The sequence below is a fragment of the Prionailurus viverrinus genome, chromosome C2 (genome assembly GCF_022837055.1).
Source record: "Prionailurus viverrinus isolate Anna chromosome C2, UM_Priviv_1.0, whole genome shotgun sequence".
Classification (NCBI taxonomy): Eukaryota; Metazoa; Chordata; class Mammalia; order Carnivora; family Felidae; genus Prionailurus; species Prionailurus viverrinus.
The window spans coordinates 146,660,608-146,948,965 of NC_062569.1; the positions used below are offsets into that span (position 1 = coordinate 146,660,608).

The window sequence follows — 288,358 nt, forward strand, 5'->3', positions numbered from 1 at the left end:
TTAATGGACAAAATGAATTCACCTTTATGAGACCTTGTTGGTGTCTGCTTGCATTTCTATCAGGGTTTGTTTTATATATTTTGAGGCTAAGATGTTAGGTGCATAAAGGTTTGTGACATATTTGGTAGATTGTACTTTTATAATTATGAAATATTTCTTTCAGTGCTTTTCATTTTGGATTTTACTTTGTGTGAAATGAATGTTGTTACTATGTATCTGGCATACCTTTTCCAATCTCTTCTCAAGTCTTTATATTTGACTTTCCTGTGTTATTTTCATTAGGTATTATGATTACTAGTACGTTCAGCCTTCTTTCTGGCTGCAGCAAAAGTGGCCAACTGACCACCAAAAATTCATGCTCCTCCCCTCCGGACAACATCCAAGGTATAGTCATGTGATTAGTTCTCTGCAATGGAATGTGAGCAGCAGAGATGGGAATCACCAAGGATTATTATTTTCTCTGCTTCAGTTGGATGCTTACTTAACGGGAGATGATTTTTTCCATAAGTGGAGGAAACAGAGGGCAGGAAGATGCCTCTGTTTGTTCATTAATTCTGAATCCTCAAAGAGCCAGGGGAGACCAGATGTATCTAAGTCATGGCTATAGTCTGAATGGTGTGTCCCCTAAAATTCATATGTTGAAGTCGGAATCCTCAAGGTGATGGTATTAGGAAATGGGGCTGCTGGGTGGAGATTAGATCATGGAATTACTGCCCTTATTAAAGAGGCCTCAGAGAGCTCCCTCGCCCTTTCCACCATGTGAGGACACAGCAAGAAGACAGCTGCCGATGAACCAGGAAGCGGGTTTTCACCAGACACTGAATCAGCCAACACCTTGATCTTGGACCACCCAGCCTCTACAACTGTAAAAAACAAACTTCTATTGTTTATGAGACACTCAGTCTATTGTATTTTGCTATAGAAGCTTATACAGACTAAGACAGCCACGTTGGTGAGGCAAATGACCTGCTTTGATATTTGTCATCTCTGTAATTAACTTCCCTGTAGCCCAGGGCTACCCCCCACCTAGTTATACCAGGGTCTCCCTCAAGCTCAGTGTTGGTGAACACTTCTTTAACATGAATGGTGTGTGAATGAATGGAGTTCTGACCATCTTCTTCTGCACATTTGCTTTCCGGTGATCCCTTCGACCGATTCTTTTGATACATGAATCTCTGCTTCAACAAGGCCAACATCTTTCTCAATAAGCAACCAAGCCAATGAATGAAGGAGTGATACCACAGGAAAGGAGTTTCCCCTCTGTGTCTGTAATCCAGCTAGTAGCTGGAAGATCTACCAAATGAGATTATTAAAAAGAATAAGAATTAGAAGTTGTATATATTAACAACAGCAAGGACCTACATCATATCAGGCACTGAGCTGGATACTTCTGACACGTTCTCATTTAAACACAATAGCTGTCATGTAGGTGTTAGTCTCCCTATTTTACAGATGAGTCAACTGAGGCTTGGTGTGATAAGTATGCAGCAAAGTCAGAATTCCAATCCTTGGCTTCCTAATTTCCACCCTCCCTCCCTCCCTCCCCCTCCATCCTTCCCTCCTATCTTTGTCCGTCCGTTCCTTCCTTCCTTCCTTCCTTCCTTCCTTCCTTCTTTCCTTCCTTCATTCCTTCCTTCCTTCCTTCTTTCCTTCATTCCTTCTTTCCTTCCTTCCTTCCTTCCTTCCTTCCTTCCTTCCTTCCTTCTACTATACTTCATAGAAAGAATTCAGCAGCCTGAGGTTCAAGGCTCTTTTGCTTGATTTTGGGAAGTGATTTAATTTTACTGAGCCTCAGCCTCCTCTTTTGTAGCATGGGGATAATGAAGCTACTGATTTTCAGCTCCTCTCATGGTGATTGTGAAGCAAATGAGAGGATGATGATGATGATGATGATGATGATGATAGCATTCTGTAAACTATTGAACTCTACAAATATTGGTGATTTTATGGTAAATCAGAGAAGTTTGCAGCAGACTTTGAACTTTCTCGTTTAGACGATAACACTTCTCACAGGCACCCTGTCATTTATTCAGAGTCGAAATATGCTCTCAGTCACATGAGAGGCTAGTTTCTTCTTGTATTTCCTTCTATTTTAAGCATTCAACTTTTCTCTTCAGCATTGTTTGTAGGTGGGCAAATCTTAACTGAGTTTCTGTTCCTCAAATTGATGTCTTCATTTGCATTAGGGGGCAGGGTTGCACAAGCTTATTTTATTATCGTCCAGCCTTTCATAAATCTTTGCCGAGAGACAACAGGGGGCTGTTGAGAGAAGTCTTGGTTGGTTGTTCGGAGCCCGGGTTGGAGCTGAGCCCTGATGCTTGGCAGCCGTGTGACCTTGGGTGAGTTTTTCATGTGACCTTGGGTGAGTTTTTCACCTCCCTGCTTCTCAAGGTGCCCATTGACAAAGCGATGGGTGGGGCTCTTAACCTAAGGCTCCCTTTGCTGTATGGCTTAAAGAGGATTGCAAAGGGTCTTAAGCAAAAGTAAACGCCTGCTGTAAATGTCTGCACCTCAGCAACATGGCTGGCGGTAGAATCTATATTTGGTCGTGGTTGGATAATTTCCCCTTCTCTTTTCGCTTGAGAGCTTCCTACTCCAATTATTTGTTTATTACAGCTACCCCCCCCCCTTTTTGCTCTGTTGATGCGGGTGAGATGCAAATGTGCCTTTTGTGACTTTTGCTGTGTCTCCTGGGCCCAAAATTGACAGACAGGAGACAGAGCAGTTGTAGAAGCTGGAGATGGCAGGGTTTGGGGGCAGGAAGTGTGTGTCAACGCAGGAGAAAACCAGGGCAAACAGCTGGAAAGCGGGAGTAAAAAGCTGGAGTTTAGGAGGAGGACGGTGAAATGGGTTACTTTCAGAGATTTCTGGCTTTGAGACTCAAGAGTAAAGAGAACTGACCCGAGTGTGGCAGGCTAGCAGTACATTTAAAAAGAAAAATCAGATCGTGTCACTCCCCTGCTTAAAACTGTTCAATGAGGGGGGCGCCTGGGTGGCTCAGTCTGTTGGGTGTCCAACTTCAACTCAGGTCATGATCTCACCATTCGTGGGTTCAAGCCCTGCATCGTGCTCTGTGCTGACAGCTCAGAGCCTGGAGCCGGCTTCTGATTCCATCTCTCCCTCTCTCTCTGCCCCTCCCCCACTTGCAGTCTGCCTCTCTCTCTCTAAATTAAATAAACATTAAAAAAAAAAAATGAACCCCCCCCCCCAAAAAAAACCCCTGTTCAATGGATTACCATCTTGCTTAAAAACAAAAGAATCTGAAAGTCCTTTCTTTGGCTGATAAAGGCTCTGTGGTCTAAGCTTTGCTCTTTCTTCTCAGTTTCTGCCACTCTACTCCCTGTGGACCATAACACTAGTTTCTTAGCCTCCATTAGCAGAGTCCTGCCTCAGAATCTTTGCACTTGCTGTTTCCTCTGCCGGGAACACCCTCTCCCTTTATCCAAGCAGCCATATCACCTTCTCAGAGGCCTTTTCTTTTTTTTTAATTTTTTTTTCCACGTTTTTTATTTATTTTGGGGACAGAGAGAGACAGAGCATGAACGGGGGAGGGGCAGAGAGAGAGGGAGACACAGAATCGGAAACAGGCTCCAGGCTCTGAGCCATCAGCCCAGAGCCTGACGTGGGGCTCGAACTCACGGACCGCAAGATCGTGACCTGGCTGAAGTCGGACGCTCAACCGACTGCGCCACCCAGGCGCCCCCTCAGAGGCCTTTTCTAACCACCCAAACTGAAGGAGCCAGCCTCACTCCAGGCTTTCTTTGTCCCATAGTGCCCCCAGCGCATGGTTGTGTTTTTTTTAAGTTTAGTTATTTTGAGAGAGAGAGAACAAGCAGGGGAGGATCAGAGAGAGAGAGAGGGAGAGACAGAGAATCCCAAGCAGACTCCCAACCACCAGCGCAGAGCCTGATGCAGGGCTCAAAGTCATGAGCCATGAGATCATGACAGGAGCCGAAATCGAGAGTCAGACACGTAACTGACTGAGCCACTCGGGTGCCCCTCCCCCCCCCCCCCCCCCCCGCCCCTAGCACAGAGTTTAGCGCCTAACATAATTGTAGAAAAAGTGAATGCATGAGGGAATGAGTGAATGAATGGAGAGATGGATGCGTGACCATCCATCTGGGACCTGCTCCTAGTTCTTCAGACTTCCCTTCTGTCATCCTGGTCCTTGGCTCCCTGTTTCCACACATTGCTAAGTTCTACTCTCTTGTGTGTTTTGGCTTACCCACAGTTTCAGTGACACATGTCTCCACTCTGTCCTGATTCCATGGCCCCTGGCTGGTCAGGCAGAGGCCTTGAGGGGATGTAGAGCAGTGTAGGAAGAGACAGAAGCTCAGGACCCAGGGGCAGAATTTCTTCCAGCAGAGAAGATGCTGTAGCAAAAGCCAGCCGCCTGCGGGAGAGCACCCAGTCACCAGCGGGTGCTGCAGGGGCCTAGGTGGCATGATTCTGCACATCAGAGGCTGTGCACTAACTGACAGACTCTTCAACAATCCAACCGCCCCAGGACTGGGTTGAGGCCTCGCCCATAGTGGAACAGGCACCTGGGACCAGTGGAAAGGAGATGGTGCCAGAGCTAAGAGGCCGCAGGGTGGGTGCTGGCCCTCACCTTTTACTACAAAGCTTAAAAAGGTGTAACCCTCGGGGCACCTGGAAGGCTCAGTTGGCTAAGCATCTGACTTTAGCTCAGGTCATGACCTCGCGGTTTGTGCGTTCGAGCCCTGCATCAGGCTCTGCACTGACAGCTCAGAGCCTGGAGCCTGCTTTGGATTCTGTGTCTCCCTCTCTCTCTGCCCCTCCCCTCCCCTCTGTCTCTCTCTCAAAAATATATAAACATGAAGAAACATTTATAAAAAGGTGTCACCCTTATGGATCAGCTGCAATACACTGTTGTCTTCTGACAAGGCCATCGAAACAACCCCGCCATAGTTTCAAGAGAACTCACATTTGTTTCCATCTATTTCTTGAACACCTGGAAATCCGTAATCACCTAACGGGAGCTCTTGAAATCCCGTTTTCCTCTCTCCCATTCACTTTGAAACGTACACCACAGGCGCTGTTCTCAAAAGACCTCACCCAAAAGGCCTCCCCACCCACCCCTGCCTCTCCCCTTCCCACCTCTCATTTTTCTTCTCCTCTCCCTACATTCTCCTAATTCTTTATCCCAAAAGATTGTCTTTGCAGGCAGGAGGAAGGAAAGAGATGGAAGTTTTTTTTTAGTGATTACAGGCATGGGGTAGACTCAAAGCCCTGCTTCCCTTACCTGCCAAGTAGGAGTCTTAGCAAAGCCCACCTCCCAAAGTGTGGAAGCGTCAACCCAGCTAATGCACAGGGAGCGGGGGGTTCTATCAGAGCAGAGAAACCATTGGTTTTCTGTGCATTTTCCTTCTTCTCTGCTGAGGGTGTCTCCAGGTCACCTGGGAGCACAAACAGACTCATGGATATCACTGACCTTGAGGAAAGAAAGATCTGGGTGCTTATTCCCAGAGATAGACTCTGCTCCATTGAAGAGATACAGCTGGGGACTGGGCAGGAAGAGGATGTGAGGGATAGGTGTGGAGGGAGCCGAGTCCTTAGAACAGAGGGGGGCTCCCTGGGATCTACCTGTGGGCTCCCCAAAGTCTAATAATGGTAGACAGCTGTGGACACTCGAGCTCCTTCTATGTGAAGAGGTGGGCGAAGCAGAAAGAAAACCATGCTCTTGAGCAAGGCCAAGCTGAACTGAGGGATTGGTCTCTGAGCTGGGATGACTAGACACAGCCACAGTGACCCTCACGTGTGATGCAAAGGCTGTGATTTACCCTTGGCCTGATGATCAATGCTTGTTGTTTTCTTTTCTGTTGGTAAACTTCAGCTTTATTGTTGTACATGTTTCCAGGAAGGGGCATGCATTGGCCTACAAGACCCTTCTGTCACTTTCCTGAGAGGTCACCCCTGGGCTGACATCACAGGTGTTTCTGACTCAAGGTTGTTGTCCGTGGCCTCGAAGAGGGAGAGGGGAACAGCATGGCTTTCAGCCTGATGGGAGAATCCTTGTCAGCATCTGCAGAAATGGGGTGGGAGCTGCATTAAAGCATCCCACCTGGATACAGGGTGCAGGGAACAGATTCATCTCCCTTCACAGGGCAGGGGAGGATGAGAGGGACTCCTCCTGGATTAGTCCAGAGCCCTGCCAACCAAATAAAGGCAACTCTTATTCTCGTCTCTCCTTTTCCTGCCCTCTTCTCTTACCATCAGGATGGATAATGGCTAACCATCGTTTTTTGCGTCACCCCCCTTTTTTGATACAAGAAACAAAACATTGCAGATAGAAAGGAAGTCCCATAGTGCTACGACCTCCAGGATGGATAAACAATTGCCTACACTTATAGTAATCTGAATATCGAAGATCAGTCTTTCCTTGAGGCAAAATTAAATACGCCTCATGGAGTTGTTCCTATGGAAACGGGATGACCAAAGGAAGATTTGAGGATTGAGGACCAAAAACTAGTTCAAATGCTTAATTATTCTAAGCAACACTATCACAAGATCCAAATAAATATGGAAGAGGGAGGAAAAGCTATAGTTAAATTAAGTGACCCGATACTTCAGGGACTTTTTGGATGTCTACAATGTATCTTTACTTCCCATGGTGTGACCTCCTCCCTAGGAGGCATTGCATTTGGCATATTAATGCTTATTGGTCTAATATTCTTTTTGTATGTCACTTGTAGAAGCCATTGCATATGCCAGAAAAATAAGAAAATTTTGCTAGCCCAGATGTTCCAAATACCCTTCCATTATTTTGGACCTCTGGATTGACCTCTGAACCTGCTCTCACAGCTGTACCCCTGTCATCGCCCCCTTTCAGCAGGAAGCAGTTAAGATCGGCCGTCGTACCAATTCCTAATGACAGTTAGGAGTCATGTGTTCAAAGGGGGAAATATGATAGGAAAAGATGGGATTTAGTAGGCAGAGAGGGAAAGGTTAGGATCTGAAATCCCTGGGCGGGAAAAACAACTAAAAACAAACAAACAAAACCCCCGAGAACACACACATATTTTGGAACAATGTTGGGAGCATCTGACCACAGCAAACCCCCTTGGGCATAAGATTCCTGTTAAGAAACAAATGTCTGTGCTTTGTGCCCAAAATAACTTATAAATGAAAATGGAATCAACTCAGAAAAGAAGAGGAGGGATTGTGAGAAGTGAGATGATTCATTTTCAGAAATACCAAATAAAAGCAGTGCTGTGTAGTTAACAATAGGTTTACAACTTATTGAAAATATATATGAACCACCCCCCCACCCCCCCCTCACACAGTGGAGTCCCAAACCCTTAGACACTTCACTTCCTGGTTCTTTTTCCCCCACTCCATTTCACGGGCTTATTTTCCGTGGCTTTGCAATGAGCATGTGCCAAAGATCTGAAGTCTGTGTGTCGTCTCAAGGAATGTACTTTTTTGCCTTACATGGGCATAGGTGTCCTCCAGGTAAGGCTGTAACCTCTGTAGTGCTCAGCCAATGAGGAACCAGGGGAGGGACTTGCATGCTAGGAGATAAATTGTCTGGTGTAACTGCCCCATCAGACACCGGCTTTTGCAAGAACACTGATTAAAGCCTTGCTTCACTGTGGAAAAAAAAGGAAAACAAAAAACAAAAAAAAGAAGTCCCATTTGTCCTTCTTCAGTCTCTATATCCTCTCCTTCTTTTAAGACAATCTCTGCTATAGATTGATGAGTATTCTCTGGCCCATTAAAATATATACATTACACTCTTTAAGTGTATCTAACTTCATGTATATTTTCCACAAACAAAATATAACATTAGCTTATGTGTTTATAAAATAGATACTACACTAAAAATTCATTTAGAAATTTACTTTTTTCACTCATTTTATATTTTTGAGAGCTGACACCCCCCCATCCCCAATCCAATTAATGTCCGTCTATTGCTGTAGGGAATTCTGTCCTATGGATAGATCACATTTTATTTATCTATTCCTCTACCGATGTTTTGATGGGTCCTGGGTGTTTTTGGATATACAGACACTGCTCCAGTGAACCTCTTGGTCTATCCCTCCTCATGCTTGTGGGCAAGAGGGTCCTGCAATCACACCCCTCCGTCTCATTTTTGCCCCACTGTTGTTCACAAATGAGAGGCTCACTGCTGCTCCCAGAGCATCTATTAGGCTGTGTGAGAACACCTGCTTGCATCATCCCAATGATGAAGATGAGGCCATGGCCTTTGAGTGGGTGAGCTGGCCAGGCTTGAACTGAGACGTGTGACCTCTCAGGAAACCTTCCTCCCTCTCCAGGACTGTCCTGTTTGATGGTGCAGGAGGCAAAGGAAATCAATGCTTTTGGAAAAGTCCTGTTGGTACAAAACTAACCGGTTGAAAATTTGGTGAGATTCAAGCTGTAGCTGGGACGTATCATTTGAGCCAATCGTGTTCAACCTGCTTCCACCCAAATGTGTGCATAGCCTGTTCTTGCTTCAGAGCACTACTAAACATTTACATCTGGTTTTATAGGTGCCAAGGGCCCTTTACGATTAATTAATTATGCCACATAATAATTCCATTGTGCAGATAATGATGCCTGATTTATAATTGAGGAGGAGGAGGTTTGAAGATGCACAGTACTTTGCCTTGGGCCAGATTCTTTTAGCAGAGCCAGGGACATACATTGGAATTCCCAGTTTTTAACTCTGTATTTGATTTTCTGTAAGCCATGCAGATTTCTAGGTCCATTTTAAGCGTCATGAACTTATTGGTGAATACCAACCCATATATAAAAGAGAAACTATGGGAGTTCTGCCCCCAAAGAAGCCTGTTCCTTGTTAGGTCCACAGGCATATCTTTGCAGGGATGTGTCTGTTGATGTCCTCTGCTCTCTTATCTGACAAGGGGTTTCTCTGTCACTGGCAAACAGATCTTCCTTAATATATAGCCTTTACCTGGTGAGTACTTTCCACTCAAAAGTTTCCAGGGTAAGTGATGTGAAGAAAGGAACTTGAATATGTAATTGGGGGGACAGTGAATTTCATCATTTCAGAAAACAGTTTGGGAGGACCTAGAAAAGCTGGAGGTATGCTGCCATCTAGAATCTCTTGCATGGGTGCGACAAAAAACATGCCTTTGGCAGCATTTTTGTTAGAGAAAAAAAAATGGGAATCATTCCAAATGTTCACTAGCCAGAGAATGGATGGAAAAGTATGGGATGTGTTGAAGGGACTACGACGCTAGAGATCAGTGAAGATGAATGAACTAGAGCCAGTGAATCACCATGGGTGAATCTCTGGAACACGAAGTTCAACCAAAAAAAGAAAGTCACGGAACAATGTGTGTCACATAAGCACAGTATGATTGCATTTATGTAATGTTCAGAAAGCAACAAACTAAATTGTATATGTTGGGGGAACATACAAATCCACAAATGTAGTTAAACTATGAAGATAAATGAGGGAAACAGAAGTGCCCAAATCAGACCCATAGTTCCCTCTGATGGGGAGGGAAGAAGAGAGCCTGGGAGGGGTCATTGAGGGTTTGTACTATATTGGTGATGTTCAATTTCTTAGGCTGGGTAATGAGTCCACTAGGTGAATCTACTACTATGTGCACACACACACACACACACATACACACACCTGTATATATACATATATTCTTTATTTTGTATGAAATATTTAGCAGTAGAAAAACATACAGTCAACCCTTGAACAATGCTGGGGTTAGGGGTCCCTATCCCCTGCACAGTTGAAAATCCGGTATAACTTTGACTCCCTGAACATAACTACTAATAGCCTGTGGTGATCAGAAGACTCATCAATAACATAAACAGTTGATTAATACATACTTGGTGTGTTATATGTATTATATATTGTTTTCCTCCAATAAAGCAGGACAGAGAGAAGAAAATGTCATTAAGAAAATCATAAGGAAAACACATTTACCGTTCTTCTTTGTGTTTATTGAAACAAAAAGTCTACGTGTAAGTGGACCCATGCGGTTCAAACCTGCGTTGTTCAAGGGTCAGCTGTACAAATAAAACACTTCTATGTGACTCTGCCTTTCCTAAAGCACCTACATTGCTCTGTCCAACTTAAGTTGGAAGGGTCTTTAAAGACCCTTCACCATCTGGAGGCCAGCTCTGTAGTATTAGCTGACAATAACATCCCCTTCTGCCAGGGACTGCCCTAAGTGGTTTATACTGTATTACTATACCTGATCCTAACCACAGCTTATCCACATATTATGTGTGAACAGACAGGTCCTGCTCAAGTTCATGTGGCTAGTAGATGGCAGAGGCACTACTTGAACCTAAATGCTCTGATATTACTTATTTCCTGCCTCGCTTTCTCTTCCCCTCTGGCTGTGTCTTCATCTCGCAATTTCATGCACGTTCCCACCTTTTATGCACTTGCCTTCCCTTGTCTGGTACTCTGATTACAATGGTCTTTCCCAAGTGTATGCCGTACAACCCCAGGACCATGAGATCTGCAGTTAAAAAAAAAATGTGCCATGGTCAAGTAAACCAAGCAAATTTTGTAGAGTAAAAGCCACGCTCAGAATTGCAATGATTATCAGATATTAGACAATCTAAGATGTCCTGGAGTAAAGAAACCCAATTAATTCTGCTCAGCCCAGCAAATCCCCAACTTATTTGATGGCAAAACCCTTCCTCCCCACCCCCCAGTAATAATATTTACTGTTTCAATGAACCAGTGCTCCAAGGAACCCACTTTGGGAGTTATCGATGATTTATCTATTCTTCCCCCCTTTTTTCCCATCTTCATTTATTCCTTTCTCTGGAACTCCATAGTCCTTTAGTTTATATGGAACCACTTAGCTCTGATTTAAATACTGATATACGTAAGTCCAATCCGGTTTAAGGATTTCTCTTGTGGGCTAGCCTTGTATTCCTCAGTGGAGTGTTAAAATTCCTTGCAGGCAGGGATGAAATCTTGGGTTCTTTCTCTGCCTGTCTTGGCCACCAGCTGTGACTACAGTGCTGGGCACTTGGTACATTCTCAAAACATGGTGACAGGAGGCAGTGATCTGAGCATCTAGGCAAGAATACCAAAGGCTTTACTACAGGAAGTGGGCACTCGAAGGCCTGTGTTCAGGGGTCTCTGGATACATCCAGTCTTGTTGGAGATGGCATAAAGAACACAGCAGAAGCCTGTTTATCCAACTGGGACCTGGGGGCAGATTGCAGTGATGTCCCTTGATGATGGACCTACCACATCACAGGTGGTTCAATTCTGCACTGTGTGGGACTTGCCTGAATATTGCAGGATACTTAGTATCCCTGGTTCCTGCCCCTAAATGTCAGTACCCACCCTCAGTCGTTGTGCCAGTCCAAAAGGCTCTCATGCATTTTCAAGTATCCCCCTGGAGTGTGGTAATGTTCTCAGTTGCTACTCAGATATCACCCTCCTAAGGTTATCCTGGGTCCTAGGCCGAGGGGCTGCTATGAGCCTGCAGCTATAAGCCAGTCAGTGCCAGGGTTAAGAAGATGGAGTGTATAGAGGGCCTCCTGACGAGTACAAAATTTTTACTGTTTTGTTATTGACAAACATGGAATTTATTTTCGGGGCACCTGGGTGGCTCAGTTGATTGGGCGGCTGACTTCGACTTAGGTCATGATCTCACAGCTCTAGAGTAGGAGCCCCACGTCGGGCTCCGTGCTAACAGCTCAGAACCTGGATTCTGTGTCTCCCTCTCTCTCTGAAAAATAAATAAACATTAAAAAAAATTTTTTTAAATGGAACTTATTTTCCAAGGCTTCTGTGTAATAGTTTATACAGTGGCTCCTCCCTTCTCCCAGACATCTTTTTTCCCTCCTTCACCTCAATTTTATTCTGTTTTCTCTTTTCCCTTACCACCACCCTAGGACCTGGTGACTTTCATGATGGTTGTAAGATCCGCCTAGATGACCATTTTCTGTTCTACCCCTTCCTTCCCCTGACCACCCTACACATACCTTCCAAAGCCTCCTTTAAATCTCAGACCTGCTCATGTAGGTCACTGACCGGTCAATGAGCCTCCTGGGGTCCTCACTGAAGGCCAAAGTTGGCAGATCCTGAAGACTGTCGACCAACCCTACTGAGATATTCCTCCAGCATCATGTCCCAGTTCTAGAGTCTGGGATTCTCCTGGTTTCGGGGTATTTTCTGTCTGGCACACTCTTCACACTTGTTTCTGCCACGTCTTCATCATCGAAGACCAATTCATTCCCTTCCCTTTTATGAATCTACATCCCTTCGGGATCTGTTCAGATGCTATTCTCCCCGCAAATGGGTATGGCACGCTGGTAAATATGACAGTTTCCCAACAATTTCTTGAAATATCCAGTTATTGAAAATCGGTCTCAAACAAAAAAGTACTTTGTCTCTCATCAAATGTTGCTTTCTCGAGCAATAAACTATTGGCTTCTCTAATAAGGAGCTATTGTCAGTTATGGCAAATTAAGCCGTTCTAAAAATTGCTGATCATCATCAAGTGGGATTTCTATCCCAAGAGCATTTTACAAAAATTACAGAGAACTCTGATTCAGTACTTTTATACAGCTCAGCTGAAAAATTTTGGTTAATGGATAAACCCAGTCTGAACAGCAGAGGGCTCTTATGTACATCACAAAAATTTTAACTGCTTTGAAAGAGTGTAATAAGCCCAGGTGTGCAAACCATGTTGTCAGCTGTGTGCCTCCGCAGGTATATGTTTCAACAGGTGTAATTACTGTGCTCGTGGCCACCATCCCCCAGGACTTTCTGTCCCCTAGTGTTGTTGAAAGGAGCAAAATGGGACAGAGACCGTCTGTGCGGAAATATTGTAGCAACTCTAAAGCGAGATACACATGCAAAATAATCTTATTAATCAGTCAAACAGGAGTAATAGCTACCTCACCAGATTGCTGGGAGGTTGAGGAGTTAGGACACACAGAAGGTGTCCGGTGAGCTGTAAGATGCTACATTCCTTGCATGGGGCGCTTGGCACTTTCTCCACGCCTGGCCTCTCTCTAAAATTTCAGCAGGTCTGCAACTCCAACGTCCTTCTTGGAATTCATCCCCAACGTGGAACAGCCATTTCATAATTAATGGGGCTGAAGCAGAATTAATTAATCTGCTCCCTACCCCCCTTCCAGCAAAACAAAAGAAAACAAAAGTCAGTCACTCCAGCCCTGGTCTTCCTTACTTTCATCAGTGGCACCAGTATTCACCCAGCTGCTCAGACCAGAAATCAAGCCCTTGATTCTGCTTTTTCCTAGTCCTCTGATCCAGAGAAGGTCCTGCCTACTCTCCTTCTGCGACTCCAGCCTTCTCCCTCCGCCCTCTCTGCTTCGAGTCTAGTAGGAGCCACCAGGCTCGTTGGCCTGGGCTTCTTTCTTCCAGGAGCCTCCTTCATGGTCCCCCTGCTCCCTGTCTTGTCCTTTTCAATGGATTCCTCAAACACAGCCAGTGTTCTTTAAGACAAATCACATCGTGCCTCTCCCTTACTTAATCCCCTACTTTCCCTGGAGACTTCTCCACTAAACTTAACACAAAAGCCAAGACCCTTCCCTGGCTTTTTAAGCCCCACCTGGTCGCACCCTTCCTGTGGCTGCAGACTCCTCCTTCCCACACCCCATGCCTCTGCCTTCCTTCTGTGCTGTGGATACTGCACACGTGGGCTTCTTATCTTCTCAGGGCTGGCTCCTTAGATGCATCAGCTTAAATGCCGTCTTCTCCAGGAAGTCCTCCCTGATCCTCCAATCAAAAGTAGTGAGCCAATCACTCTTTTTCGCCCACTCTACCTCAACTCTGTGAAATACTCACCACTAGCTTGATATTACCTACAAAACAGTACATCCTTAATAAAGCATTTCTATACAAATCCCACCTACTGACATCATTCTATTAACCATAACAGAGCAAAAGCATATGTTGTTTTGTAATGGAGGTATCATCCACAGCCCCTTAGTATTTCCACCCTACTCAGAGATACAGTGACTTCAGAATCTGGGGGGAAATCCATGCAAAATATGACTACAAACGACTTACTTAGGGAACTGACAGTGATGTCACCAATGTTGAATAGACTTCCTTCTTTAGCAATAGCCCTGGGAACGTTCATGTATTCATCCCTTTAGTTATTTAGCAGCAAACATTTATTGAGCATCTAAGCTATGCCAAATGTTGAGGAAGTCATGATAGGTAAAGTTAGGGCCAGTCTCCCTGCGTCGGCTCCTCTCTCCTCCCAACCCTGCCTCCTCTTTCTTTTGTTAAAACTCAGGACGTGAAAACATAAATCCTCTAAACCTGTTCCGAAACGCATGATTTGGTTTTCTGGGGAGGCTGCTGCAATTACTAGGCAACTGAAATGAACATGGAAATGATCCCCAGTGACAACTTTAACCAATACGTGGTCATTGGGAAGTGCTATAACCAGCATGTAAGGAGTGAATCCAAGATAGTCTGAGAAAAATTAACCACAGCCATATATACCACTGACAGTGTCTTGGAAAATTTACAGGCAGATGAGCCTCAAGCCTGCAACCCCCTCACCTTCAGACATCCTATTCCTGACTCAAGCGTTTCTACTTTCTGGCTGCTGGGGACAAGCCTCCCCAACTACAGCACCCCTTTCCCCCAAACCTCTTCTCCAATGCCACCCCTCTCTTCCCAGCTTTGATGAAAACTCCCAAGTATTTTGAGTAATGTTTGACTCATATGTGTGAATGACCGATAGCCTCCACTTACCAGGTTATGTTTTCCTCTGAGAGAGAACTTTAATGAAACTCTAAACAGAACTCTTAAAAAAATTTTTTTTAATGTTTATTTATTTTTGGGAGAGACAGAGGCAGAGCATGAGGTGGGGAGGGGCAGAGAGAGAGGGAGACACAGAATCCGAAGCAGGCTCCAGGCTCCGAGCTGTCAGCACAGAGCCCGACGTGGGGCTCAAACTCTCGGACCGCGAGATCACGACCTGAGCTGAAGTCAGACAGCCAACCGACTGAGTCACCCAAGCGCCCCTAAATAGAACTCTTGTTCCTATTTGGGAAACTTTGTTTAATCAATACTTTTGAACAGGGTGTCAGCAGCCTCTCGATTTCTCTCTTGGCTGTGTTACTTTGGACAAGTGACATAACCTCTCTGTTCTTCAGTTTCCTCACATTTATTTTTTTTTCTTTTTTCTTTTTTTTTAATTTTTTTTTTCAACGTTTATTTATTTTTGGGACAGAGAGAGACAGAGCATGAATGGGGGAGGGGCAGAGAGAGAGGGAGACCCAGAATCGGAAACAGGCTCCAGGCTCTGAGCCATCAGCCCAGAGCTCGATGCGGGGCTCGAACTCCCGGACCGCGAGATCATGACCTGGCTGAAGTCGGACGCTTAACCGACTGCGCCACCCAGGCGCCCCCAGTTTCCTCACATTTAAATGGCAATCATAAAGGTAACTGCCCCTTGAATTATTCTGAGGATGAAATTAATAAATGCATATAAAGCATTTTCAGTAGAGCCAAGTATAAAGAAATACTACATATGTATTAGATATTACTGCCACCACCACCACCACCACCACCACCATCATCATCATCATCAATATCAGCCACAGCATTGTTGTTTTTCCTCCATTGTCGGAAGATCTCAGGGCAGCAACCTGAAGCTTCTCTCATTTTCCCTCAGCAAATTCAATCTCAGATGAGGTTGCTGCTTTTAATGTCACCAGGGGGCAGACTATGGAAGGAAAATGTGGCCAAAGTTAATAAATGTAAGAATTGTATTTAATTCTTGAATTTGGGAGCTGCCTGTGTGTAAATTCCTCCAGACTGCTCCTTAAACCATGCGTTAAGTATCTCCTAAGTAGTTCTATTTTTTCCTATTTCTTTGTCACAGTGAGTTTCTCTTGTTCAGGGAAGTACATATGTCTTTGAATATTTGAACCCAATGTTTTCCTCTTTACTCTAAAATCCAAAACGTTTTGTGAAATGTGGGAAAATAGAGCTTGGTATATCAGTTGCGGGTTTTTTTTTTTTTACTGCTAAAATGCTATTTTGATTTTAGGCTTCAGTCCCAGGCGAAGGGCGTCTAGAATAAGGTTTACATTTCTAGGGCTGCACATGTGTTGCCCATGGACCGTCCTTCCGTTATCTTTCGCCTGTGGAAGGTGCCGCTGATGAATTGTCCTTCCTGCAGTCAATGGCACTTGAGACAAAACCAATGTGGCATCCCTGAGATGTTCTATTTCACACTTCTTCCATCACTCCCCATTCTAAGTACAGGGTTGGGGCTTTCTATTTTAAGAAACATATTTATGCAGTGATGCTTAATCGGGCAGTTCCACTGGAGTGTTTTGGAAATCTGTGAAGCACGTTTTCTTGGTGTTGTTTATTTTTTTCTGTTATCAACCTCTCCAGGTTTATGTGTGTGTGTGTGTGTGTGTGTGTGTGTGTGTGTGTGTGTGTGTATGTGTGTGTGTTAAAATATACACAACATACAATGTACTACTTTCACCATTTTTAAGTGGATATTTCAGTGGCATTCTCATTGTTGAACTTTTCTCAGAACTCTTTCATCATTTCACACTGAACCTCTATGTCCATTAAACGCTAACTCCCCAGTCTACATTCACAGCCCTTGGTAATCACGTTCTGCTGTACGTTTCAACGAATTTGACTACTTTGGCTAGCTCATATAAATGGAATCATGCAGTCGTCGCCATTTTGTGAATGGCTTATTTCCCTTAGCATGATCTCTTTAAAGCTCATCCATGCTGCGGCATGTAGCAGAATTTCCTTCTTTGTTAAGCCTGAATAATACTCCGTCGTATGGATGTGCCATATTTTGTTTTTCCCTTCATCTGTTGGTGGACACTTGGATGGTTTCTGCTTTTTCATTATTATTAATGATGCTGCTATAAACAAGGTTGTACAGGGATCTGTTTGAGACTCTCCTTGCAATTCTTTTGGGTATATACTCAGAATTAGAGTTGCCGGAAATACGGGAATTCTGTGTTTACTTTTTTTAAGGAATCACCTCACTGCTTTCCGTAACGGCTGCACTGTTCTACATTCCCACCTGTAGTGCCCAAGCGTTCCAGTTTCTCTAAATCTTTGTGGGACAGTTTTCGTACTCACAATAAATGGGGACGCTCCAAGTGTCCCAAGAAGGGCGGGGCCTGGATTGGTAGCCATCCTACAGTGTGTGGAGTTTACTTCCACAAGGACGAATTGTCCCCCAGCCTGCATTAACTTTTTGAATGTCTTGTTAGGATTTCATGGAAGTGAAAAATTTGCCGATGGTGATGTAATAATCCTAGAGTTGAATTCTGCTCTATATTTTATTGTTTTCATGCATCTTCTAAAAATGTTTATTTATTTTGAGAGAGCTGGAGAGGGAGAGAGAGAGAGAGGCAGACAGAGAATCCCAAGCAGGCTTCATGCTGTCAATGCGGATCCCGAAGCAGACTTGAACTCAAGAACAATGTGATCATGAACTGAGCCAAAAACCAAGAGTCAGATGCGTAACCAACTGAGTCACCCGGGTGCCCCTGTTTTTATACACTGAACCCAGTTGGGTAATAACCATATGCATTGACATAACGTTGTATTCTGTTTTGTGAGAACGTTGCTAATGGCAACAGTCCTCATGGGATTTGAGTCGCTGGTGCAGCCCACCTGTTTCAGCCTGCAGTGGTAATGGTCCTGTTCTCAGAGTTTTACAGGGAAGGCAAGTGCTTGCATACCTACCGATGTCTTCTATTGTACTTGAGCATGAGTATTTACATAGATGCGGGGTGGCCCTGCTTTCGATGGATTTCATTTCAGAACAGTAAAATAGATGATTCAAGTATTTGCTATAAAGAGAGTCCACTGCTGTAGACAAAGGATTGCTTTTCTTGCCTCTGTTGAAGAGGGACGCAGGGGGCTGCCATAGACTGAATGTTTGTATTCTCCCAAAATTCATACGCTGAGATCTGACTCCCACGTGGTGACATGAGGATGTGGGGCCTTTGGGAGGTGATGAGGTCACAAGCATGGAGCCCGGATGAGTGGGGTTCGTGCCCTTATAAAAGAGAGCTCTCTCCCTCTTTCAGCCATGTGAGGCTATAACAAAAAGACAGCTGTCTAGTAAGCAGACACCAAATTGGCTTGCGTTTTCATCTTGGACTTCCAGCCTCCAGAACTGTGAGAAAGAAATTTCTGCTGTTTACAAGCCACCCTGTTTATGGTATTTTGTTACAGCAGTCTGAATGGGCCGAGACAGAAGCATGCCGTGGTCTGTGTGTAAAAAGTTGAGCTGAGGTACAGTGTGTAGGTGCGAGTGTATGTGTTTAGCGTTTAGTTTTTTATCTAACAGTGGCAACTGACTCAGTCTGACCCACTTCCACTCTTTGCAAGTGCACACATTGCCCCAAGCACAGATTTTTGAGAACAATGTCACCTGGAAGAGGCATTGCTCTGGTTCAGGTGCTAGGTAGGTGACGCACGTGCACCCATCAGTGGGCCCTCATGTTTACCATTATCAGGCTAACCGAGATTTTAGGTCTTCAAATCACTTTTTTAAAAAGTTTATTTATCTTGATAGAGAGAGAGAGAGAGAGAGCACAGGGGAGGGGCAGAGACAGAGGGAGAGAGAGAATCCAAGCAGGCTCCATGCTGTCAACGCGGAGCCTGATGCAGGGCTCAAACTCACGAACTGTGAAAGCGCGACCTGAGCTGAAATCAAGAGTCTGATGCTTAACCGACTGAGCTACCCAGACACCCCTCTTCAAATCATTTTTAATCTTACGGCATCTAAAAATAGATTTAGAAATCACATGTCATGAGTACATCTATCTCATCTGGCAATATTGATTAATTCAACAAATATCAATTGGCCTGTATTTTGTGTTGCGCCTTGTTTGAGGTATGAGGGATGTGGTGGAGAACAAAATGAGTCCCTTAAAAAAGGTATTTAAACTCCATTTTTTTTTTCTGAGAGAGGGAGAGAGAGAATCTTAAGCAGGCTCTAGCCCATTACAAGGCTGCTGCGAGGCCAGATCTCACGACCTTGAGATCATGACCTGAGCCAAAATCAAAAGTCAGATGCTTGGGGCACCTTGGTGGCTCAGTCGGTTGAGCATCCGACTTCAGCTCAGGTCATGATCTCACAGTCTGTGAGTTCAAGCCCCATGTTGGGCTCTGTGCTGACAGCTCAGAGCCTGGAGCCTGCTTCAGATTCTGTGTCTCCCTCTCCCTCTGCCCCTCCCCTGCTCAGGCTCTGTCTCTGTCTCTCTCTCTCTCAAAAATAAACATTAAAAAAATAAATTAAAAAAAAAAAAGAGTCAGATGCTTCACCCACTGAGCCACCCAAGTACCCCTTAAAGTGCATTCATTTTCAATATAGCAATCTCCTAGTTACTTACCGTAAGGAAGTTACTGGGTAAATGGGCAAAGATGGATGAACAAGTGTGCCTGGTTTATCAGATGAAAGTAAAAACCAGAAACAAGTCTAGCTGTTCAACAACAGAGGACCAATGGAGTAAGTTTTATACGTGTACATAATGGAGAACTAGTTAGCCATTCAAATTAAATTTGTATTGGGGCACCCGGGTGGCTCAGTAGGTTAAGCATCTGACTTCAGCTCAGGTCATGATCTCACAGCTCGTGAGTTCAAGCCCCGCATCGGGCTCTGTGCTGACAGCTCGGAGCCTGGAGCCTGCTTTGGATTCTGTGTCTCCTTCTCTCTCTGACCCTCCCCAACTTGTGCTCTGTCTCTCTATGTGTCTCAAAAAATAAATGAGTGTAAAAAAATTTTTTTTAATTAAATTTGTATTTATTAAAATGGAAGAACAAAACTGACATATATTTAGTAAAAAAGCTGATCATAGACTGTAAGTGTATTATGTAATTCAAAACTTTATTTATATGCATATATTTTTGTTAGGAAAAAGTTTGGGAAGGATATGTATCAGCGGTGAAGGAAGGGGAAATTTTAATTTCATCAAGTTTTTTCCTTTCTGTTTTCAAAAAAAATTTTTTACAGCAATTGTGCATTAAGTATGTAATTCCGAAATAAATGTGCTTTCCACAAACATCTAGAATAGACCAAACGAGTCTATATACTTGCTGTATGAGTTTGCGACAGCTGCCATAAAAATGTAGCACGGACTGGACAGCTCAAGCAATAGACATTTATTTTCTCACAGTCCTAGAGGCTAGAAGTCCAAGGTCAAGGTATCAAGGTAATTACAGGGGCGCCTAAGCGGCTCGGTCGGTTAAACATACAGCTTCGGCTCAGGTTATGATCTTAAGGTTTGTGGGTTTGAGCCCCACGTCAGGATCTGTGCTGACGTGTGGCGCCTGCTTCGGATTCTCTCTCTCTCTCTCTCTCTCTCTCTCTCTCTCTCTCTGTCTCTCTCCCTCTCTCTGCTCTTCCCCAATGCATGTGTGCGTGCTTTCTTTCTCTCTCTCTCTCTCCCAAAATAAATAAACTTAAAAAACCTATAATTACAGCATGAAGATAAGATGATGCCAAGAATCATCTTATAGCGTGCCAGAAGTTATTTTATAAATTTAGACCCAGATTCCCCAAAGGTCACTGGTGATAGGCAGAAGACCCGAACGCAGGCCTGCGTAGTAATTTCCCCTCCCCAGTGGTTCACGACCTGAAGCGTTTTTCGAACTGAATCATGCTTTCTTCATTTGAGGCCAGCGAACCCACATTTACTGGATGCCCACAGGGCGTGGCGCATTTTACTAGGTGTGGAGGTGAATTAAAAATAAATAGAGGCTCAACTCATGCCTTGAAGGAGCTTTTCATTTCTGGGGGACACTGAACATTCCCTATGAATGAAAACACACCAATGGTGAGGAAGCATTTCATGTGGGGTTTCGAGGCCAGCAGCCTAACTTACTTTGTGCAGAGTGACATATTTTGTAATTAAGTGACCGCAAAATAACAGGATAAGCCAAGACTTGCCCCTAAGCCTCTTGACTGCCTGCCCAGTACTTTTCCCATCAGATCAGCCACCACTGACCCGAACGAGTGCCACCACCTGGAGTACAAGACTGTACCCTCAGTGCTGAGAGGAGTTTTAGGCCAAGAAGACAAAGTCAGGTCTTGGTATCAGGAAGAGCATCCCTAATGTGTCTTGGGGAGGAGAGAGGCACTGACTCAAAGGAAACGAACACGGAGAGTGGTTTTATGGCTGGGTTATCCTCATGGTCTGAGTTCTCTATGTCCAGTGGGAGGGAGGTTGGCAAGGCCTGGGGAGGAGACATTCTCCCATTGGAGAGGCTAGGACCACGTGGCATCACCCCAGGATTGCGGCCGGGGAGGCTGTGGGTGAGCTTGGCTGAAGTTGGGGGTGTCAGAACCCCCCCTCACATTCCATAGCTCGTTTTGTTGCAAATCATTTCTTGGTACGGTTAGAAGTGGGTTAAAGTTTTCCCTGGGGAACACTGAAAAGTCCATAGATGTTATTCCTTAAAACCCAGGACGGTTGAGTGGATTAGTTCTTTTTTTTTTTTTTTTAATTTTTTTTTTTCAACGTTTATTTTTTATTTTGGGGACAGAGAGAGACAGAGCATGAACGGGGGAGATGGCAGAGAGAGAGGGAGACACAGAATCGGAAACAGGCTCCAGGCTCCGAGCCATCAGCCCAGAGCCCGACGCGGGGCTCGAACTCACGGACCGCCAGATCGTGACCTGGCTGAAGTCGGACGCTCAACCGACTGCGCCACCCAGGCGCCCCTTGAGTGGATTAGTTCTTAAAGGCGTGTGACTATGTGTGTAGGTCTGAGTGAGTGTGTGTGAGAGAGCACGCGAGTGTGTATTTGGGGGATGAGTGTGCATGTGAGTATGTGAACACGTGAGACAGTGTGGGTTAGTGTATGTGAACCCGTGTGAGTGCACCGAGTGTGTGTTTGGGGGGAGTGTGCGTATCTGGGCAGTGAGTGTGCTTGTGTGTACGTGACTGTGTGACGATGCGTGTCAGTGTGCATCCACGAGTGTGCGTGGGGGAGAGCGCGGGTGAGTGGGGATACGTGTGGGAGTGTGGCCACACGAGGATGCGAGGCTGTGTGAGAGAGAGTGTGTTTGTATGCGAGAGCAAGTGTACGTGTTCCACATTAGCCCCAGAGGTCACTGTATTTGTTTCCTGTTGCAGGTGTAGCAAAATTGCACATGTCTAGTGGCTTGAAACAATGCAAATTATCACATTTTTGGAGGTCAGAGGTTCAAAATGGGTCTCGTTGGGTTAAAATCATGGGGTCAACAGGGCTGTATTCCTTCTGGAGGCTCCAGGGGAGATTCTGTTCCTTGCCTTTTCCAGTTTCTCGAGGCTGCCCGTGGAGTCCTCACGTGAAAGACTCTGACCTACTCTTCTGCTACCCCTTCTGCTTAAAAAAAAATTTTTTTAAGGTTTATTTCTTTTTGGGGGAGAGAGAGAGAGAGAGAGAGAGAGAGAAGGAGAGCGTGCAGGCAGGGGAGGGGCAAAGAGAGAGGGAGACACAGAATCGGAAGCAGGCTCCAGGCTCTGAGCTGTCAGCACAGAGCCCAACACGGGGCCGGGCCGGAACTCACAAACCACAAGATCATGACCTGATTTGAGGTCGGCCGCTTAACCGACTGAGCCACCGAGGCCCCCGCTCCCCTTCCACTGTTAAGAATCCCTGTGGTTACATTGTATTATTCACCTGATAATCCAGTATCATTTATCTTAAGGTCAGCTGATTGGCAATCTTAATTCTAAATACAACCTCAATTCCTCTTTTCCCTGTAACCTAACATGTTCACGGGCTCCAGGGATTAGAAGGGGAACATTTTTCTGCCTATCATAGTCACTAGAAGAGCTTTCATAAAGCGGAAAACGCCTCTTTCCCCTTGCTCCAAGTGTCCGCATACCCTGGAGGGTCAGCAGGTGGCCAGCTGGAGAAGCAGGTATACATTGTGAAAGGGCAGCAGGTGATTCGGATTCAGCCCCACCCCCATGGAGAGCCACTGGGCGAGGCATTATCCTGAAGCAATATTGATCTTTCCATAACTAACAATGATGGAAAGGACTTTTGTGATGACCTGTCCATTTTTATCATGAGGAAATGGAGAGCCAGCTGGCTGGTGGAATGACTTCTCCAAAGTCATTGGATACGATGCTTCCATGGTTTTGCTGCATTTGCTGCCTGGGGCACATAATGAGCCGAGGAGGTGAAAGCCTACATAAATGTGCCTGGCATTCAATCCGAGTGCCATGGTATGAAGAAGAGGCAGATAAATTGGCAGAGGTTCAGAAGAGATCAGCTAAAATGATGAAAAGGGGGAAGATTGCAGCAGCTAAGCGAGGAATGCTTCACTAAGTAGTCAGTCGGCTGGAAGAAAGCAGGCTCCAGGACTTCTGTGAATATTTTCAAGCTCTGACAAAGAGGGAACATAATTACCTTAGCATTTGGGCAAGTCTGAAAAGATGCCCCGTGTGTGGATACAAAGAAAGAAAACTACTTCGTGCCAACATTAAGGGCGTCAATTCATTTTGCCATAACCTGTGGTCGACCTCAGCTTGTAGAACATTCTTTATTTCACTTTGGAGGATTGCTAGGGTGACCAGGAGTGCCCCTGGTTTTCCTGAGACTAAGATTTTCCTGGGATGCTGGGCTGTCAGTGCAAAAACCAGAACAGTCCCAGGTGCTTCCAACAGGACAAGCGGGCTCCCTACTGACCATACTGATGGTCTTACTGCATGGGAGAGGCATAATCTAGGCTCACCTGTCTGCCTTCCTGACACTGGGGTTCCAGAAGGTTACCAGAAATCCTGTTTGCATGAGGACCCCAAGGCTCCTTGGAGAGATGGGAAGGAGATCCCTGGGACTCATGGTCGAGCCTCAGAATACCTAATTGAGTGAATCAGAGAGGCTAAGCCTGACCACCTTGGCTGCAGTCAAGGGGCAGTTGGGTGTTTCAGGAAGGTAGGGAACATGGCCTGAGTGAGGTTGCCTAGCTGGTCCTGGGGTTCCTGTTCAGGTGCAGCGAGAGATGTGTTTGAGGTAGTACTAGCTGATGTCCCTCAAATAAACTGTGGACTAGTCAGAAAGACTAAGGCTACCTTTTGGGGGCCTGGAAATGTAGAACCTCCGAGGGAGGACATTGCCAATGTCGAGGGCCCTGTGGTAGCTGTAATGGGAAGTGTTTGGCTGCCAGCGTTGGTGGTAGGAGGGTGGCTAATCACCTTTCAGTGGCAAAAACTGTAGGCCGTTAGATAATGGGGGAAAAAAGAATGAAAACAAGAACAAAAACATCAGATGCAAAAAAAAACACGAGGCTCCTCCCGAAAGGGGAGACATTTGGCGGAAACTTAGACGCATGGTAGCAAGACTTTGTGAGGCTTTGTTCAAACCGAGTACAATCTCTATTTTTACCCAAGTTGTCAGAGTCTAAAAGTCCTGTTCTTCCAGGTGCCCTGGTGCCCTGGAGTTGGATGAGTCCCTAGAAGGATTAGGTACAGGTGGGTTTCAGAGGCAAGGGTCAGGATCGAGACAGGTTGCTGTGAAATGTGAAGACAGAAAGAAGGGAGAATGATTAATTCCAGGCCATCAGGTCATGGGAGTCGGGGCTGAGACGTGGGACAGGTTATAGAATGAGTTTTTAATTACCAGTCTCACTCATGCCGAATCAGTCAGTATTCTTAGCTGCATGCAAGATCAAATGACTGGTTGATTTAAGCAGGAAAGGAATGTGCTGCAAGTATGGCAGGTGTCTATCTCATGGAAACTTCTGAAGGGCTGAGGAACCAGGCTTGGAGCCAGAGAGCAAGGGGGAAATGCCTAAAACGACACCACACAGGGAGGAATGTGATGCCACAGCCCGCCCGGATGCGTGGCCTCCATTGCTGACCCAAGACCTCAGGGCCTTCAGTCACCACTCTACTGGCATTTCCACTGCTGCTGCTGTCCCCACCTCAATCTTCCTTCCCCCGGGCGACACACGCATAGAGAACTTGCTGCCGTTCTGGCTTCATGGCAGCACTTATTCCTCATTTGAAGTCCAGGTGGATGTGTCTGATCAAAGATATCTAGGTCCGAGGAGGCTGGGGAGGAAGATGTCTGCCATTTCCGGGCCTCTATCAGGGGTGGTTGTCTTTGTATCCCTGGGGACTCGGAGTGTGGGTGAAATGAGAGGCTGGACAGACAGGAAGATGGACACTTGTCCTTTAGTGCACACCGTTGGCGGCCTAATATCAACAAATACTCTTATTCCTGTACTTACCCTTTGCATTTAACATAACAGCCATCGAGGCACCTTGGGTGGCTCAGTCGGTTGAGCGTCTGACTTCGGCTCAGGTCATGATCTTGCGCTCTGTGAATTTGAGTCCCGCCTTGGGCTCTGTGCTGACAGTTCAGAGCCTGGAGCCTGCTTCAGATTCTGTGTCTCCCTCTCTCTCTGCCCTTCCTCAACTCGTGCTCTGTCTCTGTCTCTGTCTCTCTCTCTCTCTCTCTCTGTCAAAAATAAATAAACATTAAATAAAATTTTTTTTAACATGACAACCATCATTCATACCATTGAATGAAAATATGTTTTTCCCTCCTTGAAGGCTTGGCATTTCAGGATCTCTGGGTCTTGACCATTTCTCATCTATTTCGTAATGATCTTGATATTTTGTAACCTTTGGGAAAATTTGCAGGGGTAACTGATGAGGGACCATAAGGCAAACTGAGGGCCAAGCACAAGCTAGCACAACCCCCCTCACCCCCAGGTGGGATATGTGTGATATTCCTCAGGCACTTCTGGCCGCCCAAGAACAAAGGAAAGGACAGAAAACAAACAGTTAAACTGATGGTCTCCATCAGTTTACAAATGTCTTATCAATAGCCTAATCTCAAGGAACTCACTACTATCTTTTAAAGATATTATTTTATTAAAATTTTTTAAAAATTTGTTTTAGGGAGAGAGACAGAGACAGAGTACTACTTGGGGAGGAACACACAGAGAGAGAGACACAGAATCTGAAGAAGGTTCCAGGCTCTGAGCTGTCAGCGCAGAGCCCGATGTGGGGCTCTAACTCGTGAATCGCGAGATCATGGCCTGAGCCAAAGTCAGACGCTTGATGGACTGAGCCACCCAGGGCCCCAGGAACTCCCTACGATCTTAATGTAATGTTTTGCTAGAGGGAAAAACAACCTTAGCTTGACAATAGCTAGGCCTCCAGTAATCTGTAAATCCTCTTTAGTAAATGGAAATCCCTTTAAGAAACTTTCTCTTGACTTTACCTCCCCCAACTCCACAATAGATAAGCAGTCGCTGGGCACAAGCCCCGTGCAGCTCTTTCTGCCCATGGGTCCTGTCCCCGTGCTTTTATAAAATCACCTTTTTTGCACCAAAGACATCTTCAAGAATTCTTTCCTGGCTGTCATCACTGAACCCCCACCAAGACCCCAAAGCCGCATCAGTAACCACCACCACCCTATTTGAAATAGTGGGACAAAAGGAGAAGAAAATTAGTTAAAATACCAACATATATCTTTTAGTGGGAAGCAAATAGTGCTGCTCATTTCTGTATGTGGTCAAGTTGGTAGATCTGTCTTCCCTCCTCTAGCACCAGATTTCTTTTGAAGTCAGCTAGCACCTCACCTGGTCAGGGTTCTGCACCTGAGGACATGATACACACCTTCATTCTCAAGACTTCTGAGATCTTGGTGGTCATGCCTGAAGAGGGTTTCTTTAGCCCTTGATTGATTTTTACCATTAGACACAGCGGTTTCAGGAGATAGCCCAGGGATCCACGGGTTCATCTACCTTCAGGTTGCTTTCAGTTTGTAGCAGAAGCTCTATTTTCCCTTGAGAGTCAGGAGAAATCAATCCCAACCAACATCACTTTTTTTTTTTTGGTTTGTGTGTGTGTGTGTGTTTGCAAATTTATTTCTGAGTGAAAATGTATAGTGTAAGATCAGTGAAATACACATGCAGCAGCCCATCGTCTTATTTCTTTTCTGAAATGTGTGTTCCTTGGACAGAAGCAATACGTACGGTGGATGGCAATGCTGACCAAAGAATGGCAGGTAACAGAAGGCAAGTTCAAATCCAGAAAGAATGTTTATATCAGTGAGGACAAATGCTGATGCCCCATGATAGAAGGGGTCACATAAGTCAATCTGTCCTCAGGGGGCAGGCTGGTCCCTCCAGGAAAGACAGTATTAGGAGATAAAGGATGGCTCATACTTGTTTTAAGTTGGGTCTCAGCACTGGAAGCAGCCAGACTAGCCTTGTCTTTAAGTTCATCAATAGGCTCCCTTCCCACCTCCATGGCCACTTTGCTCATGAACTCATTGAACAGTCACTGACTGGGTGGCTGGGGAGGAGGTTGACTGATAGCAACAGGGATGGGTATTTTGTCCACTGGTTTATTCAGCACCTTTGCCACTGCAAGAGAGAGTCTTTTGGCGAGTATGCACTTAGGGCACTTTCCTAGAAGGCCATCCACATACCTCCTCGATTAGTAACCTCCTTCTTACTAATTATCCAAGCTTATTCCTTCCAAGTTCATGACTAGCCATCCAAACATTAGCCAAAGCCCACAGGCCAAGAATCATATAACACTTTACCTTATGCCATCCTACAAGAACATGTATTTCATGAGGTCGAGGATATCATCTATTTTATTAGCCAATGGCTTCTCCTTAATACATGAATGCCTTTGATTGCCTTTAAATCTTAAATTAATATTGAAATCATTTACCATTATCAATACAATTTTTTAATGCAATCAGTTTTAATGGCAAGGTAAGTTTTCATTCAATGAGTGTAATACCACATTTCTAGTGAGTGGGGGTCAGAGACAGAGAGAGAGAGCCTATTGGACAATGAGACAGCCGCATGTCACTCCTTGACTCTACTGCAGCCTTTCCAAATCTATCTGAAACTCCACTATTCTCTACTTGCCTCTTGCCTTATATAAGTCTTGATTGTCCCCAGAAATCAATGTGGTCTGAAGAAGCAAAAGTCAATCACATGCAATGGATCAGGGCCCTGAACACTAATTCTTCTGTGGTAGGAACAGAACTTCAATCAACCAATTTTTTTCTGTTGGTTTGCTTATTTGTTTTTGACACTCACTAAGTCCTGGTAAAGAAGCGCAGATAAAACATGATAACAACGTGTTGAGTTTTAAGTGCTTCACGTGTTACCTCACTGAGTTTCTACAATAACCCTATGGAGTCATCGCTAAGGCAGAGAGAAGGTAAAGAACTTGTCCAAAGTTTCACATTGCTGACATAACACCAGGATCTGCACAAGGCAGTCTGACTGTGTGACACCATTCTAGATGTGGTCTCAAGTCATTTTATTCAAATGCCTTCATGGCAAAGAGGGGCATGAATAAAGAACATTAAGAAGCAGGTTGATAGTTCGCTCTTAAAATGGTGGTAAGATGTCTACTCCCAGTTGGGAACCACAGCAGCCCCTAGTTATTTAGAACAGGTTGAAAGATGTCGTATGATTTTTTTGGAGGGAGAAGAGTTTCTTGACAACCAAAAATGACTCCTTCCTTTGACTCTCTCAGCCCTCAGTTGACCGAGGCTTCTTATCTTACTTACCAGGAGAGCGAAGAGTCTCGTTACAAATGTTCGCGTAATGGACTCCCCAGTTTAATGGTCACTCCCCATCACCTCCAAAACACACACTAATCAATGCCCATGGCATGTTGTATGCTCATAGTTAGTTCACCACTCTCTCACCCACCTGCTGATTTATCTGCTGTGCTTACTGAGTCCATTGTGTTAGCACCTAAACATTTTTTTTAAATTTTTTTTTCAACATTTATTTATTTTTGGGACAGAGAGAGACAGAGCATGAACGGGGGAGGGGCAGAGAGAGAGGGAGACACAGAATCGGAAACAGGCTCCAGGCTCTGAGCCATCAGCCCAGAGCCTGACGCGGGGCTCGAACTCACGGGCCGAGAGATCGTGACCTGGCTGAAGTCGGACGCTTAACCGACTGCGCCACCCAGGCGCCCCGAACCTAAACATTTTTATGCTGGTTGTACTATTACAGTAAATAATTAATTTAATTAAATATGATGGGAACCATCTTTTTAGAAACAAATTGAACACCTACAATGTGCCAGGCTCTGTTCTTCATGCTCGGAATCAGCTGGTGAACAAAGAAACAAAGATTTCTTTTTCTCATGTAATGTATGCTTTTTTTTTTCTTAATTTTTTAATTTTTTAATTTTTTGAGAAAGAGAGAGTGTGAGCAGAGGAGGGGCAGAGAGAGAGGGACAATCTCAAACGGGCTCTGCACCGTCAGCGCAGAGCCCGATGTGGGGCTCGAACTCACAAAACTGTGAGATCATGACCAGAGCTGAAATAGAGTTAGACGCTTAACAGATTGAGCCGCCCAGGCGCCCCCCCCCAACTTATGTTCTACGCAAAAGGATATAACCTACCTTACAGAGTGTGTCTCTGAGTTGCCTGCTTCCATGAGACTCAACAAATGTGAGTTGCTCAAAAGTTTTGCTTAATTTGGTATGGTTGCAACAACTGTAAAAAGATTTGAAAAAACATTGCAAGGATCTGGAAGGAGGCCACACTCAGAACACTTCACAAGTATTTTTAAATTCTTGTTCTATTTTAAAGAAGTCAAAATTAGAAATATATGGATGCGACTTATAGAAGAAAAATAATGAAGCCATCCAATCAGCAAACCCATACCCAAGAAAGGCTTTGGGCATTTATCAGAAAATAGGTGAAGATTCCTTACTTTACATATTTTAAGTTAAACTGAAGTGGTTAAGGCAAGTATGCATCTTTTCTATTTTTAATATGGATTTGCACTGTAAGTGGTCTTTTTTTTCCTTAAGTTTTTAAAATTTATTTTAGAGAGAGAGACAGAGTGCATGCCCACGTGTGCAAGGGGCAGAGAGAGAGAGAATCTCAAGCAGGCTCCATGCTGTCAGCATTGAGCCTGATGCGGGCCTCGATCACACAACCGAGAGATCATGACCTGAGCCAAAGTCAAGAGTCAGTTGCTGTCAACTGAGCCACCCCGGTGCCCCTGTACATGGCCTTTTTTGATTGGTAACCAACAGCTAGTCCCACCTGGGTTAAAGAGTTTCTGCTCTGTTTTTCAAGGACCGGTGGAATCAAAAACCACCAGGGGAACTGCAGTCCTGAATCCAAAGTTCTGGGAATGAGCCCTCGGAGTCTGTATTTAAATAAAACTTCTAGGAACTGGCTGAGAAAGGCTGGCCACGAGGCCTCTCCTGCTGATCAGGGCAAAACCCCTAGGTCCTTCTTGGTCTGGACCTTCAACCTTGAAGATCAGGACTCAAGACACCATTTCATGGGAAAGCTCCATCCTGTCTTCAGAGGACAAAACCTTTATAGAGGTCTCATTTTGAACTGTGTCAAAGCAGAGACCTGGTGTTAAAATAAATGGAAGTCAACTTGCAATTCTTAGGCACACCAAGGAGATCAATAAAAGCTCCTTGACTCCGGCAGTTTATGATCTTGGGACAAACTCCGCCTGTGTCATTAGGTTATGTTGCTAGACAGTATACAGTCTAATTAATAGCAGAATCACATGCGACCGATCCTGTAGGGCTGGGAGAGACTCAGGATGACCAATGGTCCCCATCTGCCCAGGATTAGGAGGTGTCCTCAGATGTGGAAGTTTCAGCGCCAAAATGGAGACAGTCTGGAGCCAACTGGGAGAGTTGGTCACTATAGAGAAGGATGGCTTTGCTGGCAAGCACGGTGGGGAAGGCATTGCAGAGGAGGAAGAGAAGCAGAGTGGTGCTGGAATCTAGAAGAATGTACAGCGACCCAGAGCTTGGCGGGGAGAGAGAGAATGCTAATACAAATACACGGGTGGCCTCCGGGATCCCCAGCGCTGGTAGTTTCAATCCGGGTATTTTAGACAGAGCGTGCGCTTAGCGATAGCTTGGCACGTTGCTGCAAGAAACGAGACGGAGTAAGTGGTTTTGCAGGCTCAACTGCTGACAGGGCCTGTGTGCACCTACCTCTGAGTTCAGGATAATTAGCTCGTGTCTGCAGCAGCTTCGAGCGTGTGCAGCCCGCCCCGAAACCCAGATGTTATTAGTCGGTCAGCACCACCTTAACAAAACCACAATTCAGCGGTCCCATCATCCCTTATTTCTTCCCCATTCCTTTGAGGTAGCCGGATGCCTGCAGGTTTCAGGGCGAGCCCGGCGTCTCGCGGGAACAGTAAGAGGCTATGGTGTCTGACGCCACCCGTGGGAATGGGCTTCAAACCGGTTCCGGGCCCCGGTGGTCAGCCTGGGGGGCCAGTTTCTGCAGTAGGCCATCGACCTCCTATTAGGGGCTTTGCATTCTTCATCCTGCCTCCTCTCTGGTTGCTGGCCTGTTTACAGATCTCTTTCCTAGATGTATCATAACCTTGTATCAACCATCCCTGTGACATCACAGGCCAGATGCTATATCAATAGACATCATAGCTTTTAAAAAATGTTTATTTATTTTGAGAGAGAGTGTGCAAGCAGGGGAAGGGGGAGGGAGGGAGAGAGACAGAGAGACAGAGAATCCCCAGCAGGCTCTGTGCTATCAGCACAGAGCTGGATGCGGGGCTCGAACCCACAAACCGTGAGATCATGACCTGAGCTGAAATCAAGAGTCAGGCGCTTAACTGAGCCACCCAGGCGCCCCAAGGTCACATATCTTTTAATGAGAGAGCTGCTAATGTGGCAATGCAGCTGAAGGACAGCCCCCTCTCCACCCTGAGCTCAGGCCAACTGCCTGAGGGTCTGGGTCAAAGGGCTCTGGTGAGGGCTGAGCTCTCAAAAGCATGTGTGTACATATATGTACATACATATATGTATGTATGAGAGTGTGTATGTTGCATGTGGTACATGTGTAGGGCGAGTGGGTGTATGTGTGTGTGTGTGTGTGGGTGTGTGGGTGTACCTGTGTATGGGTGTATCTGTGCGCATGTGTGGAATGGTGTATGTTGTATGTGTGAGTATGTGTGTGTGTAGGTTGTGTGTATATGTGGCTTGTGCGTGTGTATGTCCACGTGTGTGTATGCGCACACAGGGGTATGCATACAGCCTTCTTGAGGGATCCCGGAGAGTTGGTGGTTATGCTCTGGGCCCCAGCTGGTGAATAGGCTTGCCAGCCCCTGGATGTGGGTGCCGAGACATCTCCCTGTTCCTCGTTCTGGTGAGAGGGTGAGTGACAGTGCCGGGGACGTGGGAGGGGGAAGTCAACCGATGCAGAACCCAGGCTGGGCTCTCGTCCTGTCATCGTCCCTCGCCCGGTCGGAGTTCACGGCAGAGGGAATCACAGGAGGGTTTCACCGCAAACCATAACCAGCCTCAGACACCGGGCCAATCTGCCCATCTACTGGGAGCAGTTTGCCAGGCCATCGTTGCTAAGCAGTAGATACGAATCCTTCACGTGAGCCCTCCAGCTTCCAGATTTATTTGGAGGATCCCACCCCTCGGCCAGCCTGCCACACAGGGTGGACGGAGTGAGGAGTCGGCAAAGCTGATTCACTTCAGATGTTTTGTAAAGCCCAGAAGTCCAGGCTATTCCCGCAGGATGGCTGTTAAGAGGTCTTGAAAAATCTACGTGGTAGATGGAGTACACTGGCCACTTCCTACGTGACCGTGGAGGAAGAGGTGAACTCTTACGAAGCAGATCAATGGTTTAAAAACCCAGAGAGACAGACTGGGAAGCAGAGAAGCCAAGAACATGAGTGTCCATTCGCTGTCATGAGCCCCGAAATCCGAATGCCAAGGATTCCTTGGGATTAGACTCTTTGGCTTTCTTTCTGACGGGCTTAGGCAAGTGCCGTCAGTTCCCTGGCACATGAATGTGTTTTCCCCCCAGCAACGGCGCCCACGTAAGTTATTGCACAACTCAGTCATCCGACATGGCCTTAAGAAAAGGGAGTGCTGTGTGAATAGGGGTTAGGAGCTGTTTAAAGGTGACAGCATACTCCTCTTTCATATTAAGTCTTTTAAATTGCCACATCAAATACCTGAATGACCCATGACCCTTGTCTGCATGATCACACAGAGACATTTGCAGCCACTTTTGTTGGAAAGGAAAGTGCGTGCCACCTCCTGACCAGACTTCAGACAAGCTGGCCTCTGGCCACTGGTTTTCTTTTGCTCTAAAAACGATGGGTTCTCTTGATCTGCAGTGAGACGCCTTTGTACCGATAACCATCTGACTGCTCTTCCTTTCTTCTCTCTGCCTTTCATTCTTTTCTTTCACTTGTGTTGACAGAGAACCTATGAGTGATGAAAAAGAAATCATGTTTCTGGCAGTCACTGAAGTTCACTCCATATTTTCCCCACACTCATTTCAGCTGTAGGAACTTCACATTTTGGGATTCCATGTAAACGTTACTTACAGGGACGCCTGGGTGGCTCAGTCGGTTAAGCGTCCAACTCTTGATTTCAGCTGAGGTCGAGATCTCATGGTTCACAAGATCGAGCCCTGCACGGGGCTCTGCGCTGACAGCGAGGAGCCTGCTTGGGATTCTCTCTCTCTCCTGTCTCTCTGCTCTTCCCCTGTGCTTGTGTGCTCTCTCTCTCTCTCCCTCTCAAAATAAGTGAATAGACTTAAGAAAAAACCCTTTACTTACAATATACATCAGAGCTACCCAAAAGAACTTTCCGCAATGATGGAAATCGTCTATATCCACGCTGTCCAGTACAGTAGCCACTACAGGTGGCCCTTGAGCACCTCAAATGTGACTCACGTGACAAAGGAACCACATTTAAAACTTTACTTAATTTTAATTGATTTAAATTTAAATAGCTGCATGTGGCTGCAGGCTATCCTAGAGAACAGTGCTATTACAGAGCAGATATGTGTCTCCAAGGCTTTCCTCCTCCCCTGCTCCCTCCAAATCCAAGTTCGCTTTTTTTTTTTTTAAACTATAAGTGACCCTGGCACGCTTCAGCATCCCTCTCTAGGCTCCTTAACATGAGAGGAAGTAAGCAAACACTCAGCTTGTTGCCCCACAATTTCTGCAGCTCTCAGACTCCTTCATGTGGAGGCTGGGAGGGGGGTTGGGAGAGGCTTACTGAAATGTCAGTAACATGGTGAGAAAACGTCCGTTCTCCACCAGGCATTTCCTTTGTTGACACGACAGGTTTTCTCTGTGTCCATGTGAGGAGAGCAACGGCTCACCCCGACATGGAATGCCCGACGTCTCAGGTGGGTGATGTTTCTATTTCAGTTTAATGTGTGTTTAAACTCATATAAGTTCCTTGAGTTATGTATGCTTGAAGGTACGACATTATAAATGTTTTAGGAGAAAGCCTGTGGAAATTGCATTGCGATTACATAACCAGAGAAGAATTTGACGAGTCCTGGGTTTGCACGAAGGAAAGCAGCTCAGGAGGGAGCTGAGCCTCCAACCAAAGCCCCACTTCCCCAGGACAGAATCATCGGAGTGTGACCCGGGTGATACTGGCAAAGAGCCCGGGCGAGGAAGATGGTTGGGAAAGGTGGATTTACTCAAACGGGCTCCTGGGAAAAGAAAGGAGCAAGGAGTTTCCAGGGTGGAAAAAATAAATTTCATACTTTGTAGCGAAGGTCGAAGGCAGTTATTGAGCCCTGAAAGGAGAAAGTGGGTGGAAAGAGAATATAGCACAGATAATGTGTACCTGGAAAAGGTCTGGGGCCTGAAGACAGCTCATGGGTGTCAGAAGAACAGGACAGATGGGGTCTGCCCGTGATTGGGTGTCACACAGACACCACGTTAAGGGGATGATGACCAGGTCTGGGGAAGAGTCCTTGTTTAAAATGGGAGAAAGTGTCTCCTTCACTTATTCAGCCATCCGGCTGTTTAGGTCTGCTCAGGCTGCTGTAACAAGATACTATAGACTAGGTGGCTTACACACCAGCAATTTATTTTTCTCACAGTTCTGGAGGCTGGGAGCTGGCTGATTTGGTTACTAGTAACAGATCTCTTCTGGCTTGTACCTTCTTGCTGTGTCCTCACATGGTAAGGTGGGGTAAGGGAAGGAGAGGAAGGGAGAGAGAGAGAAGAGAGAGAGAGAGAGATGGAGTGGGGGAGGGAGAGGGGAGAAGGGAGGGGAAGGAGGGAGGGAGGGAGGCAGAGAGCTGCCTGTCATCTCTTCCTATAAGGGTCCTAATCCCATCAGACCATAGTCCCACCCTCATGAGCACATCTAACCCTCATTGCCTCCCAAAGGCCCCATCTCCTAATACCATCACACTGGGAATTAGCACTTCAGTGTGTGAATTTGGAGGGGAAGACAAATTATAAGTATATAGCATCAGCCATTCAACAAATATTTATTGAGCACTAGTTACTGAGTGCTACAGTTATATTGAGTAAAACACCATCTCAGTCTCAAGGAACTCAATGCAAACAATCACAACCCAAAGACCTAAGTGCACTAATAGAGAAGGTGCTGGAAGGTGCACAGAGGATGAGGGACCGGCTCTGCCTGGGGGTGTACGGATTAGGGTTATGTGACATTTGAGCGACTCTTCTCTTCTCTTCTCTTCTCTTCTCTTCTCTTCTCTTCCCTTCCCTTCCCTTCCCTTCCCTTCCCTTCCCTTCCCTTCTCCTTCCTTCCTCTCTTCCTTCCTTCCTTCCTTCCTTCCTTCCTTCCATACCTCATTCATTCAATCAAAAAGTTTATCAAGTGTCTACCAAGTACAAAGTCCTATTCTACTGCCCAAGGTCATGGCGCTCAATGAGTCAGACAAAAATACTTGACCTTTGGTGATTATATTCTAGAGGAATAAGATAATAAATAATAAGCAACTAGGTAAACTATTACACAGTCTATCATATTATTATTTCTTTGCCTCAGGTTTATTTTTTAAAATCTTTATTATTGAAGTGTACTTAACACATGATGTTCAGGCGTACAACATAGTAATTCAATGATTGTATATATTACAAGCATCTCTCGAAGAACTAGGGAGGTACAGAGAGGGTGATTCCCAGACAGAGGTGACGATATGTGCCAAGTCAGGAAGGTGGTCGAGGGGCACAGTGTGTTCTGACATTTGGGATGATCTGTTGTGTCATGGGATTATGAATGATGGCATGGACTAGGATAGGTCAGCAGGAGATGACATTAGAGAGACAGGTTGGACTTGGAGGAAGATCCAGATATGCCATGCTAAGGACTTTGAACCTGCTCTCAAAGGAAATGGGGAGTCTGAGAACTAGAACAGAATTTTAAACAGGAGAATGTGCAGACCTACGTGTAGGAAGCTAGTGGGCATTGCATTAATGTGCTGGGGCTGCCATCACAAAGTACTATGGACTGGATGGCTGAAACAACAGAAATTTATTTTCTTACAGTCCTGGAGACTGGAAGTCCAAGATCGAGGTGCTGGAAGGTTCAGTCTCTTCTGAAGCCTCTCTTCTTAATTTGTAGATGGCCGTCTTTTCCCTGTGTCTTCACATGGTCTTCCCTCTATAGTGTGTGCCTGTCTGTGTCCGAATTTCCTCTTTTTGTGAGGACGGCTTACCCTGATGACCTCGTTTTAGCTTGCAACCTCTTGAAAAGGCCCCATCTCTAAATATAGTTACATTCTGAGGTACTGGAGGTTAGGGCTTTAACACACGAGTATGGACAGGGGCTGGGGAGGTGGGGGCACAATTCAGCCCATCACAGGCATCCATACTGAAGGTAGGCTGGATAACAGAGGCTGGTAGGTGGTGAACTACTTTAAAGCTCTTTTGTACAAATTCACTTGTTGAGTAATGGTGAAGACCTGATTAGGGGCTGTGGTGGGGACAGAGAGGAGCTGGTAGTTTGGGGCAGCATTGGGAGGCTAATGGCTGAAACTAAGTCAAGGAATTTACTAGAAGGGAGAAGTTTGTACCCCTTAACTCAGAATTCCTACCTAATGTCAACAAATATTTGACACACAAATGGGTGCAGATGAAAGCCCGTGAGTTCAGGATATAACAGATACCCTGACTGCAAGGTGATGAGATCCAGCCTCAGTGTCACACCCAGGATCGCTGCTGAGGTAGAAGTGTGACACTTTTTATAATAATTTCCTGTCCGAGAGCTCTTCATCCTGCTAATAAATTCTTTTTTTAATATGAAATTTATTGTCAAATTGGTTTCCATACAACACCCAGTGCTCATCCCAAAAGGTGCCCTCCTCAATACCCATCACCCACCCTCCCCTCCCTCCCACCCCCCATCAACCCTCAGTTTGTTCTCAGTTTTTAAAAGTCTCTTGTGGTTTGGCTCCCTCCCTCTCTAACTTTTTTTTCCCTTCCCCTCCCCCATGGTCTTCTGTTAAGTTTCTCAGGATTCACATAAGCGTGAAAACATATGGTATCTGTCTTTCTCTGTATGACTTATTTCACTCAGAATCACACTCTCCAGTTCCATCCACGTTGCTACAAAAGGCCATATTTCATTCTTTCTCATTGCCAAGTAGTACTCCATTGTGTATACAAACTACAATTTCTTTATCCATTCATCAGTTGATGGACATTTAGGCTCTTTCCATAATTTAGCTATGGTTGAAAGCCTGCTAATAAATTCTGCTTCTCTATGTGCACAAGAGCTTGAGCATACACCTTCATCAGGTCTAAACAAAGGGACTAGTATATTTCCTAATGTCCTGAAGAAGTGGTTGGTGACAGATCTGATTTAGGGGAGCAGAGTTATCTAGAAAAATCATTGGAGGGACTCAGGTACAGTGAAAGTGATCCTTTGCTCCCTATTAAACCTCATCGTGCCTATGTTGTATGTTCTCAGCATTACCGAGACTATTGCTTTATCACATTACTTATGTCATATACTTGTTTTTGACTCAATGCCAGAAACACCTGGACCAGAAAGGTCCCTGACTTCATTGAAAAACAGCTTCCAAGTTTCAGCAACCTTTAAAAATAGAATTTCTAAAGTCTTCCCTTTGACTAGAACAAGCAATCCTAAAATTTGTATGGAACCACAGAAGACCCCGAATAGCCAGAGTAATATTGATGAAGAAAACCAAAGCAGGAGGCATCACAATCCCAGACTTTAGCCTCTACCACAAAGCTGTAATCATCAAGACAGTATGATATTGACACAAAAACAGACACATAGATAAATGGAATAGAACAGAGAACCCAGAATTGGACTCACAAATGTGTGGCCAACTAACCTTTGACAAAGCAGAAAAGAGTATCCAATGGAAAAAAGACAGTCTCTTTAACAAATGGTGCTGGGAGAACTGGACAGCAACATGCAGAAGAATGAAACTGGACCACTTTTAAACGTTAAAAAAAAAAAAAAAAGAAAGAAAAGAGGGCTCCTGGGTGGCTCAGTCAGTTAAGCAGCCGACTTTGGCTCAGGTCATGATCTTATGGTCCGTGAGTTTGAGCCCCACGTCAGGCTCTGTGCTGACAGCTCAGAGCCTGGAGCCTGTTTCAGATTCTGGGTCTCCCTCTCTCTGACCCTCCCCTGTTCATGCTCTGTCTCCCCCTGTCTCAAAAATAAATAAAAAACGTTAAAAAAAAAGAAAGAAACTAGACCATTTTCTTACACCATACACAAAATAAACTCAAAATGAATGAAAGACCTAAATGCGAGACCAGAAACCATCAAAACCCTAGAGGAGAAACCAGGAAAGAACCTCTTTGACCTCAGCCTCAGCAATTTCTTGCTTGACACATGTCCGAAGGCAAGGGAATTAAAAGCAAAAATGAACTACTGGGACCTCACCAAGAGAAAAAGCTTCCTGCACAGCAAAGGAAACAATTGACAAGACTGAAAGGCAACTGATGGAATGGGAAAAGACCTTTGCAGATGACATATCGAATAAAGGGTTAGTATCCAAAATCTATGAAGAATTTACCAAACTCAACACCTAAAAAACAAATAATCCAGTGAAGAAATGGGCAGAAGACATGAATAGACACTTTTCCAAAGAAGACATCCAGATGGCCAACAGACACATGAAAAGATTCTCAATGTCACTCATCATCAGGGAAATACAAATTAAAACCACACTGAGATACCACCTCACATGGGTCAAAGTGGCTAAAATTAACAACTCAAGAAACAGATGCTGGTGAGGATGTGGAGAAATGGGAACCCTCTTGCACTGTTGGTGGGAATGCAAACTGGTGCAGAGACTCTGGAAAACAGTGTGGAGGTTCCTCAAAAAATTAAAAAGAGAACTACCCTACGACCCAGCAATAGCATTACTGGGAATTTACCCAAGGGATACAGGAGTGCTGATTCACAGGGGCACATGTACCCCAGTGTTTATAGTAGCACTATCAACAATAACCAAATTATGGAAAGAGGCCAAATTTCCATCAACTGATGGGTAAAGAAGATGTGGTATATATATATATATATATATATATATATACACACACACACACACACACACACACAATGGAATAATACTTGGCAATGAAAAAGAATGAAATCTTGCCATTTGCAACAACGTGGATATAACTGGAGGGTATTATGCTAAGTGAAATAAGTCAGTGAGACAAAGACAGATATCATATGTTTTCACTCCTATGTGGAAGTTGAGAAACTTAACAGAAGACCATGGGAGAGGGAATGAAAAAAATATATATTGTTACAAACAGAGGGAGGCAAACCATAAGAGACTTTTGAATACAGAGGACAAACTGAGGGTGGAAGGGAGTGGAGGGGTGTGTGTGTGGGGGGGGGCATTGGTGATGGGCATTGAGAAGGGCACTGTTGGGATGAGCACTGGGTGTTGTATGTAAGTGATGAACCATGGGAATCTACCTCCAAAACCAAGAGCGCACTGTATACACTCTATGTTAGCCAATTTGACAATAAATTATATTAAAAAAAAAACAAAGGTTAGATGTAATGCTATTAAAAGACATCAAAAAAATAATAATAAAGTCTTCCTTTGAGTCATTGCCCCAGAACTGAACTCTCCTGCTTTTTCCTCTTCAGAACTCCTTCATGCTGCTGGGTCACTGCCACTTCTGTCTTCCTCCAAAATACCACCTCGTACCTAGAGCACGTCACCACTAAGCACGGGTAAGAGGGGAGAAGGCAGTGAAGGTGTGTATGGCACAGTTCCTGCCTCCAGGAGCACACAGTCTCCTGAAAGAAAAGAGAAGCGCAGGATGTTGAAATGGGACTCTTGTCTCTCTTTTTGGCTGAGGCACCAAGTCAATAGATACAACAGCAATGACATTGCAAAGCGAGGCATGTGGTTTCCCAGGCAGGACTGCAAAGGAGGTCACTGGGAAGCCAGCTTTGAGGCCCCAGCTGACCACCAGCTGCAGCCTATACAAAACACTGGAGAGGCCAAGAGAGAAGCTGGAGGTTAGACAGAGGACTCCTTTGAAGAGAAATAGGCAGTGTGCACTGAGTTTTATCCCTCCATGGAGGGGGAGGTTGTGCTGCTACCTTCTTTCCTCGATCTGTGAGGGTGACTTCAAAAACACCTTTGGACAGCTTGTCAGGTATTCCCAGGAAAATGGGTAACTCAGGGGACCAGAGTCTGGGTATGTGGATTCTCACGAGTGAGAGGTTGGCTGAGGCCACAGAGAAAAGGGCTGTGTGCCTGCACTTGAACTGACCACAGGCCAAAGATGCATGTTCACTGTGGACCAGAGGTGAGTGTGTGTGTGTGAGAGAGAGAGTCCTGGGGGATTATCATAGAGAAGGTCCAGAGCAGAAAGAAGCTAGAGGAATTGCTATGTGACCATGGGCCAAAGGAGGGCTTTTAAGTGACCAGCTAGATGCGACTCTTCTGCCTGAGTCACAGGCATGATAGGTGGGAAATAGCCCCAGTTTTGGGGGGCAGGAAGGAGGCTCAGAGAAAGAATTGGCTTCACATAGGAGTCATGTGACCAAAGGCCGCTTCCTCTGCCCCTTCCCTGATTCTAACCTTGGCAAGGACAGAGGTACAGCCAGCAAGGTGAGTGAAAGAGAGAAGAAACCAACCACATGGTTCCAAGGGCCCACCAGAAGGAGGCCCAAACCGATAGGGAGGGACTTTAACGTTAAATGGAAATTTGACCATTATATGGGCTGGATATTGTAAACGTATTATCTGAGAGAAGCAAGAAGCCACGAGGCCTGCCTGAGATTTCATATGGTGGCAGAGAAAGAGCCAGCCCCTCCAGTGGGTTGAACCCACTCTTTTAGGGTAAGGAAACACTGTGTTCTGATTGTACTTGGTGATTTTCCCTCTTTCCAGTACTGGTTCTATGCACACATAATGATGATCTCAGGCAGAATAACGTACCCGTCTCTTGTTGCCTCAGCGTACACCCATTGGACTCCTCCTCTGTGCCAGACCCAGCCGACTCTGGGGAACAACAGGGAACAAAACCAGGCAAGGCCTTGACCCTTCAGTCAGGGGGAGGGAGAACTGACAGTCCAGCTGGGGAGTCTCTAGACCCTATGAAACAAACTCACGTGCAGCATGTTTTGAGAATGTGATGAGGGAAGAATCACACAGGAGTGGAGTAGAAAAGAGGAAAGGCTTCCTGGAAGAGAGAGGACGGAGTTGGGTCCTGCAGAAGTGGCCAGCCCTGGGAAGCAATGGCCAAGAAGGCTCTCCAGACAGAGTGACCAGTGTTCAGGCACATCATGGGAGAGGAGTGGTCCAGTGTCGTGTCAGCACAGGGTGTGCAAAAGGCCAAATGAGTATGAGTCTATTATAGGAAATAGAATACAGTAGGCAAATCTACAGAGATGGGAAGCAGATTGGCGATTGCCTAGGGTCGAGGGGGTTGCTAATGAGCACAGGGGCTCTTGTTGGGAAAAGGAAATTTCCGAAAATTTGATTGAGATGATGGTTACCTTAAATACATTAAATATACTGAAATCATTGAATTAGACACTTGAAATGAGTGAATTTCATGGTATATGAATTATATCTCAAAAAGCTGCTAAAAAAAGAATCCAGTCACAGCACAATAAATAGAGATGATACAATCCGTAGAGAATTCAGAGTCTGGCAACACTAGACAACATGTCATTTAAGAATAGGTGGCAAAAATATAAAGAAATCAGGGGAATACAGTCAATAATATTGTAATAACTTTGTACAGTGACAGATGATAACTAGACTTACTGTGGGGATATTATAGGGTATTGTATGTCAGTTATACTTCAGTAATAATAATAAAAAAAAAGAAATAAAGGGAATGATCCTGCAAATGTCAGGGCAAAATTTGTTCTTGGAGGCAGGAGGGAAACAGGTAAATGGGGGAGTACAGAAGTCAGTGACCGTCTAACAAAGCCAACATAGCTGAGTCTTACTGTGACTGGTGGTTTCACAGGCATGATCTTTATAGAAATAACTGTACATCCCTTAGGAACAATCTTTTGAATGTATGACATGTTTCAAAATAAATAAAGACAAAAGGGGAGGAGGCCAAATGAGAGACAGGACCAAAAGTCCCCTGGCACTCATGGGGAAGAGTCCAGAGCACGAGGTGAGACCTAACGAGGGAGACGATGGGGAGCCATTGAACGTACTTGAGGAGACAGCAAGGGGATGGGAGAGGTAGTTTAGGAAGGTAACCAGGCTCTGTGAGCAAGATGGATGGGAGCAGGGAGTGGCCCTGGGTGGGGAGAAGTTCCGGGGGAGAGAGAACAGGGTCTGAGCATGTGCAGTGGGCCAGTCGGGGAGGGGGTGCCATGGGAATGGCGTGAGGACCACCGTGCAGAAATCAGTGATGTAAGAGTAAGGGATGAAGGATGCCTGGGAGAATGAATGACAGCATGGTGGGCAGAGATAGGGAGTCAGGGAGGAGGGGCTGGAGGGAAGCAGAGATGAATAGTTTAGCCTTGGCTACGTATGGAGTATAAGAAACTACTATATTATAAAATGAGGGATCTCAGGAGCTTGCAACTATAACTCTTGGCAAATTGTAGGTTCCCACATAATTATGGGATCTTTCCAAGTTCTATTTGGGCCAGGTTCTTTGAGGAACCTGCCTGTCTTTTGTAGTCCCAACCCTCTCTGTATCTCAGCCTGATCTGCAGTCCCCGCCTCCCACCACTTTCCAAGATGTAGAACGAGATGAGTCTCGTTGGTTTAGCCCGGGGCCTTGGCAGTGCCGATTTGAGAGGAGGCTTTTTGGCTTCCCAGCTCTGAAAACTCTCCTTGAATAAATTGTTCTTGGCTACCCCAGGTTCCTGCTGCTCTGGGAACCTCATCTGGCATAGCTTGTGAGAGGAACAGAAATGAAGGTCCCCAGGAGGTAAAGACTCCTAAGGCTAGGACCTGAAGGAAGAACAAGCTCCTCCAGTTCCAGGTGGGAGGAGCAGGCGTGCAGGTGCCAGCGAGAGACAGTGTGAGTGGAGCTGACAGGGAGGGGCCCGAGAGCAAGCCAAGGGCCAAACTGTGCAAGCAGTTAGACTGGACTGACTATTTACCCTAAGGGTAACTGAAGCTATTGAAGGTTTTGAAGCAGGGAAATGATATGATCGGTTTCTACTTGTGGCTAATGAACATTTACTGTGCGCCAGGAATCCTTCAATCTTTTCATCTACACTATCTTATTTAATCTTTTTAGTGGCTCTATGGGACTGGATATGATCCATCCATCCATCCATCCATCCACCCATCCACCCACTCAACTATCCATCCCTCCATCCCTCCATCCCTCCATTCCCTCCATTCCCTCCATCAATCTAATCATCCATCATCCATCCACCCCGCTAACAATTTTTTAAAAATTGAAGACAGCATGGGGCGCCTGAGTGGCGCAGTCGGTTAAGCGTCCGACTTCAGCCAGGTCACGATCTCGCGGTCCGTGAGTTCGAGCCCCGCGTCGGGCTCTGGGCTGATGGCTCGGAGCCTGGAGCCTGTTTCCGATTCTGTGTCTCCCTCTCTCTCTGCCCCTCCCCCGTTCATGCTCTGTCTCTCTCTGTCCCAAAAATAAATAAAAAACGTTGAAAAAAAAATTTAAAAAAAAATTGAAGACAGCTTTGTGCTAGTCACTGTACTCATGTTCTTTGGACAGATGAGGAGATTGAATGGTCCTCACTCCTAGAAGTTCAAATCAATTCTTTAAAAAAATTTTGTTTTTTAGTTTATTTATTTTTGAGAGAGAGAGAGAGAGACAGAGAGAGACAGAGTGAGAGCACAGAGAGAGTGGGAAGCACAGAATCTGAAGCAGGCTCCAGGCTCTGAGCTGTCAGAACGGAACAGAGCCCGACGCGGGGCTCAAACTCACAATCTGCGAGATCATAGATCATGACCTAAGCCTAAGTCGGCACTTAACTGACTGAGCCGCCCGGCACTTAACTGACCTACAGCCTAGGTCAAATCAAGGCTGTAACTAGAAAGAGGCTGGGCCAGAATTCAAATCCAGGAAAGCAGACTCCAGCGCCTGGGGTTTTCCACTGGATCAGAGGCATTGCTCAGGTCTCTTTTCAGGGTAGGACTGCAGGTCCTGGGTCAGTCCTAAAGGCAAGGTCACCTGGGATCCTGAAGTATGAATTGGTCTTCAGTAAAATGAGGGGGTTGCTGAGGCCACTATATATGAGATGAATAGAATAAAAAGCACATGTGTGAATGAGTTTGGCAGACCTGGTTACCTGCCATTTCTCTGCCTTCTTTCTTGCTAACAGAACTCTGATTTGGGGCGTGGGGCATGCTGGGAAAAGCAAAGTGTGGGGGAACCACAGTGTATCTAGTTTCTATAGAGACTTGTGATTGGTTGCACTATACCCCACTATACTTCATGCAACCAATCATGGCTAAGCTAATACTGTTTGTTAGGTACTCACCTTTTCTGCCCCCTTTGCAGCTAGTGGTGGGCCAGCCATGTGACCAAGTTTTGGCCCATGAAACAACGGGGAAGTCTGTTGAGGGCTTTTAAAAAATGGTTTTGATTGCCCTGATGGAAAGCAAGAAAACCAGCCCTGTCTATCTGGCTGCCTTACTGCATCCTGACTTTGAATGCAGCCATGATTCCTGGAGCTGTGGTAGCCATCTTGTGACCATGAGGCAACAGACACAAAGACAAAAAGCCAGTAAACGAGGTGGCAGGCTAGAAAGAGCTGGGTTCTTAATGTGCTTGAGCAGCTAACAAATGGCAGCAAGGGCTTCCCTCCAGACTGCTAATCTGTGAAAAAAGTAAATCCCTAGGAGTTAGCATTTTTTCCATTACCTCTAGTTGACCATGTGCTAACTGATATAATAAGCATGGTGAGGAGAAGGCAGGAAGGAGAGAACTTATTTGGAGTGTAGGGTGATGTGAAGGCACCAATGGGAATGTGGCTTTGTTTTCTCATTACTTTGTGTGTTGTAAATCTTGAAGACAGGGTCACTTTTTCTTTTCTGTTTTTATCTTTTCCCTTCTGTACTCGCCTAACTTCCCCCTTCCCTTTCGCCCACATCAAGCCCCCATGCACCATGACTTGGTTTGGAATGAAGAAATTTCCCCTTTGTTGATTCTCACTCTACCTTTGTCGAGTTATCAAAAGATTTTCCAGATAGGGCAGACACCTAAACTCGTTCACTGTACTCATGAAAACTTTTACAGATGCTTCGCTTATTATTTTCTTTAATGCCCAGAAGGGAAGCTGGTAATTTAGAAACTTACATGGTCCTTTGAGAAGAGGAAAGGCCTCAAGCCAAAAATGTCATAAAAGAATTTGGAGGGGAGGGAAGGGCAGTTGTAAAAATAAAATGACAGAGACAATGGAAGAAAAGGAAAGAAAAGATACAAGGGAGTCTTTTGAATCACTGGCATTTTCATGCTCTCACACGTTATCGTCAGCAAAACCTACATGACCCCCTACCCCCACCCACCACACACTTTCTGCTTAAATCCCAGCAGTGGACTGATGTCTCTTCTATCAGGGGAGACATATTTCTGAGATATCTAATTCTAATAGCCTTTCACAACAGCACTGTTAGTTACTTTGCATACAGCTGTTACCCCAACTTCCCTTATTCCAAGTGGACAGCGTCCCATTTTTAATTACCCTCCGAAGTGTGGCAGCGCTATTCAGATCAGGATGGCCTTGCAGTGGCTTCAGACCTAGGGTAGGGAGTTGTTTTCCCTTCCCAGGGATTGGTTTATGAATGGCCCTGTGACACAGTTTTGGCCATTGAGATGAGAGGGGAAAGCTGGTAGGGATTTTATGGGGAAGTTTCCTTTGTTTTTAGAAGAGGTGGGCATGTTTGTTGTTGTTGTTGTTTTTTCAGATTCTGGTGTGGGTGTGTAAAGAGGTGATGCCTGGAACGATGACAGCCTTTTGCGGACCATTAGAGGAGCTCTCCAAAGGATAAGCCAGCATACTAAGAATGGTAAAAAGAAAAAGAGTCTGTGTTTTTGGTTTTGTTTCACCTCCATATTAACCGACTCTGGAAATATTCCCCTTTCGAACTTAATGTTTTATTATCAGACTGATCAGAAAAAAGACTGGGTAAAGGTGAATCTTCAGATTCTTGCAGTGCCAGAGAATAAGGAAGTGCTAGACTGCCACCCCCAAGGGGCTATGTCAAAGGGACACAGCTGGAAGACCTTCCAATGGCCCAAACTGGGACCATTTGAGCAATAAAATAATTGAAAGGTGCTGGATTATAACCTGAAGTATAAAATAAATATCCACAAGTCCATACTAATATAAAAAAGTGAACAAGTACATGAAGAAGAATGGAGGAATCGCCTGGGCAGAAAAATTCCAAATAATTCATGTAGATATTATGTCCTCAAAGAAGTGGAGCCTGACCGCCCACTCCCTAAGTGTGGAATTCCTTTAGAAGGAACCACTTCCTTCTAAAGAGTAAACTATGGAAACTGGGGAGAAAAGGGTTACTTCCACAGCAGAGAATCTTGACACATATGACCTCAGCTGGTGATCAAGGTCAACATCAACAGGGGTTAAGTCATATTGATAGAAGGTACCTCTGATATCATGTGGTAAGAATGGCACTTTATCTCTCTGGTTTTCCTTCCCCAGACCCATAATCCCTTTCTAATCATGCGACTAACATCAGACAAACCTAAAATTTAGGTATGATCTAAAAAATTCTTACTTGGTACTCCGCAAAGCTATCGAAATCATCAGAAACAAAGACAATCTGAGGAACTGTCATAGCAAGAGAAGCTCAAGGAGACTTGGTGATTAACCAGAATGTGAGATCCTGAAAGGGATCCTGGATATGAGGTAAAAACAAAGGAAATTTGAGTAAAGTATGGAGTTTAGTTAATAATAATGTATCAACGTTGGTTTATAAATTTTTTTAAGTTTATTTATTTTGAGAGAGAGAGCACATGTGTGTGTGAGTGGGGGAGGGGGAGAGAGAGGGAGACGGAATGAATCTCAGGCAGGCTCTGCACTGTCCAGTACAGATCCCGATGTGGGGCTCAAACTCACAAACCGTGAGATCATGGCCTGAGCCGAAGTCAGATGCTTAACCCACTGAGCCACCCAGGTGCCCTGGTTCACAAATTGTGACAAATTTACCATACTAACATGAGATGTTAATAATAGGGGAAAGCAGGGGAGGTAGATAGGGATTCTCAGCGTAATCTTCACAAAGTTTCTATAAACCCAAAACTATTTTAAAATTCAAAGTTGATTTTAAAAAAGAGAGCTACCAATATTAAGAATGAGAAAGATTAGGGGCGCCTGGGTGGCGCAGTCGGTTAAGCGTCCGACTTCAGCCAGGTCACGATCTCGCGGTCCGGGAGTTCGAGCCCCGCGTCGGGCTCTGGGCTGATGGCTCGGAGCCTGGAGCCTGTTTCCGATTCTGTGTCTCCCTCTCTCTCTGCCCTTCCCCCGTTCATGCTCTGTCTCTCTCTGTCCCAAAAAGAAATAAACGTTGAAAAAAAAAAAATTTAACAAAAAGAATGAGAAAGATTCTAGTCACTACAGGATATTAAAAGGATACTATTATGAACAACTTTATGCCAATTTATTTGGTAAGTTAGACGAAAAGGACACAATTGTTAAAGACCCAAGCTACTAAAGTCACCCAGGAAGAAACTTAATATAGTGCAGATAACTTAAATAGCCCATGGCTATTAAGGAAATTTAATATCTAGTTTAAAACTTTTCCACAGAGAAAACTTCCAGCTCAGTTAGTTTCACTGAGAAATTCTATCAAACATTTAAGGTAAAACTATGGCCAGTCTCACACTTCTAGCCTTCATTCCAGAAGGCTAGCGTTACCCTGATATCAAAACCAGCATAAGACATTATGAGAAAACTATACCCCACTCTACTTCATGCAAAAATGCTGAGCAAAATTTTAGCAAACTGAATTCAACAATATGTAAAAGGGATAATACATCATGAGTAAATGAGGTTTATCCCAGGAAGGAAAGCTTGATTTAACATTTGAATGTCAATCAATGTAATCTGTATTAACAAAATAACAATAAACAGAAGAAAGTGAGCACTAATACACATTAACAGAACAAAAAAGGAAAAACCATATGATCATCTCAATGCAGAAAAAGCTTTTGACAAAATTCAACATCTATTCCTGATGAAACTCCAGCAACTAGAAATAAAAGGGAATTTTCTTCAACCTGATAAAGACATCTATGAAAACCCACAGCTAGTATAATATTTGCTGGGAAAGAGAATGCTTCACTCCTAAGATCAGGAGTGAGACAAAGGTGCTTACCACGGTACCCAAGGTTGTACTGCAGTTTCTATACAGTGCAATAAAGCAAGAAAAAGAGATAAACATTTATATTTTGAGAAAGAAGTCAACCTGGCTTTATTTACAGATGACATGGTCATCTCTGTGTAAAGTTGTATGAAATCAGAACTAATAAGTGAGTTTAGCAAGATTGCAGAATCAATATACAAGATGAATATACAAAATCAATAGTATTTCTGTACATTAGCGATAAGAAAATCAGAAATTGAAAACTTTGAAGTATGCCATTGACAGAATCATAACAGATATGAAATACTTGGAAGTCTAAAGATGTGAGGGGTGCCTGGGTGGCTCAGTCAATTAAGTGTCTGATGTTGGGTCAGGTCAGGATCTCAGGGTTTGGGAGTTCAAGCCCCGCGTCAGGCTCTGTGCTGACAGCTCGGAGCCTGGAGCCTGCTTCGGATTCTGTGTCTCCCTCTCTCTCTGCCCCTCCTCCACTTGCTCACATTCTCTCTCTCTCTCTCAAAATAAATACATAAATAAATAAATAAATAAATAAATAAATAGTTAAAAAAAATTTAAAAATTAAAAAAAAAAGAGATGTGAAAGACCTGTCACTGAAAACTATGTAACATTGTTGCAACAAATGAAAGAAGACCTAAATAGATGGGAAATATACATGTTGATGAATTGCGAGACTCAGTATTGTTACAATGTTAATGATCTCCAATGTAATCTAAAGATTCAATGCAATATAATCAAAATCCCAGAAGCCTATTTGGGGAGTAGAGATTTATTAAACTATTTCTAAAAATTCACATGGAAATACAAAAAGCCCAAACTAACAGCTTCAAAAAATATACGCAAAGTTGGGGGGACTTAATACTACCTGCATTCAAACTAGTTATAAAGTGCCAGTAACCAAGATGCAGTGTGTTATTTGCTAAAAGATAGACAAATATAGACAGAGAATAGACTGGAAAGTTCATAAATAGAGCATTTATATATGCTCTCTCTAGACATAGACAACTTATTTGGGACAAACCTACAAAGGCAATTTAGTGAAGCTTTCTAGTCTCTGCAACAGGTGGTGCTGGGATAATTATACATCCAGATGCAAAAAAAAATTAACGTCAGTACCTCATACTATGTACAAAAACAACCCCAAGTAGGTCATAGACCTAAATATGAAAGTAAAATTAGAAAACTTTTGGAATAAAATATAAAAAAAAAAAAATCTTTGTGACCCTGAATTAGACGACAATTTGTTAGATACACCACAAAAAGCATGACCCATAAAAGAAAAAATTGTTAAGTTGCACTTCATCAGAATTAAGCACTTTTTAGTCTCTTCAATGAATGGTATTGGGAAAACTGGATATCCAGGAGCAAATGTAAGAAACTGAACTCTTACATCACACACAAAAATCAACTCAAAATGGGTTGAAGAATTAACAGTGAGATCCAAAACTGTAAAGCTCTCAGATAAAAACATAGGGGAGAATCTTCAGGACCTAGGTCTTGACATTGATTGTATGGATATGACACCAAAAGCACAGACAATAAAAACAAAAATAAGGGAGACTACATCAAACTAAAGAGTTTTCTGTACATTAAAATGAACAATCGACAGAATGAAAAGGCAAACTATGGAGTGGGAGCAAATATTTGTAAACCATGTATCTGATAAGTGGTCTCCCAAATGTTTACGGAGCTCCTAGAACTCAATAGTAAAACAACTAATAACTTGATTGAAAAAAATGGGCTGGGGACTTGAATAGATGATTCTCCAAAACAACATACCAATGTCCAACAGGTGTATGAAAAAAATACTCAATGTAAAAAAAAAAAAAAAAAAGCAACAAAAACAAAACTCCAAACAACTCAATGTCATTAATCATTAGGGAAAAATAAATCAAAACTGCAGGGGCTATCACCTCATACCTGTTGGTGTATAACAGGGTGGCCATTATATTAAAAATAAACAGGGGTGCCTGGGTGGCTCAGTCAGTTAAGCGTCTGACTTCAGCTCAGGTCATGATCTCGCAGCTCGTGGGTTCAAGCCCCGCATCAGGCTCTGTGCTGACAGCTCAGAGCCTGGAGCCTGCTTTGGATTCTGTGTCTCCCTCTCTCTCTGCCCCACCCCCTGCTTACACTCTGTCTCCCTCTCTCAAAAATAAATAAAACGTTAAAAAAAAAAATAAACAAACAAAACCTGAAAGATAACAAGAGCTGTCAGGAAAGTGGAGAAATTAGAATCCTCGCATACTGCCAAGGCAATGCAAAATAGGGCGACGATTATGGAAAACAGTATGGAGGTTCCTCAAAAAATTAAAAATAGAAGTACTTTATAATCCAACAATCCCACTTCTGGGTTTTTTCCTAAAGGAATTGAAATAGGATCTCAAAGAGATATTAGCACTCTTTTGTCCTCTGCAGCACTATTCACAATAGTCAAGATGTGGGAACTACCGAAAAGTTCACCAACAGATGAATGAATGGAGAAAATGTGACGGATACATACAATGGGATATTACTCAGCCTTAAAGGACATTCTGCAAGATGTGACAACCCTGGGTGAAACTTGAGGACATCATACTAAGTGAAAGAAGCCAGAAAAAACAGAAAGGTAAATAATGCGTGAGGTATCTAAAATAGTCAAACTCATAAAATCAAAGAGTAGAATGGTGGTTACCAGGGGCTGGGGGAAAGGGGAAATTGGGAGTTATTAATCAATGGGCAGAAAGTTTCAGCCGAGCAAGATGAGTAATTTCGAGAGATCTGCTGTATGACCTTGTACTTACGGTCAACAATAACGAGTTAACGCACTTAAAAATTTTTTGAGAGGGTAGGTCTCGTGTTAGGTGTTCTTGCCACATTAAATTAAAAAAATATATAAACCTTTGCTCTTATAAGCCCCTAGAAGAGAATGAAAAGACAAGCCACAGACAGGGATACAATATTTTCAAGTCTTATATCAAATAAAGGTCTTATATACAGACTATATACCAAATATCAAAATTCAATAATTATAACCTAATTGTTTGAATGGGCGAAAAATGTGAACAGATACTTTACCCCCAAAGATATAGGGATGGCAAATAAACACATTAAAAGATGCTCAATATCATTCATCGTTAGGGAAATCCAAACTAAAACCACCCTGAGATACCACTACATATTCATCCCAATGGCAACACAGGTGAATCACTGAATGCTTATGTGAGTGATAGGAGCCAGCCCCAAAAGTTCATACTATAGGATTCTAAGTTTTATAAAATCCTAGAAAAGCAAATTTATCTGTAGTGACAAGAAACTGTCTACTTGGTTGAGTAGGGTGGGGAGAAGTGACAGGGAGGAATATAAAGATTCGGAGGTGAGGGATATGTTCATTATCGATTGCTGCTCATGGTGGCGTATATGTTCGTATATGCATCGTTCATGTATACATGTGTCAACACTAACCAAGTTGCACACTTTATACAAAGCTTACTATACCACAATTATAACTCAGTAAATTCTATCTTTAGGAAATAATCACAGATATTTAGGAAATCATCTTTAAAAAATAATCACCATAAAAATGTATTTATAAGGATATTCATTGCAGAAATATTTACAGTAGCATAGAAACTCAGAGGTAGATTCAAAGCCCAGTGATAGAAAGATGTAAATTGTTCTTTTACATTATAAAAATAAGTATTATACATTTATATAATGTGAGATTTGTGATGGAATTTTACTCACATGAGGAAAGGCATGCAGTATGTTACTGAAGAAAAGCAGGATACAAAATCTTGAAATATAATCACAATTTAACTACCGTCTCCCCCTCACACCCACTAGGAGATAACATTCCTGAAGGAGATGCACTAAAATTATCTGAGTGGTGGTATTATGGACGTTTTTTTCCCTTTTATTTTTTAATTTTTTTACTTATTTTACTTAATAAGGTAAAAATTATTTTACCTCCATATTTTCCAAACTTTTTATAATAACCACAATCAACTTTTTTACCCAGAAAATAACATCTTTTAAAAAATATAATTTATGGTCAAGTTAGCTAATATACAGAGTATACCGTGTGCTCTTGGCTTCAGATTTCCTTGATTCGTCACTTACACAAAACATCTAGTGCTCATCCTAACAAGGGCGCTCCTCAATGCCCATCACCCATTTTCCTTGCCCCCCACGCCCCCGACTCCTTTCCACCCTCAGTTTGTTCTCTGTATTCAAAAGTCTCCTATGGTTTGCCTCCCTCTCTGTAACAATATATATTTTTTTCATTCCCTCTCCCATGGTCTTCTGTTAAGTTTCTCAGGATCCACATATGAGTGAAAACATATGGTATCTGTCTTTCTCTGCCTGGCGTATTTCACTTAGCATAATACCCTCTAGTTCCATCCATGTTGTTGCAAATGGTGAGATTTCATTCTTTTTTGTTGCTGAGTACTATTCCATTGTGTGTGTGTGTGTATCACATCTTCTTTATCCATCAGTTGATGGACATTTGGGATATTTCCATAATTTGGCTATTGTTGATAGCGCTTCTATAAACATTGGGGTACGTGTGCCCCTATGAATCCATACTCCCGTATTCTTTGGACAAATTCCTAGTAGTGCTATTGCTGGGTTGTAGGGTAATTCAATCTTTAATATTTTTAATATTTATTTATTTTTGTGAGAGAGACAGAGAGAGACAGAGCACGAGCAGGGAAGGGACAGAGAGAGAAGGAGACACAGAAACTGAAGCAGGCTCCAGGCTCTGAGCCGTCAGCACAGAGCCCGATGCGGGGCTTGAACCCACAAACCATGAGATCATGACCTGAGCCGAAGTCAGACGCTCAACCAACTAAGCCACCCAGGTGCCCCCAAACCACAATTTCCTTAACCATTCATCAGTTGATGGACATTTAGGCTCTTTCCATCATTTGGCTTTGTTGAAAGTGCTGCTATGAACATTGGGGTACAAGTGCCCCTATGCATCAGCACTCCTGTATCCCTTGGGTAAATTCCTAGCAATGCTATTGCTGGGTCATAGGGTAGATCTAGTTTTAATTTGTTTGAGGAACCTCCACACCATTTTCCAGAGCGGCCGCACCAGTTTGCATTCCCACCAACAGTGCAAGAGGGTTCCCGTTTCTCCACATCCTCACCAACATCTATAGTCTCCTGAGATGTTCAGTTTAGCCACTCTGACCGGCATGAGGTGGTATCTCAGTGTGGTTTTGATTTGTATTTCCCTGATGAGGAGCAACGTTGAGCATCTTTTCATGTGCCTGTTGGCCATCTGGGTGTCTTCTTTAGAGAAGTGTCTATTCATGTTTTCTGCCCATTTCTTCACTGGATTATTTGTTTTTCGGGTGTGGGGTTTGGTGAGCTCTTTATAGATTTTGGATACTAGCCCTTTGTCCGATATGTCATTTGCAAATATCTTTTCCCATTCCATTGGTTGCCTTTTAGTTTTGTTGAGTGTTTCCTTTGTAGTGCAGAAGCTTTTTATCTTCATGAGGTCCCAATAGTTCATTTTTGCTTTTAATTCCCTTGCCTTTGGGGATGTGTCAAGTAAGAAATTGCTGCGGCTGGGATCTGAGAGGTTTTTTCCTGCTTTCTCCTCTAGTGTTTTGATGGTTTCCTGTCTCACATTCAGGTCCTTCATCCATTTTGAGTTTATTTTTGTGAATGGTGTAAGAAAGTGGTCTAGTTTCATTCTTCTGCATGTTGCTGCCCAGATCTCCCAGCACCATTTGCTAAAGAGACTGTCTTTTTTCCATGGGATATTCTTTCCTGCTTTGTCAAAGGTTAGTTGGGCATACATTTGTGGGTCCAGTTCTTGAGTCTCTATTCTATTCCATTGGTCTATGCGTCTGTTTTCGTGCCAATACCATACTGTCTTGATGATTACAGCTTTGTGGTAGAGGCTAAAGTCTGGGATTGTGATGCCTCCCGCTCTGGTTTTCTTCTTCAATATTACTTTGGCTATTCGGGGTCTTTTGTGGTTCCACACAAATTTTAGGATTGCTTGTTCTAGCTTCTAGAAGAATGCTGGTGCAATTTTGATTGCATTGAATGTGTAGATAGCTTTTGGTAGTATTGACATTTTAATAATATTTATTCTTGCAATCCATGAGCATGGAATGTTTTTCCATTTCTTTGTATCTTCTTCAATTTCCTTCGTAAGCTTTCTATAGTTTTCAGCATACAGATCTTTTACATCTTCGGTTAGGTTTATTCCGAGGTATTTTATGATTCTTGATGCAATTGTGAATGGGATCAGTTTCTTTATTTGTCTTTCTGTTGCTTCATTATTGGTGTATAAAAATGCAACTGATTTCTGTACATTAATTTTGTATTCTGCGACTTTGCTGAATTCATGTATCAGTTCTAGTAGACTTTTGGTGGAGTCTGTCGGGTTTTCCATGTAGAGTATCATGTCATCTGCAAAAAGTGAAAGCTTGACTTCATCTTTGCCAATTTGGATGCCTTTGATTTCCTTGTGTTGTCTGATTGCTGATGCTAGAACTTCCAGCACTATGTTAAACAACAGCAGTGAGAGTGGACATCCCTGTCGTGTTCCTGATCTCAGGGAAAAAGCCCTCAGTTTTTCCCCATTGAGGATGATATTAGCTGTGGGCTTTTCATAAATGGCTTTTATGATGTTTAAGTATGTTCCTTCTATCCCGACTTTCTCGAGGGTTTTTATTTAGAAAGGATGCTTTATTTTGTCAAATGCTTTTTCTGCATCGATTGACAGGATCATATGGTTCGTTTATTTTCCTTTATTAATGTGATGTATCACATGGATTGATTTGCAAATATTGAACCAGCCCTGCAGTCCAGGAATGAATCCCACTTGATCACGGTGAATAATTCTTTTTTATGTGCTGTTGAATTTGATTTGCTAGTATCTTGTTGAGAATTTTTGCATCCATATTCATCAGGGGTATTGGCCTGTAGTTCTCTTTTTTTTTCTGGGTCTCTGTCTGGTTTAGGAATCAAAGTAATACTGGCTTCATAGAATGAGTCTGGAAGTTTTCCTTCCCTTTCTATTTTTTGGAACAGCTTGAGAAGGATAGGTATTATCTGTGCTTTAAATGTCTGGTAGAATTCCCCAGGGAAGCCATCTGGTCCTGGACTCTTATTTGTTGGGAGATTTTTTTTTTTTTTTTTTTTTTTTTTTTTTTTTTTTTTTTATGAAATTTATTGACAAATTGGTTTCCATACAACACCCAGTGCTCATCCCAAAAGGTGCCCTCCTCAATACCCATCACCCACCCTCTCCTCCCTCCCACCCCCCATCAACCCTCAGTTTGTTCTCAGTTTTTAACAGTCTCTTATGCTTTGGCTCTCTCCCATTCTAACCTCTTTTTTTTTTTTTCCTTCCCCTCCCCCATGGGTTCCTGTGAAGTTTCTCAGGATCCACATAAGAGTGAAACCATATGGTATCTGTCTTTCTCTGTATGGCTTATTTCACTTAGCATCACACTCTCCAGTTCCATCCACGTTGCTACGAAAGGCCATATTTCATTTTTTCTCATTGCCACGTAATATTCCATTGTGTATATAAACCACAATTTCTTTATCCATTCATCAGTTGATGGACATTTAGGCTCTTTCCATAATTTGGCTATTGTTGAGAGTGCTGCTATGAACATTGGGGTACAAGTGCCCCTATGCATCAGTGCTCCTGTATCCCTTGGATAAATTCCTAGCAGTGCTATTGCTGGGTCATAGGGTAGGTCTATTTTTAATTTTCTGAGGAACCTCCACACTGCTTTCCAGAGCGGCTGCACCAATTTGCATTCCCACCAACAGTGCAAGAGGGTTCCCGTTTCTCCACATCCTCTCCAGCATCTATAGTCTCCTGATTTGCTCATTTTGGCCACTCTGACTGGCGTGAGGTGATACCTGAGTGTGGTTTTGATTTGTATTTCCCTGATAAGGAGCGACGCTGAACATCTTTTCATGTGCCTGTTGGCCATCTGGATGTCTTCTTTAGAGAAGTGTCTATTCATGTTTTCTGCCCATTTCTTCACTGGGTTATTTGTTTTTCGGGTGTGGAGTTTGGTGAGCTCTTTATAGATTTTGGATACTAGCCCTTTGTCCGATATGTCATTTGCGAATATCTTTTCCCATTCCGTTGGTTGCCTTTTAGTTTTGTTGGTTGTTTCCTTGGCTGTGCAGAAGCTTTTTATCTTCATAAGGTCCCAGTAATTCACTTTTGCTTTTAATTCCCTTGCCTTTGGGGATGTGTCCAGTAAGAGATTGCTACGGCTGAGGTCAGAGAGGTCTTTTCCTGCTTTCTCCTCTAAGGTTTTGATGGTTTCCTGTCTCACATTTAGGTCCTTTATCCATTTTGAGTTTATTTTTGTGAATGGTGTGAGAAAGTGGTCTAGTTTCAACCTTCTGCATGTTGCTGTCCAGTTCTCCCAGCACCATTTGTTAAAGAGGCTGTCTTTTTTCCATTGGATGTTCTTTCCTGCTTTGTCAAAGATGAGTTGGCCATACGTTTGTGGGTCTAGTTCTGGGGTTTCTATTCTATTCCATTGGTCTATGTGTCTGTTTTGGTGCCAATACCATGCTGTCTTGATGATGACAGCTTTGTAGTAGAGGCTAAAGTCTGGGATTGTGATGCCTCCTGCTTTGGTCTTCTTCTTCAAAATTCCTTTGGCTATTCGGGGCCTTTTGTGGTTCCATATGAATTTTAGGATTGCTTGTTCTAGTTTTGAGAAGAATGCTGGTGCAATTTTGATTGGGATTGCATTGAATGTGTAGATAGCTTTGGGTAGTATTGACATTTTGACAATATTTATTTTTCCAATCCATGAGCAGGGAATGTCTTTCCATTTCTTTAAATCTTCTTCAATTTCCTTCATAAGCTTTCTATAATTTTCAGCATACAGATCCTTTACATCTTTGGTTAGATTTATTCCTAGGTATTTTATGCTTCTTGGTGCAATTGTGAATGGGATCAGTTTCTTTATTTGTCTTTCTGTTGCTTCATTGTTAGTGTATAAGAATGCAACTGATTTCTGTACATTGATTTTGTATCCTGCAACTTTGCTGAATTCCTGTATCAGTTCTAGCAGACTTTTGGTGGAGTCTATCGGATTTTCCATGTATAATATCATGTCATCTGCAAAAAGCGAAAGCTTGACTTCATCTTTGCCAATTTTGATGCCTTTGATTTCCTTTTGTTGTCTGATTGCTGATGCTAGAACTTCCAGCACTATGTTAAACAGCAGCGGTGAGAGTGGGCATCCTTGTCGTGTTCCTGATCTCAGGGAAAAAGCTCTCAGTTTTTCCCCGTTGAGGATGATGTTAGCTGTGGGCTTTTCATAAATGGCTTTTATGATCTTTAAGTATGTTCCTTCTATCCCGACTTTCTCAAGGGTTTTTATTAAGAAAGGGTGCTGGATTTTGTCGAAGGCCTTTTCTGCATCGATTGACAGGATCATATGGTTCTTCTCTTTTTTTTTGTTAATGTGATGTATCACGTTGATTGATTTGCGAATGTTGAACCAGCCCTGCATCCCAGGAATGAATCCCACTTGATCATGGTGAATAATTCTTTTTATATGCCGTTGAATTCGATTTGCTAGTACCTTATTGAGAATTTTTGCATCCATATTCATCAGGGATATTGGCCTGTAGTTCTCTTTTTTTACTGGGTCTCTGTCTGGTTTAGGAATCAAAGTAATACTGGCTTCATAGAATGAGTCTGGAAGTTTTCCTTCCCTTTCTATTTCTTGGAATAGCTTGAGAAGGATAGGTATTATCTCTGCTTTAAACGTCTGGTAGAACTCCCCTGGGAAGCCATCTGGTCCTGGACTCTTATTTGTTGGGAGATTTTTGATAACCGATTCAATTTCTTCGCTGGTTATGGGTCTGTTCAAGCTTTCTATTTCCTCCTGATTGAGTTTTGGAAGAGTGTGGTTGTTCAGGAATTTGTCCATTTCTTCCAGGTTGTCCAGTTTGTTGGCATATAATTTTTCATAGTATTCCCTGATAATTGTTTGTATCTCTGAGGGATTGGTTGTAATAATTCCATTTTCATTCATGATTTTATCTATTTGGGTCATCTCCCTTTTCTTTTTGAGAAGCCTGGCTAGAGGTTTGTCAATTTTGTTTATTTTTTCAAAAAACCAACTCTTGGTTTCGTTGATCTGCTCTACAGTTTTTTTAGTTTCTATATTGTTTATTTCTGCCCTGATCTTTATTATTTCTCTTCTTCTGCTGGGCTTAGGCTGCCTTTGCTGTTCTGCTTCTAGTTCCTTTAGGTGTGCTGTTAGATTTTGTATTTGGGATTTTTCTTGTTTCTTGAGATAGGCCTGGATTGCAATGTATTTTCCTCTCAGGACTGCCTTTGCTGCGTCCCAAAGCGTTTGGATTGTTGTATTTTCATTTTCGTTTGTTTCCATATATTTTTTAATTTCTTCTCTAATTGCCTGGTTGACCCACTCATTCGTTAGTAGGGTGTTCTTTAACCTCCATGCTTTTGGAGGTTTTCCAGACTTTTTTCTGTGGTTGATTTCAAGCTTCATAGCATTGTGGTCTGAAAGTAAGCATGGTATAATTTCAATTCTTGTAAACTTATGAAGGGCTGTTTTGTGACCCAGTATATGATCTATCTTGGAGAATGTTCCATGTGCACTCGAGAAGAAAGTATATTCTGTTGCTTTGGGATGCAGAGTTCTAAATATATCTGTCAAGTCCATCTGATCCAATGTCTCATTCAGGGCCCTTGTGTCTTTATTGACCGTGTGTCTAGATGATCTATCCATTTCTGTAAGTGGTGTATTAAAGTCCCCTGCAATTACCACATTCTTATCAATAAGGTTGCTTATGTTTATGAGTAATTGTTTTATATATTTGGGGGCTCCGGTATTCGGTGCATAGACATTTATAATTGTTAGCTCTTCCTGATGGGTAGACCCTGTAACTATTATATAATGTCCTTCTTCATCTCTTGTTACAGCCTTTAATTTAAAGTCTAGTTTGTCTGATATAAGTATGGCTACTCCAGCTTTCTTTTGGCTTCCAGTCGCATGATAAATAGTTCTCCATCCCCTCACTCTCAATCTAAAGGTGTCCTCAGGTCTAAAATGAGTCTCTTGTAGACAGCAAATAGATGGGTCTTGTTTTTTTATCCATTCTGATACCCTATGTCTTTTGGTTGGCGCATTTAATCCATTTACATTCAGTGTTATTATAGAAAGATACGGGTTTAGAGTCATTGTGATGTCTGTGTGTTTTATGCTTATAGTGATGTCTCTGGGACTTTGTCTCACAGGGTCCCCCTTAGGATCTCTTGTAGGGCTGGTTTAGTGGTGACAAATTCCTTCAGTTTTTGTTTGTTTGGGAAGACCTTTATCTCTCCTTCTATTCTAAATGACAGACTTGCTGGATAAAGGATTCTCGGCTGCATATTTTTTCTGTCTAGCACCCTGAAAATCTCGTGCCAATTCTTTCTGGCCTGCCAAGTTTCAAAAGAGAGATCAGTCACGAGTCTTATAGGTCTCCCTTTATATGTGAGGGCACGCTTACCCCTTGCTGCTTTCAGAATTTTCTCTTTATCCTTGTATTTTGCCAGTTTCACTATGATATGTCGTGCAGAAGATCGATTCAGGTTACGTCTGAAGGGAGTTCTCTGTGCCTCTTGGATTTCAATGCCTTTTTCCTTCCCCAGTTCAGGGAAGTTCTCAGCTATGATTTCTTCAAGTACCCCTTCAGCACCTTTCCCTCTCTCTTCCTCCTCTGGGATACCAATTATGCGTATATTATTTCTTTTTAGTGTATCACTTAATTCTCTAATTTTCCCCTCATACTCCTGGATTTTTTTATCTCTCTTTTTCTCAGCTTCCTCTTTTTCCATAACTTTATCTTCTAGTTCACCTATTCTCTCCTCTGCCTCTTCAAGCCGAGCTGTGGTGGTTTCCATTTTGTTATGCATTTCGTTTAAAGCGTTTTTCAGCTCCTCGTGACTGTTCCTTAGTCCCTTGATCTCTGTAGCAAGAGATTCTCTGCTGTCCTGTATACTGTTTTCAAGCCCAGCGATTAATTTTATGACTATTATTCTAAATTCACTTTCTGTTATGTTATTTAAGTCCTTTTTGATCAGCTCATTAGCTGTTGTTATTTCCTGGAGATTCTTCTGAGGGGAATTCTTCCGCTTGGTCATTTTGGATAGTCCCTGGCGTGGTGAGGACCTGCAGGGCACTTCCCCTGTGCTGTGGTGTATAACTGGAGTTGGTGGGCGGGGCCACAGTCAGACCTGATGTCTGCCCCCTGCCCACCGCTGGGGCCACAGTCAGACTGGTGTGTGCCTTCTCTTCCCCTCTCCTAGGGGCGGGATTCACTGTGGGGTGGTGTGGCTCATCTGGGCTACTTGCACCGTGCCAGGCTTGTGATGCTGGGGATCTGGCGTATTAGCTGGGGTGGGTAGGCAAGGTGCTCGGGGGCAGGAGGGGCAGGCTTAGATCGCTTCTCCTTAGGTGATCCACTTCAGGAGGGGCCCTGTGGCAGCGGGAGGGAGTCAGATCCGCTGCCGGAGGTTTGGCTCCGCAGAAGCTCAGAGTTGGGTGTTTGCGCGGATCGAGCAAGTTCCCTGGCAGGAACCAGTTCCCTTTGGGATTTCGGCTGGGGGATGGGCGGGGGAGATGGCGCTGGCGAGCGCCTTTGTTCCCCACCAAACTGAGCTCTGTTGTCAGGGGGCTCAGCAGCTCTCCCTCCCTTTGTCCTCCAGCCTTCCCGCTTTCCGAGCAGAGCTGTTAACTTATGACCTCCCAGACGCTAAGTCGCGCTTGTTGTGGGAACACAGTCCGTCAGGCCCCTCCGCTTTTGCAAGCCAGATTCGGTGGCTGTGCTTGGCCGGCGAGCCGCCCCTCCACCCTGGCTCCCTCCCGCCAGTCCGTGGAGCGCGCACCGCCTCGCCGCCCTTCCTACCCTCTTCCGTGGGCCTCTCGTCTGCGTTTGGCTCCGGCGACTCCGTTCTGCTAATCCTCTGGCGGTTTTCTGGGTTATTTAGGCAGATGTAGATGGAATCTAAGTGATCAGCAGGACGTGCGGTGAGCCCAGCGTCCTCCTAAGCCGCCATCTTGCCGCCGCCCTCTGTTGGGAGATTTTTGATAACTGATTCAATTTCTTCGCTGGTTATGGGTCTGTTCAAGTTTTCTATTTCTTCCTGTCTGATTTTTGGAAGTGTGTGGGTGTTTAGGAATTTGTCCATTTCTTCCAGGTTGTCCAGTTTGTTGGCATATAATTTTTCATAACATTCCCTGATAATTGGTTGTATTTTTGAAGGATTGGTTGTAATAATTCCATTTTCTCTCATGATTTTATCTATTTGAGTCATTTCCCTTTTCTTTTTTTTTTTAATTTTTTTTTCTTTTTTCAACGTTTTTATTTATTTTTGGGACAGAGAGAGACAGAGCATGAACGGGGGAGGGGCAGAGAGAGAGGGAGACACAGAATCGGAAACAGGCTCCAGGCTCTGAGCCATCAGCCCAGAGCCCGACTCGGGGCTCGAACTCACGGACCGCGAGATCGTGACCTGGCTGAAGTCAGACGCTTAACCGACTGCGCCACCCAGGCGCCCCTTCCCTTTTCTTTTTGAGAAGCCTGGCTACAGTTTTATCAATTTCATTTATTTTTTTCAAAAAACCAACTCTTGGTTTCATTGATCTGCTCTACAGTTTTTTTTAGATTCTATATTGTTTATTTCTGCTCTGATCTTTATTATTTCTCTCCTTCTGCTGGGTTTGGGGTCTTTGCTGTTCTGCTTTTAGTTCCTTTAGGTGTGCTGTTCGATTTTGTATTTGGGATTTTTTCTTGTTTCTTGAGATAGGCCTGGATTGCAATGTATTTTCCTCTCAGGACAGCCTTCGCTGCATCCCAAAGTGTTTGGATTGTTGTATTTTCATTTTCATTTGTTTCCATATATTTGAAAATTTCTTCTCTAATTGCCTGTTTGACCCATTCATTCGTTAGTAGGATGTTCTTTAATCTCCGTGCTTTTGGAGGTTTTCCAGACTTTTTCCTGTGGTTGATTTCAAGTTTCATAGTATTGTGATCTGAAAGTGTGCATGGTATGATCTCAATTCTTTTATACTTATGAAGGGCTGTTTTGTGACCCAGTAAGTGATCTATCTTGGAGAATGTTCCATGTGCACTCGAGAAGAAAGTATATTCCGTTGCTTTGGAATGTCAAGTCTATCTGATCCAGTATATCATTCAGGGCCCTTGTTTCTTTATTTATTCTCTGTCTAGATGTTCTATCCATTGTTGTAAGTGGAATATTAAAGTCCCCTGCAATTACTACATTCTTATCAATAAGGTTGCTTATGTTTATGATTAAATGTTTTATATATTTGGGTGTTTCCGAATTCAGTGTATAGACATTTTATAATTGTTAACACTTCCTGATGGATAGACCCTGTAATTATTATATAATGTCCTTCTTCATCTCTTGTTACAGCCTTTAATTTAAAGTCTAGTTTGTCTGATATAAGTATGGCTACTCCAGCTTTCTTTTGACTTTCACTAGCATGATAGATAGTTCTCCATCCCCTCACTTTCAATCTGAAGGTGTCCTCAGGTCTAAAATGAGTCTTTTGTAGACAGGAAATAGATGGGTCTTGGTGTTTTTTTTTTATCCATTTGGATACCTATGTCTTTTGGTTGGAGCATTTAGTCCATTTACATTCAGTGTTATTATTGAAAGATACAGGTTTAGAGTCATTGTGTTGTCTGTATGTTTCATGCTTGTAGAGATGTCTCTGGTCCTTTGTGATCCTTGCAACATTTCACTCACAGAGTCCCCCTTAGGATCTCTTGTAGGGCTGGTTTAGTGGTGATAAATTCCTTCAGTTTTTGTTTGTTTGGGAAAACCTTTATCTCTCCTTCTATCCTGAATGACAGACTTGCTGGGTGAAGGATTCTTGGCTGCATGTTTTTCTCTGTTCATCACATTGAAGATTTCCTGCCTTTCCTTTCTGGCCTGCCAAGTTTCAGTAGATAGGTCTGCTACTACCCTTATGTGTCTACCTTTGTATGTTAAGACCCGTTTATTCCTAGCTGCTTTCAGAATTCTATCTTTATCCTTGTATTTTGCCAGTTTCACTATGATATGTTGTGCAGATCGATTCAAGTTACATCTGAAGGGAGTTCTCTGTGCCTCTTGGATTTCAATGCCTGTTTCCTTCCCCAGATCAGGGAAATTCTCAGCTATGATTTGTTCACGTACACGTTCAACCCCTTTCTCTCTCTCTTCTTTTTCTTCTGGAATTCCTATGATATGGATATTGTTCCGTTTGACTGCATCACTTAGTTCTCTAATTCTCCTCTCATACTCCTGGATTTTTTTATCTCTCTTTTTCTCAGCTTCCTCTTTTTCCATAATTTTATCTTCTAATTCACCTATTCTCCCCTCTGCCTCTTCAATCCATGCTGTGGCTACCTCCATTTTATTTTGTACCTCATTGATAGCATTTTTAATTCAGCATGACTATTTTTTAGTCCCTTGATCTCATCTCTGTAGCAATAAATTCTCGGTAGTCCTCTATGCTTTTTTCAAGCCCAGCAATTAATTTTATGACTATTACTCTAAATTCTTGTTCTGTTATATTGCTTAAATCGGTTTTGATCAATTTATTAGCTGTTGCTACTTCCTGGAATTTCTTTTGAGGAGAATTCTTCCATTTTGTCATTTTGGCTAGTTTTCTGTCCCTTACATGTTTTAAAAGCTTGTTGTGTGCTCTGCACCTGTGAGCACTGCTATATTAAAGGAAGGTCATACACTGTCCTGGGCCTGGCCCTTCAGGAGGTGTTTTCTCGGGGATTGTTACTTGCTCTCTGTTGTTGTGACTTTGGTTATTTTATTACCCTACTCGTAGTGATATTTTGGACCCTCCAGCAGGTGTGCTTTGATTTGTTCCTTGGAGTATCCCTGTAAAGGAAAACAGATAGACAAACAGGAGACAAAAACATGCAAACACACAAATAACACAAACAAACAAATAAACAAAAACAAAAACCTAACGACTAAAAACAATAAACCCCCAAACACCGACTACAAGTAAAGAAGAGGGTGGAGGCGGTGCTGATGGAAGAGAACATACAAAGAGAGAAATGACAGGAGCGGGGGAGAAAAGAAAAAATAAACATTGACTAGGCAGAGAGACTAAAAGGCTTGATCCAGAGAGAGAGAAAGGAAAATAAAGAAGGAGGCGGGGAAAACGAAACGAAGATACAGTTACCCAGACAGAGAAACTCTACGGCTTGATTATTCCAGAGAGAAAGGCGCGTAAAGAAGGAGGTGTAGAACATGTGTCAAGACAACGGATTAAATATGTCTGTTTAGACAGACCAATAACCTGAGTAACCAGCCTAGGGGAGGGAAGAGGTAAGGAGGAGAAATGGGCGGGTGGGTGGGGGAGAATATAGCTGTATATCCAGAATTGACCTAGAGTTAATCCAGGCAATGCTGCGCCGCTGGTCGCTGGTCGGGAGGAGCTGTCCGCAGGGTCGGTGCCCCTCGGGTGGGTAAACAGTTACCCAGTGCAAGGGGGCGTGGTTTGGTGTATTCTGAACCCACCTCTACTGTGGGTCCGGGAGTGATCCCTGAGGCCCCGCCTTGGTCGTGGTGGGGGGTGGGGGTGGGGAATGGAATGGTGATCCCCCGTCTCTTCTCCGTGGAGCCCACCCGGTGGACTCCGTTCGAGTCGTCCGCACTGCACTGTGCGGCGGGCGCAGATGGGTCGGTCCTTCTCGCTTGGCCAACTCCCCTGACCCCGCCCTTGGCTAGGATTCAAAGTCCCGCTCCGTGCGCTCTGACGCTGGGAAAGCGCCTCTCAGTGCCGCGATGTGTGGCCCCGGCTGGCTTTGTCTGTGCCGCCACACTTCTGGGAGGACCGACTTCTCCTACTGCGGACTCAGAGCCGCTGCCCCCGCGAACCCCCAGGGTGGCAGACGCAGGCAGTTCTGTGCTATCGCGCAGCCCTCCAGGGAGGGAAGCGCTTTCTCCAGCTGTGGACCGAGCCCCTGACCAACCACCGCACCCAGACCCAGCTCCCCTCCTCCCCAGGGGCGCGAACAGGGAGCCGGCTCCAGCCCGAAGAAAGCCCCCCAGTTAGAGATGGGATCCCTCTCAGCCTCAGTCCGAGGTCTCTCTCCTGGCCAGATAGGGTCCTGCACTTTTCCAGCCACTCTTTCTCTTCTTCCCTCTGTCTCTCTGCAAAGGGGGTCCCTCCGCTCCATGCCCACGCAGCCTTTATCTCCCCCAGTTCGCAGTTACCCACCTAAACTTTTTTCCAGCTTCCCCATTTTCTTCCTAGTAGATTCAGTCTATTTTCCTCCCAGGCTCTGGTGTTGAGTCCTTTGGCTTTTGCTCTTTGTTTGAGAGATACAGGAAGTTTGGATCCCCCTACTTCTCTGCCATGTTGGTCCCTCCCTCTTTTCGCCAGCAATCTCAATTTTAAGTTTTTTAATGTTTATTTATTTTTTGAGAGAGAGAGAGAGCATGAGGAGGGGTGGAGCAGAGAGACAGGGAGACAGAATCCAAAGCAGCTCCAAGCTCTGAGCTGTCAGCACAGAGCCCCACGCGGGGCTTGAACCCACAAACTGTGAGATCATGACCTGAGCTGAAGTCAGACGCTTAACCAACTGAGCCACCCAGGCGCCCCTAAAAATGACATCTTTTTAAAGACAAAGTATTACCCAGATTGCTGAAAAGATAGATGCATTAATCATCAGCTACTGGACGTCTGCTCCTGTGTGTTGCCCATCTCCTGCTTATGCCCACATATTTATTTGTTGTAGGTTTATTTTTGGTTACAACTATTTATTCCCTTCCTATAGGTGGAGTATATTGACAGACTCAGTCGTGCCATTTGCTTTGGGCAATGGAATGTGAGTGAGCATAATTGAGGGCATGTCAGAGCAGGAGTTTAAATTTTTTTTTAATGTTTATTTATTTATTTTTGAGAGAGAGAGAGAGAACACAGCAGGAGAGGGACAGAGAGAGAAGGAGGGAGACAGAGAATCCAAAGCAGGCTCTGCGCCTTCAGCAGAGAGCCTGACGTGGGGCTTGAACTCACAAACAGTGAGATCGTGACCTGAGACAAAGTTGGATGCTTAACTGGCTGAGCTACCCAGGCATCCCCAGAACAGAAGCTTTAAGTGCTACTCTGTGGTTTGCCTTGGCTACTTGTGCTCTTGCTTTCTGGCAGAGAACAGCATGATGCGTAGGGGCTGTTCCTTCATCCTGGGTTCCAGAGCGGAGGGTTCCAGGGGAAGCAGAACTGAAGTCATCCTGTCACCTGGAGCAAAGCCACAGTTGACCTGCAGCCCATATATATCAGGAGAAAAAAAAAAAATAAAGCTTTGATGCTGGAAGCCTCTGAGCTTTGGGGATCGTTTGTTACCCAGCAAAAGCTGACCAGTACCTATTGTCTATTGTGGATATAAGTGCTCAGCTGGCAAGGACCAAAGAACAGCATAGCACGGTAATACGTGCACCACAAAGTCTAGAATCGAGGGCAATAGCCTTTTATGCCCTAGATTCCACCTTGTGGGCTGGAGGTGTATGGAAGGGGGCAGGGACTTAGGCATGGTGTTGGGACATGCCTGATGATGCCTCTAAAGGGGGAGAAGGAAAAACAAAAGAGAGAAGTAAAAAGAGTGAGTGAGAAAGACGGAGAGGAAGGCATACGTGTGATCAGGGAGTGGTGGAGATGATGTTGTAACAGCGTTGTTGGGGGGTGGGCGCTGTTGTGGGCAGACGGTAGCCAGGCTTGTGGTGAACACCTAATGAATCACCACGTACACCTGAAACTAATGCAACCCTGGGTCAATTCTACTCCCCCCTCCCCCGCCAAAAAAAAAAAAAGTGGTAGAGAAATGCATTTCATCTCAGTTGCCACAGGAAAACAGAGAGTCGCCTTTCTGTTCTTAAAAATGGTGCTGGCCCGATTTCTTCCTCAAATACACCTTTCACCTCATTTCCTTAGCCAGAAAGTGGAAACTGCCCCAATGTCCGTTCTGATAAGAGTGCCTGCCGTCCTAGGCACTCAGGGCACCACCCGATCCATGTTCCTTTTCTACCCAAAGGAGGGCATCCTTTTAGGTTTTCTTGTGTACTTAACTTTTCCTGGGCACTTGCCTCTGAATTTTCCTTTTTTTCTTAACCGTCAGGTCAACCAGCAGATCTATTCTTTCTCCTTCTGGGTACTTAATTTCTCCGAGGGAATGTACTAGCATCAGCTTTGGACTTTCTTCCTGCGTTGGAGAAGAGTAACATTTGATGCCTTTGGCCCAAGAAACTTCACTGAACATTGAGACGTAGGAGGAGAGCATTGAAATTCATATTTAATAACCAGCTTGCCTTTTTTATACTTAAAGGCTTTTTTTTTTCAAAAGAAAAAATCTAATTATGCATAAGAGAAATTCACTTAGAATTAATTCACTAGGAATTAACTTGAAAAAAAGGTAAGGATGTTAACAATCTTTTTAAAAAAATAATTCAAATTAGAAACACTAATTATAGGAACTCCTTTATATAACATGAAACACAGTTCTCTGAGACATGGGGGAGAAGGCTGGCTTGTAAAGCCGACTTTCAGAGAACAGCGTCTGATTTATGGGGGAATTTGTGTGAGTGAGGCATAAAATTTCCCTTAAGAAAGGACTGCCCAGTTCTTCTGATAAACTGTGTGATCATTTCTGGGGAGACCAAAGGACATAACATGACCAACATTTAATTTTGGGATCGGGACCTAAGGGTTTAACATCTTGGACTTACAAAGTCAGGAAAGGAAAGGAGCCAGAATGCTTGACTGGCCCCTCTGATCTGGGCCTCCTCAGATCAGAAACATACAGTGAGTGAGTGATAAAGCTGGGATTTCTATCTGGGTGTGTCCTATATAGTGTTTTGCTCTCTTCGCTTCACCAGGAAGCCCTGAGGACAGGCAGGGATCTCAACAGGATCTCAATAGGAAAGCACAAAGGTGCTTTCTGATACCTTATCAAGGTTATCTTGGCCAATCACCAGATAGGAGGGTAAAGACAAGGTACTACACGTGGTTTGTCAAACCAGGGTGGTGTCCCATTCTCAGACCGTGAAATCAAATTTTAGAGTATCTCAATATGAATTTTTAAAACACAGAGCAATGTGGATGGAACTGGAGGGTATTATGCTAAGTGAAACAAGTCAGTCTGAGAAAGACAGATATATGATTTCACTCATATGTGGAAGTTGAGAAACTCAACAGCTGAACATAGGGGCAGGGAAGGAAAAATAAGATAAAAACAGAGAGGGAGGCAAACCATAAGAGACTTTTAAATACACAGAACAAACAGGGTTGCTAGAGGGGAAGTGGGTGGGGGGATGGGTTAAATGGGTGATGGGCATTAAGGAGGCCACTTGCTGGGATGAGCCCTGGGTGTCATATGTAAGAGATGAATCACTCACTGGGTTCTCCTCCTGAAGCCAAGACTACACCATATGTTATCTAACTTGAATGTAAATAAACAACAACAACAACATAGAACAGAATAGAAAATACCAGACTGCACTGGATGCATGAAGGGAGTGTTATGAGCTGACTTATATGCCCCCCTCATATTTGGAGATCGGGTCTTGAAAGGTGTAATTAAGGTCATGTGTCGTCATTGGAGTGGGCTCTAGTCCAGGATGACTGATGTCCGTATAAGGAGGGATTAGGACACAGACATACACAGAAGGAAGACCGTGTGAGGACACAGGAAAAGAGAGCTGTTCTACCCACCACGAAGTGAGGCTTCAGAAGAAACCAAACTTGCTTATACCTTGAGCTGAACTTGTAGCCTGGGGAACTTTGTTATGGCACCTCTAGCAAATTAATACAAGGGGTAAGTATTATGCTGTGGACTTTTGGTTTCAATTACACACACATGCAGACACACACGTACACACATATTCTTACGCTAGATTTATAGCCTAAAATTATTGAAGAACTCTGGGTTAGAATGAGGCCCCAACATTTCCATATTCAGGAAGTGAGCCTGGGACACCATCTGGAGCCATCCAGGTGAGACAGTGGTGACAGGACATTAACCTTCTCAACCAGAGCAAGCAAAGGCTCCCTGTGGCTTCCTTAGTGGCAAGACAGAGAAGGGAAATCTCCTATTCTGTATGTGAAACCTAGTGTTTCTCTTTTATCGGGGCAAAAGAATGTGTCAGAACAAAGCAACACGCTCTAAGTGCAAATTATTTATGTTGGTTTTTATTTATTTATTTATTTATTTTTTAAGAGCAAACAACTTATTACCCAGTGAGCTCAGTCATTTGGAATTCACCCAGGAGCATAGAAGAAAGCCAGAAAGTTTACAAGTCAATAAGCCTCAATGTCATAAAACCCATGACCTGAAGTTTACCAGCTGTATTCACAGGAAAGCTTCTCTGGCCCTCATACAATTTCTTTATTCTCATTTTAGACCTTAATAGTTTAAAAAGAAGTATTACTTCAACTTTATTTATTTATTTATTTATTTAAATGTTTATTTGTTTTTGAGAGAGAGAGAGGGAGAGCAGGGGAGGGCAGAGAGAGAGGGGGGTGGGACAGAGATCTGAAGCAGGCTCCACACTGACAGCAGAGAGCTCTATGTGGGGCTCGATCTCACTAATCACGAGATCATGACCTCAGCCAGAATGGGACACATAGTGACTGGGCCACCCAGGTGCCCCCGTATTACTTTAACTTTAAAGCATTTTACGTGAGACCGTATTTGTTGGTCAAACTCAGGAGTGGATTCTCTCGTTTGGTCAACTCTAATTCTTGGTGATGAAGGAAATGTTTCAGGACATTTAGAAACCTAGAATTCTCAGAGTCATTTTGCCTTCTCCTTATTTTCTGTCCAAAAAATGTAATACCTTTTTTTAGATATAATCATGCAGATTTCTGTTCTGTTGGTGAGATGATTTACTTCTGCGTGTGTCTGAGCAGACCAAGCTGCCAATTTGTAAGGAGCCTGCAGTTAGGGTCTGCTCAGAAGGAGGACAAAGGTGCTTGACCTTTCCAGACCTGCATCTTGGGGGAAATTTGTCTGCCGGCAACAGGGTCCAGTCACATTCCCATTACCTGTTTGGGACAGGCTTAAGAGGCCCACTCCTTTCCGGTTTTGGAACAGAGTTCTCCTGAGGGCATTGCAAGCATGCATGTGTTAAATTTATTGGCATGCTGTGAAATTTTCATTTCTGAAGAAAGTATACCTAGCTTTCATTTCTTGCATACATCACTTACTGGTATTAATTTAATTAGTTTCCCACCCCCATCTCACCATCCGCCCCAAGGAGAGAGAAAAATTAGAAACGGTGAGGACGGTTAAAGCCAGGTCTTTAAAGGGGAATTCAACCAAGGGTCTCCCAAGGATGATCAACCAGCACTCTAGCATCCTACTTAATACCTTTCTAATTAACCAAGCAGTCTGGTTCCTAGTTCATAGCAAACTGGAGACAGCAAATTGGAAAGACAAGTGGGCTGACAAGAGCAAAGATGACAGCAAACAGAATAATAAGAATAGCGACGGCCAAAACGTTAGAGCCAGATTTGGGAATTTGGGAAGCCAGCTCCTGGAGACATTTGGTGGAGGAACAACCCAACCAGCATACCTCAGTAACCCCTGAGGGCATGGCTGCTTCAGACCAGGGTGCCGCCATTGAGTAATCAAGAAGACAAACTCTGACACCATTGGTTAGTGACAAAGAATCTCTCTCTGGCCAAACTTTATCCACGTTCCTCTGAACCTCCTTCTTGACAAGGCCTCCACATTAGCCCGTCCTTGTCAGGTCTGCATAATCTAGTTGGGGCAAGAATCCTGCTAGGTTGGTTTAGAGATATCTGGTCTCTTGATATCTGGTCATCCTCAATATCTGATCAGATTCCTTACCCCTCACCCTTAGTATGTGACCACTCTGGACTGCCCTCAGGGAGAATCCTCCTACCCTTGATATCTCCTCTTGATAATTTTCCACCCATTGGCCCTTCAGTCAGCTCCTTGGCTGTGAATTCCAACCTGTACTTGTTTAGGAGTTGAGCCCAATCTCTCTCCCCTATTGGGATGGTCTTGATGCCTATTGCAATAGTCCTAAATAAAGTCTTCCTCACCATTTCAACAAGTGTCAGAATACTTTCTTCTTTAATCGAGAAGACAAACCTGTCTTAGAGGCTTGAATGTAGATACTTCAGCTGTTCTCCATGCTAATTCCAGGAAGTTTAGGTACTAGCTCCTAACCCACTTCTGGGTAGCACAAATCTGAGAGAGGGAGCTAAGGTGATTATTATTTTGAGTTGGTTTATACCAAAGGCAGGGATATATAAGTTGTTTATTGGCAAGAGTTCCCAGTTGAACCTCAGCCCATGTCTACTTGGCAAGTGTCTCGCCATGGAGTGGGGCTGTGTTTCCAGAGTAAAGGATGCCTTTTTCTAATTTTTTTTTTTTACAGAAGCTCCATAAGTTCACTAAATTGTGTACCTATGGGGCACATCCTCCTGAAGAGTCACATTTAAATACCTATCAAAGGTGCGGTTTGGAAAAGTCTGAACAAAGATGTGGGATGGAGAACAGGGCAAAAGGTAAATTTGACCAAACACATTCAACAGCAAATCAGCTGTAACAGAAAGAAAATAAATATCTGCATGTTGAGTCACCTCTTTGTAACACCAGTGGTTCTCAAACCTTGGTGTGCTCCAGAATCATTTGGGGGAGCAGATTCCCAGGCTACCCCCCACTAGCAGTTGGACTCATTAGTGCCGGGACCTGGGTATCTGTGTTTTAAATAAGTGCTTATCTGATTCAGGTGCTTGAGGATCTTCTTGGCCCACACACACTTTGGGAATCATCATTTGGGAAGCCTGCAGAATCTGCTTAAGGAAGGAACTGATTTTTGGTTTATAGAAGCACCTTACTAGGCAGATTTTGGTTTCTCAAAGGCAAAGTGTTTGAATTGAGTCTAGAAGAAGAGATGTGAGCAAAGACGATGCAGTGCTTATCATCATGCAGAGTCAAGTAACAGGAATCTAGAAATTGTTGGAAGCCTGTGAAGGAGGAGATGCTAGGAAGATGAAGCGAGGAGCCCAGCAACTTGGTAGGACGTCAGGGCTTGGGTAGAAGATTGGTTGAACAAAGTTCCCAGGGGTGGGAATAAACAAGGAACTTTCTAGAACAGTAATGTTGACTATTTGCAGTTGCTTACTATTATAGGTTATAATCTCTTTTTGTTACCCTGGAACCCTCTGTAAGTCTGTCTCACAAACCCGTCTTGTGCCATTAGTCATTTGTGGAGAAAGGAGAGGCCCACCCTAGGAGCCAACATGGAAAGGGAACTGAGGGCTTCAGTAAGGAGGAAGGAACCAACAGAGAAGCTGGCCATAGTAAGCCCCAATTGAGAAGGGGTGAGCCATGAATCCTCCCTCTCCCTGAAGGTCCTAAAGCAGTGGTATCCTACCTTTTATGATTAAATAACTCTATCAGTAAAGAAAAATTTTTGGCACAGAGCCCTCCCCCCATATATATGCATATGCATTTATTTTTGTCTATTATATACCACTCTGCTATTGACATTATAAAACACATGTAAAAATTGAGGTTAAAAAAAAAAGAGATGGGAAATCAGCATGAGAGTTCTAACAGTTTATGCTTGTGTTTCAGGGGATTGGGTTGCATCGCTACTGGAGCACATGGGTTCCATGTTGGAAAGCCTGACCAAAAGGAAGGTGACCCTTTGAGTAGGGGAAGGACGACCTTGCTGCACTGTGGATAGGGCCTATTTAGTTAGCAGACACTTGGATTACTCAGCAACCCAAATTATAGAAGAAGAGTGTGGAAAGAAATAAGGTCTATGCTCAGGCCAAAGGATGGTGCTATATATGTTGCTCATACTTGGTTCCGTGAGAAGAAAACCCATGGGAAGAATACTTCAATTATAACCACTTGTGACCGCTAATTAAAAGGGAGGAAGAGGGGCTCCTGGGTGGCTCAGTCGGTTAAGCGGCCGACTTCGGCTCAGGTCATGATCTCGTGGTCCATGAGTTCTAGCCCCGCGTCGGGTTCTGTGCTGACAGCTCAGTGCCTGGAGCCTGCTTCAGATTCTGTGTCTCCCTCTCTCTAACCCTCCCCTGTTCATGCTCTGTCTCTCCCTGTTTCAAAAATAAATAAATGTTAAAAAAAATAAAGTTTAAAATAAAAGGGAGGAAGAAAACCCAACTTCCTCAATGCAGCAGCCTTAAGACATTCAATTCTTGGTTGCTGAGCATGTGTTTTGGGGCTCTGGGTCAGACATCTTTGGGCTCTCATACAGACAACAGCAGGTTGGCTATAAGCCCCTTCACCAGGGCTCTGGGCCCCAGCTCTTGCTTTTTTTCATTTTAATTTTTTTTTACTGTGGTAAAATACACATAACATAAAATGTGCCATTTTAACGGCCTTAAAGTGGCATTAAGCACATTCACCACGTTGTGGGAACCATCGTTACCATCTGGCTCCAAAGCTTTCATCACCCCAAACAGAAACTTCATACCTATCAAGCAATAAGTCCTCATTCTCTCCTTCCTCCAGCCATTAGTAACCTCGAATCTACTTTCTGTTTTTATGAAGTTGCCTATTCCAGGTGCCTCATGCAAGTGGAATCATACAGTATTTGTCCTGCTGTGTCTGGCCTATTTCACTAAGAATGAGGTTGTCATGGTTCAAGTATGTTGTAGCATGTTTCAGAATTTCGCTCCTTTTCATGGCTCAGTAATATCCCATTGTACGGATAGACCATATTTTGCCCATCCATTCATTCATCGATGAACGCTTACTTGGGTTATTCCCACCTTTTGGCTATTTTGAATAATGCTGTAATGAATATGACTGTATGCATATCTGTTTGAATGCCTGCTTTAAATTCTTTTAGGTATAAGAGTTGGATGGCTAGGTTATATGGCAATTCCATGTTTCGCTTTTTGAGGAACTACTGAACTACTTTCCACAATGGCCACACCATTGTACATTCCCAACAGCAAAGTGTGAGGCTTGCAGTTTCTCCACATCTTTGTCCACATGCTTGTTAATTTCCATTAAAAAATATTATAGCCATTCTATTTAGTGTAACGTGGCATCTCATTGTGATTTTAATTTGCATTTTTCTAATGACTAATGACATTGAGCATTTTTTCATGGCTATTTGGCCATGTGTATATCTTCTTTAGAGAAATGTCTATTAAAGTCCTTTGCCCATTTTTTAATTGGGTTGTTGGTTGAGGATTTCTTTATATAGTCAACCTTTATTAGATATACAATTTGCAAATATTTTCTCCCATTCTGTAGGTTGTCTTTTTGTCCTTTGATAGATAAAACTTTTTCATTTTAATCAAGCCCGGTTTTTCTATGTTTTCTTTAAGGACTCGTGCTTTGGTGTCATCACTAAGAATCCATTGTGAATCCAAGATCATGAAGATTTGGCCCTATGTTTCCTTCCAATAATTTTGTGGTTTTAGGTCTCATGTTTAGGTCATTGATTCATTTTGAGTTATTTTTGTCTATGGTGTGAGGTAAGGATCCAACTTTATTCTTTTGCATATGGAAATCCAGTAGTCCCAGCACCATCTGTTGAAGAGACTGTTCTTTTTCCATTGAATAGTCTTGGAGTCTTTGTTAAAAATCAATGGCTCACATTTTGTGGGTTTTTTCCTGGACTCTCAATTCTATTCCATTGGTGTCTATGTCTACCATTATGCCAATCCTACACTGTTGGATTTTTTTGCTTTGTAGTTGAAGTTTTAGAACTGGGAAGCATGAGTCCTCTGACTTTGTTGTTTTACAAGATTATTTGGCTACTCAGAGCCCCTGGTAATCCATATAAATTTGGGAATTGATTTTTCCACATTTTTAAAAAAATGTTGTTGGAATTTTGATGGGATTGTGTTGAATCTGTAGATCACTGTGGGTCTAGCTCTTGTTTTTTTCCTGGACTATTAGGATGATCAAGAAGCCTTCTCACCTCATTCCAGAGGGACTAACCTTTGAAACTTCTTAACCAGAAGGTTTAACAACTGCCCAGCACTCTGTGCATGAGGAATTTGAAAGAGTAAGCCAGTCAGAACGTTCAGTGCCTATCTTTTCTCCAAGTACTGGCTGAGTGCATCATTCAAAACACCAACACATCTCTCTTTTGCATTTGTTCCAGCCTGGAGATTACACTTTAGAACCCACTGTCTTAGTGGTGCTTGATGAATCAGCACCCAATTGAGGAACTGAAATTGAACCAGCTGGATATTTTAAGGCTAATTGGGAAGCATTGAACTAACTCTTAGCTTTCCAGTAACTATTCCCCTTTTGTGAATGTATTTTAGTCCTTTTGTAGTTAAATATATTTTGCAATTCATATATGTATTGGCTAAGGATGCATTCAATTGCATGGAACAGAAGATGTATTTTTCTCATATAATAAGTCCAAAGGTAGGTGTTTCCTGGCATTAGTTCAGGCACTCAAAGATTTCAGGGCTAGCATCTTTACAGTTCTTTTTGCCTTTCACTCATTATCTCAAGATGGCTTCACGACTCCAAGTATCATGCCCACATTCCTAACAGGAAAGGGCGGGAAGGGCACCCCAGAGCTTATATTAAAGAGATAGAAACTTTCCTAGAAGCTTACAGAAATCTCCCCATTATATTTTGTTAGTTAGATTTGTGTCCCATGGTTGGACAACCCTGTAGTTGCAAAAGAGCTGAGAATTTAGGGAACAGGATTGTCATGATTACCTTCAACCAATCCTGATCCATTGCTTGGAGCTAGGCACATTACTTTCCTAAACAAAATTGGGTTTCCTGAACAAAATTGGGATTCTGTGGGCAAGGAATAAGAAGAAATAGGGAATCAGTGTACTAGCAGATGTATATTATTTTATTATATGTTTCCTTAACACTTTCTACCTCTTGTGGGCTTGTTCTCATCCTTGATATTCTAAGAATACCAGAAGTCATCTTGATCGTATTGTCTTTATTTCCTTATTGGGCCTACAGAGTGGTTTGGACACACAGTGAATACCCAATGAACATGGGGTGATCTCACCAATAGACAAACCAGAAAGTTGCCATCTTCAGGAGAATATGTGCAGGAGAGGGCTGGAAGGTGGTGTTCCTCTTCTGTTGATAAAAGCCTGGTTAGGTTAGTGTAGAGACAGTAGGGCATGGCCATCCTGTTGGGCTGTAAGTAAAGCGGGGAGCAGTGTTGCAGGCTCCATGTCTTTAAAGTCTTAGTTCACAATACCCATGATACTTCCTAACTGTATCCTTAAGTGTTAAAACATTCTCTTTTCTTGCCCTTTAGGAAAAAATGCCACGTTTGAAAATGCATCTCATCAGTGATTCAATCAAAGAAATATCTTAATGAGAACATGAATAGGAAAAAATTCCCCAACATTGTATCTGGGTAGACTTCAATAGCTAATTTATATTTCCAAATATGAATATAAATCAAAAGGCTAAATACTGGAAAGTCAAAAATATTCCATATTTGGCATTAAAGTCAGGGAATTGATCACATTTGCTGAGTGTAGCTTATAAAAAGTGCTAATTTATGGCTAAGTAATTAAACTGGGAGACAGATGGAGAATCAAATGAGTTTTCCCCACATCCAAATTTGCATACAGTTTCTGATGGTGCATTCTCTCGTTGCTCTATACGGTGGGCTCCAGTTTTGGAAGAACATGAAGAGCTATTTATGTCAGTTTTGCTCAAGCATCTCCAAAGAAAGAAAAGGGGGATGATCCAGAATCACAAACTGAGATAAAATACAGAGCTCAGTTAGAAGTTCTGTCCTGCTCCTCATTCATTCATTCCTTTTGCTTCCATTCCATGATGGGAATAGCAGGCAACTGTGGAATTATGCAATTATCTCCATCCTCCATTGTGTAATGGGAAGTGCACTGGTCCAGGAATCAGAAGGTAATTTAATTTCAGTTTTCTCTGTAACTAGCTATGCGACGTTGGGCGACTCTCTTCTCTCTGGTCCTTAGTTGCCTCATTAGACATTGAGTTTAGTGTTGACTAGACTATCTCTTGGCAGTATTGTATGGTGGAAAAAGCAAGGGCCCTTTTGATCTTGGACCAACCACATACAAGCTGAGGAATATTTGACAAATTACTTTAACCACCACTTGTGCTCCAGTCTCTTATCTGAATAGATTATCTCTAGGCAGTATAAGTATGTTAGAGAAAGCAAGGGTTCTTTTGATCTTGGATTAACCACATACTACTTGAGGGATCTTCAACAAATTACTTTAACCACCACTGTGTGCTACAGTTTGTTATCAGCAAAATGGGGCTGTTGGGTGATTTCATGCAAAACTCTTAGACAGTGCTTGACATGTAATAAGTACCTCTCAAATGTTGGGTGCTGAGTATCTCTAAGACTGTCTCCTGCCCTGAGACTTTGTGAGTCTATGTGTCTGTCTATTCTCTGAGTCTGTGAAGGAAGGTAACTTAATGATAGTCAATCTAGCCTACTCCCACCCTGCATCAGGCTTGCAATTTCTGGAAATCGTTAGCAGGGATTATTTAACTGTCTGGGCCTTATTTACATTGCCCTTGATGGCACAGTGCCACCAGACATAAAGAGTTCAATCCCTCCCAGGCCAGGCCAGTGCTTACACCCACCAGGGCACATGGTTTATCAATTAGTATTGTCTCAGAGTTATGCTGAGTTGCCAGTGAAACTCGTAGAAGAAAACCCTAACTCTCTTCTCCATCTTCCATGCCTTCAATCCCAACATTTGGGAGAGAGGATCTGGGTGTCTCTGCCCCTGGGATGACATGAAGTGAAGCTCTGTGATCTAGACTTGGGCTGTCAGACCCCTGTACTCAATCCACACATACACCAACACAGTGGGTGCCAAGGAGAGAAGCAGCTTCTTCGTCATGGTTTGCAGAGACCACTTTGCAGATGGTCATGGTCAGGGCATCCGGGTGCCACTTGGTTTTACAGTCCCTTTCATTTTCATTTTTGTCCTGTAGTCAGTTGTTAGGGATGACAAAAGCATGGAAGTGTTTAAAACAGTTTGAAAAGATGCCCATGGCGGGCATCACTGTGTGGCAACCAGTCTGCTTTCCTAAAATTATCTTCACTTACTTCTTGATGTCTTACTGTGATAGCCAATCAAGATGCTCTGCCCTTCCCTGCCCAGGAGGTAAGAAGTGGGTCCAATCCAGGCAACTTGGCTTCTCCTCTTACTGAAATCTTAGGCAAAATGGCTAAGAATGGGTGCTGGGCATTCTCCATTCATCATCTCTTTGGTTCCACTCTCCGGCCACCCACCCTGGTCAGTGTCTTAGGAAGTTGATATTTACAGCCTACCTCAGCAGACTTCCTTGACCTCTAGATTCCATTTGTGTTTGGCTAGTGGAAAGCACTGGTGGGAGACCAGCGGATAGAAGAAGAGTGAACTTGGTTTTCTTTTTCACCTTCCTCCCTCCCTGCCAGGCAGTGTGGTTTGGTTCCTTCCCTCTACTAATGCCTCAGCTCTGGATAGGAGCTCCAAAGATGAGTAATTTCTTTCCAGTTTAGTACCATAACAGAAGGCCAGTCCTGATGACCACTCTTTAAAAATCAGTATCAATGTGAGTTGAAAACTGTCTGGAAGCTCTGAAAGGATTGTTTTGTTTTTCAAATATCAGAATTAACTTATAACCTCTTTCTTTTTTGTGTGTTATAATCAAAGCATGATTGTATTTAGTATGTATGTATGTAGTATGTATGTATTTAGTATGTATGTATGTATTTCCCCATATATACTTTAAAAGTCTTTTAAAATATTGAGATAATTTACCATCATAAAATTCACCCTTTTAAATTCTTTTTTAATGTTTATTTATTTTTGAGAGAGAGAGAGAGAGAGAGAGAGAGAGAGAGGCAGAGAGAGAGGGAGACACAGAATCTGAAGTAGGCCCCCAGGCTCTGAGCCTGATGTAGGCTCGAACTCACAAACCACAAGATCATGACCTGAGCCGAAGCTGGATAAAATTCACCCTTTTAAAGTACACAATTCACTGGATTTTGGCATATTTCTAGAACTGTACAGTCACCTCCTCTATCTAATTTCAAAACATTTTGTCATCCCAACAAAGAAACCTCATACCCACTAAGCAGTCCCTCTCCATTCCTCCCTTCCCCTCAGCCACTGACAACCATGAATTATTTTCTGTCTCTATAATTTTTCCTCTTTTGGACATTTCATGTAAACTGAATCATACAATACATAGTGTTTTATGACTGGTTTCTTTCACGTAGCATAATATCTTCAGTGTTCATCTCTGTTGTAGCATGTATAAGTATTTCTTTCCTTCTTACGGCCAAATAATATTCCATTGTAGGGATATACTACGGTTTGTTTATCCATTCATTGGTTGATGGACATTTTGTTTCTACTTTTGATTATTATGAATAAATGGTGCTATGGGTACTCATGCACTAATTTTTTTCTAAACATCTGTTTTCAGTTATTTTGGGTGTATACTTTGCAATGTATACTAGATCATATGTTAATTCTATGTTTGACTTTTTGAGGAATCATGAAACTGTTTTCCAGAATGTTATTGTCTATCTTGTTATTGTCTATCTTTTGATTAGAGTCACTTTAGTAAGTGTATCTCATTATGGTTTTATTTGCATTTTTCATTTTTTTAATGTTTATTTATCTTTGAGAGAGAGAGAGAGCAAGCTGGGGAAGGGCAGAGAGAGAGAGGGAGACACAGAATCCAAAGCAGGCTCCAGGATCTGAGCTGTCAGCATAGAGCCTGACACAGGGCAAGAAACCCATGAACCGTGAGATCATGTCCTGAGCTGAAGTCGGATGCCCAACTGACGGAGCCACCCAGGTATCCCTGATATGCATTTTTCTGATGACGAATGCTGTTGAACATCTTTTCATGTGCTTATCAGTCATTTTTATGTCTAAGTTTATGTTTTTATTTGGAGAAACAGCTAATCAAATCATTTGCTCATATTTTAACTGGGTTGTTTTTTCATTGTTGAGTTCTAAGAGCTTTTTATATTGTAGGTGCAAGTCCTTTATTAGATACATGAATTGAAAACATTTTTCCTATTCTGCAGGTTGTCTTTTCACTTTCTTTGTGGTGTTCTTTGAGCACAAAAGTTTTTAATTTTGATGAATTCCAATTTATCTATTTCTCTTGGGTTGCTTGTGTTTTTAGTGGCATGTTTAAGATACAAAGATCCTAGGAAATTCTTACCCACTTTGTATTCCAATATTTCCATGTCCCATGAAATTCTTACTATCTATGTTAGATATTCTGACGTTATCCTCCAAATCCCTTAACCACCCTTCCACCTGTTTTTCTTTCTGTATTACATTCTGAATAATTCCTTCACATCTATCTTCTACTTTGCCAATTCCTTTTTCAACAGTGTCTAATCTGCCACTTTTCTATTGAGATTTAATGTCATTGGATATATTTTACACTTGTAGAATTTCTGTTTGGCTTCTTTTCAAACCTACGTGTTCTCTTCTACAGTTATTTAGTTGTTTATTTGCTTCTTAGGGTTTCTTAAATATCTCCTATTTAATCCTTTACTTGTTTTTAGCATATTTAATTTGTGTTATTTTCCAGATTGTTGATTTTTTAAATCTTAAAGTCTTAGGGTCTCTAATCCTTTTGTTTCTTTTGTCTTATGATACCTGTGGATTGTACGTGCGTATGCATGCATGTGCGCAAAGTATATATTTGTAAGTTCATCTTTAGTCGGACTTCTTCTGTTTTGTGGAAATCTACAGCAGTTTCCTTGCAGAGAATCTGAGAGAGCATGTTGCATTTTCTTCTTCTGTGTTTTTTTTTTCTGCCTAGAACTAATTTTTATATTAATTTCCAGTATTGATTTTTCCCGGCCTCTACAATTAGTATAAATTAAAATCTCAGATGCATGAAGCGATGGCCTAAAGGTTTTTAAAATTTTTTTTTTTTTTTACCCAGGGCCAAAGAAGAAAACAGATGAGCTTTCTCTCTTAACTACTGGCTGTACTGACAGATGAAGTTTTTCTGGTCCACCCTTCTGCTGAGATTACAGCTATTTGACAATCCAGCTCCAAACAGGGGTTTTGGCTCACCAGTCTTCATCTTGCCCTGGGCCTCAACACCTATCCCCACATGAACACTGAAATCCAAGTCCCTTGGTCATTTGAACCAACAACTACCTCCTGTCAGTCACATCCTGCGGTGTTAGCTCACATGGCAGTTTTCAGTTCTGTCTTCTATGTGGCCCACTGGGATTTCTAGTTTCTTGTGAGCTCAACTATGACTTTTTTAAATGAGTTTTTAAGACCTATGTTTCAAAAAGGCAATGGATCTAGGATTTTATTGAGGGAGGTTTGTGTTATTTTAGCTTGCCATCTTGCCCCTCCCCATCATTGTTTTTAATAAAGTTCTGCCAACAGGTCACTGTTACGGGAACAATATGAGCTTTAGGCTCAGTATGTCTAGCAGCCTACACTTACGGGAGATTTAGTAAGGAGGAAAATTCTCGTTACGTTGAAGGTATACTTTTGAGCTTGTTCAGTAGGGCTTATTGTTTTTTACGTCGTCACTAACATACAGGCGGAAACAGGGGGTTGAATTATTGTGTTAGGACTAATTACTTGATGTGTGAATGATTAGTTATTTTGTCTTCATTCCTCTCTATTTGTTAGCGTCTCTACTGTTGGCTGGACCATGGAAAATGTGTAACAATCCTTAACATTTAAATTTGTTTTAAATTTTATCTTGACTCCAATGTAGTTGACATACAGCATTATATTAGTTTCAGGCCAATCATTAAGATCTTTGATGGGACTATAATTGGAAAGATACAGGAATGGTGGGCTACAACAGGGTCTGAATCTTCACCATCTCTGCTCTTGTCCTCTTATTCTACATAGATGTGAATCTGATCACTGAACCTGAACCCCGCTACTGGACTATACTGTTACTATGCGAATGTTCAACTCTGCTCTATAGAACTATACAGCTCTCCAGAGAGTCCTCTTTAAGGACTCTTTATATCCTGTAGGAAATAATCTATCTGTTTATTTATTCAACAGATATTCACTGAATGCTGGCCAGATGTCTGGCACTGGGTTGAGTGTGGTCATTGGGGAGATAGAACCACCAAGTTTCTGGCCCTCACTCTTTCAACCAGAGCAGCCCTGTTGGTTTCTGTTTTCTAGTTGGCATTCTGGGTAAGGGGGTTCTGCTGTGTAAAGAAAGTTTGAAATCCTCTCTCTGTGACATAGCGCCCTTATTTTAAAAGAAGTTTCTATTAAGCAAAGCTATTTGGGGACCATGGCTTAATAGCTGTATGTATAAATAAATTGTACACCCAGCACAATGATGAACACCTAGTGGGTATGTGTGTTATTCAGGGTGGCTATCGTTAGCTGCTATAAAAAAGTGACCCCAAACATATAAGGTTTATTTCATGTTCATATTATATGTCCATTGCACATCTGTGGCTGTGTTTCACGTGTCATCCTACTTTGGGACGTACGCTGACAGAGCATCCTCTATCCTCTTTCCTGGCCCATGGTGGGGGTGAAAGAACTTGCCGGAACCTATATTGGCTCTTACAGCTTCTGCCTGGAAATCACACATGCCACTGCTATGGACTTTTCACTGGCTAAAGCCAGTTATATGACTTTGCCTGATGTCATTGGCACAAGGAAATATACTCTTCCCATAGGGAGGGGCCACAAATATTTGCAAATGATAATGCAAAGTGCCGTAGCACTCAGCAAATATTTGTTGATTAAACAACTCTATCCAATACATAATCATGTATCAATGCATTCTCAAATCCCAGCCAGAGGAGTCAGTCTCTTTGAGTAGAAATGCACAATTGTGTGCTTTTGTGAATTGTGAGAAGAGCTGAAATCAGGTTAAGATAATCTCAACATTTTTATTACCACAACACAGTAACAACTACTCTTCAACATCAGGTAAAGAAACCATAACATCCATCCCCCCAACCCCGCATCCCTTCTGCCTTTTCAAAATGAGTTCTAAATATTAGAAGGAAAAAGGTCTGGAACTTCTAAGGATTAAGAAGAAATTTGCATCAGCAGAAAGTCAGGCTGTAAACCCCAGGGAGTTGAAGAGCTTAGTTCCAGAGCCAGATTGTATAAAACAGAGCTTAAAAAGTAATCTGGAGCCATCCTATGTAAAACAAATGGTCCGCCAACAGGAAGCCTCAAAGGGTTGCAAAGTATGAAGGAATGAAATGATTTCCAGACTACCAAGAGGATTTTCTTGATTGAACCAAGACCAACTTATGGAGTCATGTTCTCTGTGAATCTATGATTTTCCCCTTTTGTGCAAAAGCACGAAGGAAAGCATATAGAGATTTTTGCCGTAGCTGGACTACACAGAGGGAACATGTATCTTGGTGCAAAGGGAAAGCTATGATTGGACTCATAGTGCAAGTGATTGAAATTTGACTCAAGTCATCTTCAGCCAAAGGGACTAATACTGGTTCTCAAAGCTGAAAAGTCCAGGGGTGGACTTGGCCTCTGATATGGCTGGATGTAGGAGCTCACGCAATAATGTGTGGCCTTTGTCTCTGTCTCCCCGTCTCTCCTTATTTCTGTTTGGCTTTATTCTGCAGGCTGGGTTGTATCCATCTGGGTCTTGGATTTTGCATAACATACCTGCCTCAGCTGAGCATTCAAACATCTCTGCAGAATTAGGTCTTAGCCTGCTGCGGGCCTGTGTCCGTCCTTCCTTTGTAGCTGATAGGAGCCTCTCTGTGAACGCCCACCAAAGCCCTCTGGCTCCTGCCACCTGCCATTTGCTGCTGGTGACCAGCTATCCATTTCCTTCTGCGGGGCACCAGCATGACTTAGCGTCACTTAGCCAACGCTGCTCTCTCTGTAGGTTTTGTCCCCCAGATTTTTAAAAATGCCCACATCATTGCACCTGTTACAGAAGCTTCTTCCACTGGGACATTTTTCCAGGCTACCACTGGTGAAATCTAGCAAGCGGGTTGCTACCTTGAGGCAGGACTGTCCTTCCCCCACCTATCAACCCAGAGGGCACCCTCTCCGCCCACCAGGTGGCAGGTGGGGGAGTCACAGATTCCCACTTTCCGTCTGTGCTGTCTGACCTCTTCTGGCCACCACCGAAGCTAGCCTGGGTCCTCCAAGAAGCAGACATTGAAAGGGGCTTAAGCGTGCAAGGATTTTATTAGGGCAAATGACTGTGAGAAAATGGGGAGAGAGACCAGCCAAAATTTGGGAGAGCTTGCAGACCTTGAGAGAAGGGAGGAAAGGTTGGGTGGGAGTGTCGCAGACCGATTTGCAGCTTATGAAGGTTCTGCAAGGATGCCAAGTAGTCCTCAAGCCCATTTCGGGGGGGGGTGTCACCTGTCTGCCAGGCAGGACCAGCTACATGATTTGTGGGGCCCAGGCTGAAACGAATATACAGGGGCCCTTGTTAAAAAGTGGTTAACCACCGATCACTAAACCAAGCACGGATCTTTCTGAGTGTGGGGTCCCATGAAGCCAGCCCTGCTCCCAGGAATTGGCTGCCTTAGTGTCCCCACTGTGCTCAGTCACTGCCCGAGAACAGGCCTCGGGAAGGGTGGCCTCAGCTCCATGTGTGATGAATTGCAGAGCTTAGCAAGCAGGGCCCTGGGTCATTCATGCTTCCCCATAACTGGACGTCTGTGAGACACATTCTCACAACCTCCACAGATGGGGTCACATTTATCTTTTTTTCTTTTTTGGTGGTGGTTTTTGCTTTTTGTCTCTTAAGAATGCTGAAGATGAACATATTATCCTCCATTTACAGCTAACACTTTAAAAATAGGGTTTTACTCCTGACACAATTTAAGTGGGGATTTAGTTTAGTTTTTTTTCCCCCCCTTCAAGTGATAACCATATGTCCTATCCCCATTTCTTAAATGGCCAGCCCTTTCCCTCCTGATTTAAACACCCACTGTGTCAAATGTTAAATTCCAGGGGCGCCTGGGGGGCTCAGTCGGTTAAGTGTCTGACTTCCGCTCAGGTCATGATCTCACAGTTCGTGGGTTCGAGCCCCATGTCGGGCTCTGTGCTGACAGCTCCAAGCCTGGACCCTGCTTTGGATTCTGTGTCTCCCCTTCTCTCTGCCCCTCCCCTGCGCATGCTCTGTTTCTGTCTCCATCTCTCAAAAAAAATAAACGTTGAAAAAAAAACGAATTCCACCTATACATAGATGACAGGAGGTGATAATGCAACAATTTTGTCTTATTTTAGCTGGCTTCTGAAGAGAGCAGTTTCCACATCTCCGGTACCGCGTGGGAATGCCACAAAGGGGTGGCAGAAGGGTGACTCAAGCTAGGTTTTGTGACCCCGAGCGTCTCAAAAATATCGGGTGTGTAGAGAAGTAAGATTGCAGTGGGAGGAGGATTTTCCCAAAGAAGGTCGGTGAATTTGGAATCTCTCCCTGCTTCAAGGGTGATGGGAGGCGCACTCCTCTAGGGGCTCCCGTGGGACCACTCAGCTTGCTCTGTATATCCCACAGATGGAGGGATCCGACAGGCGGGTGTTTGACTTGAGCCAGGAAAACCTCAAGCTCAAGAGTGCCGTGGCGAGCTGGCTGCTCTCTGGGGCAAGCGGAGGTGGCTGCCCTGCGTGGTCCCCTTCCCTTCCCCACCAGGGCTGCCCTCAGCATTCTCCACCCTCCTTGGGGCTTCTCGAAGGACCCCGCCCGGCTCCTTGCCCTCTGCATTCCCATTGGGTTTGGGCATCAGGAGGCCCCAGGGGCCACGGAGAGAGAAGAGGGGAGACTTTGCCCCCCAGCTGCCTCCCTGGTGGGTGCTGTTGGTGAAAAGGCCGCAGTTGTCCGCCTCAGGCCACGGCTTGATGACATCCGTCCGTGTTCTTGTTCCTCCAAGTCCCAGGCTGAGAACTGTCCCCTCTTTCCCCAGCCCCAGCAGGCTTCCCTTCCCTTCCTGGGACTTTCCCTCAGCTCTGCCCACCCTTTAATTGACGATCCTCCCTTCATGGATTTATCTTCCATTTTCCCTTCCCGGTGTGCCAACTGTTTGTAATGGCAAGGAACTTCAATGTGACGCACTTTTATATTTTAGACGATGATATTTATCTCCCCCCACCCCCCAATTTACATCATCTTCCAGGTCTTCTCTTCTGAGCTCTGGGTTTGCATGTCCAAAAGCCTACTTACATCCCCCTGGTGTCTGATGGAGCTCCTGATCTCTGCGCCCGACTGCACGCTACCCTCCACCGGACACCGTGCTCCTCACCAGGCTGCCGGTGGTGGTCAGGCACCCCCCACCCCTGCCCGGCTGCCAGAACCCCACACTCAGGGCCACTGCTGACTATTTTCCGTTTCTCCCCCTCTCCCCTCTCCCGTTGTCTTGCCCACACCGCATCTCTCATGAAGTCCCGTCAGCCCGATTCCCAAAGTAGATGTCAAATCTGTTCCCCTCCCGCCACACTGTGTCCATGCCACTCCCCCCAGGGGCCTTTGTCACTCACTCATCTGCACAGGAGCCTTTTTAGGGCCTTCCCGCTTCTGCCCGTTTCTGAAAAGCCAGACTCGCATTGTCAAAGTGTGGGGCAAAACTCGTCACTCCCGTTGGTCCTAAGAACAAAGTCCAGGCTCCTTATGATGAGCTATGAGCAAAGCCATGGGGTACAGTTCGGCAGTGAGGGTCCTGCTTGGGATGCGTGGCCGACGTGGTCCGGGGGCTGACATCCCACCTGACCTGTTTTTTTGTCCTGCCCGCTGGGTGAACCTCCACTCCCAGCGGAAGGTGCCTTTCTCGAACTTGTGCAAAGCTGCCTTGGCTGCAAGGCTCTAATGACCGCCTTCTGCTCTCTCTCCGTCACCATCTCTCAATGCCCTTGTTCCCAGGGCTCCAGCCACAGGGAGCACCTTCCTTCCGTGAATGTGCTCGCTCCCACCTCTGTGCTGTGGCAGTCGTGGGTCTCTTTGTCTTCAAGGCTCTTCACGTGACTTACTCCTTCTCAGTCTTTGGGTCTTGGTCCAGATAAATTGCCTCCTCTGAGAGGTCTCCCCTCCACACCCCAATAAAGTGACTGTCCTAGTCAATTCACACGCTTACTTCGTGATTCCACAAATATCCAGGAAGTGTCCATGATGTGCCAGGCATGTTTTATGTGTCGGAACAGTGGATCCAATAGATAAGAATAGCTGCCCACAGGGATGTTACTTTTCTAGGGGTGAGGGTCAAACAACAGATGTGATTGTTAATGTTTTTTTTTTTTTAATTATTATTTTAGAGAGAGAGAGAGAGAGAGAGAGTGCAGGCAGGGGTGAGGGGCAGAGGAAGAGAGAGAATCCTAAGCATGAGGGGCTTGATCCCACACCCCTGGGATCATGACCTGAGCTGAAATCAAGCGCCAGATGCTCAACCGAGTGAGACACTCACGCACCCCTGTGATGGTCAATTTTGTGTGCCAACTTGGTTAAGCCATGGTGCTCAGATTTGTGGATCCAACACCAGTCTAGATGTTGCCACGAAAAGTATTTTTCAGGTGTGATTAACAAGTAGATCTATAGGCTTTGAGTAATGCAGATTATCCCCCACCGTGCCGGTGGGCCTCACACAATCAGTTGAAGAGATTGAAGAGAAGAGACTGACCACGGCCGCAGAAGAAAGAAGTCTACCTCCAGCCTGCTGCAGATGTTGGGGTTGCCAATGCCTCCATAATCATGTGAGCCAATTCCTTAAAATACACCTCTCTCTGTGCACACACACACAAACACCACACCCTATTTGTTCTGTTTCTCTGCAGAATTTTGATGAATAAATAGACCAGAAAAATAGGCAAAATAAATTATACAGTACAGCAGATAGTGAGAAATGCAATGGAGAAAACCCATAGCCTTCTATTTTCTCCATCACTGCGATCATCTGTAACTGTCTCGCTTGGTTTGCACGCAGCTGAGACTTTGCCAGCAGCACCTAGGCATGGCCTCCCATGGGACCTGGGTGTCTCATAGGGTGTCTGACAGGATGGGTTCATAAAGGAAGTTTTCAAGGGCTGTTTTTGGACAGTGAGGCTTCAGAGAGAGCCAGGCAGGAGTGGCTTGGCCTGTTATGACCTAATTTCAAAAACGTATCACCTCTGTCGTACTCCAGTGGTGGCAACCATCTTGGACTCAGATTCAAGAGGAGAGAGCTCAGATCTCTGAATCAGAGAAGATTTTAAAAAATTGATGAAAAAAATATGTGGCATATACACTAGAATATTATTCAGCCATAAAAGAGAAGGAAATTCTGCCATTTGGGGACAACATGATGGACCGCATGAGCACTATGCTAAGTGAAATAAGTCATACGGAGAAAGAAAATGCTGTATCTCACTTATTGCGGAATCAGAAAAAATCCCAAAGCGTTGACACATAGAGTACATCGGTGGTTCCAGGGGTTGAGGGTTGGGAGAAGTGGGTGGTGATGGTCAAAGCATGCAAACTTCCAGTTATAAGAGAACAAGTTCTGGGGACCTAATGCACAGCGTGGTGACTCTAATTAACAATACTGTATTGTACACTTGAAATTTGCTAAAAGAATCCATCTTAAATGTCCTTGCCCGACCTCCCCCCCACCCAGAGTAACTGTGTGAAATAATAGATGCGTTAACTAGCCTTATTGTGTTAATTATTTCACTATTATATATATACCAAATCATCACGTTGTACTTTAAACTTGCACAAAGGTCTATTTCCAGTGCGTTTCAACAACACTGGAAAAAAAATTTCAGGTGATATGTTCACACTATCTCACATGCTCGGCACCTAACACGGTTCCTAGTGCATAGAAGATACTCAAGAAATGTTTGTTGATTGCATGCACAGAAAAGCCTAAGCCACACAAAATAAATGTTACTTATTCTACTCCCTAGAGATAATTGCTATTAAAATATTTTCTCAACGTTTATTTATTTTTGGGACAGAGAGAGACAGAGCATGAATGGGGGAGGGGCAGAGAGAGAGGGAGACACAGAATCGGAAACAGGCTCCAGGCTCTGAGCCATCAGCCCAGAGCCTGACGCGGGGCTCGAACTCCCGGACCGCGAGATCGTGACCTGGCTGAAGTCGGACGCTTAACCGACTGCGCCACCCAGGCGCCCCTAAAATATTTTCTCAACACATGGACTGTCTATATTCTTTTTGCTCAATGATTACTTCTATAAGTGCCATTAGCATTATAATATTTTCCACTTAACATTATGACTTTCCCACGTCCCCAGGTTTTCTTCCAGTCCAAAATAGGGCTCTGTAGTTGCACGTTTTTGGAGGCACCGTATTTTATTTATTTGATCTGCTGGTGTTAGGCAATTGGATTTTCCCCAGTACTTTGCGATAAAGTAAATACTGCAATAAACATATTTGTGTGCATGTCTTTGAACTCTTTTCTAGAAATTCTTTCAAGGACAAATTCCTAGAAGTAAAATTTCTGGGTCAAAAGGGATGTGTGTTTCCAAGATCTCGGAAATATATTCAAACACCATGATTTTCTCGCTTTTGAGGAATCAAAACTGAACATTCAACAAAAGTCTTATAGCGAGTTTTGACATGCATTTATTTTCTTTAAAACAATAAAGCATAAATGTATTTTCTTCTGTTTTTAAATGTTTATATTTAGGGCTTTTTTTTATAGTTGATATTGCAATAAAATCAGAAGTGCTTCTGAAAAGAAACACCAGGAGGTTGTCTAAAACTATCCCATCTTTGCAAAAATGTTCGGATTTAAAATGGAGTGTGTCCCCAGTAATTGAATCCCACTGCAAACCAATTCATCTCAGTTCTAAGGAGCAAAGAAAATTGCACGGTGAGAGGCGTGACTGTTACACATTACCCATGACTTGTAAACTTGTTTGAACAAGACCCCAGAGTCTAGATGTACACTAAGAGAAAATTCAAGTTTTTAGTTTCATGACAGTGGTCTTGACACTTATTCCTTACAACACGAGAGTAGTCCGTGAGTTTTAATCTTGTTGGGGATCATCCAGTTTCTTTCATTTTTGCACACCCTTACTTATATTAATGGCGGGTGTTATACTGATACATCATCTAGTTTTTATAGTCTCACTAAAGTTTCAGAGTAAAGAAGTATGTTGTCACGTACTGTATCATATCATCGTATCGTATCATATCTCATATATCTTAGGTGGCTATAGCTGCAGTTACAATTTATGATCTATGTGTAATCAAGCTCTCCCTAAAGTGGTTTTTTAAGTTCTACATGCTTAAAATTTGCACATTCTATGAATCAGTTGGTTTCATAGCTTAGCCAGTGTGATGTCTAACTTCTTTAACGTATCAGGAAGATGGCCTCTAAAACACACATCTATCTGTTTGCATGTCTCTCTATCTTCCTTAGAGCAAATGAGATTGGTGGCATAAAATACTAAAGGCTCCAAGTCTTTATATTAAATATAAAATGATTTATAGTAATTTTCTTTTTGCCCAGTTCTATTGAAATGTAATTGACATATAACATTGTCTTAGTTTAAGGTATACAATATAACAATTTGACATATGTAGGTATTGTGAAATGGTTACCACAACAAGTTTAGTTGATATCCACTACTTCATATACAGGTAGTGACTTTTTTTCTAGTAATGAGAATTTTTTTTTTTTTTAGTTTTTTAAATTTTTTTTTAATTTAATTTTTTATTTTTTAAAATTTACATCCAAATTAGTTAGCATTTAGGGCAACAATGATTTCAGGAGTAGATTCCTTAGTGCCTCTCCCCCTTTAGCCCATCCCCCCTCCCACAACCCCTCCAGTAACCCTCTGTTTGTTCCCCATACATAAGTCTCTTCTGTTTTGTCCCCTTCCCTGTTTTTATATTGTTTTTGCTTCCCTTCACTTATGTTCATCTGTTTTGTCTCTTAAAGTCCTCATATGAGTGAAGTCGTAGGATTTTTGTCTTTCTCTGACTGACTAATTTCACTTAGCATAATCCCCTCCAGTTCCATCCACGTAGTTGCAAATGGCAAGATTTCATCCTTTTGGATTGCCGAGTAATACTCCATTGTGTGTGTGTGTATATATATATATATATGTATATATATATGTGTGTGTGTATATATATGTGTGTGTGTATGTGTATGTGTATATATGTATGTGTATATATGTATGTGTATATATGTGTATGTGTATGTGTAGATATGTATGTGTATATATGTGTGTGTGTATATATATGTGTGTGTGTGTGTATATATATGTATATATATATATATATATATATACCACATGTTCTTTATCCATTCATTCATCGATGGACATTTGGGCTCTTTCCATACTTTGGCTATTGTCAATAGTGCTGCTATAAACGTGGGGTACATGTGTCCCTTTGAAACAGCACACCTGTATCCTGTGGATGCATATCCAGAAGTGCAATTGCTGGGGTAGGGTAGCAATTGCTGGGGTAGGGTAGTTCTATTTTTAGTTTTTTGAGGAACCTCCATACTGTTTCCCAGAGTGGCTGCACCAGCTTGCATTGCCACCAACAATGCAAAAGAGATCCTCTTTCTCTGCATCCTCGCCAACATCTGTTGTTGCCTGAGTTGTTACTGTTAGCCATTGTGACAGGCATGAGGTGGTATCTCAGTGTGGTTTTGATTTGTATTTCCCTGATGATGTGTGATGTTGAGCATTTTTTCATGTGTCGGTTGGCCATCTGGATGTCTTCTTTGGAGAAGTGTCTATTCATGTCTTGTGCCCATTTCTTCACTGGATTATTTGCTTTTTGGGTGTTGAGTTTCATAAGTTCTTTATAGATTTTGGATACTAACCCTTTATCTGATATGTCATTTGCAAATATTTTCTCCCATTCTGTTGGTTGCCTTTTAGTTTTTCTGATTGTTATGAGAATTTTTTTTAAGTTTATTTATATTGAGGGAGAAAGAGAGAGTGAGAGTGTGTGGGAGGGGCAGAGAGAGAAGGGGACAGAGACAGAATCTGAAGCTGAACACAGGGCTTGATCTAACGAACCGTGAGATCATGACCTGAGCTGAAATCAAGAGTCAGACACTTAACTGACTGAGCCACCCAGGCCCCCATCATTGTATAAAATGATACATATAATATATAATCTCATTTTTATTCATTCATCTGTGGATGGACACTTAGGTTGTTTCTATGTCTTAGGTATTGTAAGTGATGCTGCAATGAACATGAGAATACAGATATCTCTTAAGATAATTATTTCATTTCCTTCAGATATAATGTCAGAGGTGGATTTGCGGGGTCATAAGGTAGTTCTAGTTTTAATTTTTTGAGGAGGCTCCATACTATTTTTCATAGTGGCTGTGCCAATTCACAGTTCCATGAACAGTGTACAAGGTCCTTTTTCTCCAAATCTTTGCCAACATTTGTTATCCTGTGACTTTTGGATGATAACCATGTCTTTTTTTAAAAGTTTATTCATTTATTTTGAGAGAGAGAGAGAGAGAGAATGTGCATGAGTGGAGCGAGGAAGAGAGAGAGAAGAAGAGAGAGAATCCCCAGCAAGCTCTGCACTGTCAGAGCAGAGCCCCACGTGGGCTTGAACTCATGAACCATGAGATCATGACATGAGCTGAAACCAAGAGTCAGATGCCCAACTGACTGAACCACCCAAGATCCCTGATGATAACCATTTCTAACAGGGGTGAGTTGATATCTCATTGTAGTTTTGATTTGCGTTTCCTGATGATTAGTGATGTTGAGCATCTTTTTATGTACCTGCCAGCCATTTGTATATTTCTTTCAAAAAACATTCGTTCAGATCCTCTGCTCATTTTAAAGTCAGTCGTGTTTTTTGTTTTGTTTTGTTATTCAGTTGCACATGTTTTTTATATACTTTGGATATTAGCCCCTTATCTATTATATTGTTGGCAAATATTTTTCCCATTCTTTAGGTTGTCTTTTTATTTTTGTTGATGGTTTCCTTTGCTGTATAAAACCTTTTTTTAGTTTGATGTAGTCGTAATTATCTATTTTTGCTTTCATTGCTTTTGTTCTTTGTATCACATCCAAAAAATCGTTGTCAAGATGTTGTTATCCAGGACCTCACTGCCTACCTTTTCTTCCAGGACTTTTATGGTTTCTTATCTTCAAGACTTAATTCCATTTTGAGTTGATTTTTGCGTATGGTGTAAGATTGTGGTCCAGTTGCATTCTTGGTGCGTAGACACAATCTGTGCAGATTTCCCAACACCATTTATTGAAGAGACTGTCCTTTCCCCATTGTATATTCTTGCCACCTTTGTCATAAATTAATTGATCATAAATGTGTGGGTTTATGTCTGGGCCCTCAGTTTTGTTCCACTGACAGATGTGTCTGTTTTTATGCCAATACCATACTGTTTTGATTACCAGAGCTTTGTAATATACTTTGAATACAGAGAGCATGATTCTTTCAGCTCTATTTCTCTTTGTCAAGATTACTTGAGCTATTTATGGTCTTCTGTGGTTCCATACAAATTTTAGAATTTTTTTCTTTTTCTGTGAAAAATACCATTGGAATTTCGATAGGGCTTGTGTTGAATCAGTATATTGTGTTGGGAATATGGGCATTTTAACAATATTAATTCTTCCAGTCCATGAGCATGAAATATCTTTTCATTTATTTATGTCTTCTTCAATTTCTTCCATCAATACCTTAAAGTTTCCAGTGTACAAATATTTCACCTCTGGTTAAGTTTATTCCTAAGGTTTTTTTGTTTTTTGTTTTTTGATGCAATCGTAAATGGGATTGTTTTCTTAATTTCTCTTTCTGACAGTTTGCTGTTAGTGTATAAAAACAACTGATTTTTATACATTGATTTTGCATCCTATGACTGTATTGAATTTTTTATTAGTTCTAACAGTTTTCGGTGGAGCCTTTAGGGTTTTCTATATATAGTATGCCATCTTTATATAGTCGTCTGCAAATAGAGGCAGTTTTACTTATTTTCTGGTTTGGATCTCTCTCTCTCTCTCCCTCCCTCTTCCTTCCTTCCTTCCTTCCTTCCTTCTTTCCTTTTTTTCTTTCTTCTTTCTTTCTTTCTTTCTTTCTTTCTTTCTTTCTTCTTTCTCCTCTCTCTGTCTTTCTTTCTTTCTTCCTCTCTTTCTTATTACTCTTTCTAGTAAGTACCATGCTGAAAGTGGAGACTTTCGTCCTGTTCCTGATCTTAAAGGAAAAGGCTTCAGTTTCTCATTGTTGAGTATGATGTCAGCTGTGGGCTTATTATACATGGCGTTTCTTATGGTGAGGTATGCTACCTCTAGACCCAGTTTATTGGAACCTTTTGTCATGAATTTTGTCAAATGCTTTTTTTTTTGCATCCATTGAGATGATCTGTATTCTTTCTCTTTGGCAGTATTATAAGAGCAGCAGATGACTACTCTGTAGCAGCGTTTCAAATTTTCAATGATCTTGTCACTATTCTCGATGCCAGCCTCTAATGAACAGTATTGAGATCTTTGTTCAGCTGGGGTTTCCTACTATGTCTTTCTAAATTCTTGCCCTTCTAGTGTGCCCTCTTTTGTGTTAGTTACGTGATTTTTGATATCATGAGGAATCCTTTGGTGTAGTTGGAATCTTGGTTCAGCCACAGTTTTCTATGAGTGAGTTTGTGACTATGAGCTCACATCTTGCTTTCTCATTTTCCTGACCGGTACCTTAGAGGAATTGGCACTTTCTCCCAGTTACTTCTCTGATTCTGGAAAGAAGGTGAAAATTTGTGCATTAAGGGGTATACATTGAGTTTAAAAAGGTAGAATAACTAATGATTGAAGATCTTTAAAAAAATTTTTTTTAAATCTTTATTTATTATTGAGAAACAGAGACAGAGCATGAGCGGGGGAGGGGCAGAGAGAGAGGGAGACACACACCAAAGCAGGCTCAGCTGTCAGCACAGACCCGGACGTGGGGCTTGAACTCACAAACCGCGAGATCATGAACTGAGCTGAAGTCAGACGCTTAGCCGACTGAGCCACACAGGGGCCCCGAAGATCTTTTTTTTTAAATATTTTTTTTTCTCAAATTAGTTCAAATTAGTTCATGTAAATTCATTCAACTGATTGAGGCAATTTTTTTTTTTTTTTTTTTTTTAGTCAGACCAACCAAATTTCTGTTATACTGAAGCATTTGTACTTTGTATCCGCTTGGACTTTGGGACTAGAATAACTCAAGGAGTATGCATTTGTAACAAGGTGTCCTAGCTGGGTGAGGTCAACAGGGATTCTGGGATGTTTGGGCTCTGAAGGATAACCATGGATACTTAGGAGTGTTTGTACTATTTCCTGTCATTTTCATAGGATCCAGAAGTCCCTTGGCAAAGAAGTTCACTCACCCTCATAATGATGATGGTTTATATCCATAACTCAGATGCCATGAAACATGGCAACTCAAGTGTCTCTCCTGCTGCCTGTGAGAAGTTCCACACGTTTCCATAGTCCCCACACCAAGTTTCAGGTCCACATGATAGTTGTCTGATCCTGTTTAGAGTTTGCAAAAATTATGAAAAATATTTCTAAAATATCTTTATTCTTTAAAAAAAATTTAAAAACATATTTATTTATTTTAGAGAGAGAGCATGAGACAGAGTGCAAGCAGGGGAGGAAGTGAGAGAGAGGGAGACACAGAATCCGAAACAGGCTCCAGGCTCTGAGCTGTCAGCACAGAGCCCGATGCGGGGCTCAAACTCACTAACCGCGAGATCATGACCTGGGCCGAAGTCAGACACTTAACTGACTGAACCACTCAGGCGCCCCTAAAATATCTTTATTCTTAATTAAAATTCCAGGAAGCCCAGGAACTCATGGACGGCATAAATAAATTGAAATAGAACTACTCCACTCTCTCAGCTCATGAATGATAGCTCCTTCTCACATTTCTTTTTCCTGAGGATTAAATGGGGCGGGGGGAGGGGGGGGGGCGGAATGCCCAGTATCTCCTCTCAGAGTATTTCCATTGAGTTTTTGCTTTTACCTTGGTGCCTGGAGTTTTCTTCCTCAGTAGTCTTCAACATTCTCTTAAGGGCAGACGCAGACCATTGGCCAGTCACCACTATTTTCTTTTGTACTATGTAGTGTTATCACTGAAAAGCTATACTTCAGGCTGTAAATAAGTTAGACCTCATTGAAATCTTTAATACATGTTTTGCTGCAAGTCTGGACTCTGAATTGGATGTTGTGCATTTAGACTTGTTTGTGCAAGTGTTGATGCACCTATTTTTTATTGTTTCTCTTTTGAGATTAGTTGTTGCTTCGAATTTTATGCTTCTTTATGCTAAAGACAGCACTTAGTGTTCGCATTTCTTGGGCACCGGAGAACTCATAGTCTCATCTCCCTGCCTAGGGCTAGGACAGCCCCCTTGCTGGAGGATGATGCAAAGCCTAATCCAATCTCCCTTCCTGGCCAAGAGGCCAGTTGCTAGGGTTAAGTCACAACCTAACACAGCCGGTGAAGGGCTGGTCTGAATAAGGGAGCAATGTGACCATATGTTGAAGAAGCTGTAGGACTTAGCCAACATGTGTTGGCTGAAGCCAAAAACAGAACGGAAGGAACTGGATTCGCAGGTTCTGGATCAGGGAGAGTGGAACATAAAGTTGGATAAGGAAGAGCTTATCAACTTGGGAGCACTCTCTCGGGATATTGGGCTTAACAAGCTGGGCAGTCATTATTATTATTTGGGGTGGGGGGGAATCTGACATCAAAGGCATAAGCAACCAAAGTAAAAATAGGCAAATGGGACCATACCAAACTAAAAAGCTTCTGCCCAGCAAAAGAAACAATCAACAAAATGAAAAGGCAATCTACGGAATGGGAGAAAATATGGTTTATGTACCCGAGAAGGGGTGAGTCTTCAAAATGTACGAGAACTCATGCAACCCAATAGCAAAGGAACAGACAACCTGATTTACAAATGAGCAAAGGACCTGATTAGACATTTCTCAAAATAAGTCACACAATGGCCAACAGGTACATGAAAAGGTGCTCAGCCTCACTCATCATCAAGGAACTGCAACTTGAAGCCACAGTAAGATACCACCTCCTACCTGGTAGAATGGCTAGTTTCAGAAAGACAAAAGATAACCAAAGTTGGAAAGGAGGCGGAGAAAAGGGAAACTCATCTCTGCACTTCTGTGTTCATTTCAACAGGACTCACAAGAGCCAAGATATGGAAACAACCTAAATGTCCACAGATGAATAAAAAAAAAAAAAAAAAAAAGGAAGTGTATATATGCAATGGAATGTTATTCAGCCATTAAAAAAAGAAAGAAAGAAAGAAAGAAAGAAAGAAAGAAAAAAGAAATCCTGCCATTTGCAACCACATAGGTGGGCCTGGAAGACATTATGCGAAGTAAAATCAGCTCGATGCAGAAAGACAGATTTTCCATGCTGTCATTTACATGTGGAATCTAAAATTGCCAATCTTCGGGCACCCGGGTGGCTCAGTCAGTTAAGTATCTGACTTCAGCTCAGGTCATGAACTTGTGGTCTGTGAGTTGGACCCAGGTGGAGATCTGTGCTGACAGCTCAGAGCCTGGAGCCTGCTTCAGTTTCTGTGTCTCCCTCTCTCTCAGCCCCTCCCCCACGCATGCTCTGTCTCTCTGTGTCTCTCTCAAAAATAAATAAACATTAAAAATAAAATAAAATAAAATAGCCACTCTCAAAGAAACCGAGTAAAATGGTAGTTACCAGGGATTGGGGGAAGGGAATATGGGGAGAAGTTGGTCAAGGGGTACAAAGTTTCAATTATTTAAGATAAGGAAGTTCTGGAGATCTAATGTACTACAATGTGACTATATTTAACAATGTTGTATCATAGACTTGAAAGTTGCTACATGGGAAGATCATAAGCGTTCTCAACCACAGGCAAAAAGAAGGCAAGTAGGTGTGGTGATGGATATGTTCATTGACTTGATTGTGGTGAATATGTCAGTGTTTAATACATAAAACCATCAAGTTGTATTCCTTAAATACATGTAATTTTAAACTGTCAACTAAAACAATAAAAGAGGGAAGATGATATTGAGGCTTCTACCTTGTCCTTTCTTTAAAAAGACATTTTTAAAAATGTTTATTTATTTCTGAGAGAAAGAGAGGCAGCACAAGCAGGGGAGGGGCAGAGAGAGAGGGAGACACAGAATCCGAAGCAGGCTCCAGGCTCTGAGCTGTCAGTATAGAGGCTCGAACTCACAAACCGTGAGATCATGACCTGAGCCAAAGTCAGACGCTTAACTGACTGAGCCACCCAGGAGCCCCTCCACCTTGCCCTTTCTTAAATATCACTGCATATGCGGGAAGCCAACTGCTTTGTCATGAAGATAGTCAAACTACCCTTTGGAGAGGTCCTATGTGACAAGGACCTGAAACTACCTGCTACAGCTGGCATGAACTTTCCAGCCATGCATCTTGGAATAGGATCTTCCAGCCCCAGTCAAGCCTTCAGATGACTGTAGCCCCAGCCCATATCTTGACTGCAACCTAATGAGAAACCCTGAGCCAGAATCTCCTAGGTAAGTGACTCCCAAGTTCCTTATCCATGGAAACTCTGTAAGATAATGAATATTTATTGCTGTTTTAAGCCCCTACACTGTAGGAATCCAGTGGTCTGAGGCCAGCTGGAGTGTGCCCTCTGTAATAAAGGACGCATGATTGCACCTCACACCTCCCACGACAAAGAAGGAAGCACAATGCTTGTAGGTCCTATAATTCCCGGAGGTGGCATATTCCATACCCGGGAATATTCTTCTGACCCACAGACTGGGTTACACAGCAGGCTGCCAGCTGCTAGGCCCAGAGGGAGGGCTCTGGAGGAGATCCAGGCTGCAGTGCAAGTGTCCCTGCTTGCATAGACCATACGAGCCAGCAGACCCCCACGTTACTAGAGACATCAGTGGTGAGAAAAGACCACTACGTGCAGTTGACAATAAGTCCCAATGGGAGAATCATAAAGCAGACGTCTCGGATTCTGGAGCGAGGCCATGCAGTTGCCGTGGGGGAATTTCACATTCTTCAAAAAGGGGCTCCTGGTGCATCATCACTACTGGACCCTGAGAGAGATAGAGCATCTGTATATGGGACACCAAGTGACCATACCTCCAGAACTGCTATTCATAGGCTGGATTCTATCAGAGTCATGAGGTTATAAGACCCCCTGGGCTCAGCAGCCTCCACTGCAAGATAGAAGTTCTGCCTCCAGAACTGAACATGTGGGGGGGGGGGAGGAAGGTGGGGGGGGGTCCAAGCAAGCTATATAAGCAGGCAGCTTAGACCTCCATAACCTGCGCCATTGTTTGCACAACCCGCTGTCCACACCTACGACTACATTGGGAAGGGAAATCCCCTATGACACATTGATGGAGGAGGAAGAAGCAGGAGCTTGGCTCTTGGATGGTGTGTGTGGGTAGAAGCCAAAAAAACAGACAGTGACTACACTGTGGCTGCCCGCAGCTTGGCCTTAAAGACAGCAGCGAAGTGAATTCCTTCTAGTGGGTGGAGTTTCTGTGGTACACTTGCTTATACCTGGTCTAGATGGGGAATATCTATCACCCATCCATCTATCTTTCTATACACAGAGACCCATGGGCAGCAACAAATGGGTTGGCCAGTTGATCAGAAGCCTGGAAAGAGAAAAATTGGAAGATCGGGGTTAAGGAGGTCTGAGGTAGGGGCATGTGGTTGGACCTAAGACAGTGGGCACAAAGTATAAAGATAGTTATAGCCATGCCAGGGACCACCAGAAAACCTCCCCCTTGAAAGGAAGGGACGCTAAACAGCCACGTCTTGTCAACTCTTCACTTTATTTATTTGTTTGTTTAGTTCGTTACTGATTTTCAAATTTATTGTTTTCTAATCTATGTCCCAGACACCTTTCCATTTTGACGTAAGACAACAATAACCAAGATTGTGTCTGTTTTTGTGGCACATTCACCTGTGTTTGCCTTATTTTATCCCTGCAAGTGTCCTGGGGGCTAGGAAGGACAGACAGGAGCTATTAGATGGAGAAAAACTGACGATCACAGGTGGGAAGCGCCCTGCTCAGGGTCACAGAGCCAGCTGGTGAGGGAGGTTCCGGTTTCCACACTGGTGTTCTGTCCGTGGTTCCTTTGGGCTTCCTCTCGGTCCATGGAGCGAAAGCAGAGCCGAGTCAACCGGTAGGGGGCGCCTGCCTCTCCTCAGCTGCGTCTGGCCACCTGACTGCCCAGAGCAGGCTTCTGCCATCAGTCTGCCCCAATGCCCCTCTTGTGACTGGTGACTACTCTCAGTTCCAGAGGGCTCTTCCTCTCACCCCTTCCCCACCCCCTGGATACATTTTAGAGTTGCCCCATTGCGTGTGCTCCTTCTCTGGGTCCCACTGGAGATGCTTAATGCTGCCTGGTTCTGCCTAGTCGCCAGCAAGAAATGGACAGGCAGCAGCACCCATAAATGGAGGCCATAAGTTTCAAGACTTTAGTGCTAATAATAGCCTTTCCCTTCCTGCCATAATACAAATGTGGAGCTTGGTATTGAGGTTTATCTTTGTGGCATGAATATTGATTTTTTAAAAATGTGTCTTTATGACGCATGCTTTCTCCAGCGGAACTCGGTTTTGTCGTGTTTCTTTTTTTCTACTTTCTCGTGTATTACAGTCTTCTCCTCTGCAGCGGGAGACCCTGTGAATTACAAATTCATTCAACCACAGCAAATCTGTACTGAGTACTTCCTAAGTGCATACAGCACTTAACAAAAATCCCAGCCCTCATGGAACCTCCATCCTAGGAAGGAAGACAGATCGTCAGCAAAATAAGCAAGGGAAAACACAGCTTTTGTCACATGGTGTTAAGGGCTGTAAAGAAAAAAAAAGCAGAGAAGGGAAAATAGGGAGTCGGGGGGGAATTTGCATGGTAAATGAAGAGGTCAGGCACAGGTTTGCAGAGTAGGGACGCTTGAGTGAAGACGCAAAGGTGGTAAGGGAGCCCGGTCTTCAGATATCTGCAGGAACAATATTCCAGGGGACTGATGACCATGTAAAGGGTCCACTGCGGTAACCCGTGGGGAGCAGTGTGCCAGCCAGTGTGGCTGGGCAGCTTGAACAGGGAAAGTGAGGTCAGAGAAGTGAAAAGACAAGGAGCTTGGGTCCCTTATAGGGCAGGACGCTTCGTAGGTCACAGGAGTGATGCTGGTAGTGACTTTATAGAAGATAAGAAATTCCAGCAAGGAGAAATGGTCCAGGGGATTGCGTGTGAGGCCCTCTTCCTGTAGAATATTCTAACCTTCATTCCTTCTTAATAGCCTCTGTCTGGAATTTGGAAGATGCAGGCAAACCTCAAGCTGTAGAGTCCTAAAGCCTTGGGTCCCCTATGGCTGGGAGGTGGGAGACACCTTTTTCTTACTGAAATAGCCATGACCTTTGGCTCTTCAGGACTGACGGAAACCAATCGTGGTGACAGGCTGGCTCTCCTAGGGGCGGCCATCAGCACTTGTTCAAAGAATGGGCCCTCCTTGTCCTGAACATCAGCTCAGTGCTGCTGAGAAGCAGCCATAGGAGGGCAGACTTGGAGCCATCCATGCTGCATCACGCTCCAGGCGCCATGCCACCCAAAGTCCAGGGGCTCTCTCCTTTCTCCCAGAGCGGATCAGGAGTTAGATGACGTTATACATCATCGGGTGTTGAGCACCCGCAACATGCCAGGTGTGCACGTGGGTTGGGATTCAGAGAGGTCCTGGCTTCGTGGACCTTAATTTCCGCAGGGAGTGAGAGGCAGCAAACATATAAGCTCATGTGCGCTCTCCTGTAGCTCCTGATGAATGGCTCAAGGAAGCATTGCACAGGGTGTGGGGGAAGAGGACGGCTCTCAGATCGAGACAGCAGAGCCGTGAGTGAAGGGAGGGACAGACCACTCAAAGTTCTAGAAGAAACGTGTTGCTGGCAGAGGGAGTGGCAAGGACAAAAAATCTGAAGTGGAAATGAGCTTGGTGGCTTGAAGGAAGAGGGAGAGGGATGTGCAGCTGGTCTTGGGAGGCCAGGCACTGAAGGGGGAGGCAGGGGCCGCCCCAGGATAAGCCCTTCGGGGGATCTTTTTGTGGTGGGGGCCCATTAAAGGGTTTGGGCTGGGGAGCTGGTGTGAGCTGATTCCCATTTTTAAGAGATGGCTTTGGCTTTGGTGTGGGAGCACAGGTTGGCAGTCAGGGGAGGAGAGAGAATGGCGGCTTGAAGGGGGTGCCAGAGGTGAGGGTAGTGCGAAGAGGTCAGGTGCGGGGGTATCATGAAGGCAGAGCCCGTAGGATTTGCTGAGGGTCGGGAAGGACAGGAAGCAAAGGCTGAACCTTAGATTCAGGGAGCAATTGGGGTGAAGCCCTAGGAAAGGAGCAGTGTGTGTGTGTGTGTGTGTGTGTGTGTGTGTGAGGAGGTGAGCCCAGGTTCAGTCTGAGATCCCAGCAGCCTTGTGAGATGAAGAAGACTGGCTACACAAGTCTGGATTCAGGGAAGAAGTCCAACCTGGAGAAAATGCTTTGAGTTCCTCAGCAACAGAGACAACTGTGTTGGTGGAATTCTGGGCCATTCTCGCATGACTCGCATGTGTTGAGATGTATTAATGTAGTATTAATTAATTATTAATTAATTAATCATTAATCATTAATCATTAATATTTTTAAATATGTATTAATATTATTAATAACATTAATATTATACAAATATTATATATAATATATTATATTTATATAATCTATCATATATAATAATATAATATATAATATTTATTGATATTTTAAAATAATTATTAATTAATTAATTAGTATTAATTAATTGTTAATGTACTATTAATAACGGTATCAAAAGGAGTATTGATAATGGTCACTAGATGCTTATAAGTGCCAGGCACCAGGCTGAAGGCCTTGGGTGCACAATCTCACTCAATCCTTGTACATCCTTAATATTGCAGCTTTACAGATGAAGGAAACCGAGGCACAGAGAGGGGGTGAGTCACGATTCATTTCCAGAGAAGTGCTTCATTGTGGGGTGTGGCAGGCACCTTGCTCTCCAGCACGACACTAGGCCGCTTCCACACACGCCTTTATTTCTGAGGAATCCTTCCTTCCTCAGCCCTGCACGGGGCGCATTCAGCAGCTGGATGTTGCGACAGAATAATGGCGGACATGAACTCTGGGGACATGGGTGCAAATCCTGCCTCTAGAACTTATTGGCACCTTCGTTGGGGGAGAATTAACGAGTAGAGCTCACAAAATGTCTTCCAGGCAGAGTTTATTCGTGCCTGCTGTCTTTGCTTCACTCTCGGTTCCTTCTCCAGTCACCAGCCAGCTTCTGCCAGCCTAACCCCCTCTAGCCAACTTTCATTTCCTGGCCGTGCCAGCCTGATTACTTCTAATTGTCTTTGACTGCTTCCAGCTGGGTCTCCTAGCTGGCGTTCTGTGGGAGCACACAGACAGTCGCCAGCCATATGGAGGCAAGGGATGGGAAGGAAGGCAGCGGCTGGTAGGAGTCCACGGGACAAAGCTTTTTGTGGCTTTCCAGGCCACCGTAATCGGTCATGTTTCTTACAGGGGTCACTCACCCAAGTTACTCACTGGCTCATCTTTGGCAAGACAAATGGTTTCAGTCGACCCCTCAACGGCAACCAACAATCTAACTGCAAATGCTTTTAGAGACTTACTAGAAATGTTCCTCCCTGGGACAGATGGAGTTTTGCTGTTAGGAGCCACGAAACTCTACTCACTGGAGAATTAGTGAATGGTTACTTTCATTCATTTATTCAACAAATATTTATTGAATAAGGAAGGACTGCGTCTTGGGCACCGTGTTAGGTGCCCTGGGGCAAATAAAATATAAATTAAGGCACAGCTCCTTAGGTTCTCAGTGAGCCTAAGAGGGGAGAAAGACACTCGTGGTAAGTAATGAAGTACACACAAGTATGAAATGAGTGATATATAGTAAAAGAGGTTGGAGCAGTGATGAGCCCCTGGTAGGGTATCATGGGACAGGGAACGTCTGTGCTGGGTAGAAATGGGTCGGCAGCAGACTGGTACGGTGGGTTTGGCATAAGGAGAGGTGCAGAGGCGAGGAAGCCCTATTCTGGATGAAGATCACTGAAATGCAGTGCCCAGGGAGATCCCTCAGGAGGATGAGAAATCTAGTTGAGGATAATTCATAGAGAATCTTCAATGCTGCACGGTTGCTTTTCAACCGCATGTTTTCTGCACATCTATGAGAGCAATAGATTGTTTGGGGTACTAATTTGTTTTACATAAAGGAATTTCTGGGGTGTTTCCTTTTTAACCAAGACCACTTCAGAGAATAGGACCTATAGTTCAAATGCCAGTTCCTAAGCTCAGGCAGGGGTAGGATTTGGACTTCTCTTTGGCATTCATCCCAGCTGATGGAATTAGCAGTGAACTTGAATCAAACCCAGGCATCAGGCTTGAAAAAGATTTAATGGGCCTGGATTTTCTCTCTTCTTCTTCTTATTTCTTTTTACATTTATTTATTTTTGAGAGACAGAGACAGAGTGTGAGCAGGGGAGGGGCAGAGGGAGAGGGATACACAGAATCAGAAGCAGGCTCCAGGCTCCGAGCTGTCAGCACAGAGCCCGACGCGGGGCTTGAACCCACAAACCATGAGATCATGACCTGAGCCGAAGTCAGACGCTTAACCGACTGAGCCACCCAGGCGCCCCTTCTTTTTTTCTTTTTTCTTTTTTTTTTTTTTTTAATTTTTTGATGTTTATTTTTGAGAGAGAGAGAGAGCGAGCAAGCATGAGTGTGGGAGGGGCAGAGAGAGAGAGAGAGGGAGACACAGAATCCGAAGCGGGCTCCAGGCTCTGAGCTGTCAGCACAGAGCCCGATGCAGGGCTCAAACTCACAAACCATGAGATCATGACCTGGGCTCGAACTCACAAACTGTGAGATCATAGCCTGAGTGGAAGTCGGATGCTTACCCAATTGAGTCGCCCAGGCGCCCCTGGATTTTCTCTCCCCTTTTCTGACCTCTACCCTGAGAGCATAATTAAAAGGAAAGAAAATCTCTACTGTAAACATCTTCAACCATTTTGTGACTGAGGCTAACTTTTTTTTAAGGCCAAGAAGATAACTTTGTCTCTGAAATTTGCCTTATACCATAATAAAGGAACCTCCAAATTTTCATATACAATGTCCTAAAATTAAAAAAAAATCATACTTTATTAATAAACAACATTGGGGGAAACTCCAAAACGTGATTCAGAATGGTTATGACCCCAAAGGGAGCTCTATATTCTTCATTCACTAGACATTTGTTGGCCATTTTACTTTGCATGCACTAGCACGGGTCATACAGCGCCCCCCCCCCCCCATGTAACTGTCCTCAAATTTGTTGAGTCAAGAGGCATTAAAGCGATTGGTTTTGCAGAAATTGTGGGCGGTAGGGTGGTGGCACAGCCTTGTAAGCATAGCAAGAAAAAACATTCGAAAAACATGTAATATTGGAAAACGGGGACAATGAGAAGCCGGACAGAAAACACAAGCTCAGTCATTAACGAGGCTGGTGACTCGTAACTTGTGAGTAGATGACTACAGCGTGTTCCACGTTAGATCTATTTAAAATAGGCGTTTCTCTGCGTTGCCTTTCAGATGGGTCAGAGGACCCCCCCCCCAAGTGAATCAATGACAGCTGTGCCCCACCCGCCCCAAATCAGAGCACTGACGGGGATCGTGCCACACTCATTCACCGAGGAGTCAATTAAGGAACTTGATTAGGACCGAATCCTCCTTTCAACTCTGATGCGATGCCAGGGGTTAAGTATGCATTAAACGCCGGCGCCTTTTATCTGGCTGCTCAACAGGTAGTATTTTGTAAACGCTTCCCTTCACGTACCTCCCCCTCCCTCAAGCTTCTCCCTCCCGAGATTCTTCATGTTTGGTTCGGGAAGGCGTTGGGGGTGCTGGAGAAAATCAGAGTCGTCTGGGCAGCTGCACTTGTTTATGAGGGATGAGCACAGTCACGGCGCGCACAGAACAAAAGCCTTCAGGAGCAGGGGGCGCGGATCCACCTCCTCCTGCAATCACCGGCTTCGTTTCGATGGAAAGCAAAGGTGTAAACGCACAAGCAGAGGCAGCAAACGCCCAAGTTCCTACGTTGCTGCCGCCACTATTATTGTTGCGGCTGCTCCTCCTCCAACCCAGCGATCGGGTCTGCGCGCGAGCCCGGACAGACCCATCGATCCAGGGTCCACAGGGCCCTACTGTGTGCCAGGCCCCGGACTGGACACCTAGCACCTAAACCCAGTCCACTGGCTTCGAGAGCCCTCCCTCGGCCCTCCCTTCCTCCTGCCCCGGGTGGGTGCGGCTGGGGGTGGGGGGTGGATTTCATCGCCGAAAGGTCCAGAAAGCCCAAGCCCAGAATCCGGGCGAGAGGCGCAGCCGGAGGAGCCCGACTCCGGCGGCCCGGGAGCGCGCGTCTGCGAGGCCGCGCGGGGTCCCCCTGTCTGGCGCTCAGGTGCCTCCGCCGCCCACTCCGCCGCTCCCCTCCCCGCGCCCTCCCCTCTCCAGCGAGGGTCGAGTTTGGCTGTTGCGCGCGGGGGAAGGAGGGGCTACGAGGGATTTGAAAGTGCACAGGCTGCGGAGCGGAGCTCGCATCTGTTCCCGCCGCCCGCGACCGGATTGAATTTCTGCAAATTCAAACTGAATGGGGCTTTCTTCTGCTGCCTTCCAGAGGGCGCCTGCAGCCCGCCGCGCGCTGCTCGCGGGCGGGAGCGCTCCCCCGGCGCGCAGCTAGGACGAGCGAGCCGGCCCCGAGCCCGCGCGGGCCAGCCGGCGGCGGCAGGGCGGAGGCTGCGGAGGCGCCCGGACTCCGGGACCCGGTACCCGACCGCGCCCCCCGCCAGCCCGGCTCCTCGCGCGCGCGCGAGCGGGGCGACTGTCATCAGCCGCCGCACGGGACCCGGGCGGGGGCCCGGGCGACCCTCCGAAGAAGAACTTCTTGGGGGCGGGTCCCCGACACCCCGTCGCCGGCTATTGTCTGCGCGCGGCGCGCGGCGGCGGCCCGGGGCGCGGGAGACGCGGGCCGGGCGGGGCCGGGCCCAGGGCGGCGGCGGGAGGAGCCCGGGCGGCCGGAGGAGGCGGCGGCGCCGGCGGCGGCGGCGGCGGCGGCGGAGGAGGAGCCGCGAGCGCGGGAGCCGAGCGGAGCCGGCGGGCCGCGGGCGAGCGCGATGCCGGCGGCGGCGGGGGACGGGCTGCTGGGCGAGCCTGCGGCGCCCGGGGGTGGCGGCGGCGCCGAGGACGCGGCCAGGCCGGCGGCGGCCTGCGAGGGAAGTTTCCTGCCCGCCTGGGTGAGCGGCGTGCCCCGCGAGCGGCTCCGCGACTTCCAGCACCACAAGCGCGTGGGCAACTACCTCATCGGCAGCAGGAAGCTGGGCGAGGGCTCCTTCGCCAAGGTGCGCGAGGGGCTGCACGTGCTGACCGGAGAGAAGGTGAGCCGCCCGGGGCGCGGGCCCCGGGGCGGGGTGGCGGGGGGGGGGGGTGGCCGCGGGGACCCTGCCGGGAGCACTGCGCGGGGAGTCCAGTCCCGTAGTCCCGGCGCCTCCCCTCATCCCGTTTTTTCCTCGCGGGTGGAAAGAGGGGACGAGCCAAACGCGCGCGCGGGCCCCCGCGGCCGGACTGCCGGCCTTTCCCGGGGCGGGGGGCGGTCTGGGGTCGGCTTCCCCGGTGGGGGCGGCTCGTTGACCCGCGAAGCCGCCTGCTGCCTTTTTGCTCCTCGAAGGGCGCCGCCTGGTGGGCACCAGCGCGTGGGGGGGGGGGGGGTCGTGGAGGGTTTCTGCCCTTGGCGTCCGCAGGGGCCCCAGATCTGCGGAGCGACAGGAGCCAGGCCATTACGTTGCGCGCGCGGGCCACTATGTTGAGGGTGGGAGAGCCTCTTGGGGAGCTGCGAGTCCGATTTTCCCTCCTGGGCTTAGGAGCTGGGAGAAGGCTGAGACCCCAGGGGCCTTTTCCACCTGTGGGCTGGGGGCAGCTAGGGAAGTTTTTCGTGCTCAGACGAGGGTTTTCACATGGCCCCCCTTCACCCACCCGTTCCCTCCCACTCCTGCTTTCGGGTATCTCCCACCCCTCCACCCTCAGCCATTCCCATCTCCTTCCCTCTATCCCTCCCCCGTTCTCCTCAGCCCCTGGGTGGGAGCTTCAGTAAGGACCCCGCTCCTGCAGGGAGCACACTGATACCCCCAGATTTCAGGGCTTGGGAGGCGCCTTCATATCTTTGGAGAAGGGAAAGCAAAGGAGGAGATCCAGAGACCTAGAGGGGCACCCTCTCCGGACTTGTGAGAAGTTAGACGGTTGTGAACCCTTGCTAGGTGCTGCCGAGGTAGATCTCAGTTGTGACTTAGAACTGTGAGAACCCCAAGACATGATGACTTACTTTGGAGGTGAGAGGCACGGGGTCACCCCAAGCGGTGAGGCTGCCCCAGCCTGGGAGTTGCCCAAGTTTTGGGGCAAGCTCATGGTCGTCTCAGCCTCAAGACTCCCCTGCTCTCCTCTGAGGCTTGGAGTGGCTCATTGATCAGGGAAGCATCAGCCCTGTTGGTGGGGGGGGGGGGGGATCGGGAAGCTACAGACTTCCTACCTACCCTTCCGCCCACTGACCTGGGGTCGTCCGCCCAGCCTGGGTGTCCCTGGGAATGCCATACACTGGACCCCTGATGCCAGAGCCAGCTGGCCTGCCCGTCTGTCCCTGGCCTCACCAGCTTTGGGTTCCCTCCTCCTTTCTCCACTGTGCCCTGAAGCCCCTTGGATTTGAGTGCAGGTCTCTATCACCCTTGTCACTGGCCATCTATTCCTACCTGCTGCTCCAAGTGGGGTACCTTTGTTTTGGGTAGGTGGGGTTAGAGTGGGTAGTTTAAAAAGTGCCTCTTGCTTGAATTTCCATGTAAAACAGGAGTGTGCGGAATGAACTCACCAAATTGAGTAATTCTTCAAAGAAGAAGAAAAAACACTCCTAACCTCATTCTAGTCCGAAGGGAGCACCGCATACTTCACTCCTTTGGCTCCAGGAGGACTGGCCAACTTGTGCACCCGGCACAGCCCGGGCCCCCCCCCCCCCCCCCCCCTGCTTGCTAACTACAGTACGCTCACTTCCCCATCCCTGGGCAAATCCCTGCCAGCATGGGTGGTAGAACTTGATTTTCCTTTGAGACATTTCGGAATTCAGTCTGGTTGTGCATGTTCCCGCTTGAACCTTAGCAGAAAGGGACGAGACTTTATATCGACGGCATATGGGCAGCGTGACGAGCACATTCATCTCGCCTGCCCTACCGCTCAGCCTCTTCTGGCTTCTCTCCACTTTCCCATGCCGCGTGGTGCCTCCAGCTCCTCACCGGTGCATTTTTGCTCCGTAACATAAGGCTGTTAGCCTTGGCCGAACTGGGCGAGGGTGCACTCACAGCTCAGCCCCGGTCCGGAGCTTCTGGAGCTCTGTGCTGGGCCCCCAGGACAGCCTGGATGCAGGGTGCTCTTGCCCAAATGGGGTCCTGATGAGGAGCTTTCTTCACCCTTAGGTGTTCATGCCCTTTCTCTGCCATCCCATCTTTCATAAATGATGAATTCCACCTCATCTCAGCAGGGGGTGTGTGGCACTAATTGGATATAAAATTGTCATTCTCAGGCTGTTGGATTGGCTCTAGTTACTGAGGGTGGTTCCTAGGGTGGGGGAGGATGTTGGGGAGATTATTCTGATGTGTTGTTCTCCAGCCAGGAGAATCAGTGCTTCAGGGGGTACAAGCATCGTGAGAAATCTGGATTTTAGTTCGCTTAATTGCCTGCTTTAAGGAAACAATGGGTGTCATTCATAGCTTTTATCTCCCAAATCCAACACCTTTGATGCTTAACTAATAGATTAGGGTTTTGGCAGATCGTAGAGATTAAAATTGTGTGTGTGTGTGTGTGTGTGTGTGTGTGTGTGTGTATGTGTGTATGCACGACTTTGGGAAGGATTGCTGAGTTTGTGAGTCCCCATCCACACGCGCTCTGGATATTGTCTTACGAAAGCCAAACGAAGGTGAAGTCAACCTCCTACTCTGTGCAGCCTTGCCCTCTTTTTCCAAGGTGAGCTAGGAAGAGGCTTTTCAGGCTGGAGACGGGGTACTCATGGGAGCCTAGCAAGGGGAGACCTTGAAGTGACAGTACTCTGGGGGAAGGGAAATGAGGTGTCCCTCACAGTGTGATGTCAACGGCCCTGGAAAGCCTCTCATCCCAATACTGCCCCCCTTTATGGAGTGCATACTTTGGATAGAGCACGCCACTTTTGTCCTTTGCTTCCTGTTTTAAAGGACATAGATCACAGTGGGAGGGGCATGAAGTCACGAACACTGTAGTAAGAAATGGATGCACGCCCTGGTGCCATCCCCTCAGTGGCAGGATCCAAGGCAGCTTGTGGGGAATCAGCCCTTGAAAAAGTTGAAAGCCAGGGTGGAGAAAGGGAAAGTACACGGGGTACCCATGTTTGGCCTTGGACTTCACAGGTGCAGTCTCAAACTATGCACTGTGTTTTGGGTGGTTCATACCAAAACCCAGGGTACTGCTGGTTTGGGACACTTGGGGTGCGTGAGTGTGTGTGTGTGTGTGTGTGCGTGTGTGTGTTGCATTTCGACTTGGTGCACATTTCCAAAACGATTTGGGCAGGAACCTCCCCGTGCCTTGCCGGATGTTACTGCCCAGTCCAGATGACTGAAAACCACCCTTACCTGACTTTCAATTCTGTCTCATCAAGAGGCTTCCTTTCCCGCCACTGTCTCCCGGACGGCAAGTTGCCAGCCTTTCCCCTGAAGTGGTTTGTTTGAGAGTCATTTGAATCTAGATGGCCTTGTTACTGCTTGAAAAGAAAGAATGGGTTTGGGTGACACCCACTTTTGCCTGCCTTCGGCTCTGAGTGGACGTCCTCTCTGTTAATACGGCTTTGAAAATAAATAATTCACTTGGGCGTGTGAGGCTCTTAACTGGTCTGCTCTGAGGACAGTGTCTGTGACTAAAGGAGCCTGATGATAGGAGGAGGAGGAAAACTGACCCCAAAATCAGATTTTGAAAAGTGTTTTGTGTGGCATTGAGACCAAGAGCAAAGTTGTTGAACGGGGGTTGGGGGGGGGGGGCTGGTACTGAGTGATGACTTTGAAAGACCCAGAGAGGTTGGGCTTGCTGTCACTGAGATTGTTCCCTGATACCTATGAAATGCATCATTTGGGCACATAATAGGTTATTGTTACATTTTTTAAAAAACTTGGTAAAATAAAGGAAAGGCTTACAGAGAAAAAGCAAGGTAGACCTCAGGTAGAGAGCTGGTTTTATAGGCAGAACCGCACGAAGGGGAAAATGGTGGAGGCCACAGTTATCTCCTTTTGTGATTAAGTCTTTCTTTTTTTTTTTTTTTAATTTTTTTTGACATTTATTTATTTTTGAGAAAGAGAGAGAGAGAGAGCATGAACAGGGGAGGGTCAGAGACAGAGGGAGACACAGAATCTGAAACAGGCTCCAGGCTCTGAGCTGTCAGCACAGAGCCCAACGCGGGGCTCGAACTCACAGACCGCGAGATCATGACCTGAGCCGAAGTCGGACGCTTATCCGACTGAGCCACCCAGGCGCCCCTGTGATTAAGTCCTTCTAAGGTACAAGGGTGGGCACAGAAATGATTGGCTAAGATGTCTCAATATCTTGTCCTACCCTTTGCTTAAAAAAAAGGAAAATAAGGCGGAGCTATTTTGGGGCTTAAAATAAGGGTTGCCTGCTTCCTAAGTTGCCGGTAATGATGCTTTGAGCACGACAGTGCCAGATACCTGGAGTGAAGGAGTTACTAAAAATAGAAATTACTATGTGTTGCAGAACAGGAAATAGGACTAATTTTAGAGATGGCCTTTTGGCAGATCTGTTTTTAGCAAGTATTTCTGAAACAAACAGGTGCTAAATCCTGTGGGGTTTTTTTTTCTTTTTTGAAGTGCTAGAAATTTAGGGGTAATAGCTCTGAGGAACAAGAAATGCTTCGAGAACTGGAAATTCCTATTAATCCTCAGCAGGGATCTCTTGGCAAGAAGGAGGCGTTTGGCAAAAACACCTGCTCTGTGTGTCGCGTGTGACAAGGCAGCGCCTATAATTTCCGAGATTGCACGCTGCAGTGGCGGGCGCATTCTTTCTGAACTTCCTGCCCTGTCTCATCTTTTTCAAGTACGTGTGAGTGATGGAAATTGGCACGTAGGGCTCAGTTCTTCGTGCTCATTGATGCTCGGGTCCCGTGGACTTCAAAGGGAGCCTTGCGTTGGCACAGCAGTGCTGAGCGGTGCCCAGGAAGAGCCGTGCAACCCTAAATTTCGTCCGCAGGTGTTGAGTCACCGTACAGGCTGAGTTCGACGACAGCGTTCTGTTCTGGCTGTTCCAGGGCGGGATGGCCGCCTCCCCATCGGGGTGATTGTCCCCCCTGAAGGCATGGGGAGCGGCAGCTGTGTCTGCCCCAGAGGGATGGGCAGGCTGGGTGTTCTCTGTGACCAGGTGATTTGGGCACGAAGTATCATTTACCTCCTCGGGATCTACACCCCTCTCTGGATTATTCATGGTAACCAAGTGACCTGCTCCCTTGGCTAATTGAAACCCATAGATAAACCCCCAAGCCTTATTTTTAGCAAACTGGTGAAACCTCTTCCTCTGCTCAGCCCCGGGGCCCTGGCCGCTTTGAGTGCTGACCTGAATTGAATTTCACGCTCTCCGATGGGGGGCTTGCTGGCTGGTAAGATGACCAGGAGGAAGGAGGTGAACCTCGGGGCCTCCAGCCCTGGAGGAGGCTGATAACCTCTACGAAGATGGGCAGAGCCACTGCATCTCCTGTATCACGAATGCCACCTCTCCGTGGTGTGGCACGTTTTGGGGCTTATTTGGGGGTCTTCTAGGCATTTTCTCGCTATATACTTGCGGTGCCCCTGAGCAGACGGGAACCAACTTGCTGGTGTTCATACCTCTGTTGATGAAGCAGAGGAAAGCCCTGAGTAGGTTTTCCCTCTGGCCTTCACATCTGTGCTCTTTAGGGCTTTGGAACAAATAGCCATACACTAGGGGCTTAATTTTATCCCATCACAGTTCTGAAGGCCAGAAGGCGGGGGGGCCCGGTGTCCACTGCTTCCTGGGGGAGACAGGGCCAGGGCCCCGGGTGGGAGGGAGTCTGAATCTGAGACCTGGCTGTTTCCATAAAGAAAGTGGACAGCTTTCCCGCCCTACCTTGCTGACCCGTTGTGATCCCTCTCAACCTGAAACGAGGGAGCATCCACGGGGTCTCCACTCCAAACCCTCTCAGTGTCTTGGGAGATGTTCTGGCTGCAGGTTTCTCTTCGGTTGGAATTCTTGGGGGCTCTGTTGTGTGTGGGTGTGCGGGGGGGTGCTTTTAGGATACTTTTACGTGTTCTCTGTGTTTTCTCTGGAGAACGTTGTGTCAACGGAGTTTGGCTAACTTGTCGACCAGTGTGTCTAGTTCAGAGACAGTGGGAGAGACCCCCCCCCCACCCCCAATCCATTCTGGGCTTTGGGAGAAGTTGTTGTGGGAAACTGGACTGTTGTCAATTAGAGTTAATGATTTGGGACATTCGGGGGGACCAAAGACTACTTGGGTCAGAGCCATTTCTTAACGTCCACTTACCCCCTCACTATGCTGGCCCTTCCCTACTTAGCTATGCACTTCCTCGTTAGTGCGTTCTTTTTGGGTTTTAGTCGTTTTTGTGTGTTATTGTAAATGTATAGAAAGGTATACTTTTTCACACCATAAATGCTGTTCAGTGTCTTGCCTTTTTCGCTTAGTAATACGTGTTGAACATCCTTCCCCCAAACGACTATGGGATTGCCTCATTATAATTTTTTTGTTTATTTATTTATTTTGAGGGAGACAGCACAAGTGGGGGAGGGGCAGAGAGAGAGGGAGAGAGAGGATCCCAGGCAGGCTCCACATTGTCAGCACAGAGCCCGACGCGGGGCTCGAACCCATGCAACCGTGACATCCTGACCTGAACCGAAACCAAGAGTCAGACGCTTAACTGACTGAGCCATCCAGGTGCCCCCTCACTATTTTTAATTGCTGCATTTTATTCATGGTATGGAGCTAACGTTATTACTGTATTATTTCCTGTTGGTGAGGTCCATGGACGTTACTTAAAGAATTAAAGGCAATTAAAGAATGGACATTTAGGTTGTATCCAATTTTTTGTTATTCTCAAACCCTGCTGCGGTAAACATCTGTGCTCATTATTTTGTAAACGTTTCAAGTATAGCTGAGGGATAAGTTCCCAGTCTTTGGTGAAAGGGTATGACCGGTTTTAACTGTTAATAAATACTGCCAAATTGCCTTCCATAGAGTTTGGCCAGTTTCTGCACATGTCAGCCTAACATGGCGGGGTGGGGTGTGTGTGTGTGTGGAGGGTATCTTTCCATATCTTTGTCAACACAAGGCACTCTTTAAACTTTTTGATCTTTGCTAATCTAGTAGATTAAACAAGATATCCAGTTTTCCTTACAGTTTCTCTCTCTTTTTTTAAAAAAAATTTTAACGTTTATTTATTTTTGAGAGAGAGGGAGACAGAGTGTGAGCAGGCGAGGGGCAGAGAGAGAGGGAGACACAGAATCTGAAGCAGGCTCCAGGCTCTGAGCCATCAGCACAGAGCCCGATGCAGGGCTCGAACCCACGAGCTGTGAGATCATGACCTGAGCCGAAGTCAGATGCTCAACCGACTGAGCCACCCAGGTGCCCCTCTTTACAGTTTCTCTTATTTACAAGGACACTGAGCATATTTTCATGTTTAACAACAATTTGCATGTCATTGCTGTTCGTTGTTCCTGTCCACCATTCGCGTCTGGGTTTTTGGTCTTTTTCTTCTCAGTTTATAGACACCCTTTGTATGTTAAGGACAGTGACAGATTTTGCAACTATCTTCTCCTGCTGCCTGCTTAATCTTTGTCCTTGTTTCCTGGTGATTTTTGCCATCACAGAGGTTATATCCCTGGACCCCACAAACTAGAGAGGGACCGTAGGTGAGCTTTGCAGGTCTATGAACCCCTATAAGTTGTTTGTGGATAATTATATTTCCGGGGAGAGTGTCCATGACTTCCATTGGATTCTAAAAGGTGTTATTTACCCGCAGAATATTAAGAGCCAATGCTTCGTTGCCCACCTCTGTCGACTCTGCTGACTGAATGGAGGTTTGTGCATTGTTGGAATGAAGATTTGAGTCACCTTGGTTTGCTAGCTCCTGTGCTGATTGGGCTGAAATTGCAGATAACACTCAGACCAGGCAGGCTGGTTCTACAACCATGACCTTGGACTAGGCATGTGATTCTGACCCCCTGCTCCCTCTTTGCCTGGGTCATGAGCATAGGGCATGATAGAGTGTAGACACATCTTTGGAAAACCTTGACTTTTGCTGGGACAACTCTGAATCCTGGTCCCATGATCTCTTCAGGGGAAAGTCAATAGAAAGAATTTTTTGGTGGGTGGTTGATAAGAAAGAAAAAGAGGAATATGGAGGGAAATGAAAACTTTTGCCACTTAACTTGGACATAAAGTGCGCTAAGTCAAGGGTAGGCACTTGGGTAAAAATATGCCTTGGGACCCTGTGGGATCTTTTGTCTACCCATAAGCCCTCTGGAGAGTGGTGCTCGTGGGCTGAACACGTGGGCCCTGGTGTTTGGAATCCTAGAGGTCAGCATGACCTTGTTCTGATGACGCTTGTCGCTTTCTGCCCCTTCTTCACCCTGCTTTGTTCTTCCTCAAAGTGCTTCTCATCCCCTCTATTAGTTTGCTGGGGGCTGCTGTGCCACACACTGGGTGGCTCAAACTTAAATTTATTGTCACACAGTTCTTTTTTTTTTTTTTTTAAATGTTTTAGCATTTATTTTTTGAGAGGCAGAGAGAGACAGTATGAGCAGGCAAAGGACAGAGACAGAGGAGACACAGAATCCAAAGCAGGCTCCAGGCTCTGAGCTGTCCGCACAGAGCCTGATGCGGGGCTTGAACTCATGAACAGTGAGATCATGACCTGAGCCAAAGTCAGGCACTTAACCGACTGAGCCACCCAGGTGCCCCATTCTTTTTTTTTTTTTTTTTTTAATTTTAATGTTTATTAAATTAAATTAAATTAATTAATTAAATTAATTTAATTTTAATGTTTATTTTATTTCTGAGGGGGAGAGAGAGAGAGAGAGAGAGAGAGAGAGAGAGAGAGAGAGAACATGAGCGGGGGAGGGGCAGAGAGAGAGGGAGACACAGAATCTGAAGCAGGCTCCAGGCTCTGAGCCGTCAGCACAGAGCCCGACCCGGGGCTCAAACTCACCAACCATGAGATCATGACCTGAGCTGAAGTCAGACGCTTAACCGACTGAGCCACTCAGGTACCCCCCCTGCTTTTTCCTAAGTTTATTTTTTATTTTGAGAGGGAGAGAGAAAGTTTATTTTGAGAGGGAGAGAGAAGGGGAGGGGCAGAGACAGAGGGAGAAAGAATACCAAGCAGGCTCTATACCATCAGCATGGAGCCTGACATGGGGCTCGAGCCCACAAACTGTGAGATCATGACCTGAGCCAAAACCAAGAGTCGGACGTTGAACCGACTGAGCCACCCAGACGCCACGTTGCCACACAGCTCTGGAGACTGAAAGTCCAAAATCAAGGTGCCAGTGGAGCTGGTTCTTTCTGAGGGCTGTAAAGGGGAATCTGTTCCAGGCCTCTCTCGTTGGCTTGCAGATGACTGTGTTTTCCCTGTGACTCTTCCGTCATCTTCCTTGTGCATGTGTCTGTCTCTGTATCCTCATTTCCTCTTTTTAGAAGGACGCCAGCTATATTAAATTAGAGCCCATCCTAATGATCTTACTTTAACTTGATTACCTCTGTAAAGGCTGTATGTCCAGGGGGCACTTGGGGGGCTCAGTCGGTTGAGGATCTGACTCTTGACTTTGGCTGAGGTCATGATCCTAGGGTCATCGAATTGAGCCCTGAGTTGGGCTGAGTGTGGAGCCTGCTTAAGATTCTCCCTCTCTTTACCTCTGTCCCTCTCCCCCACTTGTATTCTCTCTCTAAAATAAAAAAAGAAAAAAATTAAGAAAGACTGTATGTCCAAATCAGGTCACAGTCTGAGGTACTGGGAGTTAGGACTTGCTATCGTCTGAATGGTTATGTCCCCCTAGAATTCATATGTTGGAGCTGAAGCTCCAGTGATGGTGGGATCTTTAGGAAGTGATTAGGCATGAGGGCAGAGCCTCCATGAATAAAACTGTAGAAGAGACCCCAGAAATCTCCCTTGACCCCCCGCAAGAATACAACAAGATGACTGTCTGTGAACCAGAAAGAGAACTCGCGCCAGACGCCCAATCTGTAAGCTCCTTGATTGTGACCTTGAAACCTCCAAAACCATGAGAAATAAATTTCTGTTGTTTCTAAGCCACCCCATCTGTGGTATTTTGTTATAGCAGCTCAGACAGATTAAGACAAGACTTAAAGACAGGAATTTGGGGAGGACAAAATTCAACCCATGACGTCATCTGATCCCCTGGTAAATATTTATGTGTTGATGTGTTTGTTGTTTGTCTCCCCACTGGACCGTAAGCCCCGTGAGGAAGGGATCGCCGCTCTCTCCCTGGTGTCTGGAATAGTACCTGGAACAGACAAGGTGCATCGTGAATATTTTCTGGATGCATCAGAGAATGCTTTGATGTTCCCAGGACACGAAGGTGGTCTGTGGATAACCTGAGCTGGCGGGGACTGGTTCCTCAGGTGCTGTCTCTCCAGTCCTTGCAGTGCGTGGGTACGCATGTGTGAGGGGTGAGGTGATTGGACAGGTTGTCCAGCCGGCGTTCTTTGGGAGAAAACCCCGGCCCCGGAACAGCTGTGTCTTTTGCAGGGATTTGTTAAGGAAGGCGCCTAGGTAGCAGAGTGACAGGTGACCAGCCAGAAGCAGAAGCATATCTTGCTGTGTCATGGGGCTGTTGATGGACCCTCAGCTCTTCCCAGAGAAAATATGCCGACACCGCGACAGATGGGCAGAGTTGCTATTTGCAAACATACATTTTTTTTTGGATGTTGCCCATGGAGATATATGGAGGTTTGGATCTGTCTCTTGGACTATAATTTTTAAGTAAGTGGATCGGTCTCCTAAACCAAATCGCTGCCAAAACATTTTGCCACCCTGCTTGCTTCTCCTGCCCGTTCTCTGAGCCATTCGATTGCTTTTCGATTCCCTCTTTGCGTTACTTCTGCCATTTTTATCCCGTGTTGAGTTCTTGTGCGGTTACATCCCATCCCGTGGCTTTCTGGGAAGGCGTCTGGCTTTCGTTCTGCCTCTGTTGAGCCACTCTTGTTTCACGAAGGCGCTCTCGGTCGCTTCCTGCTGTTTGCCGAGCTCTGCGAATGGAACACGGGAGAGTGGACGGCAGTGATGGGCACCCACTGAGCACAGAGCGGGGTGCTGAGGGCAGAGGAAGCAAGGGCATGTCATGCCCTCCAGGAGTCTTAACTATTTCTGGGTAGGGATGGTCGGATGCAGTCAGATCCCAGCGAATCCTTCGTGTGTGTGGAGCAACCCAGGGATTTCATGGCCTTCCGAATCACCGAAAACCTGCAGCAAAGCGATGAGTGCTTGCTCTTTGCTTTCAGCACGTGGATGTAATACTGATAACAATAATAATCACAAACACTTACGGATCTTGTACCATCTGCTGGGCTATGTCCTAGATGCTTCGCTGCATGATGTAATTTTTTCCTTACAGTGGACTTTTATGGTAGGTACTGTTGTACTGATTTTGCAGAGTGACTGGCCGTCCCGTGGGGCCCAGGACTCTCAAGTTTAGCAGGATTCGTGACTCTGGGTCCCACGTGAGGTGAGCACAAGCCCTGCTTCTCTCTCTCTCTCTCTCTCTCTCTCTCCCTCCCTCCCTCCCTCCCTCTCTCTCTCTCCCTCCCTCCCTCCCTCTCTCTCTCTCCCTCTCTGTCTCTCCCTCTTCTCTCCTTTCATTCTCTCTGCCCCTCATGGGATTCTCTTTCTCTCTCTCTCTTACCACCCCTGCTCACTTGCGCCCTCTCTCACTCAATAAAAACAAATTTTTTAAAGCATTAAAAATTATTTTTAGGGGCGCCTGGGTGGCGCAGTCGGTTAAGCGTCCGACTTCAGCCAGGTCACGATCTCGCGGTCCGGGAGTTCGAGCCCCGCGTCAGGCTCTGGGCTGATGGCTCGGAGCCTGGATCCTGTTTCCGATTCTGTGTCTCCCTCTCTCTCTGCCCCTCCCCCGTTCATGCTCTGTCTCTCTCTGTCCCAAAAATAAGTAAACGTTGAAAAAAAAATAAATAAAATAAAAATTATTTTTATTTTTATTAATTTTTTTTTTTTAAAGAGAGAGCATTAGCAGGGGAGAAGAGCAAAGGGAATCTTTTTTTTTTTTTTTTAAGGTTTTAATGTTTATTTTTGAGAGAGAGAGAGAGACAGACAGAGTGTGAGCAGAGGAGAGGGTCAGGGAGAGAGGGAGACACAGAATCTGAAGCAGGCTCCAGGTTCTGAGCTGTCAACACAGAGCCCCACGCGGGGCTTGAATCCACAAGTTGTGAGATCCTGACCTGAGCCGAAGTCAGATGCCTAACCAACTGAGCCACCCAGGTGCCCCAGGAATCTTTTTCTTTAAATTTTTTTTTTTTCTTCAGAAAGAGAGAGAGAGTGAGAGAGAGCATGCACAAGATTGGGGAGGGGGCAGAGAGAGGGGGACGAAGGAGCTGAAGCACACTTTTTGCTGATAGCAGAGAGCCTAAAGCAGGGCTCAAACCCATGAACTTTGAGATCATGACCTGAACCAAAGTCAGATGGTTAACTGACTAAACCACCCAGGTGTCCCGAGAGAGAGAGAGAGAGAGAGAGAGAGAGAGAGGGAGAGAGGGAAAGAGAGAGGGAGAGAGAGAAAATGAGAATGAGAATGAATCTTAAGAAGGCTCCACACTCAGCACAGATCGGCGCAGGGCTCAATCCCACAATCCTGGGATCATGACCCGAGCTGAAATCAAGAGTCAGATGCTTAACCAACTAAGCCACCCAGGCACTCCTCAAATAAAAGTTTCAATGAACAGCTAATTAGGTCATGAATCAGCAATGAATAAGCCAAAACCCAAAGTCCTAGACCTAACTGGGGTGCTTGTTGTAGATGACAGCCTCTGCGTGTGGTCCCGGGGGGTGAAGCGTGCTTTTCCTCTGGCTCTACTGTGCCAGCTTCACAGCGCACTGTGAGTCTCAAAGTGTGGGCAGTGGTTCTGGTCTGGTTTTACAGGTTCACTGTTAATTGAAAAGCTTGAGCCTCGAGTATGTGTTTATGTGTAAATCATACACACGTAAATGTATGTATGTGTATACATATACACAAACGTGTGTGTGTATATACATATTAAATAGAAGTCATAGAATACTATGCTAAATAGAAATATAAATGCATAACTTCTGGCAGCAGATTTTCTTAATGAAGGACATAGGGGCACTGGTAGCTGCGTTGAGTAGCTCTGGTTAGCCTTCAGTCTTAGCTTTTGTGCCGGAGGGGGAAAAATATGAGGGGAGAGAGGAGTTTGAATCGTGGTCATCTTCGGGTGCCTGTCCTGTGTAGCCCACCAAACAGCCCCTAGGAGTCTTCTTGTTAAACCCTCCTACAAGAACGAACGCAGATTACTTATGAAAGACAAAGCAAAACACGGTGCTTTCACTTTACTTGCTATGCGGATGTTCTGGACCTCGACCCGCTTTTCCAAGCTCCCTTTGGGTCGAGAAGGGGCATCGGAGGCAAATGGAATGAGGAAGTGCCCCGGTGAACAAGAGGCCACAGGGAAAGTTGGCCGTGGGGTCTGGGGTCAGGCTCTTCTAGCATTTTATCTGAATTCTACTTGGGTGAAACCAAACGGATAAAGATAAGTGTTATCACTTCTGTAATCTGGTCTTTAGTTAGCATTACTGCTGCTCTGATGTAGAAGTCTAGCTTTCTAAGTGCATTCTTTCTTCCAGGGTAAAACTTTAATTAGAGATACTGGTCTATGACTCAGTTCTCAGTTGAACATTTATATTTAGTAATACTAATAAAAAAAAAAACCCAGATTTGTTTTGAAAACACTTCTCCAGGTTTGTGAAGTGTCATTCCCACGGGATGACATTGTATTCTATTAAAAACTAGCATTGTGAGCAGTAGTTGTAATTTCAAGCCCAGTTTGACGTAATGAAATTTGAATTTCCCTCTGGAGGGATTGGCTATATGACTGTGGTGCTGTCGCCGAATTCATTACTCTGAGATGCTTTTTTCCTAGATCCAGAATGATTTTTTTTTTCCTTTTTATCTTAGAAGGCCGTTAAATTAAAGCACCTGTGAGTGTGTGAAATAACCAATGTTCCTGTCCAGTAATCAGACTTAGGCTGTCTTCCAGATTGCAATGGGGCATATGTATTTAAAAATAAATACTAATCACCTAATATGAAACAGTTGTTTTTCATACAATCAACTATAAATATTTTTTAAATAATTTGTAAAAGGATTTTTGACCAAGTATTTTATGTCTTAAAATTCTTTAAACTGGACCGGTCACAGGTACCTTCTAGAGTATTTGAGGTTATTAATCAATCAGAATAAATCCTGGGCTAATATTTATTCATCGCTATGTCTTTTTTCTTGCGTAGCTACCTACATACACCCTCTTTATTAATAATGCTGCCACACTTTACTAATCACATTTCATTTTCTACTCCCCTTTTGTTTTAAATACCTTAACAATTGTCCCCTTTTTTTAAAAAAATAATTAAACGTTTTTGTCCCTGGTTACTTGTGGAAAATAAACAGAAGCACAAAGAAGAAAATAAAAATCACCTGTCATCATACAACCCAGCAATAATCACTGTGAATATTTTTAGGTGTTTGGGCTGGGCACGTGTGATACGGAGATATGTACACATATACATATATACATAGAGGTGATTTTTTTTTTCTGCTTTGAACCCGTATGTTACAAAATTGAGATTCCAATGTTCATGTTGCAATTGGACTTTTTTCCCCGTCTTAATATGTAGAGAACATTTTCTCATGTTATTAAATATTCTTTAAAAAATTTTTTTTATTTTAGAGAGAGAGAGAACACGAGTGGGGGAGAGAAGGAGAGAGAGAGAGAGAGAGAGAGAGAGAGAATCCCAAGGAGGCTCCACTCTCAGCACGGACCCTGACACAGGGCTCAGTCCCATGACCCTGGGATCATGACCTGAGCTGAAATCAAGAGTTGGATGTTCAACCCACAGAGCCACCCAGGCCCCCCTAAATATTCTTTTAAGATTTGATTTTTGGTGATAAATAACATTGCATTATTTAGAGTTACTGTAATTGTACAAACTAGTTCCCAACTGCCGTGTATTGAGGTTATTTTTAACATTTTCCTACATAAATGATACTGCTGTTACCATCCTTATAGGTACATCAGTAAGCCATTCCTTAGGATAAATACTCAGAAGGCTTTTGACGTGTTGCAAATTGCACTTCAGAAAGATTATGCCAAATGACACAATGTATGGGAGTGACTTTTAAAAAGTGCATTTTGGTAACTATTAGGGGTAGTCATAATTTGTATACTTGATTGAAAATTTGTGTTTCTTCTATTACCTACCGTTAATGATTTTCCCCATTTTTCTCCTGTTTCTCTTATTGATTTATGCAAACTTTTAACATATTAAGGATATTAGCTGTTTAATTTTGGTATGTTGCAAATATTTTCTCCCAATTGGTCATTTGCCTTTCATTTCATTTTATGTCTCCTTTTTGTTGTTGTTGTTGTTTTGAAGGGGGGCATATACAGATTTTAATTTTGTTTAGTTAAACCAATTAGTCTTTTTCAATTTTTTTTAGTATTTTCTTATTTTTTATGCTTAAATAAACTAGAGGGTTTGTTATTAGTTTTGCTTAATGAATTTATTACTGCTGACTAAAGTATGAGTCTTGTCAATGTTTCATTGTTGTCTGCAGAAGATCCTTTGTGTTGTGGGATGGGGATTTTTGACTGTATTTTCTAACCTGTTGCAGTTGAACCTAATGGTATTGATAACATAGGCTTTAGGGGCCAACAAACAGCCTTGGTTCCTACCGCCTTTCTGCTTTTTTTTTTTTTTTAAATGTTTATTTATTTTTGAGACAATGCGAGTGACAGAGTGCAAGCAGGGGAGGGGCAAACAGAGGGAGACACAGAATCTGAAGCAGGCTCCAGGCTCCAGGCTCCGAGCTGTCAGCCCAGAGCCCAATGCGGGGCTTGAACTCACGAACCATGAGAGCCGAAGTTGGATGTTTAACCGACTGAGCCACTCAGGTGCCCCGCTTTCTGCTTCTTAGTAGCTGTGTGATCTTGGGGAAGGTATTCAAACCTTCCAAACTTTAGTTTCTGTGTTTGTAAAATGATAATACCTCATGGGCATTCAATGGGCATTTGATTTTATACACACACATACATACAGATGCCTATGCATAAAAATATACATATAGATAAAGTACATTCATATTCATGTATATAATATACATGTATATAATATATGTATAATATACGTACATACAATGTACATACACATAGATTTTTTTTATTCTTTTAATAATTTTTTAATGCTTGTTAATTTTTGAGATAGACACAGAATGTGAGAGGGAGAGGGGCAGAGAGAGAGGGAGACACAGAATCTGAAGCAGGCTCCAGGCTCTGAGCTGTCAGCACAGAATGACGCGGGGCTCGAACCCACCAACCGTGAGGTGGTGACCTGAGCCAAAGTTAGCCGCCTAACCGACGGAGCCACCCAGGCGCCCCCACATAGATTTTTCTTTCTGTGTATCTATGTAAAGCACATATTTATCCTGAAAATGTATTCAATGTTAGTGTGTTAGTGAACAAACCACAGTTGGTTATTCTCTTCTCTTCGACTTTCGTGTTTATGGTTAACCCTTAAAGGCGTGTGAATGAGGGTTTTTCAGATAGTGAGAAATAGATCCTCGCTGAGTTTATCGTGGGTGATGAAGTTTTATTTCAGAGATAACGGGAGGTGAGGAAGAAAATGAGGCTGAGCCCCACAGTCAACACCTCCCTGAGGACCTGCCTGCCACTCAGGGCTCCAGGGGGCCTGGATACCTGCATTCCATAAATTCCACTTCCCTCCTATGCCTCTGCCTGGGGCTTCCAGCAATTTCCATAGCTCTTACAGAATATTCCTCTGTCTGCCCTCCCCTCTGCCTCACAGCTGCTTACTATCAGTGGTTTCTCTGCTGACTGGTTTGTACTTTCAGCTCTCTCTTTTTTTTTTTTAATTTTTAATCTTTATTTATTTTTGAGAGGTGGGGAAGGGAAGAGACAGAGAGAGAGAGAGGGAAACACGGAATCCAAAGCAGGCTCCAGGCTCTGAGCTGTCAGCACGGAGCCCCACGTGTGGCTCGAACTCACAAACCGCGAGACCACAACCTGAGCCAAAGTCACATGCTTAACCGACTGAGCCACCCTGGGACCCCATTTTCAGCTCTAAGTATTAATTTTTTTCCCTTACATTTCTTCGACCGGTGACAGAGTGCTAGGAAGGTATGATCATTGATTCCTTACTGGCCTTACCTTCTTGTGACCGTCTCAGCACAAAGCATCCTTCAACGGTATGAAGTTATTTTAACAGTGGAAGAAAGAGTAAACCTATAGATAATTCTCCACAAGTTCCCAGATGGGCATGGTGTGGAAAAATTTATTGGACAACGTAATTCCCCGTGTTTGGGTTTGGTAGCCAAATCTTTATTCAGCACTCAACAAAATATTTTACTGTTACGATTTCTTCTGTGTTTGCGTTTGTGGTTTTGGAGATATGATGCTACATTTGTTAACCGACCCTTTGCTAGAAGTCCCCAGTATTTCCATGGTGATCTAAGGCTAAATTCCAAGACTGAGTTGAGAATTTTGTCTTGGATTATTATTGCCAAAATTTCTGTGTTTCTAGTTCCTATGGTGTCCCCCAAAGCTCCCCCCACCCAAAGGCTGCTTTGTTCATGTACCTTTTTCAGCCACATTTGGCTCCCAGTTTTGTCCCAGGATGGGAGAATAGACTTTTGATTGTTTCCTGCTGCCTCTGGGACAGGAATACTTCTTGAATTAGGGCTAATTTTGGAGTTTTAAGTATTAAATGTCAAATATTGAAGAAAGCACGTCTGTGATCTCTTTGTTGTGGAAGGGAAGGTCATCTAAGGCTTAGGGGAAGGGAAAGGAAGAAAGAAAAGGGAAAACAGAAAATAGCTGATGGTTTCTTGCTTTGTCAGATCATTCCCTCTACACCCCTTGAAAACCCTTCCTGTTTTCAGAACCTCCTTTTTAAGACTGATTTCACATCCTTTTTAAGATTGATTTCCTAACCTAAAGTCATTTGCTAGGTGTACCATAAGGTCAGAATGGTCACTGCTGGAGAAATTTCCCACTTGTAACCAGTTTTTCAAAAAAGCGTTCTCTTTACTTGGCCATTGGAGATGATCGTGTGCTTTTGCATTCAAACACTATCGATTGCCTTCTTCATGCAGACCTGCTGCTAACCTGTATGGGCTTTTGTACAAATTAGAAAAAGATATGACCAGGCAGACCATTTAGAAAAAGGCATCCCCCCTGGGTAGACCAGTTAGAAAAAGGTGCTCTCTCTGAGTGGCTTCAGTGCCAAGGGGCATGGATTGGTGAGCAGACAGCATTTCAGGAGCACCTGGGTGGCTCGGTTGACTCAGCCTCCGACCCTTCGTTCCGGCTCAGGTCATGATCCTAGGGTCGTGGGATCGAGCCCTGCATCGGACTCTGTGCGGAGTGTGGAGCCTGTTTAAGATTCTCTCTCTCCCTCTTTGCCCCCCTCCCCTGCTCACTCACATTCTCTCTTGCTCTCTGAAATAAAAAATTAAGAGAAAAAAAAAATTCTTAAAAAAAAAAAAACAAAACATTTCCTCCAGGGTACACAGGGTGGCAAGCCAAGTGAGGCCTGGGTTTCTGTCCCAAACGGCCCCCTCCAAAGGATGTGTTTGTGTAAGGCACCAGATGTGAGTGGGCACCAGAGTCAGATCTTCCCTCCAAGAGTCCTGGGTCCCGGAGTCCGAATCGAGCCGTGAACCACAGACAGAACGTATCGTGGTAACGGTGACAGTTTTTCCCTAACAAGTGACAGATGGGGTATCCTAGGCTTTTAGGGGATCTCCAGTAAAACTCTGCAGGCTCAGCCCTGGTGCCTCTCTGGGAAAGTCCACTTTGTTGCTTTGCTGGAGAGAGAAAGATAAGCCTGATGAGAAATCAATTCAGGTCTGTTTGTGTCACTCACTGCCCAGGGGACACAAGACATATTCCGGCACACGTAACCAGGGAGATCTTGGGGGGAAGTGCCCTTCACTGGAGCCACGAGACCTGTGACCCCCTGTCTCCTGAGTCATCATTCAACCTGACGGAGGGGCCCCGGGCTGAGACTTCCTGTGTGTTAAGAGCTATCACAGCTGTTCAGCTGGGGTCTGAGAGACCCCTCTCTGTGAGCTCAGAGAGAAAACTCCCCCCAACATGCTGACTGCCCATCAGCCCCTGTGCACCGTTCCTTCCTTGGATGGGCGGATAGTGTGACCGTTTAGTAAGGGGTCAGTGCCCACCCCTTGCAAGTGGGGAGAAGGAAAGCGAGGGTCTTTGAACGTAGGTCCCCCACCCCCTACCCCACTCCTGGGGAAAGGAACGTGATGGTTTTGGGTTTCTCTGTGTGTAATCTGAGAGGCTCATCCGTCTCCGTGTGACAGAGGAGAATTTCAGCATCAGGAAAGTCACTTCTGATCCAGCACAAACAGCTGGGTGGGCTGTGCCTCATTGGTGCACACCACATGCAATCTCTTGAATATCGTGGCTCAGCGTGACTTCTGCCCCCGAGAGGGCTTGTGAGCTGCCGTCTGGTTCTAAGGTGGTTGTCAGGCTGCTGTCGCCTTGACCGTCCTCATGTGGAGGCCCCCCTCTTGGATCTCTTGAGGTGTTTGTTTGGGCCGAATTGTGTGCCCCTCCCCCGGAAATTCCTATGTTGGAGTCCTAACCCCCCTGTCGCTCACGCTCACGAGGTGACTGTATTTGGAGATGGGGCCTTTAAAGAGGTAATTATGGCAAAATGAGGTCGTGGGGGCGGGCCTCGTCCCATCTGACGGTGTCTTTATAAGAAAAGGAGAATATGGGGCGCCTGGATGGCGCAGTCGGTTAAGCGTCCGACTTCAGCTGGGTCACGATCTCGCGGTCCGTGAGTTTGAGCCCCGCGTCGGGCTGTGGGCTGATGGCTCAGAGCCTGGAGCCTGTTTCCGATTCTGTGTCTCCCTCTCTCTCTGCCCCTCCCCCGTTCATGCTCTGTCTCTCTCTGTCCCAAAAATAAATAAACGTTGAAAAAAAAAAAAACATTTAAAAAAAAAAAAAAAAAGAAAAGGAGAATAGGACACAGACACACACAGAGGGAAGACCAAGTGAGGATACAGGGAGCAGAGGGCCACCTACAAGCCAAGGAGAGAGGCCCTCCGAGGAAACCGGCCCTGCAGGCATCTTGATCCTGGACTTCCAGCCTGCACAACTGTGAGAACGTGAATCCTGTCGCTGACGCCTCCTGGTCTGTGGCCCGGCAACCACACACGGCGTTTATACATCCAGGTTCGCTTGGTGTCCTGAGAGCTAGGACCAGCCTCAGGACCACGTGGCGCAACTTCACTGTAGTGAATTGCATTATATCCGGATAGTATAATACCTGGAAACAACGCCCTCCGCTCAGTAAGGAGATTGATCTTGCTGACTGAACTCCTGATTTGTTGTTGTTGTGTGATGTTGCCTGCCGTCTGGTTCCACGTAGGAGTTGTGTCATCAACCAACCAGCCAGCTAACGACCCTCTGAAAATACTCAGGGCCGGCATTACTTCTGTTTGCCTGGTATATTTATTTCGACAGCCTTCAGAAGAGTACAGTGTTTCACGTTTCTACTAGGATTTCCAAAGGGACACATTTAAGTATACGGAATTATGAAGACGGCCCATAGAGGTACTTAGATTTTGTTTGTTTATGAGATGTTGACAACGTGACTTATAAATAATTCACGTATGATTTGTGTGAACCGACAAGGCTATTCTGTGTACCTCTTGCAACGTTTACGTTGAACATACTGTCGTTGCTCATAGTATTCTGTCACGTGTGTTAGTTTGCCAAGGCCGCCATAACAGAATACCACAGACTGGGTGGATCAGACAACAGAAATTTATCATCTTGAACCAAGCCAAGCTTATTTGGTTCTGGAGGCTGGAAGTCTAAAATTGAGATGAAGCAGGGGTGGTTCCCTCTGAGGGCTGTGGGGGGGGGGGGGCAATCTGTTCCAGGTCTTTCTCCTAGCTTCTGGTAGCCTCGGGTATTCGTTGGCTTGTAGATGGCATTTTCCCTGCATCTTCCCTCTCTGTGCGTATGTGCCACTGTCTGTGTCCAAAGTTCCCCTTTTTGTAAGGACACAGTCATGTTGGATTAGGGCCCACCCTAATGACCTCCTCTCCATCATCTGCAAAGACCCTATTTCCAAATAAGGTCGTGTCCACAGGTACTGGGGGGTGAGGACTTCAGCATCTTTTGGGGAGACACAACCCACTCCATAACATCATGCTAGGATTTTTTTCCTTGTCCTGTCTCATTCACTCACTAGCCCAGAATGGCCTTTGGACCCTCAAAGCAAAGAGCAAGAGACAGGCAAGGTCAAGGGGACGGTGAAGAAGATGGAGTGGTCAGGACCAAAAGATACACTGCCTGGGCATTGGTGTTCCTTGGGCTCTGGGTGGAGAGCACTGCCTAGACCTTCCACGGTGCTTCATCACCTCTGACCCCTGTGTTCTAGCTTTCTGGGACACTGAACTTACTCTATCCCTTCTGGGATGCTGGCCACTGTTAAGGGTGCTTGGGGCTCACTGTGGAGTGACAGTTGGCTTGGGGGAGAGAAAGCTGGGAGACCAGGTGGAATAGAGAGGTGCTGTAGAAATGCAGATGGTTATGCTGACGTTCCCGTCGAGGATACACCAGACCCTGGACACAGGGCTCTGAGTCCCCTAGGTGGGCTGGCTTCCATAGAAAGGCAAGGAAGTGAGCAACACAGGGCAGTATTTCGCAGCCTTATTGTTACCCATATGGCTATGGGGAATCTGTACCTGGCACGACCGTTTTATGTTTTGTGGTTATTATCAAGACAAGCTTTGTATTTTGTGGTTTTATTGGGGCAAAGGTAGGAGTATTGAACATGAATTTTGTGAGCTCTCTTTTCCTCTAGACACTGGAGGCCCGTTCTCTGTCTCTTGGTCACCCTCGTGGAGAGGTCCAGCATTGAACTTTGCTGTGGGGTGGGACAGGGTGGGTGGGGGTAGGAGAGAGAGGCTTCCGGAAGCGTGAAGAGAGGCCGATTGTTAGACTAGCTTTGTGTGAAGCAATGAATTTGGGAAGTTTGAGAGAAAGGGCAGTGTCTGCCCATCCTGAAAGAGACTGGTTTGAAAGCGGAGCCTTTAATCCCCACAAAGCGTCCGATCCGTGTGCCTTGAAGACATCGGCAGGGGTCTCTTGAGGAACACCCTTCGTGAACTTACTCTCTTTGACGGCTTAATGTTACACACATTTATAATGTATGTTGTAGTGGAGGCAGTCTTAATGATTGCCAGTTGCTCTGAAGTTATCACCCCCTTCCACTGCTCTCTGTAGGCAGATGAGCGTAAGGAGAGAAGCTTTTGCTGCCCTTGATGCTGTGGCGGAAGTGATTTTGAAGCTGGCAGCAATTTCCTGCTGAAATGACCTCCCTTAGATCTGTTCTTACATTATTCTGTGTTACTTTCCTGGGCCTGCTGTGACAGAGCGCCGCAAACCAGGCAGCTTGGAACAACAGAAACAGTCTCGGAGCTCTGGAGACTAGAATGGTCCGTGTGTCCACTGAAACGTGGGGAAATTTCCTTGCCCCTTGCCCAGCCTCTAGTGCTTTACCAGCAACCTTCACTCTTCCTTTGCTTGCAAATTCGTGGCTCAGGCTCTGTGTATCTTCACAAGACCTGCTCCGCGTGTCCGTTCTCTTCTTCTAAGGACACTGGCCATATTGGCTGAGGGACCCTTCCTACTCCTGTCTGATCGCATCTCGCTCTACCTAATTACACCTGCAATGACCCTGTTTCCAAGTAAGGCCCCATTCAGAGGTACAGAGAGTTAGGACGTTAACCTATCTGCTTGGAGGGACATGGTTCAACCCCTAATTGTCTGCTGCCGCTGACCACGGTGCCTCGTGAGTCCCCTCTCTGTCCTTCCCTGCTGCTCCCGTTCGGTCTTCGCATCTCCTGTGAGTTCTAGCTCTGTGTTGCTTAAAAAAAATTTTTTTTTTTAAATGTTTACTTATTTTGAGAGAGAGTGAGCAGGGGAGGGACAGAGAGGGGGACAGAGGATCCAAAGTGGGCTCTGCACTGACAGCAGAGAGCCTGATGTGGGGCTTGAACTCATGCACCGTGAGATCGCATCCTGAGCCACAGTTAACCGACTGAGCCCCCCGGGCTCCCCTTTGCTCCGTCCGTGTTGCTTTTTGATTTCACTCCTGCCAACCGGTCCCTGTGCCCCATTCAGATTTAGTCCTTGTTAATCCTCTGTGTCTCCTCGTTCACGGCCATAACCCATCTTCACCACTTAGAAAGGAACTTTACTCATGCCATAGGCCTGCTAAAAGAAAAAAAGCCCTCGATTAGTTGGCTCCCTTCTTGCCTACAGAGTGGATTCCACATTCTGTCCCCTGCATTCAGGGCTCTGTGTGCTCAGGGCTGTGTCCTCGCTTCTGTCCCAACACCGTTTGTGCGGGTCCAGGCAAGGTGGGTTCTCTGTCTTCTGAGTGTCCTTCGTGGGGGCCTGCTGGCGTGCCTCTGCTCCCTGCTCGCCCCTCCTGCCCACCCTCCCTTCTAAGCCCCCCCGAAATGCCCCATTCTTCCACGTGACCTACCTGCCCTGCTCTGCCCAGCCTGAAGCCTTTTCTAACCTACCACAATGTCACCTTTTACATTGCACGTGGCATTTCGGACGTTGCTTCCTCACGAATTTGTAGGATTAATTAGGTAGAACCAGGTGTTGGGCACGAAAGAAGAAATTCTCATCTGTGCCTGGCCTGATGTTTCCCAAATGGTGGTATTTGGACTGCTCAGTAGAACGGAGGTCTTCCGTGGAGGCTCTGGCTGCATCTCGAAGGCTTTGTCACAGGCCAAAGGTTTCCTCTGGACAACATCCCTCCATCGAGCCCCGTGTGATACCTCAGTTCATCAGTACTCTGGAAACAAGCCTTTGTCCAAAGTCAGCCATCGGTTTATTGTGGTTTATTTAACTTCCTGATGGATTTGGATGCAGAGTGGCTGGAAAGAATTTCCCAGGTTTTGGAACGGACGGGATCCTGGTAACCTCAGAGTGCTGTGTTCGTTTCCCGGGGCTGCCGTAACCAAGTACCGCAGCCAGGATTGCTTAGAACCACAGAAGTTTATTCTCTCGCAGTCCTGGAGGCCAGAAGCCTGAGATGAAGGTCTTGACAGGGGCTCGCTCTCTCCGTTGGCTCCAGGAAGGATCTGTTCCAGGCCTCTCTCCCAGCTTCCAGCAGTTCCTTGGCTGGTGGCCGCCTCACCGTGACCTTCGTCTTCATCTGTGACCCGTGTGTGTGTCTCCATGTCCGGATTTCCCCCTTTTTGTAAGGACACCAATCGGATTGGATTGGGACTCACCCTAGTGACCTCATCTTACCTAATTACATCTGTTTCCAAAGAAGGTCATATTCTGAGGTCCTGGGGGGCTAGGGCTCCAATGTGGAATTCTTTTTGGGGGGGAGACACAGTTCAAGCCATAACAAGTACTAAGCTCCAGCCCTCCCTGGAGGGGAGCGTCCGCTGGATCGACTTAGGTGAGGCACTGAAGCTCGCCAGATTATGCGGGGGGCAGGGGGGGTGCCTTCAGAGAAGATGGAGGTGAGGAGAACAGGGTGACCATTCTGTCCTCACTGTTCCCCTCCGTCCCTGGGAAAACAGACCTGGCTCAGCTGTTGATGTGGTGACAGCCATTGTCCTGCATGGAGGCCTCAGGCTGCTGGCAAGAGTGACCGGCCTGGCCTGGGGGGACAGGCGGTGGTCGGCCCTGCCTGTGTGGTCGGCAGGGCTCGTTGGGCCCTTGAGATGTCAGAGGTGAGGACCTGACATCAGTCACACCGGTGTTTAGCCCCCGTTTGAACTTGTAACTCGCTCTTTTCTGTTCACACTGAGCCACGGGTGCCGTTGCTTCCTCTGCTCCCCAAGTTCCGGTAACAGGTGTGATCGAACTACTTCCTCGAGGCTAAGCATGTCTCATGAGCCAGTGGGGTGATGTCGTGGTTTGGGAATTTGTTCTTATTTTTATGTATTTGCTTATTAAAGTTTATTTATTTATTTTGAGAGAGACAGAGACAGCGTGAGGGGGGAGAGGCAATCCCAAGCAGGCCGCGTGCTGCCAGGCAGAGCCCCATGCGGGGCTCGAACTCACAAACCGTGAGATCATGACTTGAGCAGAAACCACGAGTGGGAGGCTCGATCGATTGACCCAGCCAGGTGCCCCCGGGGATTATACTTTTAAAGTGACCGCTGTGGGTAGTAAGATAAGTTTTTGTGTTTCTTGCTTACATTGACTTTCCTGATTTAGCTATTTACAATAATCGAATAACCCACTAGGTAACCGGCCTGGGCCCCCAACGCAGATCGCATAGCTCTTCTAAATGGCAAGAAGCAGCTTTGCTGTGGGTTGGGAGTCAAATTCAGGTTGCCCCATGTCCCGTCTGGGTGACCTATGTGCAGATTTCTTAATCTGTGTAAACCAAGAGTTTTCCCTCCTACAAAAAGGGAAAATAATAGGGTTTTCTTCATAGGGTTGTGGGAGTCTCAGGGGACAATGTGCAGTAATATGTCCTGTGGAGTCTGGTTTGTCAAGTGCTTGCTGAATGGGACTGGTCCCAAGTTGAGATTTATATGGCTTGGTGACTGTGGTCTACACGTGTGCCTTTTTATTTGTTTTCACACTCTGCAGTTGACAGACAAATGGCAATTGTCCAAATAGCTCATTAATTTTATGCTTATAGATAACTAAACTATGTAAGTTAGATCACTAAATGGATCCCCAGTTGGCTCGATTATTTATAGAGCTTGAGTTATTCAGATAGTCGCCTACATTGATTGATTGATTGATCTGGACCATGGAGACCCATGCCTAATTACAGCATGCATTTTTAATACTATTTATGCGATTAGTTAATATTTTCTTTACGTAATGAGAAAAATGTGTTCAATCTAATGAGATTATCACTATTGATCTACTTTAAATAGCTATGGTAATGACCAAAGTGTCTAGCTTTTTGTTTGTTTGTTTTGTTTTTTGATGGAGGGGGAGAGGTGAGGTTTGCAACCAGTATATCTTGTCTCCTATAAAAGACACTATTAACATCTTTCCAGCCTGATTTTGACATAACAAAGCTCCATTAATTTTGATGGAAGAAATAGATAATTGGCACTTGACCCAAATTCACAGTAGGGACCCAGTAGCACAGGAAATCACAAACTAAGAACAGTACCCCCAATCACAGGAACCCCTCTGTGAAAAATAAAAAAAGATAGCTCAGAATTTAAAACGTATTTTCAGAGTTAGTGATCACATACTTTTAAGTGGGAAACAAACTTTTGAAGTCTGTGATAGCTCTCTTGAAATGATTCTTTTATTGGACTTGACTATATAAATATTCATGTTGTTGTATGTGTATATCTTATATTGTTTCATTAGTTACTTTTTTTCCATTGGAGTAGTAAAAAAAAAAAATGTTTGCTAGGTACTGAAAATAGTATTGAGGTGAAGATTATTTTAATTATTGGCCAGATTAACTTATTCTTGCCAAAAAAATAACCACCTTTACAAGGAGGCAGTTGACTGAATAATGGGTAAAAACGTCTACACTTTTTACAAGAGTTCTGAACATCGATGGCCTGGATAGAATCAGAATAATTGTGTTCCAGTCTGGGAATTGCCACATTGTGTCACCCTGGGCAAGTCCCCACACCTCTATTAAATACGGTTTACCCCTCTCACTAACAGAAACAAAACTGAACTCCCAATCCTTTCTTAAACAGTCACATTTTTCAGAGGGATCGGCTAAGAGAAATGCACTTTCACAAATGAGAGAGGATTTAGAGAAAATACGAGAAAGGTTTTAGGGAAACTCTAAAACACACTCAGATTGTATCTAATGGGATGAACACTATTCAGTCATGACACCATTTAAGAACACTAGACAATAGCAACAGAAAATACAGCCCCTTTGGGGATGGGTGTGACTTTCTCATCTAATAGTTGCAGTTACTGCCAGAGGTTTAAAGACCTCTTGAAGGAGCCAATTCTGTTTCTTCCTAAATGGTCTTGAGCACCCCCGCCCCGTGCCTGGAAGCTAAGCAATTAGTCCTAGTCTAGTGTTCAAGTCATGACTGTTCACTGCAAAGGGCTTGGTTTTTTTTTAATGTTCAAATATTGAAATTCTGGCAGATTTTTGACATGGATTTGCTTCAGGAGATCTTTTTGGTTCTACTTTTGCAGCCCCTTTCTGTCTCTGCTTTTTTTTTTTTTTTTTTGCTAAACTTTAAATGGACCAGTGGTAAAGAGTGCGAAGCATATTTATCTGATGTTTCCTAAACTTTTTGCGTTACTAAAAGCAGCCAGAAAAGAAAAGACAAGAAAAAGAAGAAAAGACCGCTGTGACAAATGCAGATGAAAAGATGGCGGCCTCCTTAAGCGCCTAAATGTCCATCAACTGATGAATGGATAAAGAAATTGTGGTTTATATACACAATGGAGTACTACGTGGCAATGAGAAAGAATGAAATATGGCCCTTTGTAGCAACGTGGATGGAACTGGAGAGTGTGATGCTAAGTGAAATAAGCCATACAGAGAAAGACAGATACCATATGTTTTCACTCTTATGTGGATCCTGAGAAACTTAACAGAAACCCATGGGGGAGAGGAAGGAAAAAAAAAAAGAGGTTAGAGTGGGAGAGAACCAAAGCATAAGAGACTGTTAAAAACTGAGAACAAACTGAGGGTTGATGGGGGGTGGGAGGGAGGGGAGGGTGGGTGATGGGTATTGAGGAGGGCACCTTTTGGGATGAGCACTGGGTGTTGTATGGAAACCAATTTGACAATAAATTTCATATATTGGAAAAAAAAGGTGAAAAAAAAAGATGGCGGCCTCCTTTTCCAAAGATAAGCAGGAAGTGGATATGCAAAGGCGAAGTTAAGATGTACACGATATGCCTGTTTGTAGTAAAGTTAATGACTTAAAGTAATCAGTATATTGAAAGTCATTAGCAGGGAAAACAGGTGACAGATAGAAAGAAGCTGCAAGCACTGTGATTGTTGGACTCGAGTTTACTCAAATCGCATTGCCTCCACTTGGGAGTGGAGGTGTCTCCTTTAGATTCGTGACTGCCTTTCTTATTGCTAAAATTTGTGAGAAGTTTGCCTGGGAGTTGTCTCCCCCTAAAATTCATGTTGGAGTCTTAACCACCAGCAACTCAGAAAGTGACTATGTTTGGATATGGGATCTTTAAAAAAAAGTTTTTTTTGACGTTTATTTATTTTTGAGAGGGAGAGGGGGAGAAAGGGAGAACGAGTGGAGGAGGGCCAGAGAGAGAGGGAGACACAGAATCTAAAGCAGGCTCCCGGCTCTGAGCTGTCAGCACAGAGCCTGACGCAGGGCTTGAACTCGTGAACCTCGAGATCATGACCTGAGTTGAAGTTGGACGCTTAACTGACTGAGCCACTCAGGCGCCCCTGAACATGGGATCTTTAAAGAGGTAATTACTTTTAAATGAGGCCTTTAGGGTGGGCCCTAATGCGGTCAGACTGGTGTCCTTATAGGAGGAAATTGGGACGCACACAGGCACCGAGGGAAGACCAAGTGCGGACTCAGGTGTAGGGCAGCCATCTACAAGCCAAGGAACGAGGCCACAGAGGAAACCTGTTGACACTTTTCATCTCAGACTTCTGGCCTCTGGGACTGGGAGAAAATAAATTTCTGTTGTTTAAGCAGTTACGTTATGGCAGCCTTCGCAAACGAAGACACTGGGACGTGTTTATTAAAATGATGGAAAGCACAGTCTGTGTTTGAAGAAAGAAAAGAGAATCGAGCGCTCGAGCGTTCTGGTTTCACCCAGGCCCTCTCCCTGCAGCCCTCACCCCCCCCGTGCACACGTGCGTGCTAACATGCACACGCCTCCCACCGAGTTCCCTGGTTATCTGCTTGTGAATTCCTCGCCCTTCCCGAGAGCCATGATCTGCCTGTCAGTGGACGCAGAGCATTCAGTATTCCCAGTGAGTAGAAGGGAGGCCAGGAGGATTTATGGTGTCATTGCAGGAACACAAATTCTGCTTTCATACAGACTGACACCGTAAATGCACACGTATAAATCAGAGCAGAGTGGGGAAGAAAAGCCCTAGCTTTCCCTTTCTGATGAACACAGGCACTGGGGCCAGCCCTGACATGCAGCGTGTGATTTCAGTGGCGGGGAAGGAAGCCTTGTGAGCACCTGGCGTGGGGAAACCGTCTGCAGATGGTTATTGAAGACCTCGTATGAAAGGGCTCGCTCCGGTCCCAGGCGCAGGAGATGGGAGGGCCGATAAGGATTCCTGTGCTCCGTTCATGCATAGCTGTCATTTCGACTCCCCTTTCCTGGAACCACCACATCTGCCCCTCCCCCGGACCTTTGCCCTCCCCCACTTTGTAGGGGGCGGGGTGCTGCTGAAAGTCTTTTCCACCGGGAGCAGCCCATCCCTCCAGGTTTCCGTGAGATAGCCCTCTGTCGCCGAGCGGTACTGGCTTTCTTTTCTTGCCCCGTTAGCACTCTCTGCAGAGAGCAGTGATATCCCACCCCGCTGTGTGGTCCGCTGTGTTTGCTCAGTTTTAACTACAGCTCGTGAATGGTTACCGTGTACCGAGCACATGACTGTGACAGAAGTTGGTGGCCGTTATTATCCCCAGTTTACTGATGAACAGTCTGAGGTCTATTGACGTTAGGTTTATTTTTTGTTTTGCTTTGTCCGGGATTTCTCAGTTCTGGGCTGCTGCCTTGGTTTTGTTCCGAGAGGCACAGTTTCATCCTCACTGCAAATTTGTGTGACTGGTAATCTCCTACACAGTTGGTAGAGGAGACGGTGGAGCATTTCTTCACACATTCATTCATTCACCAGATTTTTGTTGTTCTTGTGTGCTGTGTCTCAGGCAGGCAGTGTGCTGCTTCTGGAGCTCAGAGGGTTAAATGACTTTGCCAGAGCCATGGGGTCAGGACAGCACTGGCCACTGGCCACATGTAGCTGCTGAACACTGGAAATGTACCTGATCTAAACTGAGATGTGCTCTAAGTGTAAAACACACGTCGGACTTTGCAAAGACAACGTAAAGTATCTCATTAACAATTACTCACAGTAGCCACGATCAGTTTGTTCTCTGCAGTTAAGGGTCTGTTTTCTGGTTTGTTGCTTTTTTTCTTTGTCTTGTTTCTTAAATTCCACATATGAGACCATGTGGTATTTGTCTCTGACTATTTCACTTAGCATTGTACCCTCTACGTCTATCCATACTGGTGCAAATGGCAAGATTGCATTTTTTATGGCTGAATAATATTCCATTGTCTGTATATACACCACATCTTTATCCATTCGTGTATCGATAGACACTTGGGTTGCCCCTATAATTGGGCTATTGTAAGTAATGCTGCTGTAAACCTAGGGGTGCATATATCTTTTTGAACTAGTGTTTTTGCATTCTTTGGGTAAATACCCAGTAGTAGAATTACTGGATCGTATGGTAGCTCTATTTTTAACTTTTTGACGAACCTTCATACTGTTTTCCGTAATGGCTGTATCAGTTTTTCATTCCCACCAACAGAGCACAAGAGTTCCTCCTTCTCCACATCCTCACCAACACTTGTTGTTTCTTGTGTTTTTCATTTTAGCCATTCTGACAGATGTGAGGTAATATTTCGTTGTAGTTTTGATTTGTGTTTGCCTGATGATCAGTGATGTTGCGCATCTTTTGATGTGTCTGCTGGCCATCTGGATGTCTTCTTTGGAGAAACATCTGTTCGTGTCTTCTGCCGTCCATGTTTTCATTGGATTGTTTGTTTTTGCTGGTGTTGAGTTGTGTAACTTTGTTATGTATTTTGGATACGAACCCTTTATCGGATATGTCACTTGCATAGTTTTGTTGATTGTTTCCTTCACTGTGCAGGATGTTGTCCTAATAGTTTATTTTTGCTTTTGTTCCCCTTGCCTTAGGAAGCACATCTAGAAAAATGTTGCGATAGCCGATGTCAGAGAAATTACTGCCTGCCCTCTCTTCTAAGGACTTTTATGGTTTCAGGTCTCGCATTTGGGTCCTCAATCTGTTTTGAGTTTATTTTCGCGTGTGGTGTAAGAAAGTGGTTCCATTTCATTTTTCTGCACGTAGCTGTTCAGTTTTCCCAGCACCACTTTTTGAAGAGACTGGCAGTTTCAGTTTCACAAGATGAAAAGTGTTCTGGAGATGGATGATGGTGATGTCCGCACAACAAATATGAGCATACTTAATGCCACTGAACTACATACTTAATAATGGCTTATTCTCTGGTAGGCATCTTATCAAAATAAATAATAGAAGAGAACAACCAAGACCTTAAGGACTCACTGTGGTTTCACTGTGTCTCACTGTGACTATTATGTGAAAATATTGGACTGAAAGTGGCTGGGTCAGTGAAAGTTGGTAGGATGGTTGGAATAAAATGTTCAAAAAAAAAAAAAAAAGAGAAAGTAAGGAGGGGCTGGTGCCAGATCAAGAAGGATTTTTCAATTTCTCATTAAGGAATCAAGTTTATTTTAAAGGTCTCTGAACACAGCAGATGATCATAACCATTCTTAGAAAGAAAACTCTAATGCCTCAATGTAGAGAAGGGGGCAGCCCAGAAAGAGTGTGTGGAAGCCCTTAGAAGGCTGGCCAGACCAGTAGACATGGCAGGGAAGGAACCTTCTGGAAGACTTGGTGACTGGTTGCTGGGAGAGAGGGCAGGGGAAGAGTCAACTGCTCAGGCAACAAATGAGGATGATGATGGCCTCCGTGACAGGAGCACAGAGAACAGTGACAAGTGTGATTTTGGAGAGGCTGGTCAGGGGGGGCTGGGGGGCAGGTTGTCCACACAGGCAGTAGGAAGGATGCTCTTCTCGGCACATTGACAGCGATCGTTGGCCGGGGATAGTCATGCCGAACCAACCCCGTTATCTTTTGGATTCATGTATCTGTTTGCTTTTAGATGATGTAATTTGAGGCTTTCTCTCCACTGTCACCAGCTTATATTCTGGGTAATTAAAAATGGGGCCAAACTGGAAGAGAAATGCAGCAGAAAGGGGATGCTGGGGGATCAGAGTCGAAGGGTATTTGAGACAATTGGGTATTTTTAGTTTTTTAACCTAGGTATTTATCGATTCAATATATTTGGCCTTTCAGGAGCCAGGCATGCTGGGGAATGCCAAGATGAATTATATGCGGTGTCAAAAAACTTATAATCTGTTCCTGAGCTGGGCCTTTTGACCATTTTCCAAAACCAAGGAGAAATGCTTTTAACACGACCTGTTTTTGTTTTTGTTTTAATGTTCATTTATTTTTGAGAGAGAGACAGAGTGTAAACGGGGGGAGGGGCAGAGAGAGAGAGGGAGACACAGAATCCAAAGCAGGCTCAAGGCTCTGAGCTGTCAGCACAGAGCCCGACGTGGGCCTCGAACCCATGAACCGCAAGATCATGAGCCAAAGTTGGATGCTTGACCGACTGAGCCACGCAGGTGCCCCCCAGCACTACCTGTTTTAATTCCTACTTCATCTCCCTTTAAGATTCCTGAGCTGTGGGGAACTCTGGGCATGGAATTCGGGGTCACTTTTATCCTGTGGATGATAAATCTGTTTTGATGACAAAGAAGCATGTGCATTCTGTCTACATAGATGGGCTTTTGATAAGAGTTCCAGTTGTGCAGCTCCTGCTCACATGGGTATGCAGCTTCCCAGTGCACCTTGCCGTCTGAAAATTCTCCAGTTTGCCTTTTTCCTTCCTTGCAGGAACCCAGTTTCTGGTTTTCCCACCAGAAGGATGTTTCTAGGGCGTCGGGACGTGATTTGCTTTCCGAACTGGAGCTGGAGCCTGGGCACAGAGAATCCCAGTGACAGTGGCTTCAGAGCCCCGTGGGGTAGGCGTGCCTGGCGAGCTGACTTTGTTTTTTTTCTTCAGCCAGAGTTCAGCTCTTTACCCGTACCCGGCGCCGGGTTCTGTTAGGGTTGCCAAATCAGTCCTAATGAGCTCTGTTGTTTAAATTGGGGACGGAAACTTTTTTCCCCTCATTTACAAGAAGACAGATTTTAGTGCACAGCAGCGGGAGGGTGGCCGGTGGGGAGCCAGGGGTCAGGAGCTGTCGCGCTCCACTGCATAAAGAGCAGCAATTAATGGGCCCCTATAAAAGACAGCGATGTGTGTTTGCTGTCTAGCACCGTCTCTCTGTGAATTGGAGCAACCCTGAAATTAATTATAAAGCCGGCAAAGGATATTTTCTGCTTTCTGTTAAATAAGTATCCTCCACACAGACGCACGTTCCACTCGGATGCATTTACGCGTATCGTTTTCCTGGGAAGAAGGCGTGAAACCAGTTTATTTTCAGAATTTCCCACTGGGTCATGCTAATCACCACAGTTTTCAGCCTTTTTACATCCACTCAGGCTTGGGCTGGAGCCTGGAGCCTCAGAGCCCTCTGTCCCTTGTCATTTTTTTCATGGCTTTCAGGGCAGCCCCTCCAGCTGCCCGATTTGCTTCGTCCAGCAGCGCCACCCAGACTTGACTGTCCTAATGCGATTTACAAAGTAAGCCGCTCTGTTATTACTAATCACTTTCGTGAAGGTTCTGTGTTACTCTGCTAGAGCCGCTGTAACAAAATGCCACAGGCAGGGGCCTTAAACAGCAGACACTTATTCCCTCCCAGTTCTGGAGGCTGGAAGTCCAAGATCAAGGTGCTGGCAGGTTTGGTTTCACCCGAGGCCTGTTTGGCTTGCAGACATCTGCCTTCTCTCTGTGCCCTCACCTGGCCTTTTTTCTCTGTGCTCGTGAACCCCTGGTGTTTCTCCTCCTCCTCCTCCTTCCCCCCTCCTCCTTCCCCCCTCCTCCTTCCCCCTTCCTCCTTCCCCCCTCCTTCTTCCCCCCTCCTCCTCCTCCCCCCTCTTCATCCTCCACCCCTCATCCTCCCCGTCCTCCTCCTCCCCCCTGCTCTCCCCTCCTCCTCCTCCTCTCCCCTCCTCCTCCTCCCCCCTCTTCATCCTCCACCCCTACTCCCTCCTCCTCCTCCCTCCTCCTCCTCCTCCTCTCCCCTCCTCCTCCTCCCTCCTCCTCCCTCCTCCTCCTCCTCCCTCCTCCTCTTCCTCCCTCCTCCTCCTCCTCCCTCCTCCTCCTCCTCCCTCCTCCTCCTCCTCCCTCCTCCTCCTCCTCCCTCCTCCTCCTCATCCCTCCTCCTCCTCCTCCCTCCTCCTCCTCCCTCCTCCTCCTCCCTCCTCCTCCTCCTCCCTCCTCCTCCTCCTCCCTCCTCCTCCTCATCCCTCCTCCTCCTCCTCCCTCCTCCTCCTCCCTCCTCCTCCTCCTCCCTCCTCCTCTCCCCTCCTCCTACTCCCTCCTCCTCCTCCCCCCTCCTCCTCCTCTCCCCTCCTCCTCCCCCCTCCTCCTCCTCCCCCTCCTCCTCCCTCCTCCTCCTCCTCCCTCCTCCTCCTCCTCCCTCCTCCTCTCCCCTCCTCCTCCTTCCCCCTCCTCCTCCCTCCTCCTCCCCCTCCTCCTCCTCCCCCTCCTCCTCCCCCCTCCTCCTCCTCCCCCCTCCTCGTCCATCCTCCTCCCCCCCTTCTCCCCCCCCTCCTCCATCCTCCTCCCCCCCTCCTCCCCTCCTCCTCCTCCTCCTTCCCTTCCTCCTCTTTCTTTTTTTTTTGAGAGAGAGAGGGCAAAGTGAGTGAGGGGCAGAGAGAGAGAGAGAAGCAGGGCTTGTGTTCATCCAATGCAGGGCTCAAACACACGAACCGTGAGATCATGACCAGAGCCAAAGTCAGATGCTTAATGACTGAGCCCCCTGGGCAGCCTCTTCCTCTTCTTATAAGGACACCAGTCCTGTTGGATTAGGGCTCCACTCCTATTTTCTCGTTCACTTATCATTACCTCTGTAAAGGCCCTGTCCCTTTAGAGTCACATGAGAGGTTAGGCCTTCAACAAATGAATTTGGCAGGGAGACACGATTCAGTCTGTAACAGATTCTGGTAGTTTTAATAGAATCTTTTTCTTCCAACTGCAACTTGTCATCATTCATTCATTCAGTCATTCATTCAAGAAATGCTGGAGTGCTGTCTATGTGCCAGAGACTATTCTGGATGCTGAGAGCATGTCCGTGAAGGAGACAGAGGACGTGCCTTCCTTTCTGGAGCTTTCAAGGGCCAGGCAGATTCCACATGCTGTCAGTGAGCTGGGTAGGATTTAAGGGGTGACCAGCGCTAAGGGGGGAGAATGGGCCGGAGGAAGGGGATTGTCAGTGGCAGCTGGCTGTGGCTGTAAACAGGTGAATCAGGGAAGCGTCTCTGGGAGGGGACATTTCAGCAAAGTCGTGGAGGCGAGGGGGTCAGCATGTGGCCCCAGCTGGGAATACACCTGTCGCATCTGAAGAGCTAGGAGGCGGTGGGTGAGCTGAGGGAACAGGAGGGAGGCCGGGGGGAGGCGAGGTCAGAGAGCGAGCTGGCTGCCTGATGGGGACCCGCGGGCATCCTTGGCTCTTTGGCTCCTTCCTCTAGGAGAAGCGGGGGTTGGTCCTGAATTTGGGGGAGCTTTCCTGTTCCCCCAGACTAGTTGCTCTCGAGAAGGTGACAGATGGGAGACAAGTTTGCGGGGGGGAGAGAGGCTAGCAGGCAGGTGCACAGGCCAGAGTTAGGTGTTGGGCTGACGTCGTAGGGTGGCACAGGGGGGTGGCTGGCGAAAGTGACGGCTCTTCTGGGCTGGAATGCCATGCTTTAACGCTGGTTGTGGCGCCTCTCCAGGGTTCTCCCTGGTGACTTCTCCATACTCAGCCAGACGCTGAGGAAGCCAGAAAGGACTTTATGCAGTAGGGTGGTGGGACGGTTCCAGTCCACGCTGGAGCAGGGGATGTCAGTCCGCTGCCTTTAGCTTGGCAGCCGCCCGGGCTTTCATTTTCTCTCTCTGACTCACCCAGAAAGGGCCACTAGGGATACTCTGTTCAGCGTCCTCTGATCTGCTTTCATTGCCATTTAATCTAAGTCATATGGCTTCTGTCCTGGCTGCAGTGGCATCCACAAGTCACACAGGTAATGGCAGCAGCCGTCTGTCCTCCCTCCCTCCCTCCCTCCCTCCCTCCCTCCCTCCCTCCCTCCCTCCTTCTTCCCTTAACCTGCACACACATCGGCCGTGTCGTTACTCTGGTCCATGTTTATTGAGCTCCTGTGTTCCTGACGCTGTGCCAGACATTGGGCCTGCAAGGCAAGCCACCGTTTGAGGTGACAGTGGGGCTGGGGCCAAGAAGGAGGTTCTAGAAGAGGGCTCCAATAACAGGATGAGGCTTGGAAAAAGGTGCAAGGGGTCCAGCAGGGCTGATCCCAGAGTCTGGGAAGGGGGCCTGGAGGGGGGAGAATGTTGTGCTGCAAAGGAGCGACGGCCTGTGAAGAGACAGAGGAAGGGGACTGTGAGTGCCCGGTGGGGGCAGAGTGCGGGCGCACGGCCGGAATCAGGCAGGTCTGGGAAACCTCTCAGAGAAGGTGACATTTCTCCAAGGGGGGGGACGTCTGTGTCTCTGCATCAGTCACACAGAAGCTGAAACACGCCCATAGGTGGCATCACGTCTTATCATTTTAATGGTTGAAGGGAAGGATTTTGGTCTGCCCATATCCTAGCTGAGGGCGGGAGGACTGGCGAGGTTACACCTACCCAAGGCGGGAGTAGATGTTACCAAGAGGTCACCATACTGACCACCTGTGGCAGACTGGTCGGACCTTCCTTCCTCCCTTCCCCCCTTCCTCCCTCCCTTCCCCCCTTCCTTCCTTCCTTCCTTCCTTCCTTCCTTCCTTCCTTCCCTCCCCCTTCTTCCCTTCCTTCCTTCCTCTCTCCCTCCTTTCCTCCCCACCTTCCATCTTTCCTTCCTTCTCTCCCTCCCTTTTTCTCCCTCAAGAGCTCCCCATGAGCCATGCACTGACCTAGAAGCTGGGAACACAAAAGTGAGGAGACCAGATACAACTGCTGCCTTCTGGGAGATTCCAGTGAAGGTGTCCCAAACCGTTAAGTGTGTGTGATGAGCATGACACTTGGGAAGCACCGGTGACCTGAGCCAGTCTGGGGTGGAGAAGGAGGGAGCGGGTCCTGGCCAGGGAAGAGTGCTGTGTGGGAGGGAATTCCAGGCAGGGGGAGGGGGAGGCGACCCAGGAGGGGCGGTGGAGGTGCCCACAGGCAGTCAGCGCTCGGGAAACAGGCGAGCAGGGCATAGGTGTTGGGGGGTGTGAATACACAGCGCGTGGAAGTGGAGGGGCTGGAAGTAGAGATGGGTGGATGGCATGTTGGTAGGGAGGGAGGAGGCTGGGGGCAGGAGGCTGGGAAGGAGTGAGGAGGGCGGGGGCGGGAGGCTGGGAAGGAGGGAGGAGGCGGGGGGGGGGGGTGGGGGGAGGCTGGGAAGGCTGAGCCATGGGGAGAAGCAGGAGGCACTGCTCTGACCTCCTGACTGGTGGTCTGAGGGCCCCAGACCTGCGGTGAGGACCAGGGAGCCGTGGGGCTGGGTGCCTCTGCGTCTTCTTCCTCCTCGTCTCGCACAAAAATGCAGCTCCTAACAGCGATCGCTTCCCGAGGGCTTTCCTGAGCGCGGCTGGTGCTCAACACCCTGGGTGGCCTCGCTCATTTCTCCAGCATCCCTGTGAGGTGTGCGTTAGTGGCCCTCCCTGCATCGTTTTAAAAAGTGAGGACGCTAAGGCTTAGAGAGGTTCAAGCTACCAAGTGGCAGAGACCGGCTTTGGAGTCCAGGCTCCCGGCCCCCGAGCCCGCAGGCCCGGCTGCCAGGCTGCCAGGCTGCGCCACCCTGTCACCCGCCGCGGTGTGGAAAGCGGCGGAGATCACGCCAGGAACTGTGAGGTCTGGCTCCAGCCCTCGGGGAAGGGACGGGAGCCCTTGGCTCTACCTTTTTATTCTCCTGCAGGATGAGGGAACCCCGTGGTAGTACGTGATGCTTGGATGGTTAGGTGGTCCTCTTGGCTGCCATAACCAGACCCCACACACTGGGGGCTTAAACAACACACACTTATAGTCTCTCAGCCCCGGAGTCTGGACGTGCAGGATCACGTGCCAGTAGGGTTGGTTTCTGGTGAGACCTCCTTCTTTGTAGATGGCCGTCCTCCTGCTGTGTCCTCATGTGACCTTTCCCCTGTGCATGTGCAGAGAGAGAGATATCTCTGGTATCTCTTCCTCCTTTTTTTTTTAATGCTAATTTATTTTTGAGACACACATACACACACAGAATCCGAAGCAGGCTCCAGGCTCTGAGCTGTCAGCACAGAGCCCAACACGGGGCTCCAACCCATGAACTGTGAGATCATGACCTGAGCTGAAGTCAGACGCTTAAGCGACTGAGCCACCCGGGGACCCCTCTCTTCCCCTCCTTTTCTCTCTTTTTAAAAAAAAGTTTATTTATTTATTTTGAGAGAGACTGCATACACAGCAGGGTAGAGAGAGGGAGAGAGAGAATCCCAGGCAGGCTCTGCACTGGCAGCATAGAGCCTGATGCAGGGCTGAAACCCATGAACTGTGAGACTATGACTTGAGCCGAAATAAGAGTCGGATGCTTACCCGACTGAACCACTCAGGCGCCCCTCTTCATTTTCTTATATGGGCACCAGTCCTGTTGGATTAAGGCCTTACCCTTATCATCTCATTTAGCCTTAATTACCTCCCTTTTCCCAAATATAGTCACCTTGGGGGTTAGGGCTTCGACATACAAATTTTGCAGCGGGGGAGCACAATTCAGTCCGTAACAGACGGTGATCTTGAACCACTCCAAAGGATCTGAGTTATCCCCGTGAAAGAGCCCGAAGACCCGTGTCCCTTCCTTAGTGTGCACTTGGCACATGGAACAGTGCCAGATACATTTTAGGTGCTTGATAAATGTCTGCTGAAGAAGGAAAGAGTCTTTTGAGTTTAATGTAAATTATTCATTAAGAGACCAAAGCAGGGTATCTGGGTGGCTCAGTCAGTTAAGCATCCGACTTTGGCTCAGGTCATCATCTTATGGTTTGTGAGTTAGGGCCCCGCGTCGGGCTCTGTGCTGACAGCTCAGAGCCTGGAGCCTGCTTTGGATTCTGTGTCTCCCTCCCTCTCCCCTGCCCGACTCACACTGTCTCTCTCTCTCTCTCTCTCTCTCTCTCTCTGTCTCTCTCTCAAAAATAAAAACATTAAAAAAAATTTTTTTTTTAATTAAAACATAAAAAAAAAGGAAACCAAAGCATTCTGGAAGAAAGCTCCTTTTTTTTTTTTTTTTTTTTGCTAATTTCCATGTAATAAGAAAATTCAGTTGGTCACGGCCTCTTACTCCCTGTGCCTTCTGATTATCTAAAACATTATGGTATAACAGCACTGTGATTAAAGAAAGGCTGAACTTTCAAAAACACAGCACACACCGCAGAACGGATAAGACGTGGGGGACATACATGTGTGTTTCTGTGGTATTAAAGAGGGGGTCTGTGGTCCGCATTCTTTTTCTTACTCCTATGGAAGATCCATTTGATATCTGTCTTTTCATTTTAGAGATTAGACACATGTGTGATTCTTGATGCGTTTGAGCGTCATGAATTTTAAAGGCAGTGGAGGGGGATCGGGGATGAAGGGATGAATTTTAAATCCTGTTAACGCTGATCCTATGTAGACAGTCTCAACTAAGTCAATAGTTAAAGAAGATGAGAGAAGTAGGCTGATATTAAACCACTGCCTCGGGATTTAAAAGCAGCTCTATTCCGGAGAGTTCGGGACACTGAAATGGGGTTCAGGCTTCTTTTTTAATCTGCCGGGGAGGGAAATGCACATTTTTTTTTTTTTTTTTTCTGAGCTGAACCAAACTGGAGTGCTTTTCCACCCTCTCTCTACAGGCTGCTTCCGTGAATGTAGAATGGTAACACTAGTAAGAGCGCCAATTTAAGGAGCACTTACTATGTGTCAGACATCGTACTGAGCGCTTTCTGCACATTATCTTGGGTCCCAGCGTGTGCCGCGGCGGGGTCAGATGCCTTTGCGCGTCCCTCATTCTGAGTAAAATTCAGTGTTGGATTCTTTTTCCCCTCCTACATGCCATTAAGCACGAACTCCTTTCTGTACCTGTCTTCCTCCTGATGGATTGGGATCCCAATGCTTGTGCTCCTCCCCCTTTTCTGTGTTGGAGGGCAAGCAGGCTCTGTGCTGTCAGCACAGAACCCCACTCGGGGCTCGAACTCACGAACGGCGAGATCGTGCCCTGATCCGAAATCAACAGTCTAACACTTAACCAACTGAGCCACCCGAACGCCTCAGGAGCTTAGCCATTTAAATTTGCTGATCTTACTCGTCACTGATAGGCATTTTTTTTTTTTCTTTTTGGTGGGAGCAGGGTGGGGTGGGGAAGAGGGTGGGAGTTGCCATGTTGTGAGAAATGCGATTTCTTAATTAATGAGAGAAGTTGGTGAATAATCTGTTTTCAACTGTGGCTCACGGGAGCCGTGTTAGTCTTGCTCTGATGTTTGCACCACCGTGAGACTCAGCTGCACGTCTTGGAAACATGGCGGCAATCTTTGAAAACGGAGGCCTTTGTAAATTTCGAGAAGCTTTGCATCTTGAGTCTGTTGACGATCTGGAGCTGTTTGATTTACCTTTCACAGCAGAATTGTTTCTCTTGATGTGCTGCTCACGGTGACATCCAGGCTGCCACGCTCCCTTGACATCACTCCCCGCCCCCCCCCCAACCCCCTTCCCCAAACACACCCTTCCAGTTGGGGTCCTTGGACTTGGTCCTGAGTGAGTCTGCACACATTTAATTTTTACTTTTTAAAACTCGCCTGACTGAAGCAGTTCATCCTTTCGGCTAGAGACCCATCACCATGCCAAGCTTCAACCTTGTAGAATCAGCATTAGATCTACTCTGCCTGCAAATGTCTGATTACCGTCAAATTAAATTAGATGCCTTCCTTTGCTGATCGTTGACTGCCTTTTCCTTAATTTCCCGTTCAGTGTTTCCCATGTTAGTTGTTACAGATGAAGCTGGTTAAACATTCCATTTTCAGTATTATCGAGGTGTGGTTGGTAAGTTTAGGGGGTGGATTAAAAAGCCCAGGGATAAGGTGGTGTGTGGAAATGGAGAGGGGCATTAATGAGGTGGCTTTCGGGCTCAGGGGTCTTCACCGAGGGGCTCTCAGAAGCCACAGAACGTGGAAACCAAGATACCAAATGACAGTGGGGCACATGTGGCGTGCTGGCTTCCTGGGGCCGCTGTCACAAAGCATCACCAACTCGGGGGCTTAAAACAACAGAAATTGATTCTCTCACAGTTCTGGAGCCTGGAAGTCCCAAATCCGTTTCACTGGACCAAAAAAGCAAGGTGTTGAGGGGGCCGTGCTCCGTCCGATGACTCTGGTGGCTGCGGCATTCTTTGGCTTGTGGGCCATCCTCCTTCTTCACGCAGACTTCTCCTCTGTGTGTTCGTGTGAACCCCCCTCCCACCCCTCTTATTTTATAAGGACACTTGTGCTGCCATGTAGGGCCCGCTCAGATGGTCCAGGTTAATCTCATCTCAAAATCCTTCACTTTTTCCAAATAAGGCCATATTCACATGTTCTGGGGATTAGGATTTAAAGTCTTTGGGTGGCCGTTACATAATCGACTACAGGCAATTAAAGAGCTAAGTAAATTATCCTAATAACCATTGTGTGCTCTGTTGAAAAAGGCAGATTGTATTACCGCTGGGCTTTCAGACTATTGTTCATTCATAGTACTTTTAAGAATTTCATTGCCAAAGGGTGTCATTTTTAAACCATTGCAAGCAAAGCCACAAGCAAAGACAGAGTCTAATTGTACTTTTCAGCATCGCTCTTTCTCTCCACCCCCACAAGACAGTGGCTATATTACATGTATGTATGCGCACACATACACGCGTGTATATGTGGTTGTGTATGTCTATGCACATGTACGTGTGTGCACATGCATGGATGTGCGTATATATGTGTATATATACTTTTTTCTTTATCTTTTGGTCACGGGTGAGTACAGTTTTTACAGCTTTCAGTCTAACATTTACTTGTGGGGGCCAAACTACAGCCTGAGTGTAACTTTAACTTCTATGGGAGGATTGCATCCCTATTGGCTGATTGTCTTTCTTAGTTATATCTTTGGATTAAAGACCTGAAAACCCCCATCAAAATGGGTGAAGGCACAAACTTCCAGTTATAAGATAAATAAGGCTAGGGATGTCACATATGGCATGGTGGCTATCGTTAACGATACCGTATCGTATATCTGCATGCTGCTGACACAGAGCATCTTAAAAGTTTATATCACAGGGGTGCTCGGGTGGCTCAGTTGGCTGAGCCTCCCGCTTCGGCTCAGATCATGAGCTCATGGTTCATGAGTTTGTGAGTTGGAGCCCCTCATCAGGCTCTCTGCTGTCAGCATGGAGCCTGCTTTGGATCCTCTGTCTCCCTCTTTTTCTGTCCCTCCCTCACTTGCTCTCATTGTCAAAAATAAATGTTAAAAAAAGTTCGCATCACACTCACACACACATACACAAGTTGTAACTGTGTGTAGTGATGGATGTTAACCAAATTTTTTGTGGTAATCATTTTGTGGTACATACGCCATATCAAATCAGTGTGTGTTGTATACCTAAAACTACTGTGATGTTGCATGTCAATTTAAAAATTTTACTAAAATATAAATGACACTCTGCTGTCCAGAAGAGATAATAGATTAAGGTCTTGGCAGCTATTTTTGCTTCCGTGGTTAAAAACAAAAAAAGGTTCAGTGATTTGCTCCGGCTGGTCCCGCACTGTTTATGCAGTGTTATGCATGATGGGAGGAACGTGGTTCCTGCTTCAAGGGCCGCGTGCTTTGAATGAGGCCTCAGATGGTGGCTATGGTGGGCACAAGAGAAAGAGAGCTGAAGCACCCCCTGGGAGGGAGGTGGGATTTGAGTTAGTTGCTCAAGGACTGGGGCGTCCAATTGGGTGAGGGGTGGCCTGGGCTCAAGCTCGGAGAGTAACCCAGTGTGTGTTCAGGAGAGTGAGGAGACTGGCCCCCGGGCCATCCCCTGATGCTATGTTATTTATTTATTTATTTATTTATTTATTTATTTAAATAATTTTTTAATGCCTATTTATTTTTGAGAGAGAGAGAGAGAGCGAGCGAGTGCATGAGTGGGGAAAGGGCAGAGAGAGAGAGGAAGACACAGAATCAGAATCTGAAGTAGGCTCCAGGCTCTGAGCTGTCAGCACAGAGCCCAGTGTGGGGCTCGAACTCACGAACCGTGAGATCATGACCTGAGCCGAATTCGGACACTTAGACTCAGCCACCCAGGCGCCCCTGATGCCATTTTAGATAAGGTGTTTCTCCTGGTACAGGGAAGTAGCACTTTCTTAGGGTTCTTGTGAATAGTTAGGGAATAACCTTTGCTTGCAGTGTCTGACAAGACGGAGAAGCTTGAGTGCTGGGCCCGGGAGTGTGGACCTTGCCCTGCAGACAGCAGTGAGCCCCCAAGAGCTTTAAGCAAGAAATCAGAGTTCCAGACCCATGGATTTTGAGGCAGAGCATAGAGTGACTTTAGGGGGCCAGGAAAAGAGGTAGGACATTGATGTCATAGTCCAGGTGACTGGACTTTGTTTTAGTTTAGTTGTTTTTTTTTTTTAAATGTTTGTTTTGTTTTGAGAGAGGAGAGGGTGACAGAATGCGAATGAGCAGGGGAGGGGCAGAGAGGGCGAGAATCCCAAGCAGGCTCCATGCTGTCAGTGCAGATCCCCACATGGGTTTTGATCCCACGAACTGTGAGATCATGACCTGAGCTGAAATCAAGAGTTGGACGCTTAATCAGCTGAGCCGCCCAGGCGCCCCTCATTTAGTTTTTAATCACAAACCTGAGTCAAGAAGTAACATTTGAGCAGCTCACTATAAATATTATCTATCAATCATCTATCAGTCAAGCATTCATTTGTTTATTATTTCTTTATTTTGAGAGAGAAAGCAAGCAAGCGCAGGGGAGGGGTGGAGAGAAGGAGAGAGAGAATCCCACGCAGGCCCCTCACTGTCAGGGCGGAGCTGGATACGACATCCCCCTCAACCATGAAATCATGACCTGAGCCCAGATTGAGAGTCGGATGTTTATCCTACTGGGCCACCCAGGCGCCCCTCAATCATTTATGTTTTTTTATCTGTGTCATAACTTGGTAGCAATATATGGGGTATATTATGAAAGTGACAAAGTACAATCACAAAAAAAGGAAATAAATAGAAGTGGAAAACCCACTCTTTTTTGTCCTGTGGGGCCCCTGGCTTGAGAGCCTTGCACAGGAATGTCCCTTGCTTTGGGAATGTCCCAAAAAACTTTGAGTCACAGAGATGGTCCGTCTGGGGGACAGGAGGCACAGTCCTAAATGAGCCCGGCCGGTGGCATGGGAACAGAGGAAGGACAGGTGAGGAGGCATCAGCAGGAGGAAGCGACATGATGTCAGCGACTGGTCTCCTAGCGAGAGGAGTGAAGACGGGAGAGGGCAAAAACAGGGGTGTGTTTTAGGGCCTGGTGAGCTGGTGAGCAGAGAGGTGAAGCCCGCCAAAGGGAAGGGGTGCAGATTTGGCTGGGAAAGACCATCTCCACCCCGGTCCCTCTTTCCCTGCCTTTGCAGGAGGCTGGAGGGTCTGTGCCTGTGACACGTTGCTTGTGAGGGCAGTGACCCAGGAGCGGTGTCCTGTGGGCAGCTGAGACACAATTGCGGGCCACCAACTGGCTGCACCCTGACATAGGGGCCAAGAGCTAACGTGAGCCATGGCTCGCCAAGGGAAAGAAGAGGATGCTCTTCCGTGGCGGGTGGAAGGAGAGGGCATTGCGTCCTCCACCCAGAACAAAAGATGAGGGCAGATGTGACTGTCAGAAGTGGAGGCCTGGGGGGGAACCCAGCCCCCGGATGGATGACGGCTCAGCCTGAGAGGGAGCCAGGAGAGGCCCTTGGCTGGGCTGGAACTTGGCATTTCACGCCGGGGATAACCAAGTTTGACACTGACTCTTCACTGAGCCTTCCAGACCGTCCAAGTTGGCCTAAGTGAATTTCACTCTGTTCCTCAATAATCGGGTCTGGTTCCTGATGTTACATTTTTGGTTTTTTTTTTTTCCCCTGGATGCTATTTTTAGATGAGGCGGTTTTCCCCCCGGTACAGAGGAGTAGCTATGTATTTTCCTAGGGTTCTTGTGCCTAGTTAGGGAATAACCTTTGCAGCGTCTGACAACAGCCATGTTCTCGGTGTCTCCTTAGGTGGCCATAAAGGTCATTGACAAGAAGAGAGCCAAAAAGGACACTTACGTCACCAAAAACCTTCGGCGAGAGGGGCAGATTCAGCAGATGATCCGCCACCCCAACATCACCCAGCTCCTTGATATCTTGGAGACGGAAAATAGCTACTACCTGGTCATGGAGCTGTGCCCTGGAGGCAACCTGATGCACAAGATCTATGAGAAGAAGCGGCTAGAGGAGTCTGAAGCCCGCAGATACATCCGGCAGCTCATCTCTGCCGTGGAGCACCTGCACCGGGCTGGGGTGGTCCACAGGTAAGGGCCGTGCCACGCTCACGATCACCGACCCTGTGCTGAGCGGACGGCACAGCGGGTCAGTGCGCTCTTGGCAAGGCTGAATTGTTGCAGCACGCAGTGCACCGTCTCCGGATTTTTGTGTCAGGGGATTGTTTTGTGTGCCATCGTGGGGTGGAAAGAGTGACCTCTGAAACCAGGGTGCCAGGGTTTGCATCCTGGCTCTACCCCTCCACAGTTGTGTGACCCTGGGCAAGTTACTTCACCACTCTGAACTTCAGTCTCTTCTTCTGTCAAATGGGAAGAGGAATGATGCCTTGTCTCATGGTTGTTGTAAGGGTCCGTGTAGAGAATGCAATGAGTTAATCTATGAAAAGTGCTGAGAACAGTGCTGGGTCCATACATGTAAGTGTTGGCTGCTCGAATCAATGTTAAGGTGGCATGGGATGGTTTTTCAGCTGGTGCTGCGGATGATGCTTTCCTTGTATTTGCTTTACATATGGTAGTAGCTGTTTTATTCAACAGAACTGAATCACCATTTTTTTTTTTTTTTTTTTGAGAGAGAGAGAGAGACAGAGCATGAGCAGGGGAGGGGCAGGGAGGGAGAGGGAGCCACAGAATCCAAAGCAGGCTCCAGGCTCCCGAGCTGTCAGCATAGAGCCCGACGCGGGGCTCGAACTCACGAGCCCGTTAGGTCATGACCTGAGTCGAAGTCTGATGCTCAACCGACTGAGCCACCCAGGCGCCCCTTGAATCACCGTTTAAATTGTGAATTTGCTCTTGAAAGTAAGCGGTGTGTCTCATGAGCCAGACTAACCTTGCAAATGATTATGAAAGTCAAACTTTTTTTTTTTTTTTTTTAACAGTCTGTTCCCTCCTGAGGGGGAGCTCCACAAGGAAAAGTGAATGGAAATAGCATGCCTAGCAATGTTGCCGTGGGTGGTGGGGGCCTATTTTTAGTGCTGTATTAAAATACAATGAAAGCAAAAGAAAGAAAAATATTTAAAAAGTGCCCTTTTTTACCCCCAAGAAAATGTTGACTTTACCAATAAATTCATACTTCTTCCTTCTTGCAATTATAATCAGTAATTACTCTGGGCTGTTGAGAAAACTTAGGGTCACATTTAATTGATTATCATTTTATTTATTTATTTATTTATAAAAGTTTATTTATTTTGAGAGAGACAGAGACAGTGTGAGCACAGGAGGGGCAGAGAGAGCGAGAGCGAGAGCGAGAGCGAGAGAGAGAGAGAGAGAGAGAATCCCAAGCAGGCTCCACGCTGCCCGGGCAGAGATTGACTTGGGGTTCAGCCTCACAAAACTGTCAGATCATGACCTGAGCCGAAACCAAGAGTCAGACACTTAACCAGCTGAACCACCCAGGTGCCCCATGTTTAAAAATTGTTTTGTATTGAGGTACAATTCACATACCACGAAAGTCACTATTTTTTAACGTGTACGGTTCAGACATTTTTAGCATCGTAACAGAATTGTGCAACTATTGCCACTCATTTTAGAATATTTTCATCACTCCAAAAAAGACACCCTGTACCCATCAACAGCCACTCTCCATTCCCGCCTCCTGCCAGCCCCTGGCAACCACTAATCTACTTTCTGTCTGTGGATTTGCCTGCCCTGGACGTTTCTTTTTTTTTTTTAATTTTTTTTTCAACATTTTTTATTTATTTTTGGGACAGAGAGAGACAGAGCATGAACGGGGGAGGGGCAGAGAGAGAGGGAGACACAGAATCGGAAACAGGCTCCAGGCTCCGAGCCATCAGCCCAGAGCCTGATGCGGGTCTCAAACTCACGGACCGCGAGATCGTGACCTGGCTGAAGTCGGACGCTTAACCGACTGCGCCACCCAGGCGCCCCTGGACATTTCTTATAAAAGGAAACAAACAGCTGTGGGGTTGTTTGTACCTTTGTCTATTATGAACGATGCTGCTATGAACACTCATGTGCAAGTTACAGCATGAACATGTGTTTTCACTTCTTTTGAAGAATTCTGCTTTTAGCAGAGGAGCTGCTAGGTTATATGTTAACTCTGCATTTGACCTTTTGAGTAAACACATGCGCGCGCGTGTGTGTGTGTGTATTTTTTTTAAGTTTACGTATTTATTTTGAGAGAGAGAGAGTGCGTGAGCGTGTACAAGCAGGAGAAGGGCAGAGATGGGGAGAGAGCGAGAGCGAGAGAGAGAATCCCCAGCAGGCTCCACGCTGTCAGCACAGAGCCCGGCAGGGGGTTCAGGCTTAGGAACCTCAAGATCATGTCCTGAGCTGAGAGAGATTAAGAGTCGGACGCTTAACCGACAGAGCCAGCCGGGGGCCCCAGTAGACACATATTTTTAAAAATTCAGCTTCTAACAGTGCGTTTTATGTGTTTGAAAGCCATTCATATTCTGATCAGTGAAGAAAGCAGCTCTAGGCCTTTAATTAACGGAGCTTGTAGGCTTTCAAGGTGAAGAGGGCCTTTCCTTACTAATGGGATTGGATGCTCTACCCCGTGGTGCTTAAGCCTGTGGACGTGGTGGGGGAGGTCCCCTGGCTCAGAGCGATTCCAGGGCCTTGGCCAGGCATCATTCAGGCAGATCAGTTCCTCGCTGAGGTGACAGTCTCTCCACGTACATGTTTTCTTAGTCACACATGTTGTCACGAAATCACGCCTCATTGGAACTCTTTGAGTTCCGGTCAGCAGGGAAGGGAACGTCCGGAAATTTTAAGGGAATAACACTATTTGTGGCTCTTTCCATCGATACCCTGGTGCGGCCTGCCGTGTCACAGCTCTGCCCTTGCAGGAGAACAATGGCCGTGAGTGTGCCTGGTTCTGGCTTTGTTTATTAAGGAGACAAAGGCAGAGACCTCACAAATGAATCAGCTTGAATTACTGACTCTGCTGGTCAGAGTGGCAAATAGAACGGGGGGTCCAAGCTTTCTGCAGGTCTCGGGGTGTCATTACAAGGGTTTTGAGCTGTCAAAAACCAGCTGAGCGCCCAGCTTCACAGGATCCTGAGGACAACAAAGGGAAATCCAGTGCACGCTCACCGTCTTCTCCCGCAGGAAATTCTCAACAACGCTTTTAAAGTCATTTTAACAGATTCCCATCCCTCTCGGCACAATTACTGTCAGGACGTCAAAGGAATGAATTTAATCATGTTTTGATAGCAAAGACAGTGTGCTTTTCTTCCTCTGATCTCTGACATTCTCCTTCTTTCTCTGTCCTTGGAAAGGTGTTCATAAGCCGGCGATGGTAGAGGCTCAGATCTTTCAAAGTTAGGGGAATTTGGAAACATAGGTGTCGTTGAGGGAGGAGTCCTTTGTTTTTCTCTCTGGCGATCATGTTAATGAGCGCCAGTGCGCACGGACGTGGGTGGTTAGGTGGTGGAGACATCACAGGAACATGATCGTGCAGGCGAGACTCATGGGCTGACTCTAGCTGAATGTCTTGACTTTCCCAAATTCTGTACCACTAACAGCATACATGACCCAGTCACCGCTGGTATAGCCTTTACTGTAGCCCTTTCCCATGGTGGCAGTTTCTCTCCTGTAGGCTGCAAAGAAGAAATGGATTTCTTTTTCTTTCTTTCTTTCTTTTTTGTATTTACCAGATTTTTAAATTATTTTTTTTAATGTAATGTATTGTCACGTTGGCTAATGCACAGTGTATATGGTGTGCTCTTGGTTGTGGGGGTAGATTCCCGTGATTCCCAGTGCTCATCCCAACAAGTGCTCTCCTCGATGCCCATCACCCATTCCCCCCCCAATCAACCCTCAGTTTGTTGCCTCCCTCTCTGTTTGAAACTGTTGTTTCATAAATTATTTTGAAGTTAGATTCTTCAAATGAATAAAAGAGTATGGTATTTCAGAGATGCCCTGGGAGTCCCTCGTGGGAAGATTTCTGAGCAAATAGACTGGATCATCCCAAAAGGATTTAGGGTGAGTTTTGGTGACTGTGCCTGTCCAGTGATTTAAAGGGCTTTTGGTTAGTGTGTTAGAGGATGCTCTAACAGCACAGTTCCTGATTAGGCTGATACTATATCCTTGTATTCTCGTCAGCTTAATGCTTGGCAAAGCCCTTGTTTCCTGTGATATGAAATCTAAATATTTAATTGTCTACTCGGAACTACTGAAATATCCTTTACAGGAAGGAAATCTTTAAAAATCATGTAAATATTGTAAGCAGAAAAAGCGAAAAGGAAACTAAAGCTGTATATAGCAAGATTCCCTTAGCAGCTGGCAGAGAAATTCATTTTACACTGGGATCCTTTGTCTTTTGCTATCGTAGGGCTGTGGCTGACTTTTACAAAAGTAGAGTATGGTCTGATTTCTTCATTACTCCGTGTTAGGATGGCCTGAGAAAACTCCACGTTTAAAATATAACGATTTTTTTTCTTTCTCTCAAACGTGCTTGCCCAGCGCGGTGCCCAAACCTGATGATCTGCCTGTTGTAGATAGAGCGTTGACTCTTAACGTCAGTCAATGAAAAGTGTGATTCCGCGGACAGGCTAATTTGAGATTCATCGGTTCATTCAAAATAACAAAGTCCAATCAAACCCTACAGACAAAACGTAACAGTGTAACACAATACCGCCACCCCTGAGCAGGAAGAGAGGAGCCGAGGGGGCCCGCAGGACCAGGGCTGAGAGACACATGATCAAAGGGAGTGCGAGCCTGTGTTTGGATGTACGTCAACACTGCCACTCCCAGGGCCGTGACCTTCCTCATTCATCAATATCGGGAAAGGGCCCTCTCTGCTCAAGAGGAATGTGGTGGAAGAGAAGGGACACTCCTTTGTTCTCTTGGGCCTGACAAGAAGCAGGCACACCACGCAGTGGTGGGGCATTGAGTTCTTTTAACTTGCAGGTTTTCTTGGAGAGGGGAGGGCAGGAAAGGTGGACGAGGAGGGGGTGGCTTCTGCTTATATTCAGCAACTGTTTGGGATCCCTGGGCCTTCTGCTGAGAGACCGCACATATCTGGAGACGCTGGTCACATTTAGCAAAGGTTTTGTGTTGAGCTGGGTTTAAAAAATTGGATCGGAACTATGAGATTTCACAAAGCTCTAACGCAGCAACTTTATGGAGCGGGTTGCAGGGTGATCAGCGGCGTTGATTCCGAAGCCAGACTGCCTGCACCCACGTGCTGGTTCTGCCACTTAAAAGCTGCCCTGGGCAAATCGCTCAGGCTTATGTGCCTCTCTACACAATAGGGATAATGGGTCATCCACTTCACGTGGTTGTCATGAGGATTCAATTAGTCCATTCACGTTAAGTGTCCAAACTGAGGCAGTAAGTATGGAGTACCTCATCCTGCCCTGCTCATTCTTCAGGTCCTTGTTCTAAGATCACCTCCTCCAGGAAGCTCTCCAGGCTAACTCCCTGGTCCTAGACCCACACTGCACTTCTACTTTGCTTTCCAAACTTTTCAAACGGCAGCTTTCTTGTTTGGTATCTGTTTTCTGCACAGGCCACAGGTAGCCCAGCATGCAGCCCAGTAAGCATACAGCAAGACTTTGTGGAATGAATGAAGGCCAGTTGAATGACTACAGCTAGTGTCAGAGTTAGCACTGGGATGGAAGCTTTTTGGCAGCCAGTTCATTCTGGAATATTCCATATCGTCCCTAGAATATCAAAGGAGTTTCCAGGCGCCTGGGTGGCTCAGTCGGTTAAATGTCCCAACTCTTGGGTGTCGGTTCAATGCAGAGCCTGCTGGGGACTCTCTCCCTCTCTCTTGGGCCCTCCCCTGCTCGTTCTCTCCCCCTCTCTCTCAAAAATAAATAAACTTTAAAAAAAAAAGGCAAAAAAAAAGGGGGGGGCGTTTCTTCATTGACTTAGTACCAGTTTGTTTATTTTTAGGTCCCAATTTGTAGAGTATCATCTTTTTAGTGAGTGAGTAGCTCTTTCACTTTATAAACAGTTCATATCTAGAGCATTGGAGGAATTCAATAAAGGTTTCATTTTGAATAAATAAATCAGGTACGTGCTTCACAAATTATTCTTGTGTTTTATCAGAATGCCCATATTGTAAGTAAATCAGTGATTAAGAAATCATTTGCTTTTAATACAGTGCTTTTGAAGATAAACCTAACCCCCCAAAAACTCGTTTCCTGCAAAATGCCTATGGCCTTGGGGAGTTAGGTGCTTTTCTTGGATGCTTTATTCTTTTCTTTTTTTTATTTAAAAAATTTTTTTTAACGTTTATTTTTGAGACAGTGAGAGATAGAGCATGAACGGGGGAAGGTCAGAGAGAGGGAGACACAGAATCTGAAACAGGCTCCAGGCTCTGAGCTGTCAGCACAGAGCCCGACGCGGGGCTCGAACTCACGGACCGCGAGATCGTGACCTGAGCCGAAGTCGGCCGCTTAACCGACCGAGCCACCCAGGCGCCCCTTGGATGCTTTATTCTTAGCTTATTGCTAAAATCGATCTCCACAGGCACCAATGTCTCCTCCAGACCTGATCCTATATGAGCTTGCTCTGGCCACCCCCTGGGCTCTTTCTCTCTGACCTTTCCGTGGAGGGCTAATGGCCCCCAGTGCTGTTTGCTTATCACCCAATTAATCACCTTTTTAAGTCTTTTCTGGGCTCTCCTCCAGAGGAGGGCACTTGGTCTTAGCACCTTTATTATCCTCATCTCTGCCAATGGTAGGTTAGCCTGGGAGTGGCCACAAGACAGTGGGGCTCAGTTTCCCTCCTGCTAAGGGCCCTGCCAGGTAGCCACTCTTGGGACACCATTTTTCAAAGCAGAATTAGATGCTCGGAGTTTAAACTACTTGCCCAGGGCCACGGGACAGTCAGTTAGAGAGCCTGTCGGTCCTTGTCTCCAGCTGCCAGGTCTGGGGCCGAGACTGTGCTCAGCGTCTCCGCCCTGGGTCGCTGCCCCCCTCTTGGAGGCGCCTTGCGCTCATGTCTTCACTTCCATCTTTTGTCTCCACCCGAGTGGCACCTGTGGTCTCTGTGACTTGGCCTGAGGTTTGTTAGGGGCCTGACCTTTGACCGTACCGGCTGGAAAGGGCCTTGGGGAGGCCGGCGGAGAGCCCCTTCCTTCACTTCCTCCCCAGTGTTCTGGGTGTATGTGCGTGCACGCAAGTGCGCTCACGTGTGCACGCGTGTACACGCTCACCTACGTACACATAAGCATGCACACACGAGCACGCACACATGCACATATGCATGCAACACCACACGCACGCCCTCACGCCCGCTCACGTGCACACACGCATGCCTACACGCACGCGCACACACATGCATGCCCACGTACACAATGATCATCCGTGCACACACATACGCGCACGCAGACATGGCCACCCACAGGCACACCTGTGCAGGCACACACGCCCACTCTCCACCTCCCTAGTACTCTCCTGGCCGCCTTCCCTGAAGGGTCCCAGCGGCTGCTTCTCCTCTCCTCACACACTGAGCGCCAGGACCCCTTATGTTTGTTATGGCAACAGAGCCCTCCCCAAAGCACACCCCTCTGTCTGGGAGGGCTGTGGCTGGAGTTCTTGGCGGCTGGCCTCCAAACCTTGGAAGGTTTGGAGGTTACCATCGTTCAAGAAATGCAAGGAGAGTTTGGGTGAGTGGGTGGGTGCAGGGGGAAGGAAGGCGAGGGGCACACTTGGTAGCCTGTGGGTGGACCTTTAATTGCTAGTCACGGCCTGTTGGAGCTTGTGCTTTTGAAATAAACTAGAACAAAGGGCTGGTGATTAGGGCTCTCCCCTCGGGCCCTCTCAGTCTCCGGAGAAACACCCATCAACCCCTCTCAGTCTCCCCCTTCCCCAAGCTTAGTAGAGACTGAGACCCGGTGTCAGGTCTCCAGAGCTCTGTGATGATGAGGCCCTTGGGCATTGCTCCTGGAACAGCCCGGTGTCCAGAGAAGGCTCTGTGCCTGGGCCCCTGGTGGCCTTTTCTGGGCCAAGCTCCCTCCTTTGTTCCCAAGACACACAGTAATTGCTTTTGGTAAATTCTCAAGACTCAGGCGCCCCGTCCCAGCACTGTCCAGGTAACCCCATCCTCTGGTGCCCCCTTGTATTAGGCCACGCCCCATCCCCTCTCTCTGTCTCCTCTCTGAAGCCCCTTTGGCCAAGAAAAAGCTGTCTTCACCACCCCCTCCCCGCTCCCGCCATCCAGGGACCATTTTCTTTCCTTCTCTTCTCTTCCGAGGCTTAAGTTCACTCCGAACTTGCAGTTTGCCAGCCACAGGGAAGACCCGCTCACACTGCAAGACTGTGGGAGGAGCCTCCTACTTCTCTCTCCCCTCCATAAAGTGATGAATCTGATCGAGGGACACTGCTGTGAAATTGAGGATTGCCTCCCTCATCAAGTGCGAACCAGTCCGCTGTCAGAACGTTCCTTCCCAAATGGCAAATCTCACGCTTACCAGAGCCAGATATCTTGTTCTCGGGGATGGGGCTAGTGTAAGTAGCATCTTTTCACAGGGACCACAGGGCGGTTTTCTGGATAACAGAGGCCTGCCAGTATTTTTGTTTGTTTGTTTTTAAAAAGATGCAGTGAAATATGCTACCGCTAAAACCTCATGGATAGATTCATCCCTCTTATTATTCAAGAAGATGTCGCTCAATTTTGTGGTCTCCTGGGAATATTTGTGGTCTCTGGGGTCAGTTGTTGAAGAGCTGGGCAGAGGGTCTGAGTGGTCCACTGTGCCGAATGGGGCTCGTAATTAATTTCAGGTGGTAAGGGTTCCCCGACGTGAACATCGTGAGTGAGGCACTTGCTTGTAGCGGTAACATTCCTAGTACTGATCTCCTAGGAGGGGAGAAAACTATCCAAAAGCTACTTTTAAAGAGTTAATAGATTTTATTTTTTTTTTTTTTTAGAGCAGTTTTAGGGTTACAGAAAAATGGTGCTGAAACTGTAGAGTTCCCACATGCCTTCCCACCCCTCTTCCGCATGGTTTTCCCGGTTAATATCTTGTGATAGCGTAGTACATTTGTTAGAATTGATGGACCAATGTTGATGCATTATTATTAGCTAAGGCCCATAGTTTACATTAGGGTTCTCTCCACCCTGTGCAGTTCTGTGGATTTTGACAAATGCCCGATATCAGCATCGTAATAACTTCGCCACCTATGAAAATTATGGGCCACCTCTTCTTCTCCTCCTCCTTCAGGCAACCACGGATCTTTTTACTGCCTCCATGTTTTTGCCTTTTCTAGGAGGTCATATGGTTGGAATCACACAGTACGTAGCCCTTTTCAGATTGGCATCTTGCATTCAATCATATGCATTTAGGTTCCTCCGTGGCTTTTCATGACTTGGTAGCTCATTTCTTCTTATTGCTGAATTAACTTCCCCTTGTCTGGGTGGACCACCCAGTTTGTTTACCCATTCATCTCCTTGTGGACAGCTTGGTTGCTTCCAGGGTTTGGTAATTATGAATAAAGCTCCTATGAACATTCCTGTCCACAAGTTTCGGATTCTTGGGGTGCCTGGCTGGCACCGTCGGTTGAGCATCCCAACTCCCGACTTCAGCTCAAGTCATGATCCCAGGTTTGTGGGATCAAGTGCCACGTAGGCCTCTGTATTGAGTGTGGAGCCTGCTTAAGATTCTCTCTTTCCCTGTCCTGTAAAAAAAATAAAATGAGGTTTTGGCTCTTTTGGGTAAATACCGATGCAAAAGCTACTTTTAAAAACATGATGTTAAAGCCTTTCTTCCTGAAGAGAAGGAAAATATTTTCCCCCTCCTTCTAGATGTATTTCAAGACAAGGCAGAAGGTAGCAATAGATAAAGCCAGAAGTTGTGGAATGTTCCTTTCATTTGGGTAGATGAGGTACACTCCTTTCCTGAACAGAGACTAATGTAGCTCACCTTTAGTCCTGGAAGGTTTAGGCAGTCCGAAACATTTAGAAACATTGGCAGAAGGGTAATAAATTGGTAAACAACCGAGTAACAGGTTTGTTCTGAGTGTTTGTCCTAAGGGTAGGTACTATGGGATGCGGTGGGTGGAAATGAAAACTGATTATATTTTTCTCACTTTGCCCAAGAATTACATTTTATACTTACTCCCCTGGTTTTATGACATTTCCCCAATTTCAAAAGCGGGCATTTTTTTTTCCCTCTTTTGCATTTTTTCTTATTTTTAGTCTTCCATTTATATCATTCTTCTCATCATTGTGGTTGTTCACTAGGCTTTTGTGGGCCCAGAATTATCCAGCTTAGCTTTGTAATTCTTGGCAGTTGCTTTCTTATACCTCACCTCTCTCAATTGTTTTTCTCCATAGTGTATGTTCTGAACCAAATTTCTCCTTTAATGCCTTAGTGTGGCTTCCATTCTTTCCAGGGAAAGAGGTTTAATTTCGCTGGAAACAAACTGTGGCCTTCCTTTAGATTTAAATAGCACAGCTGCTTTATAATCAGTTTGCACAGGATCACAGTTTGGGCTATTGCTGGCCCAGTGTTTTGTGTGTACGTGCAGTTTTTTTGGAATTACCGTAAATGCTAGAATAGAAGGTCAAATTAGAGCATGTCCTACTTCTCTTCAGAAAAGAGGAAGTGTCTAATTTTCAACAACAAAGTACTAGCTGGAACAGACCCATTAACCTTGACTCACTTAGGACTTTGGGAGCTTTAGAAGTCACCCGAGGAAACGAATAGAAAGGCAGGCCAGGACGTTTTACACGGCTTTAATAATAACTTTCAGGGTCATAACCTCACAGTTGTGAGGGTCTGCGACAACTCTAAAAACAATTCATCGAGTTGTTGATTTGTAGAGATTTTAAATGGGTGCTTATTATTCAAATGGCTTGTGCTGAGACTACCCGCCAGTATTCACAAAGTGCGTTATCACAAACATCCAGTCCACCGCAAGGTCATGCGACCCTGGTAACACCAAAGGAAGGCTCTGTCATCCCTGTCCTGACTGTGACAAGTTTCAGTAAAATTGTTTCATGATATGTGTGGGTGTAGGAACAATATTTCTAAAGCTAACATTATGTTATATGCTCTTGAAGATAAATAGAATGATCATTTGGTAAATCCATTGCATTTTTAAAAATTACATATGTGTCTTTTCCAAAACCCTTTTTCTGAGGAACAGGGTCTTCCCATTGGGAAAATGAGGGGGAGATTACCTTATATTTGGGGTCACCCTGTATTTGGACATATGTGATACATTTTATTTTTTAAATGTTTTAAAAAAATTTCTTTACTGTATTTGTTTTTGAGAGAGAGAGAGAGAGAGAGACAGAGAGCAAGTGGGGGAGGGGCAGAGACAGAAAAGAGGGAGACGCAGAATCCGAAGCAGGCTCCAGGCTCGGAGCTGTCAGCACAGAGCCTGACGTGGGGCTTGAACCCACGAACTGTGAGATCATGACCTGAGCCAAAGTCAGACGCTTTACCGACTGAGCCGCCCAGGCGCCCCTCCATGATCCCTTTTAAAGGCTGACATAGGTTTTATATAGTCTGTGCATTGTTTCCACTGGATTGAAGCGAAGGGACACAGTTCTTCCTCCCGTTGGTGGGTGCATGTGGGTGGGGGGATATCCATATGCCCTGGCTGCAGGTTTCAAAGCAGACCTCCCCTTTCTCACCCAAGTATGCAGCCCTAAAGGTACCAGCCACCTCCCAATTTTGAAAGACGTTGGATGTTTTATAGAGCTCACCTTTTTTTCTCCCTTGACTCCTTTTCTTCTCCCAACTTGAAATGCTTCCCATTATTGTTCCTGTGACAACTGTGTCCCGGGCTTTCCCTCCCCCCCCCCACCTTCACCAGCATGTTATCCTTGATTCTTCTCCCCAACCCCCAACCCCCAATCTCCTCCCCCCCCCCTGCCCTTCATCCTCTCCCTGGGCAATCTCCTGTCCTTTCAAGGCTCAGCTCCCCAACTGAGGTTGAAAATTGGTAGTTTGCCGGAGGTAACTTGCCTGCAAGTTTGGCCTATGCAATGTGGCTGTTACTGTTTTAAATGTGAATTTGTTGCCAACATTTAAAAATTGGGATAAAGTCCAGATTGCTAGATTCTCTTGGAGAAAACGATGAGCTGGTGGTGTTGGGACTGAGCTGTGAGCAACTGTCCCCGTTAAATGGGACACTGCTTTCCCGTTTACCAAAAGCCCTAGCAAAAGCTCCCTTTTGTCCCATGACTTTGACGTAGTATTATCGGTTGCCATTTTTGCTTATCGTGATTCTGCTGTTCTATTCCTCTGGTAGAGATATGAGGAAGAAGGATTTCTTTTGCCTGTGCCTCTGTTCAAAAGTGGGAAAAATAAACTAGACCAAGAATGCTGTGGGTTTCAAAACAGTGGAATAGAGCGTGTGTGTGTGTGTGTGTGTGTGTGTGTGTGTGTGTGTAAAAGAATATTCTTACATATCTAATACTCAAGGTGTGCCTGAGTGGACAGGCTACAACTTAAAGATGCTTGAACTGTAATCATCGGCTTCAATGGTTTTGATGACCACATGTATACTTTTGCTCCATTTTCTTCTTCCAAAATCCAAAACGATCTCTTTGGTAATGTAGATTCATTCGTACTTACTGAGTACCTGGGATGTACAAAAGCACTGGGGTACAGTGGTAAGCGGGGCAGACATGTTCCCTGCCCTCTGGGAGCTTACAGTCAGCTAACACAGATACCGCAGGCACCTCTCACTCAGCATGACCCTGAGTACACTTCTCCCTTCCCCCTCTTCAAGTCACCTTAGTGTCAATGATCAGTCACCCACCGGTCCGTAACAATCTTCATTCCATTTGCAAACTTATTTCCCTTTGGGCATGTAACAGTTAACATTTACTCAAGCATAGTATAAGGGATTAGGACCCTGACATCTTTGGAGTCCATTTTTCTGCCCACCGCAATACCTGCCTGCTTAAATAGATTATTCTTACCTGCCAATTTGTGGATGACACTGGGGCTCCAAGCATGGAGTTTGTAGGACTGATAAATGATGTCAGCTTTCAACATTTAAAAAAAATTATTTTTAATGTTTATTTATTATTGAGAGACAGAGAGACACTGAGCATGAGCAGGGAAGGGGCAGAGAGAGGGAGACACAGAATCCGAAGCGGGCTCCAGGCTCTGAGCTGTCAGCACAGAGCCCGACGCGGGGCTCGAACTCACAAACCGCGAGATCACGACCTGAGCTGAAGTCAGATGCTCAACCAACTGAGCCACTCAGGTGCCCCACAGTATTTATTTATTTATTTATTTATTTAGCACCTTCCCCAAATGTGTTCCTTCCCCGGGCTGGTGTTACTCACTCTCACAAACATGTGGCCACATGTGTATTTCTGCTCAGGCAGCGCCTGTCTTGAATGATGCCTTCCACTCTCTTCCAACCCCGTCTATTTAAATTCCAAGTTTCAGCTTTGATCCCACCTCTTCCGGAAACTTCTCATGATGTGTTCTGCCCTCAGTGCTCTCTGCTTTTCTGAAACCCTTTGGCTTCTTCGGCCTGCGGCAATTAATTATATCATGTTTGTAAATATTTACTTACCGGTTGTGTGAGTTTTGGCAGAGAGCGTTTTGGGTTGGTTCAGAGCAGCTCTAAACGGTTTGTTTGCCTTCAGAAGCAAAATGTTATTCCACTATTTCAAATGTCTATCTGAAATATGCTGTGGTTTTGTTTATTTCAGGGACTTGAAGATAGAAAATTTGCTACTGGATGAAGACAATAATATCAAGCTGATTGGTATGACTTTAAAAAAATCTTTTTTTCAGTTTATTTATTTATTTATTTTTAAAGAGAGAGAGAGAGAGCATGAGTGGGGTAGGGGCAGAGAGAGAGGGAGAGAGAATTCTAAGCAGGCTCTGTGCTGACACAGCACAGAGTCCGACACAGGGCTTAAACCCCACGAACCATGAGATAATGACCTGAGCTGAAATTAAGAGTCGGATGCTCAGCCGACTGAGCCACCCAGTCCAGTCATCCATGTACGAATTTTTTTTTTTTAAGGCAAGACTATTTTTTTTTTTTAATATTTATTTATTTTTGAGACAGAGAGCATTAACAGGGGAGGGTCAGAGAAAGAGGGAGACACAGAATCTGAAACAGGCTCCAGGCTCTGAGCTGTCAGCACAGAGCCCGATGCGGGGCTCGAACCCGTGGACCGCGAGATCATGACCTGAGCCAAAGTCGGACGCTTAACCAACTGAGCCCCATGGCAAGACTATTCTTTAAGTGTTGTGTTGTCAATTCTCATTTATTGCTGGATTATTGACTTTGAAAAGTATCCATAGTTTATTTCTAATCCCAGATAAAACTCTCGATCATCTCCTTTACCTCCAATATTCAATAATGGTTTTGAAAATGAAAATTGCTTTTAATAATGAACGTAATTAGGAAGGTAGATATACTGTAATGTGACCATAAGATGAATTTCACAGCTACAAGTAAGTATTTGTTGGTTATGTGTTCTTGGGATTATTCAGACATCAGCTTTGCATAACTTCAGATAGATCTGAACTTTTAGAGGGGCTATTTTTGTTTGGATTAACCATCAAACTTCTTTAAAACAGTGAAAAATGCTATTTAGTTCAGAAGTACTCCTCCTAGCTTAGCCATGGCTTAATTAACTTTTCAGTGAATACTGGGGTGCTGAAATCAAAGGGAACCCCAACTAACCTTCCCTTTTTATTATAATCTTTATTGAAACTCCATTGTACATTGGTGGTTGTGCAGAGAGAAGTCCCCATAGAGGGATAATTTAGAAGGAAGGTAATCATAAGGAAGTTCCAGGATGGAGTGAGTCATAATTGGTTCATAATTCAGGGTCCATAAGTGAGTTCACTCCATGACTCATTTGTTAGAAGAATTCCGTTTTTGTTTGCCTGTATGATTGCTCTTGGCAAAAGTCTCATGGCATCATTTTTACACCCAGATGTTAGCGCCATCATCTGTTCCGCTCTTTCTTTCCTTTCCCACCTCAAGTGCAAGTAATTTCTTCCATCTCAATAGCCTGAAAAAGGCTTTATATTAGGAGGAAAGAGAAGGATCAATAGAATGTTGTGAGTTTAACTTTCGTACCCAAGAAGGAATTTTGTTTGGCAAATACTGAAATCCATTTCTAGACTCTCCGAAACGTTATCATTCAAATAACCAGTTAGATTCTTTGGACTCACAATTGGCTCCCAAAACCCAATAAAGAGGCAAGGGGCTGCTGGGACTCCAGACCCCTTGGCTGGGTAATTAAGCACCACTGATAGGTGTTAACGAACAAATATACCGATTGTTAGAAAATTAACAAGGGGATACCAGTTTTTTTTTTTATTCCCCCAAAAGATTTTAAAGATGATATTCTTTAAAACGGACAATTCAAAGAATTATTTTCTTACCGTTTCGCTCTTACATTTTAGTCGTCCTGAGGGCCAAATATGGAAGCATTCAACAGGACAGCCTCTGACATGTCTGTAGGATGTTTTTCTGGTCCTTGTTTCTGGGATCTGTGGCATTAAGCAAAGGCCCGTCCTGGTGGGGGGGTGGGGGGGAATGGAGGAAAGCGGATCGTTTAGGTTCTCTGGCAGGCTGACCTGTAACTTGCCTTCAGAAAATGTGGAGGTGTCAGAGATGGAGTTGCCCTCACAGCAGCAGATTGTAAGGAAACAGGCCACGTGAAAGCCGGATGTACATTATCTAGTAAAAGCTAAAATCACTCCCTTTGCACCGCGCATCGTCCAGACTGAGGCTGGTAGTTCTAGCACGATGCCTTTCACCAGGGGGTGATGCTGTTTGCCACCTACAGCTTCTTTCCTTCCCTCTTGCCTCCCTCCCCTTCTGGGCTCGCTCTCTCTTTCTCCCCAAGCGATAGCCCTAGCTCATCATGTCTAAAACTAGAAATGGACTGTGGAATGAACAGTGTTGGAAAGCACAGAAATTTTAATTGGGTGGAAGTTTGCTCAGAAGATTCTGGAAGAACCAATCTCTGTACCCAGTGGGATAGGTTTATAAGTAGTTCACAGATTGGCCCGGTAACAAACCCCTCTTAGAGTGGACCTGTAGAAGTAAGAGGAACGTGATGTACCTGAATGAAAGCCCACGGTTCCCCTTGAGGAGAGTGGGCTGGTGGCTCTTTAGGTTCCAGGGACCCTTTTGTTCAAATGCCTCCAAGTCCTCACCGCTCAGCTTGGCAGCTGATTCGGCACCCAAGCCAGGACTGAAGTGGGTTCTGTCAGAAACTGGGAGTCAGAATACACAGTTTTCCAAAACTTCTGGAAAGGAGGCTCTGATCACTGGATTTCCCATTATCTGCACTTTTATGTGGCTCCTGGTTCTTTCGCGAGCAGCAGCCTAAACCAAAAGCCTTATCTCACATTTGTAATCAAAACAGACATTATAGTACCCTCCCCCACCACCCCCAAGGGCAACTGGGCATTGCCTTGTGTTTACCAATATCTACATTTTCTCCTTTTTTCCCTATGGGTCAGTCACAAAGGCAATAACTGGGGGTGGGGGGTGCTGGAGGGAAGGAAGGCCCAGTGTCTCATACGTTTTCTTGCCCCCCCCATCCCCTTCCCTCTCCACCCCCCCCCCCCCCCCAGCTTGGGCCATTTGGATCAAATGTTTCTATAACTGTCGCTTTGCAAGTTGAAAGCTCTTGAACCTTTTCTTCAAAGGAATTACCTGGTTGTTTTTCAAAGATGGATTACAGTTATTTCCATTTCCCCTTAATAGTTTCCTTTCTTTGAAATAATTTGGTTTAAATAAATCTACTTAAAGCTGCGTCAGCTGCGTTTCAAATGAACTGGAGCTAACTGGGAGAAAGATCTGATTTCATCAAGATTTTTTTTTTTTTTCTTTCCACAAAAACAGTCTGATGTCTGATGGTTTAGGTGATAATGGGAGAGCCCCAGCTGAGAACAGTTTTGCACCGCAGCGTTCACTTGGGCGTTTTGTGAGACTCATTTTGGAGCCTTCAGAAAACTGAAGATGTTTCGCTTATGTATGTTTGCCAGATCTAACTTGAGGCAGACCCATGTGACATACTGCAAGGCGGACTTCTCTCTAGTTTCTCGATTCTGATTCTAGGCATATGCGTAAAATTTTAATAATTAGCCTTATGAGTGTGAAAAGGGCCGGTTATTCCTCTGCAATATATTTTAAATGAAACCCTTCTGGCTAGGTCAACACTAAGTCATTTAAAATTCAGATTTTATCTCCTCCACTCACCAGATCCTCTGCTAATTTATCTTCTTGAAACATTCCTTCAGACCCGGCAAGACACTGTGTTCTCGAGCTTGCCTGGGAGCAAAGGGTGGCGGGGTGGGGGGTGGGGGGGTGGGGGGGTGGGGTTGGTGACCTGCTCTCTATCTTTGCCCTGCCCTCTTGGGATCAAGCAATTCTTTACAGACCGCAGTGGAAGCTTCAGTGACCTGAATGAGGCAGGCCCTTTGCCGTTAGCGGAACCCCATTGAGATTAGACACGGAGTCTTTTGATTTCATGTCAGAAATCTAGAGATAGATTTTATGGGACTCCTAGGAGATTGGGCTTTCTCACATGACTGTTTATGAAACGTCCCTTAAAATGTTGCCCTGAACAATACAATCTTTATTCCATGGTGCTCTTTATGCATTTGTTGTTTTATTAAAATTCCTTTAGGTTGATTTGCAAACCCAGAGCATTTAAGCCACCGTCCAATTTCAAGCACGCTATGATTTTTCCTCTTACAACCCCCCTTTTTTTCCCGTGTCGGTGATACTACAGGGTTAGGTCTGAGAATAGGGGCTCTCAGATTCTCTTGTACAGAGGTCTCCTACGCTGGGAAGCCAAGAGTCCTGTGGCTCTGGAAGGGGCCTTCTTGGGCAGGTTATGGGGGGACCTACTGGTGTGGGCTGGGCTGGGCGGAGGGAAGGAAATGGGGGCCGGGCAGGGGTAGGTAGCAAAGGGAAGTTATGAGATAAAAAGATGGAATCATAAAACACACAAACAAAGGAAGAGTTAAAGGTGTCCACATCCATCCCTGGGTAGATTCTGGGTCTTCATCTTCAAGCTCAGGGCCTTCAAGAGTTTTCTGAGCTCTGCCTGTGGCGGCGGGGGGACGGGGTTCTCTTTGGGAACGCTCTGTCATTATACAGCCTAAGCCAGTGACTGTTGGGAGAGTTTCTGGTGGTGCACTTTGACCCATGGTGTGAGTCACTTCATGGCCTCACAGTTACTTCACACCGCGTCCCATGTTCCTCTTTTCCTGAGCTATTACAGCGGTCATGTGCTTTGCAGGTGGAGACACGTTGGTCAAGGAGAAAACACAGTAGTGAAATCAGATAGAAGTCCTGCCAGTTGAGAAAGTACAGGGTTTTATTCGAGATGTGGAGACAGTCCTGGCCACTGAACCCTGTGGACAGAATCTCCTGTTTGGGGAACTAGAAGCATAATATTTACATGGAAGTTCAAAGAGAAGCCATGATTTTTTTTTTTTTTTTTTTTAGTAAGTTTATTTTCAGAGAAAGAGTGAATGCGAGTAGGGGGGGAGGGGCAGAGAGAGGAAGCGAGAGAATCTCAGGCAGGCTCCGTGCTGTCAGCACAGAGCCCAATGGGGGGCTCAAACCATAAACCGTGAGACCTGAGCTGAAATCGAGAGTCAGATCCCCAACTGACAGAATCACCCAGGGGCCCCTAAGTCATCATCTTAATTCTGGGATCAGCAAAGATTGAGGGAAAGTATCAGATGAGGACCGAGACAGCTCTGATTACCTGTCAGTTGCCATATTCTTAGGCTCAAAAAAGTAAACACGAAACAAAAGGCTTTGGACGCAGCATAGCTTTGGACGCAGCGGGCTCTTCTGTGTTTTTCCCATTTGCCGTAATCATCCGGGAACAAGGCAGTGCTATGAGGTCGCTTAGTTCAGTTCTCATTGCTGTCTTCCTGGCGTTAGTTTTCCAGCCAACACTTAGCGTTTTCTAAATCATTGGGTGTGTATTTTTTTTCCCTCTTTAAATCCCCATACATTGCCACATGCACAGGGAGCATTTTTAAGGGACTTGCATGAAACGAAAACATTGAACCGAACAAGTCAACTCTAAATGGTGGGATCGCATGTCACTTGACTCTGACCCCAGCCAGGGAAAATGGATCTTTCTTCAGCTTTTTTCCCCACGTGGCCACTGGGAAGCCAGATTGCTGCCTCCAAGGCCTCTGCTCGTTCTCTCTTCCCGCCCCAGTCCTAGAAAGCGAAGCCTTTCTTTTTCCTGGATGACTCATTTCCAAGGTTTGATGAAAATATGTTTTGGTTCAACATACTTTCAGCTCTAGCTGGATTTTATAGTGAGGCCTGATAGAAACGGTTTCCAGTCTTGAGACCCATATCCGGCAATGAGGGTCTGCCCCTGCTGGTTTTCCTTCGGGGATGCTAAATGATGTGTTAGCCTGAGAGAATATTTCCTTTCCTGCTGCCCCCTGGTTTTTTTGTTGGTTTTTTGGTTTTTTTTTTTTTTTCTTCTTCTTTTTCACGGTTTTCTCATTCGGAGCTGGTTTTGTCTTCCTCTCTTTGCAGACTTTGGTTTGAGCAACTGTGCTGGGATCCTGGGCCACTCGGACCCGTTCAGCACGCAGTGTGGCAGTCCAGCCTATGCCGCCCCCGAACTTCTTGCCAGGAAGAAATATGGCCCCAAAATCGATGTCTGGTCCATGTGAGTTATGGTGCTTATAAAAGGGGATGCTCTCTTTGGTCGTCTTTACTCTCCCTTTCTTGTAAAATAACCTTTGAGTATTTGATGAGGACGTGTTCTATTCCAGGCTCTCAGATAGATACTTGGTGATTTTTGGGGCGGGGGCAGCTTTCCCTCTCTGTTTCTTCTGGTCTGTTCTCCATAGACCACCGGAGAGGCTTTTACCAAAATTCGTTCCGTTGCTGGGGAGACAAGAAAACCAAGTCCTGAACTCACAGAACTCACGATCTGGTTTTATGAGTCACTCGCATCCTTCCCCTGCTTAAAATCGCCCCTTAGCTTTCCATCAGCACCAGAAGAAAACAGCCCCTGCCTGGCCCACGCTCCTGCCTCTCCACCTCCTACCCTACCCTCTGCTCACAGTTCTTCAGGGATGCTGGCCTCTGTTTCATCTTTCCCACCTCTGGGCTTTGCACTTGCCATTTCCTTTGCCTGGAATATCATTTCCCGGCTCTTCAAATGGCCCGTCTGTTCCCATGTGACCGTTTTGATCCAGTGCCACCACTGCAGAGACCATCTCGGGTTCCCTGTCGGGAGGCCCCCCACGACTCCGTCTCCTCGCCCTTTCAAGTCCCAAGTCCCTCTCACCCATCACAGCCTATCATTTTATTGTCTGTCTCCCCGATCGGGAAGGACACTGAACGGAGATGGGGACCTTATTGGTCGGCTTCCCCAGCGTCTCACCCGGTGTGGGCCACCGAGGCAAAGTCAGTCAACCTTGAAGGGACGAATGGCTACAGGGGTTCTGGTTCCTGAATCCAGGTCCCTTGGCGTCCTCATGCTGAGCAAGCCTCTCGTCATCATGTGTGAATGGTACAAGGAGCCGTACCGGGTGCTGGAGTCTGGGGTGGGGACTAAATTCCTTATCAAGAGGAGCTGGGCTGTAAACAGAGTGGGCTCCCGAGTAAGAAGGAAGCTGGAGGTGAGAGGGGCTAATCGAAGCAAGGGTGTGTTGATCCAGTACATTTCTGGACACCTCCTACTTCTCTCCACCCTCACTACACTTCGCTTGTCCAGGTTGGAAACGAGCTAACGTTTGCTACATGCCTGGCACACGGCAGGCACCGTGCCATTTCATTTTCATGCTAACCCAGTGAAACCGTTACTCTCTCTTCTCCCCATTTTACGGAAGAGGAAGCTTATCACAAGAGAGATTAATAACATTTCTTAGGGTCATAGGGTTACTAAGTAGTGGAGCTGAGATTTGAACCGAGGACTTTAGGGTCTCAAAGTACCGAATTCTGAACATGGCCCCATCGCCTCATTGGAAGCTATACTCTCTCTCTCTGTCTCCCTCTCTCTCTCTCTTCCCCCCCCCCCCCCCCCATCCATTCTCTCGCTGTTTCCTGTCCCTTGTGTGCACTGTTCTTTTAGCCAGGAATTCTTTCTGGTCCTGTCCTCGTTTTCTTTCCGTCTTCTTTTCTGGGATGCCACTTCCCCTGGGCAGACCCCCCCCCCCCCCCCCCGCCTCTTGCAGGCTGGCCTTGAGCCTCTGGTGTCTCGTCGGTTTCCTGCTCCCTGCTTCCCTGGTGCTCGCCCTGCAGTCACAGCTCACCTCCCAGGACCCCCTGCACTGTAGGCCGATGGCACGGAGCCCGGCCAGAGAAAGGAAGGAAAGGAAGGCCGCTAAGGGAGGGAGGGACAGGCATTTCATCCTGGAGAACAGAAGCTATGGGGTCAGGGGCTATAGTTGGCAGAGGAAGCAAACAGAGGAATGTGACCCAGTACAAGGTTCTGGAAGTCAAGGGAGGTCAGGAGGCTCCAGTTGGAGGTGAGGGGACCAGAGCCCAGCATGAGATTCTGAGGACCACAGGATCCCCTGGGCTCTGGGCACAGCTGGCCACAAGGCACTGGGGAGTCCGCTTCCATTCCTGGGCAGGCCAAGTGCTCAGAGGTCATTTGACCCAGATGGGAGAGAGGCCTGGCGGTGTGTGTGTAAGTGGTGGGGTGGACTTGGCACTCGGGGCTCCTTGCACAGAAGCCTGAGCCCCCGGTTACTTTCCTGACCTCTCAAGAGGAGGTGTGGGCAGGGCTGTAGACGGAGAGCATGCTCTGTGTGTGCTGATGACCCCCTGCAGGGGGCCGGGCAGGGGCTGTCAGGGGGATGGGAATGGTGGCAGGAAACCATGGCAGAGAAGCTTTCTCTTCGAGGTCGTTTGGCCGGGTCGTTTGGCCCGCATCGCAAATCCACAGACTCTTTATTCTGTGTCCAGAATAAAGGGCCTCAGAATCCTTCTCAACACGGCTGTCAGGACGCACTGCCAATGAATCAGAGTCCACACTTGAGATGGAATCCATTCTTGGTCCTTTTCAATGCTTACGAATTTTCACACATGCCTGGCACATAGTCTGCCCTCGGTAAATATTTATTAGTGGATGAATATACATGTGTGAGTCTATAGTCACCTTCTCTCCTCAATGGGTAGGGAACTCACTTTTGCTAAACGGAGAGCTACGCAAGGGACGGTTTGTGTACCCGCACGATGAAGGCTGTGCGGAATAGGGAGCCTGAAAGACCAGGAGGCTCCGAGGCGTCATGTAACTGGAGGGGGTGGGAGGCACCATGACCACAGGGGAAGAGAAGTTGGCGGTTGGAGAGCAGGTGACAGTTTACAGCCTGGTGTCCTGCTCTCCCGGGGACTGAAGGAGAAGCGTCATCACGAGTTGTCATGGCGACGAGGCTCGGCCTACAAAGGGGGACCTTTCCACTCCATGACTGGTGAAGCCGGTGGCTCCTCACGGTCTAGAAGTGTTGGTAGAAGGAGGGAGCCTGGTGGGCCGTCAGAGCTGGAGGGCAGCTCCCGGGCCTGCATCACCTGCACGGGGCCTCTCGTCCCCTCGTGCGGACCATAGGTTGGGAGTAAATCATTTCTCCCGTCTGGGGAAATCCGAGGGGGACTGAAAAGCACGGCGGCAAAAGGCAGCACCGTGTGAGGTCAGGTGTAAGCTCAGACCCTGTGCCCACCCCACCTGCCAAGTCCCTTGACTTGGGAAAGGAGTCCGCATGTAACGGTCACGCGTGCTCTGTTTCTCAGTCTCGGGGCCCCATGATCGGAGTCCAGGGACCTGGTCTGCTGCCACCTGTTTTGTGTCTCTCTTGACCCAAAACACTCCCTTCCCTCCTCTACCCTGGCTTCTGGGTGGGCTGTCTGGAGCAGCTGGACATTTCTTTGCTAACCTCCGCTTAGTTGCCTCCCCCCCGCCGCAAGAATGTGACATGTAGCTTGAGGTCTCCTGAAAAGCTCTGATCGGGCCTCATTCTTAGTCCTGGTGCCACAGAGTGACGTATGGGAAAGTCTTTGATAACTAGGAACACTCCCCGCAGAGATGTTGGTCTCTCAGTGGGTTGTGGCATAGCTCTGGAGCCTGATGTGGGGTCTCTACATAGACTAGCAGCTGCGAGCTCACGAGTCCGTGTTCCGGTGCCCTGTGGTGGGGAGCTGGGGTGGAGATTCTCACCCTTGTTTAGCCACCAAGGGCCTTGTTTCATTCTTATCAACCAGGTTTCCCCAGAGCAAGTCTGGGCTAGCCGACCCGGGACGTTCTCTGGGGGATGAGGCCACATGACGCAAGTCTGGTTCACAGGGGTGGCGTAAATTAGGCCCCTTTAGAAGCTGCTGATAAAGCTTAGAAAACAAAAAAGTCACGTGAGCAACACAGAGCTTACCAGAAATGTGTTCGTTTGGCAAATATTTGTTGAGCCAGGCACTGTGTTGGATTCTGAGTGCACAGGGGTGAGTCGAAGGCCCTGGTCGGTCCCTGTTCCTGCAAAGATTATTATTCATGCTCTCGTACCTCTGGTTGAGTGACAGGCAGTGTTCTAAGGGCCTCACAAGTATTAACTCGTCTCACATGCCTAACAACCCTCCGAGGGAATGTTCTGTTATCCCACTTTATGGATGAGGAAACTGAGGCACTAAGAGTCTTAGGCACTTGCCCAGGTAGCACTGCCACTAGGTGTAGAGCCAGGATTTGATCAAGGTGGTTTGACTCTAGAGTTTGCCTTAAATTGCCACCCGACTCCTGCTTTCGCTTCTGTTTTGTTGTGCTGCTTATTGTGGGGTTTACATTCTAGTGGGGCAGACAGTTTTTATAAAAGCTATAAGCTGGGTGTGGTGACTGCTGTGGAGAGGTGGGTGGGAGGTATCGCATGGGATGGGGGCGGCCTCTAGCCGAGAAAACCTCAAAGCCAAATCCTCAGGATGAGAAGGGCTGAACTCTGGGAAGAAGGAGTGTTAAGGGAGGAAGGCCCTGGACACAGGGAACAGGATGTGAGAAGGTTGTGGGGTGGGGAAGGGTGGGAAAGAGCTTGGGTTTTTCCGTAAAGGTGGTGAGAGACCGCTGGAAAATTGTAAGCGAAAATTGTAAACGGATTGAATTGTGTTCCCTTCCCAAAAGATATGCTGGAGTCCTAACCCCAGTGTCTCAGAATGTGACGTTATTTGGAGAGAAGGTCTTTATGGAGGTAATCAAGTGAAAACGGGGTCATAAAATTCAGTATGACAGACATGTTTATAACGGGGGGGGGGGTGGGATTTGCAGACAGAGACACAGGGAGAGCGCCGTGTGAGGCTGAAGGCAGAGATCATAGTGATGCATCTACGGGCCGAGGAACACCGGATTGCCAAGGGAAGCTCTTGGAAGCAGCATGGAGTGGGTCTGCCCTCACGGCCCTCAGAAGGAACCAACCTTGCTGATACTCTCCTCTTGGACTTCGAGCTTCCAGAACTGTGAGAAAATCAATTTCTGTTGCTTAAGCTCTGAAATCTCAGGCAAGCTCCAAGGTAAACTGAAGAGTACAAGACTCGCCGCTCCAGATCCCAAGAGCCATTCTCCTTCCCAGTAAGTGTGAAAGAATCTCTTTTCTGAATCAGGTTCGCCAACAGACACCTCAGGTTGACTAACCGCATTCTTGGTCATCCCTTACCCAACAGAGTGTCAGCCCCCGTCAGCCACCCGGCAGAGAGCACCGCACGGTTTGACTGTAAATCCAAATTCTCAATCATTGCTGTTACTTGTAGGTAATATGTTCCTGGCTGCATGCAAACCAGAAACAAAGAACACCACAAAGAGACGCAGAATGTTGCTCCCTCGATGGCGGAAGGAGTCCCCAGGAGTAAGAGAGGCAAGCCCTCGTGCGTAAGCACTTTTCAAGAAGCCACTGTGTCACATTTACTAACCTTTCGGTGGGCAAAGCCGGCTGCATGGCCAACCCAGAGGCAGGAGGAGAAAGAGAAGATTCCACCCTGTGATGGGGGAGTGGCAAGGAATTTGTGGGCTTTGGTTTTTTTGGGTTTTTTTTGTTGTGTTTTGTTTTGTTTTTTGCAATTCAGCACACTTAGCTACTGCTACGGACTGAAGTGTATCCCCCCCCAATTCCATATGTTGAAGCCCTAATTCCCCAGTGTGGTGGAAGTGGAAGTGGAGCCTTTGAGAGGGCACGAGGGTAGCGTCCCCATAACGGGCTAAGTGTCCTCATAAGGAGAGACTCCAGAGAGCTTGCTTACTCTCGGACAGTGAGGACAAAACAAGAAAACCTGGGAAGAGAGCACACCACACCCCGGACATGCCGGCACCCCGGTCTCAGACTCCAGGCGCTAGAACTGCGAGAAGATGAATGTCTGTTGGCTGAGCCACCTCGTCTGTGGTATTTTGTCACGGCGGCCTGAGCTGACTGAGACACCGACTTACCCGTAAGCAAATACGACGTGTCAGGAGGCACAGCGCAGAGAACAAATAGGGCTGCAGAGCTGGGTCAGTTCAAGAAGGCATCCGAGGAGGGTTGGATCTGCTTCTGAGACATGAGGCGGAGTTTGCCAGGTGGAGGAGAGGAGAGGAAGCTTTCCAGGCAGAGGGAATAGTATATGCAGAGGCTGGAAGGTGTGAAAACCTGATTGCTGCCATATTTGATCTTGGAGAAAGTGAAAAACTTCAGAGCCTTCCTTAAGAGAGAAATTCTCGGGGCGCCTGGGTGGCGCAGTCGGTTAAGCGTCCGACTTCAGCCAGGTCACGATCTCGCGGTCCGTGGGTTCGAGCCCCGCGTCAGGCTCTGGGCTGATGGCTCAGAGCCTGGAGCCTGTTTCCGATTCTGTGTCTCCCTCTCTCTCTGCCCCTCCCCCGTTCATGCTCTGTCTCTCTCTGTCCCAAAAATAAATAAACGTTGAAAAAAAATTTAAAAAAAAAAAAAGACAAATTCTCCACTGCTTTGGGGTGTTGTGTCTGAGATACGGGTTAGGTTTCTGTTCGGTGCTCAGTGACTTCGCTGGCAGAATTGGAAACGGAAAACCCAAAGAGAATTTAAAAGGCTGTTTAAGAAAGAGTGAAGATGGGACCAATTTTCTTTCTGGGTCAGACGCTGTTATTGTAGAACATCCCTTTTTTATCGCTGTGAAACAACAGAATGAAAAGCTCACTTCCAAAATCAAAAACAAACTTTTCTCTCTCTAGAGGTTTGGACCTTGACAGATGGATGAGGCCATTCTCCAAGACTTCTGGGACTGTCTTGGGAAGAGAACCAACTTGTGACTCAAGGAAACCGGGGGAAGGAAAGCTCTTCTGACAAATGGGGCCCCCAGGACCCTCCTCCTCTAGTGAATCAGGAACTAACAGTGTCAGTGCAAAACAGTGCACCCTGTCTTAGGGCCCTTCCATTATTTTCGATGGTCTTCATTTTCGTACGTGAATATCTTTCAAATCGTCTGCTTCTTACCTTTAATCGAGGTGACAGGAATATCTCGATCTCCAAGTGAACTTTGAGATTTCAGACGCAAAACCAAAAATGTGCGTTCTGTGGTAGTGAACCTTTCATGGTTAACTGACTTGTCCTCAGAGTGACATATGGGTCAGTTAAAAAAAAACAAAAAAACTAACGCAAAACTAACAAAACTAACTTTTTTAATGAAAAGATTAAAAATTGACTTTATTTTCAGAATATGCCAGTGCTCTTTGGAGAACTTTGGTGAATCTCTAAGAGTAAGGAAAGTGAAAACTGAGAGTCCGATCCCCAAAGCATTGGAGATGCCAGATTGTTTCAACCAAAGCTCCTCTTTCCTCTCCTGGGGGTGCCTGGGGCGGATGAAGCATTTGTGTGAAGTCCTGGTGTCTTGTGGAGGTCATGCACAGCACACCCAGAACCACTGTCCCAGTCTCACCGAATCTCTTTTCACTTAGTGGGAAAAAAAAATCTCTCCCACATGCTGTCCCTTTGGGGTAGACAAGTTGTCTGAGAGCAGCCATCTTGTTTTGAGCCCTACTATCCCCATATAGACCTAGGCAATCAGCCCTTCGACTCTATTTTGTAAATAGAGTAAACCAGATTCCACCAGCTACAGCCCCAGTGGTCAAATACGGAAGTTAGCGTTTTCTCTCCATGTATACCCCCTCAAAATGGCAGGAGAAGGATTTGGAAACAGGAGACCTATGGCTTCTTTTAGGTAGCTTAGGGCTTTTGACTTAACGGAGAAATCTCCTTTAGCCTTTGAGATTTTTCAGTTGTAAACTCAGTTGTAAAATATATATATTTGGTAGCTAGTCTGTGCATTTAAAGTAGAAGAGGGGAGGGGAGCCTGGGTGGCTTAGTCACGTGGGCATCAGCTTCAGTTTATGTCGTGATATTGACGTTCATGAGTTCAAACCCCATGTTGGGCTCACTGCTGTCAGCACAGAGCCTGCTTCAGAACCTCTGTCTTCCTGTCTCTGCCCCTCCTGCACTTGCCTCTGTCAAAAATAAAGTCAAAAACATTAAAAAAAAGGTTTATAAAATAGAAGAGAGGAAAGAGGAAAGGAAAAAGAAGCAAAAGTCTTAACATCCACAAGAAGGTAATTTCTTGTAGAACACAGACCATTTAATGGAGCAGGCACGACGTTTGACATTTTCCAATGGACAGATCTGTTCCCACTCTATTTTCAAGACTTTAAATTGGAAGTTGTATTGAAAGTTGATACTGGAAGAATGGAAAGATGTTGCTTTTAGGCAGAGAGTCATTCTTTTTTAAAGCTAAACAACATTTTTTTAAAGTTTATTTCCCTACTTCGAAGGAGAGAGAGAGCGTGCACATGAGCAGGGGAGAGGCAGAGAGAGAGGGAGAGAGAACTCTAAGCAGGTTCCGCTGACACCTGTGGAGCCCGATGTGGGCTCCATCCCATGACCTTTGAGATCATGACCTGAGCGGAAATCAAGAGCCGGATGCTTAGCTGACCGAGCCACCCAGGTGCCCCTGGCCAGAGAGTTATTTTTAATTTTTCGGAGGCAGCTCCTTTTCTGAAGAACAACACAGAAGCAAGGCGTGTCAGCTGAAGATTCTCTCGGCTTCACTCTGCCCTACCCTGGGCAGTTCCCGAGGGTCCTGCCCAGCAGCCCTCCATGAACAGCAGCCAGACCCCCCACGGGCCAGCCCAGCTCTGTCAATTGCTTTGTCCCTTGTGTCTTGTTAAAGGTGCCGACCGACTTCTCCAGGAAGGTGTGACTCTGTCTTTCCTCCCTTGGATGATGGGTGACAATCCAGCTTTTCCTCCAGGGAGTGTTTCATTATCCGAATGAATATGAGGACCACCATTGGGCTCCCGACTTAATCCCCCAAATTCCCCATTTGTATTTCATGGGGTCCTATCTCCTCATCTTCTAGTTGTTCTTCATTCACTTTATTTTGCATTTTTGACTCCACACTGGCCAGTACCTTTGGGTTTTCTGTCACCCAGTGATGACTCAGCCTTGCTTCATTCTGTTTGGAAAAACCCAGAGTGTGTCTGTTTGTTGCGTCCTTCATTCCAGTCCGTCATCCTTCTCTTTCTTTAAAACCATTTGTGATGCTTGGGGGCTCCGTGTGTACCATGGAGAGGCTAGAAAGCCCTGGACCATATTTCAAAAGACACGTCAGGAAATTCTGAACATGTCTGAAGACTCCTACTAATTCTACGGGATTACAGAGGTTTATAAACCGCATTCCACATTTTTCCCTTGGTATTCTCACATACTTCCGAAATGTCAAAGGGATGAGATTTCTCTTTATCCCGATATTAAACATGTATGAAAACTCTGGGGGAGAGGAATGAAAATGCTCAATCTGGTTTCCTTTACCAAATCTCCTGGGACTGGATGCCTCTTAATGTAGATTTCCGTCATTATTTGGCAACGGGACGCAAATATAATTGTAGCTCCGTATGTGTTATTTTTAAAAGTTTTGTGATGAAACAACAGATCACATTTATCAGGTACTGAATCTGCCCGGCCCAGCATCCAGTACTTTCTGTGGCTTCGTTCATTTGCCCCTCATACAACCTGAGAGGTAGGTACTGTTGTCACCCACGTTTTGTAGACGAGAGACCCTGGATGAGAGAGCGGGGTCCTCTTTAAGGACTTGTGACTGTTTTTGTTGATGAGAACCTTCGCCAAGCAAAATGAAATCCTGCAGCCAGTTTCGTAACCTAGTCAGTTATTATCAAAACCACTTGCTCGGTTCTGGTGGGACTACTCTGAGCAGGTGCACCAGCACTGTCTTTAACACAAGCGCTTACCTTTATCTGTGGTCCCGGCCAGATACTGGGGAAGGGCAGTGCCCGGGATGTCGTCTTTTGAAGCCTGTTGGTGGCAAGGAGAGGTCTCAAAGACTCCTCGAAGAAAGAAACTTTCATAAAGGTTTTAGAGTTGCTTCTCTGGCTTCATACTGCTTACTACATTCACCCAACTCCTTCAGTTGGATTCCCCTCCATTACCATAGTGTCTTCCTGTGATAGGAAACTCTGTGTCCCCTAAAGATAAAGGGAAATAACAAAAGACCATAGGGCAGTGGTCTTTACACTTGAGTGTTATATACTCTTCTTTTCAAGGAAGGACATTCTTGGTAACCCCCGGTGTTGACTCAAGTTGTTTTTATTTAAATTGTGCTTAATGTACATGAATGTGAAATTAAATTCTTTTCATTTATGGCTGTGTACAAATAAGACCCAAAAACTGATTTACAAAGTTAAGTATAACCAAGGCTAAAAGAATCGCAAAATATTAAAGCCAGCAGCATTAGTTAGCTGCCGTGGCTGCTGCTTCGTGGGGACTGAACTGCTGGACGCGTTCTGGGTGTAATTCTTGCCGGGCACAGGCTCTGAGCTGGTCAGCGCATGGTCGTGTGATCACCCAATTCTCCCACCATTTTCACCTTCCAGGGGCTTTCAGACCTGACAGCACATCCAAAGCACCTGGCAGGCTTGGGAAAACCCACATTGCGGAGTCGTCCCCCCCCCCCGCCACGCAAAGTTTCTGATCCCATGAGTCTGCGGTGGGGCCCAAGAGTTTGCAGATCTAATATTTCCAGGTCACGCTGCTGCCCTACTGAGCACCACACTTTGGGAATCACCCCGAAGCCCACTTAATGTTCTCTTCTCGTTAGCCTGTGACAACGAAAGTGATATATTTTGGCAAAGATGGTGTGTTGGTAAACACGAATGCAAAAGCAAGCACTGAAATCTAGTGCATAGTTGGTTATAAGATTGAAATCCAGTGTGTACTTAGTTATATGGTGGCCGTCCGATGGCCCGGGTTGAGATTTGCAGGATGTTCTAGTATATCACCAAAAGAAAATAAAAAACGGAGCTGCTAACCCCCTGAGGACGTGTCCTGCGTACCTCAGTCTGAGAAAAGAAAACATTTACCTGTGGGGAAAAATGATATTGTGTAAGTAACAGGCTCTTCAGCTTTAGGTATGAACGTTGGACCGAGACAAAGGTGCACAGAAGCGAGCAGGGACAGAAAGGACTGGGCTTGTCCCTTAACCTCAGCATAGAAAAGAGGGACCGCAGCTTTGTAGTGAGAAGCCTTTCTTGTGCCCAGAGCTGCCCTCAATGGAATGAGCTGCACTGGGGAGGTTGGAAACCCTTGTCTTGAAGGTTTCTGAGGGGCCTCCAACAACAACTTTGTGGATGTTTTGGTCGGGGGAGGGCGCTCTTATTTACAAAAGCCACGTGTCCAAGACCCTTTTGGATGCAGACATTCTACAGTTGGTGGGGGGGATTTTAGTTTTCTCTCTTATTGGTCTCCAAGAATCCCTTAAGCTGGGATGTTTAGCTGTATCTCAAACATATCCACGGTGCAGCATTGCGTGGTAGGTCCCCAAACGTGTCACCGGCCCCGGTACTCCGTCCCTTCCCCTCTCCTCAGTTTCCTCAGTCCTGACACTGTTCCCACCATTCTTCTCGCTTCCCAGGTTTGCAACTTGGCACATCGCCTTCAGATACCTAGTGCTTATTAGCCTTTCTCTCTGTGGCCCGCTCTCCCTCCCATTCAGACTTCATCAGCAGTGTGCCCACTCACTGCCCCTGACTCCTGCTCCCCATCCTGAGCTCCCGATATCCACTTAATACCAGCTGACTGCTTCCCCAGTCATTTGGCTGTGGCACTTTTATTCACCTGACATCTGTTCTTATCCTGGGGAACGTGTTCCCCCAAATACATAGGGAAACGCTGTAAAAGGCTCTGTGTATGCCTGGTTCGTTCTTGTCTCCATTTCTTGTCTGCCCAGTTTATTGCCTGCATCCGAAAGACACAGAAGCTCACATGCATATACTCGCCCCTCCCCCCGCAGGCCACCTGTCTTCAAGTACTTATCGTAGACTTCTTCCTCCCCTAACTGAACCCTCTGTGGTCAGAAGCAGCAGCGTTCACTTCTTAACTCCCCCGCATTCGTTGCTCCTTGAAAGGATTGTGCTTAGTTATTTGGTTACTTGTTGACCGTCTCTCCCCTACAGGCCAAGATGGCAGGGCTTTGTCTGGGTCAGCCCTACCCAGCACCCGTAGCACTGCCTGGGGGGCGGGGAGAGCCAGCCAGCAAATGTTTGTGGACAGAATGTGTACGAATCTGTGTAACTCTACCGTGAGTTACACCGTCTTAGCCGAGGCTTCGCGTTCTGTCTGCGATATGAGAGTGATTTCTGGCTGGAGCCCGCGGGCTCTGTACCTGTCATGATCTGGGGCCCTGTAATTCAGGGGCGCCTCGGTGGAACGGACCCCCAAGGGTTTTAATTTCCATCAGTCTCATTGGATTTGTTTTGACTGGAAATCCTATTGCCTGTTTTTAAAACATATTCCCTTGGGCACTTTCGAACACTTGAGACCTCTTGGCAGGCAGGCATTTCATCCCCATCAGGAAATCTCATCAAAATGATATTAGGTTTGCACATCAGGAAAATGAAAGTCCTCCAAGAAGATGTCGCTAGGTTGGCTGTGGATGTAAGCAGTTAAGCCCATTTAGAAGGTATTTCGACCACATCTGACGTTTTGGGCCCGGGCCGGGTGGCAGAATCTCACAATGAACAATGATATAAAAAATAAGAGTGGGAAGGAGACACCCCCCCCTCCCCCACCCCCCTGAGGGAATTCTCTAGTTACAAAAGCCCAAACGGCATTCAAGGGAAGAGCAACCGGCCAGTTTGGGGTATGAGATTTTTGTTTCAAAGGGCTGAAAGGTAACCAGGCCTGCTGGCTAGGCTGTGGCTAGCCTTCCGTGGCAGGGTCTTGCCCTATATTTTTTTGTCTGGCCGCCTCCAGGCTGCATCTTGTAAGCCACACTTGGAAAACCACGTAACGGCAAGACGACTTTTATTCAAGGGTCCTAGCATGCTCCTGGTATTTTTCGCATAATTTCGTCTGGACTTCCTTCCAGAAGGAAGGACCTGGTTTCCCTTCCGTAGGGGGTAGCTCTTGAAGTTTCTTAGACTCCTTTGATCTCCATAGTCCATTGTCCAAGTCTACAAGGAAGCTTTTACCCGTGCCTTTCACTTTTGCTGCTTCAGTGTGGTGCTGAGTTTTCTAGAAAAAAGGCCCCTTGAGGTCAGCATGAAAGGGACAGGGCTGAAGCTTTGCCAAGCCTGTGCCCTATCTGTCTTCCCCTCCTGGGGGCCTCAGTCTGGTCTCATGCTTTGGTGTCTCTCTTTTCAGAGGCGTGAACATGTATGCCATGTTGACTGGGACCCTGCCTTTCACAGTGGAGCCTTTTAGCCTGAGGGCTTTGTACCAGAAGATGGTGGACAAGGAAATGAACCCCCTCCCCACCCAGCTCTCCACAGGTAATGTGCCTGCTACTCTTGGGTTCCTGGTTTCAGGACTTGGGCGCCTACCAGGTTTGGTCCATCTGTGAAGTAGTATTTGTTTTGCAGAAATGATATTAGGCCTTTTCCTAGGATTAAACCGTGACTCAAGAGTGGTTGAGTTTCCCATCGCTAAGCAACCCTTCATCTCACCTTGGCCTTTTTCTTCTCCATTATAATTCTGAACCCCTGACTTCCTTCTTCCTCCTTCTGCACAAAACCGATATTTCAAAAGGATCTTGGAAAAAGAAATGCAGTCTTGATTGCTTTAAAACTCACCATATTGTACTGTTGACTTTGAAAAAAAGCTTTTATAATCACATGTCTATTGTGTTTTGCTTAGTCAATTCACTGTAAAGAAATACTAGATTCATTCAAGTTTGGTCTGTGATTTGTCTTGCTATTTGAGGTTTTGAGCCTGTTCAAAATCTTTGAAATATATATAGTTTCAGTAACTCGATTAGACTAAATCATCAGGTGTGTTTGGAAAGTATTCTCAAACTTTACGTGGTTCACATTTCAGTAAACAGGTTGTATTAAGATTTGGTTTCAGATCCTGTAAATTAGCACAATTCATTCTTTTGTTTTGGTCACAATTCACTTCAAGTTCCTGGCCTCAGGTTGGTCCTGGTGATCATTTAATTGGCTCCTTAGAATAAACTCAGCTTCACTGAGATAAGGCATGTGACAAAAAAAAAAAAAAGTAATTGTTTAATTTCAACTTATGATACACGGTTAAAATACAACATTTTTATTTTACTACTGTTACGCATTTTTCTCTTGAGTTTATAAAGCATCCATGAAGCCGACCTTGAATTTATGTGTGCCAAATGGAATCCAAGCTGAAATGCATTCTTTTTCTAAAAAAAAATGTTTATTTATTTATTTAAGAGAGAGAGAGAGAGAGAACATGAGCAGGAGAGGGGCAGAGAGAGGGAGAGAGAGATTCCTAAGCAGTCTCCATGCTGTCAGCACAGAGCCTCATGTGGGGCTTAAACCCATGAACTGTGAGATCATGACTTGAGCCAAAATCAAGAGTCGGATGCTTAACTGGCTGAGCCACCCAGGTGTCCCATGAAATGCCTTCTTGTATGTAATGATCTAATTTGGTCTGTACTTCCCCTTTGCTAGGGAGGATAGAATCTCTTGTACCCTCATGCCTGGAAAAGGCAGACAGGGCTCACTTTGAATCCCAGTGAGATCCCGAGGAACTGGAGAACTGCTTCTCATTGGTTTAGTCAGGATGGGCCAGGTTAATGAACAGTAACAAGTAGCTCCCAAATCTCAGTGGCTTAAGATAACAATGACTTCTTTCTCATTCATACCAAGTATCTGTGGAGAGTTGACGCAAGAGTTGAAGGATTCTGCCCATCCTAGTCAGTCAGGGTCCCCGACTGATGGAGCAGCCACCATTTCAAACATATCTGGTCCATGCGGAGGAAAAGAAAAGTCTAGAACCACCTCTCATCAGCAATTAAGTCTCCCACCAGCGTTTCGCTCACAACTCCCAGCTTTCTGAAGCATGTCACCTGGCTTCACCTAACTAAAGCAGATGGGGAAATACAACCCTACTGTGTGTCTAGAAGGCAGAAAGCCAGAAATATCTGTTGAACATCATGAGTGTGAGTCACAGGCTGTGGGAGGAGGAGCAGATGGTCCGGCCTGTGATACTCCCCAGGGTGGGCTGCACGGCAGGGCAAGGCAGGTAGATGAGCAGCCCAGGAACTCATTCTTAACTGTGTCAGAACCTACATTGTTTTAACCCTAGTAATACTACCTGGACTTAGCAGGCTGGGCTCTAAGTGTTTCCTGATGGGGAACTTTAACTTTACCTTAAAGAAGTAAAAGCTGCACCCCTGAAGGTATTTAAAACATAGTCCAGAGGAACTTCCAAAGAAGATGCGTTAGAAATGTTCTGAGTGATTTTAGCCTCCCTGGAGTTGGCTCATAAGTGTTTCTCCTCGACTAGGGCTTTACCGCTCCGTGCTAGGTACCAAGCATAGTGTTTACACAGAGCAGATGCTCAGGGAATCTAGGTCGCTTACTCTGCTGGCAAAGTGTGTGGCCCAGGAAGGCACAGATCCGCCCAGCTGCTCAGGGATGGGACTTGACCTGATACGCTGGGGCCCAGAGCTGTAGGCTGGCTGCCGGGGCAGTGCAAAGGATGTTGGCTTGTTTACACAGTGAATGACTTCAGTTTTGGGGATCACTCCCATGCCTTCTGACAGCCCCCGCTTTCTCCAACCCTTTGCCCTTTATGCCCTGCCAGCTTTACCTCTTCTCCTTCCCGACTAGCCTGGCCCCCCGTCATTTGTGATACTATGTGGCACCATCTTGTTTACATCCCCAAATACTCACTCACCAGTAACATGAGCAGCTGAATGGCCAGGTAGAAGTGCTTTGTACATTACCATTTACTCTCGTAACAACCCTGCAAGGTAAGTACTCTCATTCCCAATTTATCAGGGAGGAGACAGAGCCTCAATGAGCTTATGTGACTTCTCTGTTTCTGATTTTATGTCTGCTTCACCCCCAAACCTGGATTTGCCTAATATATCAGGCTGCTTCTCTCCCTTTCCTTATTTTATTTGCTATAAGATGCTTCCCCTTCCTCCAGATTTGGGGGGCATTATCTGTCGTTTTTACGTTTTGAGTAATGTCAAAATTGAGATGCCCAAATTGAAAATACGCCAATTTCATTAAATGTCTTGCCAACACATCTTTAATTTAATGATTCTATCATTCGTATTTGTAATGATCTCTACATGTGTACCGTATAATAGTACAATTAGATTCAGTTGGGAGAATTTTGGCCGAGTTAAAAAAAAACAAAACAACCTCAGTGTTATTGCCCTTGTGAGTCTACTATGCATGCTTTCGAAGAATTGCCCCTCATCTCTACCATGTAGTTTGAGAACTTAAGCTTTTGGGATCTTTGCAATTCTTGCTTCTAGACAGTCTCTTTCCACTTGTTGTTGGCACTTGCCTATCACAGGGTCAGGAATGCCTTTCATGGCTTACGCGTTTTTCAGGCAATATACCTTTACATCACTACATTTCAGTGATGGTACTTACACATTCCAAACAATCACTTCAGATCTAGAGGGTTTTGCACCATGAAATCACGGAAGTGAAGCTGAAGGTGAGTTGTTCGCGTTTTGTAAGGGTTGAGCCAATGCCAGTTGAGATTTTTGAGAAGGTTCAACCGTCAAATTCTTGTTCTTGATGCTTTTGCCTAGGAAATGATAGGGAAGGAGACTTGCGTGGGGATGGGACTCCACTTGCAAGTGATGGGCTTACCACTGCAAAAAGTCCGATGGCTCTGTCTGTGTCCTATAGCCCTTTCCCTGGGCACAGTGTCACGGCACTCACACAAACCAGTCCAGACTCTGGAAAGTAGGTTTTGCACCAGAAGTGTATAATGCATATGATGTGGAGCACGGAGAGGGAGCTCTTTGTGTGGGTCAGCCCTACCCTTGGGCCTGAATGGAGACCCCAATTCCTAGCTTAGAAGAGTGGGGGGCAGGGGTGCCTGGGTGGCTCAGTTGGTTAAGCATCCGACTTCAGCTCAGGTCATGATCCCACGGTTTGTGAGTTCGAGCCCCGCATCAGGCTCCGTGCTGACAGCTCGGAGCCCGGAGCCTCCTTCGGATTCTGTGTCTCCCTCTCTCTCTCCCCTCCCCCGCTCACGCTCTGTCTCTCTCTGTCAAGGGGGCAAGGAGTGGCCATGCCTGCCATGGCTTTCCAGGAAAATGGAGAATTTTAATCCCTTTGGGGTCATGAAACATAGGGATTTTCAAGGCCCTGACACAAACTTTTTCAAAGAACTCTAACGATATTTTCAAAGTCCTTTTTGGATAGTAATGCCACGTTTGTGATGTCCAAAGAAATAAAATTCATCAGTAGAGATCAGAACTAAAATTACTTGTGCTCATCAGCAGTTTGTGAAGGTGCAGAGTGCGTGGTTCTGAAAATAGAACAAAAACGCACATCCAGTCTGTTCTTAGCTCTTCTGGTTAATCATACCCTGAAAAAGCCTGGCAGTAGCCTGGCTTGTACGGGTCCTTTGAGGGTAAGCGACAGAGATGTCGCAGAAACATCCGGAACTCACAGCCCCCGCATTTCAATTCATTGAGGCCGCATCTTTTTTATTTGATCAGTAGATGTCCCTGATTAGGCATCCAGATGACTCTTGCAATGTACAGGAGTCGAGGGAAGAGGGATAAAGGTTCCAAAAAGAGAAGCGTCTTTTTTCTTTCTTTCCTTTTTTTTTTTTTTTTTTTTTGTTTGTTTGACATCTGTTTGCTTTTCAGACCATTGAACAACATTTTAGGAAAGTTTTATTTGGAGACTCAGCTTATAAATCTCAGTATTAAATGTCCCTCATAACTGTGTCTACACATGTACTTTTTACCCGCTACATTCTTAAAGAGAAATAACCTGATGACCACACCAACTGTATGGAAACCCACTGGAGGAGTTACTTGGTGGTAAAAATTGTTTCTTTTGGGTTGATTCTGGCATCACCATCAGCCCCTCTTTTGATGGCTTGATTTCTGCCCTACGGAAGACAATGACAGAAAACACCCACCATTCTCTAAGAACGGTATCGAAATGACAGCCAAAGCCTATGAGGATGTGGGAATTCTTACAACTTTTCTTTGAAAGGTTAGATTATGTTAGAAAACTGAAAGATAGCTTTGGGGAGAAAAGTTTGGGAACCAAGCAAATCGGGATTATTTTCTGGAATCTATTACTTGGTATGTTGGAAATTGGATATCATGTGCAAGGCTACATAAAAGAATATTATTAGAAAATTATTTGTAATGTTTTTCTTTTTGAGAGAGAGAGAGACAGAGCATGAGCTGGAGAGGGGTAGAGAGAGAGGGAGACACAGAATCGGAAGCAGGCTGCAGGCTCCAAGCTGTCAGCACAGAGCCCGACATGGGGCTTGAACCCATGAGCCACGAGCTCATGACCTGAGCCGAAGTCAGATGCTTAACCTACGGAGCCACCCAGGCGCCCCAAGGATATTTTTTATAGTGCCAAGATGATACGACAGTAAGATAAGGAGTACAGAGTAAAAACGAAATCACAGTCCCACAACTCAAGCAAGACAGGCCATCTCCATTTGGAAGTAATCAGTCCCTGGCATTCTTTGTCTATATGTGTTCATGCCTATTGTCACGCTAGCGGCTTTGGAGCCTGTGACCTTCCTGTGCATTATTCAAATATTTTTTCCACGTCGTGTAGTTATCTCCATTGTTATGCTCGTAAAGGATGGAAATGTCTCCTTAGAGATGAACCAGCTTCCTATCCCTAGTGCCTGGCTGGACGGCAGGTGCTTTGTAAATGTTCATTTAATAAAGGACACCCAGGACATTTGAAAAAATCACCGTGGCTTTTGCCTGGGACGGAGGGGAAGGGGCTGTGGGGATCTTCTGGCTTCTCAGTTGCTTCTCATACTCTTTCCTTACATACCATGCTCAGCCTAACTAACGTGACCACAGCCAAGTTCAGTAGGCTGCCGGATAAGGACAGACTTTTTTGGCAACACAGTCTGCCCAAGCTGCCCCTTCATTTTGAGGGAATGCACAAAAGGAAAGGGCCCCTCAAGTAGATGTGGTTTTGTAGTGCGGTGCTTTCTGCAACATTGTACACAAACTAAGGAATTTAAAATTTGAGTTACAGGGGCGCCTGGGTGGCTCCTTCGGTTAAGCGTCTGACTTCTGCTCAGGTCATGATCTCGTGGCTCATGGGTTTGAGCCCCGCATCGGGCTCTGTGTTGACAGCTCAGAGCCCGGAGCCTGCTTCGGATTCTGGGTCTCTCTCTCTCTCCCTCTCTGACCCTCCACTTGTCACTCTCTTTCTCTCACTCCTTCAAAAATAAATAGACATTAAACATTTTTTTTAAAAAAACCGAGTCACAGAGTTTACTTACACCGTAACCCAGACTGGCCCTCCGATTGGCCTGGCTACACAGGCGTGGGCTATAGCTGATCTGGGTGCTGTGTCATCAGTCCAGAGTCCGGGGACTAAGTAGATGGCCATGCAAAATGGCTTTAAAAGAAAGGACCAGAAAGAGAGCACGACCTCCCTGGGTCTCAGGAGACTCTGAGTGTCGCGTGGTGAGGGTCAAGTTAGAGGGTAGAATTTTGAATGCCTTCATTCTCTGGTTCCTTTCTGAGTACTCAAAAACCCACCTTGAGGCCAAGTGTTTTCTCTTTACTTCCTTTCATCCTGTATTACCAGCATGTACGTCGCACATCCCTCTGGCTCACCTTTAGAGATGGACCCGCCAAGCTAAGACCGCAGTATTGGGAAGTGCAGGGCACAGGGAGAGACCTGAATCGGCTCTTACTTTACGGTGTACCAGTTGTATTCCTGGGACAGATACCTTAAACTCGTCGGACTCGAGGCACCCGGAGATCCAGGGAATAGGTCAATGCTGGCAATGACTCCGGAGAGGTGGTCGGGCACCTGCCTTGAGTCTCGGTGGCCTCTGCATTCAGCCTGTGACGCGGATGTCTGTTTGCCGAATGTCTCCACAGGGGCCATCAACTTCCTGCGCTCTCTCCTGGAACCGGATCCTGTGAAGAGGCCCAATATCCAGCAAGCCCTGGCAAATCGCTGGCTTAATGAGAATTACACGGGCAAAGTGCCGTGTAACGTCACCTATCCCAACAGGTAATCGAGTGTATGCAGAGGGGGCCCTTCTCTCGGGCCACACGAGGCCATCTTCTGAGCCCTGACCACTTCTGGGCAGGAAGCTGTGCGTGATTCAAGGAGAAGCTGCATTTCCCCTTGGCCGCCCCCTCCCCTCCGGGCCCCTACAGCCACCGACTAGCCCACCTCCGTGCACGAGAGGAAGTGTAGACGGGGCCGTCCTGTGCAGCTGTGCAGAGCGCACCCTGCACGGGGCACCCAGCAGAGAGGGTGGGTGGAGGCTGCCCTCCACACCCCATTCCCCTTCTGAGACATGCCCCGGGGGCCTACGTCTTCTGTCTTCACAGAGTGGCACCTCTTTCTAATTCACACAAAGGGACCATTTAGGCTTGCTGTGGCCCGAGTGAGCAGGCGCGTGTCTGTGCCGAGCGTGTCTGTGGCCGTATCTGGTTGCGTGTGTGTGTGTGCGTGTCTGTGTCTGTGAGTGTACATGGTTGTGTTTGAGTGTGTGAGATCCATCCGTGGGCTCTCCTGCCAGCCTCAGGCAGAGTCCAGCGGGATTGTCCCTCTCCCCTTTCAGACCACCCCTTGGGCTCCTCTTCTGACACTTGTTTGCCCTGATGTTTATTTTAGCACCGAGTCCCTTGCCTTAGAACGTTGGGGTCAGGAAGAAAAGGCAGTAGGAGGGGTCAGCCGCTTCAGGCCGTGTTTCCCTGGGGACTTCCTGCGAAGGCTTCACTTTAGCAGCTTCCATGAGGAGAATGCTTTAAGGCAGGCTTGCAGGCAGGGGTCCGCGGCATGGAAATGCCGAGGGGCACCTCGCGATGGCCCACACGTCTCTGTCACTGCTGTAGTGACTACACATTGAAAAACAAGTATAAGAAAACATTAGCTTGTACGTACTTCCTACTCATCGGACATATTGTTAACCAACCCGAGTGAAGGCATGAGGACCCTCACCTTGGTTCCCTTAGAGCAAACATGAACACCACGAAGGTCAAATACCTTCCAGGACTGGGACCCACACGCCGGGTCCCGGGCCTGCTCACTCGAGTCTGAAGCTCAGATGAGGACAAAAGGACCACTGATGAAGGGGGGACAGAGATTTTCAAGATGTCCAGGAAGGTCTGGAAACATCCATCAAGACTTAGGAAAGCTGTCACACTGAGTTCTTCAAATAGGATGGGCAGGCAGGGCTCTGTCTTGGGGAGAAAGTTCTAGAAGAACTTAAGAGGCCGTGGGTGGAGTCCGTATCCATGCCACCGAGCCAGATTTACACTCACCAGGGCTGAGGTGGTTTCACTCACCGCCATCTAGAATTCTAGCATTTGACTCATGAGAAGTAATTTAAACAAAGTCTAGTTACTTAGGTTACCAAGGGAACCTGGAAATAGACTGCTCGTTTCCAGCGCTGGCTCCCCTCGGCCCGTAGCTGAAACAGACACCAGAAAGATTACCTCAATGTGAGCTGGAAAGCCAAGCCGAGGAGCCATGCCTCATTACCAGGGCTCACGAAAGATGGCAGCACACAGGTATGCTGTCTGCTAAAGGAGGGGGCACTGGTGGCAGCCACAGGAGTCATTAAGCGAATGTGATCACTGCCTAAATGAGTCTAATCAATCCACTCAACATGGCAGCCTTTGGAAGGAAGCGGCTCTGGTAGTAGAAACACAGCCTGCCCCTCCCTGATGGCCGCATCTTCATTCGCAAGAAGTCGTTCCTGGGCGCCTCATTCCGTAGCTGTTCCACAGGTCGCAGATAGGCGTTTGTGGATAACAACTTCAACCCAGGTATCGTCTGCTGGTTTTGCCAGATCAGTGATTTTTGCATTTGGATTTGGCCAAAAGCATAAAGGCTGCACGTGAACTAGTTGGGTTGGGACCACCGTTAAGGTCCTGTATATCAAAGAAAACAGCAGCTCGCTGCCTTCCATTTACGTGTGGCCCGTCGCTCATTTTGTACCAGAGGCAGATTAATGTTGGTTTTTTTTTTAATTTTTTTTTTTTAGTGTTTTTATTTATTTTTGAGACAGAGAGAGACAGAGCATGAATGGGGAGGGGCAGAGAGAGAGGGAGGCACAGAATGTGAAGCAGGCTCCAGGCTCCGAGCTGTCAGCACAGAGCCCGACGCGGGGCTCGAACTCACAGACTGTGAGATCATGACCTGAGCTGAACTCAGACACTCAACTGACTGAGCCACCCAGGCGCCCCAATGTTGGGTTTTAAAGTGCTGGAACCAGAAATCGAAACTCTTGGGGGAGGCAGATGTTGTTTACAGTCTTTATTTTGAAAAATGTGTAAGGCAAAAAATGTGCTTTTGATAGTTCTTTTTTTTTGTTTTTTATGGTTTTTTTTTTTAATTATTTTTGAGAGAGCGCCAGCAGGGGAGGGGCAGAGAGGGGGACAGAGGATCCGAAGCGGGCCCCACGCTGACAGCAGTGAGCCTGAGGCGGGGCTTGAACTCCCCAACGATGCAATCACGACCTGAGCCGAAGTTGGACGCTCAACTGACTGAGCTGCCCAGGTGCCCCTGGTAGTTATTTTTCTGGTTTGACCAGTACACAGGTTAATGGAGTAAGAACATGTGATCAGGGAAAGGAATATAGGCTTTATTATAAAGTATATCTCGCAGCTTCTCAACATACCTAGCCTCAGATTTTATTATTTTAGATGTTGTTAAAAGTGTTTTACTTGTGGGGCGCCTGGGTGGCTCAGTCAGGTGAGCATCCGACTTCGGCTCAGATCATGATCTCACAGTCTGAGAGTTCGGGCCCCACGTCGGGCTCTGTGCTGACAGCTCGGAGTCTGGAGCCTGCTTCGGATTCTGTATCTTGCTCTCTCTCTCCCCCTCCCCTGCTCATGCTCTGTCTCTCTCTGTCTCAGAAATTGAAAAAAAAAAAAAAAAAAAAAAAAGGTTTTACTTCTGGGAAATGGATAAAATAAAGGGCTTACGTTTTGTATCACTCTTCTGTAAAGCCTTTTGTTATGTCATTTGGGCTTCCAAGTTGATCTCCAAAAGGCAAGAGGAAAATATCTTTAAATTGTGTATTTACAATTTAAATGTATAAAAGTACACTTTCAAGCCAGTCCGTCAACAGTTTTGCCGTGTGCCAGGCTAGCCTCCCTGTTCTGAGAGCAGATATTTTTACGGAGGTGACCTTGGCTGCCTTCCTCCATCTTCCTTCTGGGGCCTGGACAGTCTCCCACCCCTCCAGTTAGCTCTGCAGATGGGTGGGAGGGGAAGGAGGTCATGGGTAACACAGGAAGGAATTGGGCCAAAACGGTCTAACACGGGATTTAATGCGAATTTACTTAGAATTGCACCTAGTGTTCTAGAACGTTTGACTAGTGACTGTATTGCCCAAAAAGGAGGAGATGATACAAATTAAATAACTGATGCTGCAGAATACCAAATATACATGCCACTAATTGAACATGTTTTTTTTTTTTAATTTTTTTTAATGTTTTTATTTATTTTTGCGACAGAGAGAGACAGAGCATGAGCAGGGGAGGGGCAGAGAGAGAGAGGGAGACACAGAATCGGAAGCAGGCTCCAGCCTCTGAGCTGTCAGCACAGAGGCCGATGCGGGGCTCGAACCCACAGACTGCGAGATCATGACCTGAGCCGAAGTCGGACGCTCAACCGACTGAGCCACCCTGGCGCCCCAGAACATGTTTAAAATAGGGGCACCTGAGTGGCTCGGTCGGTTGAGCATCTGACTCTTGATTTCGGCTCAGGTCATGATCCCAGGGTTGTGAGATAGAGCCCCATCTGAGGCTCCATGCATGCACACGCTCTCTCTCTCCCTCTCAAATGAAAAAAAAAAAAAAAAAATAGTACTTTCAATCAAGAGAGTCAGCAGTGCCTTTCGGCAGAGCTCTTCTATTTCTGAAGACAGTGGACATGAAGGGCAGAGTTGGAGTGCCTGCCCACGTTTACTGCCCTCTTTTCACCTCCACCCTTCTCCTAGAGAGCTCTCCCTTCCCCTGCTTGCTCCTGGTGGAGAACAGGCTTCCAAGGTGTTGCTGGGTCGATTGGCCAGGGGCACCTTGCGTGGCCCTGATCTGATTGGCCAGGGGCAAGGCCATGAGGCTGTGGTCTGATTGGCCAAGGACAAGGCACACGGCAGTCATCTGATTGGCCAGGAGCAAGGTCACTCCCGTGCAGACATTACCGGGGAGTTGCCAACAATGGAGTTTTCAGCGTTATTAAGTGCTTTGGCAAACTTCAAAAGTATTATTTTTTTAACAAGTTATTTTTTACCAGTAGTCATTCTACTCCCCGCCCTCCACCCCACCACTGTGAGCTAGAATTTGTGATTTTATGGCCAACAGGGCGAGGAAGGCGGATTTCATGGTTCCTTGGGCCCGTTTTCTTTGGATGGCACTTACTCCTATCTAGCGAGGGAGTGCTGTCATAGGTTACATGGGTGGGTGGTGGAAGGTGGTCAGCAGACCTAGGTCTGCCCTTGCTGCCCTATTCAGCTGGCTTGTGAATTTGGCAAGTCAGTTTCCTCTTCTGTATCCCAGTGTGGAGTTGTCCTGTGCGGTCTCTCAGGGTGTTACGGTCTGAAGTCCCATAAAGAAATGTCTTCAGACCCTTGGGGGTGAGGGGTGGGTTACAGAGCTCTCGGGCCAGATGTGCCTTCCTTCTGCTCAGAGTGCCCCATCTGTATCTCTCTTAAGGGATTTAGAAAGTTCTATTTGATGATGTACCTGTTACCAACACACATACACTCTGTATTCCTCAGCCTGCTTTCGTGTTCTCCACAGCCATTTGACACATCTGTTTACTTGAGAGCTGGTGAGTGTAGAGGTTTAGCATCTAGAGTCTGAGCTAGGCTGTCAGGGTTTGTATTGTGGGGCTGCAACTTTCTGCCTATGTGACCCGGGGCAAGTTACTTCATAGCTGTGGGCCTCAGTTTCTTCCATTGGTCAAATGGGGAAAATAACAGTACCCTACAGCCGCGCCCCAGACTCTTATTTGTGAATGTGGGAGCTCTTGGTGCTTCTTTAAACACCGTCTGCATTGGCTCCTTTCCTAACCCACCTTACACCCAACTCAAGTGTAGGCTCCACCCGTGTCCAAGAAGTACATTTTTAGAAAGCAACGCCAAAGTGTAAACAAATTTGGGGACAATTGGGGAAATTTGAATATAATCCAGATATTAGAGAACACCAAGAAATTATTAGAATTTTGTTGGGTGTGTGGACAGTATTGTGATTCTGCAGGAGATGCCCTTGGATCTTAAAGGTGCACACTGGGGTGTCTAGGAATGAAATGTCATGATGTGTGTGTGGTTAATGAATGAATGAACGGGTCTGAGTGTCTCCAAGGGCCTGGGATGGGGAGGGGGGCTGTGCTTTGTGCCGCCATGTTTGTGACCCCACTAAGGAGGATCCAGAACCTCTCGGTGGCCGTGGGGAAGTGACCGGTTCTCTCTCTACTGTGCAGGATTTCCCTGGAGGACCTGAGCCCGAGTGTGGTGCTTCACATGACGGAGAAGCTGGGTTACAAGAACAGCGACGTGATCAACACTGTGCTCTCCAACCGCGCCTGCCACATCCTCGCCATCTACTTCCTCTTAAACAAGAAACTCGAGCGCTATTTGTCAGGGGTGAGTGGGGCCCTGGTGGCTGTTTTCTCTGCTCTCTGTGGAAAAAGGAGCTCTTCTTATACCTCGAGTGTTTCTCAGCTGCTGACACTTGATCTAAGCTGTTAATTTGAACTAATGGAAGGCTGAGTTTCTGAATGTGGGATAAAATAGTAGCTAAACTTGCTTCTCAGGTAGCTCGAGCTTTTTATCTGAGGTATGTTTCAAATATCCTCCCTCGGAGTTAAGCCCCGGGCAGCACTGTGAGAGAGTCAAGCCTCTTTTCCCTTCAGTTTCTCCGTTGCCTTCTCTGCCTACCTCTTAGCTCCTTGGGTTCCCATGTTAAAGGCATTGGGGGTTTCTGTGGTCGTAAAAGTTGGGGAGCAGGGCCTCTCAGGCATTGATCTCGAAAGCATGATTTAATGAGGAAGGCATTACTTATTGGTACTTCTCCAGAAGGTGAAAATGAAATTGAGCTTTACTGGCTTGACCCCGGTGCCTTCAGTCTGGGTGACAGAGCACAGGTGTCCTGTGTCCCACGGGAGGAAGCGTGGGAGTCTTGCAGCCTAGGGTGGGGTGGACGGTGGTACCCTCATGCGTCGGTCGCCTTTGGTCTTCCGCCACAAGCAGTTCATGTGCGCCTGGGGAAGGACTTGACATGCTTCAGTGTCTACTTCTGACTAAATCCTCTCTCCACTTAAAAAGAATTCTGCAAACCACTCCTGTTTCTCCTACTCCGAATAGAGGAGACTGACCAGTTCTGACGGGAGGTCAGCCTGCTACAGAGATTGAGAATTGTCAGGAAGCCTGTCGGAAATTTGATTTCAGATCCACGGTCACGAAGGGTGACCATCACCCTGTGTATGTGGTGCCCTGAGATCTGATGGTATGGGGCTGTCAGTGTTAGGAACACATGTAGAAAACAGAACATGAAGAACTTCTAGTGCATTTTCAGTGCTATTTAAAGTCATGTGAGAGTCAACCCAGTATCTCGCAAAAGGCTTAGAAACCTTTTGTGAGGTTTCTAGATTAGAGCTAAAATGAAAATCCACCTACAGTTGGGGAAATGATATTCTCCCTGTCTGGCAGAAATGACCACACAATAAGGCCCAGAAGGCGAGATGGTCAGAGTGTGTCTCTTTAGCAAATGGATTTGGGAGATGTCTGCAAAACATTGCTGAATAGACACAGAGGCTCTTTGGGAGGTTTGTTGAACAGTTGGATGAGAGTGCAGGTGTTTCTAAGCTGAGTCAGCTTAGGGAATTTGCTAGATTTTGCTCCAGTGGGAAATTATCCACAGAAGTACTTTTTGGGTGAACCACCAGAGGAAAAATTGTACTCGAGAAGAAACATGCTGAACAAATAAGAGGCTTTTGAAAATAACAACGGTGTTTTATTGGGGGGTGGGATGGCAAATACATGTCCCATGTAAGCCCTGCTGGGATGATACTTCTGATGGGGACAAATCTGCAGCTTTGAGACTGGATGTGAGGGATGGTGTCACGGTCACAGGAGAGGTCTCCCTGTGGGAGACCCTCCCACAGGTCTCCCTCTCGGGAGAGGAATTTGAGGCCAGAAAGACAGGACCTTTGACACAGTGTATATTTTATATCATTTTATTATAAGGAATGATTAGGAGCATCTCTTGTACTGTGCCCAGGTTCTCTGTCCCACCATGATGATGAACTTAAAGATAATTGGACTTGAAGCTACTTCTCATTTCCCTTTTATAAGAAGACCACATGCCCCTGTTTCTTTCTTTTCTTTTTATAATTTTTTTTAATGTTTATTTATTTTTGAGACAGAGACAGAGCGTGAACAGGGGAGGGGCAGAGAGAGAGGGAGACACAGAATCTGAAACAGGCTCCAGGCTCTGAGCTGTCAGCACAGAGCCCGACGCGGGGCTCGAACCCACAAACCATGAGATCATGACCTGAGCCAAAGTCGGATGCCCAACCGATTGAGCCACCCAGGCGCCCCAATTTCTTATCTTTTTAAATCCCTATTTGGTTATATGTTTTATGACGTACATGATATGTTAGTACAGAGGTGCATGCTTATAATTTATAAACAAATATGCATATATTATAGGTCCCTTCCTATACCTTTTCCACTCATATGGGTTCAAGGTCACACCATTTGGGGACAACTGTGGTAGAAAACAGTAGTTAAGAACTTATTTTTTTATTTTTATTTTTTTAATTTTTTTTTTAATGTTTATTTATTTTTGAAGGACAGAGAGACAGAGTGTGAGCAGGGGAGGGACAGAGAGAGAGGGAGACACAGGATCTGAAGCAGGCTCCAGGCTCTGAGCAGTCAGCCCAGAGCCCGACGCGGGGCTCGAACCCACGGACTGTGAGATCATGACCTGAGCTGAAGTCGGATGCATAACCCACTGAGCCATCCGGGTGCCCCAAGAATTTAAATAGCTGTCAACTAAAAGGAAGGAAAGAGGATCAACGCACTGATTTTTTTCTCAAATGATGACTGTTACTCAAAAATTAGTTTTTAAAAAGTGCCTCCGCTGAAACTGACTATAAAATTCACAATTTCATGTTTAAAGGAAAAATTACTACTTTCCTAAGCAAACATTCTTTTGGCAGAACTTCTTTGGATGCCGATCAATAATGTGCGGGGACTTTAGGGTTTTTTTGTTTTGTTTTTTAAAGATTTTGTTTTTAAGTAATCGCTACACCCAACGCGGGGCTCGAACTCACAACTGCGAGATCAGGAGCCACACATTCCTCCAACTGAACCAGCCAGGCGCCCCAAGGAACTTTAGTTTTTCAAATACTTTCCTTCCTCTGTTCTGCCTCCACAGCTACAGATGCGAACTTTGGTTACTCACGCTCTTCCTGAGCAATCCCTGAAGCTCTCAGGCTGTGTCTTAATTTGTCTTTGTTTCTTCCCATCTGCTGGTTTCGGCACCTCCTCTCTGCCCGGCCTGAGCATCGGCATAAAGGTTGCGTGCAAGTCTTGCAAAGCTGAGCATGGCTTTGTCTGCTGAGAACGTTCCCTGGAAACTCAGCTAATGTAGTTCCAGCTGGAGAAGGTTATTTTATTGTGTCTGTTTCACACTTAACCCTTAAAGCCTAGGACGTACCTGGTCTTGAGAACTAGGGTCTGGGCGAGTGGCTGCTTTTAACTAGGGTGAATTAATCCCCACAGACAGCTACAGCCGGTCCGCTCAGTAATTTCCACACACGGCTAATTTAACTGCCCTGTGTGCACTGTTCCAGCTATTAATCTCATCAACCAATTACTGACAACCCACGTATAATTTTAAGACCGAAACTCGTGAACTGACAAGTATAAAATACCTATCTTCTCTGTCATTTCTCCCTTTCTCTCTTCTTTCTTGTTTTCTGTTTCTAAAACCAAGAAGCGTGGATTCTGTGTTGGAGAGCCTGGAAGGCCGTTCCGTGACTCTTTGTTGGTTGGTAGATGCATCAGTCATTTAATTCACCTTTCTCCACACAGGCCGGCACCTCAGTCGTGCACCTAGATCATCCTAGATACGGTTTTCTGTCATCTGTAACCTGTGTTATGAATTGCTGTGGCTCACTGGGCAGGGGAGGGCAGGGGTGCGGGCTGTTTTTCACTAAGGAAATAAGCAAGATCTGTATCTTGTTTGGTAGGTCAATAAAATGAGTTATTCTTTCGAGCTCACGTATCTGGTTTCTGCTTTCACATCTCAGAGTAGTCTTCATCGTACAGATGAAAGAACTGAGGCCAGCAAGGAGCAGTGATGTGCCCAGGGTCACCTGGCCCTGTCCTGGCAGAGCCATAACAGAAGTAGGTTGCCCGACTCTGGGTCCGGGGCTGTCCCCTCGCTGCATCATGCCTGCAGGCCACCCTCCAGCGAGGCTTTGCATTGCGATTACCTGGCTTGCCAACCACTTTCGGCACTTTCTCAGCCGAGTGCTGGTTTCAAAATTAATGACTGCTTAATGGACACTTCTATTTCCTGTGAGTTAAGCCATGCTTTTTCCCCACCTTTTTCCTCGGATAGAAATCTGACATCCAGGACAGCGTTTGCTACAAGACCCAGCTCTACCAGATAGAGAAGTGCAGGCCCAGCAAGGAGCCCTATGAGGTGAGTGACCCCCTCCAAAATAAAATCCAGGATCGCTTAGGAAGAGCGGGTTTCCATTTTGAGAGCAAAGTGGAAAGGAAACCGGTTATTGTGGGACAGAAAAGCAGCAAGAGACAAATAGTCACTTAACTGGGTCCCCGAAACAATGGCGTATGGCCGAGCCACTGTCTCTCAGTTGTTAGACTGTGGATCTTAGCTGTGGCTACACGGTCGAGTCGCCGGGGGAGGGGCGCCTGGGTGGCTCAGCCTGTTAAGCGTCTGACTTGGCTTGGATCGTGATCTCATGGTTCCTGGGTTCGAGCCCCGAGTCAGGCTCTGGGCGGACAGCTCGGAGCCCGGAGCCTACTTCGGATTCTGTGTCTCCCTCTCTCTCTGCCCCTCCCCCGCTCACTCTCTGTCTCTGTCTCTCTCAAAAATAAATAAACATTAAAAAATATATAATACATATATAAAAATGTAAACATCTGGATGCCCAGATTGCACCTCACATAATTCTCCTGAAACTCATGGGGCAGGAATGGGAAAGTGGGCGCGTGTTAGTAGTTTTTAAAGCTCCCTGGCAGATTCCATGGAGTGGCCAAGGTTGGAAACCACTGCCAGTCCTTCGAAAGGTAAAAATGAGATGCTCAAAACTGTACACGAGTGTAACGCTTGGCATCAGAAGGAGGCAGTAAAATGAGGGACAGGAAAAAGTTTTGGATGAAAACAAGTATTTCTAGGCATCCTAGGACAACTTGATGCTAGATACGTACTTAAAATACCAAGATCCTTTGATTTCAGAGTACAAAGTAGTATCATGGGGCGCCTGGGTGGCTCAGTCGGTCAAGCGTCTGACTTCGGCTCAGGTCATGATCTCGCGGTCTGTGAGTTCGAGCCCCGTGTCGGGCTCTGTGCTGACAGCTCAGAACGTGGAGCCTGCTTCGGATTCTGTGTCTCCCTCTGTCTCCCCCCCTCCCTCGCTCATGCTCTGTCTGTCTGTCTGTCTGTCTCTCTCTCTGTCTCTCTGTGTCAAAAACAAATAAACATTAAAAAATTTTTAAAAAAAAATAAGCAGTATCATTTGGCAAGTTGTACCAAATTTGGACCCCAAATATGTGCTTGGGAAGAGACTGTGCCTGGGAATCTGGATCCAGGGCCAGGGGCACAGGATGAGGGTGTCCCCCCACCCCCAACGCCCAGGACTCTTCATGCAGTGCTTTGTCAAATGCGACCCCTCAGCCTTCTCCGTGATCTTCCTGGGAACCCACTTGATTTCCCCTTCGCAACCTCTGCCCAACAGTTTTTTCTTTTGAGCAGAAATCAAAAGGGAGCCTTCCTCCATGCCCTACATGAGGCCGATGGGCCTGCCCACTTCTCTCTTCCCTTTTCTGCAGTCAAAGTGGTCAGTGGTGGTGGCCGAGCAGTTAGTTGTCCTGGGCCCTTACAGAGACCAGCTGGGCAGAAGTGGGAAAGGCAGAAAGAGACGGCCTGAGTTCCGGAAGAGGAGGAGGAGGGGAAGTGAAGACAGTGAGCGTAGACCTCTCTGTGGGTGACGTTGGCCCCCTGCCTGAAAGATGCTGGGGTTGGGGAGGAGTGAGGGTGGGGGAAGTTGGGCGGAAATCCAGGGATGGCTGGGGTGGGGCTTAGCCTTGACCCCGGCCTGGAGGCCTCCTGCCTCTGAGACAGGCTCCGGCACCTGCATGATGAGGATGCAGAGGAGTCTTTGGGGGGTGGGTCATGCTTGGCTTTCAGGCCGAGGGCAGGAGGTGGTGTCGGGACCACACTGCCCTGAGCTCCAGACCCTTCAGGCCAATTGCTTCCTCAGCTTCCTCTTGCGTGAGGGAAGGTGTCTCCAATCCATCATGCCTGGAGCCCCCAGTGTCTGTTTCCAAATGGCAGCCCCACCCTCGGTATGGGGCAGGAACTCAGGAGGTACTTTTTCACCCCCAGAGCCAGGCCGTCCCCAAGTTCTGCCAGTGTGACTCCTCAACCTCTCAGATCCCCTCCACCGCCTTGGTCTCTCTCCTCCCTCCCCATCCCAGCCACTGTCACCTCTGCCTCTTGCGGGGATGTCTGCCACAGCCCTGACTGGTCTGCCCCCTTCTCCGTGAACGCCTGGCTCTCACTTCTCCGCACGCCAGCCGGAGCTGAGCTGCCCGTGCTCAGACGGAATCACGTCCCTTCCCTGCTCCAGTTAGCACATGTTTACTGAGCACCTCGTGCACGCCAGGCATGCCTCCTTAAGCTGGAAGGCACGGTCGGTGACATGGCCACCACGTCACAGATTAGACTGTGGTCTGCTGGCCTCTCGAGCCTCGTCCCCCGGGCCCACACGCGCAGCCCTGCTTCTTGCTCGGTGCTCGCTCCTGCAGGCCTTAAGACTTCTGTGCTCTCTTGGCTCCCAGCACCATGCACACCCTGCCCCTTCTTCCAGAATGTTCCCGTCAGCTCTCTTTGCTGATTACTATTTTATGTCTTCAGATTCCAAGGCAGGGTCATTTCATCCCGGACCCCTGCCATTCTCTGACCTTTGCCATCGGATCACATCTCTCCAGCACAGACTCACCCCCGCCCGCATCCTGCATCCCGGGGTTTGTCCCATGCGCATGTTTTGTTTGCTCAGGGAGTGTTGGATTCACGTCTTTCTCCCACTCTGGACCGTGAGTTCCATGAGAGCGGGGACTGTGTCCCTTTTGCTCCTTACAGTATCCCTAGAGTCTACACAATGCCTGGCATTTGCTAAACGAACAAAGGAAGGAATCAAGTGGGCCTTGACCGGGGTCTCCGGTAGAATTGGATTCCCAAGGGGAGAAGGTGGAATGATCCAGGAAGGACAGCTAGCTTGACTAAAGCAGGGGAACGCCTGGAGCATAGCGTGCAAGTCGTGTTATCCTTACAGATGACCATGCCCCGAAGCAGGGAGGGCCGTCTCACGGTCACGGGCTCTGAGGGCTTATCACCTCGGCTGGCGTGCAGAGAGTGCAGAATTCACAGCTAGGCTCCCTTGCCTCTGGATCTGCATTTGACTCTTGAGGGCCTCAAGGAGCAATGTGAACAGATGCACCCAGCGTCCCATCTGTTGTGCCCTACGTGGCCTCCACTCCACTTTGCTGACGCCCATGTCCTCGGTTGCCCTCGAACCTGACCCCTGCGCTTGTTTGTTTCGAAAGCGTCTATGATGGGAAAGGGGCCTTTTCTTTCACCCAGATTATTTTCCTTGGATGATTATCTCATTTGGCCTGAAAACACATGGAGAGCGTTTTAAACATTTGTTGAAATATTTAACGGTTAGGGTTTAAATAGGAACACTAATGGGAAAAGAGCATTTCACTTCTCTGTGATCCATTTGTTTTCTCCAAACGGCAGTGATACTTGTGCTAATTAAATTACGGGCTATTACTGGATCATCCAGCCCGCCTCTGCTGGAACGTAGAGAGTGGAATGGGGCCAGCTCGGAAAAGTGTTAAGAAGATCTGAAAGGGCCCCGGTTTTCTAGGTAAAGCCCACTCAGAGCCTCCGTGGGCTTCTTTCCAGTTGCCGTCGGCTGGTCCTGGAGAAGCTGCCGAGAGGCGGATGGGTTTCAGGTCGTGCGCAGGCTGGCTGGGGAGTGAGCGAGGCCTCTGCGTTGTTCTGAGTCCCAGTTCTTTCTCGCCTCCGAGACAAAGCAGCTGAATTAAGTTGCAAAAACGTCCCCCTTGGGATTACAGTGCTGTTATTGTACGACTTTACCACGTTCTCCACCTCCTCTGCCTTTAAAGGGTAGCAGACATGTCTGTGAAAGTGGGACACGTGTCTCATCCAAGAGCACCTCGAGCATGGGCCCCGGAGACTCCTCTTCCTAAAAAAAAAAAAAAAAAAAAAAAAAAAAAGAGGCCCTCAAGGACCGTGGAGATCGAGGCAGGGGGGCCAGTCATCATTTTTAAGCTGGTTTATTAAAGCCACATAGAGCCAGAGGCCATTTGTGTTACAATCTTTCCCCAAAAATGTTAATTTGTAGAGCAGTGGAAAATAGAGCGGGGAGGGCTTCTGGGTAGCACAGGGTAACGTGGCAGGCTTGGAAGAGAGCTGTGTGGAGGGCGGCAGAGGGACGGCATCAGTGTGACCAGCCGCTGGAGCAAAGTGCCACACACCGGGGGTGGGGTGGGGTGGGATGGGGGGCTTCAACAGCAGCAGTTTCACTGACTCTCAGTTCTGGAGGCCGGAAGTCTGAGATCAAGGTTGGTTCCCTGCACGGGCTGTGGAGGAGAACCTGTCCCCTGCCTCCTGGCTGCTGCTGGTTGCTGACATCTTTGGGCTTCATTCCTTGGCTTATGGAAAGAAGCACCACCCGATCTCTGCCTGTACCTTCCCTTGGCCTTCTCTGTGTGTGTGCCTCTGTGTCCAGTTTCTCCCTTTTATGAGAATACCAGACCCATTGCAGGAGGGCTGGGTTACCTCTGTAAAGGCAACACCAACAGGCCCCCTCCCCAAAGGCAAGAGAGAGTGAGCTTTCCATGTGCTCCTCCCCCTTCCAAAGCATCAAAGGGGACACGATAGGCCTGTCCTGACCCTGTTTTCAAAGAAGGTCACGTGCTGAGCTCCTGGGGGTTAGGACTCTTGGGTACCAGTTTGGGGGGGAATACGATTCCACCCATAAGAGGGGCAGTAAGCTAGAAGGTAAAATATTAAAATGTTCACTTTGTATCTTATTTCACATCTGTGCAGCTTGTAAAAATAGTTTGAAATCAGGTTAGACAATCAGTGCTGTTGGAAATGAGAAGGGTAGTTCCCTTTGGGGACTGGGAGAGGGCAGGGATGGGGGGGAGGGGGTTCCGGGTGGGGCCGGTTGGGCTCCATATCTTAATCCGGGTGGAGCTCTCATGCACGGTTTTTGCTCTTGGAGAGAATGCGTTGACTGAGCAGCGCAGTCGCCTTGAGAGCACTCCTCCGTTATATGTCTTAGACTTGAATAAAATAGATTTTCTCACCTAGAAAATCTATTCGGTGCCTGAATTAGGACATCTGCTGCCCGCTTGCATGATGGTTTAGGAGTCTCGTTTCTGGTCTCTAAACATTGAAAGGAATAATTCTCAAACCCAGAGTTGCAAGTGGTAGGGGAGAGAGAGTTTAGGGAATAAACAGCAGGTACAGCTACTCAAATTGTTGAAAATGTTGCTTTTCACAGGCCTCCCTGGACACCTGGACAAGAGACCTTGAATTCCATGCTGTGCAGGTAAGAACATGGGAGTTATGATGGGTTAGTCTGAGTTCTCTAGAGAGAACCAACAGTGTGTGTGTGTGTGTGTGTGTGTGTGTGTGTGTGTGTGTGTCTGTCTCATGCTTGGATACCCAGGGAATAGTGGATGTTTCAGCTCAAAATCCAGGGCCTTCTGGAAGCAGAATTCCTTCTCTCTCAGGACACTTCAGACTTTTTCTCTTACAGCTTTCACCTGATTGCACGAGGCCCACCCACCTTATGGAGGGTCATCTGCTTTACTCAAAGCCTACTAATTTAATCCCATGTGAAAAATACCTTCACAGCAACATCTAGATTGCTGTTTGACCAAAAACGGTACTGTGGCCTGGTCAAGTTAACACTTGAAATGAACCATCACATGTGACCCTGAGGGCTGGTGGATCTCTGCTTAGGGCTCTGGATTCTACATACCTCCTTCCTTGTCCTGAATTAAAACGCAGAGTCCGATGGTGAGTGGGTTTATCAGAATCCCTTCAGATCAGACTGGTGCTTTCTTTGTTGACCATTTTTAATTGTCTTGCTGTCGCCGCACACTGGGCTGTGCATTCATGTTTTTACCTATATGAGAAGTGGGGTTTGCAACAGTCCAGAGCTTCCCAGCTCAGTGGCCTAATTTATGAACGAAGTCCTCTTTTTCTCAGCTGCGTTGTGTTTTTCCCGTGGCAAAATCAGGTCTCTGTGGCTTTTCCAAAGCAACCGGCAGGCAATGCCTGGGCACCTGGGCCGCCCCAGGTATTCACGATCCACACCTGATTCTGACGTTCCAAACAGTCACATGAGGTTAGCTCGTCAGCAAGGGGACAGCAGGCTCCAGAGGAGCCCGTGCTAAGCTAGACTATCATCCAAAGAAAACAGCTTCAGCTCACCTGCAGACCCCAGGCTCTTGGCTGCGGCATCACGCCATCCGTGGTCAGTTTCCACCGCGTGAGGGTGCAAGGCAGCTCTTATGCAGCCCGGGGCGGGGAGGAGGTATGGCCGCCCCTGTCCCTGTTAAATGGCTGCGTTGGCCTTTCAGACTGTGACGCAGATGAGATGTGAGGTTCATGTTTATGCCCGAAGAGCTGACTTTCGGTTGCAGGTGGGGAAACACTTCTCTCACGGGGCCGTGTGCTGCTGATGTGTACCCTGCTGTATCTATAGGAGCAGAGCTGGGGAGGAAGGGGGAGGGCTCTCGCTCTTTGGAACGCAGGAGGCTGGAGTCACAGGGACGAGCCCAAAGGGACCGGCTCTGGAGCTCAGATGTCAGAGGCCAAGAACCTACTTTTCTCCAGAAAGCCCCATGCACCACCACTCCCTGGCTTCTTCCTCTCTTCTATCAAACAGTTGTGACACTGTAAGAGTCTTGAGTAGACAAACCTTTGTGAGGCCACATTTTTTTTGTTGTTTTAATGTTTATTTATTTTTGAGAGAGAGAGAGAGAGAGACAGAGACAGCACAAGTAGGGGAGGGGCAGAGAGAGAGGGAGACCCAGAATCTGAAGCAGGCTCCAGGCTCTGAGCTGTCAGCACAGAACCCGATGCCGGGCTCGAACTCACAAACCGCGAGATCATGGCCTGAGCCGAAGTCGGATGCTTAACCTGAGCCACCTGGGTGCCCTGAGGCCACATTTTCAAAGTGTCCGGTTTAGTAAATGTCCATGCACACGTGCAGTGGGTAGAAAGTGGTTTAAAGAAAACCGGAAGCTGTTTTGTGTGGGGCTGGCTTCTGGGGCCTCATGTGGCCCCCTCTCCGATCTGCCTTGGGGAGTTTGGGAGGCGGGGTGGGTGTGGGGAGCACATGAGACTCAGAAGAAAGCCAAAGAGACCGTGCAGGCAGCCGGATTGCTGGGAGGGGAGCACAGGAGTGGGTGTAGGCACATCGAAGGGGGAATATAATGAGTCCCTCTGAAGATCTGTTTCTGTTACATAAGGTGCTTTAGCATCCTGCTCCCTGGAAGATCTCTTGTGGAGAAAATAGGGTATGCAAATGAAAAGGTATAATGGGATGATGGGTTGCATTTGGTCACCTGTGCCTGGAGGGCGCTGAGATTGGCTGGTTGTACAAACACATGTCTTGTGTGGGCTGGTGACTGATCCAGCCGTGTGTCCCCGGCAGGGGTCTCTTGGGTGGTGGATTCTTGGCATGCCCCTAACAAACTGGTAACTGAAATCACCCATTCTTTGGGCTGGACAAGGGTGTTCTGGGAGCTTTTGGAGAAAACACCCGGGTGCAGGATCCTGGGATGAAGTTCAACAGGGTGGCTCCAGCAGGGTTCCTGAGGTCATTTCCCCATCCCTCTGCCCCCATAGCAGGCTTTCTGTTTGGTGCTATCCCTTTGCCAGTTCCCAGAGAGGTTTTTTAGAGCCAACCTTGGGGTCTTTCTACAGGGAATTCATGTCCTGTACACCTCTCAGTGCTGATGAACTCTAGCTGGGTGGTGATGCTGGCCCCCCAGAAACTTTGCATCTTGATCCTTTGGCTTTGGAGAACCCAAAGAGAGTTGGGGAGGGGCCAAGATGAAGCCATGAAGCCAAAGGCAGAGCAGCTTCCTCTAAAGTATAGGCATCACGGAGCACCCCAAAGGAAGCTATACTTGTCATTCTTTTTCTTTTTTAAATGTTTATTTGAGAGAGGAAGAGAGCGAGAGACGGAATGTGAGTGGGGAAGGGGCAGAGGGCAGGGGGAACACAGAATCGGAAGCAGGCTCCAGGCTCTGAGCTGTCAGCACAGGGACCAACACGGGGCTTGAACTCACGAACCACGAGATCACGGCGTGAGCCGAAGTCAGACACTCAACTGACTGAGCCACCCAGGCGCCCCTGTACTCACTGTTCTAGAAAACAATCCTGAAAAGGGCGGGGGGTGGGGGGAATCTGCAATTTTGTCTTTTCTTCCAAACACTGTTTTACATGGTTTCGTAGAAGTGCATTCAGTTTCTTTTTTACCATTTAAAGTGTAAACAGGTGGAACTGGTGATTTTTCTCATTAGAGCAGAGACAGGAAGAATGGCACCAGAGGAAGAGATTTTGCCAGACTTTTCAGGACAAGCCTGTCACGTCCCTTTGATGCTTGGGGCACAAGGGGGGTGTGACAGCTCGTTCCCCTTGCCTTAGAGAAGGGGGCTGTTGGGGGGTCACAGAAACCAGGAGAGGGATGCAGCCTTGACCCAGATGGTCTGGAGCAGGTGGCCCCCTTTCCCGTTCGTAGCATTCTGCCTAATGACCTGGGGCTCAGGCCTCCTCCCGAGAATCCCGGATGCCCACCTGGAACCCTGGGACTACAGCCTGGTCCCTGTCCCTCACCGGCCCGTGTGTCTGCCTTTCTCTCTGCCCCAGACTCATCCTGCCCCAGGCTTCCAGAGGGCGTGAGTTTTCACTCGGCTCCCAGATGAATTATCCCACCCGCTTCTGGCTGTTCGCTGGTCCGTGATGGGGTGACAGCTGTGCTTTGTCCCAGGTCATGCTCTCAGTGCAGCACCTGGCACTCAACGTCCCGTAAAAGGCTCTTCGGATGCTGGGGAGGGAGTTTGTGCAGCTTCACCCCTCCTCTCTTCCCTCCTCAGCCCTCCACTGGGGATGGCCACGGCAGCCCAGGCTTGGGGCCCTAAGGCACTGGGGCCCTCACGGTGACCCTCAGGGTTGGCGTGGCACCCCCACTTCCCATTCCTCCCCTGCTGTTTTCTCCCACCCGCCGATTGGGCATCAGGAACCCCCATCTGGACAGGCTTTGAAAATCCCCATTGGAAGGGGCTGTGCGAGCCCAAGGAGAAGCTTCCTGGAGAAGCTTTTCAACAACATCAATGAGGAGCTGATGAGCTCTCTTGAATTGTAAATATTCTTCACGTTTAAGGCAAAAACCGTGAATCTGGTGGTGAGGTCAGGGATGCGGTTGAATCTGTTGAACAGTAAACATCAAAGTCTTTACGGCTGGAGAAGAAACTTCTGAGTGGTATCGCCCTTCCCAGAAGCTGGAACGCAATTTTAATTCAGTTTGGTTTCTACTGGCTTTTTTTTTTTTTTTTTTTTACATTTCAATAACTATTAAGTCTTCTCTATGTGCTTGGCTTTATGCCAGAGGCTGTGGGGTTGAAGATACATAAAATAGTAAAATTCACTCCAGTCAGAGGGACACAAGTGACACATAGTGACGCAAGCAAGGGCTTGCATGACCGAGGGCGGAAAAGGGTCAGAAACTCACCCAGGATGGCGCAGGGCTCCTGGGGTTGCCGTCCACCTCCTTGGCCTGACTGAACACACAAGAGTAAACGTTAAGATAGAAATGGTTATGTTTCATTTGCGAAGTTACCTTTGCAAAACCACTGCTGTGAGCGGAATCCTAGAGCCCTATTCTGAGTAAGACCGCAGACTTCCAGAAATCCTCATGTGTTTTGCCTCAGTTCTTTCATCTTGTTCTAGAACAACTGACCTCCTAGGGATGAACTTGCCCTTGCTGGAACACCTTGAAATAGGGCCGTGCGGGGAGCTGGGGATGACAGAAGCCTGCTTGTGGCCCAGGGAGAGGGAGGTGGGTTCCCTGGGGCATCTGCTGGGCCTCTGCTCCTCCCTTGTTCAACGTGCAGCTGAGAACGGAGTTTTGAGAGGCTGGGGTTTCTCAAATCCACTTGGATAACTCTTCAAAGGGGAGTCACGTTGTATATGTCTGTGTGTCTGAGTACATGTGTTTACTTCTGACTTGAAGGATGAAAAACCCAAAGAACAAGAAAAGAGAGGGGATTTTCTTCATCGGCCGTTTTCCAAGAAGCTGGACAGGAACCTCCCCTCCCACAAACAGCCCTCAGCCTCGCTCATCACGCACATTCAGAACACCAAAGCCCTGCTGAAGGACCGGAAGGCCCCCAAATCCGGCTTCCCCGACAAAGGTGGGTCAGCTCCGGGTACAGTCTAGACCACTCGTGTTGAGCTGCACGGCCATGCGTACCCCTCCCAGGTGGCTGTGCGGACCCCCTGGGACATACACGATTCCTGTGCCCTGGGAAAGCAGTGAACACACCCAAGGCAACCCAAGAACACTGGAGGTCCAGACGGGGTGGTATTGGCCACCCGTGCAGGCAGGGTTTGAGAAAGCAGAGGTGGGGTGCATTGCATTGTGGGAGCAGAGATCAGGGTATAAGGTATTTCAGGAGTAGAGATTGGGGTGCACAGTGTTATGGAACGAGGGACAGGTGTTCAGTGTTGCAGGAACAGAAATTGGGGATTGGCGGCATGGTGTGGCTAGAGCCTGCCCAGAATAGCAAACACCTAGAGACACTGAGGCATGGTTGATGGAGTCTGGGCTCTGGGGTGGGGCTGGGAGAGCTCAGAGCCAGCTCTGTGGCTTATTGTGGGCTAAGCTCCTTACCCTTAGAGGATCAAAATTGGTTCCCTTACTGGCAAAAGGAAGCCCACCCATTGGAGCTACTGGGTGGATTAAATGAGATACATAGGTTGGCTTGTCCGCCTCTTTCAGAGTGTGGGACATCAGGTAACTGATAAATGCGAGGCTCCCTCCTCCGGGACAGCACTGAGGGATGTGGAAAGGACGTGGGGGAAGCAGGAAAGTGTTGGGGAGGTTCCAACAGCACCGAGCACTAGAGGTGTTACCCTAAGAGAGACCTGGTTCTCAGCCAGAGAGGAAAATTCCATTTGATTCCGTTTCCTTCCTGAGGTTTCAGAAAGGCAGGGGGTCTCACAGGATGACTCTGCTTGTCCCTCCTGAGTGATTCTCCTTTCTGGCTTTGTAACCAGCAGCAAATTCAGGCCCTTGACGGAGACATCCCATGGATGTCCCCAACAAAGTCTAGGTCAGTGCTGATGCGTTGGATAACTTTGCCACCCCAGAGCTGGATTCCGTTCCTGGCAGTTTCCTGGGCCAAGTATCATTTGTTTCTTTGAGTTTTTCCTTCTGAGAGCATGTTAGCTTAGAAGCATGGACGCCCTATGTAATTGCTAAGACCGAGCTCTCGCCATGGGGCAAGCACTGTGTCAAGCTCTCAGCTCACCCCAGTGAGGTTATTCTCACCTCCGTTACTAAAGCAGAGGAAATAGGCAGAGAGAACTGGCCAAAGTCAGAGAGCTCGTAAGTGGCAGAGTCCAGATTTCCAACCCAGCCGCCTGGCTCTAGAGCTTTCTCTCCTGACTGGTGCAGGCCCCTGCGTCCTGATAGGGATGGAAGGCAAGGAGCCGGCCGGTGCGCTCACAGGGTGGGGCTGGTGACCAGGTCCTTCCTGCCCAGGGTGATGGAGTGTGCCGGCCAGGGCCCTGGGGGGCTAACTCTAGATGGAGATTAGCAGGGCAAAGGTGGGAGGCTTCCTCTCAGGATCTACATCACCCGGAGAAGGGAAGGACGCAGGACTGGGCAGAGGGGGACCCTGGGCCACAAATTTGGAGGACATGGCCATCGCAGGAAGGGGAGGGGACGAGATGCTGCGGTGCCCGGCTGTCACACCGGATTCGTCCGCCGTCAGCCGCCGATGAAATTTTGCTTCTCTCTGCTGGTGACTCTCAGGCACCTGTGGTGGCCTGAGGAGGCGATTTATTTTGGGATCTGTGTATTTATTTATACGAGGCCACGAGGATGCCCTACGCCCTCGGCTGCTCCTGAATCACTCTGCTGCTTCCTGTAGCTGAGCCTCCACAGGGGCCTAGAACACTCAATGGTAGAAAAGCCAAGCTAAGAGCTCGTTCTGCAGGAACTTGGCTCTACTTCCCTCAGCTTCAGATCTGTGGGGTTTCCCCTCTCTTTTCTGGCACAGTCCGCAACCCTGGATTCCGGTCTGTGCCAATTTGAGATGGAAGCCAGGGGGATTGGCTCATCGCCCTCAAGATATAGATGAGGACTGTTTCACCCCTTCAGAACCGGATGAGGCCCCGGTAAGATCAGGAGTCAGGAGGGAACCTTATAAAGGAAGTCGATTCGGACACTCGGTACATACGGATGAGCCAGGAGGACATTCAGCTGAGGGACACGAGCCAGTCACAGAGCACAGATGCCGTAGACTCCGCTTATATGGAGCAACCAGCGACGTCAGATGCATCGACAGAAAGTCCAATGGAGGTTGCCAGGGGCTGGGAATGGGTGTTACTGCCAAGTGGGTATGGAGTTTTTAGATTCCCAACACGAAGAGTTTTGTTTCACGACAGTGTGAACATGCTTAACACTACTGAACCATCCACTTAAAAATGGTTAAGATGAGAAATTTATGTTACATATTTTTTTTTTTTTACCACAATTTAAAAAAAAAAAAAAAAAAGGAAGCATGAGGGAAACCCTCCTTCCTGTGTTGGCTATCTGAGGACCAAGTTCACGGGTCCTGGGCTGGGTGTGCTCCTAGCAGTTTGGTGGCGTTCTTCTGAGTCGGGTATCTTTTGATTCAAAGACTCGTTGGCAGGGTCCAGCATGTTAGGCAGCCAGGAGGAGGACAGATGTTAAGGTGGTGCCGTGGGCACGTCAGAACTCGGGAGGCCTTCTGTCTCCGGCCTTCTGTCCCCTCCATTCTAGAAAGAGCAGCTGGTCCCCTGTGGGGAACGCTGGACGCAGGGGCCCTTTGCTTCTTGCTTCCTTCTGGCCTCCCCAGGAACGGTCTGTCTCGGTGAAGCAGGAGGCCCCGGCAGGCAGGAGAGGGCCCTCCTCACCGCCGTCCTCATGGTCTCCTCTGCTTTCTCGCGTGCAGATTCCTTCGGCCGCCGCAATATCTTCCGCAAGACCTCAGACTCCAATTGTGTGACTTCTTCTTCCATGGAGTTCATCCCCGTCCCACCCCCCAGGACCCCCAGGATCGTCAAGAGACCGGAGCCCCCTCCGCAGGGCCCTGGGGGCCCTGGCGTCCCCCCCAAGGAAGACCCCCCGGTGCTGGATATGGTGCGCTCCTTCGAGTCCGTGGACCGCGAGGACCACTCTGAACCACTGTCCCCGTCTCATCACTATCGGATTCTAAGCTCACCTGGGGGCTTGGCCCGCGGGAATCCCGGTGAGCGGACGCTCTCCCCGGCCCTGCTGCCCGGAAGCCTGTCCCCTCTGCAGACTCCTTTGCATCCCACTCTGGTCTCCTTTGCTCACGAAGAGAAGAGCAGCCCCCCGAAGGAGGAGGGCATGTGCTCCCCGCCTCCGGCTCCCAGTAACGGTGCCACGCAGCCGCTGGGGAGCCCGAATTGCGTAAAGAGCCGCGGCAGGTTCCCCATGATGGGCATCGGACAGATGTTGAGGAAGCGACAGCAGAGCCTGCAGACCCCCGCAGACCGGCCCCTGGAGGCCAGCATGCCCCCCCTGCAGCCCATGGCCCCCGTGAGCCTCTCCTTCGACATGCCTGATGGGGTCAAAGGCCAGTGCTAACCCGGGCCAGTGGTGGGATTCTGGGTGTTTCTAAGGACAGCGGTGGAACAGAGCTCCTCACATCTGTCAGGGTGTGAAGATTGAAAGGCCTCATGGGAGCCCCTTCAGGGTCTCATCACCCCCTGCCACGGAATGTCCCCACTGTGAACCGCTAAAACCCACAGACCCGAAGCCTGCACTCCCCAGGCTCGCGTAGGGACCCTGGAGTCGCTGGGATTTACGAGGAGGGGTGGTTACAGGTGCAGTTTCAACCAGTTGTGTCCTCCTGCCCACCCACCCACGACCCTCTGCCCACCTCCCACTGCTGGGTTGCTGGGTGAAAACCCCACATCGGCCGCTGGGCTCTCAGATCACAGACTGTTATGAGATCTTTCCTCACTTTGTGATCTTCTCAGCAGTCAGCCAGTCACCCAGGGACTGAAGGCGGCATCGCAGAGTGGCTCGTCCAGGCCACCGCTCCCCTTCCTCTCGCAGACCATGGTCGCTGGTGAGCCCGCTGCCTGAGGAAGACAGGAAGCAGCACCACCCCCTCTGAGTGGAAGGGGGCATCCGGGCAAAGACCGATCCAAACGGTGGGGACCCTGGTGAAAGGAAGGGGCCAAAGGGACACGCCTTTGCCATCTTTTTTGGTTGACCTTGCTAATGGTTCAATGATCTTTTCCCAAGATGGTGTTTCTTTACGTGATGTCAAATTGAAGTAACATAATTAAAAAAACAACCCGGCTGGAGAGACCATGAGAAGCGATTCTACCAAATTCATGTTTTCACGCAAGGATAAGCGTGGAGGGCACGAAAGCTCTCCCACGTGATGTTTTCAGTGGCCGGTGGCCTCCCGTGGCCTGCAGGAGGGCTTGATCGCAGCTGGCCCCGTGTCCCTCCCGTTGTGTCAACATGACCTGATGCTTCTGGAAGGCATAGGACATGGCCACGGCTGGTTATTTAGGAAGAGAAAAGGTTGAGGTTGAATTTGGATGCGTTTGGAAGGCACCGTTACCTCTGTGCAGTGTGGCTTTCAAGCTGCCAAGATAACAAGGGTGGCTTAGAGCTGAGTTCATTTGCTGTGAGCTGTGAGAGGGCTTGCCTGGCGGGGATCGTGTTCAAAAACTCAGCACCGTATCCTCTTGGAGGAAAGCAGCATCCCTCAAACACGCTTAGAGTCCACACTGTTTTCACGCCTTTCGTCAAGGATCGAACCAAAGATGCGTCTCCGGTTCTGTGTCCACGCCATCCCCGTGTGCGCCTTTTGTGGACCTCAGTGTTGTCTGACCGTGTCTAGCAGGAGCTTGCTGGGGTCCGTCTCCTCTCAGGGCCCCGGGCCCTGGCACTTGGTGGCGACCACCCGGTCATGAGCAAAATTGGAGAAAGGAGGAATTGGCGCAGGCCGGATAGCGGTTAGCTCGGGAGACAGATGACACAGTGGCTTGAGGTCTTCAGCTGTTGACTGGAGCAGGCGTGAGCAGACCCACAGCTGTGGTCACCCCGGGGCTTGCCCGCTGGTTCGGAAACAGGCCGCGGCCCTTGAGAACAACAACGCCTGCCTTTGTTTCCCCTGGCAGCCAGCCCGTGCCAGAGAGCCCCGGGGTGCTTCCTCAGCTTTTCTCCTTTAGCAGCGGTGACCTCCTCCTGCCCCACACGTTTCTGGCTGAGCAAGGGAAAGCGTGGATATTTGGCTGACCCTAGAAGCCACTGAGATGCCCGGGCTCGGCTGACTTCGCAAGACCTGGAGCTGCTGTGTCCCACCTCGATGGGATCATCCCGGCCCTGGGGCTTGCTAGGAGGGAGCCAGGCTCCTGGCTGTGGTGTCGTTCTTCTGTGTGGCTCCAGACCGGGTTCCAGAACTTTCCATTGGGAGTGGTGCTTGTTAAGCAGAGAGAAGAAAAGCATCTGAAAGCGGCCTCTCTCCACTTGATGTGAAGCGTGTCTGGTTTCTGACCAGCGAAGGAACCCTTTTCGAACACGGTTGCTGGCTTCAAGTGTCGTGCTCTGCCGATTCGCCGACTCGCCGACTCGCGGGCTGTGTCCCTGTGCCTTGTGAACTTCTCTCCCCTTATGTCTCTTCCTTGTATTGTACTTTCCTTGAGAACATGAGTGTTTTTTCCGTATCGCTGTCAAATAAGCTCATGGGGACATGCTTTCTGTTCCTCGATTCAGGAACAGCCGCAGACCGTCGTACGACTCACGGACCGTGTCACCATTGGTAGCTTGAACTGTGAACTCAGGTTTATTCCAGACCCAGTGAGAGGTGAGAGTGAGGAAGGGGGGAGGGGTCAACTGTATTTTTTTGTATGTGAGCACCTGACAAATCTATGAAACCGAATGAAAGAGGAAATGTTAAATTCTTTATTATTTTATTATATTTATATGGGAAACTGGACCTTTGGTAAGTACAAAGTGTGTTGTCTGTTTGACCCATGACTGTCTCTCATTAGCGTGTGCCCATGACCTCAGTCAGCCTGTAGTCACTGACGGAAATGACTGAACTGTCACCGTGTGAAGTCCAGGAGGAAAAGTCCACTTTAATTGTATGATTTGGTCGTAAGTAAGGACTGTATTTATGTCACCATTAAGTATATGTACTTTTATAATGACTGTGAAATACACTATTCCCTCACCATGACTGCTTCATTCACTTGCATTTGACACATCTCCAAACACTGAGTATGTTGCAATCGCTGAGCTGTCTTCTCCGTAAAGTCCTTGGCCTTGCAACTGACAGGATATGGTGGGAATCGCGCTGTGGGGTGTTTGAGGGCATCTTCTGCCCCCACATCACTGCTTCATTTCAGCTGCAGCACGTGTGATCTAAGAAGTCTCCTTCGGCACACAGCCAATGGCGGAGCAAGAGAAATCAGCATTTTTTTTTTCTTTTTTAGCAGGTTCAGGGTCCCTCTTGGAGATTCTGAAAATGGCACATGAAAAGTGACATCTGTGAGCATTATCTCTAGCTTTTGTCCTCGCCTTAGGGATGGGTGAGGGACGGGAAAGAAGGGTGATGAGGTAGAGTAGGAGGGTTGGATTGTCCTAGCTCTGACTTTATTCATTACCGTTCGCAAAAGGTTTTCATACATAGCCACCTTGCTGGAACCCTGGGGTCCCCCTGGGCGGTGTGGCTCAGAGGCTGGCATGGAGGAAGTGGAGTTTCTCTGAAGTTTGATGGGGTTGGGAAGCAACAATGAGTATCTAGTTGTGGTGATGCCATTTTCTTTTAGGGGGCAGAACATTTTAGAACAGAAAGAGACCTGAGATTAGGTGCTTCAACCCCAACTTTTTTTTTTTAATTAAAAAATTTTTTTTTAAATATCTATTTGTTTTTGAGAGAGAGAGAGAGCGAGAGCAGGGGAGAGGCCGAGAGAGAGGGAGACACAGAATCCAAAGCAGGTTCCAGGCTCTGAGCTGTCAGCACAGAGCCCAACATGAGGCTCGAACCCACGAACCACGAGATCATGACCTGAGCTGAATTCAGACGCTTAACTGATTGAGCCACCCAGGTGCCTACCCCCCCCCGCCCCAGGTCTAGGCATTTTTAAGTCATTATCAGAATTGTACAGCTCCTTAAGATTCTGTGTATCCCGCTCTTTTCCACCATCCACCACCGACTCTGGAAGACAGAGAAAGACTTTTTCTTTCTCGGCAGATCTTCCAAGTAAGCAGCAACCGCTGGATACTTTGTTATCTGCTTTGCTGTTAAAAGGCTGTTGGGTTTTACTAGATTCAATCAACAAAACATTTTTTTAAATAGCCATGTCATGAAATGAAACAAATTCAGAAAGAGTACAAGACTGATATTTTTAAGGGGGGTCCGGAAGCCTCTTAGTTATTGTATTTGTTTTCTTTGTAGGACCCTCTATGTGCTACAGGCGCAGTACGAATAATTCAGAGCAGTACTGGGAACTGGTTCAATGTAATGTCATCACTTTTCAATGAAAGGAGCGTATTTCCTGAGTAGTAAATGAGTGTATTATTTGTGGCAGCTTTTTCGTCGAGGGAGCTTTTCAGACATCTGGTTCCAAAGACAAATGGGATACATATTTGAACTTCTTTTCTGTGGGCCTGTTTTCGCGACGCACGGTTATCTCCGAGATCTGATGTTTGTGGCACCAAGGGACTGGGGTGGGGGAAGCGTGGGGAGCGTTTCAGGCTTGGCAATCCCCTTCCACGGGTAGATCTGCGTCGGAGCTGACGTGTGGATAAGGAGGGTTTTTGGGGAACCAGCTCTGTCATTGTAGAGTAGCTTGATGTGGAGCAAACCCAGGGGTCAGCTGAAGCGTAGTGACATGAAACCGAACCATGGCACGGGGCAGAGAGGACGGCGTCAGGAGGCTGCATTATTCACAGGTGGACGAAAAAGATAGGTCTGAGCTGTTTACACAACATACGCCCTGCTCAGACGACCCATTAGCTATTTTGCAAGGAAAGTCCTTGGCCGGCATTATAAACCCTTGGGAATAACACAAATATATCTGTTCAGGCCTCGTGACGAGAGCCAGCTGAAAAGGGTGCGAGCCTGTGACAGGAACGAGGCTTCTCGTCCAAAGTTAGGCGGTGAACTCGTGGCAGGTCTGAGAGGAGAATGCCTTGCGTGACCCCTTCACCCATGTTCACGTCTTCTCTGGCAACCCAGCCTATGGGATAGGTGAGGCTTTGCTGTGATAACGACGTAAACCCCCAATGTCTGTGACTTGCCCAGTGAAGGGTTATTTCCCACACACGCTTTGATGCCATTTGGCTGAGTCCCACAGCAGCCGTCTCTGCTTCCAGCCGGGGGTCCAGGCTGCTTCCTACCCATGGCTCCATCCACTCACCATGATTCTCTGGCTGCGAGCTAGAGGGTTCTCTGCTGCCCTCGAGTGTGCTGTGAGGGCTGAAACTAGTCCTATGGCCCTCCTAGGAGCCAGAGGCTGAGAAATGTGGGGGCGCATGTGGACATTTGGGGTACAGCTACTGTTTCTGCCACAGGGAAGGTAAAGATGCTTACCACTTAAAGGCCCTCTAAGACTGGACTGGTCTTTTCCATAGTTACACGTATAACGCTTCTTCGTGTTGTATGGATTATTTGTTTTAATTAAAGGGATAAGCCTTGTTAATTATTAATGTTTCATTTAATTTAAGGGAGGGGGTGTTATGGGCTGAATTGTATCTCCCCCAAATTCATATATTAAAGCCTTAACTCCCAAGTACCTCAGTATGTGGTTGTCTTTGGAGACGGGGCCTTTAAGGAGATAAGTTAAAATAAGGCCGCCGTTAGGGTAAGACCTCATCCAGTCTGACTAGTGTTCTTATAATTAGGGGGCGCCTGGGTGGCTAGGTCAGTTAAGCGTCCGACTTCAGCTCAGGTCATCATCTCACAGCCCGTGAGTTCGAGCCCCACGTCAGGCTCTGTGCTGACAGCTCAGAGCCTGGAGCTTGCTTCGGATTCCGTGTCTCCCTCTCTCTCTGCCCCTCCCTGGCTCACACACACTCTCTCTCTTTCAAAAATAAATAAACACTAACAAAAAGAAGGAGGAGGAGGAGGAGGAGAACGAAGGAGAACGAAGGAGAAGGAGAAATGTGGACACAGAGAGGGACACCAGACAGAGGAAAGACCATGTGAGACACAAAGGGAAGGCAGCCGTCTGCAAGCTAAGGAGAGAGGCCTCGGGACAAACCAAACCTCCCAACACCTTCATCCTGGGCATCCAGCCTCTAGCACTAAAGATAAACCAATTTCTTTCTGTTGTTGAGGCTGTGGCACTTTGTCACGGCAGCCGTAGAAGACTAATGCGGCAGGGAAGCCACTTAGAAACACTTATTAGGCCACAAATCACATGCTCCATCCCATTGACCATCTTCTGACAACTAAACTACTCTCGGGAGGTCCTTTTCTTTTTTTGCAGTGAAATTCCACCTTGCCAAATGTCCCCGGTGCTCTAGGCCCTGGTGCCATTTATTTTCAAGCATATTTCTTCCTTTAACCCGGAGATCCACAGACTTTTTCTGTAAAGGGCCAGGTAGTAAATATATTTTGTATTTAGTGGGCGATCGTGCAGCCTGTTGTGTATTCTTCTTCTTGTTTTCAGTTTGTGTTTGTTTTTATAACTCTTTAAACAATGTGAAAATAATTCTTACCTGGTGGGCACATAAAAACAGGCCACAGCAGACTTTTACCCTTCAGCTTCCTGCTGTCCCCTTCTCCAGAACCCGGGAACGTGGTCGTGTTGTCTCTTGCCCATAAGTTTAGGTAGTTTGCCTGGTCCGCACAACCAGGACCGGAGTCATATGCTACAGGTGTTCGTTTTAGGAACTCACCACCCGCAAGAAAGAGAAGAGCTTTTTTTGTGGTATCTGGGCCAGTAGGTGCTTGGAAGGAGGCGTCATTCATAGTAATGAACCGGAGAAGGGTGTCGGGAAGGGGCTGGACCTAAGGAGATTGGGAGGTGAGGAGACAACCTGGCCTTCCTCTTTGCTGCCCCTTCCTGTATTGCCTTCAGTGGATTTCCAAGGCTGGTTGCCATCCGCAGACATGGCGATGCTTCAGGAGAGCTGTCCTGGTCAGGAATCTGCCCCTGCCACTTAGTCCTCACCCTCAGATTCATCCCTGCCTTCATCTGCGTAGAACGGAGCATCGCTCTGGTACACAAATCATTTTCCATTCAAGCCATGTTCCTTTTCTCTTTGTGAATGGCCTCTTGAAAATGGGTTCTTCTTGCTTATAAAGAAAGAGCTTCCCAAATGTCATAGGGAACAAGTCTAAATCTAGAAGAGACGTGAAGCTGAATGATGCCTCATAGGGGAATCATCACCATTACTCACACCTGAATGATGCGGTGTCACCACAGGTTGGACAAGTGTCCCCTGTACTAAAAGACGGATCGTGTCATCTGAATCAGCGCCAAAGAGCCCATTCAGAGTCCTTCCCACTTACGACCGCTTCGATTACATGAGCCATTCCCGCTTTCGGAACATTCAGGCCCAAGCCGCAGAATGGCAGGGACCTTGGGGGTCACCCAGCCCTAGGCTCAGTCCTCTGGAATTTGGGGCAGTCCTCTAAAGGCACCAGGAAATGTGGGGTGTTAGAATAAGCACAGAGCAATTCCTTGGAGCAGAGTTTTTATAACTTCCTGCTAATTTTTTTTTTCTTACTTAGGACTAATGTGTCATGTATTCAGATACAAAGTCAGTGTGAGTCTTGTGACTCCAACCCTCATTGGCCTCTAGTGGATGGATGGGTGGGTGGTGAACAGATAGACTGTGGAGGGTAGGTGGAGAGCTGGTGGATAGGTGGGTGGGTGGTTGGATGGATGGATGGGTGGGTGGATGGAATGAGGAATGAATAGGATTGAAAATAAATGTTGAGAGGATGTAAATGATTTAGATTAGTGAATGCTTGAAAGGCACTTAAGGGAGAGGGAAATACTCCCCTAATTCAGGGTACTAGCCCTCAAAATACTTAATAAACATAAAAATGATGGGCCCGGAAAATAAAGAGGGCACTAACTTTGAGTACCAATGTCCTTCACAGAGGGCAGCCAGAGAAATGCCCCCTCCTACTGTAAGTCCATTTGCCACCTGGAAACAAGTAATCCTAGACCTTGGCTGTGTGGCAAAGCCTTTGTCCTCATCTGCCAAATGCCCGTACGTTCACTTGACGGTTTAACTTTGGTGACCTTATAGAGATTTGGCAAGAAGATGAGGAAACTATAAGAGAGGCTGGGACAGCTCCCTGGCCTCCCTCCTCCACTCACACGGTGTTTACTGGCCAGTGCACTGAGGCCCAGGCTCTTCCTAATGCTGACCCTGAAATACTGATGACCTCATTCTCCCATCTCATCACCCCAAGTTTCCAGCTCTATTGCGCACAAAGCGTCTAAAAACTGCAAACGGATAATGCGCTTTTACGAGGCTGGTGTGTGGCTGATGGAGACGGCATTCTCTCACTCCAGCTGACCTTCTTCCACCCACGTGGGCCGCATTGTGTTCTCCCAAAATTCATCTCTTGAAGCCTAGCCCCCAGTATGGCAGGATATGAGTGTGTTTGGAGACGGGGTCTTTGAAAAAGGTGATTAAGTTAAAAACGAGCAGCTGTTAGGGTGGGCCCGAATCCAGTTGGACGGTATCCTTCTAAGAAGGGGAGATTTGATTACACAGACACCAGGGGTGCGAGAACACAGAGGAAAGACCGTGTGAGGACAGGGAGAAGGCTGCCATCTGCAAGCCCAAGAGAGAGTCCTCCAATCTGCCGGCACTTTGATCGTGGACGCCCAGCCTCTAGAGCTGTGAGAAAATAAATTGCTGTTGTGTATGCTTTCAAGTCTGCGGTATTTTGTTATGGTAGCCATAGCAAACCAACACACCCACAAATCGCAGGTGTGGAAATAAGGGAGACCGTCCAACGAGAACAAACAGAGGCTATTTATCAGAGCTTTGCTGTAGCGAAGGGGACAGAGCCGTCACTTGTGTCTGACAGAGACTCCGCGGCAGGCAGGGGAGTGGGAAAGCTTCACAGTGGGATAAAGGGAAGGTTTCAGGCGTGCCCTGATTGGTTGTCATGGGGAAGCCTGAAGCAGGCTAACTACAAGGGGGGCGTCCCTTGTGATTGGTTAGGGGAGGACATCTGGCTCCTTCTGGTTGGCTCTGAGGTGGAAGCAGGGGCAGTCACTGACCAAGGCCTAATTGGGCTGATTGTTGCGGAGGGGTTGGGCTTCATAGGCTGGTTACTGCGGCGGTCGTGGGTCAGGGTTCTGTCCTATTTGATCTGGCCATCGTCCATCTGTGCATTCTGTATGTCACAGGGTGGTAGGATGTCTTCTCATCCCAGTTATCGGGCTGCGTTAGTTTCTTAGGACTGCTGTAAGAGATCACAAACTTGGTGCCTTCCAACAGCGGAAATTAATTCCCTCATGGTTCTGGAGAAGGGAAGTTTGGAATCGAGGTGGAGCAGGGCCAGAGTCTCTCTCTGAAGGTTCTGAGGGAGGATCCTTCGTTGCCTCTTCCAGCTTCTGGTGGTTCTAGGCAAACCTTGGTGTTCTTTGACTCCAGGGTCTAATTTTTCAATGTTTGTTCCATCTTTACGTGGCATTCCCCATGAATGTAGAATGTGTGTCTTCGCATGACTTCGAAAGATACCGGCCTCTGAATTTAGAGCCATCTTAAATGACCTCATCTTCATCAATCACGTCTGCAAATCAGATCACATTCTGGGGTGCCAGGTGGTCATGAATTTTGGAGGGGACACTCTACGACACACTCTACTGGTTAAGGGTCCTATTCTGCTGTCACCAGGGCTGGAAGCCTGGCAGATCTGCACTTGACATGGGCCCTTGGGCACAACAAGGGGAGCCAACTCTGCGAAGTCTTGAGATGTCCAGAATAGGGTATGTCAGCAAGTGACATTTTAGGGGGAAACTGGGGGATGCTTAGAGGTGGAGAAGAGAGGAATCCATATCTGACCACATGAAGTGACTGGCGTGCCCACCCCAAGGAAGGCAGACATTGGAGCAGGTCGACGTTCTGGTCCCCTCCTGACACAGACTTTCGCAAAGGAACCCGAGAGAGGGACAACTAGGGGGTGGGGTGCTGAATTTGGGAATGCTGTGCCCAGGGGTTTATGGAATCTGGGCGTGACCTGTGATCCCCCACAAAATCCAGTTCAAATCTATCAACTCATCAACCCTATCTTTGGAACAGAATATTCTCTGGAGCTTCAGGCATGTTTATCAAGCTCCAGAGAAGGTTCACATTAACTCAGTATATTCAAACTAAATGATCTCATGCCCCACACCAGCTTCTCCTGTGCTCCCTCCCGTGGTAAAGGGCATCCCAGACTCTACCTTGATGCCCCAACCTGGGCATCATCCTGGACCACACTCTCCCCTCACCTCCCACACATGTGGCCCATTCACAAAGCCTGTCAGTTCCATCCTCCAAAGATGAGGGGCTAGCAAGGGCCATCGGTACAAACTCCACACGAGAGGCATGAAACCCACTCTTTTTTTCACTCTTGCCACTTAGCATGATGCATCAGCAGATGCCTCATCAAACCCAGAACGATCTGCAAAATAAGAATTTGAGGTAATAGGGTAAATGAGATTCTTTCGTTAATATATACAAGACACCCAGTACATTCTGGTGCAAAGTGTGTGATGTAGAAGCAGTAACTATTAACTATTGCCTGTGGTTTATGCATAAAAAAAAAAATCTGGTCCACTCTGTTTTGTGAGCGTGAACAATGTCACGGACGTTAAAGAAACAAATGAGCACTGTCTTCACTTTCGCTCTTGAAATGGGTATTTCTTCGCAGTCTTAGGGATGTGGAAGCTTTCTCCCACTAACATTGACGCTTTGCTCCTGGATCATAATAGAAACACCACGTTCGGTGATCGAAAAAGAGCACTCAAAAATGTGTGCTTTTTTTATTTTTTATTTTTTCATTGTTTCAACCCCCCCCCTCCCCCCCACCGCCGAACAATCCGAGCAAATGCCAAGGCTTTTTGCTTTTAAGTTCATCATTCAGAATCCTTGGCAAGTTTTCACAGAAATTCCCCCGGTGGTCAAGTTCTCTTCCATGTGAACATACGCGTCAGCCAGCATGCGCACGAGTCATTGTCCCCCGTGCTGACCTTTCAGTATTTCCATCAGTCTTGTGAGTGACAAAGCCATTCCTTTGTGCTCCATTGCTGAACCGTCTCCTGCCTTCCTTAAACCTCCCGTGACAAGGAAGGGACAAAACCTTTCTTCTTTGCAATCTGTTCTTGGCTTTTTCTCCAAATACTTCTTTTTAATGCCATCAAATGTCTAGCACGCCCATTGTTTTGCTTTATACAAACTTTGAGATCCTTTGCTCTTAAAACCTCCAGTCATTTTCACTCAGGCACGGACAGGTTGGAGCAAGTTCCTTTTGAGATTAGTCATTGACTTTCATCAGCCTCATAGGCCACCTCTTTGGACACACAGAAATCTTCATGGTGCAGAGTTAAAATGTTTATCCTGTCTGTGATGGTCAATTTCCCCCGTCAACTTGACTAACCTTGGAGTGCTAGTCAGATTAAACGGTGCATCTGGGTGTCTGGGAGCATGTTTTCACATGAGATTAGCATTACCGAATTGGAGGACACAGTAAAGTAGATTAGTCTCTCCAGTGTAGACAGCCATCTACCCAATTCCTTGAGAGCCTGAACAGAACACAATGCAGGAAGGAGAAATTCTCCCCTCTTTTCCTGCCTCACTGATTGAACTGGGACATCTAGTCTCATCTTCTCTGGCCCTTGAACTGGAATTCGCACCAGGTGCTCCCCTGGTTTCTCCTGTCTTTGAAGTCAGACTAAATTGTAACACCAGGCTTTCCTGGGCCTCCAGCTTGTGGAGGGCAGATTGTGGGACTTTTCAGCCTCCATGATCACATGAGCTAATTCCTCATAATAAATCTCTCTCATACACATGCATATGTATTACATGTGCACACACACATATGTAATATGTATACATATTCTACTGGTTCTGTTTCTCTGGAGGAGAACCGCTAACATGCTGACCTTAGAAGGGCCACGTGTCATTTGGCCAGGAGGCACCCCCCAAAACTCCCCACAAAGCTTTATTCCGTAGAGCCCCATAGACGACAATGAGCCACGAAAGCCACCCTATCTCGACCCAACACAATTCCAACTTGAATCTGTTTTCTCTTTCCCCTTCTCACCCCAGCGAGTGTCCTCACATCTGCCCGTTTCTCCATGTGGGGCCATTCACTTTACAGTTGGTTTCCAGCATCATTAGGACTTTCCTCATTGCCAGATATATTGGCCATTTTTCTTCTCTTCTTTTCTTTCTCCCCTGCGTCCCCAGGACCTGAAGCCGAGAGCCACGAGTCAGTCAGTCACGTGCTGCTGGGGCTGCCGCAGCCCCGGCATGGAACCCCTTAGCCACGACTAACAAGCCACGAACGAGACCTGTTAGTGGACAGTTTCCATTTATTTCGCTGGACTATCTCTAGTTATTTGTGGACTGAGTTCTTCACCCCACCCCCTTACCCCAATTCATATGTTACAACCCTAACCCCAGTGTGATTGTGTTTGGAGACAGGGCCTGTAAGGAGGTCCTAAGGGTGGTCCCTAATGGGACTGAACTGGTGGCCCTATAAGAAGAAGAGGGCACAACCAGGGATGCTGAGGCACAGAAAAAAGGCCACGCGAGGGTACAGTGAGAAGACGGCCATCTACCAGCGAAAGAGAGAGGCCTCAAGAGAAACCAGCCCTGCCGACCACACCCTGATCTGGAACCTCCAGCCTCCAGAACTGGGAGAAAAGAAATATTTGTTGTTTAAATTTTTTTTGATGTTTATTTATTTTTGAGAGAGAGGGAGAGATACAGAGTATGAGTGGGGGAGGGGCAGAGAGAGAGAGACACACACACGGAAGCAGTCTCCAGGCTCTGAGCTGTCAGCACAGAGCCTGACGCGGGGATTGAACCCACGGACTGGGAGATCATGACCTGAGCCAAAGTCGGGTGCTTAACCAACTGAGCCACCCAGGCACCCCAAGAAATGTTTGTTGTTTAAACCCAGCCTGTGGTGGGTCTTTAAGCTAAGACACGTTCCTTCCAGAAACTTTCCTACCCTAGTTCTGTGACTCTCCTCTTCTCTGTCTGCCTGTTCCTTCCTGGTCTCCCTCTGGATTTTCTCTTCCCTCACCTGCTTTCTAAAGGGCGGTGTCCCCATCTCCCGTCCCCAGCCATTGCACCCCCTCCCTTGGTCTCAGTGGATAAGTTGTCACCATCTATAACTCCCTGAACATCAATGTGGGTGCCCTTTCTGGTGGGAAGTCTGTCAGGTACTTCATAGGCGTCTCAAAGTCAACACATACAAAGCCAGACTTACCAGTGTCCCCCTCACGATCTGGTCTCCTTCCTCCTGCTCTGTTTTCAGTGGCCCTGAGACCCCCAGGCCAAAATGCTGGCTGTCATGCTTGATTCCTGTTCTTCGGCTCCCACATCCAACCAACTTCAACATTTTGCTTTTTTCCATCCCTGCATTGAGGCCACTTCCTTCAGTAGCCTATACACCCACCCTTGTTGTCTCTGGTCAAGGCCATTGCGACAAGCATCTAACGAACTGGTCTCCTGAAATCCGTCCTGCGTCCACCTGGTTATCACTCTGATATTAAACTCTGAGCACGTCACTCCCCTGCTTAAGGCCCTTCTCCAGCTTCCTGACGGCCATCGGCTAACATCCCCACTCTGTAGCCAGAAGGCAGGGCTCTGCACAGTCTAACCACCCCCCACCCCCATCCCAGACTCTGTTCTCATTGCTTCTCTGCCTACAATTTTGTGTTTTGGCCGTCCGTGCTCAACGGCTCATACTTTCTCCTGTACATTTGCCACCTTCTCTGCCCCCTTTCCTGCCTGTTTGTGAGATGCTCGCTGTCAGGTGCTCTCTCACCAGGAGAAACCGTTATCCCCCCTAATCCCCCCTGGGTTGCCACATGCCTGTATTAGCTTCCTAGGGTGGCTGTAACGAATTATCACAAACTTAACGGCTTAACAACACAAATTTATCCTCTCACGTCTCTGGAGGTCAGAGTCTGAAATGGATCTCGTGGGGCTAAAATCAAGACATTGCCAGGGCCGGTCTTTTCTGGATGCTCTGAAGGGCAAATATGCCTCCCTGCCTCTTCAGCTTCTAGAGGCTGCCTGTATTCCTGGGCGTGTGGCCCCTTTAAAACCCGTCACTCTCATTTTTGCCTCCTTCATCATACCTTTTTTCTGACTCGGACCCTCATCACTCCCTCTTATAAGGCCCTTTGTGATTAGATGGAGCCCATCTGGATAATTCAGGATAATCTTTTCCATAGCAAGACCCTTAATCGAATCATCTCTATGATCAAAAGTTCCTTTTAAAAATTTTTTAAAGTTTGTTTATTTATTTATTTTGAGAGAGGGCGGCGGGAGAGAGAGAGAGAATGTGGGCAGGGGACGGGCAGAGAGAGGGAGAGTTTGTGGGGCTCGAACTCAAGAACCGTGAGATACGGACCTCAGCCGAGATCAAGAGTCGGACGCTTAACTGACTGCACTACCCAGGTGCCCCAAAAATTCCTTTTCCCATAAAGAAATAACACAGGTCCTGGGGATTAGGATGTGGATATCTTTTGCAGGGACATTTCTCAGTCAACCACATGCCCCTTTCTGATTCTCCCATAATTGCTTATATATATTCTGAACTTACTGCGTTTGTGGATGGTTGTCTGTTTCTGCGTCTGTCTCTCCCCTTCTCCAACTGCATACTCTTCTAGCATAGGAACCTTATCTTTCTCATCTCGTATTCCCAGTACCGGCTGTGCCTGGAGCATAGGAGGTGCTCAGCAAACATTTGTCGAGGGATGAAATAGAGACCTCATTTTGGTTTTCGGATCTAACTTTCGGCTGGACTTGATGTGTGCTGAGATCACCCAAGAATGCAGCTAGTTCAGAGAAGAAAGTGCACAGCAAGTTGCTGGCTCCCTTTGTATCTCTGCCCCCCTTTCTAAGCCCAGAGAAGCAACATCCACCGTTTTGCAAGGAGCTGCAGGTCAGGGGTGCACAGGCAGGGAGGTCCTGCAGAACTGGGGTGAGGAAGGCGCTCTGAGGGCCCCTCCTCCCCTCGCAGAGGAGGTTTGAGGTTTGAAGATGTCAGTATCGCCTGTTTTTCTTGTTGCCAAACCACACAGTTGGAGCCCGTGATTCCATTTTGACCTACCAACCCCCCTCCCCTCTGTGGCATTGGACTGTGCGTTTCCTTCATTCTGGGCCAAGCCACAAGCTGTGGGTTTGGGGCCACTATCCACTCCTTGCAGGGTGGGAAGCACACTCTGATCTGGGACTGTGCCCACTCACTTTGTTGACCTAGGAAACGAAAGGCAGCAAAACTGGCTGTTTGGAACCCATTGTCCTTCTGCCCATCAGGCTCCCAGTGTGGCTGCCATCTTGGGTCCCAAAGATCATTAGGTCCTCCATCCCTGTTCCAGGCTGTGGTGAGGTAGAACTGAGGGCAGGGGTCTTCAGGATGGGTTAGGAGTCAGTTTGTCGAGTCCTGGACCGGCTTGAAAATAACAGGGCAAAAGATGACAAGCTCGGAACTTTCAGGTACAAATGGGAAAGCAGTCACTTCAGACGTGAGTCTGGAAAGGAGGGCTTGAACCAACAATGACTGAATCCAAAGGCAGAGCCTGCCTTTCAGTGGCCTGAGCATGGGTTTGTCAGGGGAGCAGCAAGCTTGGAAGTGCAGCGAAGGCCAGCGTATTATTAGTTTGCCAGAGCCGCCATAACAAAGTCACAGGCAAGAGGCTTGAACATCAGAAACATGGCCTTACGGTTCTGGAGGCTCGAAGTCCAGGATCAAGGTTTTGGCAGGTTTGGTGCCTTCTGAGAGCTGCAAAGGAGACTCTGTCCCAGGTCTATCTACTAGTCTCTGGTAACCTCACTTGTCCTCGGCTTCTAGACACATTTTCCTCCCGCTGTGCGTGTCCGTCTCTGTGTTTCCCCTCTTTCCTAAGGACATCGGCTATGCTGATTTAGGGCCACCCTAATGACCTCACCTTGACTTCATTATCTCTACAGAGACGTTGTCTCCAAATAAGGTCACATTCTAGGTACCGTTGGTTAGGATTCCAACATATCTGTTGGACAGACAGGGGGGAGGGACGCACAATTTAACCTGAAACCGCCTATCAGCTCGGAGGTAAGAATTTGTGCTCAAATTTTCCCAAAGTGACTTCTCCTCTCAAGAAAACTTTTCCCTGGACTTTGTGTGGTGAGTTGCAATGGAGGAAGGGGAGGGAAGGGGCAGAGGAGCCCGAGAAAAGACACGGGATGTCAAGCCACGTCATGATTGAGCTTCAGAGAAAAGCGTCCTGATTGCCACTGACAAGGCCACGAGTCTGTTGGTGGCAATGACATTCTTTCCCATTCAGAATATAACATCCCGCCATTAGCCTTGGCCGTGACTGATGCCTGTTTCCTTTTTAGCAGCTGGTCTGCCTTGGTTTCATCTCTCTGCTGATTAGAGGGATGGTGGTCATAATCCCTTCAGTGAAAATGCACTTTCCTCTATAAATATAGACTTACAAATCTATAAATATTTGTTTATAAATAAATTTTGTGAGTGGCTGGAGATCTTAAAATAAGACTCTGTTTTAGCCCTTGGATGTCAAAAGAGACTCACATTTTTATGTTTGGCAAGAAAAGTATCAGAGGACTTTTTTTTTTAAGTTTTTAAAAATGCTTATTTATTTTGAGAGAGAGAGAAAGAGAGCGAGAGAGTGAGTGGGGAACGGGCGAGAGAGAGGGAGAGAGGGAGAGGGAGAATCACAAGCAGGCTCCACGCTGAGAGTGAAGCCTGATGCAAGGCTCGATCTCACAGCCGTGAGATCCTGACCTGAGCTGAAATCAAGAGTCCAAGGTTCAACCGACTGAGCCACAGGCGCCCCGACAGAGAACTTTTTAAAAGTAAGGTCCACCCCCACCCCGAATTATAATAATACAGTTGCATTTTAGCAAGTCTAAAAGATTTAAAAAAGGAAAAAAAATGTTTCCCCAAATCCCCACAACCTAAGACCAACATTTGGTATAGTCTCAGAATCTTTTTCCTGTGCATTTATAAAGGCATTTTAACCCTTTAAATTGTTTGTTATTACTTTTTAACTTTTTATTTTGAAGTAGTTTAAGGCTCGTACAGGTTGCAAAACTAACACAGAGAGTTCCATGTACCCTTCCCCTGGTTTCCCCCAGAGATATTATCTTTTTCATTTTTGAAAACTGTGGAAAAATACACATCAGGTAAAATTTACCATTTCACCCATTTTTAAGGATACGGTTCAGCAGCATACGCGCATTCACATTGTGGTGCCCCCATCACCACCATCCCCCTCCGGAACTTTTTCCATTTTGCAAAACGAAAGCTTTGTCCCCATTAAACACGAACACCCCCCATCCCCACGTTCCCTCCTGCAGCCTCAAAAACCCACCACTCTGCCTTCTGTGTCTGAAATGGACTCCTCTAAAGACCTCCTGTACGTGGACCCATACAGTACTTGTCCTTTTGTGCCCAGCTCGTTTCACTCAGCATAATGCCCTGAAGGTTCTTCCACATCATAGCACGAGTCAGAATTTCCTTCCTTTTTAAGGCCGAATAATCGTTCTTTATGTGAACGGACCACATTTTCTTCACCCATTCGTTTGTCGATGGACGCTTGGGTTTCTTCCGTCTCCTGGCTATTGGCGAAGGAAGCTACTGTGAGCCTAGTTGTACAAGCATCTGCTCAAGATCCTACGGTCCCTTCTTTTGGATATATACCCCAAAGTGCAGTTGCTGGATCATAGGGTAGTTTTATGGTCACTTTTTTGAGGACTCTCCGTGCTGTGTCCCAGGGTGGCTGCCCCATTTCACCTTCCCGCCAGCCCTGCACAAGGGTTCTGATCCCTCCGCATCCTCGCCGACACTTGCTGCTTTGTTGTTTTGATGATAGCCATCCTCATGACGAAGGTTATAGCCGGTGATGAGATCTTATGTAACCACAGCACCATTATCAAGAATATATGAGTTTTTTAGCCTTTTTTCCCTTTTAAATTGCACATGCGATCTTTGTGGCCACCAGTTTTATTTGCTTAACAAAATACCAATACTTAACAAAAGCATGTGGTCCTGTAACTAAAACCTCTCCATAAATATCGTTTCATTTGGCAGCTTCCTAGTCTGCCCAAGGCCCATGGCTTCCCTGCCACGAGCGGACTCACAGGGAGGAGGGAGGAAAGCTCGAGTAGCCTGGTAGTGCTCCCTGCTCCCATGCTGCCAGGCCAGCAGGTCACTGGGTCTCTTAGTCCCGGGTGACCTCCTGAGCCCGCCGACCTGCAGTGGGGATGCCGAGGGGGAGAACAGAGACTTCCTGGTGTGCACTTGGCTCCTTTTCAACCTTGTGGTGCAATAAGCCACCAGTCTTGGAAATATCACGGTAGGAGGTCCGTAGAGAGCGCTGATTTCTAACACGTGTTCTTGAGGCTCAGCAAAGAAAACAGCAGTTTGGGGTCTGCTTAGGTTTGCGTGAGATTCAAGCTGACAATGGCTGATTGCAGGGACACAGTTGCCCCAGCAGTGACTGGCCTGGCTATCACGGAAGTTGGGGCAATTGGACCTCAGACCCTCAGTAGCTGCCCTTGCTGTCTGCACTCACTAAAACACCCCTCACCTGCCCAGGGTCCTTGCAACCATGCCCCCAAAGCCATGATCACAGATTCTACCCCCCACTCCCCATCCCCCACCCCAGCTCAGTTTTCTGTAGCTACAGTTTCCTGCAACTGCCATAAAAAGGTACCACAAACCGGGGCACCTGGGTGGCTCAGTCAGTTAAGTGTCCAACTCTTGGTTTCGGCTCAGGTCACGATCTCATGGTTTATGAGTTTGAGCCCCACATCTGGCTCCACGCTGACAGTGCAGAGCCTGCTTGGGATTCTCTCTCCCTCTCTCTCTGCTCCTCCTCCCCCCAAAATAAATAAACTTAAAAAAAAAAAAGTTGCCGCAAACTGAGTGGCTTAGAAACATTTAGAAACAAACATTTATTCTCCTAAGTTCCGGAGGCCAGAAGTCTAAAATCAAGGTGTCCAAAACCAAAGCTCTTGAGTCTTGGACAAATTACTTGATCTCCCTCTACCTCACTTTTCTTATGTACAAAATGGGATGTGCTTTCATTTAACTTTATTTACCTGTATATAAATACAGTCATATTGGGGGTTGGGGGCTTCAACATAAGAATTTTAAAAGTAAGGGGTTCCCCCCCCCCCGAATTATGATAATACAGTTGCATTACAAGGATCCGTAACGTCCCCTACGGAGGCTGGTCACAGGTACATTAGCAAAACACACCAGCCTAAAAGATAGCCTTCCTGGGCAATAATCTTGCCTCTGGCCTCCAGGCGATGCCTCTGTGCTTGCGTGGATGATGTGAGACCCTTGCCCTGGCTTTCACAGATGCACCTGGCATGCTTGCAGAGAGGATGGGGGTTTCCAGGCCCCCCACCCCATTCCTCTCCTCCAGCTTGATCTCTCCAACTGCAGCTGCGCTGATTCTGAGCCAGGGGAGCGAGTGGCAGGGGCGACCTGGGCATGACTGGAGGGGAGGTTCCCCGGGGGGTGGGGGGGGTGCACGTTGGCAGAGGGCAGGTAAATTGTGAGCGAAGTAGCCTCTCAGACATCCTAATCTGGTGCTGGAACAGGCATGCCGCTCTGGCGCCCAGCCTGCCCCCAGCCATGTGCTGCCAAGCAGCTCCTGGACAGACACAGGTGGGAATTTAAAAAAAAAAAAAGGGAATTTCAAAGCCTGTGTCTGTGGTCCTCCCTGCTGCCCGCTTGTTAGTTTCAAAGGCTTGAGGCAAAACACGCCGCTACTGTGAGTTAGAAGAGTTTGTAAAAGAAGCCCCCAAATAGGAGGTTTTGCCAGCATTTCTGTTTCACGCAGTCCTGCTATTTGATTTAAACGTTTTGGTGTACTTTCCCAGTGGTCACGACAGTGGTGGTCCGTGAAATCCTACTAGACCTGCCTGTGTTAATCCTGGGAAATGGTTCCAAAATCCTTAACGGTCACAACCCTAGAATTTCCCCCTCTTCACCTCGTTGGGAACGTTGCAGAACTTTCCAAGGCATCTGCCAGATTCCCCGCGGAAGGTGGCCCTCACATCTGCCTCCCTGACATTTTGTAGAGCTGTCACGTTTGGAGGTGGGACGTGGATGGACCAAAGCCCAAGGGAAATGCTCTACGGCATTTCTGCGGTGCTGGAAGCTTCCGGTTTGTTTCTTAACTGATATCTTCTTTCCTAGTGGATAGCAAGAGACAGAGGGAAGAGAGGAGGAAATTCCTTCTGGCCTATGGAATAAAAATCTGTCCTTCAACAAGTGAAGGGTGAGGGAAAACATGTGGACATTCCATCTTGTATATTTCTGTTCATAGATGATGCTAAGAAGTTTCAGCTTTATTTCAGAGGGGACCCAGCCAGAAAGCTCTTAGCTGAACCTCCAAACCTCAGTTTTCTCTGGACAGGGAAGGAGGAGGAGCTACTGACAAAGAAGGCAACTGGGTCTCGATAGCTTATTAGTTCTACTGCCCAGGCTCCAGTGGACATGTGAAGGGGCAGGACAGAGTGGGGGTGGGGCAACAGTCCATGGGACAAAGAAAGAGAAGGCCCTGGGCGTCATGGAGATGGGACAATTTCCTCTCGCGAAACTCAAGGCTGGTTGTCGGATCTGATTTCTCCAAATGAAATCTCCACATGAACAACGGCAAAGAAAAAAAAGACTGTCATCTCGCAAGACCGCCTTCAGTTACGATTCCAATAAATCCAGGACACCATGCTTTTATTAAATCCCCAAATACCTGCAGCTTTTGTTGGTATAATAGTATTGTGTCACTATCGTGAAAAAGGAGATAAAGCCTCTGAAATCAGAATCATTTACATCTTGAGGCACACCCAGGGAGTTATTAAAGGTCTCCTGACTCGGAAAGAGTAGAGACCATCTCCTTCAGGTGTTTCAAACCCTCCGAAGGAATCGTATTGTTTGCAATTCCTATTGCTGGAGTTACCAGTGATGGGGAGCATTTCACGTTTATTAGTCACTTACATTTCTCCCAGAGACTTCGGCCACATCTCTTGCCCTAACTCCCTCCTAGGACAATTTTAGAATTATTGAGGATTATTAAGGAAAAGATGAGAAGAGTATGGTGGGGGATAGTGTGGGGAGGATGAGAGGAGGGGAGGAAGGTTCTGGAACCCAATCCCCAGCCCTGGCAACCAACTTTTTCCCAGGGTTAGATTCCCTCCACTTCGTTCCCACTGTTTCCCCCAAGGCCAAGTGAAGTCTCTTTAGGGGGGCTCTCTCTTCCCCTAAGATCATTTTCCCCAGGTTCTTTTTCTTAGTCACTTCACCCAGACAGAGAAGAACTTTAGTCCTGGATCCTGAGCCTCTCTCCAATGGAACTCCTCTGAGGACAAGTCACAGATGTTCATGGTGACCCTATCTCATTTTAGAAAATAAAACATTCGCAGGGCACCTGGGTGGCTCAATAGATTAAGCGTCTGACTCTTGATCTCAGCTCAAGTCATGATCTCACAGTTGGTGGGATTGAGCCCCGTGTTGGCCTCTGCACGGAGGGATCCTCTCTCTCCCTCTCTCTCTGCCCCTCCCCTCCTTATTTGTGCTCTCCCTCTCAAAATAAATAAACTTTATTTGTAAAAGGTAAAATACTCATGTTTTAATTGATATGAAGCAAAATATATACCCAAATCCTGGCTTGGTGATTTTTCCCTCCCATGCGAGAATCACTAAGGCAGAGAGCTGCCTGATTCAACATTCACGTGACTATCCAGCCTCCTCCCCTGGGCTGTGAGGGAGCAGTTGCTGCCACCAGAGCCTGAAGAGCCCTGCCCACGTGTTCTTCTTTCCTTCCTTAAAGGTCAGTGAAATGCTGGGTCTGGCCCTGAGCGATATGCCCAGTTTTCTTTTGTAGCAATTTGTCACATTTAATCCTTGCTGTCATGTAGGGAAATCACCTTGGTCTAGTGGACACTACCCTGAAAACAATTCCAGTGGTCCCCAAATAGACAATGCACAGATCAAATTAAGATGCTGGCCTCCCGTGGTTTGCTAAATCAACCTAAAACTCACAGCAAGAAGCAGGGAGAAAGGGGGGGCGGGCAGTTACGACGGTCAGGATAGTGTACAAGTGAGTGGAAAGGCCACCCACCTGAATCCCGGCTACGTGGCGTGTACATGTCCTGTCTCTTGCAGCCTGCGTCAGCCTTCCACCATGATGGTTCGGTGCCCAGGTTGAACGGGGGCTCAGCAGGAGGAAGGTGTCTGGAGTCTACCTACGCTTGTTCGACTGGCGAGACGCAGGGACAACTGCGCCTGGCCATGGCTGTAATTTGCCAGGTAGCTTGCTCGACCGCTATGGGTTTTATCTGCATTTCTTGGGCAGAACACAAAGGATTCAGGCTGGGACACACTGAGTGTCACAGATGGGTCGCCCATACAGGGATGACAAAACCATCAACTCAGAGGTGACATGACCCATGCCCATGGCTTGGTCTTTTCATCCTTTTCTACCTACAAGCAGCACTCTTGCTAGACCATCCTCCTCCTCCTCCTCAATCACGTAACATCTCATACAGGATAGTAACTTATTATCTACACCCAACATTTCTTATGGATTCTGCTTACGTCTCACAAGCTGCTTGCTTTCTCATTCTCTGTATTTCACTTTAATTTCATGCACTCCATTTGTTTTCCTGTCCTCTATAATAGAGTACAATATCCTCAAATAATGTTACAAGCTCCTGTTACATCTGCTCATGACCTAACTTTGGATGACAAATTCCCAAGACAATAATAAAAAAAAAGTGAATCAGATTTGTCGTATACTTAAGGCATCTAGATATCATCCACATGGGAGTCTTCAGAGGGGTACACAACACTCCGATTCTCACCAGCCCCTGCCTGCATCGCTGGTGGACCCCAGGGATTCAGGACTTACTTAGACTAGTGTGTGGGAGTGGCGTCTGATCCAGAAAAGACAACTGGGCTGGGAATTGAGTGAGTCCAGACTGATTGAGGCCCAGTGCAGAGAAGTAGATGGGATGTGTGGTGTGGTTCCCTTGAGGGGAGAGAGAAATCTCGTCTTCTGTGTGGTGAAGAATTCAACTTTGCCCCAAGAGAGGTCTGGCTTTTGTCCTCAGCTTTGGGAGGAATCTCTGAGCTCTTCGGATGTCGTGCCTGGCAGGAGAGTGTTTGTTTGTCTGGAGATTTTGAGCTACAACAATGTGATTTGGGGAGGGAGGGGCTCTGGGTCACTCGATATCAGCTGCCCTCCAGAGGGGCTGGAGACTGAGGTCAATCACGTGGGTGGCCAACGAGGGTCAAGCAAAGGAGCCCTGATAAAGACCCTGGACTCCAGGGTTTAGAGAGCTTTCCTGGTTGGCAGTACTCTTTGGTGGCAGATTGTCACACGTCTCTGCTGGGAGACCGCGTCTCTCCTGACTCCACCGGGGGAGGGCAATTGTAAGCTCTTCGGGTGGAACTTTCCTGAACTCCACCCTGTGCTCCTCTTCCCATGGCTGGTTTTAATCCATACCTTTTCCCTGCAATAAACTGTAACCCTAAGTATAAAGCTTTCCGTGAGTTCTGAGTCCTTCTAGTGAATTACTGAACCTCAGGTTGGGGACTGCGCCCCACCCACCCCCAGACTTTGCAGTGCTGTTGAAACCCAAAACACTGCATAACTCAAAGTGTTTATTTGCCAAGCCAAGGGATAGAGAGGGTAGCTGTGGGTCACCCTGGCTTGGGTTTCCAGGATCCCATAAAACACGGTCTGGAAACTTGTTCACATAAAATGAAAGATTTATAGATGCCGAAGGGGCCTCTTTTCTGATTTAGAATTTCTTGACGTAGTTTGGTGTGTGCGTGTGTGCGTGTGTGTGTGCGTGTGTGCGTGCGCGCACACACACATGCACTCGGGAATCCCCCACTCTAATCCTGCAGGAACACGGAGGTCATAAAGCCGCATACATGTGGTAGCAGCACTGGACTTTGGTATGTCATATTCAAACTGCAGGAAATCAAAGACATGGAGAAAATCTTGAAAGGATTTCGGGGGGCGGGTACCCCTTACCCATAGAGGAAAAAGCATAAAAATGACATTGGCTTTCTGTTCAGAAACCATGCAAGCAAGAAGATAGTGGAGCGAAATATTTATAGTGTTGAAAGGAAACCCACCAGCCAAGAATCCGGTGCTCGGCCAAATGATCCTTTGCAAGTGAAGGGAAAGACTCTCTCAGACAAACAAAAATGGAGGGAATTTGTCGTCCCTAGACCTGCCTTGGAAAAATTGTCGAAAGAGTTTTTTCAGAGGGAAGGAAAGTGATAGAGGTCAGGGACTCGTATTTGCATGAAGAAGGAAGGTAATCAATGAAGGTAAAATAAAATATTTTTATTTTTCTTATTCTTGATTGATCTAATGGATAACAGTGCGCACCGAATAATCATAGCAACAATGTATTGTGATAATAGCTTATGGATAAGTGATATGACACTACAGTGTGAAGAGAGGGGAAGTGTTGCTGTGAGGGATTCGTACTGCCCATCGCGTGGTGGAAGGTTGCTGGAAGGATCTGGATCAGTGGTGAATGTATATTGCAAACTCAAGGGCAACTACTAAAAAATAAATTTTGAAGGTGTATAAGTGATATGCTAAGAGAGGAGACAAAATGGAACCATATAAAATGTTCAACTGAAACCAGAGAAGGCAAAAAAGAGTGGAAGACAAAAAAAGAAACAAAAGACAATGAACAGAAAACAGTTATAGACGTGAGAGATGTATTGGTTCAAACATACCACTTAGCACTTTGAACATCAATGGTGCATGAATTCAAAGATGGAGACTGTTGGAGTAGATCAAAACACAGCACCCAACTATTTGTTGTCTACAACAAACCTACTTTTAAACACATAGTTGGATGAAAAGTGAAGGGATGGAGAGACCTACGTCATGCTAACACTAATTGAAAGAAAGCGCGAGTAGCTATATTCATTATCAAGGCAGACTTCAGAATGAGAAAAATCACCAGTGGTTTCCAGCAGTTTCAGAGAGAGGGAGGTGGGTCTGTAGTGGCTGAGCTTCAGGCTGGGATCAGCCCTTCCCACCTCCCGCAGTGCCTGTGGAAGTGAGATCACCGTCTACTTCAGAGCCAAGTTAAGAGAGAACCGTTTCCTAGAACCTGGCTGGCCTCCCCTCCCCCAGCCCAACTGATCTGCCCCGGTGGCCGGGCACCTGTTTACCTTACGGATGGAACTCCCCGCAGCGTTCTGAGCGGTCAGCTGTGGCCCGTGGGACGCTGGCACTCAGAGGCAGAGCCGTGGACCCTACGCAGCCCTGGAGGGCCGGATGCCCACCACCGGATCCACTTTCCAGGTAATCCTGGAGCAGCCGTGGGTGCGCTGCTGGGGATTTCTGGGAGCTTGAGACACCCCGTGTTTCCCCGGGCGATCCCGGTACGAACTGCGGTGCTGGCTTTGATTGCGAAGAGAGGACACACGACAGGAAGCGTGAAGGCACTAGGCCAAAGGTGTCCTGCCCACGGTGGAGTCTGTGGAGAAGGCAGGGAGAACACTGGACCCATGACACAGGCCGATGACGCGCTCAGGCTGCCCCGGGGTGGAGGCCTGTCCCCCCACGTTACAAATCTGGTGCTTGTCGGCAACGGATACGAACCTGAGCAGGTCGTCCCTTCGGGACACTGTCAACTTCCTGAAACAGGCACAGAAGAGCCAGCCTCCTCAACGTTTCCGAGTCACGGGGGGGGGGGGGGCGGGGAGCCCCATCCTAAGAGCATCGGAGAAGGGTGGAGGGCAAGTTAGGAAGAAAACAACTGACGATCTTCCTGATAACACTCATTTTCCACAAAGCCCAGAGCTGCTCGACCAGGACATTTCAAGATGGAAGCAGAGAGGACAAGAGGAGGGGGGAAGAAAGCCTGGAGCAGGCCAGCCCTTTGCCTCCTCTCCTCCGAGATTACCCGAGAAATGGCGGGAACTGGGAGGAGGCTGAAGAGAGGAGGGAGCAGGAAAGGGCGATCACCCCGTCCATCCGTCCATCCGTCCCAAGTGACCTGAAGGCTGTCGCTGGTGATTTTGGCCTCAACGTGCCCCTTCAGAGTTCCGACCAGGAACATCAAGAAGTCGCCAGACAAATGTGGGAAGAAAAGCAAACGAACGAAGAGCTTACAAGGTAAATAACGAGTCTCCAAATGGAGGAGGCATCTTTGCGGCGTGAAAACTCACAGCTTGAAAGGGAGATTCAGCGGCTGAAGCGAAAGCTTCAAGTTTTGCACGAATTATATCAAGAACACATCCTGCCGCCTCCGAGAACGCTGTTTGGGGAGGAGATGCACGGCTTGGCAATCGAGAAGAAACTGTCCAGCCTGCGCAGAATGGGCGCGCCTCGTGGCAGATTCGCGGCCTCTGCGAGAAGATGGCCAAAGACGTCTGCAAAGAGTTGGAGAGAAACATCTGCTGCCGCGTCCAGGGCATCCTCTTCCGTGAGAAGAGAGCTCGGGAAGGCGGGGTGGCACTGTGCTGACCAAGAGAAAGCTGGAGGAGCTAAGGAAATACGGTGATTGCAACAGGCACCTGCTGGCCAACATCAGGTCCCACTGCCAGCCTTTCCCAAGTGGCCCTTCTGTTCCTGCTGCTCCCTCTGCCGCCCATAGAGCCCAGAAGTGTCAGGGGGCCCCCTGGGTCGACGGGCCCCCCCAGGAACGAGGAAGATCACACCGTGAGGACTCGGGGATCCAAGGTCTCCTGCAGGTTTGACTCAGCTCACAGCACAGGGGGCTTCGAGAATTAGATCATATAACGATTGCATTTTGACTTAAATGAAAGGGCCACTATTACTGTAACCATCACTGAAATCTGGCCTGGATGCAGACAGTTGCAGCAAAAAAGGCCATTTCTGTACGGCATGAGAATTTTTGTGTGCCATTTTGAAACGTGTATTAAAGCAGGCATTAAAAGTCTGTAGAAGTAACATAATATTTACCTGGATAAATTTTGACTATTTTTTAAAAAACATTAAAAAAAAAAAAACCTAAACAGCACCCCATGCAAACTTCATCATATTTTTAGTAGATTAGCCCGAAATTCATAGATGAGTTTAGGAAAGTTTAAATTTGGCAGCCAATTTTTAGATTTTGGGTTTTTTAAAAAACTTTTTTGTTTCAAAATATTGTTTGCCGTTTAGATGTTTCCAAATTTTATGCAGTTAAAGTTTTCCCTTGATGGCAAACACACACACACACACACACACACACACACACACAAATGATAAAGCGGTACAAGGCTCTCTTAGTTGGTGTGTTAACAGAGGACAGTATAAAAATAAAGCTGCAAATTCATTACTTTTTTTAATTTAAAGAAAGAAAACTCATGCTCACGCAATTTGTACATACACAAAAGCTGCCTAACTCACAGACACACAAAAGGAGAAGTGGCTGATACATGGGACAAGATTCCAACAAGGAACTGTCATCCCGAATGGCATGGAGGACGAGCGTGCTGAAGGCTGGGTTCTCGAGCTACGGGCAGGGGTGGCGGAAGGAGACCGCCTGGGGAGACCCCCCCAGCCCAGCCGCTAGCGATCGGGGAAGCTGCTCCCAACCCTGGGCCTGGAGACAGGAGGGCAAGCGGTGTCATCCGGGCCCAGGGAGCAGCTGTCATCACGGAGGCAAAGCTGAGGGGAACCGGAACCGGAAGCCGGCCCCACCCCTCCCCTCCTGTGCTCCCATTTCCGGCAGCCACACGCTGAACCCGGAAGTAGGGCGGGGGGGGGGGCCCGAGGGGCACACGGAGGCCAAAAAAGGGCCCGGTGTGAATGCGGAGGAAGACCCGCACACTTGGGTCTGTTCAGTGGACCCAGAGGTCGCACCCCGGCCTGCGGCAGGTCCAGGAGGAAAAAGGAAGCAGGAGGCAGCGATGGCAGAATCGGAGCCGGAGGGAGAGAACCAGGTGACGGCCGAGATCTCAAGGCTTGAAGCGGCGGCTGGGTGGGCTCCTACCTCGGTGGAGACCTTCTGGCTGTGGCCTGAGCCGGGCCTGACCCATGACACAGCGTCCAGGGCAGCAGCTTCAGAGCCCAGCGCGCAGCCCGGCGGCCCTGGGGCCGAGGTCCCTGAAAGCGTCGAGTCCCAGACCGGGACTGAGAAGCCGCCCTCGGTCAGCCGGCGGGGCTGCTGGAGTGGGAGCTTCGCCTGTGAAGCCTCTGGCCTTTCTGATGTGTGTGATCACTCCCACCCCGGGGCTTGTTTTGTGGCTGGACCTGCGTTCTCAGGTTAGGCACAGCCTGGCGGCTGGGTGTCCGACTCCCCGCACCACCACATGCTAGCTGTGTGCCCTCGGCCAGGTCACCGAACCTCTCTGTGCCTCTGTTTCTCATCTGTGAAATTCGATTGCTAGTCCATAGTACCTGCCATATGCCGTTGGTGGGAAGCCATGCCACGACAGCGGTGAAGTGCTCGGGACAGTGCGCAGAGGGGACCCCGTGAGCACGCTTGCCAGCAGCAGCAACTTTCCTCTTGACCAGATGGAGCTCCCGGGTGGTGAGATGAGCCATCCACAGTGAGGCAGGCGTGTGGGGATCCAGCCTGCTGGCGGGGGTGCGGGAGGTGCAGCGGGTCTGGTGCCGGTGGGTTGAGAGGGGTGTGATGGCGGTGCGTGGGCTGGGTACTCAGGGAGCCGGGGCGGGTTGCCGCAAGAGGTAATGGCAGACACAGGGAAGCTGGTGTGGGTCCCCAGGTCACCATGACTCCCTGAGCTGTGGGACCCAGGCTTCTCCAGTTTCCCTCCCCCAGGCACTCAAGAGTGGGGCTGGCGGAGCCTGCAGTGTTGACAGCTTTTAGGGGGCGGAGCTGGGCTGGGCATCAGGTTGGTCACCTGTAGACGCAGACAGAGACCATCAGCCCAGGTGGGAATATGAGTGAAACCAGTTCTCTAATGACCTCCAAGCTGGGGGCACAGGTGGGGTGGACCCTTGGCATTGCTGGGAAACTGTGGGTTCTAGTTTCGGGGCTTGAATATCCCTTTTCGTATGTCCTTCTGTGCCTGGAACTTCCCTGCCGCCCCTGGGGTGGCCTGTAACAATTACGGTTGAAGCCTGACCTTTCCCTACTGGGCTGATTTAAAAATAGCACGTTCTCTTCCTTCCACTCAAATGGCCCCATTCCTGAATACTCATCAGGGCAGTGGGCATGGGAGGAAGATAAATGGATCCATACTATACTGTGAGTGGCCATCAACCCTCAAGAACATTTGTATTTTTCAAAATGCTGGAATTTGGAAAGGTTGCAAGCAGTGTTTTTTCTGTTTCCAATACCTCTCATTCATCTTCTCTCCCCATCTACCTCTCTGCCCCTCTCCCACCCTCTGCTGTCTCCCTTTTAGAGAAATTTCTGCTACCCAAAGTTATGCAGCAAGAGGAAGAAAGGGAAGAAAAAGGTGTAATTAGAATTTCTTTTAAAAAAAAAAGTACTGCCCTTTAATTTCTACCTCCTCAGAAATTACTCTTTTTTGACCTTTGAGATTTGGTGGGGGTGGGGGTGGGTGGGTTATGGGAAGTTGTCTGAGCTTCCCTAAAGTTTAAAAAAAATTTTTTCTTAATGTTTATTTATTTTTGAGACAGAGACAGAGCATGAGTGGGGAGGGAGACACAAAATCTGTGTGGAGACACATAATCTGAAGCAGGCTCCAGGCTCTGAGCTGTCAGCACAGAGCCCGATGGGGGTGGGGGGTGGGGGGGGGGCTTGAACTGAGAAACCATCAGATCATGACCTGAGCCGAAGTCGGTCGCTCCTCCGACTGAGCCACCCACGTGCCCCTTCCCTAAACTTTTTTAGAAGAAAATTTTCATTGACATCTAACATACATACAAGACAGTTTAAAATCACACAAACATCATAAACATACAATTCAGTGAATCATCACAAATGAACACACTAATGTAACTACAACCCAGGTCAGGAAAGGGAAATTTACCAGGCTTTTAGGCTTCCTCCTAATTGCTGCGACCTTTCTTTTACCCTGAAATCTAACCTCGTAGGTTACTGTTGAAACAGATTTGTCTTATCTTGAGGCTGTCTTCTGTCCCTTGCATTGTGTATGAGTCTACATCACTTGCTGTACTCATTCTCTTGTTAATGGATGCTTGGGCTGTCTCCCTTTTGAGCTGTTACCAATAATGCAGCTGCAAGCATTCTCGTTCATGTCTTTGGATAAAGACATGGGGTACCTTCTACTAGCTGGGTATCAAGAGTTCCAGTGGTTCCACATCTTTGCCCCTAAATGGTATTGTCAGTCTTCTTCACTGTAATTTTTCTGATGGGTGTGTTTGGTTTTCCTTACGGCTTTAATTTGCATTTCTCCGATGACTAATGAGACTGCACACCTTTTTATTTATTTTCACTGACTTTATTTTTGGATATAATGAAAACTCTTTGCGCTGTGGCCTCAGCAAGTCCTGATCCATAGCAGATCCATGATTTAGAAAAATGTAAGACCGAAATTCACTTCCAAGAATGTGCCAGGGATATGTATTATTTGCCATATGGGATTATCACAAACTTTTATCTATCTAGATATCTATTAAATTTTTTTAATGTTTATTTATTTTTGAGAGAGAGAGAGAGAGAGAGGGGCAGAGCATGAGTAGGGGAGAGGCAGAGAGAGACACACACACACACAGAATCGGAAGTAGGCTCCAGGCTCTGAGCTGTCAGCACAGAGCCCGACGCGGGGCTCAAACTCACAAACCGCGAGATCATGACCTGAGCCGAAGTCGGTTGCTTAACCGACTGAGCCACCCAGGTGCCCCTCTATTTAAACTGCTCATTAGGAGATCCTCTTTTATGTGGTGCCTGTTCAAACTTCTTGACCATGATTTTCCTTTGGGTCATCTTGCTGTTGTTTCATTAGAGAATTTCTTTATATAGTCTGGTTATATGTCTTTTGTCAGGTGGGGAGAATGCAGATGTCTTACCCCTTTCTGTGGCTTGCCGTTCTGCTCTTATTAATAGTGTCTTCTGATGAATACAAGTTCTCAATTTGGGTGAAATACGGTAAATCAATATTTTCCACTATAGTAATTGTTTTATGTGTCTTTAAGAAATCTTGGCTTATGCCCCTGCCATTTAGATGTTCCTCTCTTGTATTTCTAGAATTGTTCTTGTTTGGCTGTTTACATTTTGAGCTACGGTTGATCTAGAATTGATTTCTATGTATGATGTGAGGTGGCTGGCAAGAGAAATCCTTTTCCTTATAGTCAGCTGGCTTAGAACCATTTACCAAAAAGCTCCTGTGTCCCTACAGCACGAATCTTTCATTGTGTAACAAAAGCAAAGGTGTTCATGTACTTGTGGTTCTGTTCCTGAATGCCCTATTCTGTTCCATTGGTCTATTTGTCTTGTCTTTTTGCCAGTAACATGCTCCCTTAATGACTGTAGCTTTATAATAAATCTTGATTTCCAGGTACATTAAGTGTTCCATCTGTGTTGTTCTTCAGGGTTGTCTTGGCCATTCTTGAACTTTTGAATTTCTATACTCATTTTAGAATCAGCTTATCAATTTTCATGTACATACACAGATTTTGATTATGGTTACACATAATGTACACTGTGATTATATCAGTCCATTTGGGAGAGAACTGGTATCTTTACATTATTGAACCTTCTAATCCGTAAGCATAATATATGCCTTCATTTATTTAAACCTTCTTTAGTTTTTTTAATATTTTGTGTTCAATATATGTTTGTGTATAAGTCCTCCATATCTTTTGCTATATTCATCCCTAGGTATTTAACATATTTGGCCCTGTTATAAGTGGGATAGCTTAAATTTTTTATTTTCTAATTATGTATTATGGGTACATAGAAATACTATTGATTTCTGGGTTTTTTATATTGATCCCATATGCAATAAAATCTAAATTCATTTCCAAAAATACTCCTATCAGTTAGCATCTGTATTAGTTTCCTGTGGCTGCCATAGCAAATTACCACAAACTAGGAAGGTTGAAACAACACAGATTTATTGATTTATTGTCTCATGGTGCTGGAGGCCAGAAGTCCAAACTCGAGGTGTCAGCAGGGCCGTGCTCCCTCTGAAGGCTCTAGGGAGGAGTCCTTCCTCGCTTCTTTCGGCCTCTGGTAGCCCCAGGTGTTCTTTGGCTGGTGGAAGCTTAATTCCAACCTCTGCCTCCATTTCCATGTAGCCTTCTTTCTGTAAATCAAATGCCGTCTTCTTTCTCTCGCCTCATACTTGGATTTAAGGCCCCCCTAAATCCAGGACGGTCTCATCTCAAGATCCTCAGCTTGTTTACATCTGCAAAGACCCTATTTCCAAATGAGGTCTCAGCCATCAGCACTGAGCCTTAGGACTTGAGCGGATCTTTCTGGGGGCACAGTTCAAGCCATTATGGCTTCCAAGCAAATACATCTCTTTCGTCCCTTCCTCACCCCGGTGGAGTTCTGCGCCTTGCTCTTTTTCACTTCGCGATGTATCGTGAAGATTGTTCCGTATTAGCCCCTCAGAAGCGCCCTTGCTATTTTGAAGGCTGCATAGCTCTCTGTCGGGGAAATACCACCACTTATGGGACTCATCCTCTTCTGCTGGACATTTGAAGAGACCAGGGCTTTTAGAGCCCATCCCCTGTCCTTCTAACAAGGGGCAGGTGGTTTCAGTCCGTGGCCTCAGGCTCCTCTGTAAGATGGGCAGTTGGAGCGATGGTCACAGCCTGCCTTCCAGCTGCCACGCATCAGGGTCTGTGACTCCCTAGTCCCTCCCGCCGTGTGCTCTCAAGTGGAGGTCCCGGGTGGGGGGGTGGGGGGGGGAAGAAGAGGGTGGTCTTACATCTCCTGCTTCCTGCCCCGGCACAGAGTGATGGTGGTTTGCACGTGTGAGAGGGAAGTGTGGGAGGAGAAGGATCCTGACTCAGGCGGAGGAAACTTCCCGAATGAAATCCAGATGGCCGAACATTCATGCCCCATCCACCATGTCAAAACCAGGGGCTCGAACTGTTGGGTGGAGGGAGGCTGCCAGCGCCAGACGGCCTCTGCTGGTGGCACTGCCTCGTCTCCCGAGCACCCGCAGGACTGTCTCGGCCTCCAGAAGGTGCAGGCCATTTTTCAACGGCTTGCCTTTGTTTCATCATCCTTTTGGCGACCTCTGCGACTTATGAAGGTCTGGGTCTCTAAGACAAAAAACAGGTGCTTGACGTCTCACGCCCGTGAATGCTTTTCTAGAACTCCCTCCGAGCCAATCGTCTCAGACAGCACCCGGCTGCTGCGAGCAGTGGGGCGCTGGTGGCTCCGAGGGGCTCAGAAGCCCTGCTGCAAAAATCATGTGTCATAATATTATTCTTCAGCAGAGATTAATTATAGTAATTTTTCTCAGCTCACAGCAGCTACAGAATTCTCTGTGACACGCAAGGATCCAGGTTGCCGGGGTCCCGGTGCATCTTGTGTTTACTGCCTTCCCACTTACCTTGGATTACCTGGCCTCTGGTGAGAGGCCGCTGTCCTCATTCCTTTAGGTCACCTTGGTCTGGGTTTTGCAGAGCCCTGTCGCCACGCCATAAGCCCGGCTGCCCTCGCCCATGGCAGAGCTAGTGAATCCCAGAGCTTTAATAGGGGATCTGCGGGCATAGGATGTGGCAACCTATGTCCAAAATGTCTTCTTCAACTTGTCCAACTCACCTGGACACTATTCCTGTTTATTTGTAAGAGCAAAGGTTTCAGGTGCCAGAAAGGCTTGGGGGTCTTCATGGCAGAGTGGAGGTGGAGGGCTTAGGGTTAGGTGAGGCTGATCTTCTGGCTCTGCTGTACAAGTTCTTGATCTTGGGCTCTACCTTCACAGACACTGAGCCTCAGTTTACCCATTGATGTGCTCAACCAGGTGCCGGGGTGACCGAGGAATCAGGCCCAATCCAAGCTCTCAAGGAGCTTATAATTCAAGATGGGAGACAAACATGAAAACAAGGGTTTAAAGGTACCTTAGGGGCTTTGGCCAAAGTCAGTAGGGGTGATCGTGGGGACACAGGGGAGGAAGAGCTGACATGTCCCCATGGGGGAGAGATGCACAAGACAGGCTGCACTGAGTACTACAAGGTGAGTGGGTGTTTGCCCAGAAGGCAGGAGAGAAGGGGCTTCCTGGTGGGAACAGAGATGGGAAACACTTGCCAAACTTGGGACACCAAAAGTGGCTTAGCGTGCTAACAGCATGGCAAACACAAGGTACTATGGGGAAGAGGGAGGGCTGAGTCAGGGAGGACCCTGTGTGCTCTTCCAGGGAAATTGTGCTTTCCTCCCAGATCACTAGATCTCAACCAGGGGCAATTTTGCAATATCGGAACACAGTTTGGATTGTCACCCCAGGGAGACAGGGATGCTACTGGCATTTAATAGGCAGGGGCCAGGGATGCTGCTGAACGTCCTGAATGTACAGGATAGCCCCCCCTGCACCAGAGAATTATCCAGCCTCAAATGTCAATAGTCCAAGGTTGAGAAATCCTACTCCCCTGGTAGATGGAGCTGTTGGAGGGTTTTAAGCTGGAGAGTGGTGCCCACAGCTTCTTTCTTAGGAAGATCACTGTACAAGCCCCATAGCGGGCAGATCTAAGTGGGGGAATATGAAGAAGGAAGATTGTTTCGGGCAAGAGATGTGATGTCCTAAGGCCAGGAATTGACAAACCATGGCCCACGGTCCACATGTGGCTTGCTATCTGTTTTGGTAAGGCCCAAAAGCTAAGCATGGGTTTTATATCTTTAAATGGTTGGAAAAAAATATATAACATGACATGTAAAAATTATATAAAATTCAAATTTCAGAGGCCACGAATAGTGCATGGAAACAGAGCCACATTTATTTATTTGTTTGTTTATTTATTTATGTATTATGTAGACTTTGCACTACAATGACGGAGTTGACTGGTCATGACAGAGACCACATGGCCCACAAAGCCTCAAATGTTTGCTGTTTGGTCTTTTATAAAAAAAAGTTTGTCGACTCCTGACTTGAACCAAGACTATAAGGTGCAGGTGGTAGGAAGCTATGGGCCCAGGAGTAACGGGGAAGTGTGCAGTTAGTGGAGTTGGCTACCAGTTGCGTGTGTGGGATGAGGAGAAGAGACCATTTTCTAGCTTAGGAGCTTTGGCAAGAGAGGAAAAGGATCCCAAAACAGACAGTGAAGTAACTGAGACATCATGGTTGAACACACAGGACTGGGGCTTAAGAAAAATGTAGGGCTGGCGATGAATCCTCACAAATCTTCAGCCTGTGGAGCACTGATGAAACCAGGACAGCAGGTGAAATGGCCTAGGGCAATGGCCATAGAATCTACTGAAATCTTTGGCCCTCCTTACCGGAAAAAACAATACATTCAAAAAATCTTCATATGGGTCCTGGTTCCAGAATCCTGGATATCATAAAGTCCCGGACTCCAATTAAGAACCTCTGGCCTGCGCTTGAGAGCAAAAGAGGGTCAAGCCTCACCCTGTGGGAGTAAATCGACATTCAAGGTGAGGGCACTCACAAAGGAGCCTGCTAAGGAGGCCAGTCAGAGCAATGGGAAGAGAACTAAGATGCTTGAGAATTAAGCCAAAGTGGAGAATGTCCCAGGAAGAATGATCGAAGGATCAAAGCATCCTGTGCTTATAGAGAAGTTTGGGGACGTGATCGAAAGGCATCCACCATGGGTTTGGCAGTGATGGTCCTGGGTGAGCTCAAAGTGGAGATGGGCGCAGGGCTGGAGCACGAGGAAGAGCGGACAGTGAATGCAGGCCTTCCCAAAGGGGGCTTGGGTGAGAAAGAGGAAAGTTATGGCGGTGGACAGTTCATGTGTGGTGCTCAGACAGACTTAAGTTTTATATTTTGGCAATGAACCGGCAGATAAGGAGTGGTGGAGAACACCCAAGAGAGCAGAGACAACTGAGGAGCAAGATTCTGGTCCTGTGGGAGGTGGTGCAGGTGGGGGTGGGGTAGGGAGGGGTCAGGAGAGCTCACTGCTGACCCTCCAGGTTCCCACACTGCCCTCTACCCACCGGGCAACACCTCACCCGCCCACCACAGTCAGAGTGACTTGGGCCGAAAGTCTGTGTCCTCCCCGGGTCCTTCCTGCCAACCTGTGATAAATTCTGATTTGGTTGGGAAAGGTTTGGGAACTTACGTCCACGATAGGTAGTCTACCTTAAATCTCACTAAAGAAGTCTGGATATTTGAGTTTATGGGTGCCATTAGCAGCTTTTGAGGGAACAATAAGTAGATGTTGATATCTTAATGACAGTCATCTTATTGAGTGGCCTGTGTAAAAATAGTCGTTCTAAGATGTTTAAACTGATCAAACACACACTGTATCAAACGAGAAGTGTAAATGAGTAGCAAGACATATAACGAACCATCTTTTCACAGGTATTGTTGAGTTTAAGAATTCCTGTCTAGGGAAATCGAAATTATATTAGTAATCTCTTGCTGTGCATTCCCAGAAAATTCTGTTAAAGTGTTTGTATAAGTGCTCAGTGTGGGAGACTGTTCCTTTGGTGGCCCCCAAAGAATCTGGCCTGGCCCGGGCCTGCTTTAACAAATAACATATGGGAGAAGTGACTTGGTGCTAGTTAAGGACTAGTTCTTAAAAAGACCCAACAGCTTCTGCTGTTGTACTCTGGGAGAGCTCCCCGCCACGTCAGAAGTCTGCCGCCCCGAGATGAGCATGCCTGGAGGAGACCCATGCTGACTGTGTGAAGAAGTCACATGGAGGAAAATTGGGGAGCCCCCTCCCTCCCTTAATAATAACGGCTGAGGCCTCGGACATATGAGCTAACTTGACTCCTTTCAGCCAGCCCTAGCTGGTCAAGCTACCCAGTGGACACCATGTGGAGCAGAGACAAGCCCTCCCCCACCAAACTCCATCCAAATTGCAACACCTTGAGCAAATAACAAGATGGCGGCCATTTTAAGCCACTAAATTTGGGGTACGTCGTTTTGCAGCCGTAGATAGCAGAGACGCAGTGCATTTAAAACATACACAATGGGAGACAGTCATGCATATTAATAAGCATTTGCAAAGGATCAATCAATACAGCCAGATCAGCTGGTTAGCCTTGGGTGGGGAGGAGAGGGGTAAGGTTAGATCCTTCACTTCAAACTAGATGACGATTAATCCCAGACAACATTTGTACAACACTCTGAAAGGTGTTTTGAGACACGTCAGTACGATTGTATATTCAACAGCTTTTGGTCTCCTTTGTCAGGGTGTAGGGGTGGGAAGGGGACAGAAGCATAAACAATGTATGTTCCTTATATAAAAATCCTGAAGGCCAGATAAGCAAAGAGGAAGAAAATGAAAATTATCCACCACCCCATCCTGGAGATAACCACTGTTGGCATTTTTGTTCATATTCCCCTGGGGGTCTTCTCATGCGAGCTAATGATCACAAAAAGTAGGCTCATACTGTGCAATTGTTACAGATCTTGTTTTACTCTACACTGTATGTGAACGCCTTTTCCTGTCGGTCAATAATGTACGCATTACGGCCTCGTAATACTGCATCAGGTGGGTGTTCCATAATTTGTTTAGCAAACGTCTGATTGCTGGACATTTGAGGCTGCTTCAACGAATGCTTCGGGGAACATCTGAATAACTGTGTCTTTGTGCACGTATATACTTATTCCCTTAGGATAAATGCCGAAAAGTAGAATTACTAAGTCAACAAGTTTGCATATAGTGAAGGCTTTTCGATATGCAATTTCAAATTATGGTGAAGACAGAGACCAAAAGTGTCCACCTGCCCCATGGCGTCAGAGAAGAAGTCTCCCCGCATATATGCTCTCCCAAACTAGAGGTGATCTCACTCTTTTTTAGTTTTCAAGAAGGCGCTACTCTTTGAAAACCGCTACTAACATTCGCCTGAAGGGCACATATATTCCAATTCCAAATAGCCAAACACCAAGTTGGGGGTGGGAGTGGACAGGACCAGCTGGTAAATATTTTAGGCTTTGTGGCCCAAGAAGTAAAATAGAGGATATTGTGTAGGTACTTATATAATCATTTAAGATATAAGAACTAGGAGCGCCTGGGTGGCTCAGTCGGTTAAGCGGCCGACTTCGGCTCAGGTCACAATCTCACGGTTTGTGAGTTCAAGCCCAGCGTCGGGCTCTGTGCCGACAGCTCGGAGCCTGGAGCCTGCTTCGGATTCTGTGTCTCCCTCTGTCTCTGCCCCTCCTTTGCTCACGCTCTGTCTCTCTCTCTCTCAAAAATAAACAAGCATTGAAAATTAAAAAAAATATAAGAACTGTTCTTAGCTTATCATAGATGCACCAAAACAGGTGGTGGGTTGGACTTGGCCTGTGGGTCATAGTTGCCTGGGGCTCCCGCTGCCTGTCACTCCCGCTGCCTGTGGGCACTCCATCCGACCATTTCTCAGCAGCCAGGGTGGGAGGTCACATGGGGTTACTCTCAGGGTGGAACTTGGCGCAAAGGTCCCCTGTGGAAGAATTTACCAGAATCCTAGGTTGTCACCATTTTGTGTGGTCTGTTAAAATGCCCAGCCCCTGGGTGGGCCGTGGCCGTGTGAGTGTGTCGTCGGGTTTACAGGGCGGCCAGCTAGTGGAGCCTGGGCAGTCAGTCACCTGGGGGCCATGACACAGGCTTCCTTCTCACTGCGTACTTTATAACACGAAGGTGGGGTTTGTTTCTGATCATAGAAGTATTACATCCTTGTAGAAAAGTACAAAAAATTATTAATTATACCCATCTTTCAGAGATGGCCTTTAGTAATATTTTGGTTAATTTCCTTGTAGTTTTGTGTGTGTGTGTGTGTGTGTGTGTGTGTGTGAGAGAGAGAGAGAGAGAGAGAGAGGGGAAAGAGAAAGAAAACGAGAGAGAGATAGAAATAGGGAGAGAGATGGAGAAGGAGAAAGAGAAAGAGAAAGATATTCCAAAACCGGATTGATTTGAATATCAAATGGCATTGTTTTATTCACCAAGCGCTGAGTTGCGATTCTCTCTGGTTGGTCGATACCACCTGACATGGACGTGCCTTTTCCTAATGAGTTCCCACCTAGTGGACATCTGGGCCTCTCCAGCTTCCCAGTGCTGGAGGTCCTGCTACAGGGAGCATCTTTAAATGTAAATCTTCCTCTATGTCTTCTTGGCTTGTAGTAGTTCCCTAAAAGAGAGCCCCACAATAGGACCTGCCCCTCAAAAAGCAGGCGTGGAGTTGGTACCCTTTATACAGAGTGCCGCTTTGCTTTTCCAGAAAATTTGCACCAACTTACGACAGTGCACTTGTGTGATCATAATCACATCCCCAGAACGCTGGAGTGTATGTTGCCCGTGTCTTCTGATTGGCTCTTTAATTTTGTTTAGGTATCTTTTTTGATGTGGACAAGTTTGTGTTTTTCTGTTTCCAAATCTGGCCAGCCTTTTCTTTGTGACTCCTTCCCTGGCTTTCATGTTTGGGAGGCTCATCTCTGGGCTCATCTAACCCACAGCACCTTTGAAGTTTCTTTTCTAATGGCTCCATGTTTTATATTTAATTCTTTAAGCCATCTGGAATTAATTTTAGTCTAGGTTGAAATGAAGGATCTAACTTCATCCCCCTCTCCTCCCTCCCCAAAGCTAACCATCTGATCTGGCTTTACGCATTAATCCTTTCCAAACATTTATCATGCATGACTTTCTCCCACTCTGCGGTGTGGGGGGGTGAGGGGTCAGGAGGGCGGAGGGAGAGAGGGGCAGAGATTCTCTGAGCCACACTCCAAAGCTGCTGGTAAGTCCTGGGGGGGCCTCGTGTCCCCAGCGGCCTGTGATCCTCTGCCATGCACTGAAAATCCCCGTGCGCAGAACTGTCGTTCTTAGCGAGGGTCAACAAGCCATTGACGGAGGCCTCTGACACCCCCCAGCTTACCCTGAATTATCAGCCTGAGTGTATGGGGTGGGGGCAGACGTCTCCAAGTCGGCATTCACATGGGTGCCGCTGTGCTTTGTTCAGGAACTGCACGGACTGTCCGGGGGAAGATTCCCCCTCTGGACCCCTCTCCTATATGTGTAGTCAGGTACCTCATTACCCAGGAATTTTCAGAGATTCGTCACTGTCTCCTGGAGACCAGGCCCTGGGCCACGCCATGGGCTAGTTGTGAGCTCCCCTTGCTGGTTTCCACTCTGCCCCATTATCTGTGTAAATATTTACCATGTGGATAATGTGGGATCTCAGCCAGGACATCCACCACCCCTCCCTGCCCTCTAGGAACTCACAGTCTAAACAGCATGTGGCCGACAGATGCTGCCCTACTACCTGGGCCAGGGGAGGACCCTCAGGGTCTCTGCTGGGGACTGCGACCCTGCACCCACCTACCCGCATTTCCTCGCCAGCCTTTTCCAAAGTGCCTACAAATGTGTCTGGACAGGCTTTGGAGACAGGACCCCTGACATTTTAAATATATATTTATATTCATATATGTATAAATATTATTATAATTATAAACATCTTCCTCAATTATTAGGAGGTCTTTCCCGGCTGGGTTTCCGCTGCCATTGCCAGGTTAGGGAAGCACTTGGCTCAAGATCACCGGCAGGAAATAGCAGCGCTGGGAGTCAACCCCGAGGCAACCAGTTCTCCCCTTTGCCTGTTCCCCTCGCAGGTTCATGGCCCCTGATCATGATGGGTCGGGGCATCATGACTCAGTGTTTTTCCCCTTCTGCCCCATCCTCAAACATATCCACCCCCCATGCACCATACATCAGCCCTGCCTCATCCCATCAGGGCTTCTCTTTCCTTTCTGTTCTCTTGCTTCTTGCTTGCATCCACCAACATGTCTGTCTGCCTATCCCGCCCCCCACCCCATCCCTAGGTAGCTCCTACGCATTACACATCTCCATTGGCAAAACGATGACTTTGGTATAAGACGCTTTCGGCCCTCAGCCCAGAGGGGTGCAACCATATTACATATATAATCGGGTGTGGAGGTGATTTGTCCTCAGGCTCCATCAGCATACCAGGCTGCCGGGCTGGAGAGTCATTCCTGCAAAGATTTGCACATTAGGATTAGAATAAGCCCGAAGGGACTTTGCTTTTATTTCTCCCTGATTTTCCTCCCTCAGTATAATTACTGTTAATGTTTCCAGTGAATGATTTTTTTTTTTTTTTTTCACCAAAGACCCTTCCTTGTCCTTTGCAGACAGTTTTTCTGCAAGGATGTCTGGGGAGAGTTTTGGTGTTTCTATAGCTCAGTGTGGTACGGCTGCATTTCCAAGGTCATGTGGAAGGTCACTTGTGGAATGTTCCTGTCCCTAAAGTGTGTGCAGAGGGAAACACATGTGAGCTTCTTTTTTCTTAAGTTTATTTATTCTGAGAGAGAGAGAGAGAGAGAGAGAGAGAACGAGCACGTGCGCAGCGAGTGGGAGGAGGGGCAGAGAGAGAGAATTCCAAGCAGGCTCCACACCATCAGCAAGGAGCCCGATGTGGGGCTCAAACTCACATTATAAGATCATGACCTGAGCCTAAGACGGACGCTCAACTGACTGAGCCACCCAGGTGCTCCCACGAGCTCATTTTGGAAGGCTTTTCCTTCCCGTTGAGCCCAGACACCCTTGTTCGGGGTGGTGGGGGGGGAGTGTGCCTACCTCTCTGCTCCTCTTCCTCCCCTGACTCCGCCCTGTGAGCACAGCCCTGAGCGCCCACCTTAAAGGAAGAATAATAACAGTAACACTGTGACATCAGCTGCCGCTCAGGTCCCCAGGGTGCCCGGACTCTGCTTGGTGCTTTATGCGGATCTTCTCATTTAAACCTCACAGCAGCTGCCTGAGGCAGGAACTCCTCTTGTCCTACCCATTTTACAGGCTGGGAAAATTGAGAATCAGGGAAATTAATAGCTCAGTCCACCCAGCGCGTCGAGCTGAGGTTTGCACCAGGCTTTCTGCTCCAAGTCCCCACCCTGGGCCGTGGAGCTCTTCAGCCTCTAACACTGAGGCTTGGTGTACAAGGCCAGTGTAGGGGGTGTAGGGGGTCCAGCAGCCTGCCTTCCACCTGTGAGGTGCCCCAAGCTGGGGTCGTGATGGTCGTTAGTGCCGGGATTTGTGTCTTCTTATTGTACGGTGGCCCCCGGCCCTCTGTGACCCCCCCCCCAACACACACAGCTGGAGCCACTTGATGTCCACCTGCGGATGTGGACCCTGTTTCCACAGTGATGCTGAGCTGAGGGCAGTCCTTTCGGAGGGAGGAAGACCTCGCTTCTTCACCTTTGAGTTAATCCACTTCTGACGTGGCCGGGCTCTCACTCCATCTCCTGCTTTTTTTTTTTTTTAATTAAAAAATTTTTAAGAATGTTTATTTATTTTTGAGAGACAGAGACAGACAGAGCACGAGCAGGGGAGGGGCAGAGAGTGAGGAAGACAGAATAGGAAGCAGGCTCCAGGCTCTGAGCTGTCAGCACAGAGCCCCACTCGGGGCACGAACTCACAAACCGCAAGATCATGACCCGAGCCCAAGTCGGACGCTTAACCGACTGAGCCCCCCAGGGGCCCCAACAATGGTGTGGTTACATGTGCCTGCAAATGTAATTTCCAGGAGACCTTGTTAAAAATGCAGATTCCTGGGCCTGCCCACATACCCGCCCCCGCCCAGTTGGTCAGATCCAACGTGGATGCTGTGCCAAGAGCTGCTCTAAGCACTTTACGTGTGCAAACTCACATAGACCTCACAGCCCAATGAGGCAAGTGCTGCTATTGTTGTCATCTTACATATGGGGAAATGGCAGAGAGAAGGTGGGCAACTTGCCCAGGTCACACAGCCCATTAAGTGGCAAAGCTGGGATCTGAGCCTAGGTTGCACAGCTCCGGGACCCTCTGCCCAGACAGTCTGAGAATCCCCGTCTTAGAGAAGCTTGCTCATTCTCAGGAATGGACCATCTACTTTCAATCTACAGGGCTAATTAGTGCTCAGTCGCAAGTCAAAGCTTAAAGAAAATCTCACTAATCTATAATATTCATATTGATTCAACAGTCATGCTCCTTGATATTTACCCAAAGGAATTGAAAACTTGTGTCCACACAAAAATATGCACATGCATGTTTACGGCTGCTTTATGCATAATTGCCCAAACTGGGAAGCAGCCAAGATATCCTTCAGCAGGTGAATGGATAAATACACTGTGGTCCATCCAGACAATGGAATATCTCTCAGCGCTAAAAAGGACTGAGCTATCAAGCCATGAAAACACACGGAGAGAACTTAAATGCTTAAGAGAACTTAAATGCTTAAGAGAACTTAAGTTACTAAGTGAGAGAAGCCAATCTGAAAAGGCTACATAACTGTCTGATTCCTACTATATGACCTTCTGGAACAGGCAAATCTATGGAGACTGGAAAAAGATCACATGGTTGCCAGAGGTTAGAGGGAAGACAGGGATGAATATGTGAAGCACGAAGAGTTTCAGGGCAGTGAAACCCCTCTGTATGATACTGCCATGGGGGATGCGCGTCATTACACATTTGTCCAAATCCACAGAATGTAAACACCAGGAGTGAACCCTAAGGTGTACCGGAGACTTTGGGTGATTAGGATGCGTCAGTCCAGCTTTATGGATTATAACAAACGTACCTTCCTCTTTTTTTTTTTTAATGGTTATCTAGTTTTTAGTGAGAGCACGAGTGGGGGAGGTGCAGAGAAAGAGGGGGACAGAGGATCCGAAGCAGGCTCCACACTGACAACGGAGAGCCCGATGCGGGGCTCAAGCCCATCAACTGTGAGATCATGACTTGAGCCAAAAGTCAGACGCCCAACCAACTGAGCCACCCAGGTGCCCCACAAACGTACCCTTCTATGGGGGGTGCTGATAATGGAGGCGACTGGGGAGGAGGAGGGCAGAGGGTGTATGAAAAAAATCTCTGTACCTTCCACTCATTTTTGCTGCAAACCTAAATCTGTTCTTAGAAGTAAAGTTTTTGTTGTTTTTTTTTTTAATCACATTTTAGTGGTTGGTGATTGATCAGCCACTTTGCTGTTCCCTAAGTGAGGTGGTAGTACCTTCCCAAACTCTGTAAGGAGGTTCTTAACCTACTGGGGAGTCACTTACCTCTTTGAGAATCTGATGAAAGCGTGGACTGTCTTCACATAAAAAACGGCACTCACACGCAAACTGTGTGTGTGATGGTGGGGATTCCCAAGAAACTTATGGACCCGTGTGGAGAATCACAGCCTAGATGAACACATTAACCTTCTCTCAACCACACCCTACCTCTGTTTAAAAATTCGTGATGAGTAAGAAAGAATACATGGGAAAATTATTTGGTGGGAGACAAAGCAATTAAGACACAATTTTACTTCTCCTTGTTACTTATAAACACTCACCTTAACTCATTTTGAGTTAAGTGCTCATTTTGAGACCAGAAGGCTGCCAGGAGGCCGGATGAGAGGGAAAACCCCTTGGGTTTGCGAAAGGCCCCTGTTTGCTGGATGTGGGATTCTTATTAGTGAAGTGACCTTCTGCCTTGACTAGCTCAAACAGATTCTATCTGGCAGCAGATGTGGGCGTCTCGGTTTTTTTCTTTGAAGTCAGCTCTTGCCATAAACTATAGAGTTATGTTACTGTGTGTTACTTTACAAGGGTTCTTTCCCTACAATTCTACATTGGTGAAGTAAGTTAAACCAATTGAGACACATCCTCTGAAGTTAGTGTTACGTGTCAGCTTGGCTAGGCTACAGTGCCCAGTTATTTACTCAAACACTCGTCTAGGGGTTGCTGTGATGCTATTTTGTAGGAGTGGTTAACATCTGAACATCTACAGTCAGTTGACTTTGAGTAAAGGAGATTATCCTTGATAAAGTGGATGGGCCCCATTCAACAAGCTGGAACGCCTTTAGGAGAAAAGAACTGAAGTTTCCCAGAGAAGAAGAAATTCTGCCTCAAGACTATTGCAACAACTTCTGCCTGAATATCCAGTCTTTCAGCCTAGTCTATAAATTTTGGACTTGACGGCCCCTGTAATTGCATGAGTGTGTTCCTTTAAATAAATCTCTTCAGATAGATAGCATCTGTCTACCTATGTAGACAACTATTTGTTGTCTGGCAAACTATGTATCTATCTATATCTATCTACTTATCTATCTATCATCTATCTATCTATTTCCTAAGGAGATCTATCTATCTATCTATCTATCTATCTATCTATCTATCTACCTATCTGATCTATCTGTCATCTATCTATTTCCTAAGGATACCTGTCTATCTATCTATCTATCTATCTATCTATCATCTGTCTATCTATCTATCATCTATCTGTGCATCCATCCATCCATCCATCCATCCATCTGTATGTATGTATACCCTATTGGTTCTACTTCCTTCAAGAACCCTGACTGATGCATATCCCAAAGAACCCAGCAATCCCTATAGATAACAACTTCTCTGTAACACACGAGTGATCTGTATGCTGTCAGATGTCACCTGTGTATCCCCACTCCCCTGCTCGGCACCCCTGGCCCCTGGGAGGAGAGCTGTGGAGTCAGAACTGTGAGCTGGGGATAGGCAGTCACCTGGGTGCTTCTCCAGCTTTGCTATGCAGCGGTGTCACTGGCCAGTGTGGGAGGCATCGGGGAGGGAGAGTTTGTTAAAAAACACGGGTTCTCAAGAGTCCCACCTCCCCAAATTCTGAGCCTATGTGTCTGGGTCCAGAGCTCAGCGTTTTCACCATCGCACACAGTGATTGTGCTGCAGGGGACCCTTTGAGAAATAGTTTGCCAGGCTGGCCTCCAAGCCTCCAGATCAGACCAAAGTCCTTTTTCCACCCTCAGGACTTTTACCATCTGTCCCTCAAGTTCTGCATCTGGGAGCAGGGCATCCAGTTTTAACCCTCTGGGTCTCTTGATGAGATTAGTGGCCTGGATGAGCCATGCCTGTTGAAGTGCCAGTGTTTAATATCAAGAAAGGAACACATGAGTCCTTATGGCTTCCATGGTGTGGTAGTTAAGGTCATGGACTCTTAGATCAACCTGTCCAGGTTTCGAAACCCAACTCGGTCTTCTACTGATTGCTCTTTTTTCCCTTTCACTGACTTATAACTGCATATCACACAATTTCTTTTTTCCTGCAAATATGGTACTGACGTATAGAGGACCTGCTTGACTTGCCAGTCCCAACAGTGGTTTGGGTCCTCCCCCCAAATGTCCCAAAATTCAAAGTGTAAGCTGCAAAATATGAATGTCTTGGTCTTAATATTCTGGGGGTCTCACAGTTTGATACTGATCTGCAGACTCATTTTATGAAGCAAAATACAAGTAAGATAGAAAAGAAGCCAAGACCTTCCCCCAAGCACTGGCCCTACAATCACCAGTAGCTTTGGAGGCCCCCCCTAACCAGCCTCACCAGGCTTCGTTTGCCTGCATTTCAGAATGATGAATGGGGCTGACCTAACACTTCATTGTGGCTTTATTAAAGTCTTTCCCGGGAAGAAAACGGTCAGGATACTGGGCAGGTTACTGGGGGTGGAGGGAGGAGGAGAGAGGGGAGATGATGGTGGTCATAAAACATGAAGATAAGGAGGGACAGGCCCCTTCCTGCAGTGTCTGTTCAGTTGATGCAGATCTCTCCACCGCCCCCCCCCCAGATGGCATTCTGGTACCCACTTTTTCCTTAACCTTCCAGCCCCCTTCTCACTTGCCCTCACTCCTTACCTCCAGCCTCTCCTAGAAATGGGCCTGGAAAACATCTGGAAAACCAGGACAGGGCTGCCGTGGCCAGCAAAAGGGTCTCATAGAGTCTGCTTAGCTTCTAAGCTCTGATTTTATCTTGTTGATAAAACCCATATGGAGAGAGAAGGGAGAGGAGAGTAAGGGCTGGGGGGCACAAAACTGGGGCTGCTACTCCAGTAGGTCTGTTTCTGGTACCTGTGACATCTCTCTCAGGGCTGGCGCCTTGCCTTGCCCTTGTGTTACTCACAGGATCTTGTCAGGGCAGCCTGTCTGCTTATTTGAGAGCAACTCGTGGAAACGTTTAGTAGAGGAGGGGAAGACTCAAGGTTTCAGCTCCAGTATCAGGATGACTACCAATGTCATCATCCAAGCTTGTCCAGCCCCATCAACTGGAGACACCATGGATGTATGGTCCGTGAAGGCCTGGTCCAGATCTCTGCCACCAGCTAGTGTGGCCTTGGGTGAATTCATGAACCTCTCTATGACTCAGTTTTCTCACCCAGGAAGTAGAGCCAACATCTCATGGATTGCTTGTAAGGACCTGGCACCTAGCAAGGGCTCAAAAGATGTTAGCTGTTCGGTGCTGTTCCATGACCCTGAACAAGTGCCACATTTCCTTTCCTGGTACCGCCCTCCCCCACCTTATAGGGTTGTTGGAGAATTGATTGAGGCAGAATTTGTGGAGACACCTTGCAAACACAGCACGAACTCCACGCTAATGCAGGGGTCATGCTCATTACCTGCCAAAGCCGCACCACACTATTGCTCATGTTTACCTGTCTGTCTGGAATGTGCTCCCTCTCCACCACTTTCTGCCTCACCAGTTCTTCCTCAACTAAACATCATTGCCTCCAAGAAACTCTCTCCAGTCCTGGCCCTCAGCTCTTTGGTTATTTCCCTCACTGAGTAGAGGGAATTATAGTTACAGGTTTCCAACCTGACTCTACGACTAGAATCCAAGCTCTTTTAAGGACAGGAACTGCATCTTGTTCTTTTGTAAATCCAAAGGTCTAGCAGAATATTTTGCACAAAGTAAGGACACAGTAAATTAACGGATGGATGGATGGATGGATGGATGGATGGATGGATGGACGGATGGGCTAATAGATGGATTGATGGACAGATGGATGGGTGGATGGATGGATGTACAGATGAATGAACAGATTTTGTAGACATGTCTCAAGAATGACCAACAGTTGGGGTGCCTGTGTGGCTCAGTCAGTTGACCGTTTGACTTCAGCTCAGGTCATGATCTCACAGTTTGTGAGTTTGAGCCCCGTGTCGGGCTCTGTGCTGACAGCTCAGAGCCTGGAGCCTGCCTCAGATTCTGTGTCTCCCTCTCTCTCTGCCCCTTCCCTGCTCATACTCTGTCTCTATCTCTCAAAAATGAATAAATGTCAAAAAAAAATTAAAAAAAAAAGAATGACCAACAGTTGATATCTGTTCTCTGAGCTATCTCTGAATATGGTACTAAAATGATCCCCTTGCCTTCAGCTGACTTTAGTCAGTGATGGGTACAATAAACACAGGAGGACTGATGGACTTTCGGCAAAAGGTTAGCTCACTCAGCTCCGCATCTAGAATATGGTCTTGGGTGATTTCAGCCTACATTTGGTCTTCCTCAAGGGAGACTGCCTACAACAGGCTGGATGCTTGTCCCAATTGGGAGTCACAGTATCTATCCTGCCTTTCCAACTTCCATGGAAGATCTGCCATTGCAAACCCAACCAAGTGCATCACAGCCTCATGACCAGAATGGGTTTCTCGGCATCCTTTATGAATGTCTCAGGCTGTAGGAGAAAACCATTCCCTCTGTTAAGACAGAACGTGGTATTTAACAAAGATAGCTGGGTGAGAAACCAGGACAGCTGCTCTTGGCCTGGTTAACCACTAATTTGCTCTGGGATTTGGGGCCGGTCACGTCATCTCACTAGACCTCAGCCTGTTTTTGAGAAAAATGGGGACTGTATGAATCTCAAGCTCCATAGGGTGTGAGTTTATGTTCTGCAGGGCCAGTGGCCTCCGGAGGGATACAAAATGCCCACACTGAGCCCTCAACCTTGCTCCTTGCAACGTCAGGGGCCCTCCCACTCCTCCCTGCCCACCATCTGCCTAAGGACTGCCACAGTGCGGGGAGCATAGCCGAGGTGGAAGCCGCTCAGCACAGTGGCTTGGCTCCATCCTCTATCAGCTCAGTGGCTGTGGGCAAGTTCTTCCACCTTCTGCACCCCAGTGTTCTCATGTGGAAGATGGAACAATGAAAGGACCCACCTCCAGAGCAGTTAGAGGATGAAAAAGGGCATAACACACACTTCGAGGTGCCTGATGCAGAGCAAGTGCTGGAAAGACACTGGTTTTTATTAAGGCATCTATGAGAGACAGATTGGCAGGTTCTGGTTTTGAAAGGTGCCTTCAGCCCTCACACTGTTGGCATGAGCCTGGGCCAAGGAGGGGAGCCCTAGTGGCTTGAATTAAGCCAGTGTCTGGAGAAGGGGAGCCCAGTCCCGAAAGCAGGTCTTTAGGAGTCTGGCAGAGCAAAGGCCTATCATGGCTTTCCAGCCTTTCTGGACGTCTCTTTCTCTATTTCCTCCCTTTGTCCTTGTGGCCCTGCAGGTGCTTTTACCTGAATAGAAGGGCTCTGACCCCTGCCTGGGAGAGGGATGCCATCCTCCCACGTGGCAGTAATTGAAACCCGAGGCACAGCTATAGGGCTTCCTGGGCCCAGGAGGGCTGCCTCACTCAAGGGGGCTCAGAGCTGGCGGCTACTCCATGTCTGAACCTTCTGAGAAGGGCTTTGTCTCCAACGAGCATCCCTTTGGCTGCCAGACTCCTGCATGTATTCATGGCATAAGATGCAAAATAGGCCACTGCCCAGAGAGAAGAGAGAAAGGGTGGTTGTGCCCCTGGCAGCGAGGAGAGGAGCTCTGGGTTGACACTGCAGAGGGCTCAGGCCGCCATAACAAAGTACCGCACACCGGGAAGCTTGAACAGCAGAGACCGATTGTCGTATAGTCTTGGAGGTTGGACATCTGAGACCCAGGGATCAGTAGGGCTGCTTCCTCCTGCGGGCTGTGGGGGAGAGTCTGTTCCCAGCCGCTCTTCTAGATTCTGGTGGTTTCCTGGCACGCTTGGGTGTTTCTTGGCTTGTGGACATGTCAGCCCTATCTCGGCCTTCACCTTGACACAGTGCTCCCCCTGTGTGTGGGTCTTTGTCCTGACTCCCCCCTTTTATGAAAACACCAGTCACGCTGGATTAGGGGCCACCTTCCTCCAGTGTGACCTCATCTTAACTAATTGCATCTGCAGTGACCCAATTTCCAAATGTGGTCACACTCCAAGGTCCTGGGGGTTAGAGCTTCCGCATAAGTGTCCAACTTACAACAGTTGGTTGTTGCATGGGGAGGGGGGCAGTACTGTGCCTTCCTATGCCTGCGTATCAAAGCTCAGGGGAGACCCCCCCCCCCCCCCCCGAGTGTTTGCTAGGTTTCGGCTTCCACACGAAGGAGCTTGGAGGTCAAGGAGATCTATCCTTTGTTGGTTGGTCGCCTCTCTGGCACCTCTGCTTGCACCTGTCCATCCCGAGTGTGAACTCCTCTAGCAAGAGGAACTGAGCTCTACCTTTCCCCTCTTTGGGAAGCTCTTTAACAAAGTAGGAGTCTTTCCCAGTAGCTCCATCCACGGTATCCTCTTTCTTCCCTTTGGATCAAAGAGGAAATCAGGTGTCTTTATCTTTGGTCTTCTTCAATACTGTAGCTGGCATTTACTGAGCCCTTACTATGTGCTTGAAACTGTCCTAAGCATTTCACACCTATCCTTACAACCATCTAGTGAAACTGGCACTATTATTGTGCCCACTCTACAGATATGGAAGGTGAGGCACAGAGAGGTCCAGTACTCTGCTCACAGTAACAGGAGGCTTGTGAGGTGGGCTTGGAGCCCTAGGCGGGGACTTCCAGGACAGGTAATACTGTCCCCAGGAGGTGGCAGGGACCCTGGGATAAAATGGTTGCTTCTAAGCGTCTATCTGCCCTTTACTGAGAGGAGTGGACCAGCCTGACTGCCCCTTGTCCTTGGCTGCTGCAAGTATTTACGGGTGGTCTCCTTTGTGAGAAAAAACAAACTGTTAACCATCAACCCTGTTCTCTCCTCTGCTTGAAGGATGTGATTACTTTGACATCTTTCTCGAGAAGATACTAGAGAAATCCACAGAATTACCCAAAGTGTCCAGGGGTCTCCATCTTCCCCTCCACACCCATTAGGACGACCCTGGAGGGGTTGATCTCAGTTTTCCAGCTGCTTCTGGAACTTCTGGGAGGTCCTTCAACCTGAGCATCCCCAGAGGCCCATATGGGAGGTGGAGAGGTCCCCACAAGTCTTGTCATTAAAACTCGGACCAGGCTGGGTACATATGAGGCCCCGTGGGCTGTGACAGGTGCCCTGAGCTGGTGTTGGAAGATCTCAATGGTATTCTGTCCAAGAACTTGAGGGCTCTCTTTGGACTGGTCATCTGGCCTGGACAAAATGGGATGTTTTAAGCAGTCATGTGAGAGTGAACAGGCCGTGGTGGGCTCTCAGAGGAATGAGGTGAGCTGGGCAGAGCCAGGGAGGCCGGGTGACCACAGACAGGTGACTCACCTGCTTGGGGCTCCCCCGTCCTGGGTGTGGGCATCACGGTACTTGCGGAGGTGGGGGCGGGGGGTAGAGGATAAAGTACGGTGTGGAACACGTTTCTGGTAGCCAGTCTGGCAATGTGGACAGCAAGCAGAGGCACACGTTGGTTTCCTCTCCCAGATGCCATGCACCCCGACCTGGGGGGCAAAGCAGAGGCACCTGTTGTGTTCCTCCACCTCAAAGAGAAGTTCAGGAAAGTAGGGTCTGAAGGGAAGAAACACTTGGAACGTGATATGACAACTAGGCAATTCTAACCAAACTTCACCATTTCATTGGATTCCACTTCTTACTGGATGAACGTCCTTCACCGCGTGCATTCTGGGTTGGTTCCTCACCCACATTGTGAACCTTCGAAAGAATGGGGAACGGGCAGGCCAAGGTCAAAGTCAGAGGGAAGGAAAGCAAATCCCTCGTGTTCTGCCCTCCCCACCCTGACGTCTAGGATGAGCCTTTACACTCAGGTCACTGGTTTTGCCATGCTTTGTCCTCTATCTCAGAGCCCCCCAAATCCAGAGACCCTCGGGCTCCAGAGACCCTCTGACCAAAGGTTGCTTCCCCACCCCCGGACACGGGAAGTTTTAGCTGAGGCCAAGGAGCAAAACAAACAAGGCAATATCGGCTTTGTAACCATCTGATGGCACCAAATTTGTGTCAGATGAAGATTTTACATCATTTATAAGGGCCCTGCAGAAATGTACTCTTTGTTCCTCCATGGGAGGCAAGCAGTTTGATTTTTTCTTTTAAAGCAAGGATAAAAGAACAATATGTCAGAATACAAGGCTAAAACATGTATTCTTCCAGAAAAACAATAATAACCTATTTATGGTGCATTGCTAATGGCTATCAAAAAAGTCTTTCCAGGAAAATTACTGCCAATGTGAAGAGCTGTAGTTGAACATCTTTATACAGAGTGTGGTTGACGTTACTGAAACAATGAAAGTATCGTGGTTTCTCCCACCAGTTCCCTTGTCAAGTTCAAATTAGGATATAAAAGTAATGGGACGCCTGGGTAGCTCAGTTGGTTGAGCTTTGGACTCTTGAATTCCGCTCAGGTCATGAACCCAGGGCCATGGGATCAAACTCCACATCACGCACTTAGCTTGGAGCCTGCTTAAGACTCTCTGTCTCTCTCTCTGTCTCTGTCTCTCTCTCTGTCTCTGTCTCTCTCTCTCTTCCTCTGCTCCTCTCCTCTCTCTCTCTCTCAAAAAAAAAAAAAAACATATAAAAACAATAGTAAAGCATAAAGGAGGTTCAACAAGATTCTGGTTTGTGTATGATGACTACTCTAGTATTTTTTTGAAATGTCAAACATGTAATTCTTTAACTTTTTTTAAATGTTTTTATTTATTTTTGAAGGAGAGAGAAAGACAGAGCATGGGCGGGGGAGGAGCAGAGACAGGGGAGACACAGAATCCAAAGCAGGCTCCAGGCTCTGAGCTGTCAGCACAGAGCCCAACGCAGGGCTCGAACTCACAGACCTCGAGATCATGACGTGAGCCAAAGTCCGGACGCTCTACCGACTGAGCCACCCAGGCGCCCCACCAAGCATGTAATTCTTTAAAGACACAAAGATTTCCTTGTTTTGCTAACATCTAAACCGGTACTTAATTTTATCTCTTTGTGATTTGATGTCCTCATTCCTTAGAATGACTCGCCTAAGAGGAGATTTCTGACCCCAAGGATATGCATCTTTGCAACGTTTTGAAGACGTATCGCCAAATTGTCTTCTAGCAACCACACACAAGTTTGCATTTTGTGGGGTGAACTTAGCTCCACACCCTGTTTGCTCACCCAGTTAGGCAAAAAGAGGCTCATCTTTGTCTCCATATGCATTCTATTGACTAAGGAGGTTGAACCCTTTTTTTCATATGTTAATTGGCTATTTACATTTACCGTGAGAATAGTTCTTATGCTGAGCTATTTGTTTCTTTCCTAGCCCTCTGTCAGCGCTCTTTGTATTTTAAGTATATTAAACCTCGTGTTTGTCATGTATTACAGCGATTTCCCCAGATATAATTGACCTCTCGTGCTTTTTTTAGATTTATAAAACTAAAATATTTTTCATAATCATTTCTCCCACTGTGTTGTTTTATTGATTTTTCCTTTGGTGTTATGCTTAGAACGTTTTTCCTATTACAAGATGATGTAAGATTTTTACCCCATTTTCCTTCCAGTACTTTGATGCTTTTAAAAAATATATGATCCATACGCAAATTATTACCATGGATGTTATGAGGAGGGAGTCTAGCTTGATTTTTTCCACATGGTTAGCCAGTTATTCCAAAATCATGTATCAGGTGACTCAACCCTTCCCCCATTTAATTGGACGGCCATCTTTATTATTTCTTGATTACTTATGTCTAGTGAGAGTTCTTTCTTTGTTTTTTTGTTTTTTTTTTAATTTTTTTTTTCAACGTTTATTTATTTTTGGGACAGAGAGAGACAGAGCATGAGCAGGGGAGGGGCAGAGAGAGAGGGAGACACAGAATCGGAAACAGGCTCCAGGCTCTGAGCCATCAGCCCAGAGCCTGACGCGGGGCTCGAACTCACGGACCGCGAGATCGTGACCTGGCTGAAGTCGGATGCTTAACCGACTGCGCCACCCAGGCGCCCCTCTTTGTTTTTTTATTCTGTTCTTTTTCTTTGTTGGTTTCTAAGATAGTATCAGTCTATTTACATTTTTGTCGCTTTAAAAATATTTTAATATCCAACAAAACAAGTGCCCTTCCTTCTTCTAACAAACAAACAGACTGACCAGTTTCACACATTCTGCTAAATCAACTTGGAAATCATTGTCAAGTTCCAAAAACAACCTTATTGGGATAGAGGCTGCAATTCTAATGAGTAAACAGATTTAGTCTGGGATGAATAAGTATGTTTTCAGTGTTAAGCTCTCCCAACTCTGTTCTTTCTATTTCTAAAGTGAGCTCTTAAAAATTTATTGAGTAAAGTTTGTGGTATTCTGGTCCTAGCTCCTATATGCTTTTCCCCTCAGTATTTTATATTTTTGTCGCCACTGTGAATGGATTTCTCTTTTTTTCCCTTCTGTTTTCCTGACACCCACGGTTGCTGGTGGGGTGCTAGGACATCCTCAGGCCATTTGAGATCACCTTTCCCCTCATTAATGTCACCGCTGAGCAATCTGATGGCAGGCTCTTCATAGACTCAAATTCATTGGACGCTGCTGGGAATTCGTAGAACACTCTTTCAGAATCTCTCAACACCCCTTCGATGTGATAAAGCAAAACAGGTATTCCGGACACATTTCATATGTTACTCTCTGCAGGCAGTCTGAATTCAATTTCCTCTTCAGCCTCTCCTTAAAGGAGGACCAGATACCCCAATTCCACTCTAGGATGTCCAGACAGAAAGCTCTTTGATGGTCTGTTTCACACTTCTGTGCATCCCTCAGGCTTAGCACCCCGATGGGCACAAAATCAGGACTCAGCATAAATCCCTGATTTGGACCACTTGGACACCAGACCCTGTTCAATGGTTTTCAACCCTGACTTAATATTAGGATCATCCAGGGAGTTGGAAATACTACTGATGCTTGGGGATGCTGGCTGAACTGTTCTGGGATTGAGTATCAGTATATTTTAACCCCCTACTGCACCCCGGACCCCAGGGAACTCTAACGTGCAGCCAAGGGTTAGAAGCACTGCTTTAAATGAGGCCCAACCTTTTTGTCAAATTCTAATTTACAGCCAGCAGAAAGAAACGATGGATAATATGTGCAAAAAAAGGGATTGATTTAAATAATATTTATTTTTTTTAATTTTTTTAAATGTTTATTTTTCAGAGAGAGAGAGGGATACACAGAATTCCAAGCAGGCTCCAGGCTCCGAACTGTCAGCACAGACACAGTCTGTGTAAGAATATGGTTATAAAATCTACACTTGATCTTAGCCAAAAGGCCGAGAAGCGATATGGTTATAAAATCTAATTTTATAATATTTTCCATAGAAAGAAGAAATCAGTTTTTCTTTTATCAGAGCTGATATAAATGTCTTTTTTATTTTTATTTTTTTTTAAATTTTTTTTTTTTTAACGTTTATTTATTTTTGAGACAGAGAGAGACAGAGCATGAACGGGGGAGGGTCAGAGAGAGAGGGAGACACAGAATCAGAAGCAGGCTGCAGGCCATCATCAGCCTAGAGCCCGACGCGGGGCTCGAACTCACGGACCGTGAGATCTTGACCTGAGCTGAAGTCGGATGCTTAACCGACTGAGCCACCCAGGCGCCCCTAAATGTCTTTTTTAAAGCAGTCTTTTTAATATGGTTTTAGAGTTACAGGACGGTTATGAAGATAATACACAGAATTCCTATAACCCCTCACCCATTTTCCGCCATTTGCATTTATTACAACTAATGAAACAATATTGACTGATACATTACTATTAACTGGGCTCTGCACTTATTTGAATTTCATTAGCTTTTCCCTAATTTCCTTTTTCTGCGCTAGGATGTCACCCAGGATAGCCCGTTACATTTTGTCATCATGTGTCCTTGGGCTTTGCCAGACCGTGAGTTTCTCAGATTTTCCTTGCTTTTGGTAACCATGACAATTTTGAGGACTACTGGGCAGATATTTTGTAGAATGTCCCTCAATTTGGGTTTGCCTAATATTTTCCCCTGGTGACACTGGGATTGTAGGTTTGGGAGAGGAAAACCACACAGAGAAAGTACCAGTTTCATCCCATCAGATGTTAAACTTGGTCACCTGGCTGAGAGCCAACTTTGTTTCAGATTACTTACAAGTTTTGAAAGTTCCTTTCGGCTCATACCCATCATTGGCAACGTCACAAAACGTTGTTGGATTGTTGTCAGATTTGGGAGAATCTATCGAATTTCATTTGTGGTGTGAAGCTTTGGGAGGATTTTCCATAGACCAACCTCTGACTCTGTGCCTTTCAACTCTTGCTGTCCCCCACTCTCCATGTAGTTGCAGGGCCTGGCTCAAAGGACACATCCACACTGCAGTGCAAATCCTCACCCTGTACCTTCATGTCGGAGGCTCGGTGAATTGGCACCGTAGGGGGTAGAAATGTTCCTCATAGCGTTGTGACCCCAGGGTGGTTAGCAAAGGCTATGGAAGTAATTACGAACTGCATAAACGTGTCACACTAAGCCTGAACTAGATGTATCCCAGCTCGTTCCCCAAAGTGCTGCAGCCACTTCAACCCCACGCAGCACAGAAGGAAGTGTTAACAAATGGTTGGTTGGCATGGAAGGGGACAGCAGTCTTAACCAATTGCAGAAAAATAGCTTGCTTTTACAGATTTTATAAAAACATGTGAGCATGGTGTCGGAACCCATTTTTGGTCCTATGAAGAGGCTCACGCAAGCGAGGAGCCCTGAAATTGGAGTGTCATTAGACTCACCGTCATCTGGCTCCACCAATGCCTCCATATGCATGCTGACCCCACTGGCCCCGAGAAGCTGCAGTTTGAACCCCTAGCACCGTCGTCTCTGAAAATGAGACGTAGAAAAGATTCTCCCTCTGCTTGCTTTGCTATGTCAACACCTTCTGATTCAAAATCTGGAGAGAGGGCTTTTGATTGACAGTGCCTAGATCACATGTCATCACCCTGGCTGCAGGGGAGGCTGGAAATGTATCTAATCCGAGCCTGTGGTGGGGAGGCGAGCTCTAGTTTCTAACGGGGGATCCCCCTAACTAAGTTTCTAATGGGGGATCCCCCTAACTAAAGAGGAAGGCGCACTGCTTATATTTGCATGAAGAAACATGAAATGATACAAAAGCGGTTACCTAGAGGAGGAGGGTAGATGTGAGATTAGGAACACGACTTCTTAACGTGAACATTTGCATATCATTTCGAGTTTTGAAACATGTGCGTAGATTACCCAGCGACCAAAAATCTTAAAGAGTAATATAATCACATTGCCAACTGTCACAAATCTAGGTAACATTTTTCTTTGATCCGCATTCTCGGCGAGGATTAAAAACGCGACAATACAAAGCACGCCACGTTTCAATCTGTGTTATTTAATGCCACCAAATCCATCAGGTCAGTTTGCTGCCTTCCTTTCTTTGCCTATTTTGGCTTGCTCCCAAATGACTCATCTTCACAATAGCACCATGAATTGGCAGTGATCACCCTTGCTAGAGGGGGAGAAATGGTGTGGGTTTCCCATACAGTGCAACGTAACATGGCTTGGTTTCTTGTTGGGAGATTTGAGAACAATTTCTCACAAACAACGAGCCCTGTCACAACCAAGCACCACGTTAGGCTCTGAGGTAGAATGGACTAGTGAAATGATCGTGAAGATTTGTTTACTGTCCAGACATGAATCCCTAGGGCTTGTCAAGTTGGGCTGGTGGCAGGGGTTGGGGGTGGGGGGGAGTGTGGAATTACCATCCAGGAAGAGATATGGAAGTTTCCAGAAAGTGTCCTCTGAGATCATCTTTGTCCATCAGGAAGACCAGATTCTTCTTTGAGAAAAGAAAGCTCTTGGTAGGGAAGATAAGGAGAAGACGCAGCCAGGATGATACTCAAAATACTTAACAAGTTGTATGGGATGAAACTGACCAGTCAAGTGGACTTCAGTTGTTACCTTAGTATCATCTGTACTGGTGATTTTTTCCACCCTGTCCTTAATCATCCACATCAGCATTTCCACCAGGGTTTCTAGAGCTTCTCCGAGGCTCTAAAAACATGATCCAGGAAGAGGAGGTAGAGAGACAATTAGATCCTAACTACTACCTTTCATGGGGCAGTCAGATAACACCACACGTAATCCGTATAGACCCTGGACGAAGAAGAGAATGCGTTCCTTGCACTTAGCGGGTGTTCAATAAATATGTTTGACTTTGGGAGAAACATGGGTTCCTGAAGAGTGAGCTTCAAGGTGATACCCCTGAAACTCAATCCATTGTCAGGTACACAGAATGTGTTCAGTAAGTATTAAACACAGATCAATTAAATAAATGTGGTGGCTACAGGCTCCGCGAAAGTCTTTACACAAGGATCCTCCACCTGATTTTCGTCTTAGAGGCATTCAATTCTCAATAATCCCATTCCAATCCAGTAGGACCTGGTCTGAGAAGTGGGGGAGGATCTTGGTTCTGAACTGGATTTTTTTCTTGGCAGGATGGGTGCGAATCTGCTATTCATGAGTTTGTGAAGAATCTACCTGAGGAAGCTTGGATTCACCTGTGGTCACCCTTGCTTCCCACCCCCAGGAGAAGGGAAGGTGTCCTCTCTGGATACCATTTGGAGCCTATAATCTGCTCCCACACCCAGGTCCTGTGCCTGGCCATCAGCACATGTAGAGTGTCAGTTATTACGGATATAATTATCTGCTCCATAACCAGGTCAAGCTATATATAGCTTGGAAATTTTCAGGTGCTCAGATTAGTTATCATAACCAATGTGATTCCAAATACTTATCTGTTTGGATTTTTAAAAAGTTTTTTCGGTTGGACCACTCCAGTCCTGGGGTTTTTTTTTTTTTTTTTTAAATCAGAGAGACCCATCCAAGCATCACAGGATAAGCACCCAATAAGAAGGAGCTTCTGGTATCTCAGCGACCCTCTGAGGGTATGACCCTCTTCTTCATGTCTGCTCGCTTTCCCTTTCCAGGATTTGGGGCTTTATCTCCTGTGATAATCCTGAGATTGTCCCTTGGATACAAGAACAGTTGAGTTTCTATGGGAGCCTCTGCCGCATATTTGATCCTTTGATCTTCCCTGGGGATAGGTCTTCCTGATCAAGAATGACACTTGTGTGCAGTATAGGATTTACCTTGCTGAATAAAGGTTTGGCCTTTGCCCTACCCCCTGGAAGATAGCCTCTAAGTCCTTGGGATGTCCTGCCTCATCAGAGTGCCTTTGCTTACCTGCGGGCTTTAGGCCATGCCGGAGAGTCTTTGCTAACAATGTGATTTATGGTGGGGGACGTTGGGCCATATGGTATCAATTTGATGTCTGGAGGAGCTGGAGATAAAGGTCAGCCCTGGAGACAGTCAACCATCTCTATGACTACATGAGTATAACCATGTCTACATGACTGAGCTCCAATAAAAACTCTGGACAGCCAAGCTTGAACTTCCCTGGTTAATAATAATTTGTTGCTTGTCATCACACATCATATTGTATCATGGAGAAATAGGTGCTCTTGGCACGACTTGTGTCTGATGACTCCTGGCCCCCGCCCATATACCTCTTCCCTTGGCTGATTTTAATCTATATCCTTTTGCCGTAACAAACCATAACTATGAGCATATGAATTTACTCAGTTCTGTGAGTCCTTCTAGCAAATTACTAAGCCTGAGGGTGTTTTTGGAGATGCCTGAACTTTGCAACCCTAAAAGCAGAACACCAGCATCAACCCACCTGGCCAGAACTCCCATGGGAAGCAACGAGTATCTCCATCCCAAACCTTGGGGACATTCTATTCTTATTCCCATCCTGGTTAACAGGTGTCTTCTCAGTCACCCCATGCTTAGAACAGTCTCTTTCTACTACTGAATTTTGCAGGCATCTCTGCCTCAGTCACAAACCATGTCAAGCCATCCTTCTTTCTGTTCATCTTTTTGTAGAAATACCTCCCTTTCCTGTATTACCACCTTCTTTGGTCAAGCACACACCCCAGGCTCATACCTATGCAAATGAGATCCTCCTTCTAAGAGTCAATTCCTCAACCATCAGAATTCATCATTTCCTCGTGCTAGCATTTGCATATCATACCAGCTTGCTCAATAAGTCCCAGTATACAGACACAGTAAAAAGAACCCAGGAAATTCACTATTTATCACAGAACCACATGTAGAGGCCTTGATGTAAATGCAAGAAAGCAGGAGGCTCCTGATTTGTACAGAAAGAAATGACACGAGAATTTAAAAAGACAGTTCTGCAGCTTTTGTAAGACAAATCCATGAAACGCAAGAGAGAAAATTAGATTTCCTATTCTGTTTTTTCAATAGCGATCCGATTAATACTTGAGCTAAATGCCATCTACAATAGTATCATGTTTCTTGAAATCTCAGATTAAATGCTGGAGAAGTGCAGGAAAAGCACAATAATTTGAATCAATTGGTAAAGAGCTCCATATGAGTTAGTGACAGAATTACAGAATATAGTGGCAGAAAAACAATTATATTACTTCCAAAAAGTTACATGAATTTTTTAAAAAGATGGTAACCAAATAGATGTCTTATGGGTCAACTGTAATGAGTAGACAATTTTCCTATGCCATTTGACATTATTTAAATACAAATTGGTGTTACTCAAGTGCTTTAATAATGTAGAAAATCATTTCCATTCTTATTAGGTTAAATATTTTCCTCCCAAGGCATCTAGTATTGTTTGGTAAACTTTGCAAATAGTGATTCTTGTCTCTCATGAAGATAAAGTTTGAGGGAGGAGAAAAGATGGGGGGAGGCCGAATTAATAAAGAATTGCTTGATTTGAGTGTGTTGGCATATTATAGCTCAACACAGTCAAGAGATGGCTTGCTTTCCACAGATAAAAGTAGATACACACACTGGGGGAAAAATGATCCAAAAGGTACTATGAACTCTTCACTTCATCTCTTTATTTATTCTTCCATAAACTCATTCATTCGGCAAACATTTCTTTAAGACCCACGTCGTGCCAGGCCCCCTGTTTAGTTTTGGAAATGCCGACATGTGTAAAACACTGTGTCCTCAGGAAGTCCACTGGGGGTTCCAAAGGACTACAATTTGGGATAGATGGCCTCCTGGTGTGTTCTCACAGAGCCCAGGATAGGAGACACTCATCCTCTTCCTGAGCTTAGAGCTAGATATTTTCTAGCCTTCTTTTAAGGTCATATGTAGCCACATGACTCAGTTTTCGCAATGGAATATAGACAGGTGTCATGCTGGCTTCAGCTGGGTCTAGGCTTTAAGAGATGAGCATACTCTCCTGCACTCTTTCTTCTCCTTGAAACTGAGACACAGTGGTCCCGCTTTGGCCACAAGTGAGGGCAACGTCCTTGGGTCTAGGGGATGACGGAACAATGACTAGACAACCTGGAAGAAATTGAGTCCCTGCCCACCAGCCTGGCACCCCTGAAGGAACAGATGGAACAGAAGTGCCCACACACTTGGCACACTCACTTTGGTTCTGTTACTTGAGGGGAGGGGGACAACTATAGTTTTAAAGCCACTTTTTGATGGAGTCTGTTTATTTTTATTATGAAAATTTTCAAACATATAGCAAAGCGAGAGGAGTGACACAGTGGACACCCATCTGCTCACAACCTGGATTCCACCACTAACATTTTACTATACATTTCTTCATTATTACACATCTATCCATATTTCCACCCATCTATTCATCCATCAGTCCTTTTAATTTTTTGGACATAATTCGCAGTATATTGCAGATTTCTAAGTATTTCACCATGCATATTATTAACTAGGCTTCAATAATTGTTTTCCCTCTCTCTCTCTCTCTTTTTATTTTAAAGAGGAGGGAGAGAGAGCATGAGCAGGGGAGAAGGGCAGAGGGAGAGAGACAGAGAGAGACAGAGAGAGACAGAGAATCCCAAGCAGGCTTCACATTCAGTACAGAGCCCAACGCAGGGCTCCATCCCACGACCTTGGGATCGTGACCCGAGCCGAAATCAAGAGTCAGATGCTCAACCAACTGAGCCACCCAGGCGCCCCCATAATTGTTTTTCTCTTGATGAAAACTTGATATACAACAAAATGCACAAACTGTAATTGTATAATTATAATTGTTGAGCTTTGACACACGTTACACCCACATTCCAAAACCCCTATCAAGTAAAGTTCATTTCATTTCTTTAGATGTTCTTTTAGAGTATTTCTATTACAGCAATGTAGCTTTACCCTAACTCACACAGAGTAATAATTTTAATAATAGCTCCATGAGCTGAACATCTTTTATGTGTCAGGATTATATATGCATATCTTATTTAATTTTTATAATAACATTATGATGTAGGTATGATTAGCTCTGTCCTGCAGATAGGAAAACGAGGCATAAGAAATTGTTCAGGTTCACCCAGCTGGTAAGTGGCAAAGGTGGGCTCTTGAAACCAGGTGTGTCTGATTCCAGGGTCTGCTAACTTCTCACTATTCCCAGTGTGACTGACCTTGCCCAGGGACTCAAAGAAGCTTCGCTTTACGGAGGAAGGACATGAGAGCCACATCTTGAGCCTCAGTCCTTGAAGACAGAGCTGAATCCACTCGCTAGATAGACAAAGCAGGGATGAGCCTCTCAGGCAGGCGAAGCATCCCACAAAGGCAATGAAGTGTGAGGTTGTAACATTTTGAGAATGGCTAATGACTTCATCTGCCCACAGCTTATGGCAACGATGTAGGGGCAGCGGAAGATGAGAGTTAGAAGTTGACCAGGATTCTAGTGCTTTGCTAAGCAGATTGGACTTGGTTCTGTAGGCAGTGGGGGAGCCATCAAAGGGGTTTAAGCAGGGAACTGACATAATTAGATTTGTATTTTACAATGCAATTTTAGAATACTGTAGGTGATATAGAAAATTATATGGGGAAGATACATGAGCTAAAGAGACCAATTATGACACGGGTGAAATAGTCCAGAGGCTTAAGGACCCAAACTAGGGCAGTTACTATGAAGACGGAGAGGACAGCTGGGGAGACAGATCAGAGGGTCCTGATCAGGTTATTCCTGGGCAGACTTCCATCTATTCTATATGTGCTGTGGCTAAGAAAATCTTTATTTTGTGGTAAGGACCCCACATGATCCTTTACTCCCTTCCATAGTCTGTGGCTTATCTTCTAATTCTTTTGTTACTGTCTTTTGCAGAACAGAAGTTTTCATCTTTACGAAGTGAGTTTCTCAACTCTTTCTTTGGCATCATATCTAAAATGGCATTACTATACCCAAGGTCATGTAGATTTTCATCTGTTCGCTTTTAATGTTATAGCTTTGTGTATTACATTTATGTCCAGGATCCACTTTCAGTCAATTTTTGTCACCGTCTGATTTTTCAACTCTTGTTTCCTCTTCTTGCCATCCCTATAAGAGAGGGCAAGGAGACTCAGCCGCACAGGCGAATCCCAGCCCTACTGCTAACAAGATGGCACCCTTGGACAAGGCAAATGATATTCACGGCCATTGAAGGGTTCGGGGCTTAAAAAGTGCAACTTATTTGGTCTGGAATTGGGTTTAGAGGGGATTCCCTGCTTCTAAACTGTAGAACGAGGCTTAGCTGCAACATCAGTTGTGTTTATTATACATGTTGAGAAACCGTTCTCTCGATGGAGCCTCCTTAGCCAACTTGCTCCCACCCGGTGAGGACTGTGTTGCAAACCGATGGACCGTCCCTTCCAATCCTGCAGCCCTGTCCAACCAGGGAGACTTTGTTGATGCAAAGGCTGTAAGAAAAGAAATGAAAAATGAAATCTGTGTTTCTGGATGGATGAATACCTTTTCCTTCTGGGAAGTGTTTGGTCTGTGTTTCCTTTGCAGCAGGAATCGTCTTGTCGAGTAAGAGTTCTTCCTCTCTTTATCTTTCCTCCAAACCTCAGACCAGTGGTTTTCACTTCACAGTGGGCAAGCATCACTAGAAGAGCTTTGCAAAAACATCAGGTTCCTGTACCCTATTGTCCAAGGAATCAGAATCAGTTGACCTGTGGTGGGGCCCAAGAAGTGGTATTTTGAGAAAAGCCCTCCTAAGTCAGTTTTTATGGAGAATGCTCTGGATAGAATGCATGGACCCTAAACTTGGCTAATATTTTCTGTAGAATTAACAACATTTAGTAGCACAAACATTTCTTTTTTCTTTTAAGTTTATTTATTTTGAGAGAGAGAGCACACAAGTGGGATAGGGGTGGAGATGGGGGAGAGAGAGAGAGCATCCCAAGCAGGCTCTCTACTGTCAGCAGAGAGCCCAACATAGGACTTGAACTCAAAACTGTGAGATCATGACCTGAGCCGAAATGAAGAGTCAGACTCTTAACCGACTGAGCCACCCAGGCGCCCCCTAGCATAAACATTTCTGATGGAGAAGGAATGTCAGTGTCTTGTTTTGCCCTGGCATGTGGAAAGCCCGGAGTCCGGGGTTCACTCCAATTCGGCCATACTTGGTCCTCCCAACTTCACTTGTTCTGAGAGCAGGGACTGAAGGGTTTTCGTTTCAACCCATTTTAGAAGCAAAGTCTGTTAAATGTCAAAGACGTTGAAACATCCTGAAGTCAGAGTTTCCACTCTGATGAAATTTCAAGAATTTTCAACCCATGATCATTTTCCCGACCACAGGTTAAAAAGAAGTACAATTTTCGTGGTTGATTTGTGAAAAGCAGACTACCTGCCCCCTCTCCCTCCCTTCCTTGCAAACCTATCTTTCTTTTTAGATACGTCATTTGGCTCTTGGCAGGAGAGGAAAATCTTTCCCGGCCTGGAATAAAAGCACTCCATCTCTTGCAAGAAGCAAGTAGACTTTTCTGAAAAGAACCCTCCCTGTTCCCCTGGAAATGCTCTAGAAAGAGGAGCTGTTTGTTTCCCCCCCCTGGGGACTTTGATGTGTTCTGATTTTAATGAATGACCAAGGATTTTCTAGATCTAGCTACAAAAGCACTTGTAGGGGAAGGGAGTTTTTATAAGAGGGGATGTGGTAGAAATGGAGGGGGACAGGACAAGGCAAATTTAAGGCATTCTGAAAACATGGCCACTACCAAGCTACAAGGGGCACCCGTTTTGGAATCCAGAGGCCACCAAGAGCAAGGAACATAGTCTGCTGACGGCTCCAGAGTCATGAGCTGTGAATGCCCCATCACCTGCCTGTGTCCTCGCTCTGGGCCCTCACCTCTTCTGCCACACCCGAAGAGTAGGCTCTTCACCAAGGACCCTCTCCATGATCACTCAACCCCCATGACCTGCCTACCTTTGACTAGGATTAGCCAGCTGCACTGTGGGTCACCTTCCTGGAGGGCCCCTAGCCCCCATCCCAGAATCTTGTGTCTCAGTTTCCTGGAGCTGCTGTGACCAAGTACAATAAACCAGGTGGCTTAGAGCAACAGAAACCTACTGTCTCACAGTTCTGGAGGCCAGAAGTCCAAAGTTGTCCGCAGGGGCCACGCTCCCTCTGAAACCTGTAGGGGAAGGATCTTGCCTCCCCTCTTCTGGCTTTTGGTGGCTCCAGACATTGCTTGGCTTGTGGTCACATCATTCCAATCTGTCTCCTTCTTTGCATGACTGTCTTCCTTTGTCTCTGTGCCCGTTTTGAAAGAACACCAATCTTGGTATTTGCAACAATGTGGATGGATCTGGAGGGCATGATGCTAAGTGAAATAAGTCAGTCCGAGAAGCACAAATCCCAGAGATCCCATTCACATGTGGAATTTAAGAAACACAAATAAAGAAGACAGAGACAAACAGACAAAAAAAACCAGACTCTTAACTGTAGAGAACAAGCTGGTGGTGTCCAGAGGGGAGGTGGGTGGGGGGATGGATGAAATAGGTAAAGGGGATTAAGAGCACACTTCTCCCAATGAGCACTAAGTAAGGTATAGAAGCGTGGAATCATTATACACTGAAAACTAATGTAACACTGTATGTTGATTATGCTTCAATAATAATAAGAAGAAGAACAGCAGTCATGTTGGAGTTGAGTGGACTCTACTGTATGACCTCATCTTAACTAATTACATCTGCAATGACCTTATTTCCAGATAAGGGCACAGGCTGAGGACCTCAGGGTTAGGACTGCAACGTATCTTTTTTTTTTTTTTCCCCTGGTGGTGGTGGCAGTGAGGGTCAGTGTTATAATTTAACCTGTAACAACTGGGATTAGAGGGATTTTGAATTGGAAATGCCGGAGCCCCTAAGCTGAATTAATAGGATTCCCTCTCCTCTCCCTCCCCTTCCTCCCCTTCCTCCCCTTCTTTCCTTCCTTCCTTCCTTCCCTCCCTCCTTCCTTCTTTCCTTCTTTCTCTACCTCTCTCCCTTCCTTCCTTCCTTCCTTCCTTCCTTCTTTCCTTCCATCCTTCCTCCTTTCTTGTTTTTCCTCCCCTCTCACACCTTCTCTTGCTTCTTTCCCTCTCTCTCTCTTGTCCCCTCGTTTCTTCCCTCCATTACCTCTGTCCCTGCCCCTTCCCTCATCCATCTGTCCATCCGTCCGTCTCCTTAGGAGGCCCAGTGAGATGCACAGATGAGGAGTGTCAGGCTACCCAGAATGGCATCAGCCGGACGCAGCTCGCAGACAGCTCGCAGGCCCTAGGGAAGGGGGAGGGGGCCAGTCTCAATCTGAATGTCCTTCTGCTCTGCAAACCTTGTCTCCTCTGCCAGTTTTAGCAGCAGCTTAACTTGCAGAGACACTGCCCTGGCCCTCGTGCTGTCATCCCAACCCTGCGGGCGGTGCTTGGCTCTCCCACCCCACTGTCACAGGACACCCGCTGTCCCGCTGACAGCCAGACTGCTTTTCTGACATTGTGAGGGATCTGCCTGGACAGCCAAGGCCGGCGCTGCAGTTGCCGTGGCAACCCAAGTGCCTGTGGGGACGCTAGTGGGACTCTGATCGACCGCTGGAAAGGCCCTGGACAAGATGTCAAGAGTTTAGGGACAGTGATCAACCCTCTGTGTTAGGTGTCATCTGTGGCTCATGGGACGTCCTCACTCACCTTCACGGGGCCCCAGCTTGCTTCTCTGGTGAAGAATTACAAAACCTGGCTACCTGCTCGAGATGGGGATGACGAGTAATACACAAAACACGAACACAGACTCTTAAATATGGAGAGCGAACAGGTGGTTGCCAGAGGAAGGGGGGGGGGGGGTTGGGTGAAATCGATAAAGGGGATTAAGAGGCACACACTTCCAGTTACAAAATAAATACGTCACAGAGATGGAAAATATAGCATGGGGAATACAATCAGCAAGACTGTGAAAACGTTTGGTGACCGACGGGGACCGCTCTAGTGGTGAGCACTGAGTAAGGGATGGAATTTTTTTTTTTTAATTTTTTTTTCAACGTTTTTATTTATTTTTGGGACAGAGAGAGACAGAGTGTGAACGGGGGAGGGGCAGAGAGAGAGGGAGACACAGAATCAGAAACAGGCTCCAGGCTCTGAGCCATCAGCCCAGAGCCTGACGCGGGGCTCAAACTCCCGGACCGCGAGATCGTGACCTGGCTGAAGTCGGACGCTTAACCGACTGCACCACCCAGGCGCCCAGGGATGGAATTGTTGAATCACTGTGTTGTGTACTTGAAACCAATGTAACGGTGTGTTAATTATACCTCCGTAAAAATAAAAATAAAAAAAGAAGCACAAACACAAGCTAACACTTAAATGGACCACCTTGCCAATTGCCTGGGGGCTTTGGGTTTGCCGTCCACGGGTGTTTGGGGTTATACTTGTAGGGAGTGATGGAGAGACAGAGAGACGGAGGAGAGGCAGGTGCCGAGTTCCTCCAGAGAGAGAGGCACAGGATGGGCAGAAGGCTTGGTTTTGAACAGAGGCACGTTGGGTCTTGCAGCCCCCACGGCGCCAGCTGGGGCCTTGGAGATTCAGTGTGGGGCGGGGGCCCCTCGACTCCCTCTTTTCCTCAGTTTTGTCCCCGGTCATGGTGTAGCTCAGGACCTTTGAAGGCTTTGCTGCCTTGACTGGAGAACATCGGGACCAGGTAGCAAGTGCTGACGGGCTGGTGCCCAAAGGGCGTGTCCCTTCTGAATCTGCCATGCTGGTGAGCGGCCATGAAGGCCTTGCAGGGACCACAGACAGGCCCCGGGGCTGGAGACTATGAATGAACGCTTTTAACTTTGGGAAATATTCACGATCGCAGTGATTAGCTAGAGCTTCCTACTTAGGGATTTTTGACAACCTGCAATGTTCGTTTATTGATTCACTGGGATGCATGTCGTTTACTGGTTACCGAACACGGTCTAGCACCTGCTCGCCTTTCCTCCTGGTAGGAACAGAACCGCCCAGCTGGATGACATTTCCCAGCTTCCCCTGCAGTGGCCATGGCCATGTGACTAAGCGCCAGCAACGGGGGTGATGTTGCAAAAGTGACGTGTGCCGTTTCCAGGGTCCTGCCTTTCAGGGAGGCTGCTTGCCCTCCACGCATCTTATCTGGGCTGGAAAGTGGACTCGGGGACAGTGAAGCGGTTCCAATGAGGATGGCGTCACAGGGAGCAGTGGAGCAGGCGCAGGAAGGAGTCTGGATCCCTCCACGCCCTGGTGGATCACAGCTCCTGCCCTCCCCCTCAGACTGCCCCGCACAGCTCAGACTTTACACGAGAGAATACTAAACCTTCTGTCTTGTTTAAGTCACTCCTATTATCATCCTGTTAAAGCATCTGAATCAATAGATCCTAAGGGGATCAATAAGTAATCTGCTTTTTATCACTCACGCTCATTGGGCGCCAAAACCCACGAGCGTTAAACTTGAACCTACCTGTTCCTGTCGAAAGTTCTGCTCTCGTGTTGCCTGTTTTTTTCCTGCTAACCAATGCAATCCACCACTTCCCTACAGAGGGGTTCTTACGTCCAGGAAGCTGGCCTTTTAAAAGCTGGTCTTTTAAAAATATTCAGATTCTCAGATAGCCCAGGGAGAGGTCAGATCAGATGGTTCCATCCCAGAGAGGAAACTTCAGAGGGAGCTTTGCGTTCAGGAGTTGTAGGAAGCCCTCGGGGCGCCATGACCGTATATCCCAGATTTTTATGACCATTTGAATTTAAACTATTCTGGCCCAGTTTACAGAAATGTCTTTGTGATTGCGTGTGTCACGCTTTGGGTTGAGAATTGTGGTCACGGTCCCCCACGGCCCCTCAGCTGGACAACATTGCGTTTTGCATTTTGTCCTCCTGTTCCTGGGACAGTCAACCCCGGAAGGTATATCCTCAGCAGACTGGGGACCGCTCCCTCTGAGCCACTCGCCCTGGCCTGCTCTCTGACTTACTTTTTTCTGTTCTAAGCCTTGAACTGAACCGCACTTATCTGTAGAGAAGTGCTTTTGCCTATTTTTTTTTTCTTGAGAAATTAAGCTCCTTTAAAGATTAAAGTTTGTCTCCCCCAGCCTCTTTACAAACTCCCAGGATGAAAAAACTGGGTCACAGAAAGTAGTTGCTCTGTTTTCTAATCAGACAATAGCTTCAGGCCGTGCCAGGTTCCCCTCCCCTGGGCCCACCTTCTGGACAGGTCTCTGCAACCTTGCCTCCTCTCCGGGCCAAGGGCACTCATCTTTGTCACTTACCAGCAAGAGCTGTGATGTCCCCTTTTTCTTGTCATCACTAATTTATGCTCTTGGCCTCCAGGGGTCCCCTCTCTGCCCCTCATCCCTTCTGTTCCTCCCTCCTCCCCACGGGATGCATCATGATAAAGGGCGAGGACATTTTATTTGGGTCATGGTGCTAGGGGTGGAAATTTTTGCCTGCTCCCGAGGGTTTCGTGCTTTGAGACTGTCTTAGATTGTGTCATTAAAAAATAGATGCTGGTCCTTCCAGAGGGAGATGATGCTCCATCGTCACCCTCCCCACCCCCAGCACTGGGTTGGGCACTGCCACTTGCTCTCACCAACAAACGCAAGCAAAAGTCATGTGACATGTGTGATGTCCAGGCAAAAGCTTTAGGAACCAGTGGCTGGGGTGCTAGGGGGTCTCTTCCCTCTTCTACAAAGTGGACATGATGCAGCAGGAGGCACTTTATCAGCCTAGATTCCAAAACACAAGACAAGATCAGGGACGTCAACCCAAGATGGACACGCAGCTTGAGCAAGAATAAGCTTTCGTGGCTGTAAGTCACTCTAGGTCGGGATCATTGTTACCAAGCGTAACTCGGTCTTTTCTGAGCGTTCCAGAGCATATGTGGACACGGGCTCAGGCTGCTCTTCCTATGAAGCTACATTAGCTGGTCTTGGATTGGACAGGTGAGGAGACTGTAGTGTCATGAGAATTACGTTGTGGACAGATTAGTTTACCTCTGCTCTGTGCTTTGGAAAGAATCTCCCCCCACCCCCGCGTCCCCCCCCTCCCCCACCTTATTATGGCCTTGGTGCATCCTTGATGTCAGCTGTTTCCACTCGTGCCTTCCGTTTTCATCACTGGTCTGCCTTAAGGCAGGATGTAGCCTCTCTTCCCAGGCCCCAGAAAGAAGGCGGTACCCTGAACTGGTAAGCAAGAGTGACCGTGCTGAATCCTTCACAGGGAAGACAGGTTGACATCCACATCCCAGTGCCAACCACTCATTCACATCTTCGGCAGTTCTGCATGGTATGGCGCACTGGAGCCAAAACACTCGGGTTCAAATGCCAGCTCTGTCGCGGGCAAGATACTTAGATTATATGTCTGAGTTTTCTCTTCGGTAAATTGGGGACAGTAACATTTCCTGTCTACTAGGGTCGTTATTATTGGTCTCGGAAAAGCATGAAAGCTAGGCTTGAGCCAACCCCTTTCTGTTGAAAGCTTGTTTCATCCTTTACTTGCTTTGTCTTGGTAAGCTGAGATAGACACATAAAACGAGGCTGAGTGGGACTACAATGGCTGACACACAATTGCACACTAGCGTCAGTTATCACTGCCATTCCCTGTTGCTGAAAAGTCTTCATCAGAAATTCTTGCCTTCCTCCCACCATGTTGTTTGTGGAAGCACCCTTCCTTGGACCTTCTCCGCACAGCATCCAGCCTCATGGGCTACAGTCTCCTTCCTTCTGGATTGTGGCTCTCCCACCCCGACTCCCTTGTGGATTGGGAATCTGAGCTCTCTCTCTCTCTCTCCCTCATTCCTCTCTCTCTCCCTCTCTCATTTCTTTCTCTCTCTCTCTCTCTCTGTCAGCTGTTCTACCTTGGAGAAGTTACTTTCAGAGAACAGCCTGGAACCAGCACTGAAGCTCCAGCGGGAAGAGACAGTCTTGAAGGATTACATCCCATAGCCCCAGGCAAAGATGCAAGCTGGATACCCTCAGAGCCCGCAGCCCCCCAAGCTGGGTCTTCTCATCTCCTCTGCCACTGTAGGCGGTTCAGCATGGGTCAGGCGTTGTTCAAAAGAAAAGATGTCGACAATTTGTTCCTCGGTATCTGTGAGTTTCAGTGAAGTTACAATCCAGATCTGGAGTATTTGCCTTTCAAGAATTATCTCAAAAACCCTGGTTAAAGGCGTTCCAGGACGATGGAAAATTCTAGTTAACTTAGGCCAACGAAATGTGACTGTGTTCAAATATCCAGAGCGAGTCCGGGGTGGGGCAGATGACAATGAGAACATACCCAGAACTGTCTGAGATGATCACATTTACTTTTTTGATATCTATGTCATAGTTTCAGCTCATTTAGTCTTGTGTTGCACTAAGACCCTTGGATCTTCCTCATGGGATGCTTAGATTCTGATAAATTCAGTCTTCAGGGGCTGAGAGGTTGTGTGCCCCGTGTTTTAGAGTGTGGGGGTAGAGGCAGCAGACTTCCATTCCAATCCGGGTTTGCCCCTGAAAAGCACCATGAGGCTGAACAAGTTATTCCTGGGCTCACATTCTTCATCTGTAAAATGATAATGGCTCTGAGCCTGTTTTTATTGGAAACTTGGGGGAAAACAGTATCGCGAAGTCAAGTACAGTTGACCCTTGAAATACGAGGCCATGAGGGGTGCTGACCCCCACACCCTGCACAGTTGAAAATCTGTGTGTAGGGGCGCCTGGGTGGCTTGGTCGGTTAAGCGTCTGACTTCGGCTCAGGTCATGATCTCACGGTCCGTGAGTTCGAGCCCCGCGTCGGGCTCTGTGCTGACAGCTCAGAGCCTGGAGCCCGTTTCAGATTCTGTGTCTCCCTCTCTCTCTGCCCCTCCCCTGTTCATGCTCTGTCTCTCTCTGTCTCAAAAATAAAAATAAAAAAATAAAAAATAAATAAAAAAAAAAGAAAATCTGTGTGTAACTTGTGACTCCCCCAAAACTTAACTCCTAATAGCCTACTGTTGAGCAGAAGCCTTACTGATGGCATAATCAATTGATTACCACACATTTTGTATGTTACATGTATTACAAATAAATACACAATAAGGTACGCTGGAGAAAAAATGTTCTTGAGAAAAATCACAAAGAAGAGAAAATACATTTATAGTACTGGACTGTAGTTATCGGAAAACACCCATGTATGCTTGGGCCTGTGTAGTTCAAACCCATGTAGTTCAAACCCGTGTTTTTCAAGGGTCAAGGGCAGTCACTCTTGCTTATCCTCAACGTCTCTGGTTACTAACCAGGGTTGTGGACGGAGGGCCAGCTTGCCCCGCCCCCGCTTAGTTCACACGCTGCCTTGTACTATCCACACCCGTGGGTCGTCCTTCCCGTCTCATTTCATGGATGAAGAAGTGGCCCAGGGTGGTTGAGACACTTCTCAAGGTCACACAGCCAGAAAGTGGCAGAACTGGGGTATGAATCAGAGTCTATCTAACCTCAATTTTTTTTTTTTTAACACTTTTCTAGCATGTTCTACGCTCTGGGCACTGTTTTAATG

The 288,358-nt window shown here is 46.7% G+C and overlaps 1 protein-coding gene and 2 long non-coding RNA genes across 6 annotated transcripts; all 3 read left to right on the plus strand.

Annotated features, from left to right (window-relative positions):
* The first annotated feature begins 2,219 nt into the window (after positions 1 to 2,219).
* LOC125175676 (uncharacterized) lies at positions 2,220 to 75,085 on the plus strand. Of its 4 annotated transcripts, none has more exons than XR_007155923.1 (6): positions 2,220 to 2,339; positions 34,077 to 34,141; positions 39,877 to 39,963; positions 46,112 to 46,213; positions 50,963 to 51,152; positions 74,941 to 75,085. It is a non-coding gene; the product is annotated as an uncharacterized LOC125175676 (long non-coding RNA). The 4 variants fall into 4 exon arrangements; XR_007155924.1 differs by lacking the exon at positions 74,941 to 75,085 and adding an exon at positions 67,715 to 68,748; XR_007155925.1 differs by having other exon boundaries at positions 2,232 to 2,339; positions 34,053 to 34,141.
* Positions 75,086 to 80,359: 5,274 nt separating this feature from the next.
* Positions 80,360 to 82,923, plus strand: LOC125175261 (uncharacterized). Its single transcript, XR_007155724.1, has 2 exons — positions 80,360 to 80,413; positions 81,527 to 82,923. It is a non-coding gene; the product is annotated as an uncharacterized LOC125175261 (long non-coding RNA).
* A 24,801-nt stretch (positions 82,924 to 107,724) lies between these two features.
* HUNK (hormonally up-regulated Neu-associated kinase) lies at positions 107,725 to 219,311 on the plus strand. The gene is made up of 11 exons (XM_047876626.1): positions 107,725 to 107,985; positions 153,164 to 153,456; positions 167,026 to 167,081; positions 172,878 to 173,013; positions 185,975 to 186,102; positions 192,675 to 192,810; positions 198,244 to 198,406; positions 202,395 to 202,478; positions 207,622 to 207,669; positions 212,371 to 212,551; positions 215,342 to 219,311. Exons 1-11 carry the CDS (start codon positions 107,725 to 107,727, stop codon positions 215,998 to 216,000), a joined length of 2,145 nt encoding a protein of 714 aa, XP_047732582.1. The 3' UTR covers positions 216,001 to 219,311.
* The last annotated feature ends 69,047 nt before the right edge of the window (positions 219,312 to 288,358 follow it).

Bases quoted from the DNA above. Each gene is read 5' to 3' on its own strand.
- HUNK (XM_047876626.1), top strand. From the start codon at position 107,725: ATGCCGGCGGCGGCGGGGGACGGGCTGCTGGGCGAGCCTGCGGCGCCC. The intron at 167,082-172,877 runs GTATGACTTTAA...CTCTCTTTGCAG, and splicing joins CAATAATATCAAGCTGATTG to ACTTTGGTTTGAGCAACTGT. The intron at 198,407-202,394 runs GTGAGTGGGGCC...TTCCTCGGATAG, and splicing joins TCGAGCGCTATTTGTCAGGG to AAATCTGACATCCAGGACAG.